Genomic DNA, 288,358 nt, shown 5'->3' with positions numbered 1-288,358 from the left:
ATTGGGAGAGTGGTTATAAATTCTCAGTGTGGGTGAGGAAGGTTATTTTGATTCTTCCTGAAGGTATCTTGATGTTTTTGTTAAGGGACTCAACTTTCCTAAGTTACAGGGGGATTAGAAACTGGTTTGCCTATAGGGGTAGCATTGATTGGGGAAAGGGGGTTACCTTGAAGTTTAACTCTATATATATAGTAGAAAATAAAATTAAAAAAGAACAAACTAGACTAAACTAAGTTAAAATTAAAAAAGAATTAAAAAAATAGAAAAGCAAAAGAAAAACACGGGTGTATGTATCAAAAAGTTCAGGTTAGAAGGTTATTAAAGAATTTGATGTACTGGACATCTCAGTGTGGTGGTAAATAGGTTAAAAAATTATCTGTATGTATAAAAAAAAGAACCAGAATATTGGTAAAGAGTTAAAAATAAAAGTTGTATTTATGAAGTAGTGGTGGTTGTTCTCTTGTAGTCTTTTTTTTTTTTTTTTTCTTCCTTCCTGGTTGGTTTTCTGGGGGAGGGGCCTGCCACGTGGGTTTTCAGACAATGATGTTCCCTGAGTTAGGTCCTCCCACTCCCCTCAAGGGGGTGAGTTCTGAGGAAACTGTTTTTTTCAGCCTTTTGTTCTCTGGGCGTTTTTATGTTCTTTCATCTGCTTTCTCTCGCCTTGACAGCTTTTGATGGTTTTTGGAGGTTTAGAGGAGAGCAAACTGCACCCCGACCTCCCTCTCAGAGAGAAGCCCCAGAATGTTTTGGAAAAGCTGCTGGCTGAGTCGGTTCTGAGTCACTGTCCCTGGGGATGCAGGAGCTCCTCGTTGTACCCAAAACCAGGGCAGCGGTGGCTGTCTAGGCAGCTCCAGACCGCCAGAGAGGTTCCGAGCAGAGATCGCACACTGAGATTTTCCCGCTGTCCCGGGCTGGGAATGTCTGGTTTTTCCTGCTGCCAGAGCTCCAGGCTAGGGCCTATGAGCACCTATCCCAAGGGAGGGTGTGGGACGCGCGCGTTTCAGGATTGCCGTCTGACCAGGCTCCCAGCCCCTCACGGGAGCCAGACCCCACTCGTTCTCGGGCGCGCTGGCGTTCAGGCGCAGTGGCGGCTCAGGGACGGAGACCTGATTTTTCCGCCGCACTCTCTCTGGCTCAGAGCCAGGGGAGGCTGTCCTGGGTCCGGGGACTTAGGTCCCTGACCCTAACCGCCCAGGTTCCCACTATTACCCCCCCGCGATCCTTTGCTCTTTGTTTTTTGAGTGCTTTCAACCAGACTCCAAGTTAATGCTGGTCCCCAGATGCAGAGCACTCTCGTGTTGGGGTATTACTTTCCAATCGGTCACCTCTAGTGGCTCCCTCCCCCTTTTGTTTATCTTCCGATATCAGTCCGACGCTCCCAGTCTGCTTTACCTGCCACTGGCGTCTTCTGTTCCTGTAGAGATCCAGACGTGTATAATTCTGATCTCAGGCTGAATTCATGGGTGGTCGGAGTTCTTTGGTAGGTAATCAGCTCACTTTAGGGTACAGGTTGAAATGGTGCCTCCTCCTACTTCCCCGCCATCTTGACTCTATCTACAAAATACTTTTAAAGACACTTCACATTGTGCTTACGTTCCCTTAAATATTATTCCCAAAGATGCTCAGACTCAAGACCAACTAAAATCTGTAGGGAGAGGCAGAGATTGGTGAAGAAGACACAGGAGTTAGGGTGGGAAAAGCGGCAAAAGGAGAAAATAGCCTTTCTGTTAAAGATGAGCTGTCAGTTTCAAGGCCAGTTTTGGGCAGGCTGGCCTCAGGCTGGAGCCAGTGTCCATGGGGAGGAGCAGCCGCAGGGTGGGACTGGGGTGCTATACATATCATTCAGGTCAGGCAGAAGCTGATCTGGCATCCTTTGTGTACAGAGGTGCTCCTCTTTGGTACATTTCTGCTTATCTTCCAAATCATCAGTTATCCTCTCTGGCTTGGGTAGAGTTAACTACCCAAGTTAACTGGGTAAACTTGAGTTAACTGTTAAACTCAAGCAGGCAGAGACTGATGCTGAGTTTATAGAGAGCTCAGCATCAGTCTCTGCCTGCTTGAGTTTAACAGTGAGAATCTTTATTTCTTCTTCTTTGTCTCCGTTTTGAGAGTACTTTTCTTGTGCATCACTCAGCCACTTTAGGTTCTGGTCCGTCTGTCTTATCTGCTCATCCACCTCCTGGCAATGGGAGTCTGCCAGCTCAGCTCATTCCTCTCTGCATTCCAGGTCCCCCTCAGTAATCACCAACTTCTGAGCCACCCTGTCATACTTCTGGTCTGCTTCTTCTGCAGTGTGCTCAACTTGTTTGAGTTGGATTTCCTGGACTTCCATCTTTTCTTCATCTCTTAAGGCTCAGCTTTTGGTAACCTTCATACCACTCTTACTCTCAGCAGCAGCTTTCTCGGCTTCCTCCAGCTTTTGCAGGGCATGGTCCAGTTCCTCTTCAACGAGGTGGATCCTATGTTTCAAGGAGACCACCTGAGCCTCAGCCTGCTCCTAGGCCTACCTTTCTCCTCCATCTCCTGCTACAGGTGCTCGGCCCTCTCCTCTGCCTCGCTGGCTTACGCTGCAGAACCTGCAACTTGCTCTTCACTACTTCAGTGGTGGTGATCCCGGCCATGGTGCCCCCTCCCAGCCCCTGCCAGTGCTCAGTTTTCTGCCTCCTCTGCTCATAGCTGCAGCTGTTTCTCTGTAATGCTTTTTGGTTATATGAGACAGAAAGCCACTTCAAACTAGCTTAACAAAAAATGGGAATTTCCTGGCTCACTGATGGCTCCCGAGAACCGCGTTATGTATTGCTGAGTTCAGGGACTTAATAGCATCATCCAGACTCAGACTGTCTATTTCTCAGCTTGGATGTCTCGGGGACTGATGTAATTCAGGCAGACCTTTCCTCTTTGTGACAGAATGACGATGCAGAGATCCAGTCTTCTCAGTCACTCAGTGAAGGAAGGTTCTCTTTCCTAGTCATTATAGTACAATCTCTCAAATGAGTCTCACTGGGTGGACACAGCCACATGCCAATTCCTGAAACAGTCATCTGCCCAGGAATATTGGATGTGGGAATGGCCATATTTACCTTGTCCATCCACTTTTGGAGGGATAGAGACAGTCTCAAATAAGTCAAGAGGGAGCAGATTGTTAGTCCAAAGGAAACTGTTCTGCTAAAAAAAAATCTAAAAAAAAAAATAGATGTCTGTTATAGTTTTAATTTTGCTCAAGCTGTTTTCTGATTTAAAGCCAAAGTATTATGTGGTCAAATTTAAGTTTTCCTATAATATCTTATCTAACTTTAAAGCTTAAAAAGTCACAGAATCAATAAAATTACTTTCTATTTTCTTCAAAATTTTATGGTTTATATTTTCGTGCTTATCTTTTAAATAAACTAGAATTAAATAGACTTAAAAGCAAAACAAATTACAAAATATTTAAGTAATATTTATTATTGAAACTGATTTATCACATTAACAATATATAAATTTTAATGAACACTACTTTCTGTTTTTAAGTAATTTATTGACTTAAAAAAATTTTTTTAAGATTAATTTTTAAGTAATCTCTACACCCAGTGTGTGACTTGAATTTATAATCCCAAGATCAAGAGTTGCATGCTGTACCAACTGAGCCAACCTGGTGCTCCTTTTCTTTTTATTCTTACGCCAGCACTACAGCATTTTAGTTACTGTTGCTATGTAACATGCTTTGATATTTGGTGGGACAAATAAATGGCAGATAGCTTAAATGAGAGGGAATAGAAAAACCTGGAGTCAAGAGTTTTACCTACCACAACAGAGCCTGTTTTTACCCAGAAGAGGCTGCCTGTGCAGTGGGTTCTTCTGGAGCTGAGGTTAAGGATAATTGAAAGGAAGGGAGTAAAAAAGTGGGGACATAGGGTCATGGAATCCAAATATCACTCCGGCTTTAAAATATGGCAGTGCCTATGTATTACAAAAGATGTGGTCTTCTCTAATTGGAGCTTAAGGCAAATTATTATGTAGGCAGTTTCTTTTTAGCACAGTCTTTTCAATTTTTTTTTTTTTTTTTTTTTTTAGTTCTCACTTGCTTTTGACATCTCCAAGTTAGGCTATTGATGCCAACTCATGCTCTAGAGAGTGACACCAGTTAGACGTTAGGCTTTATGAGCTTGCTGTTTCCAGGTCTATGCCAGGGAGAGAAGGTGGTACTTAGCTCTGAGAAATGACCTCTCACAGTCACAGTGAGCCCTGTCATGAGGGCTGCTGGAGACCTTCAGTGAACAAAGGGGCCCCTTGCCCTCCTAAGATCATCACCTAAGCAATGTCCTTTTTATTCCTCTTAAGGCTTTTCCGTCTCTACTATGGATCAGAAGGGAACCTTAGGGTGTTATGCCTCTGCTTAGCCATCAAATGTTTATTAAACTGTTAGTATTTACTGGACATTGTTTGGGAATTTTAGTATAGATAAAATATTATCCCTCTTTTTAAGGAGTTCATTGTCAGGTCCAGTAGTTCTTAGTTCCTTGCATTTGCTTTCCCAAAGTTTAGGCTCCCACTTCAAGGCCCTAAGGCACTTGACATTGCCTTCCATATTTAAACAGATTCTCTAACCTTTAGGGTTCCCACTTATGCCCATTTTGTGGCAGGAATGACTCCCCCCCGCCCTCGCACCTCCTCTTATCCCAGGCCTAAGCTTGTTTTTAAGCATGCAGTATTAGAGCCTTTTTAAATTTTTCCTCATGATAGAATACTTGCTTTTTTTTTTTTTTTTTTTTAAGATTTTATTTATTTATTTGACAGAGATCACAAGTAGGTGGGAAGGCGGGCAGAGAGAGAAGAGGAAGCAGGCTCCCAGCTGAGCAGAGAGTCTGATGTGGGGCTCGATCCCAGGGCCCTGGAATCATGACCTGAGCTGAAGGCAGAGGCTTTAACCCACTGAGCCACCCAGGTGCCCCTACTTTGCTTTGTTTTAAATTCAGTGTGCCCCTTTTGTTAATGTTGACATGACACGATTTTCTTACCCTGGACATCTTAGATCTGGACTCTTCAAAGCCTGAGCTTTACCTTATATAGCTCTATTGTTGAGTTCTTGGAGTTTGGGGTACTTATGATTACATTTTGCTCTATTCCTATGAAATTCTGTTGTTAACAGGGACATTCTGGTGGCTCAGATAAACGTTGTAGCTGTGTCAAAACTATTTTACTCCCAGGAAGGCACAGTGGCTCTGGGTACTTCTCTGTGGCCAGGGATATGCTTCTTTCTTCATTGATCCTGTTAAGTGACAAGATCCTGTCTTTTGGGATGAAAAATATCCAAGTGATTATATGCTCTGATTTATCACTCAGTGATCATATTAGCTATGTCACCTCTTGCATTCTGTCATCTGGGCCCCCCTGAGCTGTGAGGCTATTACCCTTCTCAGGAAGGCACTGACTTACTCATCAAGGGGGACTACTTCCTCTCCATACTGCTCTGTCTCCCTGGAAGCCTTCCAACAGGACATCAGCGTTTACAAATTGATTTGAATTACCTTGGCCAGAATGGAATTCTAATTCCAATTTCTTCTACAGGCCTCCTACAAAATTCCAACATTCCTGTCTGAGTTTCCCTTTCTTCTTGTCCAGTAGTTGCTCTTTGGTTTTGTTTATTTGCTGATTTTTTTTTTTTTTACAAAAATCTACCTTTTATTAAGCTTATTTTCCCTTCAAAGCCCTGTTTATTTTCTAGTTCTTCCAAGAAGCCTATCTGAGTACTCAAACTGACCTCAAAGTCACAATCAATTACATGATCCTAGTTTGGTGCCTAAGGTAAGGTCATAGGCCTTAGAGACTGTTCTGCTCTGTTTTCAAGCTGCTCAAATTTGGGCAAATTATTTGCCACTCCTAGGTTTCAATTTCTTCATTGGTAAGTAGGGCTAAGAATGACCTTTCTTGGTGTCACTAGAGTCCCTGTACTCTCTTCTGTATGTTGTAGATGATCAAGAAATGAAGAGGAAGTTGCTTGCCGCTTCTTTTTGCCAATGATGTGTTTACTTTAGAAAGTATTTTTCTGTGGTTCTAGGACAAAATTTCTTTTTATATTTTAAAGATTAATTAATTAATTAAATTTATTTATTTGTCAGAGAGAGTGGGAGAGAGAGCGAGGGAGAGCATGAGCATGGGGAAGGACAGGCAGAGACAGAAGCAGGTTCCCCGTTGAGCAAAAAGCCCCATGTTGGACTTGAATCCAGGACCTTGGATTATGACCTAAACTGAAGGGAGATGCTTAACTGAATGAACCACTCAGGTGTCCTAGGACAAAATTACTTATGAGTGTTGATTAAGAGTGGTCTATAAGCAGAAATTTTATTGAATTCTTAGATTAAGGATTAGGGACTTAATGGATCATGATCTCAAAATTTCTGAATTAACAATATAATGAGGTTAGCTCAAATAATCTCATTGGAACTCAAAACAGGGTAATAACAGTTGTCATACACTTGCCTGACAGATATCAAAAGAATGGATAGCACATGGACCAAAGTGTGTGGTCACATATAAATTATATCACTTACTGAAACATTCAGAGTGACTGGCTTGTCTCATGAGTGATACTGAAATGAATTTAAACAGGTTTTTAGGAAGTTTTTTTATGCATTGGTTTTTCTTAGATTTACCTAGCCATCTTCTTGGTCATGTTTAATCATAGAAATTTAAGTGAGGATTATTTTAGTAGCAGGGATTGTTTTCAGAGAACTTGCTTTAATGTTGTTTCAGGAGAGTTACTGGCTGGCTCTAATTTGGCTTATTGCATAGGACAAGGCATTTCATTTCATGCCCTCATATTCTTCTTATGAAGCCTTTCTGCCTAGCTCATAATTTCTAGTTCAAGTCTGTCACAAGTGAATTGTGGGATCTTAGGACCTTACTTTCTAAACAAAGGGATGAATTAGATGATTTTCAACAATTCTGAAAGTTAGCATATTTCCCTTAACATCACCATCGACTGTGTGCGTGTGTTGGAGGAAATAATATATTAACTGAATATGGGTTTTATGTATGGTATTTTATAATAAATGGTACATGTAGTTTTGTGCCATTTTCATAACTACCACAATCAAAATTTGTGGTTAAACCTTTTATACTGCAGCATTCAAATTTTCTTAGCCACTGACCTTTATAAATGACTTATTGGTATATTGGTTTTCTTGCTTTTAACCCTTTCCTTTTTAGGACTTAGAGTATAACTTTGTCGAGAGTTCTAGGGCTTTGTTTGCATTTTCATTTCCTTTTTGGTTAAATTCATGTATATGAAACATTACGTATAGAACATGATATATATTCAATACATAATATATTACACACATGTAGTATATAATCCAGTTAGGAGAACAATTACATTTAATATAATATATGTAAGTTATACTTTATATATATAACTTTTTCTTAATTGAATTATATATTGACTTTAATATATATTGAATATATGTAATTTTATTCTTAATTGAATTGTATATTGAAAGCCAGCTGGAAGATTTTGTCAGATAAATATTCCAGCTTGAAGGCCAGTCTTCATGATACATAGAATCATCATTCCAACTTCTATTATTTTAGTATATGTACTGCCGAAGCGAGCACCATTCCAACTTCTATTAATGTGAAGAATTTTGAATTATTTTGAGTGATTCAGCAGCTTCTGTTGCCTCTGATTGCATTGGCTGTGTGAAACAAATTTATGTAAACTGAACACAATTTTAAAAATTAATGCTTTATTGGGTGTGTGTGTGTAATCTTTTGAATCAATTCAAATTTCCTGTTCCAAAAGTCGAAATCCAAGTTTAAGGTAAGAATTCAACCTGATTAGTTCCAACAATAAAAACAACACAACTGATGTGGTTGGATGGATGTTTACCTTCAGATGTTACCAGTTTGCACATGTGTAGGAAATAATGACTGTTGGCACTTCACAACTTTTTCTGCTGCCTAGAGGTTGTCAGATTTTTTTTTTAGGCATCTGTTCTGTGGATCTCAATTATAGAAATGTTACAATGGGAAAATTATATCTTGGGAACAAGAAAGCATGATGTATAACTGTTAATCAAGTATAACTTACTTCCCCTAACTGTCCTGCTCCCAAAGGCATGCTTGTATTATTTATATTGGTTTACCATAAATATGGTCCTTAAAAGATTTAAGGGTTTGAAAGCCCCAAATACTGCTGATGCTGGGTGTGACCCAAATAAAGGCCACCAGATCGGTTGAAAAAGCTTGGTGAGAGTTTCAGTATCCTCTCATTCCTCGGGGAGCCTTTCTATTAAGGTATCAGAAGCTTTCCCCTTGCTTCAGGAAGCCCATTGTCCTGTCCAGGGAGAGAAATTAAATTGGTAGGGCACTTCATAGATCTCTCTTGATCCTCCTGGACAGAGAAGAGAAAGCCCAACACCTGACACTTGGAGAGCTTAAGCCTCTAAATGAAAAATTGCCATGAATTTGAATGAAGATAAGAGGAAGGGGACAGTGAAAGATGTTCCAGTGGTGAGGGATCGTCGGTGTTGGCGCCTGCCCATCCCTCTTATCTCACCTAATGGCGGGTGCCTGCCAATGTTTATTTGTCCATTGCCATTCACCAGCTGCTCCTCTACCATGTTGTTTTCCTTCCCAGATGGCAACACGATGTTCCACGATAAAACTGACACAAAAAACAATGCAAAATTTGTCTAAGAGAGGTTCAGCAAGCATGAGAAAAACATCTGATAACTCTCAGAGCCCGCCAAGTTCGCAGCTTACAGTGCCAGAGTAATTATGGGATGATTTGAACGGAGGCAATGCATGGGGAAGCCACTTCCAAATGTATCAGGTAGGCTTCCAGAAGAGGCGAAACATTCAGCTCTCTCGTTCCTCTGGCACCCTGACAGAATCAATGAGTGCTGCCTGTGGCTCCCAGAAGCCTCGTACATTATGGAATCTGTGCTTTACCCCATGCCGCCTAATTAATGGCCCACTATTTTAAAAACTCTTTTATTCAATTAGACTCTGCTTTCAATAAGATAAATACTCTTGCTATCAAAATCCTGGGAAACCAACATTTATAGGCTGCCTTCTTGCCAAAGCATCTGCTTTTCTGTTGCCCTTAGTCTTTCATTCTGTCCAGTCTTCATTTGGCTGTTTGATTCTGTAAAAATTGATTGCTAATTTTGGGGAGTAATATGAAAGGAGAGAGTTTCTCTGCCATCTTGTTACTCTGAGGGCTACTTTCCCCTTAGTCTCTGTACTAGAACACAAACTAAAGAGAATCATTTTATTATTATAGACTACAAAGAGGCACAGATGTTATTTAAAATGGGGCATTGACTGGGTTTCATATTCATCACTATTACTCAAAGTACTGCCTTTTTTATGGGTTACCATTACTTCATTTTTTGTTAGATCAGATTTTTAGGTGAAATACTAAAGACTTCTTTCTTTTTTCATTTGATCATGTGCCTCTTCATTTTTTTTTTTTTTTAATTTTATTTATTTGACAGAGAACACTAGCAGGCAGAGAGGCAGAGGAGGAAGCAGGCTCCCCGCTGAGCAGGAGCCGGATGTGGGGCTCGATCCCAGGACCCTGAGATCATGACCCGAGCCAAAGGCAGAGGCCTAACCCACTGAGCCACCCAGGCGCCCCGATCATGTGCCTCTTCATTTGATGCAGAATTGTCTGCTAGGGATAATTGCATTCATGTCTGTTTAGCTAGATTCTTTGATAGTTATTATAGTTTATTTAACTTACTTTACAGACAATACTGAGAAAAAGAGTTTTTAAAAATTCTGTCCAGCATTCAAGGAGTCTGCCCCAAACTGGTTCAACTGTGAAACTGTTGGTTTTAAAATATTGTTAGTGAAAATAAAGAATAGAACATACCCAATAATCTTTGGTGAAAAGTATTACTGTGGTGAATTAATTCATTCTTTCTGACTTATGAGTGGTATAATATATTGATACAATTTAAAAACAGATTTTACATTTATTTGGTCTGGGAAGGAAGTTTTTATTTTAGATAGTATCTAACAGGAAAACCCGTTCAAGAAATGTTGACACATTCCCACATATAGGGAAAGGTTGTTGAAAAGGCTCAAGATTTCCTGAGTAAGACGTGAGTTTAGGTGTTATTGGTACCGTTAACGTTGGCTGAGTCACTTAACCTCTTATAATCTCTATTTCCTTTCATAGAAAATGGAAATATGTATAATAGTTACCAACAACAAATGTTACGAGGATTGCGTCAGTTGACAGATGCAAGAGTTTTCTAAGTTGTAAAGCATGTTGCAGCTATTCGGTGGTTTCAACGATGCATTTCTGATTAGCTGTATCTTCGGAAAGTCTTCCTTCTTCTTAAACTCTAATTTTCCTTCAGTAGAGGATTTCTTTTTCTTTAATTTTATAATTTGTTCTTGCAGCCTCAAATCCTGGAGGATAGGGCAGTGTAGACTTTATGACTATTGTGAATATTTGACCTTCTAAGGGCAGAGGAAAGATCTGCATATATTAACTTTCGAGGCCATGCTCTAATTTAGTTTTGTAGGAAACAGTGTCATTTGACATTTCAGCCTTTTCGCAGGACAGATAGTTGGGTATTTTCCAAGACAGCAAGAGATGAACTTGAACTTTTTCTTCCACTTGACCATATATATACAGGTAGAATTAATATAATGCCCATATTCTAGTTCATATTCATGTTGGGTCAAAATGATTCCAAAGAACAGAGCAAGGTCAGATTGAGAACTTTCAGAATCTTGAGAGGTTGGTTTAACTAATCAATGCCTGTTGGAGTTCATGTTCATCTAGAATAGAGCAGGGGTTCTTAATCCTGGCTTAAAATGACCTGTATAACATTTTTGCCTGTTTGGTTTCAATTCTTCATGGCTACTCTTGCTTACTTAAGTATCTCTGATGAAGTAAGGAAATTAGCAGCAGCAGAACCCATGTCTAAACATTCGGAATTAAATGATTTGGCGTGGCTTTTCATTATCAAAAACCTTTTAAGCTCCCCAGGTGATTCTAAGTTACAGTTAGGCTGAGAACCACACATTATATATAAGTGTCAATAAATTATCTACCAGTAGGTACACACATACTGCTTTGATATTTGGCTAGGTTAGATTCAGCTAGGCATGAGTTTTGAGTGATCACTTGAACCAAGATTCCATAATAATGTAAAAAGCATGTTTTTGAGTTATAAATATTGACAGTAAAATTCTACATTTTCTTGCTCAGTAATTTATCTAGTTTTTAATATTGGTGTTTCCACATGAAATATTAAACATGTGTCACCAAGTTTTTAATTTAGAGTAATGGATAAAATAAATTTCTTTTTTTTTTTTAAGATTTTATTTATTTACTTGACAGACAGAGATCACAAGTAGGCATAGAGGCAGACAGAGAAAGAGGAAGGGAAGCATGCTCCCTGCCAAGCAGAGAGCACGATGTGGGGCTCGATCCCAGGACCTTGGGATCATGACCTGAGACCAAGGCAGAGGCTTTAACCCACTGAGCCACCCAGGCGCCCCGGATAAAATAAATTTCTGAAATGGTAAATATTGACAGATACGGAATCCAAATATACAAATCTTTTGGGGACCAAGAGGAAAAGGGGTTCAAAGACCAAAATGTTTGAGGACCGCTGCTCTAATCTATTATTCTACTTTCTTTAGCGCTCTGTGTCTATCTAGAATTATCTTGTTTATTTGTGCATATATTGTGTGACTTTTCCTAATTAGAATACAAATACACAAAGTACAGTTTATTCACTGCTGGCCTTCAGTACCTAGAAGTGTCTGATACAAAATAGGTACTATGGGTTGAATTATGTACCCTAAACATTCATATGCTTAAGTTTTAATCCCTATTATCTCAGAATATGACCTTATTTGGAAATTGGTTGTTACAGGTGTAATTAGTTAAGATGACCTTGTACTGGAGAAAGATCAGCCCCTAATTCAGTACGATTGGTGCCTTATAAAAAAGAGAAGTTTGTGCATAGGCATACACACAGGGACTGAAGTTATGCTGCCCCAAGCCAAGTTACTTAGAGGAGCAAGGAGAGAGGACTGGAAGGGATCCTGCTCTAGCACCTTCATCAGGAGCAGAGCCCTGCTGACATCTTGATTTCAGACTTCTGGCCTCCAGAAGTTTAAGACAATAAGTTTCTGTTGTTCTAAGCCACCCAGTTTTTGGTACTTTGTTATGGCAGCTCTAGGAAATTAATATAGTAGATATTCAATAAAAGTTGGTTAGATGCATGAATCATCTACTGCTTCACATGTACTACAACATTTTTCACAGCAATCTGATCAAGTAGTGCTATTGTATTCTCCTTCTGCAAGTGAGGAAACTGAGGCTTAGAGAGATTAAATAACTTACCCAAGGTCACATCTCTCTGTCTCCTTTAGCTGGAGCTCCTAAGCTCTGAACTGTGTGGTCTGACAGATACACCACATAATGTTATATATGAAAACAGATGGTTGCCATGAATAAGCAGCAGAATGCACAGAAAGGCTACTCAACTTGGAAGCCCAGTATCTGGAATGTCAAGTATTCAATTTCTTATTCAATTTAGCCTTCTTCACCCTGTAACTCCCAGCCTGACTCAGGCATAAAATCTGCAGTGGGGAAAGAAGGCGTAGAGTCTGTCTTTGCTTTCTGTTTCCCACCTTGTCCTACTTATTTCCCAAGGTCAAGGGGAGGTCATAGAGAAGAGGGAAAGGGGGGAATAAAGAAAGGTCCTTCTTAGTGTAGTGGCCACATGACTTTGTAGCCTTCTGAGTGGCAGATGGGATATTACTTTTTGTTCTTTAGAGACCTGTATTATAGCATTGTACCCTGCCAAAAGAAGATGCACCCTCTGGCTGACTCTGGTCTTGGTTCTTTCTGTTGGAGTACCTAACCCTGGATGGTAATCACCTGGGCATGACCCTTTGATGACAACTCCAGTCCTGCTAATTTCCTTGGCATTCATTCTGGCTCAAAGGAAACATTTGGCTCTTTTGTCCCATAAACTCTGAAAGTACAGGCTGCTCCCACTATAGCTCTCTCTTATCCTTTGCCATAAAAGGCAACAGTTCCTGCAACCCTCATACATTTGCATTCTTTCCAGACTAGAGTCAGCCTCTAGGTTCTGTGTCCTCCAAACTGCAGGAATTGTATGTTAAGCCCTCTGAGAGGTTTTCCTGAAGCTTCCCACACTTGGCTTGAGTGGTTGTGGTGGGAAATATCCTGATACCTCTGGATTTTAAAGGGAGTTTTGCGATGTCCTTATAGATCAAATTCTGCTAGGAAGGTTATTATGACCAGAATACTAAAAATACTGGGTATAATATAAATGTCCACATTCCAATCAATGGATCATTTTAAGCAATTCAGCTGTTCTTACTAAACATCTCTACTATATGCCAGACACTGCCCTAGGATAAGAGACAGCCCCAATTCCTAAATTCATATCCAACAAATTCCTTTAGACTGTAGCCTGGTGTGTATGTTAATGGACTTGGGTGAGGACTAAAGGATGGGCAGGGCAGTAGGAAGATAGACTGAGGAATTCTGTGGGTGTGTGTGCACTCACATAGCAATGCTGTCAGCCAGGTTGAATACCACTGGCCGGGCATTGGGCTTATCACAGGAATAAGTTCAGAGAGACCAGTCTGAGTGGTCATCCTATGTTGCCATATGAAAACTTGAAGGGGTTCATATTGCAGCTGGAGTGATAGCCTACTACAATGCAGGGGGATATTTAATACTAGATTAGCATATTGGACAAAGCATTGTGCTAGCTTGGATGGTGTATCATAGAAAGGAAGTGTCATTAGGTAGATAGCTTGGGTCAGATCGTCTCTGTATGCATCTCAGCTCTATAATTTAGTGATGTGTGTGGCCTTGGACATACTCAATTAAACTCTTCAAGTTTTAGTTTCCTTACCTGCAAAACACTCATTATGTTTAGCTAGCTAGATCTTGTTACCTTGTGCCATATATGGTTTGAATAAAAATAGATGAAGCTTGGGGCATCTGGGTGGCTCAATTGGTTAAGCAACTGCCTTCGATTCAGGTCATGATTCTGAAGTCCCAGGATCGAATCCTGCATCAGTCTGCCAGCCCAGTGGGGAGTCTGCTTCTCCCTCTGGCCCTTTCCTCCTCATACTCACTCTCTCTCTCTCTAGTAAATAAAATCTTAATAGGTAAAGGTCATTATCAGGGAAAATACAGATAAAATGGGTAGTAAAGATTGGGGGGATATAAAATATAGAAGTATAGTTCATATACTACATTACAAAAATAATGAACATTAAGGGGTATCTAGTGGCCCAGTCAGGTAAGTATCTGACTCTTCATTCCAGCTCAGGTCATGATCTCAGAGTGGAGATCAAACCCTGCATCGGGCTCTGTGGTGGTGTGGGGCCTGCTTAAGATTCTCTCTCTTCCTCTCCTTCTGTTCCTCGCCACCTCTAAAAAAGTGCTGAAAATATTGGAAATAAATTTGAATTTGAATTATTAAAAAATAATAATACATATTAAAATGCCTCATAAACTTCAATATTAATTAATAATATTTATATTATTTTCTAGGTTCCATATACTATCTATGAGTCACACACTCTCACTAAATTTAGGTCATAAAGATGCCTAAAATTTATGCAGAATTTCTTAAATGAATGTTATTGGAATGTTGTGGAGATGATTTTTAGAATGGGAATCATACTCTGAGATCCAGAGTCTCGGAAGAATAAGCATAGATGTAGCTTCTGTTCTTTCTGAAGGTTTCTTTAGTTCATATTACAGTTTCAGCAAAACTCTTTATTCTGGCTTCTCAGTAACGGAATAATTCGGTGCCTGCCAGACATGCCTTTACTAATCTTTAGGTCTGAAGGATATTAATCTCTTTCTAAAAGACATCACTCTTTTGCTCCCTTTCCTTGCATACACACACACACACACCCCTCCTCTTATGTGCAATTTGGTATGCTTAATAAATTCTAGTGATCAAATAGGGAGTTCTTTAGTCAGTAGGAAATTGTCTAATTTGTCTCTGGAAGAAAAAAATCTTAATTACCTTTAAGAGAATTTGTTTAGTTTTAAATGATATTAGACTGTGGGTAAAGTTTTCCTTTAGGGAGGTGCAAGACTTAATATGTTAAGAGCCTATTAAGAGCAGATGATTTTTGCATTTATTCATTAGTTTATTCCACAAATATTTATTCATAGCCTACTAAATACCAGCCAGCATTCTAGGCACTAGGGGTATATCAGTGATCAAAACAGAATGAAGAAGGCAAAAATATCTTATTGAGTTAACTCTTTATTTGGTCATAATACTATAAATAAGATATATAAGTAAAATATCCAGTGCTAGGACCTAAGAAGAATAAAGCACAGGCAGGCAAATGAACCACTAGAGAAAGGAATGTTCAGTTTGGATAGGTGGTTGGGGAAGGTCTCAGGGAAGGTCTCACTGAGCCTGACTTATCAACTGGCCTGTGGGACAGTCAGCCTCTGGCCTTTTCTGGGAGAGCAAGCTCAGAGATCTGGGGGGTGGCAGTGGCCCTGGATTAGAGGGCTGGAGAGCACTCATGTGGCTGGAATGGAGTGAGTGAGTAAGAAAGTGGGAGGTAAAGTCACAGTTAATGGGCAATGAGGGGCAGTCATGGAGGCCTCGTAGGCCACAGTGAGGACATCAACTCCTATCTTGGGGCTGTTGGGGAACCATTGGACGGTTTTGAGTGGAGAAGTGATATGCTCTCACAGTTTAATGGGGTCACCCTCATTGTTATGCTGAGAATAGACTGCAAAGGTAGAAGTGGAGACCATTCAGATGGGTATTGGCAATAATCTAGGCAAGAGATGATAGTGGAGATTGTGAGAAATGGTCAAATTCTGGTTGTATGTTGAAGGTAGAGCCAACAGGATTTGCTGTGGGAAGCTTGATGGGAAGCATCTTGGAGATAAATGTCAACCTCTCTTCTCTCCACTCATCTCTCCCCAACTCCTACCACCACGTTGCCTCTTCTACCTTCTTCAGCTCTTTAATCTCATTCACAGATATCTTGCTCCTTCAAGCTCAGGACCATCACATTTCTTTCTGTGACATCTTGTTTACCATCTTGTTTAGTTTTTCATTTTATTTTTGATTTGTATTTACTAAAGAGAAAGAAAGGCATAACAACTCCCTAAGAGCTAAATATAATATGGTGAGAATTATGGCCTTTCAATTCAAAGGTCCTATTTTCTTCTCTTCTTAATATATAACGAAGCCAAAACATTGCTGGACTAGATATTAGGAAGTCCACATTATTGTTTAGGCTCTCTGATCTTGGGTAATAAGCAACCATTTTATGGACTTTAGTTTTGTCATCATTAAAACCCCAAAAAGGATACGTGGCTGGTGAGATCATTTCTGGAGCTGGTAAGTAGATGATTACATCTTCATCCCAGGCATTTCTACTGGTCAGAAATAACATGGCTCCAAGAATGATACAGAATCTTTGGAGTTGGTTCATACTGATGAGATATCACTGATAATATATAAACAATTTATTAAGTACCTAGTCTATTTGAGGCATGATATTAAATGCTACAGAGAATATCAAAGATGAGAAATTTACGTTCTTTACCATAAACATCTACTCATAGTCATTTACACAGCCAACCCACTGAAAGGCATCATGTGGTATGGTGACGAAAGGTCAAAATGGAAGTATAAAGGTCAGTTCTAACTAGAGAATGTCCATTAGAAAAGAATCAAGAAATTGACATTTGAGTTTCCTCTTGAAGAGTGAGATTTTTATAAGTAGAGATGAAAAAAAGAGCATTAAGAAAGCTATAGTATGCTGATGGAAAGGTACGCTAACAAGTTTAGAGAATAGTGAATCATGTAGCTTAGAGGTCAAGGATGTATTAGAAAGTCTCAAATGTTACCCAGAGGAAGGTAGCTTGGACATCCAGGAAATGGCCAACCTCAATATTGTTTCAGGCCTTCACACCTTGTTTCTACTCCTTACCATCACTATCTGACCCTGCTCTGTTCCCTGCATTCTCTAATTAAGCTAAGCTCCTTGAACAATGCAATCCTTCTATTGTAGATGACATTAATTTCACTTGGCGTTCTCCGGCTTTATGGCTTGCTTTGTAGTATTGCTGTTGAATCCCAGATCTGCAGCATAGGACATCTGGAAGCAATGGTTAGTGAACACCTTTGTATATGAAATCTTTAGACCATTTCTTTTTTTTCTTTTTTTTTTTTTTTGGAATTTTTTTAAAAATTTCTTTTCAGCGTAACAGTATTCATTGTTTTTGCACCACACCCAGTGCTCCATGCAATTCGTGCCCTCCCTAATACCCACCACCCTATTCCCCCAACCTCCCACCCCCTGCCCCTTCAAGACCCTCAGGTTGTTTTTCAGAGTCCATAGTCTCTCATGGTTCACCTCCCCTTCCAATTTCCCTCAACTCCCTTCTCCTCTCCATCTCCCCATGTCCTCCGTGTTATTTGTTATGCTCCACAAATAAGTGAAACCATATGATACTTGACTCTCTCTGCTTGACTTATTTCACTCAGCATAATCACTTCCAGTCCCGTCCATGTTGCTACAAAAGTTGGGTATTCATCCTTTCTGATGGAGGCATAATACTCCATAGTGTATATGGACCATATCTTCCTTATCCATTCGTCCGTTGAAGGGCATCTTGGTTCTTTCTACAATTTGGCGACCGTGGCCATTGCTGCAATAAACATTGGGGTATAGATGGCCCTTCTTTTCACTACATCTGTATCTTTGGGGTAAATACCCAGCAGTGCAATTGCAGGGTCATAGGGAAGCTCTGTTTTTTTTTTTTTTTTTAATTAATTTATTTATTTTTATTTGCTTATTTACAGCATAACAGTGTTCATTGTTTTGGCATCACACCCAGTGCTCCATGCAGTACATGCCCTCCCTATTACCCACCACCTGGTTCCTCAACCTCCCACCCCACCCCACCCCCTCCCGCCGCCCCTTCATAACCCTCTGGTTGTTTTTCAGAGTCCATAGTCTCTCATGGTTCATCTCCCCTTCCAGTTTCCCTCAACTCCCTCTCCTCTCCATCTCCCCATGTCCTCCATGTTATTTGTTATGCTCCACAAATAAGTGAGACCATATGATACTTGACTCTCTCTGCTTGACTTATTTCGCTCAGCATAATTTCTTCCAGTCCTGTCCATGTTGCTACAAAAGTTGGGTATTCGTCCTTTCTGATGGAGGCATAATACTCCATTGTGTATATGGACCACATCTTCCTTATCCATTCATCCGTCGAAGGGCATCTTGGTTCTTTCCACAGTTTGGCGACCGTAGCCATTGCTGCTCTGTTTTTAATTTCTTGAGGAATCTCCACACTGTTCTCCAAAGTGGCTGCACCAACTTGCATTCCCACCAACAGTGTAAGAGGATTCCCCTTTCTCCACATCCTCTCCAACACATGTTGTTTCCTGTCTTGCTAATTTTGGCCATTCTAACTGGTGTAAGGTGGTACTCAATGTGGTTTTAATTTTAATCTCCCTGATGGCTAGTGATGATGAATATTTTTTCATGTGTCTGATAGCCATTTGTATGTCTTCATTGGAGAAGTGTCTGTTCATATCTTCTGCCCATTTTTTGATATGATTATCTGTTTTGTATGTGTTGAGTTTGAGGAGTTCTTTATAGATCCTGGATATCAACCTTTTGTCTGTACTGTCATTTGCAAATATCTTCTCCCATTCTGTGGGTTGCCTCTTTGTTTTGCTGACTGTTTCCTTTGCTGTGCAGAAGCGTTTGATCTTGATGAAGTCCCAGAAGTTCATTTTCACTTTTGTTTCCTTTGCCTTTGGAGACATATCTTGAAAGAAGTTGCTGTGGCTGATATCGAAGAGGTTACTGCCTATGTTCTCCTCTAGGATTCTGATGGATTCCTGTCTCACGTTGAGGTCTTTTATCCATTTTGAGTTTATCTTTGTGTATGGTGTAAGAGAATGGCTGAGTTTCATTCTTCTGCATATAGCTGTCCAATTTTCCCAGCACCATTTATTAAAGAGACTGTCTTTTTTCCACTGTATATTTTTTCCTGTTTTGTCGAAGATTATTTGACCATAGAGTTGAGGGTCCATATCTGGACTCTCTACTCTGTTCCACTGGTCTATGTGTCTGTTTTTAATGCCAGTTCCATGCTATCTTGGTGATCACAGCTTTGTCGTAAAGCTTGAAATCAGGTAACGTGATTCTTTAGGCCATTTCTTAATCACCACTGAGTTTGAGCTTTCACTATCCTATTAAAATTTCCGGGTACATTTGATCACCTTTTCTTTTATAACTTTGTTAATTAATTCTCCAATATTCTCTCCTTGTGTCATGAAGTCTAGAAACAATGCAGTGATTTACTAATTGCCTGTAACAATTCTATTAATAATCTTAAAATGTATAATATGAAGCATGGCCTTTGCTGTGTAAGTTTGGCATTGTAAAGATTTATGAAAGTTGTATCAATAATCAGGAAGAAATGTAGATACACATTTTATTCCTAAACAAAGAATATACATTGCTCCAATTTAACCCAAATTGGACCATTAGTGATCTTTGTGTATGTAATGTGACCCTACATCAGGGAATTTTTAGGATGTGGGAGTATGTGAGAATGGTTGAGGAGTATCCTGTATCTTTCTTTTCACTAAATGCTCATAGAGATTTAGCATTTCTCTTAATTATCAGTGTAGGCAATAAACTACGTTCACTTTATCAATACTTGTGGATTTGTCACCAGTAGATATCATAGATTTTTTTGGCATATGGTTGTTGCAGGTCTCTCAAAATGGCATTTATGTTCATCACTACTTTAAATTATTGTAGTTATTAAATTTACCATTAGATATGAGTGTTTAATAAGTTAAAGGAACGTATATTTTTTCATTGTAATTTTTTATTTTAAAATGTTTTGATGTCATTACATATAATTGGTTTCTTTCTTCTTTGTGTTTTTTTATATACATTTAAAAATATTATTCTCAGAAGAGATCCACAGATCTTACCAGACTGTCAAAGGAGTCCTTGGCACACAAAAAAATTATGAACCCTGCACTAAATAATGTTTTGAATTAGATCTAGAATGATAGATAGATAGGCTATAAGATCAGACTTCCCCCTTTGCCACTCCTATTTTCATGAATAAGTGGATGGTCCAGAAGTAATGGACACTCTTAACGTGTTGATAATATGGCTATAGCAAAGGATTGAGCATATTTTTCATAAAACCTACTTTTCTGTTTAACTAAATGGTTATGCATGGTAATAAAATACAGAGTGCTTCAACCCAGATAGAAACTTTAAAAACCTAGCATAATCCTGGAAATGTTAATAGGTATATCATATTTAATATCGTATTTTCTTTGTTGAGTATGTATTTAACAAAGAGGAAATGCTAACAAATTGTTTCTACAAAAAAGATTTATTGGTTTGTTGCTTGATTTGAATAGTTCCTCAAGTAACTATGCTTTGTCATTATGTATATGTATACCAATACATTTATATGTATAGGGCTATAGTTATGTACATATACATGGATATACATAGATATCAAAATTTTATTTATTGTTTAGCAGAGTCTTTTTTAAATTAATGATATGCTTTATAGCTAAGACTTAAAATGGGAATTTTCCATTGCCTTAAAGACTAACGTTTTCTATGTATAAATTTCTCTGCTTCTTATCTATTGGGGTTTTAAAAAATGAATTTATAAAATTTCCACTAATTAATTTGTCTAGTTAGATTGTATTACTATGTCACATTGCAATTTAGTCATCAATTCCTCAAGTATTAGTATAAAAAATAAAATTTTGAATTTTAAAATTTACTTTTCAAATGAATTAGTTCTGGCAAAGATACTTGCTCTCTTTCTATATTACACTGTTTATCCTCTGACATATTACTTTTGATCATTTGTTGCAACTTCTGGTTGAGAGCAAGTTTCCTATTTTAGTTACTTTTAAAGATTTCTTGCACTAGGAAAAGGCAGAGGTGATTTATACCTTTTACATACCCCTTCCAACAAATAGTCATTTAAAAGATTGATTATTCATATTTTTTCTATGCAAATATTGAATAGACTCGGGTGTATCATGTATTATTATCTTGCTGTAATGGGTTTTATTCTATTCATGTATATTGGATGTCTCTAGTTGGGTTGTGTTTCAAGTTACTTTCTATATATGTCCATTATTTGGGTAGTCAGGTAACTGGACTGAGTCCCTGAGATTGGGTTCCATGGTCTGTGGCATCATCTCTTGTGTTTCCAGCCTTTCCAGTGAAGGAGCTGCCAAGGTGCCCTGAATTGGGCAGATGCTCAATAAATGCCAATTCATGACAAATAGCTATCTGATCAAAATGTTCCTACTACATCTTCAAATCTCTTTTGATGTAGGTGCTGTTGAAACTATTTGTTATGTAAGTGGCCATAATAGACCCATTTTATGCTGTGTGATTTGGGCTATATATGGGATCAAGGCAACTTTGTGTTTTGGAATTTCAGAAAGTCACCTTCAGTAAAAACATGGTATAATATCTGAGGTATATGTCACATTAGAAAATTTTACTGTACTTGGTCAAGCAGGCATCTCCAGCGCCTGTCCACCATACTTAGCACTAATCTGAATGGGATTACATATAATTGGTTTCTTTCTTCTTTGTGTTTTACACAAAGTAAAACACAACATCTGCTGTGTAGATCACCTGAGAGAATATTTAGGATATCACTCAAGATATCTTAATGCTCAAGGATATTTCTCAACAAAGACAGCATTTCCCATGACAATGTATTTTAAAGTTTGGTGTTGACCTAGTAGGTTTTGGGTTTGTTATCTTATGTATAACCAGGTAGTTTGCCAAGGTAGAGGTCAGTGGGTTGCAACTAACAATATACTGCATTTTCTACAGATATTTTAAAGGCAGAGACCTAGTAAGGGGACCATAGAACTTTAAGTTTCTCCTCTTGTCTTTGAAAAGCTTATGCTACCTAAAAACTTTTTGTTTTGATTTGTTTTGATTTTTGCTGTGCTGAAACTAAGCCCTAGAAGTTTACCAGGGAATTAAAACAAAATAGGTGAAAGGAAGAAAATCCATTGCAACAATGACGTAACTGGAGATTTCCTCCCTGTTAATTATTTCACATCCCTCCAGCCTTTCAGTTGTTACAGAGCCCCAACAAATGCCAGGCTCTGTGCTAGGTTCTAGGCGGGTATAGAGATGAACAATATATAGTCCATGTCCTCAAGGAATTGACAAGCTATTTTGTAAAGAGCTAACTACAATATAGGACAGAATGAAATAAATACTAAATGGAGAGAGAAGAGGACAGATATCTATTGGCCACAACCTGTCCTAAGAGACTTCTTATATGACAGAGAACCATGTGTTCCTTGATGAATTGCTTTTAAAATCTAGTGTTCGACTGAGAGGTTAAGAATATGCTGTGTTTGCCGACCAGGGTTGAGAAGGATCTATAATGAAATTCATTTAATGAGGCTCTCTGAAAGCAGAAGTACTTTTACTAGAGGCAACTTCCACTTGTCTAGTCATTATTGTGGTTTGCTTATGAGTAAAGGGCTTTGTTGTAAACACATTCTTTTTCCGAAGGGCTCTTTTGACAATAGAAGGGGATTGCAATTCTCTCTGTAGGCCAAAAGAGGGCACTTGGAGTTCTCTGAATGGCTGTTACAAACAGCAGCAGAGCTGGCGTTTGGCTCAGATTTGTCAAGATGTTTTCTGACTCCCATAGAATAGATCTGATTAAAATACAGTTTTGGAACCTGGACAAGATGTGGAACTTATGGATAGGTAGGCTCTGACTTTGGTCTTTTGAAACTGAAGACACGTATTTATTTAAGTACATCTAATATTAGTGATTTACAATCTTATTCCCTTTGTATATATAGAGCAGTAATATATTAGTCTCAAAAGGAGCCACTGCCTCAATAGTCACAGAATATAGCAGCAAAAGACTAATGTTTATATTCACCCGGAAAACTTACCTTTATAGATCTGTTGCCAAAATTCTGCTCATTTGTGCTTTGTTTGGACATTCGATTATGGAAGCTTCGCTCCTTCTTTTTATTTCCTTTAAAAGTCCTTCATTTCTCAGCTGGGAATGTTGGATTATTTTGAGGTGTAGAGGACTATAGTAGCTCATAAGATGGGACCTTGAAGCTTGAAACTAACATTCTGAAGACTGTTTGTGTAGCCAATATAAACATGACTGACCAACTTTGTTCACAATTGCAAGGATTAGTTATATTTTTGTTTTGCCTTTAAGGGCAATCCTGCCTAGAGGCCAGGATGAACTAGGAGATCTCTTGAGGTAAGATCAAGGACACTATAAGAATTTCCATTAATCCTTTAAAAACAAAATAATGAAGTGGTCAGAGCATGGATATGAACTGGGATTCTTGAGTTTTAGCCTCCATCCAAAGTAGACTGAGCTGCAGAGAGAGCTGAGAGCCTCATCAGTTTGCATTTTTAGTTGTCTTCCCAATTAAGTGGAAAAAAATAGATTTGTCCTCATTCATTTGGACTTTTCCAGGAGGATTAATTTTCACAGAGGCACTAACATAAAATCTTCAGGCATGTAAGGACCATTTGTTTCTTTTTTATCTCTATCCTCAGTGACAAGCACAGTCTCTGGCGTATAGTAGTAACGGATAATGAATATTTGTTGAATGACTGAAGGAAGGAAATAAAAATGATACAATATTTTCTTAAGACAGCATACCTTATTATTTGATACTCCATTGACAAAAATTTTCTAATAACAGTGCTTACACCTTACATGCGTGTTCTGCTTAAGACCTTACAAATACCTTTTGTGTATATTATTTCAGATGGATCCTCAGTTCTGTAATTGAAGAAACCAGAATTCTAAAATTTTAAACAGTTTTTAAGAGAAGACACAAATAGGATGACCATATCATTTATTGTTCAAATGAGGATGGTTTTGAGATTGAAAGGGAATAGGATTAATTAAGTATGTCACTTCAACAACAGAAACTGGACTCTTGTGGGAACATGAAGTGAGCACTTGCATCTGGGTCTTCTGACTCTGTTCAGTACACTATGCTCTCGGAGGTATAATTTCTACATCTTTCCCTTGTCAGCAGGGTCATAATAAATAATGGTCATGAGGCCTTGCAGGATCCTATAGTACCATATGAACCTTACAGAACTGAACGGTTTTCAACACGGTTTTGGTGTTAAGTATATTTTTCTGTTTTATGATTCTTTAGAAATTGGCAAACTATTGAAAACTGAAATGCTTGGTTAGTTTAAGCACTCAGTATCCTTATTGCACCAAATAAAGTAGAGGGTTCGGTGTATCTCTTACATGTTCACAATAACATTTTGTATATGCTAAGGAGTTTGATAGTCTTCCCACTTTATAGATGAGGGAGATATATTTGTGATTTGTCCAATATAATCAATCAGTCATCATGATTAGACTCAATTATAAACTCCTGTTAACACATAGCTTATTTCATGCAAAAATGTAAAAACTCTGCCTTCATGGATAGGTAGCTGTCCATAGGTATCACATTTTCACATTTTCTATTACATTTGTACTTGATAGCCCAGGTTCTCTTGTTTGTGCATATGTATGCTTCACATATTTGGTTTACATACAGAATTGAAAATATTTTGTGCTTTAATTACAGTGAAGGAGGTCAGGAGAGTTCCCAAGGATATAATAAAAATAGCAATTTGGAGGGTAAAAATCGTTAAGAATCATTAAGAACATTAAGTACTTGGACTTATGTTGGAGATCATGGGCCCCACTATTCTCTCTATCATTCAGGCTTTATTTCTTTAGTTGTTCATCTCCTTTTTACTTTAATTACAATTATCTGTTATTGTCTGAAATTAGTTAGAGTGAATTGGGTGATGCTATAGTAACAACCTGAAATTTCCTATAGTTTATAACCACAAAGATTTAGTTTTGGCAAGTCCATCCGGGTTGACTGTTCCGTGTTGTCATCACTAGGCTGAAGGCACAGCCATTGTGGATATGTGGCCAGTTTTGTGGTACTAGGAAAGAAGAAATTGCCAGTCACACTCTGGCTCCAAAAGGCTTGTTTTGGAAGTGATACATGTTTCTCTTGCTTACCTGTATATATCCCAAGCAAGTCATATAGCCAAGGATGATGTCAGCAAGGTAGGGGTGGTGGGGGAGAACCACAAAGAGGGGAACTGGAGTATTTGACAGGTGAGTAATACAGTGCAATTTCCCATGATCTCATTTAGTCTTAGCTGAGATGCTTTGTTTGACTCATATCTCGCTTCAGAGAACCATTAGGATTCTTACTTCTCCTTATCATTTTTTCAATAAGAATTTGACTTTACAAAAATAATTTGAGATGAAAAACTGGGAGAGCCTCATCTTCCTAAATTTCAGTCTGGTTTGGCATGTCTCTTCTCCAATATTTCTTATCAAATAATAGGTGCAAATCATTAAGCTAGAGTACCAGCCCTACCTTAAGAGAAATTACAAAGCAATGGTTTAAAAACAAGTACAATCAGTTAGCTATAAAAGAATACATATTTGAAATTCTAGACTTGAGGAAACTTCGTCTCATTGAGATCATCAGATGGTTTTGGGTTTTGAATTCTAGGTTTTCTTATTACTAATTAAAAATGTGTACTTAAAAAAATCTCATTTCCTGAATCCAAAGAGTGTTGTTTTATTAACATTGTCTTATTATAGTATTTCATATTAAATTTTGTCTCTACCTTTGTCAACTCTAGATAAATTGTTCCAGGGTAGAGGAAATTAGGTGTTTGCCCACTGCCTTAATCTTAAATTTCTTTTGGTAGAAGCAGAAACTGAGTTTGTAAACTTTGCTTTTGCCCTCTGTATGGTGGGGAAGTTTGCTGAGGTGCTTCCGACCAAGAAACACTGTGTTGGGTGCCAATGAAATTCAGAGAAGCTACCTGATTAAGTACGGATAGAACTTGCTGGAGGGTGTCTACTGAGTCCCTCTGCACTCTTGGTTAGAAAGCCACACATTGGCCACTATGTGGAGGGAGAAAGAAGAAAAAAACCAGGACCCACAAGAGAGGTCGTTTGGACTTCTCCCTCCAGTCCCTTTTACTGACAAGGCTTACCATTGTGGCATCTTGCAAAGGAGAATGTTTACAGGGTCCACCTGCAATATCACAAAGCAAAGAAGGGTGTATTTTGAATTGAGAGGCAATAAGTTGGTAACTGGCACAGTGACTGTAGAGTTCATTGTTTAAAGGAGAAAGCAAAGAGAGAGCAATTAATATTTACTGTGAGACAATAGGTGGATACTAGTACTGTCCTAGAAGAAACTAGAGACACATTTACCCTATGTGGGAACTAAGCCTGAGGGGTGAATAGAATCTGGGTAGGGAAGAGTAATGTCACTGAAAAACACTGTGGGTGCAGGGAACAGTGTGAATAAAGGGAATGGGTGCTGAGGACATGGAACAGCTACACTCAGTATGTGGCATGGGAGAGAAACAAATATAAAGATGAAATAATGGTGATTTTTGAATGCTTTTTGAATAAAAGGCTCAACAAACTTGTTATCCTAATATTGAGGCCCATAGATTTGGAGTTAGTTTTTGTCAGGATGTGCATTTCCCTTTCTACCATTTCCATCTTCATGACTTCATGGCATGAAGTACCTTTAGAGGCATTTCTTATGCTCTCTACTACTAAGAATTCAAGGCCTTCTGCAGAACTACAGTTGGGTTGCTAAAAAAACTGATCTGGTCTGTCAAAATTAGATGAAGGAAGCAAACTTGGTAGAGAATTTGCTTATTGTCAATCTTTGAACGTGATTTTGTTTTCTGAAATGTATGTGTTTAGATAGGAGAACATTAGAAAAAATGAAAAATTCACCTTTGTCCAGAATGTATGCAGTAATATATGGTATAATGCATACCGAAAAGAAGTCTGTGTAGCTTATTTTTCAAGTGTATGTGTGTATGCATATGTCAGATTGAGAGAATAAGATTATTCTTAGTCTAAATTCTAAAACCATAAATATTAAGAGCTAATTGATTTTTCTCTATCTTCCTCCTTCATCACTGAATACAGCCCCCAGTAATAAGATCTCATGTAAGAAGCCTGTTATTAAAATTCTTTGCACAAATGCTGAAGAAGTGGAGGCCCAGAAATGTGAAGTGGTTTGCTCAAGTCACTAATTAGTGGTAGAGGCCTTTTTTTTTTTTTTTTTTTTTTTTTTTTTTTTTTGGCTTTTTTAGGTTGATAGCCCTTCTATTCTAGTAGGTTCTCTTTCTCGTTTCTAAGCTCACAAAGAAATTATCAGATGTGGATTTCACATGTAAGTGAACATGGCCCCTGAGATATGCCTGTGGACATTTGCTTTCTAGATGAAGGGATACTGTATTGAATTGCCACATTTCGGGGCTGGTCCCACAAAGCATGTTTCCCCCCTCCTTGGTGCTCTCTGGTGATCAGCTCTTTTTCCTTTTATTTCTGGCCCAGCTCCCTCATATCTCAATTACTTTTTTCCTCCTTTGTCAAAGGTCACAGGTTTGGGAAACGGGGACCATATTCCTTTGGAAGGCAGGGGGTCATCTTCCAGACACTAACAGTTTTCCCATGTTGAGCCAGTTCTGTAGCCTGTAGGTCCCCACACATGACTCTCTACTCCACAGTGTTTTCTGAGCCTCGGGTCCCTAAGCACCCTGGTCTAACTCTGACATCTGGTAAACCATGTTGGAAAAGCTTCTTCTGGAATTTCTGTACATCCCTATATGCATTCCAGATAACAAATGAAAATTATTTGGGAAAAAAAGAGAAATGAACAGTTCTCAAAAGTTTACTTTAGATTGATTTATTGGCTGACCTCTCTGTACCTTTCTAACAAACTTGCTATTAAAAACAGGCCCATCTATTCCAATTCACCACATGTGACCCCATTAAATTCATGGCCAGCTTTCCATTGTATGGAACTCCATAGAGATTTGGAGGCTTATTTCCAGCATTTAACTTCCCTGGTAAAAACCAGTGACTTTAATGATAGCTGAACACAAGGGAAAAATACTTTTTAAACATCTCTGTTTAATAGATGATTATACAATGTTGAAAATTTGATTAAAATCAACTCTGTAGAAATTTATAAAATATCTATCAGTGACAATTTTGAGTAGTGTCCATGCAGAAAGAACAGAAGTTGTGGTCAGCTTTCTTTCTTTCTTCCTTTTTTTTTTTTTCTCTTTGTCCCTGATACTAGTCTTTCTTTCTGTGGGCACTCATTATTTCTGCCATGAAATAGTAAGTGAAACATTCATAGAAATCTGAGGAATTGATAGCCATCCCCATTTCCTTAAATCTCTGTTTCCCAAATTCTCTAAATAAGTTCATGGAAATTTGTAAAGCAGCTTTATTAACTGGGAAAAATTCAATGAAAAACACAATAATGTTTAAAGAAAAAACAAAGCTGGTTTGGCATATAATAGCTGTGTGATCTTGTCAGAAAGTCTTACTTTACAGAAGGTCCATGGTGTAAAAACTATAAATAAAGCAGCATCTCCAAAATTTTGAAAAGAGCCACACCACCCTTTCCTCCTGCCTGATTTAAAACTATGTGACAAAGTAAGAGAATTAGGAAAAAAACGTCTTCCCATACCCTGTCTGGCTAATTCAGACCAACTGGGAAAAATCACATGATGGACAACACATCAAAAATCTAGGCTGAAAACGGCCAAATCTATGAATAGCAGATATGGGAACCAGCCCAAGCCTTGTGTGTAGAAGGGTGACAGATAAAAATAGTGCCCTAAATTTTTCAAAGGTGATTTGAAACCTCCCAAGTATAGATGACCTTGCTACTGAAAATAAGATGACAAGGGCAAAGTTGACTCCTTCAAGGGTCTGTAGACTTGAGCTAATGTTCAAGAAAGAAAGGCTGATTTCTCCCCCGTCATCAGCAAGCTGCACACAAGCACAGAACATTTCTTTTTCTCTGACAAATTCTCAATATATTTATTCTTCCCCTCTGCTCCTTTCAAGAAAGGAAGGCAGCAGCTCGGGATTGTGAGTTTTCAAAAGCATCCCATTTTCAGTTCCCTCTTGCTGATAAAAGCAATGTCCAGAAGACAGGAGGTAGGCTTAGTGCTGGGGGGAAAAGGAAAAAAAATATATTTTTTCTTACATCATAAACCTTTTTTTTTTCCCCTGGACATTTCTTCACTGTGCTTCTGCCTCCACACTGTGCTTGATATCAGGGGGGTGTGGCTTGCAGCTACTGAAAGAGAGAAGTTTCCAAAACTTGCTGCCCCCCACATCAACTAGGTACAAAGATAAGGGCCATATCATGTTTTTATTATTTCATGTTTTTGAGAAGGGAAGGAGTGCAGAAGGAAGTGAAGTTATTTTGAGTGTCCATTTCTGAAGTTCTTTGCATGTCTTCCATTCTCTGGTGTTGATTAAAATATCTTCACATGTCTCTAAGGCTCTCTAAGCTGGATGGGGAGAGTTTGGTGACAGTGTGGAATACCATTAGTAAGATTTCTTTTGGTGACAGACAGATGTAAATGTATCCATCTAATTCTCTACTCTCAGGTCTCTTTCTGCAGATGGATGTTAATAATTAGCAGTTGCATCTCCTCCCTCTTTATCAAATTGGATTCTCCATAAATTCATCATTTCCTTTTTCTTTTCTCAAAGTAGCAGCAGCTCTGACAGCCTGCCTTTGTTCTTGTGTTTATAAATAATTTATAACACAGAAATATCTCTTCTTAGTCTTAAAACATAAACTAATGGAATAACACAACACACTGGGCCAAACTACTTTCTACTTGGGAAGAAAGAAAACCTCAGGGTGGGGGGAGAGCTTCATTCTTAACAAAGGGATGCTAAAGATTGTATGGGGAAAAAAAATTTGTCCAGCTTAATTTAGTTTTTGGTTTTAATATTCCACCTCCCCTCCAGTTTCTAGCCATGTATAGGAGTTCTAGACAACACAAATTCTTTTGTGGTTTCCTTTCCAAATAGTATACCTTGTGTGATTTCCCAAATACACCATGCATTTCATTAAGCTATACAGAAAGGAAATAATTATTCAATTAAAACATCCACAGATGCTAAAAACATACCATGGTACATTTATTCAACAACTTTATGCTCATATAACCCATGCACAATCTTTAAACACCAAAGTACAAGGATTTGGTCCAAATTAGCAATAAAATACAATGTGTTTGCCCTCTACTGGGTAGTAATGACTGTGTAGTTTTCCTTACATACCCAGTGGCCTTGTAGACAGCTTCATAACTGTTTCATGTAGTCACTAACACAGTGTTATAAACAAATATGGCTAGGGTTTGTGCTAATTAAGGTAAATAGAATAATGTTGAATCTGTTTTTCTAAGCTAAGATTTTCAGGAGAGGTAGTTTAAAATTTTTCCTTATATTGCTCTAGGCTTGCACATCACATCACAGGAGAGAGTTTATAAGTCATCATTTGATACCCTGGAAATATATTCAGGTTGTAGATAAATAACCCACCTAACAATGCTAATGCAGAATGTCTGGCATGTAATTTAGATAGGAATCTGAACACCTTCTTACATCAGCTGTTAAGATTTTGCACTGAAGCAGAAATAACGTCTTATCTTCCATCTGGAAATGGGACATAGAATAGTGACACAAGTTATTTACAGAGTTACTGCAAAACAAGAGTGGTAACAGAGTAACTACAAAGCAACTCCCTGGGTTACTGCTGCAATATAATGCCAGATAAATAATCATGCCAGGGTAAATAAATTGGGAGATGCCCGATTTTATAGAGCATAAATGTAGCTTGCATTCTATTGGGGTAGAGCTTTTCCTTGCATGTTGATTTCTGAAGCTTCTTCCCAAGTCGGAGCTGACCCTGCAGAGCAACAATAATGTGTATAGAACTTTCATACCATTTCTATCTCTCAGGAAGTTGGGGGAGGAAGCCCTGTCCACTGCCAGCGTGGGGGCCTCTGTACAGTCCTGAAAGACAAACATACCTTTAGATTTAAATTGATTGAACGAAGGGACTGGGTTTGGCTGGAGAGGAATTTGGCTGGTATTTCAGGTCAGGTCCTCTCTCATGGTCCCAATTGTCTTGCTCTTGGCAAATGATTTATTTTTCTCTTAAAAATGGGGTAGGATTAATATCCTGACTTGGGGCTTTGGAATGTTTTCTCCCCGGAAACAATAGCTGGCATTATTGGTCCGAGTGATTCAGGAATGAAGCTTTAAGGGTAGATTTTTTTTTTTTTTTTTTGGTACTGGGAGACAAAATAATTACTGGCTTGTACCACAGCCCAACAATTAAGAAGAAATGAAATCCTCTCTTTGGCTTAAAAACATTTCTACATAAGTACTGGGGCTCCTCCCCACCCCCCAGTGGCCCACCCACAGGATATCATCTGGACTCTGCCTTTATATTTGGGGTCCTTCTGGGGCAGGAATATAGCAGTATAACTCAGAGAAAAATATTTTTTTATTCAAAGCACAGAATATTAAATGCCCTAGAGTCAGTCTTTCTCTCTCTCTCTCTCTCTCTCTTTCTCTCTTTTTTGGTCCCTTTGGAAAGTGACATAAGTAATTGACAGAATGTATATGTGGAGGTGGGATTGGGGAAAGATAAGGTGGGAGGAGGAGAGCATTGTGGACTTTGGTAGAGATTTCATCAGAGGAAAACACAGTTTTGACTTCGAAAGAGACAATTTACTGCAATTGAGAGAACTGAAGGGAAGAAAGAGAAAATCCCACAGAACTCAGTTAATAGATAATAATCAATTTAATGATGGTCTGATGGGATCAGAGCACCTTCCAAAATTCTAGAATTTTCCTATCTACAGCGTCATAACACAAAAAGGCAGAGCATTTGTTTCTCCGTTCAGGTCCTTGTCATCTTGCTAATTCTGTACTTAAGCTAAATGGCTGAAGATGTTTTGGTTTGTAAGGCAATTCTTGTTCCCAGCTGCATTAAACTGCTATTATTAATTACCTCCTTTGGCCTAACATTATGCCTTTATAACACACGTATTGTCAGGTGCTCTGCGATTATTGGAAGGCTATGCCATACACAAAGGCATTAAGCTTAAAACAATAGAGGCTGCTTATTTGATAGTAGAAGATGTCAGGTGGAGACAAGCACAGTTGGCTAGAACTGACTTGAAGCTCGTCATAAGGAAATAAGGGGCGAGGTGATCACAGCACAGCATTAACTGTGTGTGAGAGACACACAATTCTACATGGCAGCTTCCATCATGCATTTCTCATGGAAGAAGGGGGGAAATGGGCTCTGGGTAAATGATGGGTGAATACAGAATCAATTGTAGTGTATGACAAGACACTTTCTCTCTTTGTTTAATATATAAATCAGGAGCACTTATGAATTGATATTAATTAAAATAATGTATTTGCTTTCTTTCAGCAGTAATGTCAGCCTTGTTAAAAAACGGAACACTAAATCTTCATTAGACTTGCAATATTAAAAAACTTGCATGAAATATGAATTAACATTTAACTTGTTGCTAGTTAGATTAAAGGGGAGAGAATGCAGTAGGCATTTAGCATTTTGGACAAAGGCAGAACCGGCTTTCCCAAACCCAGGAATAAGTTGATCTCCAGAAGCCACACTGATGAGGGAGGGAATCATCCATCATTACCTTCTAACAGGAGTGACTACAGCCCAAATGGAATTACCGAATGCTCTCGCATCCATGGTATTAAGTTCGCATCAAAAGGCTAAAGCATGATGAATCAACAAAACGTCTGAATGTGAAAATTCAGTTTATAAAGGTCCTTAGAGTTCTTTTGGTACATATTTGGGGGCATAAACAAAATAGCAGTCTTGATTTTAGAAGAAAGCATATATACATTTCACTTTTCTATCATCTTTTCCACACGGAAAAATTATGAAAAGCTCAAAGTGCTGTTACTTAGCTATGTAAAATTTTGGAAATCTGTGACTACCAGAGGGGAACAGGTGGGTTAAAGCCTTTTTGTTAGTTCTATTCAGATGGATGGATATTTGATGACTTCTGATCTTCATTGCATCGGTGGCCTGAAATTAGAACAGATGTAATTGGAATGACCAGGCTGAGACCTCATATTGCATTCAAAAATACATTATGAAACTCCAGTGATCTTATTGGCAATGTGTTGTCTTAGGTGCAGGCTGCTCATAAATGCGCTTGCTTATGAAATACACCATCGATCTTATAATTACATTCCACCTGGATTTATACGTTTGGAAAATGTGATTGAATTTTAGACCGCTCTCTGGGGGTGACATGTACATGCACAGAGAAACCACAAGGTGGTGGTATGGTGTCACCGTATTTTTTAAGAACAACAAGAAAAGGGGGTTTGTTTAATGAGCTTGCACTCACAAGCCTGCTCATCTAGTGAACTGTGACTTTTCAAATACCAACCTATTAATGTCAAAGGCAATACTGAAGGGAACAGTTCTGTTTGATTTAAAAAATACAGACAATGTGAAGTCCACTATGGCCCAGTATCTATCACCTATGGGGTCTCCATTCATGCCTAATGCTTTATTCAAGCTAAGACCTAGTTTTTATATATCAGATTAATATATATCTACAGCTTTGCACCTTTCTAGTTTGATTTTTTTATCATTAGGGCTCACCGGGGCCATTTTCATTCCCTTACTATAGCATCTGCAAGCAGGTGGATTAGAGATAACTCTCATTGTGCTTTGTTTTTCTCCCGACACTGTCATTAATCATTCCTTAAGCCACACTTCAACTTCTAGTAATCAGGACTGGCTGCTCCTGAGCTGCACAAGAATTGCCTCTCACAGTGTAATATGGAATTGGAAGCGAATGGCTGAGGCCAGACGCCTCTTCTGCATTCCCCATCTATCTCATCATTTAGGTATTTATCCATCTCGGGTTTGTACGGAGAGCACCTCTCTCCTTCCCATGAGGACGCAGATTGCAACAGAGGATCAGATTTGTTACCAGGCTTTGGGCTTTGATTGTCCTCTTATAAGTTCGGGATTAAAGTGAAATTTCCCACAGGGCTATGCAGGATTTGCTAGCATTTAACTGTTTAACCTGGCTGTTTGTGAATGAGAATCCTGTGGTCAACTATTCCGTAGAGAATATTATGGTAAGCCGAGCTTGAGTGGTACACATTCCGGTGTGTGCCTGTGAAGACGGTCACAGTTGATTCCAATTAACTTCATACCTGATATCAGTTGTTTTCATGTACACAGAGAACAGTAATCCCAAGGCAAAAAGCAACCCAAAGTGTTCCCTTTTATGAAATATAGATGTCAGTTTTAAATAAATGCAAATCTGCTCCCTCAAAATTATGATTTCCACTTGCGCTTTTCACACTGATTAGAGAATTAATCAGTCTTGCGTTGGGTTGTTTTTTATTTTGTGTGGGTATTTTACATTCTCTAATTTGTTTACCAGTTCTAATCTAACAACATTGATTCCTTATTCAACATACCTTGGGATATGACTGAAACGGAAACAGGGTTGTGAATTTATTTACACTTTATTCACAATGATAAACATGTACTTAGAATGTCTTAGGTTAGATATAGAACTTGAACAGATACAGCTTCCTAATTCTTTGTTATTCCTGAAGGGGAAAATTCTTCTAATGTGCTTTTCATTCCCCATAGCAAGGCAGTGTGTAACTGGGGGAAGGATTATTCAAAAATCAAGTCCATATTATCTACTTTTGTTGTTTTTTTAGATTTGTGTCTACTGAAGGAAAAACTTTAAAAGAAGTCAAAATCATTCTGTTCCCTAGTATTAAGGGGGTTGTATGGCCACCCACTGTACTTATTCTATTTAACGGGAATTTTTTTTTAAGTATCTAAAAGGATAGTGCTCATTTTGTGTGCCTCATCAAAAGAAGCAGAACAAGGAGGCAACAGAAATATGGAATTTAGCAAACCGTTCAAAGCTTAAGGGGAAGCCTATCGTTTGCAAGAAAACCAGTCAAATCATTAAGCCTTTTTTCTTCCACAAATCCTCCATCGTATTTTTTTACCTTAATTTTGCAATGTTTAAAAAAAAAAGAAATACACACTTAAGCAGAAATAACTTTTTAAAAACCCTATATTTTAAAAAGGTGGTTCATTTGATTGAAACATTAAACAAAAAAAACCAGTTTCAAGCATCTCACTGGAAATCCTTTTGCAAAGGCTAGTGTAGGTGGCAAATTGATCATTTTGGGGGAGTAAAGGAATGGGAGGCTCCAGCAGTCTGTGGGCTAATTTATTTGCGGCGTTTGAGTCAGACACCCTCTTATTAGGGAACAGCTTTCAAAGCAGTTGTGATGGACACTGATCTTGAGCCTGGTAGGAGCTTTGCTTGGGGTTATAAAACAACAACACTGCAGGGTTTGGTACTAAATATCCTTAACCCCATTTATAATATCTCAGAGAATTAAGGAGACACTGAGTTAGGAATACATGGGGGAAAAGTTCTCTCTCTGTCTCTGTCTTAAGTGCAAGAGAAATCTCCAGATTCACATGAGTAATTTTCAGCTGTGTATTATGCTCCTGAAGTAACCTCTTCATTCCCATTGTTTTAGTGTGAAATCATTTCCTCAGGAGATAATTAGAGTTGCTCCATTTATTACATTAAATGATTAGCATGCACTTGAAATGATCCAGTGTATTTTCCTTTATTGCTGATGACTCTTAAATATGGGCCTCTATTCGTAATGGATAAATTAAGGTTGTCTTGGCTCTTTGTAGCCGACTGTGTAGCCAAACAAGAGAGACTTTCTTTTCCAAACATAGGCCAGGTGTGCAGTGGCTGAGGTCTAGGTCTGAAGAGATTCTATTCATATGGATGTCCCACCTGGTTCAACAAAGAGCTCGATAACACTGCTTAAAGGGTTTCTCTCCCAACCCCCTTAATAAAAATGCTTTTAATGACAGTACTTTATCTGGCATTACTCATCCTATGTGTGGAGTAAGTAAGTTTAACATAAAGTGACCCAAGATCGCATTTCAAAAAAGTACCTCACAGGAAAGGCATGCACATTATCTGAGTAAGCAATATGACCTACAAAGCCATGGAAAAATGATATTTTAAGAATTAACCAAATATAGATTTCATTTGAATGCAAGTGCTTCTTGCTCTCTTTGAACTTGCCTGGTCGTGTAGCTGACAGAGACATCTTAGAAAGCCACTGGAAAGTTTGGATCAAGTCGACATGGCATGTTAAGTCAGCACCATTGCATAAATAGAGAAGTGGGGAAGAAATTGGTGCATTTTGTAGTCAATTTTGTATACTCAGATTTTCAGTAAATGATCATAAGTTGGAAAATTTAAGCATGCTGTTAGAGAAATTTAAATGAGTATTTAGCTAAAAGATGTAAACATCCACAGACATGAGGACTAACCCTGATTAGGATTTAAACAGTTTCAGATTTGTCCACTCTGACTAAATAGGTGTTAATATTTAATAAATTTCATCATAAGAGACAGAAATTTCTTTATAAGAGACAGAATTTTACATAGTAGGAAGAAGAATTTCAAAGGAAATTATTAAAAATCCTATAAACTTCAAATAGTTTTATATATGTTGAGGATGAGATTATTTTTTCTCCCACGTAGACATGATTCAGAACTCTTTCATTTTGTCTTTATTGATTTGTTTATGTACTTACTGTGTTCTAATAACATTGTTATTTACAAGAAAACACAGAATTACTGTGGGAAATTTATAACGCATGGCAACAGCTAGAGAATTAAAAAAAAGAAAGAAGAAAAGAGGCGTGGGGTATGAGGTCAAGACTAGGTAGCTTTACATTTTGGCAACGGTGATCCCTTCTCTTCAGGAGGAGGGAGGCCATTTGGATTCCTTACCCTGTTTTCTCAGGTATAGTGATTAGAAGAACAAGTTACCAGAAATCAGGTATTCTCTTAGCAAGTGTGAAGAGGAATTTAAAACTTCTCTCATATGACTTGTTTACTACTCCTCTCTTATAATTCATATTCCAGGAATGATCACATAAATTCTCTGTAAACAGTAGCTAGCATTTTACTATCACACAGCCAAATAAAGAACACTTGTGGAAAAGTTCTTTGTATCCGAACTATGATCTTGAGAAAGGAGGCCTGTCAGTACTTAGTCAAACCATACTTTATGTTCCTTCTTGTACTAGAGCAAGAACACCAGATTCTTTATTTGCGCTTTAAGAATTTCTTATTCAATGACGTTTAAATGTAATAAATTTAAAATGATAATGTTCTGGTTAAATATCTAAATAACCTTAAATAATCTTGGTATATTCCTAGTCATTTAGACAGTTGAAAACTTTGCATATTTAATCATTTGTATAATAGCAAAGTGCTACTGGGTTCTGACTGAGGCACGCTGACTTTGGGAAAATGTGATTTCCGAAGATCCGCTGTATAATGACATTCTCTCTGCTTACATTCCACATTGCCTACCCGAAACGCCTTCCTACTAACATTTACTCAGATGGGGCACATCGTTGTAGGAGAGCAGAGAGTTTTCTAGATCATCTAGTCATGTTTTATGGAAAGAGTGATCAAGATCCACAGATACGCAGGGATTTGTCTGGACACACACAGTGGTAATGTTAGAACTTCTACCAGACCCTGACTCTATGTTCAGTGCTTTTTCTATTTCCACAGAAAAACAGAATCCAACAGAAAAATATCTGAAATGACTCTTTCAGCTTCCATTCCTAGTGGGAAATGTTTACAAATAGGGAATTTGGGAGCAATCCAGTATAATTAGGCATGATCCTTATTGATGACTATGGCTACCAAATATGATTTTAATTCTATGCAACACAGATTTTATTTAAATTATTTTAAAAGGATAATGGCCAAATTATATTAACCTTTAGCTAACCAGACCAAAGGATCTTTGGAAGATGGCAAACTCAATTAATACAAAGGCGTTGGCAGTCTATTTATAGTGAACGTATTTTTAATTTCTTTGAGAACTTCTAAGAGCACTGTCAATGCATGGCTTTCTGAATTGGAGGAGACATATTATCCTGAAAGAGTACTGTAATGTTGTTTAGCTCTGACAGGAGAATTCTCAGGGTAAGGATGCTTGAAAGTCTTTATCAGTGTCCTTATAAGAGAAATGATCCACTTGCAAATGATGGAGATGGAGGATAGGTTTAAATTGCACTTCTTTTTATAACTTTGTGAATTTCTTTTTAGTGTATGTCTCTTTCAAAAGATGAAGTTGTAACGGTACTAATACTAGTGGTGTGGAAGGTTACAATGGCTGAACACCATCTCTCTCAAACATTTATTCCATTTAAACAAAAATACCTGATAGCATTTCCATTATTCACAAGAAATCACACAATATAATGGTTTCTAGCACTCCTTTTGTAATAGCTTATTTAAATACTTGGGGCTGTAATTCAGATTTCCACTTTGTTCAGACTTCACAGAAATACTTTATTCAATTGATCACATTTTTATTCTTTATTGTACTCTAAATCGCCTTTGATTTCTTAGAACACCAGAAATAAAAATCAAGTCTCTAGTCATGTAAAATAAAAAATTCTTCCCTGTGCATCTACTTAAAGACAAAGAAAAAACAAAAACCAAACCAAGCCAAACAAAGTAATAAATAAAAAAAGAAAGAAAGAAAAAATACTTCCCAACCAATAATTTAGCAACAATTAAAGTGTATTATGTAAGAGGGGGACAGCTATGTTCTATGGATTGTTTTATATTTTAGAAATTTGATAGGCTTTTCTTGGGTGGAAATTTGATAGGCTTTCCTTGGGTGGAAATTTTATTTTAGCAGTCTTTGTGATATTAGACATTTGTGAAGACAACCAGAAACCTCAGCTGATGCTTTTAGTGATTGATTGAATCAGATTGAAGATAACCCTACCCCCCAAAATAAATCTCATAAATATACATGAAATCACAAAAACTGGCTAACGTCTTAACTTTTAATAAGCCTGTGTTTCAGCAGTGTTTTAAATTTAAAGAAGAATGACTGTAGCCACTCCAGTTAACACATCAGGGTGGCATAACTTTTCTTTATAGGAAACTTTATCCTAGAATGTATCCTAGAAAAGGCTTGAAAGCACATCAGGGTACTTGTAGAGAAAAAAGAGAAATAAGGCTAAAAAAACCCAATGGTAACATAACATATGTTAAGTTTATTTCAAAAAATTCTCATAATCTTGCCTTTATGCAAATAAGAGAAAGTCTGTTAAAATTAATCCACAGAACAAGGGCAATTCAATTACCACAACGAAGGTGACATGAGCCGCCAAGAGAAAGGAATTCTGGTACAGTTTGCTTTTTTCTCCTGGTCCCTCCCAGGTGAAAATGAAGCACCTATGGTGGCATATGGGATATTTGACTTTATTATGATAGTGCTGCAACCCCTAAAGGAAAGATTCATGGAAACACACCAGTGTGTGTCTTGATATAATAGAAGTAAAAGACTCCACTGTTACAATACATAATTTAACTATGCAAATAGAGACCTAGGTGTGGAGTGATTTATCCATTTGCAATAGCTTGAAATTCTTTGAGAGGATTTTAAAAGACTTTATTGTCTAAAAATGAATATTTATAATGCTTTAAGGACAGTGGTTACTTTACAGCTAGCTGTAATGTTTGGAATCAATAAAGAATGAAATGAAAAAACATATTTAGAAAAAATTCCAAGTGGTTTTTGGAGAGATTCTGTGAAGACATGCATCAAATTACTTGAATTGATATAACTCCTTTTAGAATATGATGCCTGCATGTATATTTCTCATATATATGTATGTATATATACATAAAACCTATATATTGAGTTTTATTCAGATTTCCTCAATGGCAACTAAGGTACTTTCCTATTTATTGTTCATTTTTCTTTAGTCCCGGGAAACGAAAATACTTCTTTTAAGATCATGTGAAAATGTTTTTATATATTGAAACAGAAACATCAAAATTCATTAAGAACAAAGCTCTGGCATATTAATCTGTCTGCCAGTTCTCAGCTTAGTGTGAATTCATCTGTTTGTAAGTCTTGAAAGTAGATATCAAAATAGAAATGCTCAGTAATGATTTTGGTAGTATTAACCAATTCGCCTTTTATTAAAAGCACAATGCTTGATAACCTTGTGATATCTGTGATCTGAGTAAACTGATCAGTAAATTAGAAAAGCAGTTTTCCCTCCCACATTTTATCCTAAATCTATATGAAGAAGCATCCATTACTTGCAAAGTTTCAAATGTTATTTGATTTATATACACTTGAAAGAAAGATTTCCCCTTGAAACAACAAGGACGAAATGTCCAAAGACATGGTAAATATATAGTTTCTTAATTGCAAAGCCAAAATAGATTACACACAGCCTTGCAAAAATCTAAGACATCTGCTTTGTTTGAGGCAAGAAGAAAGACATCTGGGGGCTTGAATGTTTCTTTGTGACCTGCTCCAGTGTGAGTAACCTAGTAGTTAACTAGGCATTTAGTCAGGTCCCAGAAAGATCATTGCCTGGACTTTGCCTCAGAGGCTGATGGGGACCCAGGCCAAAGCTGAAATGTCATACCCAAAAGATCACTGAAGCCAGGCAGTCGGGGTGGAAGTGTCATAAGTGGGGCAGTGTAATACCAGCCATCAACCGTCTCTCCCTTTCTGGCAGTCACAAACCTACACACATGAAATAATCGATGGGGCAAAAAAAAATTTTTTTTTAATCTAAAAATAAAAACGTCAGTACCAAATCTTCTAGAATCATTTTGTTTTCTGACTAATTTGTAATTCTATTATTATTTTCAAATCTCCTTAAATGCTGGGGTCTTTTGTTATGCTGGAAACCTCTGGTGATTTCATATGGCATTGATGGAATAAATTCACATTAAAAAAATTTCAATTATGGGCTTCTGCAATTGCATTTGACTTCTCTAACTGCAAAGAAGCCACAATAAAGTAGCTCTTCTGCTGTTTGGTTATATTCCTGGGTCATGTTAATGTGTGTTCAGTGTAGCACAAAATGGTTTATTTGTTCAAAGCTGTCTTCTTGATGTTTGGGTTCGCTTGTTCATCGGCCAAAATGAGCACCCTTCCCCTGGTGTTTCTGTTCCCTGCGTGATTTTGTAACGGAGTCCAGATGCAATACGGGTGCTTGTGCTGCTGGACAAAAAAATCTAAACCCCCAAACTGCTTGAGAGCTGTTGATAAATCTTTCCATTGGAATTATACTTGTCTAAATGGCAGAGATGCAAGATTCACTTTTTATTCAGTATTTGAATGTGCGGACGGCACATTTAATTGCTCCCCATAGGCAGGAATTTGGCAGCGAGAAAGCAGTGCGTTTTAATCGGTCTGTCTAGCTATATTTTAAAACACCCCTTACCACAGTGCCTGCATATTTGTGTTGGCATTAACAGAATAAAAATGTGTATTGGACTTGAAAGGTGTTTTGATGATAGGTAAACACATTTATTTTTCACCTGATTCTGTTTTCTGTACTTACTATGCCAAAAAGGCAGCCGAGAGGATGGTGCTTGGATTAGGAGGAACTAAGAGCTGACGGTTTTATTTCTCAAATACTGCCTCTAGAATATGGGTTCATTTAATTAAGCTACAAAATGCCCTATGGTGGAGTTTAGAAAACAGACCCAAGAGTAGAAAAGAGAGGTTCTTGTACTTAGCTAGCAAAGCAGCTGCAAATGAGCTAATGAACGAGGTGCTTTACTTTAAAAATATTTGATTTCCTTGATTAAAAGAGTGATTCTCTTTATATGTTTATCATCACTCTTTATGAAAAGTATGAATATAACATATGGCTGATTCTTCAGTGTATAGAAACAGTATCAGTAGCTGGACTACAGATTTTCATAAGCACCACAATATTGAAATTCAGTGTTGTTTTAGGAACAAGATCAAGAATAGTTAAATTGGAAAACTTTTTGTATTCCTTTGGGGAAACACTTTTTTCTGATCTCTCTCTTATATCATAGAAAAATCTCTTTCATTGTACAAGTGCCCTGATATTCAAATATCTTACTTTTGACATCTCTCAGGTCGTAAATTGTTTCTACTTTTTTCAAAATAGCATCTCACTTGTATCCTGCACTTCACTTTGAAAGCTCCTTCTCATGCTTGTCTTGTTTTGAAATAACATGGATTCTAGAGGCAGGCAAACTGAGTTGTGATAGAGGGCCTTCTCCTTACTCGTACTAGCTCCTAGACACACTTAACTCTCTTGTAGCCAGCCTTTTTCCAGTGACCTTATCTGGCCACTCGCCTTGGAGATTAAAACACAGTCAGATCATTTGGCTCATATTCAAAGCAACTGTTGTCTCCTTCCCTGAAATGACATAGCATTTGTTAGTTTGCATCAATTAAAAAAAAAAGTCAGTAGTATGTAATAGCAGAAAAGGAAGTTTTCTGCTTTGTCAGGAAATTAACAATGTACCAAAATAAAAATAAGCTAACAGCCTGCTGTGTAAGGAGATGCTGGAAGCAAGCAAAATTGAGGCTGCTGCCTTGACAGTTGAGAGAGCAGATTATTGAGGAAGGGGGGGGGGAGGATTTTTCCATAAATTTAAAGAATTTCTCCCAATTATGTCTCTGAAAAGAATACTTTTCTAATGTTTAAGAGCAGTATCCTCTATTACCACACTTATTATAGCGAAATGTAGGAATGCATGAGTGGTGGGTGTTTTGTTGTGACATCTGAACTATTTGTAAATATTGTTCACAGCTTTCTTAGCATATTTTAGCAAGACAACATTTCAGGAAAGTATAATTTATTGCACATGATATAGATGGTGAGCTTCCCAATCCATTTGTTGTAGATGTGTTTGCACAAAAGAAAACTGACACCAGGCATATTAGATTAAAGTAGCAGATTTCTGTCTTTGGGTCTGGAGTCCCTGTAGTGGTTGCTCTGCCTTTCTAAAAACATCAGTGAGGCCAAGAGATCCGTCCGAAACAATGTAGTGCCAGCATGGTTGGGGAGAGTACATTTTTCTCTATCATTGTACCATGTCTGCTTGTTTTTATTTATGTGTGTGTGTGTATGCACCTATGTTTGTATGCATGCATGTGTACATGTGTGTATATGCATGCATGCATGCGTGTGTGTGAGTGTGTACACGTGCATGTGTGTATGTACATATTTTTGCCCAGGCAATCTTTTATGATTGTGGCATGCAACCTCAACTCCACTTTGCATGGTATTTTCTTTTTTTCATTTCTCACATGAAAAAATATATATATATAGACTTTGCCTATGATGCCTTATTTGACTTTGTCTTATTCTTTTAAATTTTCCTCAAAGAGAGAGAAAGGCTCAGGAAGTGCTAAGGTGCTCTCTTTTTCTCTCTCTTCCTGGCCCACTTTAAGTGACAAGGAAAACAAGTTCTAGTTTAGCTAGTTTGTTTGTCTTTTAAGCTGTCGTATTTTTTGGAAGAAAAAAGAGTTGGGACTATTTTGAAAAGTGGCTTTGTTTTCAGAGTACAAGTGAATTATTTGGAAAGTAAAGCCTGTTTGTTTTCAATAAAGGAAGGCTTGGCAAACTTGATCCCCCTCCCCTCCTTTTCTTTTCCTCCTCCTCCTTGTACAATGGGGAATTATTAGCTCAACTTCACTTGAAAAGCCACAATTATTGAGTGCCTACTATGTTTCAGCCCTGTAATATTAACTTTACTGTAGTTCTGTGAGGTAAGTGGGATTAGCCCCATTTTACAGAGGTGGAAACTGAGACTGAAGGAGTGAAAAAAACTTGTTGAAGAGCCCACAGCTGGTCAGAGGCATGTCAGGGTGTGAATTTGAGGTTGTTGGACTTTAGAGCTGATGCCCTTTTCCTCTACCACATGCCTTTGAAGTAAAGGTAAATGTAGCATTTATTTTTATGGTGGAGCAGTTACTAGCCATGCCTGTGAATCAGAATCAGCTCTGTGGAATGTTTAAAAAAAATTCAAACGTTTGGTTTCCACTCCTGAAAATCTCATTCAGTAGATTTAGGGTGAGAAACTGGCATCCATGTTTTTTCAAACTCCACTAGTTTCTGATGCCCAGCATTAAGAGCCACAGGCATAGAGTGTCCCCCCTCTCTCCCAGATAGTAATAAGACAGTTCTGATAACACAGAGGACATTTGTGTTAAGTTAGCCTCAGATGCAGTATTTGTTGGTTCTCAATGGAGCTGATACACTGTTCCATCCAAGTTTCCATTATTTTTTGTTTTTGTTTTTTTTTTTGTTTTTTTTTTAATAGATAATCCAGAATGGCCACTGATAAATTCTGGTAGAATGGCAGGATGGCAGGTAGTATTGTTTTTGGAGGCATTTTAATCTGTTACAGATAACAACCAGCACAAGCGAAAAGGTGACCTGTGGGTTGAGGGCACATACCAAGTCACTCATTATAGAAGTAACTTTGCAATTTCCTTAGCTGTGGATATTTGTTTAACTTTTATCATTCTCAGAGATTTTGAGAGTCCATACCTGATTCTCAATGGCATCAATATCAGTCTTAGGAGCCCTGGGTGAGAAAGCCATGTTTGCCTACTAGTAAATTCAGATTTGCTATTCAGTTCATTAATTTCATGTAATATATATTTTTAAAATATTTAAGTAATTTCTACATCCAGCATAGGGCTTGAAGTCATGACCCCGAGATCAGGGGTCACATGCTCTTCAGACTGAGCCATCCAGGCACCCTAATTTCATATAATGTTAAAATGGAGACCAACGAGAGCCCCTCTTCAAACTGCCTAGAAGTCTTGTGCTTAGCTTACAGTATGCATTACTAAATCATACGCAGTTAGAATAGCACCATTCATGCCCTCTTTACACCTGCTTCTGGCATTGAACCATCATAAATGCTAGTGTACCTCTGTAATGAATTTTCTGAAAATAAGCTAAAATACTTCTTTTCTACAGTCTTTCAGCTAATGGTTTGTGCCAATAAATTGACTACCATGTAGAAACCAGCAGGATATGAAAATGTTCAGTTTATGGCTTACTAAAACTGGAAAAATGACACATATTGCTGATTTCATTTACCTGAGAGCACCTCCCAAGTCTCACAAACCATTTGCAGGCATTTTGCCGTCAATGAATATAACTGATCTCACGAAGATTACCCAAATAACAATGCAGAAAAACATCTTTAGGGAAATCTGACCTTAGCCCCAAAGTCTATTTACCAAGCATTATTGAAATTAAATTAAAATGGAAGTATTTTTAAAAAGTCAATAGCCCAAAGGTCCTGTTCCTAGTCTGATACATGTACTTGCCATCTTATAAAATAAAATTTGCTCTTTTATAAAATATTCCTGGCATTTTCAGATGACATGCTTGTGTACATCCTCTACACATATCTTAGTTAAAAACACTATTCAGTGAGTTTTTACAATGAAAATGTTCCATCCCTCTCTTTACCTCCTTTCGCTGGTGCCTCACCCCCTACCTGCCCAGAAACAAAGGCATAAGTGCTGAAGCAGCCGAGACACATCTATCTCTGTAACAGAGAAGCAAGTGATTCTGCATGACTGTCCCTAATGATACCAGCATGCTCTCTGCCTGGCTGAACCTAGCAAAGACCCAGTGATTCATGGATGACTTGCAAACGTTCCCTCTTGCTTTCTAAGTGAAAACATATGTTGAAAAAGACCCTTAGTTTATATATAAAGTATAAGCAGCAAAGGTGTGCTGTCTTAATTTTCAGTCTAACCCTCAAGACATCCTCCATGGCATCAGTATTAAAGCAGGAACCAGGACTACATTTTCCTACTCGATAATAAGCTATGGAAGTTGCATGGGGTCGAGTCTCTAGGAAATCCCCTCTTTCTTTGAAAAAATGTCATTGGTGAGATAGGAGATTGGCACCACAATGAGCAAAATATAGTGCGGGCTGATACGCATTGTCAGGTAGAATTTGGTTTGAGACACTGACTTTTGTCTGCGTGGTGTCTCCGTTCCAAAGAAGATGGAAGATGCAAAATTGCAAGTTTCCCATCTCTGGTTAATGTGGTCTATACAACTGAATAATGTATAAGGAGATGCTCCTTTGATAATGTCACAATTACTCATTGTACAGCCATAAACTCAAATATTCACATTAACAGCTAGGTATTATTTTTCTTCTCTGAAATTAAGTGAGCGGCATCAGTGGTCATAAATGAGAGCATTCATCAAAGGCGGAGCCATGGCAGAGGATTAAGAGAATGCTGATGAAGTGTCCAGATTCCCATAACTTGGAATGGAGCTGCATTCAGCATTCCTTTATTATCCATCTGCCACATAACAAAAAGTCTCCTATATTTAATGCAGGTTTGCCCTAGGCCACGTAATAGGATTAGGAATAATTTCTACAAATTTACAAAAACAAATCACATGGGAAGGCTTAGAATTTGCTAATAATTTCTCCATAGCTGGGAGATCAAAGGGTTGTAAGAGTCCCTAGCCAGGCGGTAGTTTGACCCTGGCCAGGCTTTTTTAATGAAAGGGTTAATCTTCTCCGAGGTGACCATAGAGGAGCAGATAGTGTGACCAAAGGCAGATTCAGGCCCCCAAAAAACAAGGAAGAAAATGGTCTGCAAAGTACAACAGCAAGAAAACATGTACAGAATCACACTACATTTTCTGGTTAGAAAAAATGAAACTGCAGAATCTCATTGAAAGAGGCGAGACAAAGGAAGAGGGCCAGCTGAGAAACAAACCCAGGAGAGATCAAAACCCCTCACCATTGCCTTGAAGAAAAAAAGAAATTAGGCTGCTTGCTTCTCCTTTTAAAGGTGGACTCCTTTGTGGTCAGGTGAGGGCTGCCATCTCCTGCCCTTGCCCACTGTTCATGTTGTTGTGGTAGGAGGAGCAGCCCACCCGGCAGGGTCTACCAGCATGGGAAGCCAAGGGCCTCATAAGGCGGTGCCATTTCAGATAAACCACTTGAGAGTAGGCGCATTGGGACAGAAAAATCATGATTCTTAAAAGGACTTGCCCCATTCTTAAAGGGAAATGAGGGTGAACAAAGGCATATTAAAAATAATGAAAACAGCTAGGATGAATGGCGTTCCTCCAGTGTCTTCCAAGCTCTTTACTACTAATTTTGATGAGTGGCGAACTGTAGCCAAAATCTCCTGTCCTGCCTTATCTTCATCAGTGGCTGGAACAATGTAGGCGGGCTTGCACATGTCAAGAGCCCCATCTGCTCTTTCTCTTAGCAATGGTTAGGGGATCCCATTGCCAGCAGCATGACTTGTTCTCAAGACATCCCGAATTGAGTGCTGTGTTTCTCCTTTATCTGTTGTGCCACTTATCAAATGGAAGGGTTAAATATAGAATCTGTCTGATGTAGAAGAGATGGTAAATAATTTCATAGTCTCTCTGAAGGGTGAGTTCGCTCTTTGATGGGGGTGAGAGGTTTCTGTTACTAAGCCTCTTAATCTGGGAGTTGATCCAGCAAGAAGAAGATCAAAGTTGCTTGCTCACCCCCTTCTATTACTTGTTGGTCTGTTAAGACTGAGGTAAAGTGCTTCTCAGAAAGCTCACTAAAAGAGATTGGCTTGAGAGAAAAGGAAGGAGGTTGATTGAGAACATGGTAGCAGTAGTCAAAATGATGATTTCAGAATGAGGGAAATTTGGTTTTTGTTACTCCTTTCTTTTCCCTCCTAGCTCCTGATAAGAAGCAGGCTTATGATAGATCCAGCTCCTGTCTGGAAAGAGGTCAGAATGCATCAACTTCTTTCCTCCAGGGTGCTGTGATCCTCTCACTTCTTTTCTTAGAATGGAGAAAAACTGATGATGGATTATCTCTGGGCTTTACTGATGTTGGTGGAGAATAATATCAAGATGGACTTCCAAAAACTTAATATCCTGCATCGTAGTTTCTTACAATGCCAAATTTCTTTGTATTGGCAATATGGAAGAATGGTTGGTTCTTTTTGGCAGAACCAGCAGATCTGGGACATTAGAAAATAGACTATCTTGGCACTCACACATGCATTGACTTATAAGAAGTAGGGAGTCCTGAGGTCAAAGCTAGTCAGCACTTAAGTAACAAGCTGAGAAGTCAAACTTAGGTTCATTCTTGGTTTGTCTTTTACTTAGTGAATACTTTGTGTGTAAGGGGTGCCATCCTAAATGCTGTACATGTATCAGCTCTTTTAAGCCACCCGTAATCCTATGATGAAAAAATATGTATTACTTATATCTTATCAAATAGGAAACTGATTCTCAGAGAAGTTAGCAAATTTAGTTAAGCGATAAGAGGGATCTTGGAGGTAACTGAGTTTTGTCTTTATTTCATTTTTCAGATGATTAAGTCATCTGAAGTAGTAATGGACTTAAATTAGGTCATGTAGTTAATGGGAGGGCTTGGGCAAGAGAACCTAAGCTTCTAATTACCTGCCTGTGCAGAATCCTTTCCATGTGAACATGCTGTTTCCCTGATGCACCCCCCAGTAGAAAGCCCTACCCTTCTCTCTTAACATGGATTTCCATCACTCCTTTTAAGCACAACAGACAAATTCAGTCAGTCAGCAGTTGTTAGAAACCCACTGATGAGGCAAGTGCTGTGTTAAATTTTGGGGATGTGAATATGAATAGAACATAGTCTCTCCCTACCCTTGAAACATTCTCTCCAGGGGGAGATGGGAAGAGAGAACAATAGCAAGAACAATGCTGTCTGTGGAGGTATGTATCTAGTGTGCTGTGACAGCTTCAGGGAAGAAGACAGAACTCTTAATGGTATAAAGTCAGGGATCACTTCATGGAGGACTTACATTTGAAATTTGATGTCTCTAAGAAGAAATGGTAAACAAGGAAAAAATATTTGAAGAACAGAATGAGTGAGATCATGGAAGTATTAGAATGAATGACCCACAAAAGAATTGAATTCAGGTCAGGATAGATATATTGGACTATGCTCTCAGTTGAATGCTATGAAAGTGTGAAGTAGAGGTCAGATAGGAAATGATGAGTGTCTAAACTGTGAGTGAGAATGACAGGGAGAGAACAGATCTGAGAGATAAAAAGTGATATTGGCAGGACTTTGTAACATGGGAGGTTAAAAGGAAGGACTTCCCAGTTTCTTTCTCCAGTGACTAGGCACATGGCAGTGCTTTTCACTAAAGTAAGACAAATGTAACAGAGTAGGTAGAGAAGATAATTACCTGTAAAGTAGAATTTAAGTGTCTGTTGGACACCAAAGGCACACTTGTATACCTGACTGTTGGAAATATAGGTCTGGAACTCAAGGGAGACAACTGAGTGGGTGATAAATATGTGGCATCTTCAGCATATAGGTGGGAAATGAACCCATGAAATAGATGAGTTCTTTTTAAGGAGAGTATATGGAGTGATAAGAGAGCAAAGTCCCTGTGCTTCAGGAGCAGACAGGATATGAGAAGCCTGCAAACAAAACAGAGGGAGCATTTGGCAGAGGAGCAAGAAAATAACCAGACAAAAAGGTTTATGGCATAGAAGGGAAAGTGTCAGGGGGTGGTCAATGCAGAAGGAATGGTCGGCAGTGTTGTCCAGAGGTCAAGGAAATTAAGGACTGGAAATTAGCCATTGGGTATACAAATATTAAGAATGGGGTTAGGAATAGAACAATTTTAGAAGGCTGATGGCAGGAGCTGTCCGAGTGAATGAATGGGAAGAAAGATGGAGAGTGGAGTTTGAAAATGAAAGGAAGGTGGGAGGGAAGGAATTTTCAAGATCTAGATAAAAGATCAAGGGCATAATAAGCCTATATATGCTCATGAGAGGAGCCAGACAAGAGGATTGGGTTGGAGACATGGAACAAGTTCCCAGGGAAGGAGTTGGGACTGAATGGAATCAACAGCTCAAATAGTCAGGTGGCCTCAGTCATGACAGCCTTGACAGGCATATGAATGGAGGTGACATCTTTCCCCCAGAGGATCTCTTTGAAGCCAGTGGTTTACCTGAGGGTTTGTGGAGCATTCTGGAGATTTGAATGACAGAGGCTAGGGACGAGATGGGAATGGACTGTTTAGAAGTTATATTAAAGGGAAATTATGTTCAGGTGGTGGAAGGTAGGGATGGGAAGAGGGACTGAATAAAAGTCATGTTTTAGGGATAAGGTGAGAGAAAAGAAAGAGATTACTCTCTATAATGGCAGAGGGAGTGTGACACTAACCTAACTTAGCAGCAGGGCCTCAGAGCTAAATGCAGTCTTGGTGGCAGTATTACAGCTTTCATGAAATGTTTGTAACCCATTCTCCTGTCAGCTGTATGTAAACTGATGGATGAAAGAGATGTGTGTGCTTGTTGAAAGAGCTCTTTCTCAAAGTACCAGAATATTTTGGGACCAGGCCATTTAGCCCCCTTCTGGAGCTATCAGTACACAGAGATAGGGAAATTGTCTTCATCCTCCCTTGTTTTTACCACACCAAAGGGACAATGGTGTTAAATCTCCTCTGTCCTTTGGTGGATACTGAGAGTACAGGATTCCATTTTGGTGGGTGGCGGGCAGCAGCTGTAGATTGGATGGTAGCAGGGATAGGAAAGCTTGTCTCACAGGAAAACAAAACAAAACAAAACAAAAAACTATCTCACAGAGATCTGGAACTGTCTGATAGATGAAGCTCCAGTTCACTATCACGCAGAAGGAAGGAGGGAGTCACCGTTCTTTTTTTACACAAGTATCACTGCTTGCTCAGCAGGAACCGGTATGTAGGCAGTTGTGAGGGTGGATGGTGGCTGTGTTGGATAGTGACTTTTTTGGAGGAGCTGGTGATGGAGTACCAATTTTCAGTATTTCAGTCAGTTCTCCAGGTTTTGTTTCCAGAGCCAAGCCACGGGAACACTGAGAACAAGCATTGTGTTGTTGGAGTAGAGTATTTAAAATCGACACTGTCCTGGATTCCAAACAGAGCTCTCCCAAGTATTTGGACAAGTTATTGAACTTCCCTAAACCCCAGTTTTCCATCTGACACTACCTCTTCAGGCAGTTCTGATAACTCACTTTAAATCTTTTGGATATCTGAAAACAGCCAGCGATAAAGCCCTTACCAACAAGTAGCTCACTGGAAGTTGTAGCACTTTGTTATTGGCTTTGAGGGTAGGACCTGAATGAACGGAGGCTGGTGATACTGAGATCTGAATGTTAATGTTAATGGCTACGTTGATGTCATAGGCTGGGGGAACTTGGACCTTGTAATTAAATTGTTTCCCATCTTTCCACTTAAGCATAGTAAGCAAGTTTACTCCAAGTTAAGAAGAAGGGAGAGACAGTTGATTACATTAGGATGGTGCTGAGCTTTCAGAAACAAAGGGATTCCTGGATCTATACTCTCCGTCTATAGCATATTTGGTTCAGGTACATAGTCTTCCCTTTCTTCCACTTTCTTCAATTTCATTAATTGTATTTTCAAGCCATTTTTCAATATTCCGAAGGAAGGTACAGATATATCTACTTACTACTGACTCTGCTACTTATTTTAATTCTATTGATGTAAACAATTTCACAGAGGTAGAAAAGATAGCAATCTTTTACTTAATAAGTAGCAATCTGCTACCTATTTTAATTCTACTGATGTAAACAACTTCACAGAGGTAGAAAAGATAGCAATCTTGGCTGATTCAGAGCTGTTACGGTGTTTCTTAAAGTGTGTTTTGTGGAGCTTCTCATTGGGTATTGATGCATTGTATGAAATAAGAACCCTTATTTCACAGACTGGGAAAGCCGGGCTAAAAAGGTTTCATTTCTGTGGTGAAAGTTTCCCAGAGACTTATTACGCTCACATGCATTTGGATCTCCCAGACTTACTTGATCCTTGAAATTTTTTGTTGCAGTACTATCGCAGAACTTGTGTTCAATGGATCAAGCTTTGGGAAGAGTGTTTCTAGCAAAACATAAGGCAGCCAGAACTCTAGAGATCTAAGATGTTATAGGGGAAAGAGTCCTCTAGAATCTTTTAGAGGAGTGAGGAAAGAAATTTGGAGTGGGGGAATTTGGTGGTAACTCTTAGGCAGAATTCTTTGTTATGCTTCTATAAGTGGTATGGCAGTGCAATACTTTGTGGTTTTTTTTTTTTTTTTTAAATATATATACACCAGAGATTGACTCTGTGTTTTTATTCAATGAATGGCAGTGATTTCTGGCAACAGCAATTTCTATAACAAATACTCTGAACAGTGATCAGGCCAGGGATAGGATGTATTTTATAATGGTAACCAAAACACATCATAAAGCATTGTTACGGATATATATATATATATATATATACATACACATATATGTGTATATAATTTAATTTTTTTCAGTGTTCCAAAATTCATTGTTTATGCACCACACCCAGTGCTCCATGCAATACGTGCCCTCCATAATATCCACCACCAGTCTCACCCAATCTCCCACCCTTCTCCCCTCTAAAACTCTCAGTTTGTTTCTCAGAGTCCATAGTCTCTCATGGTTTGTCTCCTCCTCCTCCGATTTCCCCCAACTCACTTCTCCTCTCCTTCACAGTGTCCTCCAATGCTCCACAAGTAAGTGAAACCATATGATAGTGGACTCTCTCTGCTTCACTTATTTCACTAAGCATAATCTCTTCTAGTCCTGTCCTTGTTGATACAAAAGTTGGGTATTCATCCTTTCTGATGGAGGCATAGTACTCCATAGTATATATGGACCATATCTTCTTTATCCATTCGTCCATTGAAGGGCATCTTGGTTCTTTCCACAATTTGGCGACTCTGGCCATTGCTGCTGTGAACATTGGGGTACAGGTGGCCCTTCTTTTTACTACATCTGTATCTTTGGGGTAAATTCCCAGTAGTGCAATTGCAGGGTCATAGGGTAGCTCTATTTTTAATTTCTTGAGGAATCTCCACACTGTTCTCCACAGTGGCTGCACCAACTTGTATTCCCACCAACAGTGTAAGAGGGTTCTCCTTTCTCCACATCCTCTCCAACACATGTTATTTACTGTCTTGTTGATTTTGGCCATTCTAATGCATGTAAGGTGGTATCTCAGTGTGGTTTTGATTTGAATCTCCTGATGGCTAATGATGATGAACATTGTTTCATGTGTCCGTTAGCCATTTATATGTCTTCTTTGGAGAAGTCTGTTCATGTCTTCTGCCCATTTTTTGACATAATTATCTGTTTTGTGTGTGTTGAGTCTTTCATCTCTTCTTAATGATTATCTCTTAACTATGGCATAGTGGGAATTCTCTTTTTCAGGATACATAATCACTCACTATTTTAATTACACTAGATAACCCATGTGAAAACTTACTTACCAGGTTAATGATTTTTTTTTTTTTTTGGTCTTTTAAAAATTTATTTTTTAAAAGTTAACATGTGCATAAAAAGAAACTGAAAAACACAAGAAGGAAAGAAAAAAGTCATCCATAATCACAAGCAGTTTATAGTTTGACTGCTAGGTCACATGTGTGTATCTATATAAGGAAGCATTTTCAAGTAATTAAGATTGTGCAGTTCTGTATCATGCTTTTTTACACACCATGAATATTTACTGTTTCAAAGTCTCCAAGCTATGAGTATTTTGATAACCAATAATATACTATACCAACTTCATATGAAAGAAAAAAAAAGTAATCCTGTTTTTTGGCGACAAAAGTTTTATAAGACAAAAATGGTTAATGATTCTTGACTGGGGATTGGTAGGCATAAAAAGTTCTGTATAGCTATTTAAAAATAAATGAGATGGGGCCCACTCCCACAGGTCTCATGGGATTTGTGAGGGAATCTCAGGTTTGTGTTTTTCACAGTGCTCTGTGGGTAATTCTGATACATACCTTGAGTTGAGAACCCTTGAGATGAATAAAGCTAAAATAACAGAAATGGATTATTTTTCATTTATGAAACAGCATGATGTGCTAGGCTTCACACAGTTCTCATTGATGATAGTGCCTGTAAGAATGTACATTTTAAAGTTAAAATATTTAACCAACACCCTTATTTGTGTCTGGGTCTCTTATCATCTCTTCCTTTGGAGGTAGATTTGGTTATCAGTAGTCAAGGAGGAAAGGCAGGAGACTAGCTTGTCTTCCTGTAGATTGTTAGGTACTAGACTCTTTCTTTGAGGAAACTACCATAAGACTGTGATTTGTGGGCACTTTTGATGAAGGGAAATGTATTTCAGGGTAAGGAAATAAGGAGCAGCAATCTCTGGGGGTTGCTGTATCAAGAGACATGGTAATGAGAAGGAAATAATGGAGCTGAGCTTTCATTTCTTGGCTTGTTGTTCACGCCAGCTCACTCTACTCACATCATTGGTACAACTACCAGTGATGATACTTTGGGTTTGCAAATAACAGAGAAACATTGCTTAAAAAATGACCATGAACAATTTTGCAGAAAATGGGATGTTTGTCAAATTAAAGAATCAAATACTATTATCCTTCAGTGTGGGTAGGAGGAGATCCTGGTGAACAAAGTATTACAGTATCTGTAAATCACCTAACTAAGCTTTCTAGAATGCAATGGCCAAAGGACAGCTTATTGCACAAAGTGGAATATTGAATTATCCTCATATTAACAGTTTAATCTTTTTTGTTTTTCTGACCTGCTAGCAAGCTAAGAAGTGGCTTTTGAGAGAAAAGGTTGGAATTTCACTAACTGCTTGTGGAATGGATGAGAAGGTGATGTGCCTATGACATCTGTCACCCTACTGATCTCCTGGGTTGATTCAGAACTGTCCTAGAATGGATTCTGAGGATAAATTAGACACTGTGTGGATTAGGGCATGAGTTTCCTTTGAGTAGCTTGGCTTAACGTCTAATTGCCTCAATCATACACCTTTGAGAACCTTGGATTCTCATGTTATTTCTTTTAAGAATCAACTACCTTAATCCCTACTTGTTAATCCTTCAGGGAAATTGTGCATGATATTAGTACATATTGTGTCTGATTTTGTTTTATATATATTCAAACCGTAGGAGGATGCATGACCCTACCTAATACCTGTTATTTAAAATGGATTATTTGCCTAAACTTTTCTAATTAGAACCTGACTAGAATCTCACATCCCCATCCCATTCCCACAAAATACTCAACCAAAATATTACAGTATAATTGAAATTAGATTAAAAAATTAAATGACATTTTGTGAGCTGTTTAAAAGGGTCAGCAATATGTTTGAGTGCTACGAGATTAACCTTTGCTCATTTGGGAAAATGCAGACTTCAATAGGGATTCTGTGGCTGGGGTTGCACTTGCTAAAAGTTTAAAACAGTAATTTTTTCCTAAGAAAGGTCATCTTGAGCTAAAATGTCAAATAAATTATTTAGATTACTGAATTAGAAAAGTGAGGATCTGACAGGCTGAATTTTTTATGCACATTAGCCACAGCCAGGGTCTCTCTATGCTCTTTTTATTAGGTAAAGTGCACCCCTTGCCTCTTATTAAAAATCTCTCCATTTAGTCCAATACACTTCCTTTGATAGATGACTGCTGCTTTTGAGCATCCAAATACACGAAGCTGCTGAATTCATATGGCCTGTATTCATCTTGTGTGCCTCTAGGCTGGATTCTAGCAAAGAGGCAAATGGGAGTGAGGAAGGGCAGTGGTGGCACAGGGTAAAGAACATATCTAAGCACATAGTCCAACAATAAATGTTGTATATATGCATTCAAAGATATAAGTGTGTATATAAATGTATGCATATTATTATATTAAATATATATATTTAAGCAAGAGAAGCTTTGACTTTAGTAAAACAGAAACCTTTTCCAAGGATATATAGTAGGTAATGTGTTTCCAGTAGGGGATACACAATATTATCAGATTGTTCCCACTTAAGAAATAATATAAAAAATTTAAATGGCTTTGTGACTGTGCCACCTGATTCTGGAAGCAAGGGTACTCTTTGAAGGAACCTCTAGGTGCCACTGCCACCTTCGGGATACGGCATTTTCTGGTTAGTGCTTATTTTATAGAATACTCCGAGCCTTTCAAAAAACTTTCTTATTGCTGGTAGATTATGCCAGCACTGGTTTTATTTTATACATGAGATAATTGAGTTATAGAGCTGTCAAAGTTAGTGATAGGGCTTGGTTACTATCACAGACTTGCAGACTTGAGTCCTAACATTGTCTCCTGGGTCTTCCTTCCTCAGGATGTTTCTGTCAAATTTGCAGTTTTTTAAGCAAATAAGTTCTTTAGAATGTTTAGTTGATTATTTTGGTGCCCATAGGTGGAAATGGCATTTTTAAGTGTCTTTATATCTTTCATACATAAAATACAGAGTATTCTGCATTTCTGTGAGACTTTTTAGATTCTACCTCTTATGTTTCTGATAAATATGCATATACCCGTTCCTCTTCAGAAAACTTTACTCTCTAGAATAATTATTTTTCCAAGGGGCTTTTCACATCTATAAAAAGACATTCTCCTTATACGACTAAGGACCCTAAGGTTTAGGGAGAACCTTAATTTGTATAAGACTGGGGTAGAGTTGAGACTAGAACTCAGAATTTATAGATTCTTGGTTCTGAATCTGTGGTTAAATTCCACACATTCTTTTTCTTACTCTCCCTTCTATAAGTTCATGCCCCTCCCCATTTATTCTTTATTTCCTCTTCTTCCTTCTGTTTTGGTTTTCTACCAGCAACTCTCTTATTTGCATAATGTTGGTACGCTGTAATTCTATGTCTCCTTGCAGTTGAATAGAGCGTATTGACTAGTTCTGGCTAATGGATCATGGGTAGAAATGATGTGTGTCACTTTTGGGTTGAAGAACTGAGAAGCTATCATGCACCCCTCTAGGTACTTCTACTGTCTTGGCAATTGTGAAGGAGGACTTGATTTGTGATGGTAAGATTAAAACTTTGAAGTCAACCATGTATAGATGCTCTGGAGAGTCATTATTATCTGTAATGGATTTTCCATGAAGTAGACATTCAGTTTTCTTGGGTTAAGTCTTTGGGGTTTCTGGGTTATTTATTACCACAGCATAACCTAGCTTATACTGACTAAAACATATTAAGTGTGACTCTTTGTTGAGAATTTTATTTTCAATAAAAATTCATAAATTTTTTGTCTTTTTGTTCTTCTCTAGACTGTTTATCCTAATTATTTTACTTTGGTATAGGATCTCTGAATATCTAAGTTCATATAGGATGAGCATTCTTTTCCTCTGTCCTCAATGATTTTTCTCTTTATATTCTTAGATAACATCTATGCTTGATCTCTCTCCATGTGTAATAAGAAACCATGAAGTGTTGACACAAAAATGTTATGTCCCAATATTTCTTACATATATTTGAAGAGAAGAGTCCCTGGCAGTTTTAGAATTTACAAATGTCCAGTTCTAGAGAAAGAGTTCAAAAAGAAGAAAATGAAAGGGTTTCAAAGTGTCTCCTTCTTTTCTATCACTGTAAAAATAAAGACATATTGCTTTACCATGGCCCATTAGATCACTGAAATTTGGAATGCATGACTGTGGTTTTCAATTGATCTTTAATTCGAAAGCATTTGAGAAGTGGTCTAGGCATTGCTGGGCCCTAAATATAATTTTCCAAATATCATCTTAATTTTTGGCATTGAAGTTACACTAACTTTAAGAGCTTGAAAAATTGGCTGATTCAGTACAAGGGATAGCTCAAACATTTTCAAGCTTAAATTCTTTGTAGGGGGTAATATTCTGTCAGGGATAATGCATTTCCAGACAACTTTCTTAAGGTAAGAAAAGGCCTCTGGGACTTAGATGGCTTTTACTTGTGGCCCAAGTTTTTGTAGGTCCTATTGCATGTATGTACCTGGGTATAATTCTGATTTATCCAGCATTCACTTAAGATTGAGGTAAGGGTATGTTATGCCATTTATTCACAGTTGCATTCCCAAACAACATTTCCAGAGTATCCCTAGAACGTGAACTTTCAGTGACTCCTGAATTAAGTCCAAATTCCTTTGCTTCTGTGTTTCTCTATAATTTAGTCCCTTTCTGTACAAACTGCTTTCATTAGGTACCCTTGGTTCAGTTGAACAGCTCATTCTGAGCTTAGAGAATTTGTTCATCTTTTTCCTAACTTGGCGTTCTCTTCCTCCCTTCTTCTCTCCTATCTTGACTTAACCATTCTTTAAGAACCAGTTCTTCCACTAAGCAATCTTTTATTACTAAAGGCAAAAGGCTTCTAGTGGCTTCCCTTGGGGCTGAACTATGCTTCATTTACCTTACCTAATAAATCATAAATCTCATGCAGGAGGTCTAAGAGAGAAATACAAAAACGTTATATTCTAAGTAGAATAATAAACAATTGGATTAAGCTAACCCTGACTTAAAGAGACATTCGTAAGAAAGAGGAGAGCTGCATCTGAGATGGTTTTGCAATACATAGTTTACACATTTCATCTGGTTATCAGTCTGGCATGGTGTGCAAGAAAAAGGTGTTTTGGGGCACCTGGGTGGCTTAGTCATTAAGCATCTGCTTTCGGCTTGGGTCATGATCCTGGGGTTCTGGGGTTGAGCCCCACATAGGGCTCCTTGCTCTGTGGGAGGCCTGCTTCTCCCTCACCCACTCCCCCTGCTTGTGTTCCCTCTCTCACTCTCTCTTTCTCTGTCAAATAAATAAAATCTTTATTTGAAAAAAAAATAGGGTGGGATGCCTGGGTGGCTCTCTTGGTTGGGGTGCTGCCTTCGGCTCAGGTCACGATCCTGGGGTCCTGGGATAAAGTCCCACATCGGGCTTCTTGCTCAGTGAGGAGCCTGCTTCTCTCTCTGCCTCTCTCTGCCTCTGTCTGCTTGTGCTGTCTTTCTCTCTCTGTCTGACAAATAAATACATAAAATCTTTTTTTTTCCCATTTTATTTATTTTTCAGCGTAACAGTATTCATTCTTTTTGCACAACACCCAGTGCTCCATGCAAAACGTGCCCTCCCCATTACCCACCACCTGTTCCCCCAACCTCCCACCCCTGACCCTTCAAAACCCTCAGGTTGTTTTTCAGAGTCCATAGTCTCTTATGGTTCGCCTCCCCTTCCAAATTTTTTTTTTTTAATAAACATATAATGTATTTTTATCCCCAGGGGTACAGGTCTGTGAATCGCCAGGTTTACACACTTCACAGCACTCACGATAGCACTTACCCTCCCCAATGTCCATAGCCCCCTCCCCCTCTCCCAATCCCACCTCCCCCCAGCCACCCCCAGTTTGTTTTGTGAGATTAAGAGTCATTTATGGTTTGTCTCCCTCCCAATGCCATCTTGTTTCATTTATTCTTCTCCTATCCCCCTACCCCCCCATGTTGCTTCTCCAGGAGAGGATGTGGAGAAAGGGGAACCCTCCTCCACTGTTGGTGGGAATGCAAGCTGGTGCAACCACTCTGGAAAACAGCATGGAGGTTCCTCAAAATGTTGAAAATAGAACTACCCTATGACCCAGCAATTGCACTACTGGGTATTTACCCTAAAGATACAAACATAGTGATCCGAAGGGGCACGTGTACCCGAATGTTTATAGCAGCAATGTCTACAATAGCCAAACTATGGAAAGAACCTAGATGTCCATCAACAGATGAATGGATAAAGAAGATGTGGTATATATACACAATGGAATACTATGCAGCCATCAAAAGAAATGAAATCATGCCATTTGCGACGACGTGGATGGAACTAGAGCGTATCATGCTTAGTGAAATAAGTCAATTGGAGAAAGACAACTATCATATAATACATAAAATCTTTTTATTTAAAGATTTTATTTTATTTATTTGACAGACAGAGATCACAAGTAGGCAGAGAGGCAGGCAGAGAGAGAGGGGGAAGCAGGTTCTCCGCCGAGCAGAGAGCCCGATGCGGGGCTTGATCCCAGGACCCTGGGATCATGACCGAGCTGAAGGCAGAGCCACCCAGGTGCCCCAAAATACATAAAATCTTAAAAAAAAAAAAGAGGTGGTTCTTTTAACTCAAGTGCTCTAGAAAGGCTTATCTAAAATTGGGATATAAACACGGGTTCATAGTTAAAACAGATCATAGGACCAGCACATTTCACACAGGAATAGGATAACCCAGAGAATCTGAATTCTCCCCACTGCAGCTATCAGAAGATCGTTACCATCGCCACCTTAGCTTTCACTCACTTGTAAAGAAACTCGATTCTACTTGGTGTCTAACTTTTTTTGGGAGGTGAGGGACAGATTCCTCTGCAAAGGGTCTGAGGGACCTAGTGGCACTTTTGTTTCTTTGTTTTCTAGGACTCTGTTATATAAATGGGCTAAAATGGCCCCTGTTTATTGGCCTCTATATTGTTTATTTCTTTATAGCAGGCTAGGAGAATGAGCTCAAAGCCTACCGATGCCAAACTGAAAATCTTACGTATCTGTTTGCCTTAAATATCACCCAAATAAGCATATTTTAAGCCTTTGATAGCTTATACCCCACAAAGTTACATCTAATATCTGCTACCTATAAATAAGACAAACCCCATAGTTCTATAAGACCCCAAACTAGTACTGCTCTTTAGAGCTCTCTGGCCCAGAGACCGCACAGAGTGACACGGGATAGGCATCTAAGCCCTATCTCTGATTTTCCTGTCCCCCAAGATTCCATCAGCCTCCTCATCTTCTGGGTATTGACCCTGTGCTGTTGTCTTTGAAAAGTCTTCTACTCCTCTTAGAAGGAGGAGGACTTCTCTCATGTAACTCTAAGCATCCCTAAAGCTGATTGTCCATTACTGTCATTTTATAGTCTTGTCTTTTTCTTGGTCAGCCCTAAAATCTTTGAATTTATCACAGATACCTCTCTATTTTCCCCAGGAATCAGCAAAAGTGCTATTACCAGTATTTGCCAACGTACCAGCCTTGAGCTCCACCAGTCAGAATGGATACCAAATACAAGTCACTGACAGAGTGGTATTTGTATAGTACTTCACTTTGGTAGAGTGCCACTAGATAATCAAATAGATTAGGTTTATTCACTTATTTATTTATTCATTCATTCAGGAGTATACTGAGTGCTGACAATATGCTTGGTATTGTCCTGAATCTACTGACTATTGCCAACTATAGGTGTTAGAACACTGTTGAGTATGTCAGATAAGATCTGACTGGGTGGGCATAGCTGTGAAATTCTCCTGATGGGGATCCCATAGGGAGTGTGGTCTTCAGGTGTGGGCCTTCTGGGAAAGGTGCTGGGATAGTGTTCTGGATCCCTAGAATATACAAGAGCTGTTGGCCAAATTGTAGAGGGTGCAGCCCCCTAAACTTTGAGGAAGCCCATGGATACTTGGACCGTGGCTCGACCAAAGAGTCTTTAGGTGGTATAATCAGGCTTCCAGAATCACCTTGATGGCCAAAAATAAGCATGTTGCCCTGGTCTGGGAGCTCTCTGAGATAAAATAGTTGCTATTCTAACTATGAAAGCATAAGTGTGCCCTAACTTGATTTCAGATGCTGGAGAACTTGGATAGTTTAAAGATGCATGACACCTTCAGTTTAAACATTTCTGCCATTTCTGGGATCCAGCTGAATCCATGGTCATCATGTAGGTGGTATAATGGAGGGAATTGTGTCTCCCCCAAAATTCACATTTTAAACCCTAATCCCTATGTGACTTTATTTGAAAAATAGGCCTGTAAAGAGGTAATTAAGGTTAAATGAAGTCATAAGGTTGGAGCCTTAGTATAATAGAACTGGCGTCCTAATAAGAAGAGGAAGTGACATCAGGAATGCATACACAGAAGAAAGGCCAGGTGAGGACACAGCAAGAAGGCAGCCATCTGCAAGCTATGGAAAGGGACCTCAGGAGAAACCAAACCTGCCCCTGATCTGGATTTCTAGCCTCCAGAACTGTGAGAAAATGTTTCTGTTATTTAAGCTACCCAGTTAGTGGTGTTTTGTTATGGCAGTCCTAGCAGCCTAATACAGGTGAGTTGTCAGCAGAAGGTTAGATTTGCAACGTATATGATGAATAGATATAAGAAACCTCTGAAACAGGAAGCCATGGGAGATAAGTAATAGCTTAGGGACCTGTCTTCAAAAACATGGGTTCTACGCTAGGTTTTTTGGATATGAAGGACAGATATCATCTTATAGAAATCCAAGAATAGAGGCTCTAATGGATGTGGTCTTGGCTTCAAAGAGGTTTTAAAGATCCCAGTGACAAGGATATTTGGTATTTACTCTAGTTTTCCACCACCAGTGTGAATGAGCCTGACTTGGGTCTGTGTCTCCCTCTCACTTTCAAAAGCCCTCCCCCCTTTTTTTGCTAATCTAGATATATTTTTCTCTTCTCTACAAATTCTGTTAAACTTCAGCTAACAAGTGACCCAGAAAGGGCCTGATTCTTTCTCAATTTCTTCTCCCATTACCTACCTATTTGTTCTGTAAGTCAAGATTTAGAGTTCTTGAGAGTTCTGGCTAACCTTTGAGCCATGTGAACCTGGACCAAAGAATTCCATGCCTCAGATCCAGAAGTGGATAGACTAGAGCCACAGGACCCAATATCTGGTTATCTAACAGCTAGAAGTGGGTCGGGAATGGGAAAATAATCCAATTCTCAGCCTATGTACTGTTGTGCTGAAAGAGGTCTCTTTTCACCCAGAGGAAGTCATCTCAACTGAATATCCAGTCCAACTTAATCCAGAGAACTAGAGCATCCAGCATAGTTACATCCTTCCCCAACGTTCTTTGTGCCCCAGGGAATGAGAAGCTAATGAAATATTATCTGGTTCCCAACCACAGGGTTGAGTCATAACCAGAATGTATGATACAAGTGTAGAAGCTCAAACAAATGGGGCTGAATGAGGTGATTTCCTGAGTTATCTATCCAAGGGAAGGCTCACCAGAGAGAGAATAGAATCAGAATCCAAAAATGAAAAGACATAGTAGTAGCAGGTAATGTAAACAAAGTGGAAGATCTGGACAGTTCAGGGCCTGGAGAATGAGCAGCAGTTGTTAATGAGACCACTGTCCAATAAGAGGGAGCTGAATATGGGCAAGTTAGATTATTTGCTGGTAGGTGTGACATCTCACCAACAGTATGCTGGGCTGGGGGTAAGTAATTAAAAGGATGTAGCTGAGAGACACAGTAGCCATTTCACTGTCTCTGAAATCCTGTTAAGCTTACACTCAGCTACATAATTGAGCACTTATTTCATATGTTAGCTCTTTAAGCATTAGTTTTATACCTCACAGCATATGCTGCAATCCACTAGGAACATTAGTGGGTTACACAAGGAATGCTTCTTGATTGATTGATGGATAGAGTCCCTTATTTAGAGAGATTTTATGTAATTGAGCCACTGTCTATTCATTTTATGTTTGCAAATATTTTTCCAAGTGTGTATTCAACTGGTTTCCCATATACGTATCCAAGTTCTGTATCTTATGCATATTTTCTTGCCTGCCTCTTCATCCAAATGAATGTATTCTCATCTGCTGCCCACAGTGGGAAAATAGATAATATTTTGTTTTTTAAAGACTTTTTAATTTATTTATTTGACAGACAGATTACAAGTATGCAGAGAGGCAGGCAGAGAGAGAGGAAGGGAAGCAGGCTCCCTGCTGAGCAGGGAGCCCAATGCAGGGCTTGATCCCAGGACCCTGGGATCATGACCTGAGCTGAAGGCAGAGGCTTTAACCCACTGAGGCACCCAGGCACCCTAATAGATAATATTTTGGGCACAGAATTGCATATTGGTACATCTGGATTTGGGAGATGGAGAATGAAATCCAAAGGTGGCTGGTGGAGGGGAGTTATTTAATCTAGGGTTGTTGCCACTGCACAATGGGGCATTGGGAAACAATACAAAAGGGGACAGGATAGGCAGATGATGGATTTCTTCATTATGCTGTATCTTTGAAAGACTGACTCAGACTACTCAGACGGTTCACTTTAGCCATTAGTGACATGCAGCCAGTACTCAAACCATTTATTAGTTGACAACAAAGAGATTCCAGTGATTCAAGTCCTGAATAATAATGGGAGAACCTGAGGGGAGGTGGGGAAAGTTCATCCATAATTATGAAAGTGTGTGTTTTCCATCCTTACCTTCCTTTAGCAGTGAGTGAACACCAACATTCTTAGTGTCAGGCTCTCCTGCATTCTGTTCTTTGAAAGGCCCTAAGATGCTCTCCTTATTTTGGGGTTAACAGTCTTGTTGGGTAAAGCCTAATTTTGTAGATACAGGCTTTAGGGGATACGACAACAACTTCCTGATTATAGTTAGTCTATATAATTTCTCCATCTTGTTTTTTCAAGGACTAATTACCGGACCTTAGCTGATTATTCCCAGAATTTTGATGGCTAACTGAGGAGGTGAAGTGACTATTCCAATACTCCAGGAACTGGCTTTCAATAGTTTTAAGAGCAGGACAGAAGTTAATCGTTGGGGGAGATATTTTCTTGATTCTGCAAGGTGCATCTTTGTAGGACTCTGTTGTCTTAGCTGTGTACCTCTAAGTCATGAACTTGTCACTGACTGTTTTTGACATTGGTTAAAAAAAATCTGAAGGCCAATACTTCAGACAGGGATGTTGACTTCTCAAACAATTGAAGAGAGTTCCGTGGAACTTGGCAAAGATTTTTTTTTTAGTGAAGGAACTTGGGATTTCTTCTGGTGGACATGAGGACTCAGAGGAAGGAAAATATGGGAAAGAATTCTGTCCTGTGTTAGGGAGCAGGCTCCTAAAACACAGTGGCAATGGAGGGGCCAGTGAGAACGATGATCAGGAGGGTATGTCTGTGACAGAAGTGTAAATGAGCTCAAGAGGGAATTAATGTAATTTGAGGAAAAAATTCTTAAGACAATGGACAATCCTGTAGTTTAGTGTTTTGTTACATAATCCTCTTTGCTTATCAGAAAGTAACTATTACTTTTCTCTGTGCATTTCTTATGTATCATTTCTAATCTTCCCAAGGCAGAGGGATGCCTAGACCTTATGGGGGAAAGGTCATCAAATCAACACACTCAAAGGGAAATTTTTTAGTATTTCAAAATCACCATCATTATACCTTCTATCCACCAGGAAGAATGCACCATCTCATTTTTAATTCTTAACTTTACTTTCTTAGAAAACATAATGTAAAAATTAACAATTTTTTAAAAGCTTTTCTTGACTTAACTCATTATTGTGAGTCTTTCAGTTCAGTTTCTGTGTCAATAATAATAGCCTCAGCCATTTCAATACAACCATGTCTACAGCAATTAAGCATCAGGCAATGTTCTAAGAGCTTTGCATACATTGACTGATTTAATCTTTAAGCAATTGTATGAAGTAAGTAATATGGTTTTCACATTTTATGGATGAGGAATCTGAGGTCAAGGTTCATAGCTAAGAAGTGCCAGAGATTTAAACCCAAGCAATTTAGCTCCAAGGTCTATTCTTTATGTCTTTATGTCTGGGTTCAACCTGTGATCCTTTTATTATGCTTGCATTTTGTTTTCTACTGATTTAAGTATTTTCTCATATTCAAAAGTTTTCATAAATGGATTAGATATTGCCATTATAATCTTTTTGAGATCAGGAACTGTCTAAATTTAGCTCATGTAAGTTTTCATAATCATTATAATTTCTAGCATAAAGTGGCAGCTCAGTGTGTATTTTGTCTAACTAGATTATACTTGGTATTTGATTTCACTCAAGAACTTTTACTAAAATTTTAGTATTGCCTTATTCTCTGTGATATTGAAATACCTTTAATCTTACATATAAAGTAAATAAGGAACATGTTACAAAATAAGAATATTTATTAATTCACATAACAATTATTTTCTGAGTACTTACAATGTTTTAGGCCCTGAGCAAAGCATTTATATTATTGAGTTCTCATGAACTCAGTATATAAAAGGATGTCCTCCTGATTATTTGCCATGAAGGAAAAAGAATTGATGTGATCAGAGAGTAGAATGAGGGAATTTGTATGGTCTGAGAGAGTCAGGAAAAGCTTCCTGGAAGAGGTGATGCTTGAGTTGAGGTCTGAACAGAATGAGGAACAGAAGTTAGAATGTTCCGTGGAGTTCATGGTAAGCCTGACTACCTCTCTGCGCTTATGTTGAACCTATCAAATGAGTCATACTCCTTTTTCTCAGATTCTTTTATGTATTCTTCTCTCTGCAATAAATTTTCCTACTTTTTCATTTATATTTCTATTATTTCTACTGATGTACTTTGGGCGTTGCTGTTCTTGAGGCATTGCATTACTCTGGGTTCTCCAGAGAAACCGAACCAATAGGTCATAACTATCCCTACCTCTATCTCTACCTCTATCTATCACTACTTCTTTTTTTTTTTTTTAAAGATTTTATTTATTTATTTGACAGAGATCACAAGCAGGCAGAGAGGCAGGCAGAGAGAGTGAGAGGGAAGCAGGCTCCCTGCCGAGCAGAGAGCCTGATGCGGGACTCGATCCCAGGACCCCGAGACCATGACCTGAGCCGAAGGCAGCGGCTTAAACCACTGAGCCACCCAGGCGCCCCTATCTATCACTACTTCTATCTCTATCTCTCTTGGTATATAGATACACACACATATAGACACACACATGCAATTTGTTTTCAGGAATTGGCTCATGCTGTTGTGAAGGTTGGCAGGTCTGAAACCTGTAGGGCAGGCAGTAGGCTGAGGACTCAGCAGGAGTTGATCCTGCAGTCTTGAGACAGAATTTTTTGTCTGAGACCTCATATTTTGCTCTTACTACTTTCCACCTTATTGGATGAGGTACAACCACATTATTGAAGGTAATCTCCTTCACTTAAAGTCAACTGATTCTAGATGTCAACCATATCTACAAAATTATCTTCACAGCAAAATCTAGATTTGCCTTTGATAAATAAGAAGTACTAAAGCCTAGCCAAGTTGACATATAAAACTAACCATCACAGGCATTAATGTCTATGTTCAAATAGTTTGTTATAGTTGTATAGCCTTGTATTCTTGACCTATCTTCATCTTTACAGATCAAGTCTTTCTACACACTCTGCTCTTGGAGATCTTATTCCTCTATTTTGGAGACCCTATTCATATATTTTAAGAACATCAGTTGAACAATGTCCTCTGTTTTACATTTAAAATCTTTCTTACTGTTGGGAATATTACCCCAAATTCACTAGTACATTAGGTCTGCTTCTTCAGGGAATAGTCTATAATAACTCCTCATCTTGACATTTTCCTGAGTTCAAACTGTGATAGCATAGTCCAAGCCCATTATTTATTCCTTCATTTAATCCTTCATTTATCAACAATGATTTTTAGTACCAGCTGTGTATAAATGCTCTATCCTATATGTTCTGATGCTTATATAAAGTGGAATAAGACATCTTTATATTCTTTTTATTCCCTGCGTTACTATTTAGCTGACCACAGAGAAGCACATTTACCACCATTCAGTTCACTTTTAAAGCCTTTTCAGTCGTCCTGCAGTTTATCTCTATTGACTGGGTTTTCTACAACCTGAAAGATATTGTCTGCAAGCATGGGGATTTCAGTAGATGCTCCCTCATCTAGATTATTTATAAACATGCCTTGGCTTTGATCCTTAGGAATTTTCAGTGCTTAAACTTATTTGACTGAAGAAGAACTTTTTTATGCCTCCCCTTTATAATTTAAATTAGATTCCTACTTATAACCAAATGCCCCTTTAAGCCCACTGTGATTTTTATTGAGTAAAGTTTTTTCTAGATTGTAACATACATACAGAGAAATTATTAAGTGACATGTTGTCACAAAGTGAACACACCCATGTAACCATCACCCAGTTTAAGAAATAGTTATCAGTACTCTTCAAGAGTCCCCTTATTCCCTCTATCTACATTACCCACTCCTGAAGATAAAAGAAGCTTTCTTATGTCATAATTAATTAGTTTTACATGTTTTTAACTATATACAAATGGAATTATACCACTTGTGCTATTGTCAGTCTGTTTTCTTTCTCTTAGAATTATTATCTGAGAGATGTAATACTAGGAGACCCATGTTGCTTGGAGTAACAATAGTTGGTTCATTCATAATGCCATATAGTACTATACTGCATACACATACACAATTTATTTGTCCATTCTACTGTTGATGGAGAGTTGGGTAGATTACAGTTTTGGCTATTTAGTGGCACTACACACATTTGGAAATGTCCTTTGATGCATATATGTATGCATTTCTGTTGGGTATATGTCTAAGAATGGAATTGTTGAGTCATAGGGTAGTTATGTTCAGCTTTAGCAGATATTGGTAAACAATGTTCCAAAATGATACCACCAATTTATGAGTATTCTTGTTGTTATATGTTCTCATCAGCAGTTAGTATAGTCAACCTTTTATCATTTGCTTTTGAATCTCCTTTTCCTAACAACTGAAGATGTTGAACACTTTTTATAGTTTACTGTCTGGTTTGTTTCTTTGTAAAGTACCTATTAAATTTCTTGCCCATTTTTTTCTGTTGGCTTTTACTTTCTTATCAGTAGTTGGAATTATTCTTATATGTTAGATACAAGTTCTTTTTCAGGTATATATTGCAAATATTTCTACTTTGTGATTTGCCTCTTTAATGTCTTTTGATGAAGAGAAATTCTTATTTTTTTTTAAAGATTTTATTTATTTATTTGTCAGAGAGAGAGAGAGAGAGAGAGAGTGTGAGCACAGGCAGACAGAGTGGCAGGCAGAGGCAGAGGGAGAAGCAGGCTCCCTGCCGAGCAAGGAGCCCGATGTGGGACTCGATCCCAGGACGCTGGGATCATGACCTGAGCTGAAGGCAGCTGCTTAACCAACTGAGCCACCCAGGCGTCCCGAGAAATTCTTATTTTTAATGTAGTCCAACTTACCAATTTTTTCTTTATGATTAGTTTTTTCTTTTCTTTATGATTAGTATACTGTTAAAATATATTTGTCACCTTGAAGATACCCTATTTTCTTCCAAAAGATGTATTGTTTGTGCTTTCATATTTAAATCTCCCATTTTCTGGAATTACTTTTTATGTATATGTGAGGTATGTATCAATATATATGTATTTTTTTCTTCTTAAAAATATTTCTTTTTTAATATATATAATTTTTTCTATATAGACATTTAATTGACCCAATAACTCTTATTCGAAAGATCGTCTTCTCTCCATAACCTTCAAGATAATTTTTGTCATTAATCAAATGACCACATGGATTTATGTATGGATTTGATTTATGTATGGATTCTTTGTTATGGTTGATTGGTCTGTTTATATTTTCATTGGGCCAACATTGCAGTTCTTTTATATTTATTTATTTATTTATTTAGAGAGGGAGGGCACCGATGTGGGGAGGGGCCAAGGGAGAAGGAGAGAGAGAGAATCTGAAGGAGACTCCCCACTGAGCAAGGAACCCAGTTCAGGGCTTGATCTCATGACCCTAAGATCCTGACCTGAGCTGAAATCAAGAGTCAGATGCTTAACAAACTGAATCACCCAGGAGCCCTAGCATTACAATTCTTAATTATTGTAGTTTTGCAGTAATTTTTTATATATCTTAATATAAGTCCTTCAGTTTTGATATTGTTCTTCTAGATTGTTTTCACTATTCTTGGTCTTTTGTACATCTATATACATTTTAGAATCAGCATATCAAATTGCACACATGCACAGAAATATGTTAGGAGTTATTTGAGATAACAGTAAAACTCTATAGGTCAATTTTAGGAGAACTGACACTTTTTCAATATTGAGTCTTTCTGGTCGTCATTGTGACATATCTTGCAATTATTTAGATTTTTTGGTAAAATTCTTTTAATAATTCTTGTGTCATTACTGCTATAAAGAAATAGAATTAATTTTTGCATGTTGACAATGAATCAGGTAAATTACTAAATCAAATTGGTAATTCTAATAGTTTATAGGTAGATTCTTCTGGGTTTTTTTGTCATTTCTAAATATTATAGTTTTGTTTCTTCCTCTTCATTTATTATATCTTATTTTGTCTTGCCATATTGACTGCTAGGATTTTTAGTAAAATTTTGGACAGAATTAGTGATAGCATACATCTTTTTCTTGTTCCCAATATTAAGAGGGAAACTTTCAGGAATTTGCTATTATTATATTTGCTGTATGGTTTTTGTAGGTTCCTTTTAAAATATCAAAAATTCCTGGAGAGGAGGTGATTCAAGGTGGCAGTGCAGGGAGATCCTAAATTCACTTCATCCCACAAACACAACAAATCTATAGCTACATATGAAACAGTCCCCTCTGAAAAGAACCTAAGAAGTAGCTGAACAGCTAATCTATGATGAAGGATTAAAAGTCCACATCAAGACTGATAGGAGAGGCCGAGACATGGTCTTACCAAAACCCCACCCCCAGAGGGGCACCCACTGGAGCTACAAACAAGGGACGTCTCGCAAATATGGAACTTGTCCCTAAGCAGTAAGGGATTTGTGCTCTACATTAGGCATCTCAATCCGTGGGACCTGCACTGGAAGGATGAACCCCCAAAACATCTGGCTTTGAAAACCAATAGGGCTTATTTGCTGGAGAACCATAGGACCCTAGGGGAGGGAGAGTCTTCCTTTAAAGGGTTTGTATTCAGACTCATTTGCCCCAGGACCTAATGCAAAAGCAGCAATTTGAAAAGAACCTAGACCTTCTGTGAAGGGATTTATTTGCTAATCTTAAAGCGCCTGTCAAAGGTTATGCTACTCAACTACTAAAGAATCAACAAAAAAAAAAAAGGAGAAATAAATAAATAACTTTTCTCTGAAAACTGTAAGATATTGATGAAAGATTTTGAAGGCAACACAAAGGGAAAGATAAACCATCCTCATGGATTGGAAGAATTAATATTGTTAAAATGACCATACTATTAAAAGTAATTTACAGATTCAGTGCAATCCCTATCTAAATACCAATAGTATTTTTCACAGACTAGAACAAATAATCCTAAAATTTGTATGGAATCACAAAAGACCCCAAGTAGCCAAAGCAATCCTGAGAAAGAACAAAGCTGGAGGTATCACAATTCAGATTTCAAGATATACTACAAACCTGTAGTAATCAAAGTAGTATGGTACTGGCACAAAAATAGACACATAGATTGGTGGAACAAGATAAAGAGCTCAGAAATAAACTAATAATGTATATGGTTAATTAATCTATCACAAAGGATGCAAGGATATACAATGGGGAAAAGACAATCCAGCTATGTGCAAAAGTATGAAACTGGGCCACTTCTTATACTTTACACAAAAATACATTCAAAGTGGATAACAACCTAAACCACTGAAATCTTAAACCATTGAACTTCTAAGAGAAAATGTAGACAATGATCTCTTGGACGTTGGCCTTAGTAACATATTTATGGATAAATCTCCCCAGGCACGGGAAACAAAAGCAAACAAACTATTGGGACTGCATCAAAATTAAAAGCTTTTGCATTGTAAACCATCAACAAACAAAAGACAATTTACAGAATGGGAGAAGATATTTGCAAATAATATATCTGATAAGGGGCTAATATCCAAAATATACAAAGAATGCATATAGCTCAATAACAAAAAGCAAACCATCCAATTAAAAAATGAGTAAAAAATCTGAATAGACATGTTCCCGAAGAAGACACAGATGGCCAATGGGCACATGAAAAGATGCTCAACGTCCCTAATCATCAGGAAAATGGAAATCAAAACTGCTGTGAGATATAACCTCAAGCCAGTCAGAAGAGTTATGATCAAAAAAACAATAAATAAGTGTTAGTGACAATGTGGAGAAAAGGAAACTCTTTTTTACTGTTGGTGGAGTACAATTTGGTATAGCCACAATGGAGAATGGTATGGAGTTTACTCAAAAAATTGAAAGTAGAACTTTTCGATGACCTAGCAATTCTACTTCAGGGTATTTATCTGAAGAAAATGAATACACTAATTTGAAAAGATATATGTACTGCTATGTTTATTGCAGAATTATTTCCAGTACCCAAGATATGGAAACAACCTGTGTCCATTGATAGATGAATGGATAATGAAGATGTGGTATACACACACACACATAACTGAATACTACTCAGGCATAAAAAAAGAATGAAGTCCTGCCATTTGTGACAACATGGATCTTGATATTATTATGCTAAGTGAAGTAGGTCAGAGAAACACAAATACCACATGATTTCACTTGTGTCAACTAAAAAATAAAACAAACCAACAAAACAAAACTCATGGATACAGAGAATAGATTGGTGTTGTTAGACAAACCAACAAAACAAAACTCATGGATACAGAGAATAGATTGGGGTTGGAGGATAGACAAAATGAGTAGAGGGTACAAAAATTACAAACTTCCTGTTTAAGATTAATAAATCGTGGTAATGTAATGTATGGCATGGGGACTATAGTCTGAAATATTGTATTACAAATTTGAAACTTGCTAGGAAGATAAATCTTAAAAATTCAGATTACCAGAGAAAAAAATTATGTGACTTTGTATGATGATAGATGGTAAGATTTATTGTGATCATTTCACAGTGTATACAAATATTGAGTCATTATATTGTATACCTGAAAAATATAATGATATATATTAATTATGCTTCAATAAAAATATTCCTATTTATGCTCAACATCATATGTCAGTAGGGAATTGTAAACTGAAACAATTTGATGCCACTAAACAGCTATTGGTATGGTAAAAATGCAAAACATTAAAACATCAAATGCTTGTGAGGATGTGGAGCAGCAGGAATTCTGATTCATTGCTGATGGGGATGCAAAATGGTATGATTATTTTGGAAGACAGTTTGACAGTTTATTACAAAACTAAACTTGCTCTTATATAATGCAGCAATTATGTTCTTTGATATTTATAAAAAGGAATTAAAAATGTACATTTATAGAAAAACCTGCAAAAGATATTTATAGCAGATTTAAGAATAATTTTCAAAAATTGGAAATACCTAAGATGTCCTTCAGTAGGCGAATGGATAAATTATAGTATATTCAGATAATAAATTATTTTTCAATGCTGAAAAGAGATGAGCTATCAAGTCATCTTGTATAATGCTAAGAACCCTAAATGTATATTACTAAGTGGAAGAAACCAACTTGAGAAGGCTACATACAATACAATTCCAACTACCTGACATTTTGGAAAAGGCAAAACCATGGAGACAGTAAAAAGATCAGTGTGTTCTAGGGGATGAGGGAGAGGTGAATAGGCAGAGCACAGAGGATTTTTAGGACAATGAAACTATTCTGTATGATATTATAGTAGTGTATACATGTCACTATACTTTTATCAAAATCCATAGATGAAACAACACCAAGAGTGAACCCTAATGTAAAGTGCAGACTTTGTATGATAATTGTATGTCAGTACAGTTTCATCACTTGTAACAAATGTACCAGTCTGGTGCTGGATGTTGATCGTGGGGGAGGTTGTGCATGTTGGGGAGAAGGGGGATATATGGTAACCTTGTACTTTATGTTCAGCTTTGCTGTGAACATAAAACTAGTCTAAAAAATAAAGTCTATTAAAAATATGTATGTAAATACTAAGTTAGAAGTCATCTGATCTGGGTACAATTATAATGGTAAATTTGCAAATAAACTCTTCAATAGTAGAAGTTCTCTCATGTCTTTTTATCAGATGTAAAAGTTTTGTGTGACTTTTTATCAGGAGTGGATGATAATTTTAATCAAATGTTTTTTGTTGTGAGGATGATATTTTTCTCCCTTGTTTTTCATTCATTTTGGTTAACCACACTGACTTTTTCAAATGAAAACTAACTATATATTCCTGAATAAACTCCTCTTGATCATGATATTTTATCCATCTTACTGGATTTGTCTTGCTAATATTTTGTTTGGATTTTTAAAATTTATGTTTATTGTTGAAAGTGGTTTATAATTTTTATTATTTGTAAGGTAGTTGTCAGATTTCTCAATCAAGATTATTATGGGGGTGCCTGGGTGGCTCCATCGTTAAGTGTCTGCCTTTGGCTCAGGTCATGATTCCAGAGTCCTGAGATCAAGCCCTGCATCTCCCTCTCCCACTTCCCCTGCTTGTGTTCTTTGCTTTGCTGTCTCTCCTGTCAAATAAATCAATAAAATCTTAAAAAAAAAAAAAGATTATTCTGGACTGATAAAATGAGTTAGGAAGTATCTCCTCTTTTGTTCATCTATGGAAGCATTTGTGTATGTTTAGTATACAGTTTTATTTATTTATTTATTTATTTATTATTATTATTTTTTTGGTATACAGTTTTTGATATAATTCACTAGTGAAGTCCAGGGTTATCTTTGTAGGTATATCTTCAATTAAAGATTTAATTTAATTCTTTTAGTTAGAAAATTAAAAAAAAATTTCTTCCTATGTCATTTTAGTAAAAATGTTTTTCAGGGAGTTTGATCATTTCATCCAGGTTGTCAAATTTATTGGCAGAAGAGTTCAGAATATAATTTATATTCTTTTTAGTATGTGAAAATTTAGTAGTGCCGTTCTTTTTCAAGTATCTGATTTTAATAACTAGTGCATTATCTATTTTCTTGTTTAGTATTATTAGGAAGTTTAACAATTTATCATGTTCTCAAAGAACCAAATTTTTTTCTGTATTTTATTTCCAACTTCATTAATATATTTTTACCTTTTTGTTTTACTTGCTATTCATTTTTAAATTTTTTACTTGATTTATTTAAAAAAAAAAAAAGACTCACTTAGGGGCACCTGGGTGGCTCAGTGGATTAAGCTGCTGCCTTCGGCTCAGGTCATGATCTCAGGGTCCTGGGATTGAGCCCCGCATCGGGCTCTCTGCTCTGCAGGGAGACTGCTTCCTCCTCTCTCTCTGCCTGCCTCTCTGCCTACTTGTGATCTCTCTCTCTGTCAAATAAATAAATAAAATCTTAAAAAAAAAAAAGACTCACTTAAAAAAAATTACTTGAGAAAGAGATAGTGAGAGAGAGCATGAGTGGGAAGGAGGGGGAGAAGCAGACTCCCCACTGAGCAGGGAGCCCAATGCAGCTATGTATCTTGATCCCAGGACCCTGAGATCATGACTTGAGCTGAAGGCAGATGCTTAACCGACTGAGCCACCTAGGCACCCCTTGCTATTCATTTTTAGAGTTTTATACTTAACTCATTGACATAAGTCTTCCATGTGTTTAAAAATATACATTATAAGGCTTTAATTTTTCCTTTAAAGTTTAGCTTTAGCCTTGTCCCAAGTTCATTCAATTAGATAATTTTCTGATTCCCATTGTGATTTTTTTCTTTGTCTGCGAATGATAGAGAATTCTGTTCCTTAATTTTATAAATAATTGAAGATTTTCTATTTATTCATTTTTGGTTTTCTAGTGTTATACCATTCTTTCTTTCTCTCTTTCTTGTGTTCTAATTACATGTTTGATTGATCCTCCCCCCACTATCCCTTGTATTTCTGTCTCTTTCAGTGTTTCCTATATTTGCCATACTTTTTGTTCTTAATGCTACTGACTTATCTTCTAGTTCATTAACTCCTTAGCTTTTAACTCTACCTACTGAATTCTTATTTTTAGGTACTACATTTTTTAGTTCTAGGATTTCCATTAGTCCATTTTTATACATTCCAGTTCTCTGGGGAAAGTCATTACTTTTGTTACCTATTTTTCTTGACTAAATTGTAATTATAAAAAAAAAATCCTTGGGGCGCCTGGGTGGCTCAGTGGCTGAGATCCTCTGCTTTTGGCTTGGGTCATGCTCCCAGGGTCCTGGGATTGAACCCCACATCGGGCTCTCTGCTCAGAAGGGAGCCTGCTTCCTCCTCTCTCTGCCTGCCTCTCTGCCTACTTGTGATCTCTGTCTGTCAAATAAATAAAATCTTAAAGAAAAATCCTTGTTTGATAACATTTGGATCACCTATGGTCTATTTTTATTATCTGGCTTTTCCCTCCCTCTATATCCTATTTCTTAGCAGTCCTGGGTATTTTTGATGGGGTGCTGGACATTTTGAATGAGAACTTTTTGACTCTGAATGTTTTCTTTCTCTACTGTACATTTATCTTATACTCTGACAAAGCAAAAATGCAAGCCAATCATCTGAATCTAGTCAGGGACAAATATACTTCAAGGATCATTTTTAATCTTTCTAAGACTTGGTTTTAGTTGAATACACAGACTCCTGGATAAAGTAACAGAGAACTCAAGGTCTTTACTGGGGTCCTGCCTCATTGTAGGGTCTTGATATTCTATTTTTGTTACCTGTACACTGTGAGATTTCCAAAAACTCCACCCTGCTTGTCATGTCTCTTTTCTGGTTTCTTAGGTTCTTGTCTTGCCCATTTGATTAACAATGCTGGGGGTGGATGGTGGGGATGGGAGAGAGCAAAACTATGTTAGGCTTACTTCTTTGGGCCTCCCTTGTCTCTGGGATTTAGCCCTCTAGCCCAAGAGATTGCCAAAACCCTGCTGTGGACTCCCTGCTGCCAAGCAGCGGGTCTTCTACCCAATTTCTTTTCCTCTCTCTGGGCAAATATTGGCAAGCTCCCTAAGGGGAAAAGAAGCATGCAGAATATGGGTTCACCTCAGTGAACTTTTCTTCTCTCCTGGATTCTTATCCCTCAAGCCCTGTTGCCTCATCAATTCTCTGACCTTAGCTAGTAGGGAAAGTCTCAAGACCTTCTATTTTATGAACATAACCTTTGTTATGAAATGTTGAAAACCTCTAGGAAGATCATATACCCAGGGATTATTTAATTCTAAATGAAGCCATTTGTAAGTGCATATGTGAAAGCACAGATATTAGGATTTGGTCACTGTAGCAATAATTCAAATGCTTTCTGGACATTTCCTAATTCTCAGTTATAAGTGGAAGAAGATAAAGAGAATAATTTTCCCTACTATTTACAAAGAAAAAGAAGACATGATAAGGCTAATATAGTGATAAATTCATGTTTCTATAAGCAAATTCCTATGAAAAAAATTCTAGCTTTTCTGTTTATTTCTTACAGTGGATAAATTCTAAAAATAGGGTAGTAGATTGCTACATGGACAAATTAAAATTTAAGGGAGTTTTTTCTCTTGGCATTGGGGTTTTTCACTGCTAAATAGTTTTTAAAAACTTTTTGCAAGGTAGTGTTTCCTGTGGGGAGATTCTTAGGCATACACACAGAGCCTGACTGCAGATGGTCATGGGAAATATTTTCTGGTTATATCACTCTGAGGAAGACTATACCCTTAGTCACCCTCAGTTATCATTATGTGATAGGATGGAAGATAAACAGAGATAATAAATCCTGCTGTGCTCATCTCATAGGAACTTTGTGAAAATTGGAGAAGAGTGTTGCACACACATAGTTTGGGGACAAGAAGCTACTATTTAGATGGGTGACACAGCAGATTCTTTGACTCAGATATTCAGAGTTTCAAGTGACTTCTGAGCTCTGGATCGTTACTTAGAACTTGTTTATCTGTCTATTCCATATAAAAATTTATCAGGTTCTCTAAACACAAGGGTTAATTCAAAATCTCTTCTTCATCCGCATTTCACAATTAAATCTAAGCTAAACAAAACTCCTTTCTGCCTTCTTCCTGCTGTCTTATTGCTCTTGATGCCCCTTGATTACAATGAACAGTCCCCATCTGTAATCCCTTTAACCCCTCTTTGGCTTTATTTTACAGCCTTATGTGTCTCTGCCAGCCAAGTAGTTTATTTTCCTCCTCCTTTCTGGATTAAAGGGGTTAAGCTGCATGGACTTCTTTAGGACCTAGCTAAGACACTATATACAGCCCCAGCCAATAGTACTCAATTATATTTGCATGGGGAAGCCTTTCTCTACTGCTCCCCCGAACTGAAAGAACACAAACACAGCACAGGGAGCACCCCTTGGCATTCCTATCACCTACTCTGTTTTCCTTTTCTTCTTGTCTAAGCATGACTTTGCTTATACAAGGCTAGCTTTTTCCGCCTGCTCCCTGGATGATTTTGGCTGGTTTTCAACTCTCATTCTTTCTATGGCATTGGGAGTAGTTAGTCATTTGTGCATCAGTGAGAGGAGGGATTTAGTGAATAGGAAGACCATAGACTTTTCTCTTTGGTCCTTCCTTTCTTGACAAAGTAAATCCCACTGAAAAACAGCATTAATAGAGCATGACGGTTTGAAGAATAGAGCCCTAACTGTTGACATTTCTGTTGTCAAGCTAGGTATTATGCTGTGATAAAGAAAAGACACATTTTTTAAAAAGACAATCTCCGTGGTATTAGGTTTATTAGTGCAATATCATTGTCATTGTCCTCGACTCCCCAATACACTTAAGGGCCTATCAATATTTCCATTAAAAAATCCCATTTGCTGTCGTTTAAAAGTAGCCTGGCTATGTCAGATCATTTAAACTGAAATTATAGATCAATTATTTTTAGGTTTATTATTGAACGTCAAGGGTGGTTAAATTCACAGAATTGGTAGGGGTTGAATAGTCGCTGTTCTGAAGGAAAATGGTCAGTATAAAGACAGGATATTATGCAAGCCCTAGAATTTGAGACATTTAACTCACTTTAACATGAATCACTGTTAGTTATCCACGTGTATCGATGAAAGAATAGATTTACTTCTTCATGATTGGGATTAGAAATGACCCAAAATAACCTTAGTTCTTCATTCGAGAAATATAAGACCTAATTGCTAGCAAGATACAATAAAAAGGGGTCAGTACCCTCTGGCTTCAGGAAAGGCATGGTATCTTTGAACTCAATGTGCCATATTGTGTTAGGTTATAAGCACAATAACCCAACAAGTTAGGGCCATAGTATTTTAGAGAGGAGGAAACTAAGATTTTCAGAGATTAAAAAAACTTTCCAAGTTAAGCAGCTAATGAATTGTTAGGTTTGGGGCTCTTGAACTGCAAAAGCCTTCATTTTCTTGTGTACCACTGACACAAGTGATACAAAAATCACAAGAGTGATTCTTTTTTCAGTGACATCTACTAGTCACCTGGCCTAGTTTTTCTCTTCAGTTTGACAGTGGGGAGAATCTTTCCTTGTTGAAAGCTGCTTTCTTCTTCTTGAATGTGTGGCTTATGCCTTATCTTTTTAGAGAGTCATTGATGAGATCTAGGCTGGCAAAATTTGAACTTGGTCTAGATTTTTTTTTTAATCCCATTCATTCATTCATTCATTTGGCTGAAACACCTTATTTAATCCCACTAGCAATGCATGCCAGTGTCCCTCCCTCACATTCAACCTAAAACAGGTGTTACTGCTTTTTTGTATTTTTGCCAGTCTGATTTTTGTGCACTGATGTTTCTTGTTAAAACATTTCCCTCACCACCAGTGAATTTCAGTATATCTTTTAGGTCGTTTAGATTGCTGTTCTGTGAATTATTTGTTTACATCTGTTATGTCATGTTTTTTTCCCTGATGGGGCTGTCTTTTATTTTGGTTGAATTTTAATTTAAAAATTGTTGAAATAAAGGTAGGCTGTTTGGATACATATTAATTAAGCACAGCTGTGTGAGGTATTATTAAGTCATACCACATATTAAAGTCATAGATCTTGAGAAAAATTACTCCAGAGATCCTCCATGTCATGGAGACATGTCAAAAAATGGGATTTTGAGCACTGAGACAAGGCTTTCTCTCCCATCCTAAAAGCTAAGGGAGATTGCTGTGGTGTCTCCTCTATGGGTTTTTAAAGTTGCTTGTGGTATATGCACGGGAATGATAGCTTAAGCTTTGACTATGATAAGACTAACAAAATATCTATTCAAGACAATAATATCACTTTCATAATATTTTTCACTTCACAGAGATACGGTTTAAAGCCAACTGAATGGAATTCAAATCAGTATTTTTTTTTTCCATTGAAAAGCATGCTTCTTTATTGAAGACTACTTTCTTGCTAAATTGGGTATTTTACCTTTGAGTTATTGAAATGTTTTATGTTTTATCTTATAAATAAAGAGAATTCTTTTAATATTCCAACACAAATTAAAATTTATTCTTCTTAAAATATAGGATCTACAAGCTGAAAGCAAATAGGATTAATTAGAGAGGTTATTATTGAAGACAAATGGTTTTTTCCATATGTATATCATATAAAGTTTGATATCATTTTATTTGAAGGCTTTATATAAAACACATAATACCCAGATTCTAATACTGGGTATTTACTGGAGACCTGTTTTTTTCCTTTTCTTCTTGTTTCAGGGTTAAATGTTTGAGAGAGTGATTTTCTTCATGTGGATTTTGTAGTTTCTCAGAAAATCAGGATTAAATTTAGATTTCTTTTCTTCCTTCCTTCCAACCAACCTACCTACCTTCCTTCCTTCCTTCCTTCTCCCTCCTTCTTACCCCTTCTCTCCTCCTCTCCCCTCCCCTCTCCTCTGCATCCTTTCTTTCAATATAGAGCCATTTAAGCTATTATTCCATAGTATATACTCTTACCTTCTTGGGTATTTATAGACTCTTTGAATAACAGCAACTCCCTCTTCCTAAAGAAAAAGAGTTAATAAAGATAACTGATAACACCAAATGTCTGCTGGTTCCCAGGTACTGTCCTGTTTTATATGGATTGTTTTATTTAATCCTCACATGGGATATAATGACTCTTTTCTCACTAATTTTATAGGGCACTCTGACCTTATGGAAGTTAAATGGCTTGCTCAATGTCAACAGAAAAGAGTTAGTGTCCTGGCTTTTTAAATTTGTGAACAACATACTTGTTTAGGGCAAGTTTCATTATAAGCCATTTTTAATTTAAATCTTCATCAAATTATATTCTTGATAACTTTGCTAGATATTTAGACTGATCATTATTGATTTTACCTTATACTGATGCTGCAAAAAGGCTCATACTAAAAGAAACATCAGCTCTGCCATTTTCTCATTGTTCATTTGTGCCTATATTATTATTTTATATTATTGATTCCTTAATTTTTTTGTAGGAAAATTTTAACTGCTTTCATGTTTTGCAGGATAATTTAGTTAGTGTCTTAGTTCAGGCTGCAGTAGCAAAATATCATAGTTCTGGCGGCTGGGAAGTCCAAGATCAAGGTACTGGCAGACCTGGTGTCTGGTGAAGGCCTGCTTCCTGGTTCATAGATGGCTGTGTTTTTCTGTGTTTTCACATGACAGCAGGAGTGAGAGAACTCTGTGGCTCTCTTTTATAAGGGCAGTAATCTCATTCCTGAGGACTCTACTCTCGTCATCTAAACACCTGCCAGAAGCCACACCTCCAGATACCATCACATTGGGGATTAGGTTTCAACATGAATTTTTTTGGAGAACACAAAAATATATAGTTAGTAATAGATAATATTCATAAATATACAAATCTAGCCTTAGTTGCCTGCCTGGAATTCATCATAATTGCTGAAAGGAGACCCATGAATGAGGGCCCTTCTGCTAGACCTTCTGCAAGGGAACAGTCCCTTTCTTACTACCATATTCCTCTAGTACTCAAGGCGGTCTTAGTCTCATAAAGACCAAAGGAGACAGAGATGGAAATCAGTTTATTAAATATTATCTTTAATTTTATAAAATATATATACAGAAAAATGGATAAAATAGAAGTGCAGAGTTAATGAATCATTAAAAAGCAAAAGCTGGGTAACAAACAGTATGGTCAAAAAATAGAATACTACCAACTTTCCAAAATCCCTTCTAGACCATAACCTCCCCTTTCCCCTAGAGATTATCATTATCCTGACTTTCATGATAATTGATTCCTTTATTTTTTCTTTAGTTTTATCACCTCTGTATGCATCTTTAATCAATGTGGGCTAGTTTAGCCTCTTTTTGAACCTTATGTGAGTGTAATTATACACTATGAAGTCTTGCTTAAATGGAGCTTGATATGTGTCTTAATTTCCCTAACATTAAATTTGTAATATTCATCCCTATTGTGTGTGTAGATGAACTTTATTCATAATTAGTATAATATAGTAATAATTTATTCACAATTAGTATAATATTCCATTGTATTATATTCCATTTGTGCTGGGCGGTGGTGTGCTGATTTGGATAAGCTATAAACTACATTCCAGAATTTGCTTCTTTGTGGGGTTATGAGTTAGAGTTGGCTGAAAGGAGAATGTGCATGATACTTTGAAGGCAGAAATAAAGCAACCATTATTCTCTGAAAGTTTCTTAGTGATGAAGATACGGTGACAGTAGAAGTGCCCAGAAGATTCCAGTTTGTCCACACTCTTCTCTTTGTCCCTCTCTTCTTGACCATTGGCCCTGTTCACAAACGATCTCCCCATACCGTCTTGGTTATGGACCCATACAGGTGATAGCTACGCAGGGGCAGCAGCTGACTAGAGACATTTCCTGGACTTTCCCTTTCTACTTCAGCTTAGCTTTAAGATTGCTTAGTTAGCACCTCCTTCTCTGATCCTCCAACTCCTTCTGGGCCATTATTTCCCTAGCTTCTCCCATAATCATATAAGGTTGAATTCCTATGATAAATCTCTTTCCAGTTAGAGTTCCCTGACTGATATACCATTCAACAATTGATGGCTTTTGGGTTGTTTCTAGTTTGGGGCTATTAAGAACAATGCTTGTATCCTTATATTTGTATCCTGAATAATTTTATCCAGGTAGGGTGGATCCAGGACTTCTGGAGTCTTAAACTCATATAACCTGGGGGACACATTTTAAAACACACACACACGCACAAGTTAGATACCAGAACTTGGAGGGAATTCATGCCTAGAAGCTTAAGTTTAATGAGCTTCATGGTTGAAGTGTTTAATTCTAAGATATGTAAATATTCACCATTATTAGTTAATGCCAAACAGTATTCCAAAGTGTTCACACCAGTTTGCACTCTGATGAACAATATATGAGTTTCCATTTTCCCACAGTCTTGTTAATGCTTGGTACTGTCAAAATTTTAATTTTCACTAACCTGATGGATGGTTTTAGTATCTCATTGTGGTAGTTCACTGATTACAGATGAGACTGAGTCACTTTTTGTATTGTTTTAACTTGAGTTCTCCAGAAAGCAGAGCTTGAGGTAAAGGCTTATGAGCTATTGCTTTAATAGAGGGCGTAATCCATGGGAGCAGTATTGAGGGGCCAGGGAGTGAGGCAGAGGAGAAACAAAAGGATACATTTTAAACTAGCCATTTCTCTTATTAAATACAAGTGATTTGTCAATCTCATGGAACTAGCTTCTGAGAGATTGTGTAAAGAATTGTTTCTCATGACTATGTGTGGTTAATAGGTAGAAGGAGGAAAGACAGGAGGAAGGGAGAGCTTATCCATTGGCTGCTATATTCTAGTCAAAGATTGATTGCATGAGACATTGGATCTCATACATGTCTGGACTCTACATATATGGGTGTTAAGTGGTCCTAACTATCAACCTAGAAGTCTTTTTTTTTTTTTTAATTTTTTATTTATTTCTTATTTTTAAATAAACATATAATGTATTTTTATCCCCAGGGGTACAGGTCTGTGAATCGCCAGGTTTACATACTTCACAGCACTCTCCATAGCACATACCCTCCCCAATGTCCATAACCCCCCTTCCCCCTCTCCCAACACCCCTCCCCCCAGCAACCCTCAGTTTTCAACCTAGAAGTCTTTAGAGAAAGAGGTGAGAGGTGGTGGGCATGGTTTGTAATTAGATGCTATTGGCTTGTATCTGCATGAAGTTGGTCCCCTCATAGCTGGTAACCTTGGCACTGGGTAGGACTGGAACAAGTGTCTAGAGGGCATGGAGACAGGTTTAAGGCCAAGAAATCTGACATTGTATTTATGAGGCACACGTGTTTATTGAGCACTTTGGATTTCTTCTTTCATGAAGTATCTGTTTACTGTTTTTGTTTTTGGTTTTTTTTGGCCTATTTTTCTGTTGAATTGTCTGTCTTGTTTATTTGTAGAAATTCTTCATATATTCTGGATACAAGCTTTGAGATAGGTGCTTTGCAAATAACTTTTCCTAATCTCTGGATTGTCTTTAACTTTTTATTGTTTTTCATAAAGAGAAAATCTGAACTTTAATGTTTGAACAAATATATCAATCTTTTCTGTCAGGCTACTATTTTTGGTGTCTTATTTGAGAAATCCCTCCCAAACTTTGAGGATACAAAGATACTCACTTATATTACCGTTTAAAAGTTGTAGCGTTTTATTATTCACACTTAGGAGTGATTTTTGTGCTCCCCCTGAGATATGGATCCCCATATAAGTACACTATGTTATCAGCATCTTCTATTTGAAAAAGAAAATTGTTGACTAATGCTATGGAATACCATCTCTGTCATAAATCAAATCCCCATACATTTGTAAAACTGTTTTTTGGTTCTACTTCGGGCAATTTGTCTATTTGAGAGTCAACAATATGTTAATTACTGTATTTAAAAATAACTTCATATCTGGTAGAGTCTATCTTCTCATCTTACACATCTTCCATAGTATTTTTGCAATTTTATCTGTGAATATCCATGTAAATATTAGAATCAGATCGTTAGTTTATACAAGAAATCTGTTAGGATTGGGGCGCCTGGGTGGCTCAGTGGTTTAAGCCTCTGCCTTCGGCTCAGGTCATGATCTCAGGGTCCTGGGATCAAGCCCCGCATCGGGCTCTCGGTTCAGTGAGGAGCCTGTTTCTCCCTCTCTCTCTGCCTGCCTCTCTGCCTGCCTCTCTGACTACTTGTGACTTCTCTCTCTCTGTCAAATAAATAAAATATAAAAAAAAAAAAAAAAAAAAAAGAAATCTGTTAGGATTTGACTGTTTGGTTTAACTTTATTAGCTAATTTGGGAGAATTGACAAATTTACGCTATAAAGTTATCTAATGCATAAATATTGAATATCTCTTCACTTATTTAGGTCTCTTTTAATCTTTTAATCTTTTTCAATATACTTTATTATTTTCATCTTTCCTAAAGGGCAATGGAAATTCTTGGAATCTTTTGTTACACACATTCCTAGGTATCTCATATATGTGATACTATTTTAAATGGTATTTTAAATTTTATTTCATATTCTGTTTCTGACATGTGGAAATCGCATTTTTTTTTTATATTGGCCCTATATCCTGGCAACTTGTTAAAGTTTCTAATTAGTGCTAAAAATGTATTGCATAGTTTTTGGGGTTTACATGGTTATATCATCTGAAAATAGTGCTTTCCCACCAGCCCCCCCAGTCCTTACCACCCCCTTATTATGCTACATGGGACCCCCAGACCAAATAAATGAAAGAAAAAATGTGGAATTTTACCAGATGTTTTTTCTGTATGTATTAAGATGGTCATATCATTTTTTGCCTTTAATCTATTAATGTGGTAAATTACATTAATTGATTTTCTTTTTTTTCGTTAATTGATTTTCTAATATTAAAGCAACCTTACATTTCTTAGATGAACATAACTTAGTGATGATGTGTTATTCTTTTTGTATATGGCTGTATTCAGTTTGCTTTTATTTTATTTTGGAATTTTGAATCTAGGTTTATGACTGAGGTTGTCTTTTAATTTTCCTTTCTTGTACACTCTTTGACAGGTTTGGTATCAATGTTATATTATTCTCTTAAAATGTGTTAGAGTGGTTTTTTTTCTTTTCCTGTTCTCTGGAATAATTCATGTAAGTTTCGAATTATATTATTTTTTTTCCTTGAATGTTTGGCATATATTCAATAGTGAAGTTCAATAGTGAAGCCATTTAGATTTGTTTTATTTGCAGTAAAGTTTTTTGATTTATTAATTTTATCGATACAGGTCAGTATGATATTTTATATCATTAACATTAGATAGAAAATAGGCATAAGCCAACCAGAGTAGACACCTGATTGATCAAATGGATATCAGCCAAAAATAAATGATAGGACTCATTTATGAATATCAGTCCTAATTATCAGACTATTCAGGATATCTGTTTTTTTTTTTTTTTTTGGTACATTTTGGTAAATTATGTTTTTCTAGGTATCTGTACGTTTTGTTTAAATTTTCAAGTTGATTGGCATGATGTTATCTGTAGTTACTTTTCTTACTATGTCAATGATAGGACCAGGCAGATATGGAACATAGTTCAGCAAGTATATGTTATTTTGGTAGTGCTGAAAAATAAAATACTATGTAGTGAAAAGCCATGGCTTAAAGAACATGAAAATTTTTTGTACCAAGTGTGAAATTGGTATATTCCCTAAAATAGCTTTGCTTTGTTTTTTTCATGTCTGTATTATATAAACATAATTTTCTAAAATGTATGTGGTCAGTTTATGGCTGTTATAAAAATAGAACTTTTTATTTCTAAACTACAATAGTCTTAGTGTTCTCAAAGTGTGGCCTGGACTCCCTTAGAGCTCCTTGAAGTTATTCCAGGGGATCTGGAAGGTCAAACAATTTTTAGTATTGTTTATCCTTTTTACTCCCATTCTTTCATGAATGTATAGTGAAGTTTTATCAGTGCTCTGTGATAATCACAACAGACTGAATGCAGAAAAAAGAGAATTCAGCTGTCTGTTATTTATGTATTTATGTATCTATTTATTTGAGATTTTATTTATTTATTTGACAGAGAGAGTGACAGAGAGTGCAAGCAAGCACAAGCAGGGAGCAGGAGAGGGAGAAGCAGGCTCCCCACTGAGCAGAGAATGGGCTCCATCCCAGGACCCTGGGATCATGACCTGAGCCAAAGACACATGCTCAACCAACTAAGCCACCCAGGCACCCCTCAGCTGTCTTTTAATTAAGCAAGATATTAATGAGATTTGCAAAAACAGATAACTAAATTTTTCTCACTAATTTTTTTGAAAAATATGGCTATTTTTCTATAAAATATTTGTGTTATGCAATGGGTCTATTACCATTTTTAATCAATACATATTTTAAACATTTCTTAGTTTTAATTTTAATGTGATAAATATTGATAAATATAACTTTATCATTAGAAGTTTTTGGGGTCTTCAGTAAATTTTAGGAGTGGAAAGGGATTCTGAGACCAAAATATTTGAGAACTAATGGGTTGTAGGATAAGACAAGGCCCTGCCTGATCTGGTTCTGTCGCCCTCCAGCAGTATATCTTCCACTAGAACCTGTACAGAAATACCCACAGGAATTCTGAGCATTTGCTCTTGCTGGTTCATTCAACCAGAATACCCCTCCTCCTGGTCTTCCTGTAGACTCCTACCCATCTTTTCAAAAATTTCACTCTGAGTAATCTTTCATGAGCTGAACTCCTTGCCCCCCCAACCTTCCCCTCTCTTGTTTCACTTGTACTTTGTCCCTATCTCTGCTGAGTACCACACCATACAGCAATTTTAGATACTTTTCTTATTATATGAGTTGGTTTTAAGTGAATTTGGAATAGCAAGACCTTTCTATTTAGACCTTTTGTTAATCTGCATGAGCTGCAGTTTGGAATAGAGTGATTGACAATGATACTCATTATTCTTTTATCACCACATGACACTCATTTCCTAGAGCTTTAGATTCCCACTGTGTTTGTGTTTACCTTGTTGCAAGAATCTTGCATGGGTTATCTTAGATTTTTGTGAGGTCAGGAAAGAACTATTCCACTACTGGGGGAGCAGAGTAGGTAAGGTAGTAGGTGTTCAATAATTCTTAAATGATTGGGTAGAAGGACAAATATGTGAGTGAAAGAAGAAATGAATAAATAATGAGAGATTTAACCTTTTTTTATGGAAACATCAGCTTTGGACATCAATTTTTTTAAAAAGATTTTATTTATTTATTTGACAGAGAAAGATCACAAGTAGGCAGAAAAGCAGGCAGAGAGGGAGAAGCAGGCTCTCTGCTGAGCAGAGAGCCCCATGCGGGGCTTGATCCCAGGACCCTGAGATCATGACCCGAGCCAAAGACAGAGGCTTAACCCACTGAGCCACTCAGGAGCCCCTGAACATAATTTTTAAAATCTTGTTGCATACTTCAGATATACAGCAACTCAACAGGTAGTCACTGGGCAGTCAGAGGGAATTCCTAAGGTTTTCAACACAAAATACAGATTTTTTTTTTTTTTCAAAACGCTTGAGGGAATTTAGGAGCTCAAATTCCTGACTGGGGTCAGAATTTTTTTACAAGTTTTTAAATTTATTTTTGTTTGTTTGTTTATTTATTTATTTGGTAGAATGGGTCATTTATTTAGTAGAATGGGTCATTTTTGAAGTGGAATCTTTTTAAAAAAATATTTGAAAACATTTACATTGTGTTTTAGTTATACTCTGACATAATGTTGATTTAGGAAATTCTCCTTCAAGAAGCCCAGGGAGTTTTTATGGATCTCACTGAATGAATGTTAGCCTCATAGATCCCAGTGCAGCAAAGATGATCAGAATGTCCCTGAAACAATATTATTATCATTTTCTGAAAGGTCATTACACGTGTGGATTGCTGAAATTTTAGAGGACAAATACATGTCTAACTTAGCCAACTTCTCCCCCACCCCCACAATTTAGCCATTTCAAAATGGTCCCTTTTTAGTGGTGGTGGCATTTCCCTGGTTTCCCTTCTGTTCTGTCTGCTTGGAAGGCTTTGTTTATTCTGAACCTCATTAAATAAGTTCTCAATTCAAAATTTGGCACTGCCTTACTAAATTAAAGCTGGAACCCCCTGTGGTTACATAAACAAAAGATATGGGTAAGTGATAATTTTTCTTGATACTGAGACATCCCAATGATCTGCCTTGGTGGTTATTGCCAAGGAAGAAGGAGAGAGAAGGAAACCTGTTGGAAATTGCAGAGTGGGGTAAGATCCTCAGCAGCAGTGTGTATATATGTATGTATGTATGTATGTATGTATGTATGTGTGTATATATATATATGGTTTCAGAATGAATCGCAGAATTCCAAACGCAGACCTCCCTCTCTCCCAAAGTCCAGTTAACCACATAATCCTTTTTGAAAGTCTCCTTGACATATAAATTGAATGACATATTTGAATTCCACATAATTCTTTTTCTAAAACCTAATTAAAATCAATTCCCTGGCATTTTGCTGCTGTTAGAAAAGATGATGCTATTAGATGTTTCAGTCATTAGCAATATGTTCACTGGATTAAAAACAAATTTCTGAATAATATTATAATGATTAGTGAATCTATGATAATCTAAGCAATTATTAAGGAACAATGCCTGCCCTGATTTGGTATCTTGATTATTTGTTGATGACATCTGAAAATGGAGATGTCAGGAGGCAATATTGTATTATTTAACTCTGTTAATTTATTTTATTTATGTAAATTTCATGCTTCTCAGTATTTCACAGACTTGAATACTGGTTAATTGTCTAACCAGGGAAGACAGAAGATTGGGTAAAAAAGTAAATGACAATCCAAACACACGAAAGACTTTCTTTAAAACCTCAGTTTTTAAGATTAGAAAGACTCTTGTAATTTTAATGAGACTTATTTTGATTTCTAAAATGAGAGCAATTGTTAAATGTACCTAAAAGTTTGGCTGGATTTTGGGGTTATGATCGTTTATAATGAAAGGAACCTTCAAAAAAAAGAATGAAAGGAACCTACAGGCTGATAAATGTAAATTATGCTATCAAAAAAGAAAAGTATCTGTGGGACTCATACTTTTCACTCTAGAATACTGAAAATGTCTTGATGTTCAAACCTACTTTCTCTTTACATATGAGGATGTATTCTTTAGAATTTATTTCATGTTATTTCTTTCATGTACTTGCTGTTCACCTGATTGTTGTATAGATTTTGCTTAATTATGGGGAAATGAATCTGTAAAATTCAATTATAAGAGAGTATACTTTAAAACCATGGATGGAAATAGAAGTAACTTTATGTCTTCATGCACCATCTATATATATCACTAAGCTGCACATGGTATAGGAGTTTAGCAAAGACTTGTACAATCTGAATTTAATAATTTAATAGATTCTGAAAGCTGAATCTTGGTCCCACAACGAGGCAACACTCAATCATCTGCTAGTTTACAAAGGTTTATGACACACTTGCATTAGCTAAATTGTCGCCCCATTATTTTTCAGAAAACACCCACAGATACTTAGTGTTTTAAACAGACCTTCAGTGGAAAGCAACATGACTGTAAGTGTTCTGCCGTGGGCTAGCTTCACTGAGAGCCCTGCCTCTGTGCAGGGGGGAGGTCCGGAGTTGGGGATGTGGGATGGGGAATGCTGAGCATGGTTCTGGGCCCCTAATCTGTGGCAGGACCATTCAAATTACAGTGTGGAGCCAGAAGTCCCAGTGTCAGTGTGTGGAAGGGCATGCACTGTTTCAGTCCTGGCTGGCTGATGCAGACAGGGATGCAACAAAGTAATTGGTGCAGTGAAACAGGAAGAGGTTCCTGATACAGGAGAAGATGAGGAGAGAGGAGGCTGTCATCACTGCTATTCTGGGTGGTCCAGGCAGACCGGCCCAGGACCATGGTTTGTGTGTAGCTGGGGTTTTTAGAGACATAATCTGGCCTTTAGAGAAGGTCGAGGCAGGATGTCAAGTTCTTAGCTAAATAAGCTGTGGTTCAGTGCTGTAATCCCAGTCAGGGACTCTGAATCCTGAGTAGAAGTCTAGTCATGAGTGCTGGGGAAGCATGCTTGGGGAAAGGAGAAAGTGGCTGCTGGACCAACATATCCCAGGGGGGATTCACACTGGCTTTGGGTTGCCGGATTTATTCCAGATGCTGCCAACCAGTGGGATTGGCATTGCTGGAGGTTCCAGTGCTTGAGGGTGACCAGGGCAGGGACTGAGAGACAGTTTCTTCTGCTATAGGATAGAATTTCAGATTTCCTCTTAGAAATGTCAGACCTTGTAGCCTTTTTTTTTTTTTTAAAGATTTTATTTATTTATTTGACACAGAGAGAGAGAGTACAAGTAGGCAGCGGCAGGCAGAGGGAATGGGATAAGCAGGCTTTCTGCTGAGCAGGGAGCCCTATGTGGGGTTCAATCCCAGGACCCTGGGATCATGACCTGAGCCAGCAGATGCTTAATGACCGAGCCTCGCAGGCACCCCATGACCTTGTAGCTTTATTTATCTTGCTATTGTCTGATATTTAAACAGGACTGATTTATTTTTGGCCTTGTATTTTTCATTCATTCATTCACATAACAAATACTGGTCAATTTACTGAGTTCCTTTTTAATTTTTATTTTAAAAAAATTTAAAGATTTTATTTATTTATTTGAGAGAGAACATGAGAGAAAGTGAGCATGAGCAGTGGGGAGGGGGAGAGGGAGAGGGAGAAGCAGACTCCCAACTGAGCAGGGAGCTGGGTGCAGGGCTCAATCCCAGGACCCAGGGATCATGACCTGAGCTAAAGGCAGACACGTAACTGACTGAGCCACCCAGGCCCCCCAAGTGCCCTTTTAACTAATTCCTGTGGTAGGGCTCACAAGTACTTATAAGTGAACTTCGATAAGTTATAAATTATCAGTCTTTCTAGTTTTGGGGGGAAGTACATTTGAGGTCAAAATATACCTTCCTCTACTTTTTTTGTTCATCTTTGAAGTATCTTGATTTTCTCCTTTTCATTAGATAGGTACATATTGCCTTCAGGGAGTCTCTATTACAGCTTAAGGGGAAGTAAAACAGTCCCATGTAATTAATTCTGAAATGGCGAGCTTTCACAAGGTACATCATGGCCAGGAGGAGAGTGTGCTCACTTCAGCCCACAGGTAGCTGGGTATTCATTACAGTGGAGAAGTTCTTCACTTGCTCTTTCTCTGTTCTATATGAGATGTTCTCCAGCCTTACCAAACCCTACTAATCTTCTAAGGCTGAGATCCAGGTTTCCTTCCTCAGTGACTTCTTCTCTGACTCCTGCCAATGGAAGCATTGCCTAGTCTGTGTAGGTGCTCACAGGGTGCTGCTGTCTGCATGTGTCTGTCTCCACCACTGGACTGGGAGGCGGTGAGGACAGGTACTGTGACTTGCTAATTTTGGTGCTCCCAGGGCTGAGTACAGAATCTGAGCAGAATAACAAAGGTAGACCTGAGCAAGTAATAGTGCATTTCTGGATACTGTTCATCTGAAAAAAATCCGTGTCATAGACTGTCTTGAGTTCCTGGTCAGAACAGAGGTCCTTCCCATTATTCAAATTGGTCAGTTGAGGAATCACAATTTATTGGATCTCTATATAGCTGGAAGTGCCATTATATTTGAACCTATAATGATGCCTGCCTGTGAACAGGTGATTTAATCCTGGAACTGGCACCACGAAGTTGATATGACAAATGGACTCATGGAACAGAAAATGTGTTGCATTTGGAAATTCTTCTCTGTTTTTGTTTGTTTGTTTGTTTTTTTAAATCCTAGGAATTTGATGAAATTTGATGAAAGGAAAAGTAAATTCACATTAGCACTGGGCTTCCTTTTATGGGATATATAGGATTAAATGGGAGAAATGTCCTCTCAAAAACTATAGTAGTGTAGCATTGCAGATAAGATGAACCTGAAAAACAAGAATGCCAGCTTGCCAATTTACCGTGGCCTTCTCTTTGTTTTCTAGGGATGCCTCGGAAACTGGAATGGGTACAAAGACTGATTTAGCATGTGCCAAGCACCAGGCTTTATGTGTATTGTCTTTCAACTCACAGAAAGCTGTGTACATTAAGTATTATAATTCCCATTTATAGTGCCTTAAAGCTCACAGAGGTAATAGGCCCAAGGTGTCAGGATTCAAACCTAGGGCTCCCTAACACCAAAATCCACTGTACCCTGTGGCTTTTGATGTAAGGCTGAAAAATAGTAACCACCCCTGCCCGTCTGCCTTTTCCCCTCCCTCTGCAAAATCACACTGATTGTAGATGGACTCAGACATCTTCAGATAAGAAAAGTAGTAAGATCACAGTTACTTGTTACGACTTATTTTGACTGAAATATGTAAATATCTGGATATAAATGGGAGGTATGTATGATTGTTAAGGTAAATAAAGATCGAGTTATACTACTCAATGATTATGCATGCCACACATATCCAGAACTATGTATGAGTAGTAGATTCACTATATTAAAAGTCCTCATTTCTATTCTTGGTCACCTCATTTGATTGTGTGTAGGGTGTCACATAGCAGTGTTCTGTCATAAGCCAGGGAGATGCTTTGCTCATTGTTTGCCTCTTTGCAGGGTTACAAAAGTTAATTAGGTTATAACTGTAAGATGGTGCACATGCTTTAGAAAAAATACCTGTATAAAATATCTGTAGGAGCACCTGGGTGGCTCAGTGGGTTAAAGCCTCTGCCTTCCGCTCAGGTCATGATCCCAGGCTCCTGGGATAGAGCCCCGCATTGGGCTCTCTGCTCAGTGGGGAGCCTGCTTCCTCCTCTCTCTCTGCCTGCTTCTCTGCCTACTTGTGATCTCTGTCTGTCAAGTAAATAAATAAAATCTTAAAAAAAAAATCTGTTTTCAACATTTTGAGGAACCTCCATGCTGTTTTCCAGAGTGGTTGGACCAGCTTGCATTCCCACCAACAGTGGAGGAGGGTTCCCCTTTCTCCTCCACTACGTGAATGGAACTAGAGCGTATCATGCTTAGTGAAATAAGTCAATCGGAGAAAGACAACTATCATATGATCTCCCTGATATGAGGACATGGAGAAGCAACATGGGGGGGTAGGGGGATAGGAGAAGAATAAATGAAACAAGATGGGATTGGGAGGGAGACAAACCATAAATGACTCTTAATCTCACAAAACAAACTGGGGGTTGCTGGGGGGAGGTGGGATTGGGAGAGGGGGAGCGGGCTATGGACATTGGGGAGGGGAGGCGAACCATAAGAGACTATGGACTCTGAAAAACAACCTGAGGGTTTTGAAGGGTCAGGGGTGGGAGGTTGGGGGAACAGGTGGTGGGTGATGGGGAGGGCACGTTTTGCATGGAGCACTGGGTGTTGGGCAAAAAGAATGAATACTGTTACGCTGAAAAAATTAATAAAAAGGGAAAAAAAAATCTGTAACAGTCTATGAGATCCTGTGCTTTCCCTAGGCTAACAGTTGGCAAAGTATAGCCAAAGGACCAAAGTCCACTTGCTGTTTTGTTTTTGTATGACCTCCAAGACAAGAATGGTTTTAAACCATTTTAAGTGGTTGAAAATAGAATATTTTTGGTGAAATATTAAAATTATACAAAATTCAATTTTCAGTGTCCCTAAATAAAGTTTTATTGAAACACAGTTACATTGATTTACTTGTATATAGTTTATGGCCCTTTTCATGCGAGGATGGCAGAGTTGAATAATTGTGACAGCGACTATGTGGAAACTCAAGGCCTAAACTATTGATTTCCAAAAAGATTGCCCACCTCTGGCCTAGGCAGTAAAGAGGTACTTATTCAAAGGTATGTGGCAACACATATGAAATCTGCCCACTAGGTGTATATTTGAGCCCAAGTGTTGGGTATATGAGAGGAATTGCTCTACAGATGTATATCTGAAAGTTGGGGAAGGGAGATATTCCTGGGGTGGGGGGGGGGGGTAAGATTTAAAGTGGCATCCTGTACCCAGACAGCCTAAAGGAAAGTCTGTTTTAGTCAGTCTGGCTTACATGTGGACTCTACAGTCTTAGTATAAACAATGCAAAGCAAAGGTTAATTTTAATTGCTGTTGTTTGGTCATCCTTGCTCTTGTGTGAGGGCAGCTGATTACCTGTAAGTTTGCTTGGAAGGGCTTTTTCATTTCCCTCTTAATGTTCATTAGACTTACATGCCTGAGGAAATACCAGATCAACATCCCTTTCATTGCTCCTTTCTTTGTAATAGCCTCTTTACCGGCAAAGCCTTCTAGCATAGGAGGACTTGACTTCTAGGTCCAGGCAGCTCTGCTTTTCTCTGCCTCCTTGAAGAAACCGCCTCAGTGGGAAAGACGTTCTGGTCAAGAGCTTGCAGCCCAGGATATTGCCAGTTTCCTGAGTGGCACTTCCCACCACCCATCATTATTGAAATACACTTGGCTGCTAATTTCCTGGAAGATTCAAATGCTCCTACTTCAAGGTCATCTCAAAGGAGAGTTTAAAGAGCATTCCTCTGCCCCCTCCCTTCCCTTGTAAAATATGTATATTTACAAGAGCATACATAAATGGTCACCAGGGAAGATAAGCTATCAGAGAGTTGGGAGATGTCTTTCCTTATACAGTTCACACATCACTGAAGCAGATAAAATTGGTTTTGTACCTAGCCTCCGAATACACTGTTAAGGACTCTGTCCTGAAAATTGATCTATACCACTACAATAAAATTCAGAGCATTTCTTTCATAAATATCTAACCATGGCATCAGCAGCCGCTACTCCCGCCTGGCTCCCAGGGACCCTGCTTGGGCAGGCAGAGAATGGCCTGCAGCTTGTAGCCTCTGTGTGCCCCACGGTTGTCGTCATTGGCCGCACTGAAACTTAATGAAAGCATTAGATTCAGTGCAGTACAATGTATGCCTCAGTTTACAGTTATAAAATCAGTTGCATGACTACCCATGGAATGTTAGAATAAATCTCTGCTTAGTTATAATAATGGTAGTGAAAATAATAATAATAATAATAATAGTAATAATGATGGCATCCAGGATCTGCAACTTGTCATTTTCCAAAGGCCACTATTTTCATGCCTGCTGCCATTGGCCCTGAGAGCTGCCTGTGTTACTGTCAGACTTTGTAATCCACTAAAAGCAGACTGGACTGCAGATTTCTTTGTTCTGTTTTATAGTACTAATGCTATTTGAAAAGTCAATGCATCCTTGTATCTAGATTTTACACAAAGACCTCACTTGGAAGCCGTGTGTATACCATATGGGACATCTATGAGAAACAGTGGTAATATGGTAGATAAAAATTAAGTAAGCATAAGGTCAGTTCATCAACACTATCTCTAACAGGCCATCAGACAGAACCTGATTAGACAAATATGGGAAGATTGTATCCTAATGTAGGAAAAATGTGAAACCGTTGCTAAGTGGTAATGGATAACCCCAGCTTGAATCGGAAGCCTGGTACATAGTAGGTAACTTAGTAAATATCTGTCAAATGGTGGAATGAAGGATAATGGGAAATGCCCTTGGAGACAGAAGATATGTGTATGAGACTCTGCTCTGTCATCCACAATCTCCGGTAGCTAAGGCAAGGGACTCAATCTCAATTTCTTCCTCTTGAAAGCAGAAGAAAGAGCTGCTTCCCAAGAATTCTGGATAGGCTGGTTTGGATAAATAATATGGAAGTGCTTTGCAGACTTGTTTAAATATATGTAATGTATTGTTATTCTTTAATGAAATTGCTACTCACAGCTTACTGTTTGAATAAGTATAAGAGGGTCTAGTACAAAAGATAAATTATTACCAATTAAAAATTGGGTTTTTGAAAGGAAGTCACCCTGTAAATTCAAACAAAACTGATACTTTAATGAAAGAATGAGTTTGGTGACATCAAAAAAAAAAGTTTGAGAATTATGAGATCTAAAACCGAGTACTGGCTTTGCTACTCCTTAAATATGTGATTTTTGGCAAGTCCCTCTCTTTTGCTCACTTGATCAGGGGACTGGACTAAGTGATTTTGAAAAGTCTTTTCCAGTTCTGTGATTCAGTGATGCAGATTTGAGCAGATTCAAAGCATATCAAGTTTTCTGTTCTTAAATCCATATGCATGTGTTTCTGTACACCTTGGAGTTTTATTTTGTTCCTCTGTGAAATACTAAGTCTCCTCTTAAAGGGGCCTCAAGAAATTACAGAGTGGGAGTCAGAGGAGAAGGGACATTGGGAAAGCACAGAATAGGTTATTTGGTTTTGTGTGACTCAACATTTTGCAGAATTGGATATTTTAAATGCAGCTGGAAGTCTCTGAGTGCAGGGCTTCTGAGATACTTTCCTGAACTTTCTTCCTTCCTTTCCTTTCTGTCTTGAGGGGACTCTCACAGAAGAGTAGTGGCATCTGAGGCTAGGAGCTGCTGGCGTGCCTGAATATTGCCAGTGACTCTCTCTGGGCTCTGTTTGATTTGAGGCATGGGCAGAAAGCTCTCTGGTGGTCACAGTCCAAGACTTTGTTTACCTTTTAATAAGAGATGATTTGGGAAGAAGAGGTAGCAATCCTGACCTGAGCAAAGAGAAGTTAGCCAAGCATTTTCTGCTGGAAAATGACCTAAGACTGATGTTGTGAGGAAGGGTTTGTGGTTATGTCAGCAAACCTATCACTGTCATCCTTCTCACTGCTGCCTTAGAACTGCACTTCTAAAGTTTTGAACTCACCCAACAGAATTTGCATCTTGAAATTTTTCTGTTGCTTGAGATTCCTTATGTGATCTCCTTACTTGTCAAGAAGATAAATCCTGATATTTGGAGGAGGTGGATAAGGGACTGGTGGTTTGTTGCACAAAGTTAGAAAAATGCCACTTATTTCTAAAATAATTATTTTTCTAAAATAATTGTATTTCTAAAAACTCCCATAACAAGAGCTTTCCTCTTATTTACTACTACTACCACTACTTTTATTTATTTAAAAAAGATTTGGAGATCAGACACACCTGGGTGGCCCAGTTGTTTAAGCCTCTGACCCTTGGTTTTGGCTCAGGTCATGATCTCTGGGTTGTGAGATAAAGCCCTGTGTCAGACCTGCTCTCAGCTCAGCGAGTCTGCTTCTCTTTCTCTCCCTCTCCCACCTTCCCTCTCCTTCCTTTACTCTTTGCCCCTCCCCTGCTCTCTCTTTCTCACAAATAAATGAGTAAATTAAATTAAATAAAAAGAATTGAAGATCATGTTCATCGATATAGACTATCCCATTTTTATTTATTGGGCCTCTTTCTGCTTAGCAGTTTTAGTCCTTGATTATTTCTTAAGGGGGGCTAACACTGAAATAAACTATTATGCTTCTGGGAGGGAAAAAATAGAAACCCAAATAAGACGTAACTATCATATCTCATTTAGGGTTCCCTCTGAAATCTTTTTCACCTAGAATTCACTTACCCTAACCCGAGGCCTGTGGTCTTATTTAATATCAGCTGGTAATAAAGAGCCCTTCAGCTAACTACGGCCACATTCCACTATTAACTGCAGCTCTTGAAGCAGTCATCGAGGGAAGGGGAGTCGGAACCCTTCAATGTCAAGACGTTTAGAGGCACTCTAGCATCAATCAAGATGCACGTCGCTAAGTGCCTGCTTTCATTTACATGAAATATTCATACAGCATTCCGTTTTGCTTTTCTCTCTCCTAATCATCACTTTTCGGAAGAAGCTACAATCATCTCAGTTAGGGGAGGGTGTTATGGGATGTGCTGTACCTTTCAAAGTCAGGCTTCCTGCAGATAGCTAGTTCTGTAATGAGGCAGCAGACTGCATAGACCACCAAAGGTCTCCCTCACAGAGGCTGGCCTTGTTATCATGTACTATTCATCTTCAAGTATACAACTTAGTGCAAATGAAAGTAATTAATTAACCATAACAAACCTGTCAAAAAGCTATTTAGGATTTTGACAGAAAAAAAATTTAACATTTGCTTTAAGTGGAAAACAAAAATCGTCTAGCTCAGAAAATTCAGAAGCAATTCTATTTACGCAAGCTTTCCTGTTACTGCTGTCTCTTAATTACATGATAAGTAGCATTTAAATTAATTTCCAGTTCTTTTGACTTATATTAATTGTATGATGCTTTTATAGTTGATACATATTTCAATAAAAAGAAGAAGCAGCAGCCCTGGATAGGCAAATATGCTCCTAAATAAATAATTTCAAAAAGTAGGTATAGAATACATTGGTCATTTAAATAATAATTCTGAGTACGTGGTATTTGTGGCAACTTGGATGGAGCTTGAAGGCATTATGCTAAGTGAAATATGTGAGACAGGGAAAGATAAATACTGTATGATCTCACTTCTATGTAGAATCTAAGACAAAATAAAACATAGAAAAAAAGATCAGCATGTGGTTAACAGAGGAGGGGGATTGGAAGAAGGTGGTCAAATGTTGCAACCTTAAAGTTGTAAGACAAATATTAGGGATATAATGTGCAGCATGATGACTTTAGCTAAAACTGCTGTGTGATATACAGGAAAGCAATTAAGAGAGTAAATCTTGAATTCTCATCACAAGGAGAAAACTATTCTTCCTTTAATCTTTTCTTCTTTTTATTGTGTCTATATGAGAAGATGAATCTATTGTGGTGATCATTTCACACAATATATGTAAATGAAACCATCATGCCGTATGCCTTAAAGTTACACGGTGATATATGTATATGTCAAATAATTCTCAATAAAGCTAGAGGAGAAAAAAAAAAAAGAGTACACGGTACCTGGAAAGTCCCTCCATTCTTCTATTCTTTGTTCCTTCCTTTTAAAATAGTGATTTACTTGTGTATTGGATTTCCACTCCTTAAATATTAAGCTAGATCCCTAGAATGGCATTCATATGATACAGTCCTTTGGAATGATACACCAGTGATGAAGTTGTTTCCTTATGAAAGGAGTAATTCATCTGCCTTTGTTTTCAATAGGTAAAGAAAAGGGGTAATGATCTACTGTGCAAGAATTCTGACCCATTATTCTAGAAATTAAAACTTATTTCCAAAGATTTTCCTGTAGTTTATTAATCCCTACTTGTCTATCTAGGTATGGTCATGGCACGGGGAGATATAGGAATTGGTCTTTGCTTGTGGAAATAGCTTTTGCAAATGAATTTTTATGTTGAAAGAGAAATGTCAAATGAATCGTTAAAGTCTAATGGCAATGAATAACTGTGCAATGTTTTTACTTAGAGCACTGTATTTTTAACAGGAGGCATTTCATAATCCGTACACACTAGAAATGTACTCATTTTTAAAAAGTTAGAAATGTTAATGGCCCTGAAACAGTTCATTCTTATTGTCCATTTAACCCCTCATACAGTATAGACTAAAATAGCAACCTGAGTGGGCAACCTGAGGTTGCTTTTCATTTAGGTAGCCCCATTTCTGCTTTAGAACAGAATGTCAAAATTGTAGCTGATTGCCCAGAAATGGAATATAAATGACAAATTGGTGAAACCTTTGAAAAAAATTCTCAAATGCTGGTTGAATCTTTATGCATTTTACCACACAGTTCTAAGCATATTTGTTTCCCTTTTTGACCCATTTTACATTGGAGTCATCTTTTTAAAGTTATACTGTATTTCTCTGAATAACAAAAAATATACTAAAGATTATATTTTAAGGGAAAAAAACCCCTAAATTCCAGTGATGTTTGCTCAGATGGATTAAGGTGGGTAATATAAGCAATTTGGAATAATTCAGGTCAATGATCTTTAGTTACCTTAAATAAAGAAACAATCATACTTAGTCACATATAAAGTATAATTGCGATTTTTCAAAGTGAAAAAAATGCCATGTATAAAAATTTGGGAAAATTACTTATACTTCTTTTTCATTGTCAAGATGGATAGGAGCTTTGTTCCAAACTGAAAACAAAACAAAACAAAAATAATGCGTTTTAATACATTCCTACTGTATGATCAATGTTTATCAATAAATAAGTGGGGTAAAAAATTGAGAAGGTTATCAAGAGTTTCATAGTAATATTATTTTAAATGTTACTTTGTGGCTATATTTTTTTTATTTACTCTGACAGTTTTTCCCCTTCTCTTTGCTATTTAAGCTCCATAACAATTTGAAGAAGTTTAATCTTTGTTTTTCCTTTAAAAGTACTTTTCTAGGGGAAAAAAACCCGAGAGTAATAGAATTGATATTTCAAACTACAACAAAAGTTGCCACAAGAATTGTAAACAGAACACAATTTGCAGGTAATTTTAAAAGATGCTGGAACTTGGAATAGAAAGAAAATACCATGGGGTTTAAGATCCAGTATATTAAGCACTCAAATGCAAATAATGATTCTAGAACAAGCACCTTCTTAACATTAACAAGTTGCTGAGCATGTTAACACCCACGGTTCCACCCATCTTGAATAAATTTAAAGCCATTTAGAGCAGTACAATTGCATTATTTTGTAAAACTGAGTCATAAGTGGCAAAATCCATTACCTGCCCCCTCCTTCGTTTGTGACTTTTAAAGTTGATGTGCTTCTACTTTATGACCTGACACTATGGTGCACATCTTTAAACATTTCAAGTAACTAACATAAAACAGGTCATTTCCCTTTCCTCTTCCCACCATAACATATGGGGTGGCTCAAATTCCAGGTTTGCTGAAATCTGCTGAAATTTGAGGGGCTTGAATCAGATGTAACCCATCATACCTGTGGGGTATCATTAATCCCTGGAAGTAGCGGGAACTTTTGTGTACTTGTGAGCTTCTGATTTTATGACAGTGGTTTTGACTGTCACTCACTCACTAGGCAGATCTACAAGAATTGGTTCTCCCTGTTCTGTTTTTTAATGGGTTCTCAAAATAGGGTATACTATGAAATCTGAACTTAGGGGTGGGTTTTGTGGAGGTAAATTTTCATGGATCGAAGGAGTGAATGGGTGTTAATGACTCCTGGAATTTTATGGGAAGATGAACAGGCTGATGAACAGGCAAAGAAAAATTATCTATGCTTTTCTTTTCCAACTAAGCTATCTGATTGTTAACTTTATTTGAAAATTGTTCAGTTGCTTTGCTTGGGTTGAGACCTCATTTCAAGGCAATAGTAACCATTAGTAAGCCCTTCAAGGCAATAGTAACCATCCATATGGCAACACAAAGTCTCATAAAAAAGGTAATGATTGCTATTTCAAATTAATATCATTCCCATCAGCAGTCACCTTAGGAAGTGTTAGTAATGCTAGTTTCTGAAAGGCCCACTTTATAATTTGCCTTCCTATTCTGTTCTAAATTGTTCTTGCCTTAAAAAAAATAATATTTAATTTTTTTCTTTCTCTTTTTAAAAGAGCTTTATAGGGGTATAATTTACATACCATAAAATTCAGCCATTGTGAGTGTAGAATTCAAATGAGTGTTAGTAAATTTACAGAGTTGTGCAGCCGGCAGCACAATCTAATTTTAAAATATTTCTATTACCTCAAAAGGAAACCTCATACTCATTTGGAATCAATTCCTCTTCCCACCCCTCTCCCCAGGCAACCTCTAATTTGTTATCTATTACTATAGATGTTTCCTTCTGGACATTTCATATAAATAGAATTATACAATATTTATGTATATGTGTATATCTTGCTTTTTTCACTTAGTATGTTTTATAATGTTTTTGAGATTTATGCACATTGTAGCATTTATCAGTAGCTGATTCCTTTTTATTATTGAGTGGTATTCCATTGTATGGATGGATATACGAAGTTTGGTTTATCTGTTCACCAGCTGATAGACATTTGGATTATGTCTATTTTTTGGCTATTATGAATAATGGTATTATTTAAATTCACTAAAGAATATTAGTGATAGTAAATCTTTAACAAGTTAAGATAGCTTTGGGTTTGGAGAACAGAACAAACTCATTTGAAGGCCAGTTGATAAGGCAGATAAAGAGTGAAAGTATTGATTATTATTAAAAGTAAAGTGTGATTATAGGAAAGATGGATGTGATTTGCCAGTTCTGGGGGCATAACCAAAGAGCAGCTACCAACATATTTTTAGTAATGCCAATATCTTTATCATTTAATTATTCTCTCCATAGATTAACCTAGTATATTTATTTTAAGAAATGAGTCTGACTACTATGTAGTCGTGTCCTGAACTATGTATTCATTTTTTCCAAGTTACATTTCAGAGAATAAAGTTTAGTCATTGTATACTTTTTCTTGACTAATACTCTGGTAGATAACTCAAAGTAATATTTAGTGTCCAGATTTTTTAAAATCAAAAGTTATAATCAGATTATTAATGTGTTGCTAATACTGTCATTATTCTTTAAGTGCTTTGTAACCATGGAATAATTGCAGATTTTGAAAGATGAAGCACTCTGTATTTGCTCTTTTTGCTGTATATTTGTACATAGATACCTCATAACAGGTATCATTTCTGTACAATGCAGAATATATATGTAGGTCTGTGTTGGAATGTTTCATTAACATAATCATATTTAGTTTTATAACTTGCGAAAAATCATCTCACTTTAGCTGTTCTTTAAAACTCTTTATTTGAAAACTCTAAGGTCTCTGGTTAATTGTTAATTCATGTAATTGTTTGTTAGCCACAAACAGTTGCTTAATGCCATTTATTTAGCCATTCCAAATTAAGGAACCTATAATTAATTTAGAAATTGTACATTTGTATTTCTGGCTTCTGCAGAGATGAAGCATAAATCCATCAGGCCACCTTAGAACTTTCATACTTCCCTTCTTTTACATCTGTAGTTCTCATTATCCAGAAGTTATTCTGTCCCCTCTGTTAAATTACTTTATGCTGCAGCTTAAACGGACATGTCTTGCTTTCATCTAACATTTCAAATAGGGCAAAGACTGCTGTACAATTTCCAAACACAACTGTGCTAACAGAGATGAATTACTAGAGTTTATATAATTTATATTAGGAATTCATAGACCTAGCAAAAGGGATTAGTACATTTTATTTCAGGGCAGGAGATGATCCTGTCATTAATGGTCGATACTTTCATCATCTTTTAAACCTGAGGAATTTCCTGGGTGACAAGACTGTAAGGACATATCAGAGATTCACAGCTGTGAGCTTTATCTGGACATGCACTGCTTTACTCACAGTATGTGGACTACGTCCCATCAAAACTGGATTAGGCTGTCAATCACATCTTCCAATGTATATTGTATTATGATTTTTTGAAAATGTCACTGAGATCAGAGTAATTTCTTGGCTAATTGCATCTTGTCTCTTCTTAATACCGTGCATTTAATGGTTTCATTACCTGATGTGACAATCACAGTTTCTGGTCCAGTCTTAGGGGCAGTTTTATTTCTCTTCTTTTTTGCACGTACATGCACACACTTACACACATCAAAGGCACTTTTTTAATAATAAGAAAAAATATATATTTAAGGCACTTCTGTGTTTTGTGAAATAAAAGATACGTGTAGGATTCCTTGTTTTCCCTATGGTTTAACATGTACATAATACTTGAAATTGTTTCTGTAATCCCCTAAGCATACCCAGTGCTTAATACAGTATTTTCCTTCTCTGTTATGGAAATAGATTAAGGAAGATATTAACCTTTAAGAAACTGTCACTCGTTACTCACATTGCCTGTTCCTTTCTCTAGAGAATCTGCTCCAAACACGAAAATATTTGTGTTTCAGTATTACCTATTTAGCCATGAGAGATTCATTTGGGTGAACATTAGGTTTCATTAAATCCTACTTTGGTTCATGTAGCTCTTGTACTACCTGTTACCAGTAGAAAAATGGGCAACAAGAGATATTAAAATCCCTATCATAATGAGTTGCTCTGAAAAGGTAGTTATTAAGTCTTCCTGACTAAAATAGATACAGGAGGTACATGGATGAATGATGTCCTGAGCTAATCTCTTGCTAGTAAGGACAAATAACTTGATTTCTGGGTGGGAATGAAAACAGGACTTAGGTTTTTGTTTCATTTTGTAGCTCTTAAAGAACGTCTTCCGTACCATCATGTGATATCATGATCTTTGGGGGTTTAGCTACAGGCCTATTGGGAGAGTGTTTCAATCAAAGGCTTATGAGACCTTGTTCCAATCAACAAAATGAAGTAACTTCCAGTGGGCTCTGTTGATTATATATCATGAAGTAAAATGATGGTGGTGGTGATAGTTGGGAAAACGAGTGCTAGCTGGAGAGGGGTGCAGAAGCATCTTAAGGGTAGATTTTGTTTAGCTGGTGCTTCTGATAGCTCTCATGTCCATCCATGGTGGGGAAGGGGTTGTACTTCTGGTGTCCTTTGATTTTCCCGTGCCATTGAAAATACTAATTGTGAGCTACAGGGTAGGAGATAGGGATGAAAGATGGGCAGATTTTGCCTGGCTTTCATGGTAGGGGGCGGCAGCTGAAGGATGCACTTGTGTTTGGATCTGACAGCAGCTGTGGTATCCAATTCAAATTCACTGTGGCAGGAAGAAAGAGTGTGAATGCTAAAGTATCCAAGGTGTTTGTAAATACTCTGCTTTGCTAACCATTCAGATCTGGTTTGCATAGATTGCTGCAGTTGCCGGTATAAATGTAGAATGACATTTATAAAAAAATAATGTGCAACCGGTGATGAGTTTTCCTTCTAAATGTTTTTTAAAACAGTACTGCACAATTCATTGGTATTCATATAAAATAGAGGAAGAGTGATGATTAAGAAGCAGCTTCTGACTATGGTGTATTTCAGGAGAAAATTAATTGTGATTTCAAAAAGCTTTCTGCACATGGGTTCAAGGATCACCTTTTTTTTTTTTTTTAAGTTTCGGGTAAATTTTCAGTTAACTAACTACCCACTTGTCTTGGAAAAAGGATTTGCTAAACTGGTTGAGAATTAATTAATCTGTTCATTCACTCTTCCTTCCTTCCTTTTTTTTTTTTTTTTTTTTTAATTGAATGGGTAGTGCAGTGTTCAAGAGCTTTAGACTTTGGAAAGTCATGTAACAGTCATCAGGTACCCACTCTTTTTTTTTTTTTTAAATATTTTATTTATTTGACAGAGAGAAATCACAACTAGGCAGAGAGGCAGGCAGAGAGAGAGGAGGAAGCAGGCTCCCCGCGGAGCAGAGAGCCCGATGTGGGGCTCCATCCCAGGACCCCGGGATCATGACCTGAGCTGAAGGCAGAGGCTGTAACCCACTGAGCCACCCAGGCGCCCCTCAGGTACCCACTCTTAAGAAGATGACTTTATTAGTACACTGACCTCAGTGCATCTCTAAATGGACTTCTAAGTGCTTCATTCAATTTGCTTCTGAGTACCAGAATGTGGAATTTATTCATATGAGGCACCTTCCCAGGTGACAAACGTCTCTCTGTGTATCCTCCCATGTCTTTTTTCTCAGAGCCTTCTGGAGGTCTCATCATTTTAGACAAAGTTACCAAGAAAACAGGTAAGGATAAAGGTAACTTGGAATCCCATTACCCGTTTTGTTTTGTGGTTGCAAAGAATAGATTTGGCAGAAGTTGCTGGGGACTTAAAAAGGAGAAGAGAGGACAAACACAGACTCATTTTAGTTTTCACATGAAGAGGACAGTCACAGCTGCATTTTAGAACCATATTTACATTGGATAGTGTCATTTTTTAGCACACTCAGACAGACGTGGGCTTAGGTTTCAGTTGTCATAGGGTACTTCTTTGACTTCACTTGGATTTCTGTGGCCCTGTGCAAAAAGTCTCCTGGCCTAGCCCGTGGCAATGCAGAACATCAGATCTCACCGATGAATAGCTTGGATTTTTAATTTTTAACCTGTCCACTGGGAATCAGCCTTGTTGCCCTGGCTTATAAATGAGACAGCAGGACCATTTTGGCCTGAGGAGTCCAAGGTTGATAGATGGTTGGGTGACCCTCAACTGTTTTTCATGCTGCCTCCTGAATGGATAAATGTGTCAGAATTAAAAGATAGTTTATGTCTTGACATCAGAGGGGAAAGATGAAATAAAGCTGTGTTGTCACCTGCCTGGTAATGAATAAACACCAGAGATCGATGTGTGTGCTCCTTTGGAAAAGATCATCAGTGACATTGGGGCTTTACTTAGGAGAGGGCAGAAATGCCTTGATTGAGAAGAATTTCTTAGGCAATATTTTGCTGTTATGCTTGGAATTATAGTTGACAACTCCAAGTCTGTTGTCTTGGGCCATGATATAACTAAGGACAGCTTCCCTTAAGTTAAAGGACCCTCAGTGAGAACTTCAGCAGGCTCAAAACCCTTGTGGAATGGTGTGCAAACTCTGTGCAAAATGTGCATTTGCCTGTGTCTATGGGTGGGGAGACTCTCATTGAGTCTGTGATTGAAAAATAGACTAAGAACAACTCTGATAAAGAAATGTCAGGATCATTAATAGGGGAATACACCATCAACACTGAATTTTTATCAGACTTAGTGGTTGCGACCAAAGTCATTGAATGAGGCAAAAATCCCAAGAAATCCGTATTATCCATAAAATTTTGTTAAGAAAGCACATAATAAGACTGATACACTTTGTTTTAAAAAGGCCAAGCAGTTGGTTTTCCTTCTTTCCAGCTGAGCCCCAGATTTCTGTACCTGTTTCATAGTCCTCATAGGATACAAAAGATGAAAACACAAGCACAATTTAAATTGTTCTGTCTGAAGTTTGGCTGAGCATATTTTGTTGAATTTCAAGCAGGATAAAAATGCATTTATTATATTATGTGGCTTCTACTGTATTTGATCATCCTGGTAATTTTTTTTTTAAGATTTTATTTATTTATTCAACAGACGGAGATCACAAGTAAGCAGAGAGGCAAGCAGAGAGAGGGAGAAGCAGGCTCCCTGCTGAACAGAAAGCCTGATGTGGGGCTCCATCCCAGGACCCTGAGATGACCTGAGCTGAAGGCAGAGGCTTAACCCTCTGAGCCACCCAGGTGCCCCCATCCTGGTAATTTTTGAGGATGGCCAGGCAGGTGTAGAATTATTCCCATTTTATAGATTAGGAAATTGAGGACTAAAAAGGTGACTGAACTAAATGTCTTACTTTTTAGATGGAAACTGTTATTTATTACCTCAACTCAGAAATGAATTATATTATTTCCTGTAGTTGCTTATAATGGCAGAACAAAGACTAGAATTTATTTCTCAACCTCTAATTCAAAGATATTTTCACTGGAAGGAGAAAGTCAGTAATGCTAACCAGCAAAAATTGTTAAAACTTCTACCTGAAATTTTTTTTTCAGTAATCTGATTTGCCATTTCCTCATATTTCTGTGCATTATGGGTTCACTTTCCCATGAAAATACTAAATATTAGCCATCATATTAATCCTGCTATTAGAGTTTTTATAGGTGTCTTGTGAGATGATATACATGAAGGTCTTTTGACAGATCTATAAATATGAACATGATTGTAAGGTCAAATGTTATGAACAACATTATTGTTATGCTTATTCCTACTATTACATATCAGCTCAGTTACTGTATACACTTGTGCTTCTCAACAGGAATAAGGGGTGAGGAGAACAGAATATATTTGAATTATCCAGGAAGAGTTTTCAAAATACACATTATGCCCTTCTTAATCCTACCTCTTCTCCAACCTTCCTCTACTCCTCAAGATGTGTGAGAATCTCAGAGAGACCTGTGTGCATATTGTAAATAATCAAACAACAAAAATAAACTCCCACATGATTCTGGCTTGTATCTCTTGGTCAGTAACTACTAACCAATACTCTTGGGAGTAAATTTATTCATTTACTCACTTGCTCAGCTTTCACATACTTTTGAGAATGTACCATATGCTAGGCACTGAGCTTGATGGGTAATTCATGTACTAGCTTAAAAGACAGAGTTTCCAGTTCTGTAATTTTCCACTTTTATTTGCTAATAGAAGCATATTGTGGAGAAGTTGATACTTCATCCTGGTAATCAGTATTTCATATTAGTTAGGAATTGATAGACAAAGAGACACATTTAAGAGCTACTACCCATATTAGAAACAGTAGACCTTGACAACTACCAGTTTTGTCTCCAGTCACCTACATCTATCTCATTTGAGAGAACAAATGTAGAAAGGAAGAGGTCAGAGAAGTGTTCAGTGGGCCAAGGATACTGTGGCTTTTTTTTTTTTTTTTAATAGCCCTTGTTATGCTATGTGGTGACTATCAAAAGCATTGACTTACTATTGCTATGTGTACTTTTTGTGGTTGGACTTAAAGATAGATTTTTATATTGAAAATCAGTAGTATGGAATAAAGATACAGGTACATGATATAACAGGTTTATGTTGATGCTGTATATAGCATGGGAATCTCCGTGGCTAAATCGTAATGCTAAGGTAGGCAAGCTCTGAGATTGCTAAGAGGCACCTCAGACAGTTATTAGTGGCCTTGTCTTTACTCTGTGTACACTGATTTCTGTTTTACTTAAAATCTCCTCTTTTGCTTTTTCCTGTGGCCCACCTTGCATGGCTCCTTTGACTTGTTGCACCTGTCCCTGCAACAAAGCATCAAATAACATGGGTGCTCCCTACTGCACAAATCTAGCACTGAATCTCATGATTTATCCAGTTCTTGCACTGATTCTCTCCTACTTCAGAACAGCTTATATGCTGAGATCTTGGTTTTTTAACTTATTTTAAAATCACTCTATACTTTGTTCTGCCTATTAAAAAATTTAATTCCCCTTAGTGTGACTGTACTACTTTAGACTACTTTGAGAAAATACCCCTTTCCTCTGGATCTGGCCACATAATTCTAACACCCTGTTTCCAACTGCCTTTCCCATTTCTTCCAGTTCTGTTAATGCATCACCACCACGTCTTTCTATGATTCACAAATTTGACTCTACTCTGGAACTACCCAAGGAGCTTCTAAAAATATAGATTCTAAGGCCGAAAGCTATACGTCTAATTGAACTTTCCAAGGTATCACTTTCTGGAATAATGAAAATGATCTGTATCTGTGCTGTCCCATATGGTAGCTACTAGCTTCATGTGGACATTTAAATTTAAAGTTAAGAAAATTAAAAAGGCAGTTCCTTGGCTGTTTCAGCCATGTTCAAGTGTGGGTCCCAAGAAACTAACAAAATAGTCTTGCTTTGGTCTTCACAAGTTTGAGAACCATGGTGTTGGGTGACCAGTAACTTCCCATTTGATTTTAAACTAATTTATTTACTTAACTTTTTAAGACAAGAATGTGTGTTTATTTGCTTGTTTGTTTGTTTTGGTTTAAAGATAATCTTGTTCACTCTAGGACAAGTAGTTGTACAAATGTCTGCCAAGTCTGGTCCAGGGCTTAAGGAAGGAAAGGTCTTAAAAGGTGAGGGGATTGGAAGGTTTAAGGGAGGTGGCTGACTCATATCCTAAGACAGGAACTTGAGTAGTCTAGAAAAATGCTGGTATGAACCCAATGAGTGTGTGGTAGCATCTATCTATGATTCAGTATTTTAAACATGGGAAATAAAAACAAACATGAGAGTGTCCCTGTTACATAAGTGAGAGGATATAGTTGGTAACCCTCAGATACGTAACGAATTAATATGTCAGAAAATGCTGACAGAATATTTTTCCCAACAGTATATATACAAACATATACACACCCACATATATGAAGATGCTCTAAGATGTTGTGTTTAACAATTTAAAAAAGAGTACAGAATTTTGTGCATATTCATTAAGAGTAACATGAACCATAGCAGGTCAGCTGGGCTATATTCCAGTCAGGTAGATGCTGTCATTGAGTGGAAGAATTATACACTGAAAGTGCTGAGATGTGTAATATCTATTCTGATTTGCAGCCAAAGGTGGTGGCCAGAGTAGGTGACACACAAGAATGAAACAGTGAAAGTTAAACTGGAAATCACTGTTCCCGTGAACCTCTTGACTTTTATAGGATAGATTCAGTGTTAAATGTAATGATGTTGAAATGTATGAAATCCCTTTTTAAGGCGTAAGATTTAGGGCTACTTATTTATTCTTTGGAACACAGACACACATTTACAAAATGGATTTCATAGTTAACACAATGTCTGATGTGCTACATGGGACCACTGCCTATACCATGTTCCTTCCAGCCAGCTAACTGTGACCCAACCAATGTTTGGGATTATCATGGGGAAAGATTTATACAGATAAGAAAAAAAAAATGGGATTTCTACTGATAGAGAGGATCCCAGGAACCAATCAAGCTCCTGTGAGAGCGTCTCCAGGGTAAAAAAAAATTCCTGATAAAAAATGGAACCCATTTGCCATATGGATTATTTCCATCTTAGGCATGATATTTAGGTAATGTCTACTCTTTTTCACTTGGTTCTGATGAGATCAACATAACTACTAGTTCTGCAAATTGTGAACCTCACTAGGGGATAAAATTATCCACATCACTTGTCAAGCAACATGGCAAGGAAACAGTTTTCAGATGTAAATGTTAACTTTCCTTTTCATCTGAGACATTTTCTCTCTATATCCTCTACCACATTGCATGGCAATCTCTTAAAAATATAGAAGATGTGCCTATTTGAAAAGTGTTCCTGGTTACCATTTTGTTTATAAAAATTAACTGAATCACTAAACTTACTAAAGGTATTTTATTGCTCAAATTCAGTAGAATACTCTAAGACCTGTCATAGAATAAAAAGACAGAATGACAAGTTAAAAAAAAAAAGACTATACTTAGTTTGGTAAAATTGTTGAATTGTAGTATAAATTAAATATTGTAAGTAGCATTTGTTAATTTAATCAGCAGTTTTTGATAAGGGGTCTTATTTCACCAACATTGTAATCATCATCTGAAATATTTAAATCTATTTATGTTGTATACAATCCTTACCCTACGTAAAGACACAGTTTAAGATGGTAGTAATTCTGGTGACAGAATTACAGGTCACAGTTTATACCAGTACCTAAAATGAATCAATCATTGTCACCAGTATAGATGCAGATTAGCCAGTAGGCGAGACTGTGTCTCCATTATGTTTGGAAGCAGTTAAGTTATGGTTAAAGAATGTTCTTTGGAAACACATGCACCAGGATAGAATTCAGTCTCTACATTTGAGTCTGAACAAATTATTTATTGCCTGGTGTCTCAGTTGCTCTATCTACAGAATGTACCCACTTTAGAGTGTTGTGAGGAATAAAGGAGATTATGTCTGTAAAGCAATTGGCATGGTGCCTGGCACATATATGTGCAATGAATACTGAAATGCTGTTGTTTTAAAATTTATTTCAATTGACTTGTATTCTTAACTCCTGTTACATAAATTTTACTTTTTTTGAGGATATATTTGCCAATTTTAAAGATTTTGTGTTTTCTATTTTAGATAGATATTAGCTGAAAAGTATTTAAATAGTGTGGAATTATAAATGGCAAAATGTAAAGAAAAAGATGAAAGAGTTATGGACAGTATTTCAAAATATCTCTTTAGATGCATGTAGAATGATTTTTACTTAGTTCTATATTGTTCATATAATTCTGCAACTTACTTTTACAAGTACACTGAATTTATATTTTAAAAAAATTATTTACTTATTTGACACAGAAAAAGATCATTAGTAGGCAGAGAGGCAGGCAGAGAGAGAGAGAGGGAAACAGGCTCCTTGTCAAAGAGTGACCCTGATGGGGGGCTCAATCCCAGGACCCCGACACCACGACCTGAGCTGAAGGCAGAGGCTTTAAGCCACTGAGCCACTCAGGCACCCCATGAATTTGCTTTTTTTTTTTTAAACCACTGCATAGTATCCTATGGTAGCCGTAAGTTCCATACTTTAATCATTCTCTTTAGTGAAAGGAAACTAGGATACCTTCAGATTTTCAGGATAGGCTTTTTATTTCCCAAACAGAATTTGTTTTTCAGAATCTGTGGGCCTTTGGGAGGTGCTTAGGTCAGTGAAGCCCTGATGAATAGGATTAGTGTTCTTATAAAAGAGCCCGCAGAGCTCCCTCACCTTTCTACCATGTTAGAAAAATGCCCTATGGACCATAAGAGAGCCCTTATTAGACTGTGTTCATATTGGTGGCTTGATCTTAGACTTCCTAGCTTCCAGAATTATGAGAAACACATTTCTATTGTTCATAAGCTAGCTAGACTGTGGTATTTTGTTATAGCATCCTGAATGGACTAAGACAACCTCGTTAAAAATTTTCCAGAGACTTCTATTGACCCTATACTAAAGGACAGAATTCATTAATAAGGAATATGTTTTAAAAAGTTCTTTTTTCCTTCTGGACTTTTTTTCACCTTAAAAAAGTGCACTAACAACCATTTCTTGAGCATCTACAATGTAACTAAGTGCCTTTTGTTCCCATTTCTGATAGTTAAGAAACATGCCTAAGGTTAAAAATTTCAGAATTAGCAGAGCTTATATTTGAAGTCAGGACTCAGAAACCTTATGTTCTTTCAGTAAGCTAACTAAAAATGGTCAGATGACAAGAAACTAATCAGATCAAATCACAAAGATTTTTTATAGCACGATTAGATATATTTTAAATCTTAATTATATATCATTGCAGTTCAGGAGCAGAATCTAAACCTCTGTCTTCTAATTACATCATTCTACTCCCCTGCTCAAAATTCTTCAGTGGCTCCCAGCACACTCAGAATAAAATTCAAGCTTTAATGATGCCATCCACTGCCTATCTGATTTGGTCACTGATCAACTATCATGTACTCAGCATACTTTTCCATAGCTATTCTGGCTTTCATGAAGGTTCCAACAACCTGAAAGGCATCCAAACCTGTGCATTTGCTTCCCTGTGCCTAGAGACTTGCCAGCAGACCTCTTCAGGGCTTGCTACCTTACTTCATTCAGGTCTCTTGTCAAACTTCACCTCTTGGGAGGCCTTTGGCCTCATCTGATCATCCTAACCCACCACTTCACTCAGCTTCCTCCCCTGCCTTACTTTCTTTTCCTAGTGCTTGTCCCTCCCTCATGTCCTAGTGTGGACTTAGGTTTTACTTGGGTATCACCTGGTTGCTGGCCTCCCGCAGTAGAATGTAAGCTACCAAAGGCAGGGACTTATTTCTCTGTACTCACAGAGCCTAGAACAGAGCCAGGTGCAGGGTGTATATGCAGGGAGCTTTTGCTAAAAGAAGGACTTTTGCTAAAAGATTGCCTCAGCCTATTACCTTACCTATGGCCATGTATGTTATTGTGGGTATTTCTTGGACGTCTAGTATTTCATAGAGGCTGATTTGAATGCTAAAAGAGGGTTAAGTTTATTTTACCTAGGCGTGCCTGGGTGGCTCAGTGTGTTAAGCCTCTGTCTTCGGCTCAGGTCATGATCTCAGGGTCCTGGGATCGAGCCCGGCATTGGGCGCTCTGCTCAGTGGGGAGCCTGCTTCCCCCCCTCTCTCTGCCTGCCTCTCTGCCTACTTGTGATCTCTCTTTGTCAAATAAATAAAATCTTAAAAAAGGTTTATTTTATCTATGTATCTATCAGTTATCTGTCTGTCTATCTATCATCTATCTATCTAAAGTAGGCTCTGTGCCTAGCATGGAGCCCAGCATAGGGCCTAAACTCATGACCCCAAGATCAAGATCTGAGCTGAGATCAACATGAGTTGGATGCTTAACTGACTGACAACCCAGGTGCCTCTGTTTTTTTATTATTTTAAACTGTTACTATATTTAACTTTTGCTAAAGGGTCATTAACTATTCCTGTTGAATATTGAAATTTTATTGAAACATTGTATTTCAGAAAAATGCACAAAGTAGAAGTGCTGAATTTCACAAACCACACAACTATGTGGCTACCACCCAGATTAAGGAAAAACAAAACAAAACAAAACAAAACAAAACAAAACATTACCAGCACCCAAGAAGCCCACTCTTGTTCCCATCCAGTTACTACTCGCCTCTTCATTAGAGGAACCATGACTGTGGCTTCTAATAGCACAGATTAATTTCACCTATTTTTTCACAAATTTTTATTTTAATATTCACTTAAATTCTGTGTTTGGTGCCTGTTCTCCAAGGTCCTAGAATCCTTTTACCAAGAAAAAAAATTAATTAAGTCCTTTAACATCTTTTATCCTTTTAACAGTTTTGTAGGAGCAAAACTACAAAGCCATAATAATTCTCAATAGGCACAGGAAATTCAAGCAAGAGTTTGACTGCTTTTGATCTGTGAAATGATTTGGGCTCAAAATACATTGGGGAATAGCAACTTTTTGTGTGTGTTATTTTACAGATAAACAATATTTAGTGGGATATTGAGCAAAATAATGAACTATATCAGGAATGGTACTATGTTTAGAAAAACATATACAGCCCAACAATGCACTTTAAAGAGATGAAAATTATCTGAAAAACATGATTCGTGATTTTACTACCTTTCAGGAAAGAGGAGGGAAAAACATACGAGAAAACTATAATGAATTAATGTATTTAAAATACGATAGTAAATTTCAAGAGCATTTTCATGGAAATTACAGTGTTGCTCAGGAGCATCCATTATAGGATTTTAAAAAAATGAACAAAAGTGTGTTGCTGATTCACTTATGATGGCTACTGCACAGATGGCATTAATATCATTATATCCTTGAATCCTTTCTGTGAACATCTTAATTTTTTTTTTTTGCCAAGATCAATTATTTTAAGCCCGACATATGTTTTTAAAACGTATCACTTACCATGTAAATTTATATCATTTGAATCTTTAGTCATTGGGAGCTTCTGTGTTTGAATACACAGTTGTACTGTTTGGATACCATGCATGGTGTGGTGAGAGGAAAACCTGTCTTGCTAACAACAACCTGTGTGTTTGTCATGTGGGGGTGGCAGCAGGGGCAGATGGTCTCAATTTTGGTCATTTTCTTTTTTTAGGTTCCCTTTTCAAGGTAGTTCATTTCCATGTTTTATTCAAGCACCTGTAATACTCAGTTAAAGCCAATAGACCATGTGGAATAGGCAGTGTGTTGCCCTGAAATGATCCGAATGAAGAATCAAGCCTGAGGAGTGTTTCTTTCAGGCGGTGGCAGACAGGTCAGAGAGATCTTACATCTAGAATAAAGACCAAACTGTGTTAAAACACTGGTGGCTAGGCCCATCCCCCAGTTTCTGAGTCAGGAGGCCTGAGGTGGTGCTTGAGAGTTTGTCTTTCTTGTTCTAACAAGCTTCCAGGTGTTGCTAATGCTCTCTGTTCCAGGGACTACACTCTCAGAACCACTGAGCTAAAAGAGAGATGAATATGACTCAGAGAACAGTGGTCTGGCCTTAGATACCTTGATCCATTTTGGGGAAGCCTACAAGCAGCTGCAGGAATGCTTTATTTGGGGGGGAGGAATACTTCCTTAACACTAGTCAGCCTGTTAGGTCCTGATCCTTTTGTAGCTCTATACCTTTGAACCTCTCCAAACACCTTTTTGAAATGGATTTACTTGGTTGGGATGAGGGAGAGTGAGAGAGAAGTTCTGGGGAAAAAAGTTAGTTTAGGGAAAACAAAAAACTTACCAAATGATTCTTACCTCTTTTCCTGTTTTAGAATTACTAGATGTACCTTACCTGTCCTATTGCCTTAGGGGTTTATGTCAGAAGACAGCTTAATAATGGAGGACATTTCTTCCAGTCAGCAACTTTTAAGCAAAAACTCAGCTTTTTTTTTTCTTTTTTCTCCTATGCAGGATAAAACCCAGTTTGTGATTCTTCCCTGTGAGTCTCCTTTATTACTCCCACAAACACTTTACTTCTGATACTTCTGATCACCAAATATGTGGAAGTCTTTCCCCTCGCCAAGCAATTCTCTGGAATACCAAGTGGATGTCCTGCAAATTCAGCTCAATTCTCAGTCTATGTACCTAGAGGTAGTACCAGATTCCACAGGTTAAGGGTTCAGTCCTACAAGACTGCCTCCCATCTCTTCACTCCTGCCGCATTTCAGATGCCAGTTGCAAGTCCAGGTTGTTGCCTGTTCTGAAAAATTGGCTATAAATCGATCCCCTCTTCAGGTTTGATTAATTTATTAGAAGAGCTCACAGAACTCAGAAACATTTTGCTTGCTAGATTACCGGTATATTGTGAGAGGATAAAACTCAGGAACAGCCAGACAGAGGAGATGCACAGGGCAAAGGATGGGGAAATGACGGTGAGCTGTTATACCCTCTCCGGGCCTGCCACTCTCCGCCACTACTACCCATTACCCAGTCCAGGAGCTCTCCAAACCCTGTCCTCTTGGGTTTTTATGGGAGCTTTATTACATAGGGATGAGTGATTAACTCGTTGGTCCTTGGTGATTGATTCAAACTCCAGACCCTCATTCTTCCCTGTGGGTCAGGGAAGTTCCAACCCTCTAATCACATGGTTGGCTTCTCTCAGGTGATCAGCCTCCATCCTGAGGCACTTTACAAAAGCTACCTCATTAACATAACAAAAGAATACCTTTATAGTACTCTTACCACTTAGGAAATTCCTAGGGTTTTTAGGAGCTCTGTGCCAGAATCAGGGATAAAGACTATATTTCCTGTAATATATCTCAACACCACAACAACCATTAACATCTTTAGACTGGGTCAGCTACTCAGTCATCCAACATTTCCCAAGCACTCTTTTCAGTACTGTTCATAAACTCTTAGTTTCAGGAGACTTCAGTCTATTGTGAAAGGGAGGTCTGTGACCCAGTGGAGACTGAAGTGCTGTGGGGGAGGAGCCCAAGGCATAGGGTGCTTTATGGCAGCTGGGGAACTGTAGAATGTGCTGTCAAGGAATGCTTCCCCAAAGGGGAGAGAGGAGGTCTCTGAGTAGTCTCAGGACTCTGCAGGGAATTTCATACTGGGAATTCCTGTCTTTAGAGGAGAACAGTTTCTATGGAGAATTTCTACCCACATCAAAGTCTTTCTCAGTACAAAAGAATACATGTCCTGGATCTAGTGCTGGTGCAGTTGGTCTGTGGAAATATTGTTTACACATATGAGTTGAGGTAAGATTATGGATTGTTTGATAATGCAAAGACCTGGAATCAGAGTAGGTAGCAAATAAATATAAATTAACCTTTGTAAGCCATTAAGGTGGCAATGAAGAGAGTTGTTAAACTAAACATTGACTCTTAAGGTTTACCACTATACAGGTAAAGCCTTATGGTGATCCCTTGACTCTTCCTGGTCTCATCAGCATTCCTACAGATCAAGTACAATAGCTAGGCTTGGGTACCTAAGCAGCTAGCTGGTCCTCAGAAAGTCTATCACTTTATCTCAAGAGAAAACACCAGTGACAGTAAACTGGAAATAATTCATTTGTTAATGAATTAGCTATGTGAAATAGACCTGAGCAGATGCCCGATTTTCCAAAGCATAATAAGGCCTGCTTCTGCTATTACTGGCACTGGTTCAGAAGCCCAGTACGGTGTGAACATACTGTGGAGGTATAAACGTCCCACTCAGATCTTCAAAAGAACTGTATATACTGTGCCCTACTATGTGTTCTTCCCTGGGCTGTGGGCTTCCCCTTACTGTTGGGAGGGTGGGGGCTGGAGATTGTGGGGGGATGGCATTAAACACCTGATCCCTTAATACTAGTCATCTCCACTTGCAGGAACTCAGCCCCATAGAACAAGTGCTAAAGGCATTCAAAATGAGGACCTAACTTTCTCCATCTCTAAAGCCCTTTAAGTGCACAAGCTCAGAGATGAGATACAGCATGATACTTTCTTCTAAGGAATTTGAATCTTCTCCCAGAGGAAATGGGAATCTATTGAAGGATTTTAAACAAGAGAATTTGCATAATAATATCTGCATTTGGAAAATTCACTCCACTGATGGTATTGAAAATGCATATGGAGGGGGTAGAAGCTAAGTACAGATCCCTTTACACTAAATTTTGTTTCATAATGAATAGTAGATGACAAGGATTCCAGTGAATCCATAAAATAAACTTTGATCTATTGAAAATATGAATTTAATTCCCATATTTAAAACTCCATATGTGAGTTAACTCCCATATTTAAAACTCTTCATAAGCTCCATATTGCCTAGAAAACAGTCTTCAATCTATTTGACCAATTCTTATCAGTGAAGAAAAAAAACTCAATAATTTCCCATGCCAGTATATCTATATTTATTTAGTTATAAATATACAACAAGTACTAGTGTATTAAGTGCTTTAAAAAACATACAGAAATTTTAAAAACACAAATAAAACTAAATATAATCAGAAATTCTGTTTTCTTTCTAATCTCCAAAAGATCATTGCATACATCTCTTTGGAGACCCAGCCCTAGAGCATGGAGAAGCTGCTCTTCAGCATGACATAGAAGCTTCTTCATGAAGTGATACGCAGTCACATCTCCAGGATTGTTTTCTCCAATGCCTCTAAAACAGTTCCCCTGCTTTGGTCCAGTGGTTTTTTCCCCTCTCTGTCTTTGTTCATCTTATTTATTTATTTATTTATTATAAGGACTGCTATTCTATTGCTGTCTCCTCTTTGTTCTTATCTCTGAAGTATCTCTTCCCATTGGATGCAGACATTATCTGCATGTGAGTCTCTTTTCCTCCCCTTACCATCAGGTCCTTGAAGGCAAGGACTGTATCTGAGGCTTGGCTGTATTTGCAACAGAACTGAGCAGACACACCTGACACATCCCCAGCTTTAGCAGATGCAAATAGAAGATTTATTTGGAGACATGGAAAGGACCAAATGTAGGATGAGGGTAATTATGTGACTGTATTATTTTTTTCTCCTCAACTATATTTTTCTGCTAACTGTGGACATTTTGTAGTATTTCTAGTAGTAATCATAATAAATGCTAATAATAATTTTTCATGAATAGGATTCCTGTTCTTGCTGGACATTAGTTTAATTACTGGTTAATCATACTTGGACATCCACTCAAGGAATAATAATAATCCCTTATATTTATACTTTGCTTTACAATAAATGATTTAATCTAGAATAATTATTTCCAAATATATTTTCTTTAAGGACCTGACAGAAGGGGTAAAATTCTTCTCAGTTGAGGCAGGATTTCCAGAAACATTATCTAAGTATTTTGCAAGAGAACAATTATTTGGGAAACACTGGGTTAAATACTTAAAAATGCCTCCTACTATAGGACTGTGAAATACTCATCCTATAGGGATCTATATAGGCGTGCTATATTTTTCCAAACATTTTTGATCATGGGGAACCCCATTATTCAAGAAACATCTCATTAAGCTACCCGGGTCTGCAAAACTTTGAGAAACTCTGAATCAAAGTTTTGAAGACCTGTCTTAGGATTCACAACTAGTTTGGTACTGACTACTCCAAATCAGTAGCACCTGTTAATATTGTACCACTATTACAGCTTGGCCACTGGCTTTCTTTCCTTCTTCCTTTCTTTCTTTCTTTCTTTCTTTTTTTTTTTTTTTTTTTCAACTTCCAGAGTGTACGGTCTTTAAGGAGAGAAAAATTTTGATTTATAAATGCAATATATTTTTACCTAGTAGGTTTTCAATAAATATTTGTTGATTAAAGTTAGTTCCCTTTTTTTTTTCCTTAAAGATTTTATTTATTTATTTGACAGAGAGAAAGAGAGAGCACAAGCTGGGGGAGTAGCAGGCAGAGAAAGGGAAAAGCAGGATCCCTGCTGAGTAGGGAGCCTGACATGGACCTTAATCCCAGGATCTTGGGTTCATGACCTGAGCCTAAGGCAAATGCCTAACTGACTGAGCCACCCAGGCGCCCTGATTAAAGTTAGTTTCAAGGAATTAGTAGTTTAGGAAGGACAAAACAAGGCAACAGAGACTAGGTGCATTGCAGTTGAAGGCACAATGTGGAGGCACTGGTGGGAGAATATAAGGATGGGATGCAAAGAGGGCAGTGGAGGAGCTTGGAAGATTTAAAGATGCATGCTACACCATCAGTGTGGCTGTTGAGGTAAGTACTGGGTTGGCAAAGCTGTCATATTCCTAGTACTACTGTCTAGAAACTTTCTCCAAGAAACTCAATTAGCTTTTTTAGATTATCCTCCTGACTGCTATTTCTGATTTGCTTGCAGTTGTTCTGTGAATAAGTAATGGATAAGTGAAGAGAACTGTCTTTATGCATAACCCTTTTTGTTACCATTTGTATATGACTTATCTCCCCAAATGGACTATGAATTCTTAGAGAGCATAGGTCATGTCAAATGCATTCAGCATTTCCCTTATTGACTACCATGACTCCTTGCTAAGTAGGTGTATATAAATTCATTAATGAGTGAATAAATAAACTGTTTTATACTGAAGAATTTGGCCTTTATCCTTGGTTCCTGGAAAGGAGATGAAATCCTTAGAATTTCTTGGTATCTGAAGTGAAGTAGTTTTATGGAGGACTGAGCCCTAAATTGATGGGGTTTGTGCTAACTCCAGGTAGTTATTGCTAGAATTGAATTGCAGTAAACCAGTTGGTGTCAGAACATGAACCGACAAAAGAACACTGCTGTTCTGACTCCCAGAGGAGTGCCCTAGATTCTAGTATGTTCTATATTCCCTAACAGTAGGTATACGCTTATTCCTGTTGCTATCATCCCACCCTGGCATCTTGCACAGTGCATTACTTACTCGTGGTGGTTGCTTAATGGAGTTAGATTTGTTCAACTGTGATCTCATGATTAAGGACTTACACACTCAAATGAGTACACATACTTAAGCCTATATTGAAAGCTGACATTGTTAACAGGTTTTACACACCTGGGTTTGGAGTCATTGGAAACCAGTTATACCACACCTGTTGTGTCTCAGTTTGATTCCATGTGCATTTCTGATTAGCATTTTTGTTGCTATGGTGCATACTCTGCAAAATGGTGCAGAAAAAACACACCAGATTAAGAGTTAGCGTTGATATTCACTTCAGGTTTTCTAGTTTGAGGAATGATCATTTAAAATTTTCAGGATTGGGGTTGTATGTTGAGTTCTGCACTAGATCTTTTAGCTAGTGAGATTATGCTGAAATGAAGTGTATGTTCCCAGAAGTCAGGCCCCAGAGAACAGCTCCTAAGAAGCCATCAAGTCCAGCACCATACTTCAAGTATAAGATTCAATGATGTCCTTCCCCTTTAGCAGCCTCCAGGGAGATTCCACAAAATACCAAAATTCCTTTTGATTTGCCTGTTTTCCAAAGGTGAATCATCCTTTTAAAGAACCCTTGTTTGTATCTTATTTTGGTTTTCCCCCTTTTCTTCTCTTTGTTCTTCTGCCCTCCTCTTACACTTTTGCTCCCTCCTCCTTTTTTTTTTAAACTTCTTATCATACGCTTTTCTTGCTTCCATTTTCCTTTTCATCTTGTCTTTTTTTTTCACATGTGTACTCAAGGCTGCCACACTTAGGTTCTCTTCACATGCGGATTCTTTTTTTGTTTAACAATAGGAAATGCTCTCTCCAGGTGTAGAGACAACTGTTAGGACTTGTCCTAGAATACTCATTTTCATATTTGTATCTTAACAGGTATGAAGGAATATTATTCACGTTTAAAATTGGCATGTGTTTCATTGGCAGAGAACCAAAACCTGACCAAGTTCAATACCAGGCTCTTTATCTTATGACCTCCTTAAATGCATGGAAAAACCTCAAGCTGTCTCCAGTTGAATTGTTTTGTTAGTGGAGGGGTGGGCAATCTTCCTTCTACTCTCTAGGTTCTTTGGCTGATCTAACAATTAAATAGACATATGACAAATTAACAGGAGAAAAACAGATTTAATTTTGTATGTATGGGAACCCCAAAGATACGACTCGAGGGCAAGAGGGCAGTGAGGCTTATATGCCATCCTAAGCTAAGGAATGGGATAGGGGCCTGGGGCTTCAAAGGGAAGGTGGGTAATTCACAGCACATAAGAAGAGCAGATGTTTGGTAATTAAATGTTTGCCCTGCCATACAGATAGGTCTTTCAAATAAAAGTTATCTCTGGTAATAACTCTCTTTCTGGGCCAGGGCCCCCATCTAAATTCTTTTAGGTAGTTAAGAGAGAAGTAAAACGTTTTCGGTTGTTTTGTTTGGTTTTTGTTTGTTTGTTTGTCTTGAGTCTGCTGCATCTTGATTGCCTTCAGCTCAATGAATCCACTTACCAAAGTGGCATATTTTGGGGTTGTGTCTTCTCCCCTTCAGTAGATAAATTATCCACATTAAATTTACACATAGCCTGATAAAAATATATAGTAAAAAGTGCTTAATCACCACACCTTTAAAGCCAATTAGAACTTAATAAATTGTTCACCGAAGGAGGGTGTGCTTTTTAAATCATGAATTCTGTCTCTGTAGGTATCATGAGAGGGAGTTTCACTGGGCACGTGGCATTTACAAATTCTGATTGGCATTTCCTTCTTTGTTGAAAAGAGAACCTAGCTCAGTTTGCAGCAAATATGACAGTAGGCTGTGCAAATGTATGTCTAAAATGCAGCTCTGTGGGGGTTAAACATTCAAGCTTATATGAGACAGCATCAGTTTCAGGTCAAAGTGCTATTCTTAAATGATCAGTATAGAACAGAAAAAAGGCATTGAAGTGACCTTGCTGAGGGTCTAAAACTGCACCGAAGCCTTTTCTGCATGATTAAGTGAGCAGAATCTTAGATTAGCTAAAAGCAGTGCAGAAACATAATGAGTTCACTTATTTTGGAGCATTTAATAACAGTTATAGACAGTTATGTGATCAGGCGGAGTTATGACTTATTCATTCTTTCATTGCTATTAAAATTACTGCATTTGAGGTTTTTAAAGTCATTGAAATAAAAAAAGTCTGATTTATGTTAGGAGAATTTAGCTTGCCCTTTGGTCTCTCAGTTTTTAAATGATATAATTAGACTTTTTAAAGACCATTCTAAAAGCATTATTAGCATTTTGTATAGCAGAAAGTAAATGCATGTTTTGTGGATAGTTTAATTTTAAAAGGGATAATAGTACTTGATTCAGACAGTGATATTCATAGATTATTAAGGAAAGATTTTTTTTGTATGAAATTTCTCAAAAGGCAATTGTATAATTTTAGTAATAGACTATACAGAATGCATGTGGATTTTTCTGTGTGTACACACAGATACTCTTTCTAATGCACTCTCTAATTTCATTTTGAATGGACATTACAAAGACATGGAAATAATACAACACAGCTTTCCTCCCATTTGGGGAAGCAAGAATGGGAAGAGAAAGTACCAGAGGATGTATTAACTCATGACCTTTAGCATATTTCCTCCGAAATTACAGAGCCATCTATCAGCCTCGGGGAAAAAAGCTCACTTTAATCATAACAAAGAGATTTGCAGGTGGTTTGAATTAGCAGTAAACAACAATCATTAATAAATCATTTTGGGGGAATATGGAAATGTCATGGATGCATCGACATTTTAATACAATTCTACTCTTAAACTTTTCTTACACGGCTTATTGTATGCAAATACCATCCTCTATCCAAATGGTTCCAAATTAGACATTGCTTCCACTTTCAAGTGGGTTATTGCACAATGCATAAAAACGCGGAGAAAACATATCTCACCATAAAACTGTGAGATAAACTGCTGATTTTAGTTGGACACTGCAATAGGATTATTTGATATACACGTCCTTGCTCATAAAATTGAGCTGACTGCAATCTCCTTAAATAACAGCTATTTGTGCCACATGTGTGTTCTGTAAACAGTTTGGATATCTCTTTTGAAGGCGTAAAATGCAGTGTACTATGCTATTGAAGGATGGAAACTGAAAAACACATTACTAAGGGGTGAACACAAAGAAGCCCTTCAAATAGCCAGCAATGGAGGATTATCCATGTGGACAAACGAATGGTCCAGGTTGTAGCTGTTCAAGCATGACTACACACACTTTTAGGAATACACATGTTTGTATATGAGTACATACACATGTGGAGTTATACCTTCCCATTTTATTCTAATATATTTGAATTTAATTATTGAAGTGTGCCTCCTGCATGAGTAGCCATCCTCTGGTGAGTCCTTAGCTAGTGTGGAATAGCCAAATGATCAGTTCTGTTTGTTCTAGTTTGTTAATTAATAGTAAAAAGTGTCGCTCAGTTTTTAGGAGGGGAAGGCCGGGTTATTCGGGTGGCTGTAGAGGGGTCAGAATGGTGAAGCAGCAACCTGTAGTGCTATTTGAGGAGCTGCTTTGGAAATAGTTTCCTGACAGTGATGTTAGTATCTACTTGGGCTGTTTCCAAAGGGACAAGATGGCCAGGAAACACAAAGCACATCCGTCCCACTGACGGGGGACAGTGGTGTCTGGGGCGAGAGTTATTATGGTAGCCTCCAACTCATGCAGTGCAGAATTTTGTCCACTAGAGACTGATCTCTGCCCAGTAAACATGTGGCTTAAGGCTTCACAGTTTAGACTTGAACTATGGTCTAAGAGGTGAGAGGCTAGCGTTTCATCTGCTAAACCATTTAGCCTTTTCCTTTGAAGGAAGATTGATTTTAAAAAAGCTATTAACCTTCAGTGATTTATCTCATCAGATCATCTTCATTTTCTTCTGCTTATAATAAGACTATATTATATAGTTTTATTCTTCAGTTAATTCAACGAGACGATCTGAAAGGGAAATGCCTGAGAAACATAAAGAAGGCAGAGATAATAGAAAATTATCAGCAACACTGAAATGAAAACGTTAACAGGAAAAACAAAAGAAACTGAGCAAATGTTATCGCATATCTGAGAGATACAATCACGTAAGGCATAATGGTTCTATGTAACCCAGTTTTACAGAAAACTTTCCATGTGTCACATTGATTCTAGGGCCATACACCATGTTAATGACATAGGCACTACTTTCCTTTTTCTAGAGAAAAGACAAAGGGGACACATTTTATTTTTTTGCAGTGACTAAAATATAAGCTAAGGAACCAGTGGTAATTAATTCACATTGAGTATATTTTCAGAGGTGCACAAGAAACAGCGATTTTCAAGGAAATTGCATTAAAACACATTCTGTTCTGAGCCTGAAATTAGACATTTTATCTATTTTTAGTGAAAAATGTGAAAAATGTGTTAAACAGTAACCTGTTCTGCTGCCGTATCCCGAATCCCTTTAAAGTGAACTAGAAATCGGTCGCTTCCTGTAGTGAATCATGTTTGATTTATTGCATTATATTGATTGAGTTTCTACTTTGGAAAAAGTGTTACATTTTGTGAATAATGTGTTAGCATTAATGACTTTAATTCATTCTCCATAACTTTATGACAGACACTAATTTACATTTATTCTGGAGTACCTGATAGCAAAAGAAGTTCTGGCATTTTAATTTTTTTTCATGTATACCGCCAGGCTGAACATGAGTGGAGAATGTACGAACACAGCATTAGGAAAGTATCTGCCTCCCTCACCCCCACCCCACTCTGTCCCACCCCCAAGAGGTATGTCACTGACAGTCAAACTGAAGGCTAGGATAACATTTCAATGTTTGATGAGACCAAGCAACAATAGGCATTGGTCTCTGCCATTTTAGGGGCTTATTTAATACTCAAAGTTGAAATTCCTTTTGTTTCAGGAACTGTTAGTTTATTTAAGTTGGTGTTTGGGCAGGTGAGGCTCACTCAGTCCTGACAAGTTCTGACAACTTGATTCTAAAGAAATCAAAGAAACTGAGCCTGTCAAGCTCTTGTTCTGTATTTGCTGAACTGGATAGGAAGGATACCAAGTAAAAAGATTTGAAATTGGAGAAATAAAGGCTAAAAAAATTTATGGTAATAATGTCACTTTTGTCTGTGTTTTTTTGAGCAAATGACAGTGATGATGAGATAATTCTTTGGTAGAGGGTTATAAATGCCCCTCTTAACTATTTCATGACTAGAGTTTATAATATCTTTCCTCTAATTTTTCAGTACAGTTCTAATTTCTTCACTCCACTTGCATTAAATACAAAGACATCTCTTAATTGCTTTTTCTTATCTGGATTAACTCTGGGATTGATATTTGCAAAATGAATTTTGATGGGATTTTGAAAAGCAGGGTTGGTATTAAAGGTGAAGGAAATAACAAGGAGATAAAAGCAGTGATTCATGAAACTTGTGTGATTCAGCTTCTTGAAAAGGAAAATGACTTTAAGAAAGGGGGAAGAATAAGGCGGTGACTGTTACCCTTTACTGTCAGCTTTGATTCAATAAATTTGAGGACAGAGTCTTGGGTTGCAATCTGTTGTTCCTCAGCCTCTTGATTCCTTGATGTGCAGAATTCCATCAGTTCTGCCACTCTCCTCTCCCAACCCCAAGCCTACTGAAATATCCATTCCTACTGGACTTCATATAATACTTTTCATGATGGTGTCAAAACCACAGTGTTTGAGTGCCTTTTGGGTTATTTCCTTTACCTCACTGATTAGAAGAAAGGAGGAGAAAGGTGATAAGGAAAAATAAGAACTGACCAATTGCTTTAGATTGGTGAACTTTAGAAAACTCTGGAATAATATTTGGCATAGTGAGCTCTTTTAGATTTGGCTATTTATGATAAAATCTATAAGTTGCCCTTTCCTACGAAATTCATATTTTCTTCTATGTTCAAACTGCTCCCTAGTATGAAAAATGCAATAATGAAAATAGGAATAAAAAATAAAATAATAATTAGCTGTGCTTTATTGACACATCCTAACATGATCTCCTATTCCAGATATGAAATGACATGTCATAAACAAAATCTTAAAGTGTATTAGAAGATATTGAAAAAGTACAGAATAAAACCAAAAAGATATGCAGGTTTCCATTTTTGCCATGTTGAGCAAAGTCATACTTCTTACTCCTCTCTACTTATATTCATCAAAATATTGCAGTAGATTAAAAGATGGTGATCTCAGTTGATGAGAGATCCTACTCATTTTAAACAGAACCTGCAATAAAGATAGAAAATTAAGATCTGAGGGTTACAGTGGCTCAAATCAAACATACTCCACACCTGCCCCAGTACTCTACTTGGTGATGTGATATAGGATTTTGATGGCAAAGGGTATAATGGCTTAGAGTCTTTGTGCTACTCTAGTTGGTTTTTGCACCATTCCATACATAAAAGGAAACTTTAGTTCCTTATAGGGTTCTCAATTTTTGGCTTTAGGTCTGACCCTTTTGCCCTACTCATTCCCCCTTCTGCATAGCTACCAGGTCTCCATTTCCACAGCTTCTAATAGCATTGCTTGCTTTCTGCCTTGGATCTCTTTTCAGCTGTCTTCATGGCTATGATCACCATTCTTCATAGGTAGTGATTCAGGTCTTCCTGCCACCCTCCAGCATTCTTGCAACTTGCCTCAGACTGCTTGGTTATATATTATCTCCCCCAAATTTACCCAGGGCCAAATGCATTCTAGTCCCTGTTGCTCTGCAGGCTGCGTTGTAGTATGATTTGCCCCAGTACTGAAAGGATAATACCTATAGCAAATGTCTGTGATTGTGTAGCATCAGTCATTTAGAGGGGACTGATTCCACCAAATAGAAGGTACTGAAAATATTTGTAAACTGAATTTTAATAATTCTTCAATAAAGCGGTTAGGTTAGATGTTAAGAGGTGCTTACATTTGCCAGAAACTGTGGCAGGATTATTTTTGGAATCTCTGAGCACAATATGCTACAGTAGTGTTTCCATAGAATTCAGCTTCTTCCCTCTGCCCCCATCTGGTGCTGCATACATCTTAGAGGAGCCTCTACTATTTAACTGCCATGTGAAAATTCATGTAACTGTTCTTGGCAGAGTCATGATCCCACTGGTTAAACCCACTACGTATGCTAAACAGCATTGAACCAAACTCATTTGAGCAAAAAAAGGAAGACAGAACCTGTTTCTAGTCATTTTTCATTTCTCTTCTGAAAGCCAGCATGTGATTTTGAGAATGCAAAATGATTAATTTGGGACCACAAAGAATGGAAAGTAATGTAGTTGCATTTAATTGTTTTTTTCTCTTAAAGGGGAATAATAAATGTATCATGCTTACCATAAACTGGAGAGGTGAAAACAATAAACCCAAAAACTCTTCATTTACCTTATCACATGTTTTTTTTTCTTATGATTGTGTCTTAGATCTTTCAGAATGCTCTTACAAAATACCAAGAATGAATGGCTTTTAAACAGCAGAAATTTGCTGCTCTCAGTTCTTGAGGCTGGAACCCCAAGATCAGGGTGCCAGGATGGTTGAATGAGGGCCCTTTTTCTGTTGCAAACTTCTCATTGCATCCTCACATGGTGAAAGGGGCAAGGGAGCTCTGTGGGGTCTCGTTTATTAGAGAACTTAATCTCATGCATGAGCATTCTGCCTCTAGAACTAGAGATCACTCTAGATTAACTGATCTAATCACTTCCTAAATGTCCCACCTCTTAAAACACCCACCTTTGGGGGTTAGGATTTCAACATGGAAATTTGGGGAAGTTACAAACATTCTGACCATGGCATACTGAAAGTTAATATTGACTCATTTTTAATCACATGACTTCCACAGAATACTCTTCCTATTTCCTACGAGTAATTGATGCTAACTGGTATATTTTCCATGTTGAGTCATAATTTTTTTACCTTTGTTTCTAGCCAGAGTTCTGAAGGGCAACATTTCTAATGCCTGATTCAATCAGTAAGGTAGGCATTCAGTCATTTATAAAGTATGTATTGAACACTGACCATGTTCCAAGCAGTACTCAGTCTAGGTGATACCCATTTTTTAAAGTTACAGACACATTGTTCAGTATTATCTCTAGATCCAATTAAATACAATTTCTGGGTCAGTCCTCTCTGCCTCCATCCAACCTGAGTTTCTTCTAGCCTCTTGTCATCCTTGCGCAGGGGCCATGCTAATCTTCTCTGTATCGTTCCAATTTTAGTATATGTGCTGCCGAAGCGAGCACTCTTCTAGCCTCTTGCAAGAATTTCAGAACTAATATTTTCTTCCAAATTCCTTGACCATTTTGTATCTTATTTGGAATTGTAGCAGTTTGGAAGCCAGGAATGAATCTTCCACAAATGGCAGCAGAGTAATTTCCGTAGTTTTACTAAGCACTTAATAGGCATTTCTCAGGAGGTGGGGGTCTAGTTAATTCTAGGTGGGTAAATGACAGCATGAATGAAACCTATACAATGTATTAAAGGGCAAAAGCTACTCCAGGTAGCCAGGGTATATTCTTGTAAATTTTGCCATTTACATCCCTATAAATGGTCTAAATGTAACAGTTCAGTTAGACTTGAAAGCTCTTCTCCCCAGTAAGGTGACCCAAACTGACCCAATTTATAGATTGGACCCTACTTGGACTGTGATAGTTGAGTTTAGCTTAATCTTTAAGTTATGTTCCTGTGCTCGATTCCAGCTTCCAAAAAGGACAATTCTCAGCTCTCACACTTGCAATGCAAACTGGCCATGCTTGAAATGAAAGGTTATTGATGGAAATTAAGAATTGCTTATGGCAGCACAAAAACCCATGCTTAAAGACAGGTGCAAATAAATGATGATATAAGAGCCTGGTGAGTTTGACTGTTTACCAGAAACAGTTCTGTAAATATTGCCTGTGGGAGTTTATTTTTCACCTGGCCTTTACCTGTTCCTCTTTTAGGGGCATGGAAAGTGAACATTAGGTTAAGAGAAGTAATAAAAAAAGAAAACAGAATTGTAAACCCAATTAATTAAAGGCTTGTCTTCGACTGTAAGTGACAGATGTGTTTGTGCAGGATGATTTTGTCCCTGTTACAAAGACATCAGTGCAATATTCTGCCCAGGCTTTCAGCGGTCTCTCAGGTAGAGTGAATTCGTAAGTGCTCAGCACACAAATAAGATGTACAGTTTTCAGTGTAGTTTCCAGTCAGATGTTTAAACTCGGTATGGAAAAATAACCTGGTCAGAGTAATTTTTTCCCCTCAACAAAATAAAGTAGGAGAACTTAATTATGAAATAATGCTTAGTTCACAATAGAGAATTATGCATCATTGCTTTTGATGAGGTTCTAGCCTCTTTACAAATGGAGAATCAAATGCCTTAGAGTATCAAGTATTATATTTCTCCTTTAACTGATTCTTACTCACTTAGAAATCTAGAATTCAGATGTTTTTTCTTCTTGCTTTTCTATTTTCCATTCTTTAAATCCCTTTACACCTCCCTTCCAGAATTTTCCACATTTCCCTTGCTTGACTGAGTGTGGGCTTTCTAATTGGTGGTCTTAATCTTCCTGTAATCACCTCTTGTAGAACATGATCACCGTCCACACACTGACACACATCTCCCCATCATCCCACAGCCACCCTTTGGCTTCTATGGCTCTGGCCACTGTTTATCTTGGCTTCACTCTATCCCTGTTTCACCCTCTTCAACTTTGACCTTTTTTTCACTTTCTGCCCTCAACACCTCCAAGATACAGCCTTCTTCTCAGACTGGCTCGATTATACTTATTTCCTTCATTGTCTTCCTTTTCTTCCTAGCTTCTTATTCGCTATCCATCCCACTATTTTCTGGTTCTACCCAGCCTCTCTACAGAAACTGTTTTTTAAAAAGTCAATAATGACCCTTTTGTCAAATCCACTGACACCTACACAGCTTCTGACAATTTGGGCCATTTATCCTTCTCATTCTTTCCCTTTTCTTGACCTTCTGTCTCCACAATACTTTTCTTTGTTTTCTTCCTACTCTAATACTAAACTGCTGATAGTGATTTGACAATAACAGTCTAATAACCTTCTCTCTGGAGGAAAAACAAAAACACCAGAACTCTAATGTGTAGTGTTTTCTGACGTCCATGGTATAGAAGTTCTCACCATGGTTCAGGCTACTAATGTGACATCAGTGAATTCTAAACTGAGAAGAGTTGTGAACAATTGCTTGTCTTCAAGTGGTGCAAGCTGACTTCAGCATAATACTGACTCTTGGTAGCTTGCCCCTCCAAATAGGAGTTCTCCAAAGGAGTGGTTTCCAAGTTGGAGTAATTATATTCCATGGGTTCTACAAGATAACCTATTGGGGTCTGCAAAGATTATATTAGAAATTCTATTTGCATCAGTTTTAGTGTATCTTTTCCAAATTTTTATTTCCTGTGGGCTTTATTGTGTACATACTGCATTAGTACAGTATATGTATGATTTATTATGTATGCATGTGAGTGTGTGTAAATAGCATTTATCAGTCTTACTATGTACTAGTCCTATGTTAGGTTATTTAAATCTTACTACAGTCTTACAAGATAATCACTAAAGTTCAGAAAAGTTAATTAACTTAAGATGAGGTATGATTTAAAAGTAAGTAAATGTATTGGTGGTGCATCCTCATTTTTCAAAAAAACTGATGAGTTAAAAAATTTTGGAGGTTGTGATCTGAAGCTTGACTTGCTTTTCACTCTATTTACTCTTACCAGATTACTTCACATGCACTGATGGTTTCAACAACCATTCATAAGCATTTGATTTCAATTTTTTTTCTCCAGCCCTGTGGAGTTTCAGACCTAAATTTTAAAGCCTTCTGGTAGCCCAATATGTTGAAGACATAATGAGAAGACTTCAGGGCTCATGTATTGAGTTTTTGCTAGTATAATTGATTCTAATTAAAAAGAAAGTTAAATTTCCAGAAAAATGTCAAAAACATAACATTAAAAGATATCACTTGTTGTAATATATATTTATGAAAACTATTTTGCAGGGATCTCAAAAGTTAAATCAAATACATTTTGGACATCAGTTTCCTCACCTATAAAGCAAAAAAACTGAACTTGGGTAATTTCCTTGAAACACTTTTTGTCCTGGATTCCAGCCATACCCCACTCTATTAGTGTTTTCAGTGTAAAATGATGCTTCTACCTACCTTACCAATCAATAGCAATTTACTGGTTTGTGGACTTATGTACTTAATAAATGGAATTTTGATTTTTCTTAACATTAAACTAACTCCTTTAAAAACGGATACATGTGTCTGTTCCAGACATGACCTCTGACTTTCTGACTTGGAAATGACTCTTAATTTCAAGGTAATAGGTCTCAAATGAGAGATTATTTAAATATATCTCGGCAAATATCCAGATTGACAGGTCTCCAAGACAATTTATAGCCAGCTATTTAGGAAAGAATGCAATATGCCCTTTGCACTTACTATAGGCTTAAGGGAAATCTGGGCCTGTAAAATATTTGGTGATGGCTGAGCTTTTGACACTTACCTGCAAACCTTATTGTATGATTAGTATAGCCTTAAAAAGACAAAAAAATTATTAAAATGTAAAGGGCCAGGAGGAACATAATATTGAGTGTTTATTTCACAATCTCTTTTCAGAGTTCTAACTGGTTCTAATATAGTACAGTTTTCCTGATGATAGTACTTTTTTTCTTTCCTCTTCTATACTCTGGCTTCCTAGTTTCAAAATAAATTAAGGACTCTTATTTAGAACAAGAACATTTATGACTCCAGCAAAGATGATTTTGGAAATAGAGAGAAAGTAAGGTTTTTATTTTTATCTTGACGTGTACTAATTTATAAGCTTTTGAAAAAAACCAGTTCTATAATTTCTTAATTTTCATTTCATAATGTGAGAAACAGTAAAAGTGGTGACTTTTCTAGATAATGTTTAATCTTTGCAGGTTTTCTCACTTCCAAATGAATCAAACTTTTTCTTAATTGACAAATCTGAACTTTATCAAACTACTATATGAATTAATTTCTCATTCCCTATAGGGGAAGCCTATTCTATTTCCTAGGTTATTTTTTAGTCAACAGTTTAGGGAAATTCAGTTGGCTCTGAAATTGAGAGAATCCTTTTAGCTTTTGGTATGTGTTGTATACACAGAAGATGAAGATGAAGAAAATGTTTGCTTTAAAACACGATATTCTCATGATAAGATGCATTACTATACTGGGTCGTTTCTGAACATATGTTTGCAATTACCCATGCTTACTGTCCACCTCCTACAGAAGTTACTATTTGTTCCCCATTCCCAGTTTATCCATTTATAAAAGGAGAGTAGGAGCTGGTAGAGAGTTATAAAGGGATATCCAACCACACTTAAGGAAGATCTTAAAATTCTGTTGCCTTTGTTTGCCACCAGAGCTGTGTGAAAGTTAATATTTTTAGTCCACAGAGATTTACGCAAATTATTTTTAAAGTCCTAGTCATGGAGGTCGTATCCCTTGAGTGTCATCAGAAATTCTGGCTTGTATTAGCCGGAATTCCCAGAGCAAATATAATTTTAAAAATGGCTGAAAGGTATCATGGAGATTTTGTGTTCAGGAGATCTCTTTGTTAGAGGCAGGATGTTTGATTTGATAGACGTCTTTTGTTTGTTTTTAAATTATAAGAATAGTATTTTCTCATTTTAAAATATCAAATAAGATACAAGTTTATAAATTAAAAACCAGTAGTTCCATACATCAAGTACCAGTTAACCAATATTAATAGCTATATTTTTTTAACAAAATGGGGTTAATCTATACTTGTGTAACTTACTTACTTAAGAAATCATTGACATCTTTTCAGGCCTATGCATATAGATCATACCTAATATATATTTAGGTACTTCTCTAAAAGGATGTTTAGATTATTTCTAATTTGGGATCACAACTAACTATAATAAACATTCTTGTATCTTAATGCTTTCATGAAGGGCTGGGTACCAGAAATAGATACCAGAGTTGTTTGGCTCATTGAACATCTTACAGGTTGTGTTACGAAAGCACTTTATAAAACCTTCTGATTATAAGATTTGATCTTCTGTACAAATAGAAAAAATCCTGTATTGGAGACCACCTGGAGCTAAGCTAGACTTGGTCTTCAAAGCAAGGAGTGTTCATGTTTTTGTTCATTGGGTTTAATTGTGTGACAATCAAGAGCTAACTTTGTGAACTAAGGCAGTACATAGCTGTGAAAATGAAAACCACTGAATCACTTATGCAAGTTTAATTTGGCTTTATGAATATTTTTTAACATCACTCAAAAGGAAACTATAAATAATCTTCCTTGAGTATAATCTTTCTCTTAAGGAAAATAATACACACCTCACAGATTGGGTATGTTACTGCCTGCTGCCATTCCTGATTTATATCAGTGCTGTTCTGCATTTTTATACTCTGTAGAATACTTTGTGAGTTCATAAATTTGCATTGGCACATGCATACGTTTATCACAGGTAGTGGACACACTGCCCCTGGGCAACTGGGCACAAATAAACCATAGAGAAATTAGTGTAAGGTTTGGGGTGAAACAATATCACTGAGAACAAAACCTCTTCTGTTTTACTTCCCACTATTTTCTGGCTGATTCAGTTGCCTCTGGTCTATTCAGGAGTACAAAAACTACTTTTTACCTTTTTTCCCATATGCCTTAGGTCAAAATGGCTATTTACTCTATTGCTTCATCTGCGGTTTAATATAAGAAGAGTTGAGGAATTTCAGGGACAAGAGAATTTGTTTAATACCAACAGGAGCTGTGATTTTGCTGCTCGGGTCCTGAAAGCTTGAAGGTTCTTGGCTAGAAACAAATGCTGGTGACTCTTCATCTCCTTTTCCAGGGAATCATTCCATTACACAGGTGCTGTGATGTCCTTCTAAACTTCCAAGGATGCAAGCAACAGATACTCTTGTGGCCTGGGTACACCCAGAGAAATGTTTGGATGAATGTAATATCCATTTTTAATGTAATTTAGTTGTTCATTTTAGACTTTTCAAAAAACTCCTTTTCAACACTTGCAAACTTACAACTTTGAATTTGTGTGGGGGAGAGCCAGGAGCAAATTGTTTCCAGGGCTCCCTCTTACTACTTCCTATTATGAGCCCAAGTTAAGTGCTGGTCAGGTCCCAGCTGGTGCAGTCAAGACCCCAAATTTCATTATTGTGTTCAAATGTAGAAAATGCATCAAGTGGTCTAAGTGTAGCTCTTTGCTGATATGGTATTTCTCATCTTGCCCTGTGTTCTACTTTCAGAGGGAATTAAGGCATTTCATTAATAATAACCACTTTATTCCCACCACACCCTAAATATAGGGAGCCAAATCTTTTGTCAAGACTATTGTGATGGTTTCAAACTACTTTCTCTGCCTTTATCCAGTCTCCATGGTTACTGAATGCTCTTTATACAGAATTAGTTGGTCAAATTTCTCTCTTGCTTCTTCTCTTGATTCCCTTTTGCCCATGGAATAAAGCGCAAATTCTGGTTGTGACAGGTAAGACCTGCCATGAGCTCAAGTCCTTCCCAGATTTTCCATTCAAAAATACCCTTTTGCCTCGTAAGCTTCGATCATGAGAGATTGCTCTGTTTTTACTATAATACACTAAGATGGCAACTTCTTCCGCAAGGCCTTTCCTACACACTTCTCATCTGGATTCCCTTTCCTCACCCTAATACTCCCCTAGGGAATTGGTTACTCAATCTTTCATGCCCACCCTGTGTCTATGAGTGTTTTAACAACTGTAATATATTATTAAGTATATTTGTTTAGATGCCTGTTTTATATTTCAGGGCTGTCAGTGCTACATTGACAGAGCTCAGGTTCTTCATTTGTGTATCATCCATGTCTAGCACAGAGTAGACAATGACTAATTGGCTAAATAATTAATGAATAAATATTAACATCTCCATTGCAACCAAAGGGCAATCAGACCTAGTTATCAGGGTCATAAATAGGATTCTCTATATGTGTACTTGCCTTTTGCCTGTCTTATTCCAAAAAGGGTTTAAGACAATTAAAAAAATTGTGCACATTCTAACAAGATAATAAATGTGGACATTAGAACAAAATAAATTAAATGGAATTGTACAGTTATATTTAGAACTTTCAGCCCACTTTGGTTTTATTTATTTAATTAATTTTTATTATGTTCAGTTAGCCACTGTATAGTACATCATTAGTTTCTGATGTAGTGTTCAGTGATTCATTATTTGCATATAACACCCAGTGCTCATCACAACACATGCCTTCCTTAATACCCATCACCCTATTACTCCATCCCTCCACCCGGCTCCCTTCTGAAACCCTCAGTTTTTTTCCTGGAGTCCAGAGTCAATCATGGTGTGTCTCCCTCTCTGATTTCTTCCCATTCAGTTTTCCCTCCATTCCCCTATGGTCCTCCATGCTATTGCTATGTTCCACATATGAGTGAAACCATATAATTGCCTTTCTCTGCTTGACTTACTTCACTTAACATAAACCCGTCTAGTTCCATCTATGTCCTTGCAAATGGTTGGTATCCATCTGTTCTGATGGCTGAGTGATATTCTGTTGTATATATGTACCAAATAGTTAGGAAGAGGAAGAGGTAGATTAGAAATTCTTCAAGGAGCAATCTTGGATTTCCTAAAAGGAGCTGTGGGTTGTTTTGTTTTGTTTTTAAAGATGGACATAGAAATTGGAATATTTTAAAGGGGAATGTCAGTCAGTGAAATCAAGTATATTACACCCATGTAGTTATATATATATAGTGTTAAATTTATCTGTTTCAGAGTCCATACGTCTTAGAATAATGGCTTCCCATTGTAATTACTGAAGGCCTAAGAATATACATGCATTATCATTGGATATTAAACCATGGTTCTTACTATATACGGGATTCTCGGGAATGTTTAGTTTAAAATTTTGAAACTTTTATTCTGGAGGCTTGCCATCAAGTGGAGTATGAAAGGCAAGCTTGACATCTATTAATTCAAGAAGATAAATGTTTTCTTTGCACAGGGGAAATAATATAAAAATTTTATTTGCTTTTCTTTGAACCTGTTTTAGGTAGTTACTTATACTGTTTGTTATATTTATAAGACATTTAGGACCTTGGAAACTGGAAAGTCTTGAAAAGCTTAGAGATGAAGAAACTGTGGAATCTGAAGGGACACTTAAGAATGAAAGCTAACGGATTATTATAAAACACAGAGTTTTTTGTACTTTACATACACAAAAATAGTTATAATGACAACTTCAAATGATCTGGATTTAATGCATATATTTATTTAGGTATAAACTTTAATCACATTCTACACACTAAGCTAAGTTGTAAGTTCAAGGGTAGTTAAAATTTATCATGATCAGTGATGATCTGATTTGCATATACCTTTATTAAAATACTATTAATCTGATTGATTCTCAGGTAGAAGAAAGATACATATATCATGGAGGTATGATAGCTGCTTTTAGAACAGATGATCAGCCTACATTTATCCAGTTCATGCATTTCAGAGTTGGAGATACAACATTAAGTGACACTGATATAAAAAGAAACATAACCTCTAAATTTAAGGTAAATATCTAGTATTTTAAGAATCCATGTTCCCTTAGAAGTATCACCAAACTTATTTCTTGGTTGGGAGTTAAGGATGACGTTTAAATACATATTCCAATTTCACCTTTAAAAGTGATAATCTGATGAGATCTGCTTATCTGGCAATCATTGGATTTCTATCTTTCAAGAAAAATGTGTTTTCTCTTTCTACATTTTGATTTATAGAACTTTAATATTCACTCAGTTGTGGAAAAGGAAAATGAGAAACATATGACTAATTTATTTCCAACTTATTTTAACAGGGTGAGCATAGAAATTTTTTAATTAGGAGTCTTCAGGGAAATTCTTCAGTGGGTTACAAAGCTGAGGTTTCCTCCAGTGAACTCTAACAGGGCTGTTAGGTGCCAGGTGGAGATAATCACCTACCTGCTTTCTTCTAGTATCTTACTCTATATCATCTCTTTTCTTCGTCTAAAGATGAGGAGGAGAGATGAGTTTGGTGGAGGCAGGGACCTGGAGATGGAAAGGAATAAGTCAATCCCACATTGAGTCCTTATAGAGGAAGTATGTGTGTTGGATAAGATTTGTTTAGGCATAAAGTATAGTGCTGTTGGCCATGAATTCAATGTTAATATGTCAACAACATATATTAAATAGAAAACCATGTTATGTATTGAGGGTTGTAAAAATGTGATTAGAGGCTTGCAGGAACTTAACTCTCTATATCTCCTAGTAGCAATTGTTCAGTATTTGCTAATTCAGCATTTGCAGTGACTATAGGACATCACTACCATGAATAATGAAAATCAATTATACACATATATATGTATATACAGTATACCCACATCCATTCCAAGTAATAAAACATCAATGCCTTTGAAGCTCCTTATATGCCACTTCTAGATGACACTGTCCTGAGTCCTTTCTCTCTCGTAAGTTAATCACTATCTTGATTTTTATGAGTAGCTTGTACTATTTTTCTTTTTTGCTTTATGTTACATGTAAATAACCCTAAATAAATAGCGTATAGTCATGTTTTTGAACTCCATATATATCATATCAAGGAGTATGTATCTTCTGCATCTTCCTTCCTCCTGTCCTCCAGCTTCATTAAGATTATTGATAAATAACATTGTGCAAGTTTAAGGTTACAACATGATAATTTGATACACATATGCATTGTGAAGGAATTACTACAATAAGGTTAGTTAACACCTCTGTCACCTCACATAATTACCATTTTGTGTGTGTGTGTGGTGAGAATATTTAAAGTTTACTTTTTAGTAACTTTCAAGTATATAATATGGTATTATAACTGTGATCACAAGCCTGTACACTACATCCCTAGGATTTATTCATCTTATAACTTGAAGTTTGTACCCACTGATCAACATCTCATTTCTCCACCCCACCTGCTGGCTCCCACCAGCAACCACCATTCTACTCTTTGTTTCCATGAGTTCACTTTTCTTAGATTCCACATAAGTGAGATCACACAATATTTGTCTTCCTTTGGCTGATTTCACTTAGCATAATGCCTTTGTTGTTGCAAATGGCAGGATAATATTCCATTGTATGTGTGTATTACATTTTCTTTGTCCATTTATCCATTGATAGATATTTAGGTTGTTTCCATGTCTTGGCTATTAGGAATACTCTGCAGCTTTTTTTTTTCTTTTCTTTTTTTTTTATTAACTTGAAAGTACATCTGTAAGATTTCATAGTATATAACTAGAGTTTACTGATTTTCACTGCTATAAAGAATTCTGTTATATAAGGAAGATGTAACATTTATACATTTTCCTATTATGCTGGTTAACTTTATGTACACTTGACTGGGCCACAGAATATCTGGACATTGGGTCAAAAATTATGCTGGGTATGTTTGTGAGGGTGTTTGTGGATGATATTAACATTTGAATTGGATTTTCTTCTCTAATGTGGGTGGGTCTCATCCAGTCAAATACCTGAATAGAACAGAAAGTCTAGACTAAGAGGGAACTTCTGCCTGTCTACTGAGCTGAACTTGAACTGAAAAATTGGCTCTTAGATTTGAAGCCTATCACCTTAAGACTGGAACTCACAATATCAGCTCTCCTGGGTCTCCAGCTTGCCAACTGTAGATCGTGGGACTTCTCAGCCTCCATAATTATACCAGCGAATTCCTTATGAATGGATTTCTTATAATAAATCATCTCTAGTTCTTGCTCTATCTTTACATGTATAGCTATCTATATAGGGTCTGTTTCTCTGTTTGTCCTAACATACTTGGTGAATATGAACATTTAGGCAATTTTAGTGTTCTTTAATATTACAAACAGTACCAATAAATATTTTTATACAGGTCTCTTAGTACATGCTCAAGCATTTTCTAAGGTAAATATACTGTTATCAATATACCCATCTTAAACTTTATAAGATAATGAAATGTTCCCTCCAGTAGTTGAATGAATTTCCAGTCTCAGTTTACATAAGATTTTTTTTTTCTTGCAAATAGTTGGTATTGTTCAGTTTTTTTGTTTGTTTGTTTTGCTCAGTATGGTAACCATGAAATTTTAGTTTTACTTTTTATTTACCTGATTTCTAAAAAGTTGAGCAAGTTTTCCTGTGCTTTTTATACCATTTGATTTCTTAGTGAATTCCTTTTTCCTAATTTTGTTTGGACTCTAGTTTTTTTCTTATGTATTTTTAGGAATTACTTTTGTATTTTATTTTTTTAATTTTTTTAAAGATTTTATTTATTTATTTGACAGACAGAGATCACAGATAGGCAGAGAGACAGGCAGAGAGAGAGGAGGAAGCAGGCTCCCTGCTGAGCAGAGAGCCCGATGCGGGGCTCGATCCCAGGACTCTGGGATCATGACCTGAGCCGAAGGCAGAGGCTTTAACTCACTGAGCCACCCAGGCACCCCTACTTTTGTATTTTAAATACTGATAATTTTTTTCGTTATATGATCTGTAAACATTTACTCCAGTTATGGGCCTCGTCTTTTGACTTTGGTATAGTCTTTTGACAAACAGAAGTTCTCAATTTGGTTCAATTTGGTCATTCATTGTAGTTAAATTCATCTATAGTCTCTTTTATATTTGTCCTTTTCATGTCTTATTTAGTAATTCTTCTATACTTTGGAGTTTTAAAGGTAAATGCCTATGTTATATGCTAAAGTCTCTCTTTTTTATTTCACATATGTCTGTCCTCCACCTGAGATTGAGTATTAATAAGTAGCATAACACAGTGACTTACTTTCACTTTCCTAGATGGAGTACTAATTGCCAGGATATTTTATTTCATAGATAGTTCCCCTCACTGATCTGCACTGCCTACCATATATATATTTTCCACATCCAAGTAGATCTGTTTCTGTGCATTCTATTTTGTATCATTGGTTCATCTGCCTTTCTCAGAACTATATTAGTTATTATATCTGATTGGACTAGGTTATGCTAGGTGTGGAACAATTCTGAAAACTCAGTGAGTTAGCACAACAGAAAATATGTTTTTCTTTTTGAACAATCTATTGCAGGTTTGGAAAACTGACCAGAGCAGTTGTCCTTCATGGAATGACCCAACATTGTATATTTATATAAACTCATGATTCCATGTAAATATGGCAGAAGACAGTTTTGGTGTATCTAAGACAACAATTAAGTATTTCTGCCTAGCAATGTCACATCTTGCCTCTAGTAACCTTTCATTAGTCAAAGCAGGATTTATAGCCAACTGTAACAGTAAGAAGGCATAGTGAATTTGCATAATTGCATGTTACAACAACCATTCATCACTTGCATAAATCCATATTGGTCATGATGTATTGTTTTTCATAATCACCATTTTGTTTAGTTGCTTTTGTATCCATGTTTAATTGAACTGGCTTGTGATTTTCCTTTTATGCTATTCATATTATCTTTATCTGGTTTTGATATACAAGGTATACTGGCAGAATAAAATAATTTGAGAATTGTGCCTGCTTTTTCTCTTTTTTTAAAAAATAAATATTTTTAATTTATTTATTTGAGAGAGAGAGAGAGAGTACAAGCAGGGAGGGGGCAGAGGGACAAGCAGATTCCCCAGTGAGCGAGGAGCCTGACATGGGGCTCAATCCCAGGACCCTGAGATCATGACCTGTGCCAAGGTCAGACACTTAACTGATTGAGCCACCACAGTGCCCATGTTTTTTCTCTTTTATGGAAGAGTTGGTTTAGGATTAAGATGATCTATTCCTTGAATATGTTGTGGAGCACTCCCATAAAATAATCTAGGCCTAAGTTTTTTTTTTTTTAGAAGATGTTTCTATTTCTTTGTTTATGTGATTATTGAGTTTCTATTTCTTCTAGAGTCAGTTTCTTTGAATTATATTTTTGTAGGCATGTTTATGTTTAATTTTTTATATTTAAGGCACAAGCTAGTCTATAATATTCTATTTTTTTAAAAAAGATTTTATTTATTTATTTGACAAACAGTGATCACAAGTAGGCAGAGAGGCAGGCAGAGAGAGAGGAGGAAGCAGGCTCCCTGCCGAGCAGAGAGCCCAACATGGGGCTCGATCCCAGGACCCTGAGATCATCACCTGAGCCGAAGGCAGAGGCTTTAACCCACTGAGCCACCCAGGTGCCCCTATAATATTCTATTATTTATCTCATGTCTGTTGAATCTCTAATTATGTCTCTGTTTCGCTCATACTATTGATTAGCTATGCTTCTCTCCTTATAATTCCTCTCATTATAGGATTGTCAATATTTGTCTTTCAAAGAGTCAGTGGTTGAGTTTTTGATCTTCTCTAATATGTCTTTACTTTTCATTTCATAAATTTCTGCTCTTAAAGTATTCTAAAATTATTAGATGCACAAATGTCTAGAACTTTAGTATCTTCTTGGTAAAGGGACCCTTACTTTTATATAGAGACTCTATGCCAGCAAGGCTTTTTGCCTTAAAATATATTTCTTATAATGATACAGCTACAAAATTGCCATTTGGTTAGTATTTTCTTGGAATGTCTTTTTCATTATCTACCTTCCAGTATTTCTATCTCTGTATGTTTCAGTCATAACTCTTAAAAGTTTTGTAGCCATACCCTGATAATCTTATTCTTTCAATTGAAGGACATAGTTCACTTATATTTACTTTGATTTATAGAGATAATTTTTTACCATCTTATTTTGTATTTTTATCACTTTTTCTGTAATTCTTCTGTGGTCTCCTTTCCTATATTATTTGGATTGATTTTTTTCCTGACTTCTTTTTACCTTTCTGTAAGTTTGGAGTCATATAGTCTATAGTCTTTTAGGTATTATTCTAGAAATTGAAATAGGCCTATTTTGTATAATCTAAAGTTAGCTAACATGCTTTGTCCTTGTATCATTAAATACAGACCAGTGTAGCAGCCTAGAAAACTTTATCTTAAATACAGTGTAGCAGCCTAGAAAACTTTATCCTAATCAACCTCCTGACTTATATACTATTTTATTTTTGTTTCAGTTTTCTCTTTATTAAAAAAAGTAGAACATTATTAGTATTTTATTCAGTTCTTTGTTAATCTCTATTGACATGTTTATAATTTTCTTTGCTATCATTATTTCTTGTGTTCTATACCTTTTTTTTCTGAGACCCTAGTGCTTATTGAAGAACTTTTAGAAATGTCCTTGTTGAGAACCTATGACTGCTAAACTCTTTAGTTTTTGTTTGAAAGGAGTCCCATTTTACTCTAATTTTTCAAAAGAAGATTCACTGAGTATACAATTCTGGGTTATTTGTTTTTGTCTCCAAGCCCTTTAAATATGTTTTTCCATTTTATTTTGCCCTGTTCTCTTTTTTTAAGAAATCAGCTATCCATCTTATTCATTTATTTGTAAACTCTGTTTTCTCTCTGATTTCTTTTAAGACTTTATCTTTGGCTTTTTAGTTTTAAAAAGGTGAGTCTAGGTGTAATTCCTTTTAATATGTGCTGGTTGTCACTCACAAAACTACTTCGAACTGAGGATTCTTTGTAATTCATCAGCTTTGCAGAATTCTTATGACATTTCCACTATATGCTGTACTTTCCCCATTTAAAAAAATCTTAACATAAATTACATATATGTTAGATCTTCTCATTTTATCTTGTAGAACTTCTTTTTCATTTCCTTTTGTTTTTCTTTTCTTCCCTGTGCAGTGGAAAATGTAGTTTCTTCATTTTTATATTCCAGTTCTCTTATTCTCTCTTCAGCTATATCGAACCTGATTAGCTTATACATTGAGCTTTTAAAATTTTTGGGTCAACTTAGTTTTCTTTCTTTCTTTTTTTCTTTTTTAAGATTTTATTTATTATTTGACAGACAGAGATCACAAGTAGGCAGATAGGCAGGCAAAGAGGGGGGTGGGGAAGCAGGCTCCCTGCTCAGCAGAGAGCCTGATGCAGGTCTCAATCCCAGGACCCTGAGATCATGACCTGAGCTGAAGGCAGAGGCTCAACCCACTGAGCCACCCAGGAGCCCCTGGTCAGCTTAGTTTTCTTTTCTAGATGTTCTGTTTCATTCTTTTTAAAATATCATGATAATTTCTGATAGTTTCTGTTCATTTTTCACACTGCATTCCATTTACCAAAGGTTAACTTAATCATGAATGCAGATATGCAAATCAAAAGTCATCTACATCACAGTTAATATATCAACCACTGATGCTCTTTTTTAAAGCACAAGTGAAATGCTTAACAGAGTGGGCATAAAGAAAATGTCTCCATTCTGGTATTTAATTCTGTTTTTGTTGTCCTGAATTCTTTCTCTGTATATGATTCTATTTTTTCCCTACTGTATTCAATAAAAGTAATTGTTTCTTTGAATCATGGCTTCTAATCCTAGTTAAGAAATTTCTTAATTTTATAGTTGGAAATTTCTCAAAGTTCAGACTTTATTAATTATGTTTTATGTTTTAGATTAATTAGAATAACTAATGTTCTAAAGTTCTCTTTCCTTTCAATGCATTTTGTAAAATGCTTACCACCAATTTATTAATGCCCTGGGAATGGCTTCTCTGTGTTTATGAGTTTCTTGAATACTGTTTTTTATCTTTAATTTAATGCTTAGTGCTCTGTGTCTAGTGTTTTTCTCTATTGACCTGCACTACTTTGTTCTAACTTATTTGGAAAACTAGTCTATTGAATAACCTACTGAAAAGGAATTTCCATATATAAAGATGTAGACCTTCTGATACATACTGTTTAATACTATTAAATATTTTCCATGACTCAGACACATGAAGTTTTATAATTCCGTTTCAGATTCACTATCATGTAAGCTACATAAGGTCTATGGTATAGATGCCTTGCCAGTTCTTCAATGAGGTCAGTTTTATTCTATAAAGAAGCCCTTGAAATTCAAAAAACTGGTTCTTTGAGGGAGGTGGCCCCCGATCTGTCTTTCTTCCTGTCACTACTACATGCATCAGGTCAGATCAGTCCAGCTAACATGGGCACAAATCTTTATCAGGGTATAATGCCAGATGGAAACATTTATAGACTGACTTCAAGCAAGGTACTAATACCTGCCCACCATTGTGGATGGTGAAAAACTGATGGTGATAGTTAATTATGTGCGTTAACTTGACTGATCACAGGGTACCCAGATATTTGGCAAAATGTTATTTCTGGGTATGCCTGTGTGGGTTTCTGGATGAGATTAGCATCTGAATCAGTAGACTGAGTAAAGCAGATTGCTCTTCCCAGTGTGGGTGTGTCTCATTCAGTCCTTTGAAGGGCTGAATGGAGCAAAAAGGCTGAGGAAGGGAGCATTTGCTCTGTTTGATTGCTTGAGCTGGAACATCAGTCTTCTCAGGTCCTCAGATTAGGACTTGAACCATTGGCCCTCCCATTTTCAGAATTACACTACTTGTTTTCCTGGATGTCCACCTTTCAGATGGTAGACTGTGGGACTTGTCAGCTCCCATAATTACATAAGCCAATTCCTTATAATCTCTTTATATCCATATCTATATATTGTATGTATATATATACACACACACACATATAGTACGTATGTACAGTATATTCGTATATCATCTATATGTATACAAAATAGATAGTTATAAAGAGATATGCATATAATTTATAGATATATATAAAGAGATTTTGTTATATTATAATACATCCTACTGGTTCTGTTTCTCTGAAAAACCATGGCTAATACACTGACCTAATCAGATTTCCTGTCTCAGGTAGAATGGAAGCCGGATATATAAGAACATGTGGGCCACCAGAGCTGATAATTGTCAAGCAATGTGCCCACTGTGTCAGGGTTACCTATCCTAGTTATGGACCACCATTCAATGTTGGGAAAATCAAATGCTAGCCCTCAAAATCTAGAGTAAAAACAAAACAAAACAAAACTACAAATGGATGGATTCTAATACCAGTGCTATTACTGACTTGCTGTGGGTTTGAGCAGAAGTGGTGTGAAGAAAAAATTAGTAGGTCAACAATAGTAGGACAAATGTTAGCTATAACCTGCAAAGGTACTGAAGTCTCTATTTTTTAAATTGTAGAATATTACTGTTTTATAATGAATATGATTTGTGAAAAATAACATAACCTCTCTAATTCTCTTCATATAGATGGGTAGATAGAGAATAGCAGTCTCCATTTCTTACAGTTGTTTGGTGATCTGTAACCACTGGTTGTTAGGCTACCCTATCACACAATGGTGATATTACTGGGCACATGATCCTTCCAAACTCACTTCTGTTTCATCCTTCCCATCTTCTTCTCTATACTCACTTCCTTTTATAGTGTTTTACCACCTGTCTTTTCATTTTCTTCTCTTTTTAGAATGTCTATGGCCTCTACTTTTGGCCTATTGGTGAAACACTTAGACATTGTGGTGACGCTCTAAGCCAAGAGAACATGACTCATGACTATAAGGCATTTTGACACAAATCATGGAAATGTGAGGCATTTTCATCAACAATTTTTTTTTCATTTCATTCATTCATTTCATTCTCACATGGAAATGTGAGGCATTTTCATCAACAAATTTTTAACAATTTATTTTATTTTTTTTTCAGCACTGATAGGAATAGCAAAAGACCAGAACATAAGCTAATTTCATCCTAATATGTTAGTGTATTTTTTTTGAAGTTCATATTTGGAGGTCAGTGTGGGTGGAGAGAACATAGAAGATATAGGTAAACATTCCATTACATAGGGAAGGAAGAAGTACCTGAGGACACTTGAATTATTTTCCACAGGATTTCTCATATTTTTATCACATCATGTTTATTTTAGGGTGCAAATCTTCCTTAAGCATCAAGAGAAGATATATATAGGTTGCTTGAGATCTGCTCCAGTCGGTCATGTCATGTAGCTGTTGCAAAAAGGCATTTTTTGCTAAGTCATAACAGACCCATAGGACCATATTTTTAGTCCATATCTCTTTAAATGTACACAAGTACTTGCTACTACTACCAACACTGCCTTAGCATCCTGAGAAGAGAAACCTTTCAGTCAGGGTGGGGGTAAGGATGGTACTCCCTGTTGTCAAATTTAGAAGTCCAAAAATGGTGTTTACAGACACTCTTTGGAAAACTGGGCATCTTTAGAGTCTGTGATGATGATGTAAAGGACTGTAACAATAAGTAATGTTTGTAAGGTCAGTCTGTGTCTTCAGAATGCCCTGGATAACCGAAGTCATAATTCTGTGGTTGGCAAATGTAACACAACCATTCAGTCATTAAAAGCCTTCTCAGAAAAAAATTTTTTCCCGAAGGAGTATGTGTTAAGAAAATGATCTGCTAGGTTGCACATTATGCTAGTCTCTGGAAGACATGCTTTGCATTTCTTATGGCAACAAAGGCTAATTCTCTGTCATTCTTGGAAGACTGTGTTGCCTGTTTGGAGTGGAATTTGTGAGAGTGGTTCATGTTCTGCATTGGAAGCTTCTTTGTTGCCTTCCTGGGAAAGTGATTTTTTCTTTTTAATCCTGTGCTCTGTGCAGTTTATGAGAATAGAGTGTAGTCAAGAAAAAGGAGAGGCAGTCAGGGCCTTGAGACAGTTTTAGCAAATACAGTTCAGCAGTCAATATTTTAGGGAAGGGATTTGCTTGTGTTTTTGGTTGTTTATGTTTTTTATGTTAGGATTGGGTTCCATTTGAATAAAACAGTAGAGTAGCTAAAAAGTAAAAATAAAAGTCTTAACTAAGGGTATTTTTAATAAACATTCCATGTTTTATTTTCCCTAGGCAAAAAATAACAATAGTAGTTACACCCTCACCCCCATGATACTCACTGCTTGTCCCTCATTTTCTTCCTAGATTCCATCAATGTTGTGGAGGAATAATTAGATCAAATCTATAAAACACTTTGAGCTTTGAGAGAAAGGCCCTCTGAAAATACAAGATGTCATTATACTTGTCTCTTATAGACATATTCAGTGACGGATGTTTCCATCTTAACTCAAGGCCCATCAATTTGAGATATTTAAGCTTTAGAAAACAGTTGGAGCTATCTGACAACTTCTAAAGAGCTGCAGCTCTGTAGATCTTAGTGGGAGACAGAGCAGCAGGATAATATGCCAGGAAACCAAACATGTATTCTTTATTGTTCTTATTCCCTACTCTACCTTGTTTCCTCCGGTCACCCTCTCCCTCCTCATCTCTACCTCCAGTCCCCTCTCCATATGGTCCCAAGGCCTCAAAAGAAATTGTTTTTTAATGTATTAAAAGTGGTATCTTTATTAAAAGGGGTGGCTTTATTAAAAGGGTACAGTGTAGATCATTGTCATCACTGCAGTCTTTCTCCCTCATTTAGAAGCTGGCATGAAAGGCTTGATGTACAGAACAATATCATCTGCTCTAATGATCTGTAGACTGGAACCGGAGCTCAAAGGCTCCAGCCTTTCTGGCTCACACTGTGCGAGGGAAACGGCTGGTGCTCATGTTTTATTGGAAGGATGGGAACAAAGGATGTTAAGAGGACTACACAGGGGCCATGTGAGTCATAACAAGCCTTGTGAAATTGTTTCAACTCCTTTCCTCAACCTTAGCTGTTGTGACAAATGTGTCAAAGCTTTAGACAGGGAATACTGGATGCTGATGGAGCCTGGGTCGATGTAGAACAGGACTGTGCCTCCAAGTCAAGGTACTGAAGCAGAAAGGAGAGAAAAAGGAGAGTCTTTGTAGAAAGATAAGGTTACTGACATTTACTCTTAAACCAGCTAAGCCTTGCTGCTTTAAGAACATTTCATTTTTGGTCTGGAAAGCCACTTTGTCACAAGCATTCCAACTGCTGTATATTTGTATTGATGCCATTACAATTCATTGACCTGAGATTGAAATACGAAAAACAACCAAGTACTCAGAAAAATGTATTTGTCTCAAAGGGTGCAAGTAGCTCACTCCCAGGGTGTTCTTGCCTTGCCTAGGCCAGCTGTCATCAATCTGGAGATTTCATTTAGATTGTCTGTGAACGAATATGTTTGGGTAAGTTGTGACTTCTCTGCAAGGGAACAAGACGTGCATTAAAGCCCACATGGCTTCCCTCTGGGGCATATATCTAGGGTTGAGCTCAAAGCGATGATTGCAACCGTGCCCCGAGTTAGTTGCCAATGTTTCTGCCACCTACCATACAGAGATTTCAAGTTCGCAAGACTGTGAATTCTCCACGACTATCCAGGAACACAGAGAGAAGTAAATATTGAGTTCTGCAGATGGCACCTTATTTTCTGCTCATTTCCCTTCAGATCACCAGTTAGCCAATGAAAGAATACTAGTAGCCTTTGCCAGAGGGACGAAAGGCCACCACATGTCTAGGAACTGAACTTGAAGTTTCATTGGCTTAAGCCCCACCGTATTTCTAAATTATTATCTAGCTTTAAGTGGAAGTTAAAGCAGAAATATGTTTCTAATGAAAGCAGCTGGACTTTGGCTGGCTTCAAAGGAGGATGGAGGTCAGAGTTTTGTTTCTGGAATTGAGAGGCTGCCTCATCCCAGGAAATGAGGAAATGGGGACTCAAAAGAACTCGATTCTTACTTTCTATTATTATAGACAACTGGGTGAAAAATTGTATATATTTTTTCATACTTTAAAACTTGGATCTGCAAAATGGGGATAAGTGACTTTTATTGACCTCTTAAGAACACTGTACGGCAGGTAGGTTAGGTCTGTAAGTCTAAGATAAGTAGCTGTTCAATCAAGAGGGTTTTCTTTATTATTATTATAATACCAATCACAAAGTGGGCTCACACAAAATAATTGTTTTCTTTCCTGTCTAATGATACATTCTTAAAGCTCTTAGGGAGCCACTTTGATCACAGAGTTAACCAGAGCCCTGTTGATTACTCTTTGAAATTGAATGCAAAAAGATTGCTAACATCCAGTGGGGAAACAGGTACTCTTAGACACCGTTGGTGGGAGTGTAAATTGGAACAACCTTTTTGGAGGGCAATTTGGCAAATTCTATAAAAATTTAAAGTGCTCAAACCCCTTTAACCAAGCAGTTTCACTGGTGGGTTTCTTTTATAGAGAAAAACTTCCACATGGGCACAAAGTAGCATGGGCAGCAATGGCCATTTGAGCTTTATTTTCGATGGGAAAATATCAGAAACCCTTAAATGTCCATTGGTGAACCAGTAGGAGAACAATGATGGTTCACCTCTGCTGTGCCATCCTATACAGCAGTTAAAAAGAATGAAGATCTCTTACCAATAAAGAGTTCTTCAGATATATATTTGAATGGTGGGGGGAAGAATGACATGTTCCTATTTGTGTCACAAAAGATATATTTTATGCATGTGTATATGTAAAGATAGACAGCTTGGAAAGTTTGGGAATATATATATATACCAAACTGATGACCTTTGAGAGGGAGAACGGAAAGAATATGAAAGAGGGCAGATGACTTTGACTTTTATTCTGTATTTCCATATTTTTGAGTTTTTGTAAGCTATTAAAAATGTTTATATAAAAATAAGTAGATTTGAGAAACAATTTCTATTTGGTTTGGAAGAAATCTTTTCAGCTTCCTCTGCTTCAGGCATTCCATCAAAAAATTGTCAAAATAGTTCTGTAGTCTATCTCTGTTCTAGGTACCATCAAAATTAAGGAAGAGAAAAGATCCAAAACTGTCAGAGGAAAGTCAAGTCTTGGATATGTTGTATTTCTTTAGTGGCCTCGTTTTCCTTGATTACCCCTTTTTCCATTTTGCCATAAGGGTGCAAGAATAAGAAAAGTATAGAGTGATATTTTTCAAAGTATATTCCACACAATACTGTCTCAGACTTGATTGAAGTCCTGTTCAAAGTACAGTCAGTAGGACTCCATTTCCTCTTTGTCTTTATTAATAGGAACCCATTTCCCTATTAGGTGGTTTGAACTTGGCCTTACTCTTAGTCTCAGTGATGGGCCCTGAGTGGCATCAGCCAATGTACTTCATCCTTATCATCTGAGGAATAATCAAAACTAAAATAATCAGCACATCACATTTCCACAGCCATAGCAAATGGCTCATGGTGGGCATGTGACTTAATCAGAAGCCAGTAAGTTTATCTAATGGTTGGGGAAAAGAAGCTCTCTCACCTCTTTGGCAGTGAATAAGGACTACCTGGGAATGACTACCATATGGGAACCTGTTCAGAATGAAGCCAACACAGGATGGGTACAGAGATGAGTGAATTTTAGGAAAAGGAACTGTACCCTGGTGCCTGAGGCTCAAACTGCTTTTTTAGTTAAATGACACTAGAAACTCCTTTTATTGGTTACAGTAGTTTTGGTTGGGGTTTCTGTGATTTATAAGTGAAAACATTCCAACTGAGAGATATAATATGCCTACATTGTGAGAAGAGATATAAAGTGTTGGTTCAGAACACGACTCTGGTGTCAAAGTGCTGGGATTTGAATCCTACTGTCACATATTGGCTGAGCAGTCCTGGGCAAGTAAAATAGAATTAATAATGGTACCTATTTCATAGTATTGTTATTGTGATTTAATGAATAAATACATGTAAAATGCTTGACACGCTGGCAGGCATGTACTAGTAACTAATGAATTATTAGTGCATCAGTAGTCATTGGATGAGAAAAAGAGTTGCATTAAGATAGGTTTGGAGAATCTTTGTCAATCAAAGTAAAGATGGTTTCTCCCCTGTAGGACTTCTTTAGCCTTTAGCCTTTAGTATGCTTAGTATGCTTTAGTATGCTAATTTACCTTGTGAATTTCTAAGACTGAGATGTTGCGTGTACTATCTAGTCATTTGTCCATAGGAAACTTTTTTTTTTTTTTTAAATAGCTCTAGTGACTGATGTTTTGCAGAATCTGCTTCCAAAAATATTGACTTTGAGAGACCTTAGATAAAATAGTACTCAGCGTGTCAGATGCCCAAGGGTCTTTTGGTTTGGCTCCATTATAACCACTGTCCTGTTTCTGCAACTGGAGATGTGCACTTGAGGTATTTTGTCCCTATGCTCCCTGCAAAAGAGGGATGCTCTAATATTGAATCTGGCTTTAAAAGTGTATTTTCTATTTTTATTTATTTATTTATTTATTTATTTATTTATTTTTTAAGATTTTTATTTATTTATTTGACAGACAGAGATCACAAGTAGGCAGAGGCAGGCAGAGAGAGAAGAAGAGAAGCAGGCTACCTGCTGAGCAGAGAGCCCCATGCGAGGCTTGATCCTAGGATCCTGGGTTCATGACAGGAGCTGAAGGCAGGGGCTTTAACCCACTGAACCACCCAGGCGCCCCTAAAAGTGTATTTTCATTTGCAACCAAAACTATGAGAAATTCAGGACAGAATGCTTCTAATAATAAGAGCCACCATTATTGAGTAGCTATAATGCACTAAGTACTTTGCTAAACTCTTTGCATTCATTATTTTATTAATCAGTCATATGATGTAGGTATGATGATTCTCTCCCTTTTGCAGATCAGATAACTGAAGGTTATCAGCTGGTTAGTGGTAGATCAGATAACTGAAGGTCGTCAGCTGGTTAGTGGTAGATCCTGAATTTAGAACAAGGTCTATCACTGCTTACTATAGTAACAAACACATTAAGCAGGTTTAAAGAAAACTTCCATTAGAAATTGTCTTAGAGTGAATATTTAGATACTTATAATCTCAGACTGGTGACCAAAAAGAATCCTTAAAACCAATCCGCACATGGACAGTTAAGTGTACACACAATACTACTAGACAAATGAAAGTGGTTTTTTTTTCTTTCTCATCTTATATGGATTTCAAAGTCATCATATCAAAGCATCATCACCTGTGAAACTGAAAACCCAACAACATGGCTTCTTTATCAAGGAGCATCTGTTTCTTACGGTGATCAGATTGCCTTTCAGCCTTTTTCTGCATAGTTGATAATTCAGAAGCATTCTCCTATACAGTAATTAAAGATGAGTTTTCCAGCCCTGTTGAAAAACTCCTCAATTTAGCTATGACAGGTTATATTTTATAATGAGGTGAAAGGATATCACTGCTGGAGAAAAAAAATCCACGGACTCTGCTACTCACAAAAGGCTGTCAAATATTATATGTTTCAGTGTAGAGGCTCGTTGTGGAAGGAATGCTTCTGTGGGGTTTCAGATTTTCCTTGGTCTATCTGTATTCTTAGAACAAACAGTGTTCTAAGAATGAGAAATGGTAAAGCTCTGGAAAGAGTCAAACTCTTGGTGACTGGCTAGGCTGTTTTTCCCTTGCAACAGAAGCAAGTGTTCATAAATAGCCCTCTTTACCATCTCTCTGTTGCCCATTCAGAAGAGCCCTAATTAACATCCAGACCTTCACTGTAAAGTCAGAGACATAGCTAGAAGATAGAAAAATTCACTTCGGTTTCACAGCCTTTCTGTGTTTATTATAAACAATTTTTTATACTGTTTTGGTAGACTGTCCACCCCTGTCACATCCTTCTGTTTCCTTATTTGAGTGTATTTTGAAAAATTATCATGATTGTCACCTTTGCCCTGACTGAAAGGTAACAATGACCTAACTTTATTTCCTGTTTAATTTTAGACCAGAGTGTTTGTGGAGTTCAAGTCACGTTCATTGGCTGTCTATGTGTGTATTTTTTAAAATGCACACATACACACACATTCATTCAAGGCTGAAGCTGTTGGGCCAAGACCAGTTATCAGCTTTGGTGTACCATCTTCAAATGAGATCCCTCAGTCCCCAAGGGCTTGCAGCCATTTGCAGGTGCCTGACAGACTGGAAGTAGGTTCATTTCCTGTAGTTCTTTTAAACATAGACAGCTGTGTGAAGACAGAACTTTCTATTTTCCATAATGTTCCAGCAGGTGTTTCAGAACTTCCTGGATGGGACTCTGTTAGTTCTCCCACTTTTTATTTCTTACAAAATTAAGACTCTTTTCTGTGTATATATATATATTGAGATATATATCTAAATATATATTTAGATATATATTTATATATATATTTATATATATAGATTATATATATATAGATATATAAATATATATTATATATATAAATATATTATATATATATAAAAAATATATATATAGATATATATAAATATATATATATTTAGATATAAATATATATATATTTAGATATATATCTAAATATATATATCTAAATATATATCTCAATATATATATGTATATGTCATGTGTATATAATATATGTATATATATCTCATGTAGCTATAATTTTTTAATGATAAAAATATTTTATGGGGGAAGTTCACAGCTAGAAATGAGAATTAAAGAGTCAAAAAGGAAGTAGAGAGACCAGGAACATACATATATATCATGTTTTTTATATATCTATATATCATATTATATATATATATGTACATTTATCTCATGTATATATAATTTTTTATGATAAAAAGATTTTATGGGAAGTTCACAACTATAAAGGAAAGATAAAGAGTCAAAAAGGAAGTAGAGAGACCTGGAACACCTAGTTTTGTGTTCAGTTCCATGACACCAGGGACTCCGATGTATAAACAAAACCGAAAGGGGAAATTAAATTTGTCAGCTAGAAAATTTTATTTAAAAAATAGTCACAGTTGTAGGAAATATTACAGATCGTGTGACACCAGATAGCCTTTATTTATCTGCCTTTTCATTGCCACAGAGTACATGTTAACCTTGAGAGCACCTGGAAAAATTTCAAGACATCTGAGTCCTTGATTTCCTATTTACTTTCAATAATAACTCAGGCTTTGTGTCAAAATACTAATAAATATTGCCAAAAAAAGAAATTATTTCTGGACTTTGTTTCTTCAGAGGATGATATCACATTAAAACTTGGCAGAAAATGTGTTTGTTAAATATTAACTTCAGTGGCTTGAAAGGAAAAATATTGAGAACCAAAATATGTTGGACAAATAACATTATATCTTCACGTATCTAGAGCGAATCTAGTCATAAAAGTGGAATCTTTAGTGATGTATGTCCCAGTGGGACAGTACTATTTCACTACATTTTGTTTGTTTGTTGCACTATTCTCTGTATCACTTTAATGTTTATTGCATTTTGGTGTATATTTAATCTTTATTGCTTTTTCTCTAAATTGTTTTATTTATAAGTTTGGGGTCCATAGAGTAGAGTACTGTCCATCCCAGTTTGTGGCAGTGCCATCTAGTGGCAGAATGATAGCTTTTTCTCACTAGATTTAAGTGGAGTAATGAATGAAGAGCATGCTGGGAACAGAAGCCATTTTGTGAAGCGCAGCACTTGCCTAAAATGGACTAAGTCTCAAATTCCACTTATGTGATACTTTATCTGCTTTCTGTGCATCTTTTATTTTTTTGTAATGAAAGGTTTATAGGAAGAAGGTAATAACCAAAGACAATTTATCAATTCAATTTCTTTATGAAGACTTATGGTATCATCTTGGATTCAGTGAAAGCTAGTAATTTTCCTATGTCTGTGTTTAGTCCCTCCTTTGACTGCTCATCAAATTGATAAGATTACTGTTTTTTAGAGTTTACACCTTAATTGGCTCCCCAGTCTGTTTCTTTCCCCACGTAAGTTTTCTTAAACCATTCCATATGAGACTCTCGTTTTTAAAGATGTCTAAAAGAAGAAATATAAGACCTTATTTATTTCCAGTGTTAAACAACTGAAGGAAAATATTCTTCATGCTAGGTACTTAACAAATGTATGCTATATTTAATTTAATTTAATTTAATTTTTTTTCTTATTTTCATTATAATTTACTTTAGGGGAATTAAAATTGATTTTGTTGCCCTAAATTTTCAGGTGCTGGGTATTTGTGACCAGTGAATTACATGTTTTCCCCTGACGTTTCCATACTTACCATTGTGACTAGGCTTCTGCCTTATGAATTAGTTGGACCTGGAGTCCTGACCTTGAAATTTAGCCAAAGTTCTTGATCTTCATAAATACAGGTTCTAGAATCAAAGAAGTTGGTGCCATTTCTTAGTTGTGTGACCTTGAGTAAAATAGTTAACTTCTAAAAGTCTATTTTATTATGTATAAAATACACTGTTTAGAACATGGTTTTGAAGATTGAGTACTTTTTCATTTCTTGGCATAGAGTAACCACTTAATGCATTTCAGGTGTTATTATTATTGTATATCTTTTCCTGCTTGAGGCTGGATTCTGTCCCCTCTAGCTATAGTCCCAGCTTCAAATAGGATAAATAGGACTGCTGTGAGGAGATTCCTGTGCACTGGCCATGCCCTTCAGGAGACAGTTATGCAGCTGCATCAGTTTTCCTAGCCATAGCCAACTCCCTACAGTTCACTTTCTGTTTCCTGACAATCTCCTTTAAAGGCCCAGTATGAGTCACAGGAGATCTCACTTGGGGTGTAAATGGCAAATTCTCCCCCTCCTTTTTTTAAAACCTGCTTCTATCATCTGATGCTTAATGGGGGTTAGAAACTAATGGGAAGGTGACATCTGCACGTGGTTTACTTCAGGAAAAGATCTGTAGCTCCTGATGCTTAAAGCAGAAACTCAAATGAAAATGAGACTCTCACAAAAAAAAAAAAACACTTTTGAACACAGCTTTTATAAGCAAAGCGAGAGTTGGTGTGTGATTCTCTGTTCTAGACTATCTTATTATTGTTATTATTATTATTATTTTAGATAGTAAGAGTGTTTCTCCCTTTTTGGCATCTGAGGAAGAACTGCTTTATTCAAATGTCTTTTTTTTTTTTTTTTTTGGTAAGATTTAAAAACATATATATATATTTATTTGACAGACAGAGAGTACAAGCAGGGGGAGCAGCAGAAGGAGAGGGAAAAGCAGGCTCCCTGATGAGCAGGGTGCCTAGTGCCAGACTGGATCCCAGGACCCTGGGATCATGGCCTAAGCTGAAGGTAGATGCTTAACAATTGAGCCTCCCAGGCACCCCTCAAAATTCTTTGGCTGCAGTGTCCATGGCTTATTCTTCTCCATAGCCCACATAGAGCTTAGTGCAAAGTCTCTCATGTGATAGATGCTTCTTAAATATTGGTTGAGAGAAGTGACACCTCCCCAAACAGTGCTTCTGGAAAGACCATTTCAGGAAGTAAAGGCACCCAAGTTTGCTGGTTGATATAGCTACACCACGACCTGAATATTTTGAAGTTGACTCTTATCATTAGTATCATTGTAGCTTCCCCTAATACCTTCCTGCCAGTTTTCGTAGAAATTTAAACTGCATGTAATCATAGGTTGATTTTGATTTTTGACAATAAGATATTATTGTTTCGTTGTTTATTCAGGTCTACCAACCCAATTCAGAAATCTAGGTATGTCTGATGGGCGCCTGGGTGGCTCAGTGGATTAAGCCGCTGCCTTCGGCTCAGGTCATGATCTCAGGGTCCTGGGATCGAGCCCCACATCGGGCTCTGTGCTCCTCAGGGAGCCTGCTTCCTCCTCTCTCTCTGCCTGCCTGTCTGTCTCCTTGTGATCTCTCTCTGTGTCAAATAAATAAATAAAATCTTTAAAAAAAAAAAAAAATCTAGGTATGTCTGAGAAAGAGAACTACAGCTTTATAATTATTAGCTAGCCTGAGGTTTTTGTTTTGTTTTGTTTTGTTTTTAATATTTATTTATTTTAGGGGGGGAGGGGCAAGTAGAGAGGGAGAAACACTCCCAAGCTGACTCAGCACTGTGCCACTGAGCAGGAGCCCAACACAAGGCTTGATTTCATGACCCTAAGATCATGACCTGAGCAGAAACCGAGTCTCAGATGGCTAACCAAATGCACCACTCAGGCAACCCTAGCCTGAGTGGTTTTTATTATTCTTCCATGTGTCAGTCAATAGACCATACGATTTATTCCTCACCCTCATACTATCAATGAAGTTTTATAATATCAATGAGAGTTTGATGTCTGGAAAACATCAAGCTTTTCTGGGACAAAATTTAGTCCAGCACTCTACTTATCAAATATCTTAATAAGGAAGAATTATTTTGAAGACTTTGCAAATAGTTCATTTCTCTTACATAGTTTTCTTCATGAGCCCAAGATTAGTGTGTATTTATTTGTTCTTTTCCTTATTTATTTATTAGCTCATTTATGTAGCCAACATTTAGTGAGCGCTTTCTATGTGCCAAGGCACAGGAGAGTTCTTGCAGACCAGAAGCATTAGTTAAGTACTGTCCTAACCATGACTAGCTCACAATCCTATAAATTAGAAAGGGAGGTAAATAAATACTTTGTCATTGCAATGTGACCTGTAGCCTGGTGAGATGGAAAGAGATCTTTGGGAGTGCAGAGGGAGGGACATTCTGTAAGAGCTGTAAGAGCTTCAGTGTGGGTCTGAAGAGGAACTGGAAGTTTACCGGGTGCAAAAATGGAGGAATTAGTATAGATTCCTGAGAGGATTATTAACCTTTTGGCTTACTCTTTTAACACAAAACAGGGTCTTTACTCTAATTTAAGTAATTATTTAATTAGATTATTTTACAGAAAGCCTATAGTAAATGTGGAACAGTTGAGTTTACCTAAAGACGGTAGTTTTGTAGAAAAGTAATTATTAGAGTAATTTTGCTCACCCATTCTTCCAAATACTAAAAATAATTCAGATTCACTCCTCATTCTATTTAACCTAAGCACTTTGGATGGACTTTCCTTTGCAGGGACAGGAAAACCAAGTAAAGTGACAAGTTGCCACAACTGCTAATGGCCAAGCTAAAAGTCATTAGGAGATTGAGAATTACCTTTTCCCAGTATGGAGAACTATTTACACATAGTGATAGTACTTGATAAACTAGACTGTGATTTATCTTTTCAGATCTAACCATGTATTTGTTTTATTCATTCATTTGATCAGTCCACAGATATTTACTGAATACCTCTTATGTGCTAGATTCTATTCGGAGTACTAGAGATTTAACAGTGAAAAGGACAAAGTCCTACCCTCCAGGAAATCTACAATTAATTGTGTGTGTGTGTGTGTGTGTGTATGTTTGGGTGGGGCACAGGGAGAGAGTATAATTGAAATAATATGAAAAATATGTATAACATGATAAGACATAAGACCATATAAAATTTAATTGAATAATTTTGGTAATGTTAAGTGCTATGATAAAAAAACAAAGTAGGTAAGAGGAACAGAAAGTTTTAGCGTGTGGCGCCAGGGTAGTTTACTCTGTTGAATGTCTGAATCTTAATTTTGGCTCAGGTCATGATCTCAGGTTTGTGAAATTGAGTTCTGTGTTGGGCTCTGTACTTAGTGTGGAGTCTCCATATATATATATATATATATTTTTATTTATTTATTTATTTATTTTTTTTTTTAATAAAGTATTAGGCCTTCCTGAAACCACTGTCAGGTTCCGTGTTTCACTAGAAGGGTTCACAGAATTTGGAAGACTGTTAACACTTACTATTAGGTTTTGTTGCAGCAAAGGAATCAGACTAAAATTAGTCAGGAAAAAAGATACATTGGGTAGAGTCCAGAAGAGACCAGAGGTAAGCTTCCAGTTGTCCTATCCCAATGGGGTCTCAGGGCTAGTACTGAAATTTCTTAACATTGACATGTGTAAAACTTGCAAAGTATTTCCAGCCAGGGAAGCTCACCCAAGACTTGGTGTCCAGGGTTTTTATTGGGGTCTGTCATGTAGACATCTAGCAGCTTCATGACTGAATTTAGCTACCCAGTCTTCAGGCTTCTAAAGGTCAAGCTTCTACAGTGTGATGCAAAGCCCAGGCATACAAAAATAGGCATTCACCATGAATCACGTTGTTAGCCTAAACTATCTGGCATGGCCCAAAGCTTCAGGAATACAAAGATGCTCTTGTCAGGTAAGGTACTCCAAGAGTTCAGAGTTCATATCCCAGGAGCTGGACCAAGGGCCAGTCCTGAAGACAGTGGAAAGTGCAGAGTTTGAGCAGTTTAGGTATGCTAGTTAATTGTTTACTTTCCAAAGATAGGCAGAAGGATTTTCTTTTTAAAAGAAAATTTTTTATTTTTTATTTTTTTAAAGACTTCATTTATTTGACACAAAGAGATCACAAGTAGGCAGAGAGGCAGGCAGAGAGAAAGGGGAAAGCAGGCTCCTTGCTGAGTAGAAAGCCCGATGCAGGGCTCGATCTCAGGACTCTGAGATCATGACCTGAGCCGAAGGCAGAGGCTTAACTCACAGAGCCACTCAGGTGCCCCCAAAAGGATTTTCTAATAGGGGTTTTCATTCTAATCTCTTCTTTATTTTTATTTATTTATTTTTAAGATTTTATTTGACAGAGAGAACAAACAAGGGGAGCAGCATGGAGAGGGAGAGGGAGAAGTAGGCTCTCTGCTGAGAAAAAAAAAAAGAAGGGCCATCACTGTTTCACCTAGGAGGACTTAAATTAATGAACCTATTCCCCTGGAGCTGGAAGACAAGTATCAACTCCCCGAAGAGGAGGAAGACTTCCTCTTTCATACCTGTCTTTGAGCAACTGGTTTCAGAGAATGTTACATACATGCATCATCACTACTGTCCACACTGAACACATCTTTTGCTTATGACGCCTTTCTTGTGAACAGGGAGCCTTCCTAGTGAACAGAGAGTTTTATGTGGGAAGAAAATCCATATCATGTGCTAGAGTTATTTAATATGTGTTACTTAATAATAAAGCAAGGTTTGCCCTATTACATATATACATAATATACATACATACATGTAATACACACATATGTTTGCTTAGCTAATTAGGGAAGGTTCATATAAGACAATTTCACTTCATTTATACTAAATCGTTAAATAGTTTCCAAATTTTTTGACTTTCACGATGCTGCCACTTTAGTGGAGCTGTCTATTTATGCCACAGAGTTTTTTGTTGGAATTTCTCATCTACCACTCTTATCCACCCATTTTCCTTACAGCTTTCAGTGCCATTTCATGCACTAGCAATTTGAGTGAGGCACATTAATTTGTCTGGCCATTTGCACATTTGTCTGCTAGAGTCATCTCTAGCCTTTTCTTCATATTGCTTGTTTTAGACATACTTCCTTCTCTGCCAAATCCCTGATTGTGCTCCCAGTCCACACTCTGAGCTGATTTCTAGCACTCCCACTCAGGAAATCCCGTTTGCTCCCGTGGTGCAGTGCCCCCACCTTCACTCAGAAGTCCTTCATCACTTTCCCACACATTCTCTGTATGTTCAGCTTCTCCTTTCCAACCGAGCCTCTCCTCTCAGCTCAGCCTGCCCACGCACGCGTCGCCGACTCTCAGAACCACCGCCCGCTCACGCCTTTTGCAGCTGCTCCTGCTCCTGCTCCTCCCTGCGTTAGCCTCACCTCACTAGGCACCCGTGTGTGGCTGCCTGCCTCTTCTCCTGCTTCACTTTTTTTCACCTTTCCCATCTATTCATCACACTGCTGACTGATTAATCTTTTTAATATCCTCATGTCATTTTATCATTTTATTCTCAAAAACCTTTAATGGCTCCCCAGTGCTTATTAATAAAGTTCAAACTCCTTAGCTTTGCGCTTTGCCAAGCTTTCCCCATGACTTGGCTTGCTGCCAGCCTTCTCAGCTTTCTCTCCCTCTGCTCACCTTTATAATCCCTACCTTGGGTCCACACTGCATTGTTGGCGGTTGTTCCCTGTGTATGCCCTGTGCTTCTCAATCTTCTTGTCTTGACTCACGGCATCCTTCAGCCTGGATTGCTCTCTCCCTTTCAGGTGTGTCTTCTTCCGCTGCCCCCTGCTACCCAAATCCCACCTTACTGTCTAGCTCAAATTTAGCCTCTCCCTAGAAGCTTCCCAAGCTGGAAGTGTTCTCTTCATTCTAAATGGCTTTCTATAATAGGAGTAGTTTGTATCCCTCTTACCGTACTTACTCCATTTGCACTGTTACTTTTATTTATGTATGAGCTTCATCTCTTTTAGGGTGCAAGTTCTTTAAGATAGAGTTTATACTTTTTTTGTGGTGTGTTCTATTGTACCTATTTTTAGCATAATATCTGAAGAATACTAACAATATGTTTACTGAGTGAATAAATGAATGCATATCTCCAGAAGAAAGAACTGCTGATGGAAGTGTACCTCATATCTTAACTCAGTATCTAGGTGTGAATAAATTAAAATAATTACCCTCGGCACATCAATTCTTCCAGATATTTTGTAATTGCTCTTATCATGTAAAGCATATCAAGGTAATTGGATACAATGTGTTTACGAGCTGTAAGATGTATTACTGTCCCAGATTGAAATTTGTTTCCATCTAGATTAGTAATACTGCTTTGTAATGACCTCTGAGTTGTGCAGCAGAAGTCATTAGGGTATTTATCGGAAATAGAAATCAAATGGAAAAGCCATCATATCTTTTTCCCTATCTCTACCCTCACCTAAATGCAGAAAATAGTATCTTCAAAACATTTACTATTCTGTGGCTTTTAAAGAAACCCCAAACTTAAAATACAAACACATGTGTGCCTTTCTTATATTCTGACCTATAAAATTGCACACTTTAAAGTTATTTTGAAACTCAGAAATAGGAATGGGAGCATCAAAATGCAACATTGTCAACACATTTAAAAATTTTGTAGATTTGAGCTTTCAGAAAGGGACTTATTATTTTCATTCCTCCTGCTGAAACTCCCATTTGTACTGTGTTGCCTTCCCCAAGGATCCCCAATAAACTTCACCCATTTTCCCACCACTGAAAAGAGAGGTACCCCTAGGCTGGAGAGCAGCTCCCATTTAATAGTGCGTAACAACAGAACCCGGGCTGTCAAACTCTGACAGCTTGAATGAGGGAAGATTTCAAACAATTATGAGTGGGATTTTAAATGCCTCACCTGAAATACATTGCAGAGTCCTTATCACAAAAGGGAGATACTTTGGAAACTGCCTGAAAATTCATCCAAGAGGAATTTAAGAGAAACTTGGCAGGTGCTCATGACACAACAGTTGAGAATAAGAAATGAAGTAGTGCACTGAAGGGATTTAGAGAGGTTGAACGTAATCATTGATGTAAGAATGAGGCCAGGACCCAGGAGATGCAATCCCTGCCCTTTGTTATAAGACCTCAGGGACTGCAAGTGTCTAAACCCTTCCTTGTTTTGTGTTTCGTCTCACACCAAGCAGTGTTATTCTTATTAGCTAAAAAAATGGGAATTGTCTAGCTGAGTAAAGCCTATTCAGGACTGGACAGAGGGGACATTACTGCTATTAATACACCATTCTTTAAACACGTTCATTCATCCTTAATAGCACTCTGCTAGAAAAATCCATGGTCAGTGCTCGTAGGTCTGTTTTGTAGGGAAAGCCTTTAAGTGAATAAGTAAATACACATTCTGTTGTAGTTAGGTTCAAGGTGAGATTGTTTTTTTTTTTTTGTTTTTTGTTTTTTGTTTTTTTTTTTTTAAAGATTTTATTTATTTATTTGACAGAGAGAAATCACGAGAGAGGCAGGCAGAGAGAGAGGAAGGGCTCTTCATTGAGCAGAGAGCCCGATGCGGGACTCGATCCCAGGACCCTGAGATCATGACCTGAGCCAAAGACAGCAGCTTAACCCACTGAGCCACCCAGGCGCCCGGTGAGATTGTTTTTGACAGGACTTGCCCTCTCTTCTTTCCAGACAACCATATCAGTGTGCTCTAATGACTTGCCAGCTTTACTCCCATAACATCTTATAATTTCTTTTGGCATATTGCCCAACAATTTATTTTGACTGTTTTGACTTTCAGACCTCTTTAAGTACACTTTTGTAAGCAACTTTATTCTTTCTTACCTTTATAATTAATCATTGTAAAGTCATTTGAAATGAAGACTTTTACAGATGAACTAAGTGACATTAGGTCAAGCCACTCTAATCATTTACTTACTTTGACTTACCTATTTTAATTTCCTAAAAGACCAAGGAAAGAAGAATGGTGTGTTAATATCCGTATGAGCCCACAATCTCTGTAATTGAAATTCCTTGAGGACAGATATATTTTAGAATCACAGTTTTTGGGTTTTAGAAAGTGAATGCAGTGTATAAATTATATACTACACTAACTAACACCTTTAGTGTCATTTGGGCAGTACCTGTAATCATTACATTAATATATCTGCAGTAAAATGGGTACATATTCATATCAGTTTAGGTCTCTGTTGTCACCAAATAGGTTACAAACGTATTGGTTTTCTGAAAATTTTAAGCTTCAAATTGCAGATAAGGTACAGATATTTACTTAATTTTCTTCATTCTTTAAAACAGATAATTAAAAACAACAATAAAACCTCCAAAATTTTTTTATTAATAAGGAGATTGAACCTCAGTGAAATTAAATAAGTCCAAGGTCACACAACAAGGAAAGAATGCAACCTGGATGCTAATCCAGTGTCCTCTATTCTGTTTTACCACATTGCTTTGCTTTTTAAATTTTTTAAAAAGATTTTTATTTACTTATTTATTTGACAGATAGAGATCACAAGTAGGCAGAGAGGCAGGCAGAGAGGGAGAGGGAAGCAGACTCCCTGCTGAGCAGAGAGCCCGATGTGGGGCTTGATCCCAGGACCCTGAGACCATGACCCGAGCTGAAGGCAGAGGCTTAACCCACTGAGCCACCCAGGTGTCCCCCCCCCCCCATTTTTTGCTTTTTTGTTTTTTTTTTAAATAATGCATGCCCTGGTTCCTACTGCTTTAATATCCATCAGGCCAGTGATATCTTTGGTCTTTTTCTTATATAGTGCTGGTCATGATGTAATAGTAAAAACAGAAAGGTACTTGATAATAAATAGAACATGAAATCCTCTACAAGGTGACCAACTTTAAGTCCTACGTCACTTAATTACTGGAAATTGGTGGGTGTGCCTTTTTCTTACAAAAAGGTCACCTTAAGCTCTTAATTTAGGTAACCATGGGATGATTATCGGTAAGTTTATGAAAAGTTGGGAGTTTTCTCAGGGTTCACCAGTTATTTTCTGAAATATTCAATGGGAGGAAAGAAAAAAATAATGTTGCAGGATTATTTTCTATTTGCATTTTTTGGGGGGTCACATTAACTAGGATCAGGTAGAAAATGTTAGTCTTTTGAAATTATATGAAGGACATTGTTTGACATCAAGCTAGCTCTCCACATGTTTCTTAGGATTGAAAGGAAACTCTTTTACCGATTTCTCTCCCATTACTGTCACCCAACAGTTCTTGAATTATGTTATGAAATAGGACTTAGTGATGAAATGTGGGTCATCCCCCAGCTTAGAGATAAGATTACCCAAGCAGTGGTACCCAAATTTCTCTTAAAGGTAAAATTTTATAAAGTCTCTCAGAGACCTAATGCTAACCACACTGGCAGGAGATTTTCCTTTAGATCTAACTGGACACCTTCTTGCTGCAGTTCAAATTGATTCTTTGTCTTAGTAAATGCCATCCTTGTTCATGAAGTGCAATCCATTTTGCAGTAATAAAGCTGAGGTATGGGAAACTTCATGATAATACATGTTAGATTAGTTCTAGCTTGTTCCCAAAACAAATTAAACCAGTGTTCAAAAGTCTAAATGCCACAGTCATCTTGATTTTCTTTCCTGGCCCCGAAAGACCCTATTTTTATATACAAAAACTATGTAACTTTGTGAGTACACTTACCCCTTTCCTCAAAGGGCAAAGTTGACTTTAAGATTTAAGAGCAACTTGACCATTCAGGAATGCAAAAGAAAATACAATCTTTGAAAATTCATTGGTCCTTATGCTTAAATTCTTATCAGCATTGTAAAATAGATGAAACATATTATTGCCCCATTTTTCTTAATTAAAAAATATAACCGTAATATATAAAATTATATTATTAAGAAATATATACACACACACGTGTGTGTGTGTGAATAACTCTGCTCACAGTCTTTGAATGTAGAAAATGAGTTGTGGAAAACAACAATGCAAGACTGTATTTGAAAAATTTAGACAGTATTTTCAAAAGACAGATTATAAAGTGGCACAATATTGTGTTCAGAAAACATGCAGAAGCCCTTTACATACAGAGATTCTTACTGTTACCTCCTGGCAAAAACTGCTTTGTAAGAAAAATTATTCAAAGAAAAAGATTTCTATCATTTCACAATGGTTCTGGAAACTCTTTATATCAAAAGAGAATTGTTTTTGTGCAATTAAAATCTTTAGACACATCAGAGAGCTGTAACATTTCCTTTTGTAAGGTCAGCAACACCATCAATTCAGTTAATCCTCTCGAATATTCTCTACATTGCTCAAAAGCCATCCTCGTCAGGGTGGCTGATGTGATGGCATCGACAGGAAGGGAGAAGCAAGACTGGCATCCTGGTGGATTTTGTCATTGTTCTTCTCTAGACTATCAAAAGACTTGGAGCCTTATTTTTAAACTCTCCTCATTCTATTTCAGTTTCGTTTGCTTTTGGAAATATAGTTGAGAGAGAGTAAATGTACCGTTTGTCAATGTTTCTTTTGTGCATCTGTTTGCCTAGTAGCATAACAAACTCTGAAAAAAATATACGTATATAACATATGTATATATTATAAATATGTGTATAATATATACATATTAAATATTTCTATATTCAGATCAATTGTGTGAATTGTAGGTATTAGGCTATAACCTGTGAATATTTGGTGGTAATATTAAAACAGAAATTATAGGGTCTCTTCTTTGTCTCAACACAACTTCCTCAGGAACTGTACCCTCCTTTAAGAATGCTTTCTTTCAATCACTCTCTAGGAAGGTTTTCTTTCTGGTAACCAGTTAAACACTTCTGCTTTATCAAGAATAAATGTAGTTTAAAAACATAGTAAATAAATGCCTCTGAATATATTTTAGGGCTTTTCTTTTATAATACATAAAGTGCTAGTTTCATGTTTCCACCTGTTCTAATAGTGCTTTTTCATTTATAAGAAACCTTTACTGAAGTGCTTTATTTAAGTTTAGGGACAGGGAGAATTTGGAGAGAGTCCAGATACAGTAATAAAAATCAGTAAGCCTATATGCAAATACATTTTGGGAAAATGGTAATGCTTGCCAAGATTTTAGTCAACCTGCCAAAAATTGCATTTTACAAAATGCAGTGGTGTTACTCATGCTTTTTTCCGCGCTGTGAATGCTAATGAATAATTCCCAGTGGTTGTAGAGGGGACTGGTCCAAAGAAGTAGCTTCTGGGGCTTATGCACGAGTTATAGGCTTAATGTAGACATGGTTTAAGACTTTTCTTTTAAAATTGGGCTCCATGGGTATCTAATTCTTACTATTCTGTGTTATGGAAATGAGTCTAAAGGGCAGAAAAAATGTAAGAAGAAATGTTCTCATTCTAAGGTCCTAGTTGTAGAAAATTTTTCATTAACTGATCTACTTTAGGTTTGCTAAAAGAACAGCTGGAGGAAAAGTTAAGTGTTTCTTCTAACAGTGTTGAGTTAGTGCAAGACTTATATCCTAATTTCACCACCTTGGTTTCCCAAGTCTAATTTTTTCTTGTAAAAGACCAAAGGAAGTAAGATTCAGCCAACTATTCAGAGGCAACCCTTCACAGTGGAAAGAATATGGACTTTGCCTTTCAATTTACTTGGCTTCCAGTCATACCACTACCCATATTAGCTCTGTAACTTGTGCTAGCTTTGTAAATGAGGCTAATAATTGGTATCTAGCTTATAGGGTTCTTGTGATGATTAAATAAAGTTAAAAAATTAAAGCACTTGGCTCCTAAGAGGTGTTCAATAAATGTAAGCCTTCTTCCTGAAAGTAATTCTCATTAATAGAATAGTCTAGAAACTAGACTATTCTAACTAGGAAATTGAAATCCAATCATACATTTAGAGAAAACGAGTTTTCATACAAACATATTTCAGTGATAAAATGGAGAAATGAGAGAAGGAATCATTTGATTTCCACAAACAGACACACTTGCAAATTTTTAAGATTCCAGTTAAAGAAATAAAAGGCAACTCTTAACTGCATTTGCTTGTCTGCATTCGTGGCTAATCATACAGAATTAAAATATTTGAGCCTATTCCTTAGGAATGCATTTTTAAAACTAAAAGGTATGCATGCACTGGTATCCGAGTGGGTAAAGCATAGAGGTATAATGGATAACGATTACCTAAATTACAGGGGTAAATAGATCTGTTCATATAAAAGGTTTGCATTGCACTAAATAAGCCAGACTTTCTTTAACTAAGTTTGTAATTAGAGTTGCCAGATAATTTATAAGATGTCCAGTTAAATTTGAACATCAGATCAACAGTGAATTCTTTTTTAGTTATAAGTATGTTCTAAATATTGCATGGGGCATACTTATACTAAAATATTATTTGTTGTTTACCTGAAATTCCAAATCTCACTGGGTGTCTTATATTTTTATTTACTAAATCTGGTAACCTCATTCATATTCTAAACATTTTCTATACATTTTTGTACATTTCATGATTATATTATGAATTATACTACTATAACACCAACTTCTTTGTTATGACTGATTGCAGGTCTTTTATACATATTATTTCTGATTTCTTTTTTCTTTTTTCTTTTTTAGATTTTATTTAAATTCAAGATAGCTAACATATGGTGTATTATTACTTTCAGGCATAGAACTTAGTGATTTATCACTTACATACAACACCCAGTGCTCATCACAAGTGCCCTCCTTAATGCCCATCACCCAATTATCCTATCTGCTGACCCACCTCCCCGCCTACAACCCCCAGTTTGTTCTCTATAGAGTCTCTTACAGTTTGCTTCCCTCTCTGTTTTTATTTTATTTTTCCTTCCCTTCCCCTATATTCATCGTTTTGTTTCTTCTGAGTTATTTCTTGAGACTTTTTTTTTTCTTTATATGGGGAAGGGATGGTGAAGTTAAAATTCTAGGAGAACCCTGAAGCTAAAATCGTCTATGAGAAATAACTTCTACAAACTGCATAATGAATATCAAGCTGCATTTACATTGCTCTATTTTAATAAGTGAGAGCAAAGATCTCTAAAAGCAGAAGATAGCTGATATCATCAAATTCTACTACATGGCATTACAAAGGAGGGAGAAGGAATAATCAATCCAGAAGTTCTGAAAGACTCTGCCGTAGTAGATTGTGTGTGCGGCTGGGCAGACTTCTCCGTATGCAGCAGTATAATGAAGCTACAAGAGGGAGAGATTATTCTTTCACTTTTATTCATATTATGCACAAGACTTTTGAATTAGTTTTTTGGTGGGTAAGCACCTTAAATCACCCATAAGACCTCAGCTTTATTGTTCAGCCTTAAAGAACAGAAGAAAGAGCAAAGAGTTTGAGGAATTAAATGACTACGTAGGAAACTTGTTCATACACGTGCCTTATGTTTTAACAGTAAATCACTAACTTTTTAGACCTGGAACTGCCTGCCAGTGCTGAGTTCCAGGGGGAAGAAAAGAGAGCAAAAGAGAAAATTTTGCCTGCATCGGAACAGAAAATAATGTTGAAGCAAATAGAACTCTATATACTTCTGACAGTTCAAATGATACATAAGTACACAGGCTGACAAGGGCTGGTTTGTCCCTGCAGTTCACTTCGCTCAACTCTGCATGGTTCTGTAGGACAATGAAATTCAATGCACTTAGAATTTCCAAAAAAAAAAAAAAAAAAGTGAGCTCAGATTCTTTTAAAAGCATTTCTATGAGAAAACGGATCATTTACATGCCAAAAGCACTTTTAATGTGACATATTTAGCACATGTATTATTTAGAACGAAAGCTGCTTGAACTTAGCGAATTTTAAAGTCTATAAAACGGCACCCCACTGAGCAGAAAGGTAGCAGTTCTCTGTTATGTGATTATGTGGAATAATAGACTTGTACATAACTTTTTACGAAATTAAAGGTATGACATTTACTTTCGTTTAGCCCTATAAATTGCACTTTAGAACATAAAGAGTGGCCTGATAAGTGAATTTGTTGTTCCTTCAAGCAATTTAACTGATTTTTAAAGAACAGTTTGGTGTTTCATCTATTGAGTAACACATCAAACAGTTATCTTAGTAGATTTAATGAGGCTCGTGTATCACTTAACTCTTCTGAGAAATGTTCAGGGACCCTTAAAATGAGAAAGGCGGACATCCCAGGTTTGTTTTGTTTGCTGCTTGCACTGTGCACCAGCTCCACTGCCATTGGTGGGGGGGGGGGGGTACTGTGCTGGAGGGGGTGTGGCTTCCCAGCAGCTGCTGCACACACCTTGTGGTGGGACATCGGCTGGCCCCAAATGGCTTTGGAGAACAAAATTGGGATTGCAGGTGTGATAACATTTTGGGCATATTCTAACAAATATATAATTTCCCAAGAAGTCCCCTTCATCAGAGCACACTACCTTACTTAGAGGAAGCATTCAGAAAATATTTGTTTCTTTAAGTCTAACTGTGGACAAAGCAGCCAGGTCTTAAAAAGTAAACAAAGGTCTGCTGAAAAAGGGCCAAGACTTCTTGGTCCTTCCTAGTTTATGATAATTTTGCCTCCAAAGAAGAGATAATGATAAACTAAGCTGAACACACATACACACACATGCTGGGCTGAATTTCTATGATGCAGCCAGTGAGAAATATCCTCATGCCTGTCTGGAAGTGATTCTCAAGTGGAATCCTAGGAAATGAATTATCTTACAGATGAATGCAGGACTGACTGACTATCTATCTATCTATCTATCTAGCAGAGTCCAGCATGCGTCAGATCTCTGTGAGTTTAAATAAGTGAGTGACTTGCTAGCTTGTTACCAGAGTGAGTGTGTTTCAGTGGTACACAAAGCTGTTTCAAGATTTCCATTTTTAAACCTCTTCTCTCCTCTCTACCTCCTTCACCCCCTCCAGAGATTTCAATGATTGTGTTTAAATTTGCTTCAGGCTTGAATTTTGGCATTCAGGAAATAAGCTGAGCAACTCTTCAGTAATTTATCTGGGTTGCTAGAAAGACTCTTTTTTGTGCCCTTTGAAGATAGAGACCCTTGACTGAAAAATGAAGTGCTGTGGCAGGTCAACACACAGGCTGTGTGTGTGGTGGTTGTTGTTACTATTTTTTTTTTTAAAGGAAAGTTTGCTCTGGCTAATCCACAACAAGATGTTTTTCTCTTCCTTTGATTTTCCTGAATTAAAATAGACAAGATTTAGGGTGTTAGAAAAGAAGCCCTAGTAAGCACACTGTTTTTACTATTTGTGTTCTCATGTCTATGTTGCTCTTGTAACAGCTTTGTTCACAGGGAGATGGAAATAAAACTGGATCTCAGTCCAAAAGGTGCAATTATGGTCATTTAAGCCAATAACATAATTATGTATAGTGCATATATATTTATCAGATATGTGCAGCCATTTTGAACTCTTTATGTATTATCATTGCCACTTTGCAGCTTTCTTGTAACAATTTTCAGCATCATCTAAGTAAAAATCATAGAGAAGTTTAAATGCTAAAAATATACTTTAAAATTACATTGAGGTGACGGCTTAAAGCCAGAAAAATAAAATAATTTTTATCTTACCATCCTTCTCTATTTCTTTTAGATTAATTAACATCAGAAATTTAATTAATTCCTATCATCGTCGCCAGTCTTCTGTGTTTATTTTGAGGAATATGGTTCAAGAGGACGCTTACCCAGAAGGACTTAAATGCAAACCTGTTTCAAACTCTGGAATCTAAGTTGTCTACTTTATTTGTATGTGACATTAAATTTCCATTCTCAGAATAAACACCACACCACCTGGGATTATGGTGACTTTTCATTTTAAACCAAAAATTTAGCATTGTTTGAAGTCTAGTTTATTTTACACCTTCTCAAGGTTCTCTTTAATGCAAGCAGGTAGGATCCCTAATCTTCCCATCCTGCAGCAATCCAACAGTTACTAATATTCACATGTATGTGTTGGTGAAAAGGAAGGTTGCTTTTAGCAAGCATGAGGCAAGGTTTTAATTTGTAGCTGATAATTTGCTACTGGAAGCTTACCCTGATTAGTCTTCTTACTGCACCAACAGTTTTTGAGGTGGTGTGAATTACCTGCTGTGTATGTTTTTACCACTCACTCAGGGATGAAAATGAATTACAACCTAGCCCTCAATTAAAGCTCGAAATAAGAAAACCTCAAACTTCTTTTATGTCTGCACTTCTAAAGAACAGAATTAGTTGCTTCTGATATCATTGGAATTGTAATTCACACTCTTGGAAATCCTGCAATGGATCTTTCAGCCCCACTCAAACAAGCGCATCTCAGCTGTTACCCAATTACATTGCCTTTGCTCCAAGTCAAATCATCATCCAACAGCTGAGAATTGAAACAAACTCCATTTGTGAAAATGAACCATGAATTTATTGATAACGCGGACTGTTTATAAGTGTTATTTCTCGTGATTCTACAGAAATTAGTATGTTATTCTTGGTCCTATTAATTTTGAAATTTAGGAAATTGAGTCATGGACTTTGATTTAATTTGTCATTAATGCACTATTTTCAGCAGTGCTGGAAAGAAATACATTAATGAAAACTTTGAATAAGTATTTTTGGAACACTGTCGCTAGATCTTTTGAGAACATGTCCATTACTTTTAACCCACTTATTAGAAGGTTACAAAAGCTTTTTGGTTGGGTGATCTGGACATCTCAAAAGGGAACACACAGGCATTCAAATAGTCTATGGGTTTATTCATTGGTTCATGTTCTTATTAGGCACCTATTGTGCTTTGTTTGCTCATGCCATGTGGAATAGAGAGTTCTTGAGTCCTAAAGCACTTTCATTTTATATGGGAAAACTCAGGTTTTGCCACTCATTTTCAGGGAGAAAATGTCTTGTGAAGGCATTGTGCTTACAACTGGTCATATATCCTGAATCTGCTGCTGTTCTGCAAATGTCTTATTTTCCTCTGGAAGAAAAGTGGGCTACCTGAGAATTTGCTCACCTAAGATCAGCATAGTAAGTGGCAAGAAGTGGGAAAAGCCAACAGAGACCAAAGTTGTAGGATGATTTTCTGCTCTAATGATTGGGAAAGACTAAGATATCAGAGAGCATCTCCTCATTCACTTAAAAGCAAAAACAAGTTTGTTTCCCTGATGTGACTGTGGAAATAAAAGTTTCATTTGAATTCTGAGAGAGGAAGCAGAGGGCTGCTCAGGAGGAGATCACACACAGGACTATGTAGAAAAGAGAGGAATAAACAGGAGACAAAGCCTGGCACTCCCAAACAGATTATAAACACCATGATAATAGAGGGATTTTTTTATTTGTTTCTTTATTTATTTAGTGTTTTCCATAACATCTAGTTTACATCTGGAGTCACAATTGGTATAAGTCTGATTTCTTGATTAATAACCATGTTCCAAGGTGGTAACTAAGGATTACAAGAACAAAGGAAGGGCAGTTGTGTTATATACTGGATTCAGTGTTTTTGGCAGAGTTTACCTTATTTTTGATATTAACAGAATTACCTCAGATTTACTAGCTAATTTTAATTACTTTCCTCTCATTTGCAGTCATAAATTTTTTAGTTACAATTCCATTCTGCAGTGTCATGAGAAAGATGATATTTAAAGCTCTGTTTGTTCATGTTCCTAGAAAGAGGAAAATTATCATTCACCTACTTCCTCCCTCCTTTGCTATCAAATGACAAGATTATTGATAAGTAGCTACATATTATGCAATGTAACAATATTCTCAGAACTCTTTAATATTAGGAATAGAGAAGTAGATTTCCAAGTAGATTTTAAATGGAAAATTAATAAACTTAAAGAAGAGAGGTTTTTTTTGTGGGGTGGGGAGAGGCTTAACCTTTTGGGAGGTCTGTACAATGCTACTGGTTGATGCTCTTTGATACTGTTAAACAATGCTTTAATGTTTCACTTAAGAAAATCCTACCATTGGATTTTGATTTAATGTAATTATGAGGATTAATTATGTCTTCTCAGACTTAAGTTATGTTTTTATTAATATGAAGATAATACCTAGCCGGCCATTCCGGATTAGCTTCAAATTGAAACTGGACCACTGTATGGTTGATTGTATTGCTTGCATGTTAGGTAGTAGCTCAAATAAAAGTAGAAATAAACTCCTATGTGGTTGTATGTTAGCTAAAATTTGTCTCAACCAAGCCACTAATCTGAGAACAAGCATGGAATTAAGCAAAAGCCAGAGGGTGATATAGATAGGAACACAAGTCATTTTGCTGGACAACTATGAAAGATGGTTTTCCTGCTGTGTCCCGTATTCACTTTCCTCTATCCCTTGTTTACTCCTTCACTCTCTTACTTTCTCCTTAACTTCTCTTCTCTCTCTCTCTTTCTCTAGAAAATTCATTACCATATATCAGTTGTATATTATTATAGAGTGTTTTTCTCTAGTCTAAAGGTTGGGTAAAATAATATAAGTTCACTATGTATTTTTTTTAATATTTTATTTATTTGACAGAGAGAAATCACAACTAGGCAGAGAGGCAGGCAGAGAGAGAGGAGGAAGCAGGCTCCTCACGGAGGAGAGAGCCCGATGTGGGGCTCGATCCCAGGACCCTGGGATCATGACCTGAGCCGAAGGCAGAGGCTTTAACCCACTGAGCCACCCAGGTGCCCCAAGTTCACTATGTATTTTTAAATTTAGACATGTGATACGACTAAACATGACAGAAGAAATATGTGTAGCCAAAAACTCGGCCAATTGTGCACAGTATTGTAGGGATAACATTTTTTCTAAAAACAGGTGAATTCAGGGCTGATTCTGAGCTTCTGCAGGGGTGGCCTAAATTGAATGGGAGCTGAAAAAGCACTTTAAACAGCCTACTGATGTCCTGCCACTCACTGGATCTGTTGAGGGCATTGGTAGCCTATGCTGGCAGTTTTCATGATCTTGCTCCTGTCTCTTTCATGCCCCATGATACACGAAAATATGTATTTCTCCTGGCCTAAAATGTTGGAGTTTATCAATTACATAGAAGTTAGGAATTATGAAATACGATCATGATATATCAAGCTGATTGTTTTTGCAGCCAGCTGTATCACTGAAAGCAGAGCTACTCAGCTATTTAAACACTGGTTGTTTTTTCTCACATGTCAGATAAAAATCCCCAATACTCTGGAGCACTGAGCAGCAAAAGACAGCATTGAAGGGAAGTTTTAACTGCTGATACTTAAAGTTTTCTTTGGGAAAAACATGGAAATGTGAATGATTTCTGATTTGTATAACATTTAAGTGCATTTTGCTTGCCTGTTAGGCAGTTTATTTTACTAGCATGCAATAGCATATGGTATCAGAAATTAAGGTGATTTTAAAAGATGGAAAACTAGTGTAAAAAGCAATCCTTTAAAAGTTCACACATGATTCTAGGGCATTTAGAAAGAGAATTTTGGACTTTTAAAACTAACAAGCTTTGTGTTACTTATGGTATGATCCTGGCCTCATTCCCATTTAAAACAATAAAAAAATTAGTCTATTTTCAAATATATGGTTTTCATAGATACCGCACTGTGGGATTTATGCCTTATTTTAAAAGAAAAATCTTCAGTTAATTGGCTAGCTTTTGAAATTTGCTTTGAAATAAGTGCATCTATTCAGCGTACTAGCTTCATTGCACTGTTGAATTCAATATATGAGAAGATACGGTATTCAAAACAGATCATACTTGCAAAGATTTGCAGACCCGTTTTGCCTATTAAAACAATGAAATTAGGGGCACCTGGGTGGCTCAGGGGGTTGGGCTTCTGCCTTCGACTCAGGTCATGATCTCAGGGTCCTGGGATTGAGCCCCGCATCAGGCTCTCTGCTCAGCAGGGAGCCTGTTTCCCCCTCTCTCTCTGCCTGCCTCTCTGCCTACTTGTGATCTCTGTCTCTCTGTCAAATAAATAAAATAAAATATTAAAAAAAAACAATGAAATTATATTCCTTCTCAACCACACACCAGAAAAAAATCTGAAAACACTGTTTGGACTATGTCTATTTAGTTTAATTAGTCCATGAGTAGAAGCCTTTGGAAGAAGTAATATGGATCAATTAAGATAATTAAGATCAATTAAGATAATCAGTTAAGATACTGTGGATAATGCCATATTTGAGAATGAGTCCTCACTCTGAGGAGTAAAGATCTGGGCTGTAGAACTTTCTCAGCTAGTTACCAGCTGAATGATCTTGGGTTTATTTTACAAACTCACTTTCTCATCCATGTGGAACAGTGATGCTTTTCCTACTTACGTGTTTTGAGGTGCAAAATAAGAAATGTGGAAGAGCCTGGGAAGATGTAAATCATTATTCAAATATGAGTTATCATTATCTTCTGTTTAGATGTAAGAACCAAGCTTGTTGATATCCAGTTGGGTCACTATATATTTTTGTCATTTCCCCCCACTTTTTATCTTTCAATGGATTCCATGTATTTTATTTATTTATATTTACTTACTTACTTATTATTTGAGGAAATTAATTCCAGTGTAGTCAACATACAGTGCTCTGTTAGTTTCAGATGTATACTATAGTGATTCACCTATTTTACCCATCCCATCTACTTCCCCTCTGTTAGCCATCAATTTATTCTTCACAGTTAAGAGTCTGTGTTTTGGTTTGTCTCTCTTTTATTTCCCCTTTGTTCATTTGTTTTGTTTCTTAAATTCCATATATGAGTGAAATCATGTGGTATTTGTCTTTCTCTGGCTGACTTATTTCTCTTGGGATTATACTCTGTAGCTCCATCCAGGTTGTTGCAAATGGTAAGATTTCATTCTTTTTTATGGCTGAGTAGGATACTCACACACACACACACACACACACACACACATCCCACCCCTCTTTATCCACTATTCATTTGTTGACGCACAGTTGGGCTGCTTCCATGACTTGGCTATTATAAATAATGCAGCAATAAACATCAGGGTGCATATATAGCTTTGAATTAGTGTTTTTGTATTCTTTGGGTAAATACCCAGTAGTGCAGTTACTAGATCATATGGTAATCCTATTTTTAATTTTCTGAGGAACTCGATACTGTCTTCCACAGTGGTTGTATTAGTTTGCAGTCCCACCAACAGTGCATGAGGGTTTCCCTTTCTCCCCATCCTTACCAACACCTATTATTTTTATTATTATTATTATTTATTTTAGCCATTCTGACAGGTATGAGGTGATATATCATTGTGGTTTTGATTTATATTTCCTGATGATGAGTGGTGTTGAACATCTTTTCATGTGTCCGTTGGCTATCTGTATGTCTTCTTTGGAGAAGTATCTGCTCATGTCTTCTGCCCATTTTTTTTTTTTTTAAAGATTTTATTTATTTATTCGACAGAGAGAGAGAGAGATCACAAGTAGGCAGAGAGGCAGGCAGAGAGAGAGGAGGAAGCAGGCTCCCCCCAGAGCAGAGAGCCCGATGTGGGGCTCGATCCCAGGACCCCGAGATCATGACCCGAGCCGAAGGCAGCGGCTTAACACACTGAGCCACCCAGGCGCCCCTTCTGCCCATTTTTTAATTGGATTATTTGAGGGTTTTATTTTGGTGTTGAGTTGTGTTAAGTTCTTTATATATTTTGGATACTAACCCTTTATTGGATATGTCATTTGCAAATATATGTTCCCATTCAGTAAGTTGTCTATTAGTTTTGTTGGTTGTTTCTTTTGTTTGTGCAGAAGCTTTTTATTTTGATGTAGTCCTGGTTGTTTATTTTGGCTTGTGTTTCCCTTGCTTAAAAGATGTATCTAGAAACATGTTGCTGTAGCTGATGTCAGAGAAATTACTACCTATCCTCTATTCTAGAATTTTTAAGGTTTCAGGTCTCACATTTAGGTCTTTAATCCATGTTGAGTTTCTTTTTGTGTATGATATAAGAAATTGGTCCTGTTTCATTCTTTTGCATGTAGCTGTCCAGTTTTCCCAACACCATTTGTCGAAGAGCCTGAGTTTCTCCCATTGCATATTTTTGCCTCCTTTGTTGAAGGTTAATTGACCATATAATTGTAGGTTTATTTCTGGGCTCTCTATTCTGTTTTATTGCTCTCTGTGTCTGTTTTTGTGCCAGTAGCATGCTGTTTTGATTACTACAGTTTTGTAGTAAATCTTGAAATCTGGGATTGTGATAACTCCAGTTTTATTTTTCTTTTTGGGGTCTTTTGTGGTTCCATACAAATTTTTGGATTGTTCTAGTTCTGTGAAAACTGCTATTGGTATTTTGATAGAGATTACATTAAATCCGTAGATTGCTTTGGGTAGTGTAGACATTTTAACAATATTTGTTCTTCCAGGTCTAATTTAGAATCAGTCATAAGTTCTTCATGTAAGACTGAACACAAAAATTGCTGTTGTAATGTTGGTAAACAAGTTTACTCATTTTCAGTACATATTTCTTAGTGCTTAATTCATTCAAGCATATTGTTCAGGTGGTACAGAAATGAATCCAACACAAATACTGTCCTCAAAAAGTTACAGTTACAGGTAGGAGATACAAAACATATAATTGTGTCTGGGGCTTGATTTTACTCTCTACTTGCAGACTAATAATTTAGTCTGTTGCTGTTTCATGGATGCTAATAGAACATATAAGATTTCTGAGACAACGGATTTTATTATTCATTGCACAGCAAATAGTGCCATGTTTGTATTAGTTCTCTTTGCCCCATCCCCACAAGTCATTGGGGGGTGGCATGAGGTGGCAAGTTAGATAGTGTATATGCAGGAGATTTGTGCTACAGCTGAGAAACATTGAGTTTGTGGGACCCACTGTTTTATAGTAAACACTAAGCAAACCTGATCTTTGTCCTGGAGGAGATATTATTTCATCCCTCTGAAACTGCCACAGATACAACCCTGAGAAATGTCCTTAGTGAAGAATAGTTAGGGCCTTGCATTCTTGGTGTACCCAGCAAGATATGTAGGAATACAAGAGACCCACAGAGGAATATCTCCCAATAGTCATAAAGTAGAATGTGGCAAGTGATAAGACTCATTAATAATTAAAAGGATTTTTAAAAATGAATTTTATATTTATTTATTTTAGAGAGCAGGGAGGGGCAGAGGGAGAGGGAAAGAGAGTCTTAAGCAGACTCTGAGCTGAGGAGCCCAACACAGGGCTCAATCCTACAACCCCAAGATAATGAGCTAAAACCAAGAATCCAGCACCCAACTGACTGTGCCACCTATGTGCCCCAATAAGTAAAGGGATTTTAGTCCCATTCCATGTCAAACATAAAGTCATCTACTTTCTTTTAAAATGTTTCTTACAGTAAGGTATTTATTGAGCTCCTACTGGTGAGTATGTCTCATGGTAGAATATCATGGTGATAAAGGACTCTAATCCTATGAAGTGCCCAGAAAGATTCCTGTCTTACAACTGAATTCCCTGAGCTTTTGCTCACTTGCATTTGCATCATCTCTCAAAAACACTTCCTGGGGCTTCTGTGTAACATTTTTCGTAATAAAACATCACCTTTTTAAAATTTAAAAAAATATTTTGTTTATTTATTTTGACAGAGAGAGAGTGTGCACAAGCAGAGGGAAGGGCAGAGGCAGAGGGAAAAGCAGGCTCCCTGATGAGCAGGGAGCCCCATGTAGGGCTCAATCTGAGGACTCCCAAGATCATAACCTGAGCTGAAGGCAGATGCCCAATGGCTGAGCTACTCAGGTGCCCCACAAAACATCAATTTTATGACAACCATTTTAATACGAGATATCAGAAAGTTAATGTACCTATGTAAGGTATTTTTGCATTTCTTCTTGAATTTATATTAGGAAAAGTTGAGCTTAATTTTCATCTCTTAGCAGTACCTGAATTAACAAGTTTATATCATGAACCACATCTTCTTTATCCATTCGTCTGTTGAAGGGCATCTCAACTCCTTCCACAGTTTGGCTATTGTGGACATTGCTGCTATGAACATTGGGGTGCATGTGCCCCTTCTTTTCACTACATCTGTATCTTTGGGGTAAATACCCAGTAGTGCAATTGCTGGATCATAGGGTAGCTCTATTTTTAACGTTTTGAGGAACCTTCATATTGTTTTCCAAAGTGGCTGCACCAACTTGCATTCCCACCAAGTATAAGAGGGTTCCCCTTTCTCCACATCCTCTCCAACATTTGTTGTTTCCTACCTTGTAAAATTTTGCCATTCTAACTGGTATTAGGTGGTATCTTAGTGTGGTTTTGATTTGAATTTCCCTGATGACTAATGATGTTGAACATTTTTTCATGTGTCTGTTAGCCATTCGTGTGTCTTCTTTGGAAAGTGTCTGTTCATGTCTTCAGCCCATTTTTTTACTTTATTATTTGCTTTTTTTTTTTTTTTTTAAATAATATGTAGGATATTTATTTATTTTTTTTTATTTTTTTTTTATTTTTTTTTTCCATTTTATTTATTTTTTCAGCGTAACAGTATTCATTCTTTTTGCACAACACCCAGTGCTCCATGCAAAACGTGCCCTCCCCATTACCCACCACCTGTTCCCCCAACCTCCCACCCCTGACCCTTCAAAACCCTCAGGTTGTTTTTCAGAGTCCATAGTCTTATTTGCTTTTTCCTTGTTGAGTTTGAGAAGTTCTTTATAGATCTTGGATACTAGCCCTTTATCTGTAGTGTCATTTGCGAACATCTTCTCCAATTCCCTGGGTTGTCTCTTAGTTTTGTTGACTATTTCCTTTGCTATGCAGAAGCTTTTTATCTTGATGAAGTCCCAAAAGTTCCTCTTTGCTTTTGTTTCCCTTGTCTTGGGAGACGTGTCTTGAAAGAAGTTGCTGTGGCTGATGCCGAAGAGGTTACTGTTTATGTTCTCCTCTAGGATTTTGATGGATTTCTGTCTAATATTGAGGTCTTTCATCCATTTAGAATTTATCTTTGTGTATGGTGTAAGAAAATGGTCGAGTTTCATTCTTACGTATATAGCTGTCCAGGTGTTCATATATGTACAATGGAATATTACTCAGCCATCAGAAGGGATGACTACCCACCATTTGCATTGACATGGAAGGAACTGGAGGAGATTATACTAAATGAAATAAGTCAAGCAGAGAAAACCAATTATATGATTTCACTTATATGTGGAACATAAGGAATAGCATGGAGGACATTAGAAGAAGGAAGGGGAAAATGAAGGGGGGCGGATAGCAGAGGGGGAGACGAGCCATGAGAGACTCTGAACTCCAGGAAACAAACTGAGGGGTTGGGGGCGGGGAGGGGTTAGCCTGGGGATGAATATTAAGGAGGGCAGGCAGTATTGCATGGAGCACTGGGTGTTATATGCAAACAACGAATCATAAACACTACATCAAAAACTAATGATGTACTGTATGGTGACTAACATAACATAATTAAAATAAATAATAATTAAAAAATCATAATACCAAAACAAACCAAAAAAAACAAGTTTATATTAAAAGAAGTAGCATGGTGCGTTGATGCTTCTTTTTTTTCTTTTTTAAAGATTTTATTTATTTGAGAGAGAATGCACACACGTGTGCACAGGCAGGCAGAAGGGCAGAGGGAAAAGGAGAAGCAGGCTCCCTGTTGAGCAGAGAACCAGGCTCCCCATTGAGCAGAGAAGCAGGCTACCGGTTGAGCAGCCCAATGTGAGGCACAATCCCAGGACCCTGGGACCACAACCTGAACCAAAGGCAGACGCTCAACCACCTGAGCAACCCAGGTGCCCCTGGGTTGATGCCTCTTATGACCAAGTAAAGATTCAAACTGGTCTCAGTTTGAATGGGACTCAGCCCAGAGTCTGGGCTCATTCCATGGCTACCACACCACCATTGGAACTGCAAGACATGAAAGGTAGAGGACAGAGCCTCTTGGCCTGTTCAGATCTTCCTTTTTATAAGAGTATATAGGGAACAATGTGATCTCTCAAAATGAATTAGCTAATGATGCCAAAAAATTTGTTTTGAGAATTTGAAAAAGGCCTCCCAGTTTGCTGTGTTGAGATCTTGATAAAGATATTGCCCTGAGCCAGCTGACAAGAGAAAATAATTTAGTGAGAGAGTCAAAAAGAAAGATTTACTATTAAGTCAAAATACAGAGCACGGTGCAGGTAAACCTTCATTGGGAGACTATATACTCTTCAAGAGGAAAGTGAGTTTGTTTTGGCAGGGGGCCTTGGAATTCTAGTTTGCAATTTAAATCTTTGCTAAAAATTGCATTTTAAAGGCAGGTGCTTGTCTAGCACAGGTGGTTACTGTAGCAATCACTGTATTGACAGAAAAATATTATGATGGGATGTAGAGACACCAACCTAATGAAATAAAGTTGAAAGGAACAAAAAAAAAAATTAATTCTGCTCTCTCTTCTTCCCTCCCTCTCATACTTCTCCAAATAATTGTAATTTAATGTTCTATTCAGAAGAACATATTTATAACAGGGCATCTCAATATTAATCTTAAACTAGAAAAATAACTTGTCATTTATTTAACCCCAGCCTGATGGGAGGTTAGATTCACTACTGAAAGTCTGTTACAAATAGCCAGGACATTCTAAGGTCACCAAATGATGGCTGTCATTTTTGTATTCAGCCCAATGATGAAGGAGCTTTTAAATGTTTGGACATTCAATCTATGTAGTGCCACGACCTGGACATACCCTTTTACTAAACACTAGCCCACTAAATCCTCTTAGAATGTTGTTTACCTCTAGATAAATCAAACATGACAATGTAGGTTAACTTCACTGATTCATTTTTCAGCCACAAATGATTAATAATTTTTACAGAATGAAAGCTACAGACTTCTTATTATACGGCAGACTACAGGGAGTGATATAATTCTTAGATGTCTTGTGAAATGTGAAGCCATTTCTCTGGAACTGATGTTCCCAGTTCTTGGCTAAGCACGGTAGCTACCTTCACTTCACTAGAGGATCAGCCAGCAGGAATGACCTTATCAATTACTGTAAGTCAGCATCTTTCCCCCAGAGTTTGAGCAGGCTGTTCTCTGCAATTTGTACCGGTGGCCCGGGACTAAATCCGAATCCATTTCCAAGCCTGAGCATGTCACATGCTGTAGCAGTGAAAGACATGTTACTGCAGTAAGCAAAGACGTGGGCTCTATGAGGAGGGTTTTTCTGGCGGACCAGAAACCCCACACGATGGAGAAAGCCGAAACACAAAGAAGAAAAATGAGCAGAGAAGGGAAAAAGAATTCCTTCTCTCTTGGGCCCAGGATGTTTTTACCCTGGAAAGATTAAGTGGCAGATTTTGCCAAAATTTATTTCACTTTTATTTTGGCCAGTTTCCCCTTTTCTGTTCACTACCTAACCAAATAGCCCCTGAGTTCACTGTGGTTTTAATAAAGATTAGGAATTAAGGCCAGCAAATATTTCTGCTACAGGTGTCTTTGAAAAGTCACCTGCTACTTGGTTTGCACAGTGAGGCTTCTGCAACTCCCCCCACCCCTTGTAATTTTCCCCATCTACTCTCCCTCCAACACTTTGTAAATAATATTTTCCATTTATGTCATATTTCCAGGGTGGCTGAGCTTGTGAATTGTTTTATTTCTTTGACTTCACATTTTGCCATTCTTGAATAACTAATAGTGGTGATAACATTTTCACATTTAGAATTGCTTTCTGGTAACCTGGAAGGAAGAGATTTCTCTGAGAGATACAGCATATATAACCTCTTTTGACATCAAGGGCACAGAAATAGTTGCTAAAATAGATGATTGATTACCTGTGCTGAGCTCAGCGCTTAGATTTTCCCTTAGATTTTGAGTTTTCCTCAAAAACTTCCATTAGGTTTGCACCTGGAAAGTTTTGGCGTTGGCCCTTAATATCTTTATCTGCTGGGATACACTTTCATATTACCTGCTTTGGGACTGGCTGCACTTGAAAAGAGCAGAGGAACTAAGGACATTCCTCCCCTCCCACACAAAATATATTAAAATTTTAAGAGTAACTTTTTTGGATTTGGTTGATGTTCAGGTTGCAGCTTTAGATTAGTTCTACTTTTATTTCTACTGGTTTGACCATACGTATTCTAATCCCATATGAAAGCCAACATTTCATTCTTTTATAATAAAATTATGCTTTCCTGTATAGTAAGAGCTCTATCCATTATGTGAGATGTAGATTATGCAGACATTGGCTGCAAGGATGAAATGGCTCCTCTTCAGCTGTTCCTTTCTACTGTGTAATTACATAATTAGGATGTAGACTATCCATCATACAAGTCTTTTTGTAATTCCATGGGAAAAGCTACTGAATATGGACAACAGATGATTCTTAAACCTCAATATCACAGCTGGTTTACATTTTTTACTCTAAATCCCGTAAGTGGGCAGGCCATGTTACAGAACCCTTTCATGCCAAATTTCCTTTTTAAAAATTGAAACCACTTTGGTATTATCCAAGACAAAGAGAGTATTAAAACATAGTTGACTGTTTACCTGATGTTTGTAAGACTGTCGATGTTGTTTTTCAGTGACTGTTTTCCTTTCTCTAAAAGATACTCACCATATTTAATCCCCACTGTGGCTTTTACTTCCTCTCTTTTTTTTGTCATTTTGCATGTTTTCCACTTAACTCTTTTCTTTTTTGCTCTCTATTTAATACCTTCTCTCTTATTGTTCAATCCATAGTCAACCTGCACTTTTAACGTCTTCTGGATGCCCTTAGTATAACAGGTGATCCCAAGTGATCCTTGTTTTAGTGCGAGTATGCCTACCACCTACCTTGTATCATTTTACCTCTCCTCAGAAGTGCAAAAAAGACTTTTTTCAGATTCAATTCTATTCAGTAACTTGTGGTAACAATTTTTAAAAAACCATTAATTACATTTAACAGAATTGAATGAATTATTTCTAAATTATCGACTTAATAATATAACATAAATTGTGAAAAATAGGGACTTATTTTGATGCAAGAAAGAATATGTGTTTTCCATTATCATAAATCTGACTGAGTTAAAAACAGAAGGACATAGTCTGGGATACAATTTTAGATTCATTCTTGTCATAATCCACAGTGAGAATTGGGCTAAGTGGGTCTCCTTGCAGCTCATTGCCTAAGTATTTATGGCTATAGAATGGAAATACGTAAGAGGAATAAAACACTTTTCATTCTAATTCAGTTCTATCAGAATATGTTGAACATCTCTTCTGGGTGAGATACCCAGCCAATTGTATTAGGATAAATATATTTGCTTATATCATGGTGACTTTCCCTCAAGTTGTTTATATATAATTGGGGAAATAAGAAAGATGTTTATTGTGTATAAAGGGAAGAGTTTACATTGGAACTGAGCCTTAATGTGTGTGAGTTCAAAATGCAGAGTACAAAAAAATAAATTTTAGGCTAGGAGAGTAATGAGAGTAAAAGAATAGAAGCAAGAAACAGAGGGGGAGGGGGGAAGGGTTGGGCAGAATTAGTGACAGGGAGTGGGAGGCACAGGCTTCCAGTTTAAGTCACAGAGATGAAAGGCACACATAGGGAATATAGTCAGGGGTACTATAATTGTGCTGCATGGTGACAGATGGTGGCTACACTTGTAGTGAGCACAGCATAGTATAGAGTTGTCAAACTACTATGCCGTACACCTAAAACTATTGTAACTTTGTGTGTCAACTAGGCTTCAGTGAAAAAACAAAAACAAAAAAAACAAACAGAGGCAAGAAAATTCAGGGAAACTTTAGAGAACAATTAGAAATCTGATGGGAGGTATGATTAGAAAAGTAAAATTTAATTTCAGTTATATTTTTATTTATAGAAGTTCTATTTCTTTTTTTCAAATCTTTTATCCTTCTTTCGAGTTTCTTATTCCTTGTTCTTTTTTCAAGCTTTAGACATCTTCAGGTATATTAAACATGGTGTCTTCTAATCTGGCTAATAGTTATAGCATCTGAAGTGTTTATAGATTGGATTCTACTGTCTGCTCTTTCTGCTTACTCTCATTCAGCAGGATTTGTTATGGGGCTTTATATTTTAAACTATAAGCAACTAATTTCCTTGGACCTGTAACTATAGGAGTTTTAAAGCCTGAGTTGAAGTAGGTTATTCCAGAATGGATTTGTCTTTCCTTTTGAGAGTTGTGTGGTGGTACTACTAATATGAGTTCCCATTAAGTAAAATATGAAGTTTTTTTGACTACATAGGCATCAGGAATTCAGACCTGTAAAACCATGAGAGGAATCTACATGTATTTCTGAAGGCTGATTTTGCTCCTTCCATTTCAGCACCAAGACTGTTATAAACAGTTTTTCTGACTTCCTCCTTCTGTGTATTTCTTGTCAACCTTACACTAAGTACATTTAGGATCCTAAATATATGTGGCAGTTACCCATCCTCACCTCTGGGTAATTGACTGCCTTTTGGGCATGGTGTAGCTGTTACAGAGGAGCTCAAGATCATTAGGGATCAATAGAAAACTTTCTGACAAATGGAGTCTTTGTAATTGGTTATCTACCAGAGTAATCTCTTTCACTTTTGTTTTAGTTTCTGGAGTATTCTTTCATGTTCACTCAGCAGTTAATTTCAACCCAAGATTATTTTTACATTTCATTTAGCATTTTAATTGTTGGAGCAGTAAAGGTCATCAGGATATTTACTCTGTTCTTCTACTGGTAATGGAAGTCATACAGGTAATTTTTAGATCAACATTAGAATTTTATTTTGGTTTTTGTTTAAAAGTTTAGATAATATTTAGTAGTTAATAGAATTCCAATGATTTTTGGGGGGGGGGTGAGTCTGGCAGTATAATATCAAAGACTCAAAACAAGTTAGACAGTGTTTATAAGGTTCAGATAAAAGGTACAGAAATGTGATCTGGGAGGCTGACACAGGGAATGGAAGAAGTCTTAAACTGAAAAGAATGTAGCTGAAGAGTTATCTTTTTTTTCCACTGGTTAAATCAGCTTGTTGGAATGTAAACTAAAGAGAGATGTTCTTGAAGACATTAAACATACAACGATCCCTGGGAACTCTGTCAATGTGAAGTCTAACTGAAATGCTAATAAAGTGTCTGATTGATGCCCTCTCTATTAAAACAAGGACATATTTATGAGATTAGACTTTCTAAGGGAGAATTCCATCAACAATTATTCTTAGTCCAGGCTTCTTTGTGTAGGAGAGTCCTAACCTACCGTGAGGTATGACAAATCCCAGGGGAATTGACATCTTGCTTTTTAAAATCTGGGGAAGCATTTTGCATCTATAGAGAATTCCAGGTGGAATTAAATAAATTACTTTTAATAAGCTGAACAGAGATCACAGATTCACATTTAATCTATTCTCCAAATTGTAATCTTCCTTTTATACAGCAATCTAAAACAAAATTTACTTTATCTGAGCACCAAGAAAAGGAAGGGTACAGAACCACAAAGGATATAGAGGTTATGAAAATATGTGAATTAGTATGTCTCAGTTATCAAGAAATTAGTTTTACTATGCCAGGTTCTGATGGCTTTATGTTTACTGCAGAGAGCATGGTACTTATTTACCTGTTAGTTTTTGGAATTCAGGCTCACAATTCTGTCTTTCTGTGGGACATTCATAATTAAATTCCCCTAACAATTTTGGAGTAATGTGTTGAAGATGAAAAAGTCTTAGAATTGAAAGCTTTAGAAATAATTTCTTTAGACTTCTCTTTCCACTTAAGGAAAGAACAGCATGGTGGTGCTGTGGAGAAATCTCATGTCAGAAACACTTGGCTTCGAATCCCACCTCTGCCTTTTATTAAGTATGTGATCATGGGCAAATGGCCTTCTTCTATAAACCTCAGTTTATTTATAAAAAACAGCAACAGGGGTGCCTGGGTGGCTCAGTGGGTTAAAGCCTCTGCTTCGGCTCAGGTCATGATCCCAGGGTCCTGGGATCGAGCCCTGCATCGGGCTCTCTGCTCCTCGGGGAGCCTGCTTCCTCCTCTCTGCCTGTCTCTCTGCCTGCCTCTCTGCCTCCTTGTGATCTCTGTCTGTCAAATAAATAAATAAAATCTTAAAAAAAAAAAACAAACCAGCAACAGTTTCACAGAACTGTGGTGAGTATTACATGAACTGTTTATGCAAATCCTTAGCATAGTGTCTGGCATGCTATACTTACTCAGCAAATAGTGTATATTGTCATATTTTAAAAATTTCATTCTTGGGGCACCTGGGTGGCTCAGTGAGTTAAAGCCTCTGCCTTCGGCTCAGGCCATGATCCCAGGGTCGTGGGATTGAGCCTGGCATCGGGCTCTCTGCTTCCCTTCCTCTCTCTGACTGCCTCTCTGCCTACTTGTGATCTCTGTCGGATAAATAAATAAAATCTTTAAAAAAAAAAAAAAGTTGGTGATATTTGAGTTGATTCAAGTTTGAAGTTTTCCAGGCAAATGGGACAAATCATTGACTGACATAGCAAGAGATTTGAGGAAGATGGCAAGATAGTACTCAAACTATGGGACCATGAGCTCTAAGTTGAAAGAGAAGAAGTAAAAGCAAAAGATGACTGATAGCTAAGGAGAGAAAAGAGGAATCAAGAGGGTAGATGTCTCTCTGAGGTGAGAGAGTAATGCATCTTCACATTTATTGAATACATACTTTGAATTGGACTTCTATGAATTGAATCTTCTCCTTTTGACCAAGCTGAGTTTTAATGAGTAAGTTATTTTTTGTACTTTTCCTTTGCATTGAAATCCTCTTTAAAAAAAAATGCCATATTATTATTATTTCCACAACCATTCATCAATTTGGCATTGAACTCTGGTCTTTTCACTATCCATTTCCCTAGTTTTGTAGCAATTATGAGAACATGCTGATACTGTTTGCAGCTCACACATTGGATTTGTGCTTAATAATGAGCCTGGGGATTCTGTGCACTTCACGGGTGGTATCAGTACTAGAACACATTGCACAAAACTGAGGTTTTCTGTGTACTTTTGCCATAAAATTACATTCTGGTATTTCAGAAATCTTATGCACCATAATTTTGATTGAACCTATTTCAACTTACTTAAATCCATGGAACATCAAAAGAATCACTGATTATATTTCTTCTTCATCTTTACTAGGAAATAAAAGATTAATTATTTTTTATAAGTAGACAGTTTGTATGTATTTTCAAGTAATGTGATGGTGATGAGTCAAAACAAAATGTATTTTCTCTAAACAGTGCTAGTTCACCAACAATAATTTAGGAGTCATAAAAACCCACACGATTTATAAGGTAGGCATTATCTACAGTTCTAAAATTATTTTCTGAAAGTTGGTTGAATTGAGTCAAAAAGTATGTTTTATGGAGAACAGTGATTCCCATTTTAACTAAACTTATTCACTTAGAAATAAATATTGTGTGCCTCCCGTATGCATGGTTGGATTCTTCTGAGCCCTCTTTCCTTGGCTTATAGATAGCTGTCTTCTTCTTGTGTCTTCACTTGCTTTTTCCTGTTTGTGTCTGTGCCCAAATTTCCTCTTCTTGTAAGGACATCAATTATAGATTAAGGCCCAACCATATGAACTTGTTTTACCTCTTTAAAATCCTACCTCCAAATATAGTCCATTCTGAGTTATGGAGTCCTAGGACTTCAATATATGAATTTGGGAGAGATAAAATTCACAACCCATAACACTGAACAAAGCAGATAAGGTTCCTCCAGTGTAGGGGTTGGCAACTACTTTCCGAAAGAATCAGATAGTACACGTTTTAGGCTTTGAAAGCCACATAGGCTCTCTGTTGCATATTCTGAGTTTAGCTTAAGGGCCTTTGTGTGTCAGTGCCTATTCTATAATAACAAACAACTGGCTATATGTAATTTCAGATTCTAATAAGTTCAGTGAACATGTGTAGAGTGGATAAGTACATATAGAGTGTTTTTGATATGGTGGTTGGGAAGAAGTATGATATTTGAATAGTCTTCTCTTTGAATGAAGAATGACGTGAGGGCCTTTTCACTTAATGAAGTGAAGGAACATATGATCCATGAAGAATGGCACATGAATGCTGAGATGGGAGCATGCATGAGAAATGTAAGGAATTTACTATCTCCTTACTGAAGACCACTGTGGCTACAGAGCACCTGAACTATATTCAACTGATTAGTGTAGACACAACCAGTTATTTGTATTCAAGCAATTCCCCCCGAATAAACTTAAAGGATAAGCAAAGTTTGATTGCTCAGAAGAATATAACAAATGAAGAGTCAGAAGTTCCTAGATCAAATTCTGTGAGACTTCAACTTATGTAGAATTATGTAAAATACAAACCACTAGTATTAAATCTTTTTGTTAATGTTTTACCCCAAGCCTACCTAAGGATGCTAGGGTGCTGGAAGTTTCTAATGGAAGTGCTAGATCAAGGAAGATAATTCTTTTTCTTTTTTTTTTTTAACGATTTTATTTATTTATTTATTGATAGATCACAAGTAGGCAGAGAGGCAGGCAGAGAGAGAGAGAAAGGGAAGCAGGCTCCCTGCTGAGCAGAGGGCCCAATGCGGGGCTTGATCCCAGGACCCTGGGATCATGCCTGAGCCGAAGGCAGAGGCTTTAACCCACTGAGCCACCCAGGTGCCCCAGCAATTCTTTTTCTTGCCAGGGGCTGGTCACTCAGGAATTTGACATGTCTTGCTTGGTCTTGGAAAGTTCAAAATACACCATTCTCATTCCTGCTCCAGACATTTTCCCTTGGACCCAGCTGATATTTAATAGAGTTTTTACATAATGAAATTTCTTAAAATCAGCAATTTAAAAAAATCTTAAAAGCATCTAGAAACATACTTTGGTCATTATTTCTTGAAATATCTTTTCTGTCTTTGGCTTGTCATTTCCTTCAGTATTTCCAATTATATGAATATTAAGCTATTCAAAGTTGTTCCATAGCTCATTGATGCTTTCCTCAGGCTTCTAATTTTTTTTTTCTTGGTCTTTTTTCTCTCTCTTTCCTTTTACATGGTTTCCAGTTTGCCTTGTCTTCAAGTTCATTAATTTTTTCTTTTGCAGAGTTGACTCTGTTGTTAATTTCATTTCATGTATATGTTTTTATCTCAGACATTGTTATTTTCATCTCTAGAAGTTTGGCGTTGGTCTTTTATGTGTCACCTTTATATGTGTCTGCCTTTTTGAATATGTAAAATATTATTTACAAAATGCTACTTTAATGTCCTTGTCTAGTAATTTTGACATCTCCTTCAGCTTTGGGTAATATTGATTAGTTGATTATGGATTATATTTTCTTGCTTCTTTGCATGCCTAGTAAATTTTGATTGAATGCCAGACATTGTAAGGTTTACGCTGTTGGTTTTGGGGTTTTTTTGTATTTCTTTTTTTTTTTTTTAAGATTTAATTTATTTACTTTAGAGAGAGATAAAGTGTGAGTGGGGGAAGGGGCAGAGGGAGAGAGAGAATCAATCCCAAGTAGACTCTGTGTTGAGTGTGGAGCCCAATGTCGGGCTTGAACTCATGATCCTGAACTCAGCCAGAATCAAGAGTTGAACCCTTAACTAACTGAGCCACCCAGGTGTCCCTAGGATATTTTTGTATTTCTCTAAATAATGATAAGATTTGTTATGGGATGCAGTTAAATTACTTGATATAGATTATTTTTTGAGGCTTGCTTTTAAGTTTTGTTTTTTTTTTTTTTTAAGATTTTATGTCTGTATTTGCAAGAGAGAGAGAAAGAGCACAAGTAGGGGAGGGGGCAAAGGGAGAAGGAGGAATAGACTCCCTGCTCAGCAGGGAGTCCAACCCAGGGCTTAATCCCAGTATCCGGAGATCATTGCCTGAGCCAAAGCCAGACTGTCCACTGACTCAGCCACCCCAGATGCCCAGGTTTTAAGGTTTTTAAGAGCCACCCCGAGCAGTCTTTATTTTAGGGCTGATTTTCTCCTACCACTGGCCTAAAACCTGCTTGAGTACTCTGCTTGATGCCTTGTGATTTCCAAGGCTTTTGCTACTGTACCTCGTAAAGTGTTCCTGGTCTTTTGTGAGCTCTGGGAATTGTTCTCTTCATTCTTTTTTTTGGGTAGAAGTTTCCTGGCCTTAGGTAGTTTTATATCGTGCACTGATCAGTTCCTGAGACCCTCTGAAGATTTGGTATGCTCTCTGTATATCTCTCTTTTCTCTAGTACTCTGCCTGTGTAGCCTAGTTGCCTTGGACTCTGCACACTCTCAGCTCTGTCTTCTCAACTCATGAATACTCGGTATGTAGTTCTGGTTTACCAATCACTGTTTTGGGTTGGAAATTCCATCCAGGTAATAAACTGGGGCAATCTTATTGCTCATCTCATCTGTTTGCACTTTGTCCTATGACGCCTGACACACAATATCTGAAAACAACTGTTTTATGTATTTTGCTTGTTTTTTGCTATTGTTGTTTCATATAGGAGGATAAATCTAGTCCTTATTACTCTCTGTTTCTCCATTGTGTTGAGAATTTGAAGTTCTCCATTTGTATCATGAAAGTTTTTAAGGGATAGATCATTGAGTTAATATGAGAAATACTGGTTGTAGCTTTTAACTCCAGAGGAAATGTGCTAGAAGGAATTAAGAGAGAGGTCAGGATTCACCTGTCTGGAACAAGTTTATGGTTGGGCTTTTGTCCAGATGTTTAGGATGTTGAGAGACACAATAGTAGATGGGAGAAAAGGTAGAATGTATTGCTCATGGCATTCGGTCCTAAGAGTATAAGAGAACTTAGGGCACATGTCATCCTAGAGCTTGGGGTCAACAGTTATTTCTGGTCAGATTATAAATTTTAGCAGGTGCTTTACTTAATGTGCAAATAGGAAATGAGCATCCAATACTTAATAGGATGATTTTCCCACATTACAACCAAACATGTAGAGTAAGATATGCTCCATAAATTCTTATAAAATAACATGAGTACACAGTTAGCTACATGAAGATTAATGAAATCAGCTAGATTCACTTATTAGACAAGGAACTCATTCCCACAGTACAGTCTTTAGCAAAACTATATACTTCTACATGTCATGTGTCTTCGGTGCTATTTACCAGTAGTTGAAACCTTGACTGATAAATATATGAATGCCAAAGTTTTCTATTATTTTGTGCCATCCTTTCCTGAGTGTCTTAAGACATGAAGATTTAGGAGGAAATTAAAAAAAGAAAGGTACCGAAAAACAAACCCCCAAATTTTAAGCCCAGTTTTTCTTTGAATTTATAGTTGATTAATTTAATATTATTCTGAGAATGCAAATTTGTAATTAGAACATCAGGATGACACCAAAGTGTCCCTGTCCTTTGAATGACAGGGCACTGTTTGTCACTGTACTGCTTTAGTATGTACTGGAAAGAGTTAGCCAACACATCATCTCTTTATATCCTCTTTAATTCTTAGATCTTAACTGTTACTAGTCCAGGAAATAGGTGCCATAAATCATCTTTAGTGGTTGGCCACCTAGTTCATTGAAATAAGCTTCTTAAAGATGGTCTTTAAAATAGTTTTAAATTGAGGGAAAGCACATGGCTGGGTGTTTCAGACCTGGGATGCTGTTCAAGGATATGAGTTGGTGTGGAAGAGAGAAATGAGAGAGTAGTTGGCTGAGAGATTTATTTAGGCTGCATGTAGGAGAAATGTGATGAAATAAGATTTACGTTTGGAGGCTCTGCATAGTTTCTGGCTATTGGATTCCTACTCTCTGAAATTGGGACCATTTAGTCCTCACTGGAAAGTTAAACTCATCCTATCTTCCAGGACCAATTTGAACAGAGTCGTATTCTCAACCGTGACACATAAATATATATAGGCAATAAATATTTCTGTAAAGGCTTATTTATGTCTTACCCATGATAAGAACCATCACAAATGGTTGTCATCAGAGTTCAACTCAGGTTCTTTCAGAATTAGGCTATTCAGAATTAGATGTTAGTTAGAAAATCTCAGAACAAGTTGGAGTGATTTTGCTAATTATTTTCTGTTTCTAAAACTACTGTTATTAATATAACCTTTCAGACTGCCCCTCCCACCCCCCACCCCCAGCTAATGCTTTGGAGCTTTAGCTAAAATTGAGGAAGTCCCTTTTCTTTTGGTTAGCATTGAATTTATACATGTATGATTCAGTTCAGTAGGTATTTATGTTTCAACTAGTATGCTTAAAGTAGCTTATAAGTGCTGTGGGTGGGCATAAAAAGAAATAAAACCCAACTCCTGCCACACAAGAAAGGTGAATTGTGAGCCAAAATATACTTGTTCAGTGACAGATATGGTAAGTGGGTTACTGGAGGCAGAGCTAGGTCATGATGTGATGTCAAATGAAGAGAGTATTTCTGGCTGAAGATTTAATGGAAAGAAACCATGGAGGGGACTAGCTTTTCACTGGGACTTGGACGATAGTCCAGCTTTGAAAGCTGGCCCAGAAGTGCTAGAGAGAAGAGAGGATGGGCATGTGATCATGTAGCAGAGAATGGGGGTCAAGGAATTAGAAGAGTATGTACAATAAATACAATATTAATTGGTACAATGCTATCACAAATTTCAGCTGACCGTATGTAGTGTATATAAATTCCGAAATGTGCATATTCCTTCTTAATGGTTCTGGATCTTGAAAAAGAATTTTCCTGAGAGGGACTTAACTTTGTGCAAGTGTGCTAGCTGGTGTTTTCCAACATGAGCTAACTACAGACAGCACAGTGCTAAACACATAAGAGATCAGGAAGCAACTGATTATCAAAGGAATCTAAAGTACTCGAGCCTTCACGGAATGTGGGGTAAAGCATGGAACACTGGGGCAAGCATGCAGTTATGCCTGGGTTTGGCTTTGTTCTAATAAATTTCTTCCAGGAGTCCTTAAGATAGAATTGTGCATTGCCTTATGCCACGTATTTGCTTGGGACTCTGATTATATGCCTACATCAAAAGACCACGCCATGAGCTGTGTTAGCACCTCATTAACACTCTCTACACAAGACTCTCAGGTACTGAGCATATCACATCATGTCTTTTCCCTACACTTAGGCATAACTTATACCTCATCCTGAGTTAAATGGATCTTTGTTTTCTTTGGAATTTTATGTTTGGGAAGGAAAGGAGGAAAAGGAAGAGGTAGGGGAATAAGTGGTATAAAGGGTAATGCAGTTTGTTTCTGATTTGATTATTCTATATCTAAATGAGAACATTGTTTTTAAATGCACAGTATTGATTTATCTTAGGCTTTTTTCTTAAAAAAAGGAAACAAAAGATTAAATGTCTAGTCAGTTGATGGCTGAATTTAAGGAATCTGCAGGTATAAGAGCAATTGTTTTTAAGACATTACCAATTCTTTTCACTTTTCCTTTCTTGGAATGCTGATTAGCCATAATGGATAAATAATGATTATGGATGGAGATTTACATAACAGATGAATCTGTTTATAAACTATGCTGAGCTTCCGACCATCCTGCCAACCTTTTTAGAAATCCATTCAAACTATTTATTGGTGTCTACAGCTCCCAAATAGCTTCTCCTAATTACAAGTATTTAAACATAAATGAAAGTGGAAGTTTAGAATTGATGCAGTGGGCTATTCTAATAAAATTTCAAATTGGCAGGAAGACCCAGCTCTACTCTCACTGCATGCTAATTTTTTTTTCTATTTTATATGCAACAAAATTTGTTCAGATAAATGGCAACAGATCCCAACTGGGGGGAGTGGAGATGGAGTGAATTATTGACCTTCACAGTTGAGATCTTTTCCAGAGGCTTCTCCACTGAGATACATATGAAAATGCAAAACTGTAAATGAGATTTTTTTCCCCCAATCTGATTTGGTCAGTTGGTAAAAGGGGGATGGCACTAAGAGGAGTACTCAGTCCCCCATGTTCTGATCTTTCTGAGGTTGCTGTAGAGAGATTATACATTTCATTTGAGCTGACAGGAATTTGAAATGTTATAGATAGGTTTCCTGAGCTCAGCCATTATTTACTGTTTGACTGTAATGTCAGTTTTTTTCTGCTTCTTCAATATTGTTTGCACTTTACCTTTGTGAAAAGGGCCTTGATTGAGCTATGCAAGGGGAGATAGTTCTATCTTTCTGCAAGATCAATGAAGATGTGTTTACAAGTCCCCAGCACAGTGTACACACCACAATAATGGATTTTAGTCTGTGTTGACTGAAAGCTCTTTTTCTTTGTTACTTGTCAATCTTGTATCTATTACTTGATTGCAACATAAAAGGCTATTTGGCCAAACACTGAAACAACAGCTGCTTCCTTCAGCTGAAGTGGTTTCCTGAACCAAATATATTCAACCCTTAGCTGGACAAGTCATTTACAACTTGAAAGCCAGCAAGACTTTATTTGCCTCTTTGTTTAGGAACCATTTCATGGTATACTCACCTAAATTAATTTTTTTCCTTCTTTAGAGATTTTAATTAATGTGTGGTTATAGTAGCAAGAAAGTCCAGTCTCAATTTAATGAGAGAATTCTACACATAATAATAGCTCTGTTGTTATTTCTGGAGGGAGAGGCCCGAGTTTCTGGGAGGAAGAGTTTCATATGCTCATCAAGATCACTTCTCCCTAGTAATGAAGGCTGGTTTTTCAGCTTGTAAAGAAAATACTCTCCCCACTCCATGTATGAGTACTTAGCAAATGGTGCTGAGATTAGAGATGAAAAAAATTATTTTTCCGATTGTTTCAGTGACAGATCCATTCAATTAAATTAGGTATCTTTCTCTTAATAATTTAACCCCTCAAACCGCTAAAGATAGTCATCTTAAAGATAGCTCAGCATATCTCAATAAATACTGACTCCATGCCTGTTCAGATTATAATTATTCATAGACTAGAACAAAAGTTAATTTGGCACGTGTGGTAAAGATGATTGGACATGGGCAAACTTTTTCAGGGAAACAATTTCCCCCATCACTTTTTTTTGCCTTTTCCTCAAAAATAGATATCACCACTCCTCTGGTTAAATGGAGTTAAACTCACACCATTGAGTTTAATGGGATATTCTTTGGGAATATTTAAGATTATGGCTAATCCTGCAGCCCAAGTACCAACTATAAAAGTAATGGGAATAAATTTTACTGCCATGGTCATATATCACTCACTGTAATAGATTCTTTAAAAAGGTTTGTGTAAATTAAATTTTAATAAATAGAATTGTGCATTAAAGGAGACAAGAAACCCACCATTAAAGGAAAGTTATATTAAATCTAGCGTTATTGTTAAGAGCCTTTTTCATAATACATAATACATATAGTTATAATATTATAACATGCTATTATAATGTAATATTATAATACATATGGTTTTGTAAGTCTGTATTTCTCTAGAGCAGATGAAATATAATCAAATATACAAATACTCTCCCTTGAAAAAAAATGTGCTGATTTTTTGCACATTAGAATTTTTTAGTGGATGGTGCCCTCATTTTTTGGACAAAGAAACTGAGACCTGGAGCAATTAAGTGATATATTAAAGTACCTGTAGTAAGCTAGGTTTTTAGGTTCCTAGTCTAGTACTAGTCCTTTACCTGTGTTCACTCTGAGGAGACAGCAAAGACAGACCATTTAGGGGCTGTATTGGCTTGTTTGCTAGACTGACAAAGTAGCACAAACTGGGTGCTTAAATAACAAATTTATTGTCTCACAGTCTGGAGGTTGGAAGTCTGAGGTCAGCAGGCTTGCTTCCTTTTGAGGGCTGTGAGGGAGAACCTGTTGCATGACTCCCTCCTCTTTTGGTAGTTTGCGGGCAGTCTTTGGCGTGGCTTGGCTTATAGAGGCTTTACCCCATTCCTGCCTTGATGTTCACATGGTGTTCTCCCTGTGTGGGTCTGTCTCCAAATTTCCTCCTTTTGTAAGGACACCAGTCCTAGTGGATTAGGACTCACCTTAATAACCTTATTTTAACTCGATTACCTTTGCAAATACCCTATCTCTAAATAAAGTCACATGCTGAGGTGCTGAGGGGTAGGACTTCATATGAATTTGGAGGGGGGGGATACTGTTCAACCACTAAGAGGGGCTTTTAATTTCCTTTAATTCTCAGCCTAGTTAGTCTCACTATTTCAGAAGCCATTGAAGGGAGAAAGAAGAAAGACAAATTTTTACTGAACAAACAAAAATCCAAGTGTATGATCCTGACCTTATTTCTTTTTCACAAATGTAAATTAACAGAGTGAACAGGAAAGAGATGGAGTAAATATCCTAATTAAAACTAATTCCTATCTGTCCATTATAACGGTTCCCTAAGATTCAATTTTGGACAATATTTTATCAGCTTAACTTGAATTATTCTATTTCCTTATAATGAAACTGCAGGCAAAGCATTTATTAATAATCAAAGCTTTTTACAGATCTAATCAGCTTCTTCATTAGAAATTAGCAGGATTTAAGATTTAATAAAAATAAGCATATAAATCTGAAATATTCTCTAATAGCTACTTTCAGTAGATACTTTTGAAGATTCTACTTACTGCAGTCATTCTTAGCTGCCAAGTCCTCGATTATGAAGACTTGTGTCTGATGTGTGCTTTCACAAAGGGACTCAGCTTCTTGCAGAGAATTTATCAATGGTGAATGCTCCTGTTGAACATCTAAATAGTGACACCTACCGTAGAACTCAACACAGGAAAGAGTAGGTCTAGGCAAGAGGAAAAGAGTTGATGAGCTGTTGTGAAGATTAATAAAAAGGTGCTTACTAATTTTATTTCCAACTGAAGCTGCCTAAGGGTGATGTATTCTATTTTACCAGACTATTAAAACAAAGAAATGTGGCTTACACCTGGAAAAAATTGTAGCTATGATTTTGAGTTACTCACGCAAGTCTTTAAAAAACATTTGGCTTTTTGAAGATTATGGGGACACAGATCTGCATCATTCTGAGGGGAACCACGGGATTGTTCTGCGTCATGCTTCTCAAGCTAGTATGTGCACACACAGCACCTCCGCCCTCCCAACATACACACAGGTGCTCAATAATGTTTTGTGAATACTAGATGCCCCAGTAAAATATAATGAATCTCCTTAGATTACCAGTTTTACTAGATATCAGAAGTAGGTGTTCTGAATTTTTAAACTCTTTAAAAAGTTTTATTATATGCATGCAAAAGTAGGAAACCAATGAGGAAGGCATTTATGTAATGAGTAAAAATGTGGTACTTCCGTGGTTTGTGGGTTTGTGGTCCTTTATTTGTACTCTCTTGTAGAATTGTCATCATGAACAGGATGACACACTGGTAAAAAGAGACTATGCTGAAGTGATTGGCTTCTACCGTTAATGCTTGTTTGCCAAAATAACACATATTCTTTTTTTTAAATTTAATTATTTTTATTAACATATAACGTATTATTTGACCCGGGGGTATAGGTCTGTGACTCGTCGGGCTTACACATTTCACAGCACTCTCATAGCACATACCCTCGCCAATGTCCATAACCCAACCACACTCTCTCTACTCCCCCACCCCCCAGCAACCCTCAGTTTGTTTTGTGAGATTAAGAGTCTCTTATGGTTTGTCTCCCTCCCAATCCCACTTGTATCATTTTATCCTTCCCTACTCCCCCCACCCTGCCTCTCAAATTCCTCATATCAAAGAAATCATATGATAATTGTCTTTCTCTGATTAACTCATTTCGCTCAGCCTAATATCCTCTAGTTCCATCCACGTCATCGCAAATGGCAAGATTTACTTTCTTTTGATGGCTGCATAGTATTCATTGTATATATATCTACAGCACATCTTCTTTATCCATCCATCTACTGATGGACATCTGGTTTCTTTCCATAGTTTGGCTATTGTGGACATTGCTGCTATAAACATTGGGGTGCATGTGCCCTTTCAGATCCCTACATTTGTATCTTTAGGGTACATTCCCAGTAGTGCGATTGCTGGGTTATAGGGTAGCTCTATTTTCAACTTTCTGAGGAACTTCCATGCTGTTTTCCAGAGTGGCTGCACCAACTTGCATTCCCACCAATAGTGTAGGAGGGTTTCACCTTTCTCCACATCCTTGCCAACATCTGTTGTTTCCTGTCTTGTTAATTTTAGCCATTCTGACTGGTGTGAGATGGTATCTCATTGTGGTTTTGATTTGTATTTCCCCAATGCCGAGTGATGTGGAGCACTTTTTCATGTGTCTGTTGGCCATCTGAAAGTCTTCTTTGCAGAAATGTCTGTTCATGTCTTCTGCCCATTTCTTGATTGGATTATTTGTATTTTGGGTCTTGAGTTGGTAAGTTCTTTATAGATTTTGGATACTAGCCCTTTATTTGATATGTCATTTGCAAATATCTTCTCTCATTCGGTCAGTTGTCTTTTGGTTTTGTTGACTGTTTCCTTTGCTGTGCAAAAGCTTTTGATCTTGATGAAGTCCTAATAGTTCATTTTTGCCCTTGCTTCCCTTGCCTTTGGCAATGTTTCTAGGAAGAAGCCACTGCAGCTGGGATCGAAGAGGTTGTTGCCTGTATTCTCCTCAAGGATTTTGATGGATTCCTGTCTCCCTTTGAGGTCTTTCATCCATTTTGAGTCTATTTTTGTAGAAATAACACATATTCTTTTAAATATGAGTGTAAATATGTGATTTTTTTCATCAGTCTTACATAGGTCCAAACAGTTAAATATATATTCTCCTTGATTAGTGAAAACTCAGTTAATCCCAATAAAAAGCAACATTAAAAAAACAGACTTTTGGGGTGCCTGGGTGGCTCAGTGGTTTAAGCCTCTACCTTCGGCTCGGGTCATGATCTCAGGGTCGTGGGATCGAGCCCCGCATCGGGCTCTCTGCTCAGTGGGGAGCCTGTTTCTCCCTCTCTCTCTGCCTGCCTCTCTGCCTACTTGTGACCTCTCTCTCTATCAAAATAAATAAATAAAATATTAAAAAAAAAAAACAAAAACAAAACAACAGACTTTTGATTACATGAAACGCCACTATCTCCTACAAACCTGTTCTTATTCTTTCTGCAATTACAATCATCAATCAGTCACATTTTTGTTTATAAAAATATGAGTATGAGTATTCTCATTTAGGTTTCTTCTAAAGCTTTCTTCTAAAGCTGACTATTTGAGTGTAAGTAGAGGTGATCCTGGAGACATTGCTGGGAAGTGGGAAGCAAGTCAAGGAAATGAAGGGAACTAATGAAGGGAAAGAGTATTATTAAGCCAATTATCAAATGTAGACACCTGGGGCTCAATCCCACCAGGAATTCTGGAATGCAGTGTAGAACATATCTCAGAGTCAGCATGAATTGAGGGGGCAGAAAAGTAGGATATTTAACCAACTTCCATCTGTCATGTTTGACAGAAGCAGTTGTAGCTTGTCCTGCTCCCTCAGTGAGTATGCTCCTAAAGTCAGAAAAGAGAGCTCTGGCAGAGAGTTGCAGGTGTTTCTAGTAAGTGGTCTTCAATGTATAGAGATGAATGCCTAGAGGGTGGAGAAGGGAGGGATTTGCTACAGCATTTGCTAGAGCTACTTTCAAAGTAAATAGTAACAAAAGTAACAAAAGTAACAAAACTTGCTTGAAGCCTCTTTCAAAGGCAATTTCAGAATTTTACTCAAAATAAAATGCAAATAATGGAAACATTTTGTGATACTCTGGGTTGTAGATCTGGTCAAATCTGTTTTAGATCACAAAGAAACAACTAGACTGAAAAAGTTGCCTTAGTGAGTGCTCAAATGGTGCATTTTTTTGTGGTCCTAATATACTCCTGGACAATTGTTTTAGAAACTGAGGTTAATCTATTTCTTTAATATGTGGCATGAAAGCTTGTATTAGTATTCATCCTTACATTCTATTTTATGATAATGGCATACATGAAAACATGCATTTGGAAAAGTGTTAGAGTTTTAAATGGTGGAAAAGTGCTCAGCCAATAAACATTTTCACAATCACAGTGTTGACTGGGAAAAACCATGTGCACATGAGCCGGATGGGGCAAGATCCAAGATAGGAAAAACCCACCCTGAAGGTCCTGCTGCTCTCTCCCCAACATAGGCCATGGAAGTTCAGCCAGAATACCAGGCCAAAGGTTAGCCTTCTGATTCTCTAGGCCATTCTGTGTATAATGACGCTCTAAAAGGTAAGATTTGTTTAAAGCAATAGCTTGAATAACTTTATTTTTAGAAAAATTTGTTATATCAACCCTCACAGTTGGATCCCAGTGTTACTGTGGTCCAAAGAACACAGTCACAGCAAGCAATTTCCAAAGACTATTTCTTGTGTTTATTGAACAAAATGAAGGGATGTAGTATAGTAGTTTCCATTTCTTTCTCATATACTATTCTGAGAAACTATAGTTGCTTCTTTCCTGGCTTCCTAAAATTTCTAGAGGTATCCTTCCAGAACTCACTACAGAAGCACATGACTTCTCCCCACTCCCTTCCCCCAATCCCTTCCCCTCATTCAAAAAAGCCTGAGAAATGGTTGGGGAAGAAGGAACCCCTTGAAGAGCAGAAGAGAGTAAAAAGCTAAAGCAAACAAAGTTAGAAATTTACTAACAAGCAGGGAAAGAGTAAAGGCTAAGAACACTCATATGTTAAACATATTTATTCCTTCAAATTTGTAATGGAAAGTGACTTTGAAAGTGTGTTCTTTTACATAAATGGATGCAATACAGCATAATGGTTATAGCATGAGCTCTGGAGAGCCCGAGTTAGAATCTGTTTCTATGTGTGATACCTTCATTTTTTTTCCTGTAATGTAAAATGAAGATAATTATAATACCTACTGAGTGGAGTTACTTAATGCATTAAGTAGATAATCCACCTAAAGCAATTACACATCACTGGCTCATCATAAATATAACAATAATGTTAGCTGCCATTATCATCATTACTATTATATCGACTTAGCATGGAGAAGGTGCTGGAGGAGGTAGCTTGTCTTCATTTGCATGTGTATGTTTGTGTGTGTTAAACTGGAGAAAATTAAGACATAGTAAAGGATAAAAACCCAGAGAAAATAACACTTTTCACCTTTGTGATATATAGTTGCTGACCACATTGACTTATTTAGCTGACTCTCTTAATCAACTTACATGGTAGGACTTCAAATGATTTTATGTTGCCTGACATAATTGAATAGATATTGAAATTGGGGAGTTGAATAAAAGAAGTTCATGTAGCAACTATGAGTTCTAAGAAATCTAATTCACTTATATCTGATGAAAATTTAGAATTAGCATCAATTACAGAGCATATAAAATTTCTTTATTGAAGAAAAAAACTTTTGATAAATATTTTCTTGAGATGGAAAGGAATATGCCACAGAAATTTCAGTTTCATAATTAGGTACACCTGATCTGCACATAGTTATTTTGATGTCCACAGTGAGTATCAAACACTGTACCATCTCTTTGGCAAGATTTATGACATAACACTGCATTACTTTTCCTTGATACAGCTCAAAAAGCATTAAGAAAAGCACTGCCATTTGGGGCGCCTGGGTGGCTCAGAGGGTTAAAGCCTCTGCCTTCGGCTCAGGTCATGATCTCAGGGTCCTGGGATTGAGCCCAGCTTCGGTCTCTCTGCTCAGCAGGGAGCCTGCTTCCTCCTCTCTCTCTGTCTGCCTCTCTACCTGCTTGTGATCTCTGCCTGTCAAATAAATAAATGAAATCTTAAAAAAAAAAAAAAGAAAGAAAAGCACTGCCATTTGTATTCAAGTATTTATGCGAGCCTGGGATCTCAAAATAGTGTAATGTGAGGTCAGAGAAGAAGCTTAGATGCTCAACCTAATGTGAATGATGCCAGCTGACTTTATTCCAGTCCAGTAATCCTAAACTGATAGATCTAATATAACACCACTTTACCAATTAGCCATTGACGAAATTAGAACTTTTTATTGATGATAATTAGAAATATTATTTAAGTGTTAAAAATAATATGTATATTATGGTTAGAGTATAAATTCACATTAATTTTAGAAATGAAACATCAGTCTTCAAAGAAACTTTTGGTCAATCACTTTGTTTTATACCTCTAACCTGTCCTTCTTCTACCTGAGGGTATGTTTGGGGAAACTCCATAAAGTTGTATTTGAGCTTTTGGTTGGAAAAGTATGTGAATATACGATTCTGGTACTCCCTGGTCAGAATTGATCTGATTGAGCTTCAAGTCAGTATTAAGGTCAATGTGCTGCTTTTTCTGACAAACAAGTGTGTTTGTATCCATTATAGGTGAATAGAACCTATCTCAGATCTCTAGGTAAGTTCCCTTTGTCGCTTTTATCATCAGACCACAAAGGTGTAGTATATGTTTTCACAAAGATCTAAATATACAAGACATACATCAATTTTGGAAAAGTAGTGCTGAAGGGAGTGTGAGGTACATAGCAAGAACTTAGACAGAAATGCTGGAATTTATTGCAAACAACCAGTAGGTAAAGAAGTAACAGCTTATTGAAGTGACTCCCCACTTCAATATCGAGATAAAGATTTGCCCCAAGCTATGAAGTTCATTCATTTCAGCACCAACTTCCCTGGATGCCTCTAAAGCAGTGAATAACAAAAAGAAAAAAAAAAAGTATTATTTAATAAAATATAAAGAAAGTCACAAATTTATAAAGTATATTCCTTTAAGACATAGTACTGAATTTTAGTGTTAATTTAGCATTACGAGGGAGTTATGATAAAGAGTAGCAGGATTTAAATAACCTTTTTTTTAAAGAGAAATAATCTAGGCCAAAAATATTATTAAAAGTATTTGAGTAAATTTCTGGTTGATGCTTAATAAGAGAAGTTCTGCGTATAGGACACATTTAACCCATTTCCAGAAGATTTCAAACTTCTGCATAGCTCATGAAAGTAATGGAGAAATCATAGATTATCATTTTGTACCACTGTGGAAGTTTTGTGCTATACTCTTAAACTGTTCATAATATGACCTAATGTGTTTTCTTTTCTTTTCTTTTTTTTTTTTTTGGCACTTTTTAAAAAATATAATTTCAGTATACCTAACCTACAGTGTTATAATAGTTTCAGATGTAGAAGATAGTGATTCAGCCCTTCCATATATCACCCAGTGCTCATTGTGATAAATGTATTCTTTAATCCCTGCCTTCTATTTTACCCTCAGCCCCACCCACCACCCCTCTCACAACCACCAGTTTCTTCTCTTCATCTCTTAAGAGTCTGTTTTTTGACTTCTCTTTCTCTTTCTCTCTTTTGTACTTCGTTCATTTGTTTTGTTTGTTTTTTCTCAGGTTGGTTATTCTGGGTAGAAAATTGGAAACTCAGTTAAAATTAAAATTGTCATTTGTCCTAGAAAAGACTAGCTTTGAAATTGGGGTGTACCAGGCTGGAAAAAGAGCATAGATTTCCCCTGCCCCCCCCGCCAAGTGTTAGAGTGATGTTAAATAAAAAATGAAAACATGATGAATCCATTGTTCATTGCTAAAGATAAGAAGATAATGCAGATTGTGAAGTGATTGGCAAGTTGGTTAAGTGTCAGACTCTTGATTTTAGCTTAGGTCATGATTTCAGGGTCTTGAGATTGAGCCCTACATCGGGCTCCGTGATAAGTGGGGAGTCTGTGTGAGATTTTCTCTCTCTCCCTCCCTTCCACCGCCCCACTGGTCACTCTCTTTCTCTTCACCTCTTGAAATAAATTAATAAATCTTTAAAAAAATAGTAGGGTTTACTTGTTTATTAGTTATATACTCATTAATTGACTATAGAGGTAGGGAGAGAATAAGAGGTAATATAAAGCTTAAAACATGATTATCTCATGTAACTTTAACTTTCTGAAATAATAACAGAATAACAATATTTTCAGTCTTTTGATGAACTGATTATAATGTCAATGCTGATTGGCTATAGGAGTAAGCCCTTTACTTTTTTTTTTCCTTTTCTTCTAAAATAGGTGTAAGATTTTCTAGGACATTTTGAGTGCGTCAAAGAGATACAGAACCAACAGGTCACTATTTTATGATTTCTCTGTTTTGTTGGTAATAACTGCATGACCGATATTTGAGGGTACCATAAAAATTAATAATTCCTAGTTTTATAGGATGTTGTAGCTACAAGGAACCTCAGGGAGCATCTAGCTGAACACTTCACAAAACTAGTCAATGGTTCACCAAAGAATAAGCATATTCTCCTTCCAGTTTTGATTAGTTATATATTTCTTTAGTAAACAATATGCGTATAAGCTATGGGGACCATTAGTAGTCATGAACAACTAAAAAAAATTACCTATTTTTGTTCCTTTTTGTCACCTGTTTTACTTAAGTGGATACCACATGCCTAATACTAAGCACAGTGGGAAATATTTTTAAATAATTTAATAAGAGAGTTTTGTGATCTTATTTTTTTGTGTGAAAAGGTATACACGTAAACTTTTAATGGAAAACGTATAAACTCATTGTGTTTTTACATTATTTGGAGTTCCATTTATACATGTGTATATTTGAGTCTGTCCTCAAATGATAATAATGAAGCACTGCATGTATACATTTTATGCTTATTCATTTATTCCAACTGTGAATATTCACTGAGTGCCTTCTATGTGCCTGTACTGTGCTAAGTTGTGGATATAGTAGTGAACAAAAAGATAAAGTCTTTTCTCCTCAAACGGCTTACCTTTCTTTTAACATTGATTCCAGACAATAAATAGGCAAATAACTAAATAGGTGAACAAAATGACGTTAGGAAATGATAAACGCTATGAGAACTATAAAGTAGACTAGTAAAAGTTCCTGGTTAGAGAGCTCTTTATAGAATAGGGTCAAGGAAGCTCATTCTGAGGAGGTGACATTTTCAAAATGCTTCCATGAAAAAAGAAAGTGAAATAAGAACTCTGAAAAAATAGGGAACAAAGAAAAACAAAACCCCAAGGTGAGAATTATCTTGAGGTATAAGAAACACAATGACCAAAGAAAAATTGATAGGAAATTAGGATAGAGGTGGTATGACAATTCAGGAGAGAGAGAACAATTGCAGGAAAAATGTCCATCAGTAGGTGAGAGGGGAATGGACCTAATATACAGTGGGTGGGTGGATAGGTGGGTAGGGGAGTTGGGATTACATAGAGCACGCAGACTGCAAACGCACTAAAACAGGAGGCTAAGTTGAGTATGTAGGCATATTCAAGTCAGTAAGTGAATCTGATGGTGGGAGCATGTGAAAATTTTCTTCTCATTCTTTATATTTTTTTAGTGAATTAAGAAACAGCTTAATCAGCTGAGAATGAAGAATGGGAGAAGTGATGTTGAAGGTTTTAAAGGAGAAAAGATAATAAACTCATCCAAAGATTGGGCAGTCAATCACTGAGTACACATAAACACATGTAAATTTATATATATGCTATTATTATATATACATATATATGTAAATCCAAACATATATATATATCTAAGCATATATAATCTAAGGTTATATGCATAAATAAATATATATATACACACACATATATAAGCAAACATTATATAAACATATGTAAGCTTATATTACAGGTGTTAGATTAGGTAATCTAAGGTGACATCTAAATCATAATGTCTAAGAGCCAGTATAGTCTTCTCAGGACCTGATGAACTATACTTACATGCATTTTATACAATTTTTGACATTGTTTCTCACTGTTGATCAAGACTTTGAAATAATCCACTGAACAAAACAGAAGTTATGGAAAGAAAAAGTAATATTTCAGAAACCAAAACACTTAGAGTAGACAAAGTCTTTGATTCTAGAAAGATGCTGAGTAACTAATTGCTATGTTTGGGTTCACATGATGTGCCATTTCTCACTGACATAAAGGCAAGTGACTGGGTTAAGGAGAAGAAAGGATACTAGAGATACTGAGAACATTATATCAAATGTACTATATTCACTCTGCTTTAAATGTCTGTTTACATATTTTTCTTCATTTTTCACTGTTATGGAAGAAACAAATCTTCAGAAGAAGAATAGTAGTACTTGACATGTGATAGGGCCACCATTCAATGCTTTTCTAATAAGCTTGACATTGAGAGCCATGGCACACAGATTTTGGTTATTTTGGATTTTAGAAAGTGCTGTCAGATCAAGGATATTGGTAAATGTAGTTAGTAATTAGTACTTAGTGTAATGAGACAGTACTTAGTACTTAGATTAGTACTTAGCTGTAATGAAACAATCTTAAATGAATTAATAAGGTAGGATTTTTGTGAGCATTAAATGTGATAACCTATGTAAAGCATGTAATGCCAGGTACATACCAAACACTCCAAAACATTTTATTATTATTATTGTCATTATTGTTGTTAAAATTTGTGCTATTAAAACATCTGGATAAATGTCACATTTATTCTATGTATAAATATATCTTAAGATATAGACAGCTTGGCATTATTTATTATTTCATGTTGAAACACATGATGAAGTTTTAGGTATAGACTCATAAACTGTATGAAACAAGATCACTGATGAATGAGTCATGTCTTAGAAGGCCTTACAAGCCAGTGTAACAGATTGGGTGTTTAGCTGGTGGGGAATAGGTAACCAAAAGGTGGTAACACAACAGTGGTAGGGTAGATTTATCTGAAATTATTGGCTTTCAGCAACATGGCAGATTGAGTCTGTTTAGCACCATATTCCATTCCAAACATTCAAAAATGCTGGGTAAAATAAAATAATACAGCAATGAATTTTTTTTTTTTTTTTTTTTTTGAGAGAGAGTGAGAGAGCTGAGGGGAGGGGCAGATGGAGAGGGAAAGGTAGAATCTTTTTTTTTTTTTTACCTATTTAACAATTTTTTTTTAAATTTTTCAGCATAACAGTATTCATTGTTTTTGCACAACACCCAGTGCTCCATGCAAAACGTGCCCTCCCTATTACCCACCACCTGTTCCCCCAACCTCCCACCCCTGACCCTTCAAAACCCTCAGGTTGTTTTTCAGAGTCCATAGTCTCTTATGGTTCGCCTCCCTGGGAAAGGTAGAATCTTAAGCAGGCTCCATGCCCAGTGTGGAATGCAACACGGGGCTAGATGTCACAACCCTGAGATCATGACCCCAGAGATGAAATCAAGTCAGATGCTTAACCAACTGAGCCACCCAGGTACCCAGCAATTAAATTTTAAAATGCTTAGCTGAGCTCAAAAGAAAATGAAATCTTGGTGTACTAGAGATAAAGAGGAAATTCAAAGATAAATGATCCCCCAAAGTGACAATTGCACAACTCACAGTGCACAGGACACACACGAGAAAAGTAATTTCTGTTGATGCTGAGTTCACAAGTGAAATTAAATCACAAGTGAGAGCAAATTAGTAAAGTGTGGAAAAATGAAAACAGTAGCATTACTATGATGGTTATTCATGGATGTTAAAGATAGGTGGAACTGAATAATGGGTAAGAATTACATGGAGGAGGGCGCCTGGGTGGCTCAGTGGGTTAGGCCGCTGCCTTCGGCTCAGGTCATGATCTCAGTGGTCCTGGGATCGAGTCCCGCATCGGGCTCTCTGCTCAGCGGGGAGCCTGCTTCCCTCTCTCTCTCTGCCTGCCTCTCTATCTACTTGTGATCTCTCTCTGTCAAATAAATAAATAAAATCTTAAAAAAAAAAAAAAGAATTACATGGAGGAAGGAGTGGTGATTTGAATTAAAGTGCTTTAAGATTTGGAAGGAGAGTATAGAATTGATTTGGTAAATCAAACATGCATATTGCAAATGTAATAGTCAATACAGAATAGGAATGAAATGAGGGAACAAGGGAAGATAAAAAAGTAGATTTGTTCAATGAAAGTTGAGAAAGGAAAAAAGTAAGACAAAAAATGGTAAATAGGGAATGTAAAAAAGAAAAGTATCTCTAATAAAACATGTAAGTAAATTCAGTTATCTTTCTAAAAGTTAGAGGTTCTGGTACTGGATAAAAATACATGAAATCAAAAAACATATACCTACAACAGATGGCATGGAAAAATTGAAAGTAAAACATCAAAAAAAGTTGCATAATTACTAATTTAAAGGAAATTTGTATTAGCAAGATTAATGTCGGAATGTCCTGTGTATTAAGGCAAAAGGTATAAACCTTGTGACTTAAACTTCTCCCTACAGAAACACCACTAGGAATTTATAATAATCCTTGAACATTCATGATGCTAATAACATAACCTCAACATATATAAAGCAAAAATTAATAACTACCAGGAGATATAGACAAATCCTTAATCACAGTAGGAGATTATAGCACATTCTTCAACAGGAACTAATGGATAACAAGTAAATAGAGAAATTTAAAGATATGGAAGATTTGAATACACAAATATCAAGATTAGTCAGCAGTGAAATACTATGCATTTCTTCAAGCACAAACATGGGACATTTACTTTACAAAAATGGATCATATAAATAGACCACAAATGCAAGTCTTAAATACAGTAAATATCAAAGCATCAATATTATACATTTGATGTTCTCCGATAAAAATACAATAAAATTAGAGACTCTTAACAGAATGACAGAACAAAACTCCATACATTTGAAATTTAAAAATCTAGATAGTTTATGTGTCAGATTAAATTATCATGGAAGTTTTGAAATATTTAGAACATTACAAGGACTCTAGTATATCAGTACTTGAGGTGAAGCAAAGCACTACTCAGATGGAATGAAGGAACTATACGTTTTTTATACAAGTATTAGAAAAGCAGAAACATCAAACACTGTAAGTCAGGCTTAGTGAAAGAAGTTAGAACAATAACAACAGAATAAACCCAAAGAATATTTTATGCGATAATCATTCCTTTGCTTATCTTACCTGTGCTGCATTCCTAAACAATATAGTTTAATTTTGCGTGTATTCAGGTTTATATCTGGGGAATCATATTTTTTGGTGTTTGTGTGTGTGTCTTGTGTCTCTGGCTCAACCACACATTTATGAGTCATTGATGCTGATGCATGCATCTTCAATTAGTTTATTTACCAGACTCTTTTTTTTTTTTTTTTAGATTTTATTTATTTATTTGACAGACAGAGATCACAAGTAGGCAGAGAGGCAGGCAGAGAGAGAGGAAGCAGGCTGTCCGCAGAGCAGAGAGCCCGACGCAGGGCTTGATCGCAGAACCCGGAGATCATGACCTGAGCCGAAGGCAGAGGTTTAACCCGCTGAGCCACCCCGGTGCCCCTCAATTAGTTTATTTACATTGTGAAATGATATTTTCATTGTTTGAATTTATCACAACTGTTTAAACATTCTAGCATTGATGGCCATTGGGTTTCTTCCCAGTTTTGGCTGATACAAACAGAGCTGTTATGAACATTCTTGTGTGTAGTTCCATGTGCGTACATGCCTCTTAATTTGCTTCTGAATCTATTTGATGTGACCCTTGTATTCTTTTTTTTTTTTTTAAAGATTTATTTATTTATTTGACACAGAGAGAGAGATCACATGTAGGCAGGGAGGCAGGCAGAATGTGGGGGGAAGCAGGCTCCCTGCTGAGCAGAGAGCCCAAGGCGGGGCTCGATCCCAGGACCCTGAGATCATGTCCTGAACCCAAGGCAGAGGCTTAACCCACTGAGTCACCCAGGACCGAAGGCAGAGGCTTAACCCACTGAGCCACCCAGGAACCCCTGACTCTTGTGTTTTTTGATAGCTTCCTTGATGTTTGATTTGAAAAGGTATTTCAGCTCCATGTTGTAAGTGTTCTGACCTAGACTGGGCTTCAACCATTTCTCTAAGAGGCCTGATTCCTCTTGAGAGTGGCAGTTAGAGAGGAACATGGTGTAGGAACTGGGAGTGCTCCCTTCTAGATTAGTCATTGTTGCTAGCTTTTCAGCAGACAGAGCTAGGAAATATGTATTATTTAAAAAATACAAAGACACAGTTGTTTCCAAATCAAATGTAGGACTACAGTATTTTCAAATTCCATCCTGCATCTATTTTGCACACCTAAAATCCCTGTTCTCAAAAGCACTAGTGTTTCTATTCCCAAAAAACACACATAACAGCTACAGAATAAAAATATCAACACTACAGCCAACAATATAATTGACTAAATACAGATTAAGTATTTTTTTGTTTGCTTATTTTTTAATCTCCTAATGATAATTACTATGTTTTAGAGTTACTTGCTATAGTTGACCTCTGTGGGTTGCAAAGACTTTTAGCCAAACTACAAAGTCTGAGGGAATAGGACCCACAGGAGTTCGTCACTTCTCACATGAGACACAAGTTCAGGGGTTCCAGGGGTTCCCTCATTTCTCACACTTGGGTATAAATTGAGCATTTCCAGAACCACTCTCAGGTTCAGTGATTCATAGGACTCAGGACAGTGCCATATTTAAAATAACAGTTTTATTATTGTGAAAGGATAAACATTACCGTCAGCGAAAGGGAATGACACATAAGTTGAAGTCTGGGAAGGTCCCAAGTGTGAAGTTTCCAGTCATCCTCTTGCCATGGAATCCTAATAACCTTGCTTCTTCTAGGCTACAGTTTGTGGCAATAACCCAAAGTATATCCCCAACCAAGGAAGCTCACTTGAGTCTTTGACATCTAGTGTTTTTATTGAGGCTGAACCACACACTGCCCTTATGGCTTACTCTCCTGGAGGTCAGAACTGCGAGGTCAATGGCCAAAAACCCTGATAAAGAAATACTCTTGTCAGGCAGGATATTCCTAGGCCTAGAAATCACCTCCCTGTAGCCCAGGGTAAAGGCCAGACCTCTCTGGGTAAAATTAGTTCTTTATCATGCAGTGATTTTGCCACCAACTAGATATACTATCAGGTTTGTTTCTTTATGTTTTTAGTTGTTAGAAATTACTTTAAAAATAATTTAGTTTGGTTTTATAATTTCATAAAATAATGAAGGTTCCAAAGTCAAATCTACAAATTAATGTATATCTAGAGAAGTATAGTATGTATCCTGTCTCCTTACTATTTCCATCACTCTTCTATATGTGATCTTTTGTTTTATTTCATAACTTTTCCTTCTATTTTTTTTTAACATGAGAAAATATGTAGGTGACTCTGTTTGTACTTTCCCTTTTTGATTAATAGCAACCCCAGCACAATTTGGGGGGAAAGTGTTATTCTTTCTACACAGATTTGCAATAGCACCTTTGTCATATAGCATGTCCATTAACATGGGAAGATCTTTTTACACACACTATTCTGTTCCATTGATCCATGCAACACCAATACCACATCATTTGATTATTGCAGCTTTATATTAAGACCTGATATTGGGTAGGGAAAATCCTCCTGCCTTATTCTTTTTCTTCAAGAGTGTTCTTGGCTTTTTCTGTTATTTGATTTAAAATTTAGGTTTAACTTATTAAATTCCTCCAAAGCATTGTGTTATTATCAAGAAGACATTGAATTTATGGGTTAGATTTGTGAGAATTGACATTACTACAATATTGTCTTTCAATTCATGAATATGGTATATCTGTTTATATATTTAGAGTTACTTAAGCATTTTTCCATGAAATTTTGTAATTTTCTCTACAATCATCTTAAAAATCTTTTGTTAGATTTATTTCTATGTATTTCATATTTTTGGTGGTACTCTAAAGAATAACTTCTGTAAAATTTTGATTTTCTGTTTCTGGCTGGTGTATAGGAGTGGCATAGATTTTTTAAATGTTGATTTCATATTTAGCAGATTGGCAAAACATCTTCTCACGTATTCACATATTATAACATTTTGTCATAATTTTAAAAATATTTTTAGGGTAATCATATAATTTTTGATATCCATTATATGTATTTACTTTCTTATCCCTGTTTCTTGCCAATCTGCATTGGCCAGGACCTCATATTTTTTACCTAGAGAACAGCTTTTCCTTGTTTTGAATCTCAAAGGAATAGATTTCAATATTTCAGTATTTTAAATGACACTTTTTTTGTAGATAAAAAGAAAACCTATTTCTAGATTGTTAAGATGTTTTTCTTTTAAATCGAGAATCAATAAAAAAAAAAGAATCGATGTTGAATTCTGTAATTTCATTGCCTCTATTTAAAAATCATGCCTTTTGGGGCGCCTGGGTGGCTCAGTGGGTTAAAGCCTCTGCCTTTGGCTCGGGTCATGATCTCAGGGTCCTGGGATCGAGCCCCGCATCGGGCTCTCTGCTCCGCGGGGAGCCTGCTTCCTCCTCTCTCTCTGCCTGCCTTTCTGCCTAGTTGTGATTTCTCTCTGTCAAATAAATAAAAATATTAAAAAAAAATAAAAATCACGCCTTTTAATAGCTCATTATTTGATTTTAATTTTAATACATTAATTAACTTGTTTTCTAATCACCAACCAATCTTGCTTAAGATTAGAATTATCTTATCCTGTGGTAATTAAGTTTGGTTCTGAGTTTTTCTTACTTTGTTGAATTTGTTTTGCTAATATTTAGTTAGGATTCTTGCATCTTTGTTTTTATGGCAACCTTTCCTTTTTTAGCTTTGTCAACATCAGGCTTTGGTATCAAGGTTATGCTAGTGGGTATAGTTTTATTTTTCTTTTCTGTGGAAGAGTTTGTATGCAGTTTGAGTGATTTGTTACTAAAATATTTGGATCTGGAGTTTTCACTGTGGGAACATTTTTGTGAGTACTGAAAAATGGAAAAAAAAAAAACCCACATGGTTTTGTAGGCAACCTTCAGTATTCATTATGAATAGATTATTCCTACCTTTAGAAGTGTTGTAACATTTAAACAAAGGAAATGTGAAAATACCCAGAATGGATCCTGGCTTATGTATTCATTTTTCTTTCCTATTAGTTGAAAAGCTTCTGTGGTCATCACCAAGTCCTAATTTCATGAGAATCTTAGCGTGCACAGGGAATATTGTCAGCAGTTCTGCCCACTCCCTTACTGTTCAGGTGCCTCAATGTTAGACTCTGGCCCCTGTGATCTCAAGACCTTTGAAATGAGGAGACATCCCTCGTGCTAATGCATAGGGTTCCCTGCCTACCTCAAGAGAGTCTGGTTTTCATAGTGTAGTGAGAGACTGTGTGGAGGTGTGGCACTCCCCCTCTTTGATATCAACATTAAAGAACTGAACAAGGGATCCTAACTTTTCCCAAGCGTCCTTTAATAGGACATGTTAGTTCTTTGGGATGTTGAAACCTGGGTTCTGTTTTGGTTCTGACACTTTCTGTGTGATTTTTGAGCCAAACATTTAACCTCTCTGTAAGCCTCAGTTTTCCTGTGTTATCACACAGTTAAATTCCACATATAGGTGAAATCATATAGTATTTGTCTTTCTCTGACTGACTTATTTCACTTAGCATTATACCCTCTAGATCCATCCGTGTTACTGCAAATAGCAAAGATGTTATTTTTTTTATGGCTGAATGATTTTTCATTGTGTGTGTGTGTGTATACGTATATACATGTATAAAACACATCTTTAACCATTCATCTATCAGTGGACACTTGGGTTGCTTTTATAACTTTGCTATTATAAAAAAATGCTACCACAAATGTAGGGGTGATTATATCTTTTCAAATTAGTGTTTTTATGTGCTTTGTGTAAATACCCAATAGTGTGATTACTGGATCACATGGTAATTCTACTTTTAATCATTGAGGAACCCCCGTACTGTTTTCCACAGTGACTATACCAGTTTGTATTCCCACCAATAGTGCATGAGGGTTCCTTTTTCTCCACATCCTTGGCAGCACTTGTTGTTTCATGTGTTTTTGATTTTAGCCACTCTGACAGGTATAAGATGGTATCTCAGTGTGTTTTTTTAAAATTCATATTTAAATTCTAGTTAGTTAACATACAGTACAGTATTTGTTTCAGAAATAGAATTTAGTGATTTATCACTTACATACAACACCCAGTGCTCCTCATAACAAGTGCCTTTCTTAATGCCCGTTATCCATCTAGCCCATTCCCCACCCACGTTGCTCCATCAGCTCTCAATTTGTTCTCTATGGTTTGTTTCTCTCTCTCTTTTTCTCCCCCTTCACATATGTTCATCTGTTTTGTTTCTTAAATTCCACATTTGAGTGAAATTGTATGGTATTTGTCTTTATCTGACTGACTTATTTCACTTAGCATGATCACTCTGACTCCATCCACATCATTTCACATGTATAGATATGTATATACATACACCACATCTTTATTCACTTGTCAGTCGATGGGCATTTGGACTCTCCATAGTTTGGCTGTTGTTGATAATGCTGCTATAAACACCTGGGTGCATGTACCTTTTTGATTGTGCATCTTTGTGTCCTTTGGGTAAATACCTTGTAGTACAATTGCTGGGTCAGAAGGTAGTTCTATTTTTTAACTTTTTGAGGAACCTCCCTGCTTTTCCAGAGTGGCTCCACCAGTTGGCATTCCCACCAAAAGTGTTAGAGGGTTTGTCTTTCTCTGCATCCTTGCTAACACCTGTTGTTTCTTTTGTTGTTAATTTTAGCCACTCTGAAAGGTGTGAGGTGGTATCTTATCGTGGTTTTGATTTGTATTTCTCTTATGATGAGGGATGTTGAACATCTTTTCAAGTGTTTATTAGCCCTCTGGATATCTTCTTTGGAAAAATGTTTATTGATATCTTCTGCCCATTTCTTAACTTGATTATTTGTTTTTTGGGTGTAGAGTTTTATATGTTCTTTATATATTTTGCATACCAACCCTTTATTGGACATGTCATTTGCAAATATCTGCTCCCATTCCATAAGTTATCTTTTAGTTTTGTTGATAGGTTTCTTTGATGCAAAAGTTTTTAGTTTGATGTAGTCCCGTAGTTTATTTCTGCTTTCGTTTCCCTTGCCTCTGGAGACCACTCTAGAAAAATGTTGCTACAGCTGATGTCAGAGAAATTACTACCTGCTCTCTCTTCAAAGATTTTTATGGTTTCTGGTCTCATATTTAGTTTCTTAACTCATGTTGAGTTTGTTTTTATATATGGTTTTAGAAAGTGGTCTAGTTTCATTCCTTTCCATGTAGATGTCCAGTTTTCCCAACACCATTTGTTGAAGAGACTCTCTTTTCCCCATTGCATATTCTTGCTTCCTCTCTTGAAAATTAGTTGACCATATAATTGTGGGCTTATTTCTGAGCTCTCTGTTCTGTTGTATTGCTCTCTGTGTCTGTATTTATGCCACTACCATGTTGTTTTGATTACTACAGTTTTATAGTAAATCTTGGAATCTGGGATTGTGATAGCTCTAATTTTGTTTTTCTTTTTCAAGGTTGCTTTGGCTATTTGGGGTCTTCTGTGGTTCCATACACATTTTGAAGTTGTTTTTTCTAGTTCTGTGAAAAATGCTGTTGGTCTTTTGATAGGGATTGCATTAAACCTATAGGTTGCTTTGGGTAGTATGGACACACTATATTTGTTCTCCCAATCTGTGAGAATGGAATATCTTTTTATTTGTTTGTGTCACTTGATGCATTGACTTTTAACTGTAAATTAAATAATGTGAACTATCATCTTAGTTCAGTTATCAGTTGCCTCTGGGTAAATCACAGTCTCTTTCAGGTATTAGTGAAATGGATATGAAAATTCTGCTGATCCATCCCAAAAGTTGTTTTGTAGTTTTGAAAACAAAGTACAACATTGTATTAAAAGTCTTCTTAAACCACATTTTTCTATTTATATTTATAACATATAGTGGTATTAAAGGGAACACAATAGAATTCCTGATTCTTCCACTTAATATCTATATAAATTTGGGGAAATAGCTGAACTTTTCTGAGCCTCATTTTACTATTTGCAAAGTGGAATAATTTACAGGTTTTGCTGTAAGCATTAGACAAGATAAAATGTTTATCACTGAGAAAAGTTCTTGGGGCACCTCAGTGACTTAGTGGGTTATGCCTCTGCCTTCGGCTTAGGTCATGATCTCAGGGTCCTGGGATTGAACCCCGCATCGGGCTCTCTGCCCAGTAGGGAGCCAGCTTCCTCTTCTCTCTCTGTCTGCCTCTCTGCCTACTTGTGATCTCTGTCTGTCAAATAAATAAAATCATTAAAAAAAATAAAAGTTTTAGTAAACAGAAGTAGACAATATAAATGGGATGACTTATTACTTCTCAAATAATCCCATTTATATTTTTAGTAAAGAAGCTGTCTTGGGTTTGCATGACTTTCACAAATGACTCCAGAGTGATATAGTGGTTGACAAGGGACCAAGAGTCTGAGGTGTATGCTAGACATAACTTTCCAAGCCCAAAGATGGGTGACTCACACATGTTTTCTTCCTCATCTTGCTATAAATTCTTACCAATTTCTTCTAGTTATTTTTGTGCATCCTGCATATCTATTGACCCTAGCTCCTGTCAGTTTTGATGGTTCATAATCTACCATCCTTGTTAAAAAAATATCTCTTTGAGTTTTATTTGAAGGAAGTTTTGTCAGTTAAAACACAAGGGCCTAATTTTTACCCTCATAGTTAAATAAAGCAAATGAGGGATGACAGAAAAATACAGATGAGAGTTTTATTTAATTTCAGAGTACAGGAAGGGATGATATTTTAGCTTCTTTGTATGTGTGTTGTGGGTGGAGGAGTATGATCTTTGGCTAAGACTACAGATGTAATGGAATCTGGATATTTGTGGTTTGGCTAAGGAAGAGACTAATGGAGGAAAGGATACCAGATTGTCTCCAAGCCTAAGTGAGCTATTCACTCTGGCAAGTGACCCCTCCAGAAGACCCTTTAGTGTGCAATCTATTGACTAGGTGTTACCAGCCTCTTTTTTCACTTAAAATAGTGGATGCTTCTATTTTTCTTTCTCAAATACAAAGAGTCTTGTTATGGCATTTGAAATTATTTCTGAACTGTAAATTTTATTTCAGGAAAATTAAGAAAATGTCGTGAAAATTACCCATGATCATAAAATTCAAAAGATTTTTGTGGTTCATTATTATGGACTAAGGTGATTCTAGAAGTTTCAATTGAATGCTGATTTCTCATTTCCTAAGCCTATATATTCCTTAAAGTGTGTTTAGAAATCCTTAATAATGTCTTCTTAATTCAAAGAACCATATCTGGAAAGAAGCAGTTTGGGGGTAACATATTCTTTCTTTAAAACTGAAAAGGTAGGGGTACCTGGGTGGCTCAGTGGGTTAAAGCCTCTGTCTTCAGCTCAGGTCATGATCCAGGGTTCTGGGATCGAGCCCCGCATCGGGCTCTCTGCTTAGTGGGAAACCTGCTTCCTCTTCTTTCTCTGCCTGCCTCTCTGCCTACTTGTGATCTCTGTCTGTCAAATAAATAAATTAAAAAAAAATCTTAAAACTGAAAAGGTATGTTATGTTTTTTTTAAGTTCAGTATATGTGCTGCCGAAGCGAGCACTGTTTTTTTAAGTTCAAACATAAGTTGAACATTTATTTACTGTTTGTTAGCTTCTTACATATATGTGTGTATTCATTCATTCATTCATTCACTCATTCATTCCTGATTCATCAACAATGCTTTGGAATTTATAGTTTGTATGGTTTCAAATCCAGGAGTACACATCCACTTGGCTGTCATAGCAGAAGTAATACATACAAGATTTATTATTTATTATTGTTTTTTAAAGAATTATTTATTTGTCAGAGAAAAAGAGCCTGCACACAAACAGAGGGAGTGGCAGGCAGAAGAAGCAGGCTCCCCGCTAAGCAAGGAGCCAGATGTGGGACTCCATCCCAGGACCTTGGCATAGTGACCTGAGCTGAAGGCAGATTCTTAACCAACTGAACCACCGAGGTGTCCCTACATTATGAGATTTAGATAGTAATATAACAAATCACATTAAATTATAAATTCAGAGGAATTCAAAGAAGAGTGCTAACAATGTATATTGGATGTTAGTAGGAGAGAGAAAAATGAGAGGGCTATCCATGTTGCAGTGAGAAAAGAATGAAAGATGCACACCTTCTTATATTTAAGTGTTAATAAGAAGACCAGTTTAACTAGAACAGAAGATTTAGTTTGAAGAAAAGAAGCTACTGAAGCATATTTTCAGTGACTTTAAAAGTTAGCAAAAGAATTTTAAATGGGAGTTCTTGGAAGCTGGAAAATAAGGGACAAAATGCTGAAAGTGGAATTTTAACAAAAGTATTATGCTGGATAAAGTGCAAGAATATTTAGCTTTTGGCACTCTTTCTCTCTCCCTTCCCTAACTTAGCTTTAATTTCATCAAAATTCTACATGGACATAGTTTAAAATTGACAAATATTCTGCAAGGCTTTTTATGAAAAACAAAAATTTTCTAGCCCTCCTCTTGTCTGCTTCTTAGAAAAAAACCACATGTTCACACTTAGAGATTCTTTTTATTTACCTACCTCTAAATAATATACTTATATTGCTATGTCCTGATTTTCCAGACACCCACTTCCTGTCTTTCTATCCTTCCTATCCTTCTAGTGTAGTTGTTTGAAACCATTTTTTTTTTCTCTCTAAGCGTTTCTCTGTTTTGAATTTTCACAGAGATATGCTTTAATGTGGGCCCACTTTCATTCACTGTGCTGGGCCCTCATTAGAGCATTTATGCTTGGAATCCAGCATACCTCAGTTCTGGAAAAAAATGTTGCAATTATGTATTTGATAACTTACTCCTATTTTCCTCTCCTTGTGTCTTTTTGTTCTTTTTAATATTCCTCTGAGTTTCTTAATTTTCACGCCTATTTTACGTATTTTGTCTTTCTGTTCTTTCTAGGAGATTCCTGTGGCTTTATGTTTTATCCTTATAATTCTTTTTGTTTGTTTCTGCTCTCTTGCTTTTAATTTCTAAAACCTTTTCTCTTAAACTTCCCCTTAGATAACATCCTTTTCCTGTTTTGTAGCTGTAAAATCTTTCCTTACCCACCTGAAGGTTATTAACTGTAGTTCTGAGGTTCTCTTTCTCTCCATGTTTCTGGTACCTATGATCCTTTTCTCTTTGTCTTGGTCTCCTGCTTTCCCATTAGAGGCTTTTCTTAAATGTCTTAGCAGTCAATTCAGATTTTTTTTTTTTTTTTAAGATTTTATTCATTTACTTGACAGAGATCACAAGCAGGCAGAGAGGCAGGCAGAGAGAGAGGAAGGGAAGCAGGCTCCACTTTGAGCAGAGAGAGCCCAATGCGGGGCTCGATCCCAGGACCCTGAGATCATGACCTGAGCTGAAGGCAGAGGCCTTAACCCACCGAGCCACCCAGGTGCCCCCAGTCAATTCAGATTTAAGGAGAAATACAGAATTTCACTGGGAAGCCTGAGCATGATCATAGGTGAGGCTTATCTTCTGGATCTTCACTTCAGGATCATCTGACGGGGCTGCTTTATTAGTAACACCTGACCTGAGATTCTTTCGGTCTTTCCTCTTTGGCTTTAGAAGCCTCCTTCAATCTCCTGCTTCATGAGTGGTGAGGATTGCTGACCACATTCTCATACCTAAGAAAGGTGGCAGCCTAAACGTCAGGATATGTAGTGTCTTAATATTCCCAATTTCAGCACCTGAAGTTCCTGGTTGGAGATAATCAGTTAGTCTCTCCAAGAAATAAACCTTTAGTCCTCTTCAGAATTACAGAGGGCAGAGGTGCAGCTCCACAGCGATGGAGGAGATCTGGAAACCTTATATTTTCTTAGGCAAAGTTTTGACCGGGTCTCCCATTTTTTTTTTTTTTTTAAGATTTTATTTATTTATTTGACAGATAGAGATCACAAGTAGGGAGAGAGGCAGGCAGAGAGAGAGAGAGAGGAGGAAGCAGGCTCTCCGCCAAGCAGAGAGCCCAATGCGGGGCTCGATCCTAGGACCCTGGGATCATGACCTAAGCGAAAGGCAGAGGCTTTAACCCACTGAGCCACCCTGGCTCCCTGGTTCTCCCATTTTTTTACGCCACTTTCAACAGACTTTTAGAGGGACCTTGTATAAAGGAATTCTAACTATTTTCAGAGTTCTGCAGTGCTAAGGATATTGTCTATAAGCGGTTTCCATGTTTCTGGCTAAGAACTCAGCTTTTTTATGTCTTCTTTTTCATTTACCACTCCTCTGTTCCCTTTTTAGCTTTCAACATTTTGTTCCTATCGTGTTTTAACCCAGTATCTTTGTTTTGGGGGGTTAGGTCTTAAAATCCCTTTTTTCTTTTTGTGTGTGTATGTGTGTGAGAGGGTTGTGAAAAGGGATTGAAGGAAAATGCGAGAGCTGTATTTTCCAGCATTAACCAGGGGTTTCTGTCTGGCTTTTGCCTTTGTTTTATTAGTTTGGGAATACTGGAGACAAGGCAACTAGTTAGAAGGTGATTGTAGGAATAATATGTGAAGTAAAGAGGATTTGGACTAGGGTAATAATGGTGATAGATGTTTTCAGAGAAAATTCAACAGGATATATTGACTGATTTAGATGAAGGGAGGAAGGAGTCAAGGGTGATGCCAAGAAATTAAGTTGTTGACTATAATAATGATGGCGCCACTGCTGGAAATTATTGGAGTAGAATTGGAAGTCAGGTTTGGAAGAAGATAACCTGAAAGACCATGTGTGTGTGTTGTTTTCAAAGTAAACACTGGGTATAAGACAGAGTTTCCTTCTGCTGATTGTAGATTGGGTTCCATTAAGATTTAGCTGTAACAAGCCAAACCTGCTCCAGCTAGTTTAAGCAAAAACATATTTAGAGGGGAATTAGCTACCATAAAATTATTAGAAGTACTAGAGAAGCAGATTTATGTTGAGCATCCAAGTCTGGAATAACACTGCTGAAATAACATGCCAGGAGAGCCACTACCTCTACTCCAGTCATGGTACTGAGAATCAAGGGGAAATCATGGGAATTGTATTCAGGAATCCACTGCCAAAGCTGTGGTTCAGTGATCACAGATGAATGCCACTACTAATGTGGTTCAGTCCTCCCAAGGTACCAGACATCAGAACACTTATGTAATTTACAGCCAGCATCTTTATGAACTTGCTTCATAGGAGCAACAACCAAATATCAACCAAGTTGTTGTTGTTAAGGATTTTCTTTATTTGAGAGAGAGAGAGATCATGAGCACGAGTGAAGGGTAGCACAAGAAGCAGATCCTCAGCTGAGTGGGGAACCCAATGAGGGACTTGATCCTAGGACCTTGGGATCATGACCCAAGCCTAAGACAGATGCTTAATCAACTGAGCCACTCAGGAACCCTGCAAAGTTGTTTTTTAACTTCCACATTCCAAAGCTCAATAAATCATATGTCATTAATGGAACTCTAACATCAGGGAAGTCTTTGAAATATAGTTTCAGCTTTCTAGACTTTAAGGTAGAGGGAGATATACTGAAGAATGTTGGAATGGATGCTGGGTTCATTGAATTCACAATATCAAACATCATCATCCCCCTTGGCTACTTAGAGTAACTATCCATTGGACAAGTTAAAAAGCACTTAACTTCTCATCCAAAAGGAGACCGTTTTCCATTAATTATGACTCCATCTCTGAGTGATGGCTGTTTTCCTTTTTTTCAATCACAATCCTAACTTGTTATTCTATAAACTAAGGAATAAAGTATAAATTTATATTTATGACATTAAAAAGCAGAAGTGTGGAAAGGGGAAATATAAATAAGTTAATATATGTAAATATACATAAAAGAGGAAAAGAAAGAAGTTAGCTAATAAAGTCCATTACTGGAACTAGTTATAAGACCATAACTTATATTTAGAACTTTCTTCCTCCACTGTACCTTAGGTAATCAGTTTTCCCTCAAGACTTGAGCTAGTGGAGTTCTTTACTGAATGAAGGATGACTCAGCCTTTTATCCCTGAGGGACTATGAGTCCTTGGTTGTCATGCCAGTATTGTTTCAGGTTTCCAACCAATTTTATTACTGGACATAAAAGTATTAGGGGACATCCCCCCCCCCCAAATCCCTTATATATAGACACAGGCATCCTTGCCACATTGTTTATTCTATTTCTCCTTATTGATTAAGGCCAAATAACCTCCCAGTCAATATATTAATCTACTTTTTGGTCTGTTTGGTCACTGACAAAAGAAAATGAAAATGACAGTCTCAACATCCAGTTCATTTTCATATGTCTTTCTTGGAGGAAGCCTTCTTCCCTTAGAAGGTACTGCCTCTGAATCAGCAGCACCCAAAGTTGCAGTGATAGGGAGCAAAAATTTTACAAGTGGGTTATTTGATATAATAGAGGAATTACAAACATTTCTTTATCCCCTTTACCCCTCCTTTACCTTCCACAATTCTGTAAGTCCAGATTCTTCTGAATGATGAGGTAAATGGAGAGACCAGTTCATCCCACAGTGCCAACACATTGCATTACTTTCTTTTCCTGTATAATGACTTTTTTTATTATAGTGAAATAATATTGTGACAATGAATATGGTATAAAGTGAGACCATGGATTCTGGGCTTGGAGATGTAGGTCAGGCAGAAAAGGCAAATCCTTTCTGTTGTCTTTCAGTGAAAAGTACTCTCCATCCCCTCTTTAGGGGATGAGTCCAGTGTTGTCAGTTAGTAGGAACTGATGCCATATTGGAGGCTAAGCATTGATTTCTGCTGTTGAAAGACAGGGTAACCATTTGTTTACAGAACAGGTTTGAGGGGGTAAATTCTTTTGGTTGAATATATACCTAACATCATGCCCTGCCACCATGGCCAAGTTTGTTCATGGGTGTTTTGAACAAACCCTTGAATAGTTATGGGGTAAAGCTGATTGAGGGACAGTTTTGATAAAGTCTTACTAAAGGGTATCTGCTGCTTTGCAGTGGCTGTCTTTGGATGACAGTTCATCCAGAGGGACACAAATATTCTCAAATTCTGGGCCAATTCTAGGAGGTACATCCTGTATGTCTCCTAGATGTCTTCATTCAACAAATATTTTCTTGAGAGTATGTGATATCTGTTAAGCTGTTCTTGACATATGGGAAATAGCCGTGAGCAAATGCTGGCCTTACTGTGTTTATCATCAGTGCTCTAATCTTGTTCCTTCTAGTCCTTGATCATTCAGGCAAATTGTCAGCCACAGACCGGAAATAAGTATAGATCCCTACCTCTGGTCATATCTTTTTCCAAGCAAAGTGCCTGATATGCCTGTCAAATTTCTGTTCCACTAGAAATTTCCCTTCTCCACTTATCAGTGGGGCTTTAATGCTGCCAATATATATTTAACTTCTACATGCAAAAATTTTCTGATTAGCTCAGTGGATAAGAGCCCAGGGATGATTAGAGCACGAGATGGGGGTTCTGGTTCCCTAGGCACATTTAACATATTTTTGCTATTGATCACCAAAGGAATCATGAAAGAGGATGTGAGTAGATTAGCACATTCCCATTAAACACACATGCATCCCAATGGTCTTTTCATAATGATTATAGGTTTGTGACTTCATTTTTCCATATGAAGTGCCATAGTGGAAAGGAAACTAAACTGAGTCAGAAGCCTTAGCTTATGGTCTTGATTTCACCATACACTTTATAAGAAAATAACTTAACACATAATCCCTTGTTTCTTCTTCTATAAAGATTATAACATTTGACCAATTTCCAAGGATTATTGTGAGTTTAAGATATGAAAATGCTATAAAATATATTACATAAAATATGGAAATACATGTGTACAAAGATGTTTGTCAAAATGTTATTGTCTAAATATCCAATGGGGGAAATAATTAAATAAATATAGAAAAATAATTGTTTTCTTTTCTTTCTTTTTTTTTTTTTTTAACTAACACATAATGTATTATTTGCCCCAGGGGTACAGGTCTCTGAAACATCAGACTTACATATTTCACAACACTCACCATAACACATACCCTCCCCAATGTCCATAACCCAGCCCCCCATCCTTACTCCCCCACCCTCCAGCAACCCTCAGTTTGTTTCATGAGATTAAGAATCTCTTATGGTTTGTCTCCCTACTGATCCCTCTTGTTTCATTTTTTCCCTCCCTACCCTCTATGACCCACCCTGCTTCTCAAATTTCTCATATCAGAGAGATCATATGATAATTGTCTTTCTCTGATTAACTTATTTCACTCAGCATAATACCCTCTAGTTCCATCCACGTCATTGCAAATGGCAAGATTTCATTTCTTTTGAAGGCTGCATAGTATTATTGTGTGTGTGTGTGTGTGTGTGTGTGTGTGTGTGTGTGTGTGTATGTATACCACATCTTCTTTATCCATTCATCTGTTCATGGACATCAAGGGTCTTTCCATAGTTTGGCTATTGTGGACATTGCTGCTATAAACACTGGGGTGCACGTGCCCCTTCAGATCCCTACATTTGTATCTTTAGGGTAAATACCCTAAGTATTGTGAGTGTTGGGTCATAGGGTAGCTCTATTTTCAGCTTTCTGAGGAACCTCCATACTGTTTTCCAGAGTGGCTGCACCAGCTTGCATTCTCACCAACAGTGCAGGAGGATTTCCCTTTCTCCACATGCTCACCACCATCTGTTGTTTCCTGTCTTATTAATTTTAGCCATTCTGCCTGGTGTGAGGTGGTATCTCATTGTGGTTTTGATTTGTATTTCCCCAATGCTGAGTGACGTTGAACACTTTCTCATGTGTCTGTTGGCCATTTGGATGTCTTCTTTGCTGAAATGTCTGATCATGTCTTCTACCCATTTCTTGATTGGATTATTTGTTCTTTGGGTCTTGAGTTTGATAAGTTCTTTATAGATTTTGGATACTTGCCCTTTATCTGATATGTCATTTGCAATTATCTTCTCCCATTCTGTCAATTGTCTTTTGGTTTTGTTGACTGTTTCCTTTGCTGTGAAAAAGCTTTTGATCTTGATGAAGTCCAGTTCTTGATGAATAGTTCATTTTTGCCCTTACTTCCCTTGCCTTTGGTGGTGTTTCTAGGAAGAAGTTGCTGCTGCAGAGGTAGAAGAGGTTATTGCCTGTGTTCTCCTCAAGGATTTTGATGGATTCCTGTCTCACATTGAGGGCTTTCACCCATTTTGAGTCTATTTTTCTGTATGGTATAAGGAAATGGTTCAGTTTCATCTTTCTGCATGTGGCTGTCCAATTTTCCCAATACCCATTTGTTGAAGAGACTGTCGTTTTCTCATTGGACATTCTTTCCTGCTTTGTCAAAGATTAGTTGACCATAGAGTTGAGGGTCCATTTCTGGGCTCCTTATTCTGTTCCATTGATTTATGTGTCTGTTTTTGTGCCAGTACCATACTGTCTTGATGATTATAGCTTTATAATAGAGCTTGAAGTGATGCCACCAACTTTGGCTTTCTTTTCAATGTTCCTCTGGCTATTCAGGGTCTTCTCCGGTTCCATAGAAATTTTAGGATTATTTGTTCCATTTCTTTGAAAAAAGTTGAGGTATTTTGATAGGCATTGTGTTAAATGTGCAGATTGCTTTAGGTAGCATAGACATTTTCACAATATTTTTTTTTCCAGTCCATGAACATGGAATGGTTTTCCACTTCTGTGTGTCTTCCTCAGTTTCTTTAATGAGTACTTTATAGTTTTCTGAGTACAGATTCTTTGACTCCTTGGTTACATTTATTCCTAGGTATCTTATGGTCTGGGGTATAATTGTAAATGGGATCAACTCCTTAATTTCTCTTCTTTCTTGCTGTTGGTATATAGAAATGTAACTGATTTCTGTGCATTGATTTTATATCCTGACACTTTACTGAATTCCTGTATGAATTCTAGCAGTTTTGGAGTGGAGTCTTTTGGGTTTTCCACATAAAGTATCATATCATCTGCAAAGAGTGATAGTTTGACTTCTTCTTTGCCAATTCAGATGCCTTTTATTTCTTTTTGTTGTCTGATTGCTGAGGCTAGGACTTCTAGTACTATGTTGAATAACAGTGGTGATAGTGGACATCCCTGCTGTGTTTCTGACCTTAGGGGGAAAGCTCTCAGTTTTTCCCCATTGAGAATGATATTCATTGTGGGTTTTTCATAGATGGCTTTGATGATATTAAGGTATGTACCCTCTATCCCTACGCTTTGAAGAGTTTTGATCAAGAAAGGATGCTGTACTTTGTCAAATGCTTTTTCAGCATCTATTGAGAGGATCATATGGTTCTTGTTCTTTCTTTTAGTAATGTATTGTATCACATTGATTGATTTGCAGATGTTGAACCAACCCTGTAGCTCAGGAATAAATCCCACTTGGTCTTGGTGAATAATCCTTTTAATGTACTGTTGGATCCTATTGACTAGTATTTTGGTGAGAATTTTTGCATCTGTGTTCATCAAGGATAATAATGGTCTGTAATTCTCCTTTTGATGAGGTCTTTGTCTGGTTTTGGGATCAAGATAATGCTGGCCTCATAAAATGAGTTTGGAATTTTTCCTTCCATTTCTGTTTTTTGGAACAGTTTCAGGAGAATAGGTATTAATTCTTCTTTAAATGTTTGGTAGAATTCCCCTGGGAAGCCGTCTGGCCCTGGGCTCTTGTTTTTTTTTTGGGAGATTTTTAATAACTGCTTCAATCTTCTTACTGGTTATGGGGCTGTTCAGGTTTTCTATTTCTTCCTGGTTCAGTTTTGGTAGCTTATATGTCTCTAGGAAAGCATCCATTTCTTCCAGATTGTCAAATTTGCTGGTGTATAGTTGCTCATACTATGTACCTATAATTGTTTGTATTAACTTGATGTTGGTCGTGATCTCTCCTCTTTCATTCATGATTAATTTGGTCCTTTCTCTTTTCTTTTTGATAAGTCTGGCCAGGGGTTTATCAATCTCATTAATTCTTTCAAAGAACCATCTCCTAGTTTCATTGATTTTTTTCTACTGTTCTTCTGGTTTATATTTCTTTAATTTCTTCTTTGATCTTTATTAATTTCTCTTCTGCTGGGTTTAGGCTTTCTTTGCTGTTCTTCTCCAGCTCCTTTAGGTGTAGGGTTAGGTTGTGTACTCAAGACCTTTCTTGTTTCTCTAGAAAGACTTGTGTTGCTATATACTTTCTTCTCAGGACTGCCTTTGCTGTGTCCCAAAGATTTTGAACAGTTGTATTTTCATTTTCATTTGTTTCCATGAAGTTTTTAAATTCTTCTTTAATTTCCTGGTTGACCCATTCATTGTTTAGTAGGATGTTTTTTAGCCTCAGTATTTGAGTTCTTTCCAACTTTCCTTTTGTGATTGAGTTCTAGCTTCAGAGCATTGTGGTCTGAAAATATGCAGGGAATGATTTCATTCTTTTGGTACTGGTTGAGACCTGATTTGGGACCCAGGATGTGATCTATTCTGGAAAATGTTCCATGTGCACTAGAGAAGAGTGTGTATTCTGTTGTTTGGGGATGGATTGTTCTAAATATATCTGTGATATCCATCTGGTCCAGTGTGTCATTTAAAGTCATTATTTCCTTGTTAATCTTTTGCTTAGATGTTCTGTCCACTTCTGTAAAGGGAGATGTTAAAGTCCCCTACTATTATTGTATTATTATCTATGTGTTTCTTTGATTTTGTTATTAATTGGTTTATATAATTGGCTGCTCTCATGTTAGGGGCATAGATATTTAAAATTGTTGGATCTTGTTGGTCAGACCCTTTAAGTATATGATATAGTGTCCTTTTCATCTCTTATTGTAGTCTTTGACTTAAAATCTAATTTATCTGATATAAGAATTGCCACCCCAGCTTTCTTTTGATATCCATTAGCATGGTAAATGGTTTTCCACCCCCTCACTTCACTTATTTATTTTTAAAAGATTTTATTTATTTGACACAGAGAGACACACAGTGAGATAGGGAACATAAGCAGGGGGAGAGGGAGAGGGAGAAGTAAGCTTCCTGCTGAGCAGGGAGCCCAATGTGTGGCTTGATCCCAGGACCCTGGGATCATGGACTGAGCTAAAGGCAGACACTTAATGACTGAGCCACCCAGGCACCCCAACTCCCTCACTTTAAATCTTGAGGTGTCTTTGGGTCTGAAATGAGTTTCTTGTGGATAGCATGTCGGAATGTCTTGGTTTTTATCCATTGTGATTCCCTGTGTCTTTTTATTGTGACATTTAGCCCTTTTACATTCAGGATAACTTTGAAAGATATGAATTTAGTGCCATTGTACTGCCTGTAAGGTGACTATTACTGTGTATTGTCTCTGTTCCTTTCTGGTATGTTACTTTTAGGCTCTCTTTTTGCTTAGAGGACCCCTTTCAGTATTTCCTATAGGACTGGTTTGGTGTTTACAAATTCTTCTATTTTTTTTTTTCCCTAGAGGCTTTTTATCTCTCTTTCTATTTTCAGCAACAGTCTAGCTAGATATAGTATTCTTGGCTGCATATTTTTCTTGTTTAGTGCTCTGAATATATCATACCAGTCCTTTCTAGCCTGCCAGGTCTCTGTAGATAGGTCTGCTGCCAATCTAATATTTCTACCATTGTATGTTACAGACCTCTTGTCCCCAGCTGCTTTCAGGAATTTTCTCTTTGTCACTACAACTTGTAAGTTTTACTATTAGATGACAGAGTGTGGACCTATTTTTATTGATTTTTGAGGGGGGTTTCTCTGTGCCTCCTGGATTTTGATGCTTATTCCCTTTGCCAAATTAAGGGAATTCTCTACTATAATTTGTTCCAATATACCTTTGCCCTCCCTCTCTTTCTTCTTCTTCTGGGATCCCAATTATTCTAATATTGTTTCATCTTATGGTATCACTTATCTCTCAAATTCTCTCCTCATGGGCCAGTAGTTGTTTGTCTATCTTTTGCTCAGCTTCTTCATTCTCCATCATTTGGTCTTCTATATTATGAATTCTCTCTTCTGCCTCATTTATCCAAGCAGTAAGAGGCTCCATTTTTTATTGTACCTCATTAACAGCTTTTTAAATTTCAACTTGGTTAGATTTTAGTTCTTTTATTTCTCTATAAAGGGGTTTTATTTCTCCAGAAAGGGATTCTCTAATATCTTACATGCTTTTTTCGAGCCCAGCTAGAACCTTGATAATCATCATTCTGAAGTCTAGTTATAACATATTACTAATGTCCATATTGATTAGGTCCCTAGCTGTTGGTACTGCCTCTTATTCTTTTTTTGTTTTGTTTTGTTTTTGTGGTGAATTTTTCTGGCTTGTCATTTTATCCAGATAAGAATAGATGAATGAGAGAACAAAATACTACAAGGGTTGCAAAGACCTCAGAAAAACATACACTAACCAAATCAGAAGAGACCTGAAACTGGGGGGATAAGAAAAGGGGAAAAACAGAAGAAGAAGAATACATATATATATGATGTGTATATAATATGTGTGTGTGTGTGTGTGTGTGTGTGTGTGTGTGTGTGTATTAGACCAGCAAAGAGAACAGGACCACACACTTGATTTTGGGTTAGAAGAAACTACTTCCCAAAATTTTAAAGAAAGAAAAACTTATATATGTAAAGAAAAATAAGTTTAAACATGATGAAGGGATGGAATGTAATTGTAGAGATGAAATTTTAAAAAGATTCTAAAAAAGGAGTTGATAAGGTAAGTTGGTTGGAAAAAGAAAAAAAAAAAAAGGAAAGAATGTGATCAGGCTGGATACTAGAACAAAGCCAGGTGCTCGATTTAGGGTATATTTTGATCTATTAGACGAAGTTATATCCCCCAATTTCTTTTTAAAGATTTTACTTATTTATTTGTCAGAGAAAGAGCATAAGCAGGCAGAGTGGCAGGCAGAGGAGAGAGAGAAGCAGGCTCCTTGCTGGACAAGGAGCCTGATGCAGAACTCAATCCCAGGACTCCAGGATCATGACCTGAGCCAAAGGCAGTGGCTTAACCGACTGAGCCACCCAGGTGTCCCTGTATCCCCAAATTTTAAAGAAAAAAAAAACCTGTATGTATACAAAAAAAAAAGGTTAAATACAATGAAGGGATAAAATATGACTGTAACAATGAAAAGTTAAAAAGATTTTTAAAAAGGTATTGATAAGATAAAATAGTTTAAAAATGTTAAAATAGGAAGGAGGGAAAATTTAAAAAATAGAATGAGAAAAAATAAAATTAGAAAAATTTAACTTTGAAAGACTAAAGGATCATGGGAAAAAGCCATGAATTCTATGTGCTGCTTTCCCCTAGCTCTAGTGTTCTGTTGTTCTGATTCGTCAGTGAACTTGGTCTTGTCTGGATGTTCTTGCTGATCTTCTAGGGGAGGGGCCTGTTGCGGTGATTCTCAAATGTCTTTTCCCTGAGGTAGAATTGCATCACCCTTGCCAGAGGCCAGGCTAAGTGATCTGCTCAGTTTTGCTCTTGGGAGCTTTTATTCTCTGAATGCTGTCCATACAGCTTTTGAGGACGAGAATGAAAATGGCGGCCTCCCAACCTCTGGCCCTGTAGGAGCCGAGAGCTCAGGGCCCTACTCCTCAGTGTGCCCTCAGAGAAAAGCAATCAGTCCCTCCCATCTTCCTGGTCTCCAGCTGCACTCTGTGCTCACCCATCCTGTGACCCAGCATTTCTATCTCTGGCACACAGCCTCTTGTGCAGTCTCCAAGCCCAGCCAATTCCTGCAGCATGCTCCCATGCCACTCCTCCCAGAGGAGGAAGGATGAGGTCTCTTCAGATCTACCATTTATGGGGTCCCTGCTTGAAGAGCAGTGGCCCGACTGTTCCTTGGGTCACGGTTTAAGGTAATCCTGAGCTGAGAGCCCACTCCTTGGTTCTGTCTCTGGAGACAGAGCTTTCCTGCTCTGATTCCTGGGAGCTCTGCCACCCTCAGACACCCCTGGTCTTTTTGTGTCCTGGTGAGGTCTCCACCCTCCACTTAGCCTCTGGAGTGATTTCCCTCAGTGTATCAGACTTCTAAAAGTTCCAATTTTGTGCTGCACTGGTCTCTTGCTTCCTGGGAGCTGGCCACTAACTCCATGGTCTATTTTCCTTTCATTTTGGATTCACTTCTCCTCAAGTCTTACCTTCTGGGAAGTGGTTAATTTTCTGTTCCTAGAATTGCTGCTCTTCTTCTCTTCTCTCTTCTTTTGAGTTTATAGGTGTTCAGAATTTTTTGATAACTATCTAGCTGAACTCCTGGGACCTGATGATATTTCGGTCTCCTACTCCTCTGCCATCTTGCTCCTCCCTACTTGATAATTGTCTTTTCAAATAACACTTAATATCTAGGAAAATGTTTCATTAAGTAATGTTACATGAAAATCTACCCAATAAAATCGAATTATGAACCAAAATATGACTAGAATGGAAGTCATAAAATTTTAATAATGTTTTTTAAAGAATTGTTTCATTAAAGAATTATAGGTAATTTTTGTTTTCTTATTTTCCTGTATTTTATGTGTATGCATACAATTGGCAACTTGGATTTTATAGTCATAAAAGTCATTTAAAATAATATGTCAGTACAATTTGTTTCCTTGTAAGAAGTAAAAAAGTTACTAATATGCTGTGAAAGGTATATCTATAGTTCACAAAAAATTTGAGAAAAAACATACTTATTTTCCCATGTGCAGAAATCTTTATTAATGATTACTATCAGAAAATAGAGAAAAATAATTAAACCATGCTTCTCCCTTGGTTTCATTAACACGTCCATGAGGTCAGGATTGCCATATTCCCCATTTTATGAATCAGAGAATGAGGGACAGAAATTAAGTAACTTATTTAGGTCTAAATCAATGTTACATAGATAGTAACTTGCATAGAATAGATTTGAACCCAAGCAGTTCTGACACTATGGTCTGAGTTTTCCATTGCTCTGCTGTAGGGGGTGTTGTCTCTTGTTCTGTCACCAATCTCCATTTATTGAATGTTTCTTACCTCTAATAAATAAGACATAATCCCTTTCTTGTGGGATTTTTATAAAGATAAATATATGTTAAAATTCAGTAGAATAAGTTAATCCAAGTATTGATAGAGTCATGGAAGAGTTAAGCAGAGATGCTACTTCTCCTGGGCAGAGAGAAGAAGTATTACAGAAGCCTTCATGTGGAGGTGACTTAGAGGAGGTATTGGTGGAAGACAAGAAGTTGGTTGACAAAAAACCATAGGCTGGCAAGATGGGGAAAATATTCTATTAACCTTTGATGAAATAGCCTGTGTCTTAATTTTATACTTTCTGTATTGAGCATGGTAGCTATCATATACTGGACAAGCTCTCAAGTGACTCTCATGTGTAGGTAGGCAAGACAAATGACGAAAAGGCTCAGGAAGTTTGTTGGGGTAAGGCAGGCTGATTTTATATATTACCTACTATGGTCAACAGATGCTGAGGGTAATATCTGAGCGGAGCTGTTTCCCTCCCTGCATCATCTTGTTCTTATAAGGCCAAATAGAACATGCTGTGCCAGTTTGAACTCTCTCAAATGTTTTCAATTTGGAATTTTGAACTAAAGTGAATCTTTTCGTTTACTCTTGGAAAAAAAAAATTGGGAAAAAGTATTTAGTCTTTTTAAAAGGAGTAATTTGAAAGCTTTGCAAAAGCCAAGTTTTACCAGACATTTAAAAAAATGTGAAACATAATTTTGATGAGCCAATAATAAAAAACTTGAAAGGTATGAAATATAATTTCTAAAGAGATTGAGTTAACATGCAGAGGTGAAGTATTTGACACAATTTGCTTGAGATTTTTATTGAATCCATGTTTAAAACTGAAACCTCTATCAGAGTCAACACCAAGGATGGATATATCTGTCCCAGATTTTCAGTGTAGCCAATGAAAATAGAAATTGCTTCCTATACTTACTGATTACCCCTTTAGACTCTGAGAGGCTACATTTACAGTAACTAGGGAAGACATAGAGATATGTTTGTTGGATTTACCAAAATTTGTGAAAGGCAAAGATACTATTTATGGCTTCGACACTTATACTGTCAGCAGAAATATGCAAACTTGCAAATCCCACATCTAAGCTCGATTCTTAGTAATTTATATCTTTATATGTTAATAGCATAGTAGTGTTGTGGATTTAGTCCAACAAATCAAGTGTTTCATTATGTTTCACTCTTGCACCTCTCGGACAGAGTTGGCTTACATTAATGAGGTTTTGGGAACAAGATTATCACAGTGCCTTAGAAACTATTCTCAAAGTACTGGCTGAACCAGTGCAATTTTTGTCTTGAGAACGTGTCATAAAATTACGAAAGTGATTACTGTAAATTACTGAGGACTGTCATAAAGAATGTGGCATATTGGGATGCTGGAACAAAACTGAAAGCAAAACAAATGTCAAGGTTTCTAAGGAAGCACTGAAGTAGATAGATTTTTCTGGCTTGAAGTGAAAGGATATGAGGATTGGGAGAGGTCCTTGTAATAGACATGTGGTATGTTTGTGGAAATTTGTCGTAAGGAAATATCTCAAAAACAAGAGAAAAAAAACTATAATCATTTAAATGTTTCTTGTAGCTTTATTTATAATGTTAATAAAAACATAATACTCTTTATTAAATCTTAACTACAGCATCTGACCTTTATCTGAATGTCCTCTGGACACCTAATGTCCCCTAATAGTCTAGCCAATCATGTCTAAAAATGAACAATCAGTAGTGAAGATGCCACTGCCCGAGGCTCCTAGCCACTAGTCACTGGCCAAATGGATGCAGATCTGTTCTACAGTCCTAACTTATTTCCATGTATCCCCTTAGTGTTCTAGTTTGCTGCTTCTCTATATTTTTTTCCACCCTTTTATAATAACCTCCTAAACTGACTCCCAGCCTTCAGGATTCCAAGCCTCTCTATGCCCCCCTTTCCAACCTCAATTTCAACTGTCTACATGTTACCACAAGTTCTTAGATCCCAGTCACTACACTGATTCTAAACTCTATGTGCCTGCAAAATAGACTCCAAACTCCTTAGCACTGGGACATTGGAATAAATATGTCAGTGAGCTCTACCATTCCTCATTCCACAGCCAACCCCTCATTTACCTTTTTACGTGTATGGTTCCATGCATCCAGACGCTGAATCCATTGAATGTACCTACCATTAGAGCCTCACTCCTGTAACATTCCCTTAAAGGTTTATCTTTTCCATTTCTTATTTTCCATTTCTGAGGCAATCCTGCCAACTTTTTTATTATGTACACTCTTATGATTATGCATTTTGTCTTGAACTATAGCTCATTAATTGTTTCCACATCTCTATCTTCCTTAGTAGATTATAAGCTTATTGAAGGCAGTAAACATGCATTTCTCATCTAAGACCTTATGTCTATGTCTTGCCCATGTAATATCAGCCTTTCCTTATATAAAATTAAAGTATGTTTATTGTATCATTAAAATATTTTATTAACTAATATGTAATTTGATATAATTGTAAATATAGCTTTATGTAACCAATATAAACTAAGGGATTCAAATTGAATATTCACATTGATACTTAAATAAGTGAACTGAGGGTGGTGAGAGTGTCAACATTTATTAAGAACAAACTATTTGCCTAGCATTGAACTACCGCTGACCTATTGGATGGATTCAGTTGCTGATGCAGATGTAGGTGTTGTTGTGGGCCTAGTATGTCCCTGGCTTTGTAATGAGAGCTAGAAAGATGGATAAAGTACAGCTCTACCTTCATTAATCTTACAGTATAGTTAGAAAGAAGAGCAATAAAAGTACCAATTTTTTAAAAAGATTTACTTATTTATTTTAGAGAGGAAGAGTGAGAGAGAGAGCAAGTGAGCAGGGGAGGAGCAGAAGGAAAGAAATCCTGAAGCAGACTCCCCACTGAGTATGGAGCCCAATGCAGGGCTCAATCTCAGGACTCTGGGATCATGACCTTAGCCAAAGTCAAGAGTCGGCCGCTTAATTGACTGAACCACCCAGGGGCTCTCAAAGTACCAATTTTAATATTATATAATAGGTACCATAATGGCAGAAGGCAGAGGGTTCTTGGGACACATAGGATAGTGGAATGTTAAGGGAAGGCTCATTTAGGGGAGACTGCCTATTCCAGGTAGAGGTAACCACTGGAGCACCAAAAGAGGACATTGTTCTTGGGTTTTATGAAGAGTTAAATAAATATGTTTTGATGAAAGAGAGTGTGTATGTGTTGGTAGAAGTTGCTGAACTTGGTGATGAAAGGAAGAGGCTTGAAGTAAAACCTTTGGCTTGGAAATAGGGTAATAGTACCTATTGTATTGATCCAAGATATTGAATTCTTTTCAGAAGAAAATAGGAAGGCACTGAAGTTTTTGATTAGCTAAATGGATAATTATAATATTTAGTAAGTACATTCTAGGAACTTACATATATCATCTCATTTAATTTTCTCCTTACCAAATAGGTGGTATTTATCCCTGGTTTACTGAGGAGGAAAGTGAGCCATCTCTTCTTTCCATTCCTCTAAGAGATGACTGTCTCTCATCTTTTGTCTGTCTTTATCTAAACTGTCTCTTCAAAGAGAATTTCTCTGACATTGCTGTCTACATTTCTTCTTCCATGGGAGAAAAATAGGAACAGGAATGCTGGAGTTTGGGAATGGGATTTAAAGTATGTTCACCAGGGAAAGCCTCATTTAAGATGTTGGCCAGAGAAAAGTAATTTGGGAAACTAATGATGGTAAGGGAGTAGGTCATAAAGATGTCTTGGAAAGGAGCATCCTAGGCAATGCTATCAGCTAGTGTATAGGCCCAAGGCGGGGTCATGCTCCGCTTGTTTAGGAACAGCAATGAAAATGGAGGAGGAGAGTATCCCATCTTCCTTTAACTGAATACCTATAGAGGGTAGGTATGTAATAAATATTTGTTAAATAAATAGATGGGTAAATGAAGAAAGGTCATGAATCAGGTTCTCAACTGGTTTGCTCTATCCCAAATCCTTTTCATTATGTTACGCTACTTCTCAATACTTAATTCCTAAATGGCTGAGATCATTTAAACAGTGCTCAAGTGAATCTTAATGAATGAGTATCCATTAAGGATTCTATACAAACCCATCTATAGTTTACATGTAGATGCGTGTGCCATCTCTGCAGACAAATACTCTTTCATGTGTCTTTATGAGAAGCAACAGTGACACACAGTGGTTGGTTGAGTAAATCAGACATGTACTCCCTCCAGATATCCCAGAAGGTATAGCAGGTAATTCTCACTTTCTTTCTTTGGAAAGTTGGTTGTCTTGTTAATTCAGGCAGGTATTAACTACCCAATATATTCAGTACATCCCTCGTTGTAAGCTGTCAGACTGTGACACAACATCACATAATGTGACGTTACATGATACATAATGCCTGAATTAAATAAAAAAAAAAAATCCAGACACTTCTTTCAGTGAAATAGTAGGTAGGTAATCTGAATATTTGGGGTAATTGGCTCTAGGAAGAGAGAGGCATCATTATTTCAGGCTCCCCAGTGAGCGTTAATTAGCCATATTGCTTCATTGTGTGACAAAGAGAACACTGCTAGTAGTGCTAAATCTATAATGACATCCTGGCTTTAGGAGCACAGGTATTTTAAACTACCTTGACTGACTGACATGCAGGTAATTCTATTCAGAGCCTAGCAGTGAATCAGGCAGTTGGCACAGTCTCTCCTCCAACGGCACACATTTGTTGTTGTGACTCAGAGGTTTCCTTTTCTTTGTCTCACCATGTCCCCGGATCCCCACAGTCCTCTAACTGGGGAAAATCAGCAAATATCTGCAACAGCAGACCTGTGTTCTCCCTGGGCTTTGAGAATAATACATCTGTGTTTCTGCAGCATCAAGTTCTGCAGAAAGAGATCCAACAGCTCTTAACATTTAAAGATGGGCCATGACAGCTAGGAAGGGCTTTCTGGGGCTCTGTGATTCACTTTAGTACTTTGTTTGCTGATATGGCAGGAAGGCAAGTTGCAGAGCAGGACAATTCTTAAAAGCTTTTCTGGGACCACCATTCAACATTTTTATTTTTTGTATTAATAATAGTAACACCAGAAATAGTGTAAGTGACAAAGCACCAGCACAGAGGGAGATTTTGCTGTCTTATGTTGAGCAGTGGATAAATTGTCCTGCATATCGGGAGGTGATTATTATTCTCTCTAGGGATTTTTTTTTAATTTTCTATATTTTATTGAGTGGGATGCTGGATTTTCCCTACCTTTCTCTCAGTCATGTCCTTGGAGACCAAGGATACACAAAAGAGAGATGAACACTTCTGTGGGACAGTCTGAAGCCAAGAGTCAGAGAGAAGCCGACAGGCTTAACATTTGCCACCTTTACTAACAATTGCTGAAAGAGCGTGCCTCTCAATGACTTCTTGCATCTCATTAAATGTGAACTTCTTTCAGGGAGTTTATAAGGATCTGTCTGTGAATTGTGGATCCGAAAATTGAACTTGAGTATGTAACTGAGACTGGTATTGTCTAGGCACGAATCCAATGTGGGTAAAAGAAGGGAAGATGAAGAAACTCAAAAGGAAGCAAGAATTACAGCATCATGTGGAGACAGGAAACTCCAGGACTGACTTCTAGCCCTAAAACACATATTTGTTGAGGGGCAGCACCAGTACTAGCAACAATCTCTTTCTTTAGTAATCTTTCAGTCTCCTTTCCATTAGTTTTCCCTCTGCCTAAAATAATGATAACAATAATGTATTTATGTAGAATTTTATGGCTAAATAAAAGCATTCATATATGTATTAGCTCACTTGCTCCAGTTTTATCAACATGAAGTATTTATTAACTCCCCCTCTGCTTGACAAATCATTTGTTAAACATCTTCCTCCTCTTCACAGAGTTCGATTCATTCTTCTCCTCATTTTACTAACTCAGCTCACTGTTTTTCTGAATCAAAACAACAGCAACATGGAAATAAAGCTAAAAAGTTCTTATCTGACATTGTCTCTTCAATAGTTTATAAATATAAAAACTATGACAGTAATTTTTTGTAGGTACAAGAAAGAGGAAGGGAGATGAAAAGAGTTGGTGTTGGAAAGAGAGCTTTCCTCTCCAGATGAGAAGGTTTAAGACCAAGTCTGGAGTGTATGTGAAGTGAAGGACACTTACATAGTAGACTGGTACTTTTGTCTCCTCTGGCCAATGTGGCAAAACCAACCATACTGGGTTATGGTACAGTTGGAGTTTCTAATTACAGTTTTTCCTGTTTCCAAGGATTATGATTTTCTTTATTTGTGAAAGTTAAGAATTCCACATGCAAAAGACTTGTTGATAATGAGATTACATGGAAATGTCCCATCGATAATACATTTGATTGGTTGCTACAGACAGAAACTGTTGTTTGTTAGAATTCCTGGTAAGGGGTCTTCTCAAAGAGATAGGTAAAAATGATAATAATTTGACTTTTGCTGAATCCTCTTATATAGAGGCCTTGGATTTTCCCAAATGAATGGGAAAACCTCAAAACCATGTCAACCACAAATTTGGGGGATTGTAGCTGTTTTTTATTTATTTAATTTAATTAATTTATTTCTGGCCAGTAGACCTTGTTTTCACAGTGAAAATAGAAATGAATTACCTATGTTTACTCTAACACTTTAGAGCTTGATGAGAATGTAGAAATAATCAAGATTTTTATAGTTGAAGAACATGATGTCCAGGTAGGTTAAATGACTTGCTCAAACTGATTATGGAACTAATTTGGGATAAAACAAAGTGAAACCTCATTCTTAGTCAATTTGTTTTCATGATAAAGCATTTAGCCTAACTCATTTCTTTACAAACTCCTAGGGACCAGAGACATCACTAGTGAACCAAAACATTCTTCTTCTTTTTTTTTTTTTTAAAGATTTATTTATTTATTTTTACAGAGAGAGAGGGGGGAGAAAGAGAGAGGATGAGAGAGTGTAAGCGGGAGGCGGGGGGGTGTAAGAGAATCTCCAGCAGACTCCCTGCTGAGCAGGGAGCCTGACCTGGGGCTCAATCTCATGACTCTGAGATCGTGACCTGAGCAGAAAGCAAGAGTGGGATGCTCAGCTGACTGAGCCACGAGGAGCCCTGAACCAAAACATTCTTTGCTTTCTTCTTTCTGGCATATCTTTTCATAGAGTGTTGGAGTCTCGGCCCCCAACGCTGGGGGCTCTCATTTCTTTGAGGCAATACCTCTCTGTGCTTGGGCTATTCTGGGTGAGAGTGTTGCCTCATCAACCTTTTGGAGTTCCCAATCCTGAGGTTGTCTGTTTGGCTTTATATATGTGGTGTCTCTGGCTTCAGTCTCTAAAGTGGGGCTAGAGATAAATTCAGTTTTAAGAGTAATGAGAGACAGTAAACTTTGCTATATATTTCTCCATAATACTTTGATTTGAAGTTTTTATTGAGAATATTTTTTATGTTCAATTAGACAACATATAGTAGTATATCACTAGTTTTTGATGTAGTGTTTAGGAAAGACAGTGCAAAGACTGAAAAGGGAGGATAAATGGAAAGGCAGAAGGAAATGAAAACAGAATTAGAACTAAAAGTCTGTGTTGGCATATCTCAATTATAGTTCAATGAGCAGATAAAAGAATTAAATCAGAATCAAAGAACTACCTTAGGGGTGCCTGGGTGGTTCAGTGGGTTAAAGACTCTGCCTTTAGCTCAGGTCATGATCTCAGGGTTCTGGGATGGAGCCCCGCATTGGGCTCTCTGTTCAGCAGGGAACCTGCTTCCCTTCCTCTCTCTCTCTGCCTGCCTCTCTGCCTACTTGTGATTTCTGTCTCTCAAATAAATAAATAAAATCTTTAAAAACAAACAAACAAAAAAACCTTTAAAAATCGAACTACCTTATATTAGTACTCAGCACATTATAGAGTTCTTTTTTCATGCTTTATACTATTTGATCCTCACAACAGCTCTGTAGGGCAGAAATGATTATAAATAATTTAAAAATTAATCAAAAACTTAAGATTCAAATATGTGTAGTGGTTTGCCTACATTCAAAAGCTTGTAAGTGGAGGTTGTGTGTTTTACTAACCACACCACCTTACTTTACAGTCATTTCAAATGACTCTGATACAGTATGGAATCCAGTTGGTTACAGTTTTGTAGCCTCTAGGCAGAAGTTATATTTTCAATTTTTGTGTATCTCAGTAGCTACTTAGAGTGAAAGCAGCAGTCAATTACAACCCACTGGACTGCTGTTTAGTTTCAAGGAGAACAAGGTATCTGTGTGTATGGTATGAATCTATCACCATTACTAGAACAAGAATGTATGATCTCCATCTTTGCATATAAGGGATGGTATATTTATTATATTATATTATATTATATTATATTATATTATACAAGAATGTATGATCTCCATCTTTGCATATAAGGGATGGTATATTTTTATTATTTTATTATGATACTTACTATTGCTCCAGTATTTGGATTTGTAAAAGTAGTATTATAGCCTCAATACCCATGGTTTAAGTTCCTGCTACAAGGTTAAGTGTAGACACTTTGAGATATGGTTCCAAATATCATCCAAAGCATAGAGTTTTATATTTTCAAAATAAGGTAATTTTTAAAAAAATTATCATAGATGTTGGTAAAGGTCTTATGAGACTGTAGGACAAGAAAAAAAGTCCCCTCTGAGATAAATGTTTTAGGCCTCATGTATTTAATAAGGCCATTGGCTTGAACTGATGGGGTAGAAGCAGCATTGTGATCTTCAGATTTAGAATATGTCCTAAAATCCTCAGACTTGATTAGTTTTTTCAAGAGAAGGCTGGGGGTATGATCACATTTGTCTGGCAGTGTATCATTTCTGGGGAACGTGTGTTTACATTATGCTGAATTACACAACTCTGTAGCAGTTATCAGAGAGCTGAAGATTTATTCATATTAAACTGTAGGCAACCACATGTTGATAATGAGCCCATTTTGTGATTTGGCTTGTGAAAAGACTGTGAAAATGCCTTATTCTGTGTTATTTTTTTTCCTTCTGACAGTACTGATATACTGCCGCAGGCGGTCTAAAAATAATAGCACAAGGTTAACTGACAATTGCAGGTGTATTTACACTGATATTCTGATATTAGCTTGTTGCTTAGAAATACTACTGGAGGTAATACAGTATAAGTCCAAATTTTCTTTATTAGAGAAGAAAAACTGGCAGGAAAGACAAAGAATGTTTCTTTATAATGATCAAAGAGATATTTGTGGCTATTTTGATAATCTGCCACAACGATCTGATTTCTTCCTAAATCTATGCTCTGTGGACTGAAAGGAAGAGAAGCCATTTGAGAAAGGTATCATCACATGCCCGTCTCCTCTCTCTCTCACACACGCATACACATGCACACACATCAAACCATTTGAAACTCATGCTTTGAAGACCTGAATCTGTAAGGATGATCAGAAGCCTCATGCCTCTGTGATTTTGCATCTCATCCTCAAGATCCACTTTCCACCCTTCTCTCTATTGCCTGCATTAATAGGCTCTCTTGCTTCTGTTTGGGTTCCACCAGTGGAAGGGACCAACAGAGTACTGGAGTGACTTTGAGATATGTATTTCCCCAGCAATCTCCCTGGAGGGCTCTAGGTTTGTTCCTCTAACAAAGGCTGCGGTTCCTCTCAGGAGCCGGTCCCTAAACCTACAATTCTTACTAGGTTGCAGGTAGATATCCCTTCCCCCTGCACACTGGACAAGAGGAGGTAATGGCCTCCTGCTGCTGCCAGACCCAACTGCCTAGGCCATCCTGTATCGTTTCTCTTCACCCTGATTACATTTTTGTAAGCAATTGTTTTGTTGAACTCTTTTTTCAATTACTGTGTTTGAGTGTACTTTCTGTTTTCTGGGAGAACCCTGAACGGAAAAAGATGCTGTGTATAGGCACTGTGATAAGCCACTGGGGTTGTAAGGCAAACCAAAGCCAGACATCCCCTCAAGGAAATCATCACAGTTAAGACGGAGTTATGCACAGACTGATGGCAAAGCACAGAAAAAGATAATCTAACCAATCTGGGAGTGGTGCTAAAGGAAGAATTTTTTAGAAGAGATTATCCTTGATGTGAAACCAATTATAGAAAAATTCAAATATATATAAAAATAGAAATAAATATTGTAATTAACTTCTAAGTAAATCACTTGGTTTCAAGCATCATCAATTATATCAACTAATGGCCAACTTCATCAACCCCCTTACCCCTCCCCAGAATTATTTTGACATAATTTCTGGACAATATATAATTTCGTCTCTAAATATTTTGCATGTTATCTCCAAAACACAAGCACAGTATCATCATCCTCCAAAAAAAAATCAGCTATAACACCTCAATGTCATCGAAAAGTATTCAAAATTCTCTAATTATACTATGAATGTTCTTTTATTTCCAGTTTATTTATTTGAATTGGGATCAAATAAGGTTCATAATATTGGTCTCTTCCAATTATAGGTTCTCTCTCTCTCTCTCTATATATATATATAAATACACACACAAACATGTTTCCCCATTATAATATATATATAATATATTATACTTTTTATGTATATATACACACACATGTTTTCCCCATTATAATATATATATACTCCCCCTTTGTATATACATGTATCTCCCTCCTTATATAATATATATTTATGTATTCTCCCCTTATAATTTCTTTGTTGGAAAAACCAGGTTATTTGACCTAGAGAGTTGTCCAAAGTCTGGATTTTGTTGATTGCATCTTATATTATTGTTTAACGTGTTCCTATTTTCTATAACTTGATAATTACAATTAGAGCTTAATCTGAGGCATGTTCAGTTTTAATTTTTATGTTTTTGGTGGGGAAGACATCTTTGGCGGTGGCAATAGGTAATTGTCAGAAGGAATGCAATGTCTGCCTGCATCTCATTTTTGATATTAAGAGTTATGATAATCATGACCCTAGATTAGTGGTTCTCAAACTTCATGCTCATCAACATCACTTGGAGGCTTGTTCAAATCCTGACTGCTGAGCCCAGTCCGAGAGTTTTTAATTCAGTAGGTCTGAGGTGAGGCTTAGAATTTGTATTCCAAACAAGTTCCCAGATACTGCTGGCCCAGTGACCACTTTTTGAGAACTGCTCCAGTTAGTTCATTAATTCATGAGGGGTTCAAGGCTCATCTTGAACATGTCTTATCCCAGACCTAGAATCACCTATTTCTTCAATGATCCTTAGTTCTTTTTAGTGAGGTCACCTATTTAGAACCCGCATTCTGAAGGCTAGAGGCACTCATTTTGGTGATGCTTTGTTTCTAGACATTTTGGAGGATAGAGTTAGGAAACATACATATTTAAAACCAAATCATAAGTTCATATTGACACTTCCAATTCATATTCAAGACAATGGGGTTTTTCTTAACCTTATCCATGTTACATACAGTAATATCTCCTCTCTCTCACTGTGAAAAATCCCTGCTTTAAATAACACCAATGTAATAATTCTCATTTGCTTATCCCATACTTATAACACAGCAATCTTAGTTAAACAATACCAACATATCTACTAACCATATGATTTCCAGAAGAGTTTAACTGCTTGTTGTTGTTTTTGTTTTCACTTTTTTTGGTGTTTTTGTTTTGTCGTTGTTCTTTGCTATACGTTTTAAATCCTTAGCACGTATCCCACCAGGAATGTACAGTCAAATTACTATTTATTTATTTTTTTTAAAAAAATTTATTTATTTATTTATTTGACGGACAGAGATCACAAGTAGGCAGAGAGGCAGGCAGAGAGAGAGGAGGAAGCAGGCTCCCCTTGGAGCAGAGAGCCCGATGTGGGGCTCGATCCCAGGACCCTGGAATCATGACCTGAGCTGAAGGCAAAGGCTTTAACCCACTGAGCCACCCAGGCGCTGTCATTACTATTTAAAAGTCACTTGAACTGGGGCGCCTGGGTGGCTCAGTGGGTTAAAGCATCTGCCTTCGGCTCAGGTCATGATCCAGGGTCCTGAGATTGAGCCCCACATTGGGCTCTCTGCTCAGCGGGGAGCTTGCTTCTCCCACTCTCTCTGCCTTCCTCTCTGCCTGCTTGTGATCCCTGTCTGTCAAATAAATAAATAAAATCTTAAAAAAAAAGTCACTTGAACTAATTCTTTTCTGTGTAGTTATGCATCCTGCTTATTAAATAGATTGTTTTCGTACTTTTATTTTGATTTTTAAAGTTTGTATTTTAGTAAATAGGTTCTTTATCTGTTTTGTGGGCATTTTTTATATGTTTCCATTATCTGAGGGATTTACTTTACTCTTTATGCTCTCTTTTTTATACTTACGTTATGTGGGATTATGTAGTGATCTTTGGTTGCTATCCATTCTAAAGCAAAATGGCTTTTCCTGTACTTTTAGAAGTTTAGATCAGAATAGTTATGAATCTTGCTCCTTCAATGAAGGAAAGAAATGTCCTTAAATTTTCTTAGACATTCTTCCTATGCTAGTTTTCCCAATTTTAACTTCTCTTCTCTTTTCTTTGTCCACGTAGTCTATTGTGCTCACTTTGGTTTATAATCTCCTTAGTGTGAAGCTCTGTGATGTAAAGGTTGTTTTGATTGTTAGTTTTGTGAGTTTATAGGTCCCAGACTCCAAAACTCATTAGGACTATCAGGTCATACTGTGGATCCCTTGTACTCATCTTTAATTTGGAACTTTCAAAATACTATTCTCTTTTCTCTTGCTGCTCTCATAAAGGCCCACTGTGTTTTCCAGTGAGTATCTGAAAGTTGGGAGTTTCTAGCTCATAGAATTATCACTAGTCCCTTTGCCTTTCCTCCAATTTCTCTCTATAGTTTTGATACTAAATGGGTCTTCTAGGTTTTGGTGAATTAGCCTCTCCCAGTCATACTTTGGGTTTGTGTGTATATTTTGTGACCTTGTGTTACTGCAGATAAAGTCTATGGGGTCTTCTTTTTTCTACTCATTGCTCTGACTGCTTTAGTGGGATGATTCAGAGGGTCACTGGATCTTCCAGAACACTCCTTGAACTGCATATTGGCAAGTAGACTAGGTGTGTAGGAGAGAGGGCTGGAAAGGAGAGAGCAGGAAAAAAGAGAAGAACTTCCAAATAAAAATAGTGTGTGGGATGAAGGTATAAAACACCATGATGCAATAGCAAAGCTGTGGTCTGTGTTCAGTATGCTCCTAGTAAGGGGTTTGTGTGAGGTAATGGAAGGTATGAACCACCAAGACAGATGGAGCTCGATCACAAGGAACCATGTGTGCTAACCTGGGAAGTCAGAACATTAAGTTATAGGGAGCTATTGAAGGATGTAAAGCAAGGAAGTGGTATTAGATTAATAATTCAGAAAGGTTTCTCTGGCAGCTCTATAGAGAATGGTCTTGAAGTCCAGAAGGCAGACTGGAACCTTTTTCCTTCCCCATATTAGCTGACTATGTAAAGTGAGAAGTGATGATGCGCTAACCCAAGGCAGTGACAGATGGAACAGAGATACTATTTGTGAGGTTAAATCTCTAGGGTATGGTTAACGACTGCATATGGAGTAACAGGGTTGGGTGAGAGGGAAGCCCAAGATAAATCAGGTTTCTGGACAACAAATATCTAGGCTCCTAAGGTAATACTCATTCCACTTCTTGTGGCTCTTATTGTTGCTGAGTTGTTCTGATACTTTTCAATAATCTGTAAAATAGTACAAAGGGGAGACAGAATTGTTTTTCCTTAATACACATCTGAACTGGCTATTTGTCTGCCAGAATTTAACTACAGCATTTATAATTATATTATTAGCATTCTATTTTTCTTCTTTGAGATGAGAGAAGAATGAGTATAAAAGGGCATGAAGTTGGGGTGGTTGTTCTGGACTAGATTGTGGTTTTACCGAAATTAGGGAATGAAAAGAAGGGCACAGAAAAAACACCTAGTGCTCTACTCCTATCCTTTCAACCCATCTGAAAGAAAATACTCTCTACTTGCTACTAAAAGGGTGGTCTGCAGCAGCAGCAGCAACATCACCCAGGAGCTTGTTAGAAATGAAGACGTTCGGGTTCCGTCTCAAACCTACAGAATCAGTATCTGCATTTTACAAGATCCTGAAGTGATTTATCTGAACATTAAAGTTTGAGAATCACTGCTCTAGACAATGTTGGGAAGTGAACTTTCTGTGATTTTATCTTAACTTTCTTGAAAGAGCAAGATTCTTTATTATAATAAAACATTTATTTAGTCAATATTCTATAGGAACTTGAAAGAGTGTAAGGAAAGAGGATAGTGTAGGAATTTCGGATTTGTACTTTGGAGTTAATTTATTTAGGTTTAAATCTGGCTTTATAACTAATTAGTTATGTGACAAGAGGGCAGATACTTCATCTTTCTATAGGGCATCATCATTTGTAAATGTGAATTAAGAGTTCTTACCTCGTAAGATTTTGTAAGGTTCATAGGGTATCATCATTTGTAAATGTGAATTAAGAGTTCTTACCTCGTAAGATTTTGTAAGGTTCAAATCGGACAGTATGTGAAGCAGTTGGCACAGTTCCTGGTACACAGGAAATATAAATACTCGCTATCATTATTAAAACTTAATTAATTAAAACTTAATTAAAACATATTAATAGCTTAACAGTGTCTTATACACATCTTTGATGTGTTTAATGTCTTGTTGGATAAAACAATATAGGGTACAGGGACCTCATTCTTTTCAAATTGGCAACATTCTTGGAAAATATGCTACTGTAAAAGCATCTAAAGATATTTTTCAGAGAAAGATAAATCTTCATTATAGTATTCGACATTTTTGAAATGGTGGTTTCTTGGGAAAAGTTAAATATCAACATTAGAACTTAAACCATATTTTACTCAGGGATCTACTTGTGTATTTTCATATAACCTGTCTAGGTGAATTATGCTGAAAAATTTCCTTTCTTTTTCTTTTCCTTTCTTTCTTTCTTTTTTTTTTTTTTTTAAGAATTATTCACCTATTTGAGAGAGGAAATGGAGCATATGTATGCAAGTGGGAGGAAGGGCAGAGGGAGAGAATCTTCAGCAGACTCCCACTAATCTCAGAGCCCTGGGTGGGGCTTAGCCTTACCACCCATAAGATCGCGTCCAGAACTGAAACCAAGAATCAGACATTAACCAACTGAGCCACCTAGGAGTCCCAGGAAAATCCCCTTTCTTAAAAAAAAAAAAAATTCTCTTGAACTTTAGAGAGCTTGAGTCCTTCTTCATGTCTTAGCCACTTTTATATTTTTCAGTGTTCCTATGCTAATGCAGTCATGATGATATTTCACATTAGATGCTGAATGACCCAGCCACTGTATATGCCTTGAGATACTCTGAACCAGTAATGCCAGGAAGCAGCAGTAACAACCATACTAAACCTCACATCTAACTATAAACAAACAAAAATGAAACAAACTCCTAGGTTTTTATAACCTTCAGGACTATCTGACTTATTCTCTAATCACCCACACATTTTAAAAGCCATGTTATTATTCCCTAGCAAGCATTTTAAACTAGAGAGGCCCATACTATGGAGGGTAGAAAGAAGTCAGAGAAATAAACCCCAGATTGTCTTTATTTCTTATTATAGAGCTCAGCATTTTTATGTTCCCTCATCAACAAAAAGACTCCCCCCTACACACCCTTGGTGCTTTCTATTTATGTTCACCTGCTACTCAATTAACACCCCATCAAACCACACACTTGCAGGGGGTTTATTGTCAGACCACTGCCCTGCAGTCTTTAACCCTCTATCTAACCTATATTACACATGGAGTTAAAAACAGTCCCCTGACTGTGCTTAGAAAACATGTCTTTTCATTTGGTGTTCGTATAAGGTTTTCCTTGTGTGCATTACCCTGGGTGTTCATAAACTTATAACTGTATCTACATGTGTCTGACATTTATTACCTTCCATAGGACTATAAAACACACTTTTCTCTTTTAACTGCGTCTGCTGACATGTTACATAAAATAAACTTTAAATATTACCTATAAATTAATTAGCATTTTCCCTCTATTAGGAAAGGCAGATGTAGTCTTACCAACACTGCTTTAGTATAGTTAGAAGTTTTAATTGGATTCTACGTGACAAACAATGGTATTACTCTAACCCAGTTTTCTCATTTAGTTATATCTATGTATTTTTATTAGCCAAATAATACATATTCATTTGTAGAAAATTAAGGAAATACAGAAAAGTTTCAAGACCAAAATTAATACATTAATACCTCTCCCCTAAAATTATTTTACTAATCTCATAATCCCTATTATTTTGGTATTTAAAAATATATAAATATTAATTCTTTTATAGAATTCCTGTTTATAAATATTATATTTACATATAAATATTTTATTTATATACTGAGCTTTACATAAATGTATTTTTCATGCAAAATTTGGCAGTAAGCTCATATTTTATACATTGTTTTGTATCCAGCTCTCATTACTTAAAATTATATAATTATCATATCCAGTTTGATTAAATACTTTTTAAACTTGTTTTTTTAATACTGTCATTCATCTTAAGAAGATGCTGTAATGTTTTTCACCATTAAATGAGTTCAAAATTTTTGCTGCTTACTTCATCCACAGAAATTCCTAGGGTTGAAAACACTGTATCAAAGATTCTTACAATCTTTGTGAGAAACTTTCCTGAAAGATTGCAAAATTTACATGTCCACACTGTATCCTGATCAAGTTTGGATTTTTTTTTAAATTTTATTATTTGAGAGAGAGAGGGATTAAGAGAACAAGTAGGAAGAGGGGAGGAGGGAGAAGCAGACTCCCTGCAGAGCAGGAAACCCAATGTGGGACTCGATTCCAGGACCTGGGGATCAATACCTAAGCCAAAGGCAGATGGTTAACCTACTAAACCACCCAGGCACCCTCAGTAGTCATTTCTTTAGTTAGTAGTTAAGTTGAACATTTCAAAACACTGCTATATTATGTTATCATTATGGTTTTATAGAACATACTGATAAAATTCTTAAGCTCTAAAAATAGATGAATTTTAGTTCAAATCCAGACCTCATCACTTACTTGGGCAGAGCTGAAGTTCATGTCTAAAACTCAGTTTCCTCAAATGTAAATGGTGATAATTTACATCAGCTTCTATGTTATAGAATTGATATAAGGATTAAGAGAAAAGCATTAATATTCATAGCTTGGTGTCTGAAGTGGTAAGTGCTCAATATGTATTAAATATTACTAGTCTTATATGAAATGGGTTTTTATACCTGCATCCATTTTTTCCCCTGCTAGTTAATATAAATGAGCTCTTCAAAATCAATGGGAAAAATTAACTGTATTCAGTGAATATCATTCTCAATGGGGAAAAGCTGAGAGCCTTTCCCTTAAGATCAGGAACACAACAAGGATGTCCACTCTCGCCACTATTGTTCAGCATTGTATTAGAAGTCCTAGCAACAGCAATCAGACAACAAAAAGAAATAAAAAGTATTCATATTGGCAAAGAAGAAGTCAAACTCTCTCTCTTTGCAGATGACATGATACTTTATGTAGAAAACCCAAAAGACGCCACCCCCAAATTACTAGAACTCATACAGCAATTCAGTAATGTGGCAGGATACAAAATCAGTACAGAGATATCAGTTGTTTTCCTATACATAGTTAACAATTTAACTATAGAAGGAAATTAGGGAATCGATTACATGTACAATGGTACCAGAAACCTTGATATACCTTGGAATAACCCTAACCAAAGAGGTAAAGGATCTATACTCTAGAAACTACAGACCACTTATGAAGGAAATTGAAGAAGACACAAAAAGATGGAAAAAAAATTCCATGCTCATGGATCGGAGGAATAAACATTGTTAAAATGTGTATGTTGCTCAGAGCAATCTATGCTTTCAATGCCATCCCAATCAAAATAACAATGGCATTTTTCAAAGTGCTGGAACAAACAGTTCTAAAATTTGTATGGAACCAGAAAAGACCCTGGATCGCCAATGAAATGTTGAAAAAGAAAAACAAAGCTGGGGGCATCACATTGTCTGATTTCAAGCTATATTACAAAGCTGTGATCACCAAGATGGCATGGTATTGGCACAAAGATAGACACACAGATCAATGGAACAGAACAGAGAGCCCAGATACAGACCCTCAGCTCTATGATCAACTAATCTTCAGCAAAACAGGAAAAAATATCCAATGGAAAAGACAGTCTTTTCAATAAATGGTGCTGGGAAAATTGGACAGCTATATACAGAAGAATGAAACTCAACCATTCTCTTACACCAACACAAAGATAAATTCCAAATAATTGAGGGTCGCCTGGGTGGCTCAGTGGGTTAAGCCTCTGCCTTCAGCTTGGGTCATGATCTCAGGGTCCTGGGATCAGCCCCGCATCGGGCTCTCTGCTTAGCAGGGAGCCTGCTTCCTCCTCCCTCTCTGTCTGCCTACTTGTGATCTCTGTCTGTCAAATACTATACAAATAAATAAAATCTTAAAAAAAAAAATTCCAAATAATTGAAAGACTTTAATGTGAAACAGAAATCCATCAAAATCCTAAAGGAGAACATAGGCAGTAACTTCTTCAGCATTGGCCACAGCAACTTCTTTTCAAGACACCTCTGAAAGGCATGGAAAACAAAAGTGAAAATGAACTTTTGGGACTTCGTCAAGATAAAAAGCTTCTGCACAGCAAAGGAAACAGTCAACAAAACTAAGAGGCAACCCACGGAATGGGAGAAGATATTTGCAAATGTCACTACTGATAAAGGGCTGGTATCCAAGATCTGTGAAGAACTTCTCGGGGTGCCTGGGTGGCTCAGTAGGTTAAGCCTCTGCCTTCGGCTCAGGTCATGATATCAGGGTCCTGATATTGAGCCCCGCATTGGGCTCTCTCTGCCTGCTCAGTGGGGGGAAGCCTGCTTCTTCCTCTCTCTCTGCCTGCCTCTCTACCTACTTGTGATCTCTGTCTGTCAAATAAATAAATAAAAATTAAAAAAAAAAAAAGAACTCAAACTCAACACCCAAAAAATAATCAAGTCAAAAAATGTGCAGAAGACATGAACACTTTTCTTATCTTTTGGAATGCTATGTAACTAATTTTGCCATGTTTTGGCATAAAATTACACCCTAATTTTTATTTACAGATGTATCTCCCTTATCCAGAACAATGTCTGGAAAATGGAGAACATTTAATAAAAATTTTCAAATGAATGTATTATTCTTTTTCAAAGGCTTCTTGACAATTTTTAAATATTTCTCTATATGTAAATCCTGGAATCAATTTAACAAATCTTCCAAAACACATGATCAGGATTTTAATTGTAAAAGCATTGAATTCATTTGGGGGAAGAATTGACATATTTATAAAATTAGCTCTTCCCATCCAGAAACATGGTGCATCCTTTCATCTATTTGTATCTCTTTTAGGTTATTCCATCAAGTTGCATAGTTTTCTTTATGTAGGTCTTGATTATTTCTTATTAGGTTAATTTGGGAGGTTTGTTGTTTTCTATTCTGTGAATTGGGTTTTCTGTTTTCTATTACATTTCCTAAGTGATTATTGTTCTAAATGGAACTATTGATTTTTGTATGGTAACATTTTATTCTTCCAGTGTACTAACTCTAGTCTTACTAGTTATAGCAGTTGCGCAAGTCGTTCTTTTAGCTATTCAAACATTTACCAAAGATGATTATTTATTTTTTTCTTCCTTTTCTTTTTTTTTTTTAAATTTTTTTTAAGGATTTTATTTATTCATTTGACAGAGAGAAATTACAAGTAGACAGAGAGGCAGGCAGAGAGAGAGAGGAGGAAGCAGGCTCCCCGCTGAGGAGAGAGCCTGATGCAGGACTAGATCCCAGGACCCTGAGATCATGACCTGAGCCGAAGGCAGAGGCTTAATCCACTGAGCCACCCAGACGCTCCTTTCCTTTTCTGTATATATTATTTATATTTGTTATTGGTTGCAACTGCAAGAATGATATTAGATAGAGGTAGTTATAGCAGAATTCTTTGCACTTATATCTGACTCTAATGAGAAGGCTTCTAATTTGCAATTAATCATTAGTTTTTCCTGCATATCCATACTGACCCAGGTAAACCCATCCTTTGTAATTGTAAGAATCTGCGTGATTGACAACTAGTTTCATTTCTTTTGGATCCCACTTTCTATTTCCTTCTTCATAATTTTCTCAATATTTTTCTAATCCATTCCCCCAAATTAAAGTACCATTTGGGGAGTACAGAGGAGTTGCCATACCTTCAAATCATACTTAGCATAGACTTTAGAACTAAATATCTATAATCCAAAGAAATATTTTTCTTAATAAAATTGACTAGTTGTCACAACATAATTCCAATGCATTATTATACTAATAAGATCTTTAATGTACATATTGTCTCTTTCTGTAAATCTTTTTCTGTAGCAATATCTTTATAGCAAATCAAGGACTTTCTCCAAGAACTTGAAGGCAGAGGAGAAGAGAAGCAAAAAAGAGAATGAGGGGCCGGAAATCTCCACCCTTTGCTGCTTGACAACTTTCAGTCTACTTCATTTCTTGATTACTGATGATGCATACTTCCCACAATGCTGTGGGTTTGCCATATATTTGCCATAATGCTGTGGGTTTGCCAAGATCTCAATCTCTTTTGCCTTTTATACACTTCAACACTATTTAGATTGTTCTTGGTAAAGTGTGTATTTTGTCAATGTAAAATAGCTCTGGTATGTTTCCAAGTTTTCATCTAATACCTATTTTTTTTATGCTCTCTGTTTTAATATGGGTATTTAGTAATCCTACTTATCTTGGATAATTACATGTTTGTACTTATCTCTGACAATTTATATTGTGTTTTCTATTTGTTCTACTTTTTTATTCCCTGTTTTGCTTTCCTGTCTTCTGCTGCTTCTTTTTTTTTTTTCTTTTGGGTTGATTGAATTTCTTCCCATTGATTGACAGACATACATTTTTCTACTCCTGTAATGGTTACTCTTACATCTTAAAACATACATTTAAGTTTATGTTTTTCTATTAAAGTTGACATTGAACTAATATATATAGCTCTCCACAAACCAAGAGAGAAACCTTTGATACTTCTGTGTGTCTCCTTTTCTCTTCCCCAACTCCTCTATAACTTCCTCCCTTATTAAGGTCACCTGGGATTAGAATGTTATTGCATTTAAACTATGTGAATGAATATTTATTGAGTCTTAACTATGATATTCCCCACTGTTCTCTGTATGTCACATCTTCCCTTTTTGAATTTTTGCATACTTTAAAATTACTTTTACTTAGACTTCACTCTTGAATGATGGTTTGTCACATATAAATTAGAAGTTAAATCATTTCCCTTTATGATTTTGAAGTCACTGCTCCATTGTATTTAACATCTAATATTATAAATAAGTTGTCTGACTTTGATATGATTTTTCTTTCTTTGTAGATGTAAGAGTTTAGATCTAGTCTGGTTAATGGACTGCATGCTCATAATGAGAATTCATACTAGAATCATTGCCATGTGCAAAGTTGATATAGCTTCAAGATACAGATACAGAGTTAGAGCAGCACAGCACAGAAACGATAGGAGCAACCAGCAGTTGATTGCTGTCAGTGCTGCTGAGATGCACTAGCCAGCAGGCCTTAGACAAAGTGGCCTATAAGGAGTGAGTCTTCATCATGTGTGAAACCCTAAGGAATCAACCAAAATTCTGATAGCTGTCATCCTTTCCTTGTGGGTGAGATGTAGTGATATATAGCTTAATTTCACTCAATATATTGAGTTCAGTAACACACATATAACTCAAAAAGATACATACTAGTAAATCTGTAATTTATTTTGTTTATTCATGCCATTGGATGACTATCCTTTTTGGTGTCTTAGATGAGCATTAATCATAAAATTAATATGTACTGCTGTAGTTAGACTGTTTCCCTCTCCGGGAACTCTTAGAATTTCCTCTTTGTGTTATTCTAAAATTTCAGAACAGAAATGTCCTGTTATGCAAATTTTTTACATTCATTCTATTAGCAATTGGTGGGTCTTTCCAATCTGAAAAATTTCACCTTTATTTGGGGGAAATGTCTTTTATAATTTCATTGTTTATTTTCTCCTTTTTCTTCAGTGACTTCTATTAGAAGATACTGCAAGTTCTCTATTTTCCATGTCACTTGACTTTTTGATTATACTTTCTATCAGAGGCTTCTGCTGAGGATGTTCCACCCATATTCCAAGTACCACTTTGACTGGTTTCTTGTATACATTCTTCAGCTGCTGGCTGAATTGATGCTGATGATTCACACCCAAAACCATTGGAGAACTTTCCTTGGGCACTTGTAGCTGCTTCGTTTGACAAGCAGCCAGTAGCCAATGGCTACTAATGTGGTGATATAAAAGCCCAAGTCAAGATGAGACAGACTGTCTGGTGCAGTTTGTTACAGGGTGTTCCATGAAACAGAATGAGGCTAGACATCATTTGACCTCACATTCTTTTTTTTTTTTTTTTTAATTAACATATAATGTATTTTTTTGTTTCAGGGTTACAGGTCTGTGAATCATCAGTCTTACACAATTCACAGCACTCACCATAGCACATACCTCCCCAGTGTCCATCACCCAGTCACCCCATCCCTCTCACCTGCCTCCCCTCCCACAACCCTCAGTTAGTTTCCTGAGTTTAAGAGTCTCTTATGGTTTGTTTCCCTCTCTGGTTTCGTCTTGTTTCATTTTTTCCTCCCTTCCCCTATGATCCTCTGTCTTGTTCCTCAAAGTCCTCATATCAGTGAGATCTTATGATAACTTTCTCTGATTTACTTATTTTTTTTAAAGATTTTATTTATTTATTTGACAGATCACAAGTAGGCAGAGAGGCAGGCAGAGAGAGAAGAGGAAGCAGGCTCCCCGCTGAGCAGAGTGTCTGATGTGGGGCTCGATCCCAGGACCCTGAGCTCATGAACTGAGCCGAAGGTAGAGGCTTAACCCACTGAGCCACCCAGGTGCCCCAATTTACTTATTTTGCTTAGGATAACAGCCTCTAGTTCCATCCACGTCATTGAAAATGGCAAGATTTTAGTTTTTGATGGCTGCATAATATTTCATTGTATATATATATATATATATATATATATATATATATATATATATACACACCATATTTTCTTTATCCATTCATATGTTGATGGACATCTGGGCTCTTTCCATAGTTTGGCTATTGTGGACATTGCTGCTATAAACATTGGGGTGCGTGTGCCCCTTCAGATCACTACATTTGTATTGGGGTAAATACCTAGTATGGCAGTTGCTTGATCATAGTATAGCTCTATTTTCAACCTTTTGAGTAAACTCCATACTGTTTTCCATAGTGGCTGCACCAGCTTGCATTCCCACCAACAGTGTAGGAGGGTTCCCCTTTCTCAGCATCCTCGCCAACACCTGTCATTTCCTGACTTGTTAATTTTAGCCATTTGGACTGGTGTGAGGTGGTATCTCACTGTGGTTTTGATTTGTATTTCCCTGATGCCAAGTGATGTGGAGCACTTTTTCATGTTGGCCATTTGGATGTCGTCTTTGCTGGAATGTCTGTTCATGTCTTCTGCCATTTCTTGATTGGATTATTTGTTCTTTGGGTCTTGAGTTTGATAAGTTCTTTATAGATTTTGGATACTAGCCCTTTATCTGATATGTTATTTGCAATTATCTTCTCCCATTCTGTCAGTTGTCTTTTGGTTTTGTTGACTGTTTCCTTTGCTGTGAAAAAGCTTTTGATCTTGATGAAGTCCCAATAGTTCATTTTTGCCCTTGCTGCCCTTGCCTTTGGAGATGTTTCTAGGAAGAAATTACTGTAGCTGAGGTTGAAGAGGTTGTTGCCTGTGTTCTCCTCAAAGATTTTGATGGATTCCTGTGTCACATTGAGGGATTTCATCCATTTTGAGTCTATTTTTGTGTGTGGTATAAGGAAATGGTCTGGTTTCATTCTTCTGCATGTGGCTGTCCAATTTTCCCAATACCCATTTGTTGAAGAGACTGTCTTTTTCTCACTGGATATTCCTTCCTGCTTTGTCAAAGATTAGTTGACCATAGAGTTGAGGGTCTGTTTCTGGGCTCCTATTTCTGTTCCATTGATCTATGTGTCTGTTTTTGTGCCAGTATCATACTGTCTTGATGATTACAGCTTTGTAGTAGAGCTTGAAGTCTGGAATTGTGATGCCACCAGCTTTGGTTTTCTTTTTCAACATTCTTCTAGCTATTTGAGATCTTTTCTGGTTCCATACAAATTTTAGGATTATTTGTTCCATTTCTCTGAAAAAAGGTGATGGTATTTTGATAGGGATTGCATTAAATGTGTAGATTGCTCTAGATAGCATAGACATTTTCACAAAATTTATTCTTCCAATCCATGAGCACAGAACATTTTTCCATTTCTTTTTGTCTTCCTCAATTTCTTCATGAGTATTCTATAGTTTTCAGAATACAGATTCTTTGTGTCTTTGGTGAGATTTATTCCTAGGTATCCTATGGTTTTGGGTGCAACTGTAAATGGGATTGACTCCTTAATTTCTCTTTCTTGTCTTGTTGTTGGTGTATGGAAATGCAACTGATTTCTGTGCATTGATTTTATATCCTGACACTTTACTGAATTCCTGTATGAGTTGAACTTACGTTCTTATGTGACTTCTTCCTTTTTTCTTTTCTGCTTCCTTCTTCCCTTAAAAGTTTTTTCAGAGAACATTCCGTTTTACTAAATTAGTTACAATCCTCACTCCATAACTTTTTCTGTATATTATTTTTAGAGTCATAATTTTCCATAGCTTTAATTTTTTATAAATCTAATAATGTTTCCTTTCTATCTTATATCTTTTCCTGCACTGCTATCAATCAATTATCTGAAAACAGTCTCTGTATATGTATGTTATTTCACAGCATTTGTGACAAGAGGGAAGAGTGTCATATGATCAGAGTTTACCATCTTGATCCAGTCTCTCATTCACAACCACTGTGGCTTATAATTCTGTTGTAGCAGTTCATTTCCTTGTCATCTAATTTATCATTTTTACATCTCATCCTGTTCTTTTGTCTCAGCTCATTATTTCTTCATGGCTCTCTGATCCTGTATCATGTACTTGTGTACGAGATTTTAGTTGCCTTTTCCCCAAGTTTGTGCTGGTTCTTATACCAGATTATGTTCAGGGGAGGGTGCAGCTCTGGGTCTTCAGCATGACATTTTTTTTCCCTGTTTATATTTTTCACAAGCTCTATGGTATTGGTTTTCTTTTTTTCTTATCCTTGGGAAAGGAAAAACTCTTCTATTTCCATTATTTGTCAACACCCAAGGTATAGGGCTATTCTTTGGCTCTACTCACTCTCCACTTGAGTAAAGGTAGAATATTTTAGGAGCTCAGAGCACAGTTCCCCATGTCTATCGTCTGGTGTATATTTCTCTGGTATGGTTCTGGACCAATACAGGCGAATACTCCCTGATCGATGCCCGCCCATTCCATTTCTGTAATACTCACCTGTTCCAGGTCCTCTCTGCTCCTGTCTTCTAGCTCTGAAACTCTTTTGGTCAGGGATAAATCTCAGTGAAACATTTTGCCAAAACTGATGCTTGTTCAACGTCTATGAGTTTCTATGTCTGAATGAATATGGAAAGATTAATTAATTCAGTTACTCAACAATCACAAACTGCTTTCTCTATACTTCACTGGGGGACTGGGAGTGGGACTGGGGAGATGAAAATCTGCTTTGTCTGTAGCAAAAGTAATAGAAGACCAGTAATTCTGGAAGTTAGATTATCTGAGCCTAAACATAGTGAGGAAGGAAGCTTTCCTACATTTTCTTTTTCCACAGGTGGGCTTCCCTTATTTTGTCAGTCCTATCTTTGGGGTAAATTTCCTCTGTATGTTAACAATAATTTCTCCTTCTTTGATTTGGGTCCTGGTCTGCGGTTTATTGTTTTGTTTTCCTACACATTCTGGTGAGAAGTTGTTTGAATGTCTGCCTCAAGGACTACTAGCAACTGTAGAAATGTAGTTTTACTTTGCATTTCTATTAAGCATTGTTTTTTCTTTACAACAAACATCATATCTTAAGTAGAGTTTTGCAGTAGTGTTCCATTCCAGATTTTAAATACATTTGACTCACTGGTTTTATAGCTAACAGAAGAAAATAATTTCAAAAAACCTCCATTACTAGACAAGATTTTGATAGACACCAGTAATTCAACATGTCATGTTGTCCAATAGAATATTACCAGGAATTATTCTCTCAGGTTCCGTCACTGTCCTTGATTTTTCTTAAAAAAAAAAAAAAAAAAGACTCATTTGACAAAGTAGGTGTTCTTGGAAACTTCACATATCGTGAGTGTTAACATGGCAATTTTGCCTTTTTCTTTCACTAGATTAAAATATGTAATTTTGTTTAGAGGTGAGCCAGTTCTCTCTACATTTATATATTGCACTGTTGCTATTACGGTTACATAAGATTTCCTATATGAATCTCTTCAGGAAGCATGATAATGCCCATAATTCTGAAATAAGTATTTGAAGGAACAGAAACAAATAATAACACTTTATTTTATTTATTACTTTTTAGACTTGATTAGATTTTTAGATTATTTGTTTATTTATTTGAGAAACAGAATACATGGTGGGAGGGGTAGAAGGTGGCAGGGAGAGGAAGAAAGAGAAGCAGACTCCCCACTGAGCAGGAAGCCTGACATGGGGCTCTATTCCAGGACCCTGGAATCATGACCTGTGCTGAAGGCAGCTGTTCAACTGACTGAGCCACCAGACTCCATCATTAAAGTAGGACTTCATTTTTCTTGAACTGTCAAATATTTCAGAAGTTGAATTTTATAAAGAGGACTTCTTAATTTTAATCATTTCAAGCTTTTTCTCAATACTTTTAAAGGTCCAAGTGAAATTTCTTAGGATTAGTATTTTTCATGTTTGATATAGCCTGGACATAATTTCCTTATTAGATTCATTGAAATACTGTCACAGCAATTTTTCAAATGAGTCAAAACTATGCTTTTAAAGAAAGTATATCTAGGGTAAGTATGCACTAAAACTATTAAAGATTTACCATCTTGGAGACTTCATTTTGATTTTGATCTGTTAATTACTGTTTTGGCATTGTAATGGGAGATTTATGACTGGATATATCTGATATAGTTAGTATTCTTTACTGGCCACTATGTGGCGAGTATGTCTATCTGATCTTAATCTCCATATTCATTGCCTGTGTTGGTTTGGCTGCTCTGTTTCTTATGCACCTCTGAGCACTGTGCTAAAGTGATGATAAAAATTGTTTATTATTGTCCTTAGTGACCTCAGGGCATTGGCTAATTAAAGCCTGAGTTTCTATAAACACCTGCTGACTTCTCAGTGAATTTGTAGACTATACTGCTCTCTGGAATGTAAAGCCATAGCTCCTTACAATCATTAAATGCCTCCTGGTATCACCCATGAGTCCCTGGCAAAAAAAAATGACACAGGACCTCATGAAAAGATGATACCTATTGGCATTGAGCCTGACTATAGATTTTTAGTCCACTAAACTTATGTTTCCCCTTTGAAGGCCTGGAATTGAGTTATTTGGGGGGGGAAAACCCAACAAAAACCTTGTGTATATATTTTTGGTGGAATAAATCTAGATTATGTAATATGTAGAGTTCTGAACTAAAAGTCAGGTGATATTTCTCTTTTGATAATGTGATACCATTATCAATTACATATATATATGCAATCAATTATATATGTTGTTCTAATCATAAAAGTACTACATATTTTTTATAAGAAATATGAAAAAAGAGATGAATAAAAAGAAAATTGGACAATAAAAATGCTCAGAGAGCAATATTATTAAAATGGGGAAAATATCTTTCAAGTCACTTTTAAATTAGTTGTTAATTACATGCTTAATACCTGAACACCTCCTTTCTGTGTAAAACAAATTACTAAGAGTAAGGTTAAAGCCCACCTGAATTACCATATTTAATCCCAATCCCTACCCATTTACCATTTTTGCTATGTAACACACACACACACACACACACACACACACACACACTAACTCACTGTTTTGAAATGTATCAAATTTATAGATTGAACTGGAGAAAAAAACTGACATGTTTGCAGTATGAGGTCATCACCTCAGTGGAAATGGTATTTCTATTTGCAGTCAGTCTTCTTTTATGTCCTTCACTAAAGATGTATAGTTTTCTGTATAAAAGTTTTAATATTATTCCCAGGTACATTATGATTTTTGTTACTTGTAAGAATGAAATTTGTATCATATATTCAAACCAATTATTGCTGATTGGGAAAAAAGATACGGAAAATGTCTTAGTTCACACTGCTTAAAAAAATATAGACTGTGTAGGGGGCTCAACAACAAACATTTATTTCTCACAAATCTGTCTTAGATCAAGGCATAGTCAGGTTTGCTATCTAGTGAGGACCTGCCTGCTTCCTGGTTTATAGATAACAGCCATCTTCTTACTGTGTTCTCACAGAACAGAAAAAGCAAGAGAGCTCTCTGGGGTCTCTTTCATAAGGGCACTAATCCCATCATGAGGTCCGTACCCTCCTGAACAGACCACCTCCCAAAGGCCCCACCTTCAAATACCATCACCTTGGGGTTAGGATTTCAACATAAGAATTTTGGTGGGACACATTCTGCTCTACATTAATAAAAATAATTTAAGATTGGAAAAAAGGCATTTTTTTCCATAGAAATAAATATCAACTTCCAGCTCAGTTGAAAGGGCCAAATAACATCTCAAAAACATCCATTTTTCTTCAAGTTTTAGACAGCAATAGAAGGTACAAATTCTCTTATTTTTAATATATTGCTAGTAACTTCTGTTTTTCACATAATTTGTTTATGTGGCTTAATCATTTAAAAACTACAAGACATTTGTAGATAAATGTATTATTGTGAAAATTGATAATGGTAAACAAGGATATTAACTAATGTTAATGATTCCACAGTGAGTTAATTGAGGTTTCTTAAGGATAAATTTTTCTTTAAAAAGTTACAGTCTGGGGCGCCTGGGTGGCTCAGTGGATTAAGCCGCTGCCTTCGGCTCGGGTCATGGTCTCGGGGTCCTGGGATCGAGCCCCGCATCGGGCTCTCTGCTCCACAGGGAGCCTGCTTCCTCCTCTCTCTCTGCCTGCCTCTCTGCCTACTTGTGATTTCTGTCTGTCAAATAAATAAATAAAATCTTTAAAAAAAAAAAAAAAAAGTTACAGTCTCACTTTGTTCTTATAGTCTTGGGAGACATGTTAATTTTTTTTTCCTGTTGTTACGGAATTTAATAATGTGCTTTCTGAAATCCCATACTTACTACCACTACCATCACATTATATTTTGCTTTGGTTTTGATTTGTTTGGCTACCTTTTTCCTTCCTCCCTGGAATATTGGCAAGCCATTTGTTTTTTGTTGTTGTTGTTTTTTGTTTTTAAAAGATTTTATTTATTTATTTGACAGAGAGAGAGAGATCACAAGTAGGCAGAGAGACAGGCAGAGAGAAGGGGGAAGCAGGCTCCCTGCTGAGCAGAGAGCCTGATGTGGGACTCTGTCCCAGAACCCTGAAATCATGACCTTACCCAAAGGCAGAGGCTTAACCCACTGAGCCACTCAGTTGCCCAAGCCATTTGTTTTTTATATGTTAATCTTGTATCCAGTCACCTTGCTAAATATTGGTTTTAGTAGCTCATAATTGATTCTCTTTAGTTTCCTAGGTAGGTAATTGCATGTTCTACATGTAACAGTCACCTTATCGCTTCCTTTCTAATATTTTTGTCTAATTTCTTTTCTTAACATACTTGTGGACTAGAACATCTAGTTTTATATGTATAGTAATTCAATAAGAGTTTTCTTAATTGACAGCATCCTAATCTCATTGCTGATTTTAATTGGAAGACATAATATTTTCCCATTAAGCGGAGTAACTGCCATGGGTTTTAGATCCTACCTTTCATTAAGTCAAGAGCATTCCTCTTGGTTTCTAGCTTACCAAGTGCCATATGTACAGTTATAAATGAATGTTAACATTTATCAAATTCTTTTCAGTTTAAAGTAAGGTGTTATGTAATTTTATTCCATAATGAATTACATATATAATTCACATTTTTAAATTTTCTTGCATTCCACAAATAAATACTTTTTAGTCATGATGTAGTCATTAAACTACAGGGTTCATCTTGTATATTGTCTGGAATTTGGTCAGTTTTTGCATATGTTTAAAATGTTTTTTTTTTTTTTAATTTTATTTATTTCAGAGAGAGAGAGAGATCACAAGTAGGCAGAGAGGCAGGCAGAGAGAGAGGAGGAATCAGGCTCCCCGCTGAGAAGAGAGCCTGATGTGGGTCTCTATCCCAGGACCCTGACATCATGACCTGAGCTGAAGGCAGAGGCTTAACCCACTGAGCCACCCAGGCGTCCCATGTTTCAAACGTTTTTTAAAGACTGTTGAATATTTTTCAAATTACTATATAGTTTTTTTTCTTCTTATGCTGATTCCAAAGAAAACTTTGCTGATGTCTCCTACCAACATTATGTATTTGTTAATGTATTTCCCCTTGTTATACCATCCTAGGCAAATATGCTCTGCATATTTGAAGGTATGTTTTAGGTACAAAGGTTTATGGATATTATATCTTCTCAGCTTATTATTTCTTCTGTAAATATAAACTTCGTCTCTTTTTAAAATTTTTTTACATTTTTTATTTTTAAAGATTTTATTTATTTATTTGATAGAGAGAGACAGCACCAGAGGAAACCCAAGCCAGGAGAGAGGGAGAGGGAGAAGCAGGCTTCCCGGTGAACAGGGAGCCCCACTTGGAACTTGATCCCAGGATCTTGGGATCCTGACCTGAGCTGAAGGCAGACACCCAACAACTGAGCCACCCAGGCACCAAGAACTTCCAGTCTCTTTTAATGCATTTGCTTTAAATTTATGTTGAATGAAGAAGTGCCAGAGTGACTCAGTTGGTTAAGCATTTGCCTTTGGCTCAGGTCATGATCTCAGGGTCCTGGGATTGAACCCCGCGTGTGGCTCCCTGTTCAGAGGAAAGTCTGTTTGTCCCTCTTCCTCTGCCTCTCTTCCCCCACTTATGTGCACGTGCTCTCATTCTCTATCAAATAAATAAAATATTTTAAAAAATTATGTTGTATGAGATTAATATTGCTACATTAACTTTTTAAATTGTAAAAGTTATACTTTTCTATTTATGTGTTTATAATATATCCATACCATTTTGTTTTAGGTGTCTCCTATAAACAACAAATAATAGCGGTTTGCTTTTATAAAAGTCTCTCTTTTTAAAAAGTGAGGTTGAATCATTAACATTCATGCTAACTACTGTTATGTTTGGGTTTAATTTTTTCATCTTTTCTTTTTTTGGTATTTTTACTTTCTAGACTTGCTTTTTCTTCTTTCATTTTTCTGCCTTTTTTTCCCTCTCTTGATTTGTAAGTTACTCAACTCATTATGTTTCTATATTGACTACCCTTAAATATTTTAACTTGTTTTTAAACAATTTCACACTTATGGAAAAGTTGTAGTAATTGTGCAAGGAACTCTCATGAACTCTTCACCCAGATTCTGATCATTTAAAACAACATTTTTTTTTTTTCAAACTACATTAGTCACACATACACAGACTTTTGGCTGACATACTTGAGAGTAAGTGCTTCATTACCCCTTAATATTTTAGTGTGAACTTCTTCAAATAAGGATACTCTCCTGCATAACACATTAAAACCCTCAGTATCAGGAAATCAACATTGATACAATATCACCATTAAAATATATTACTGTTTCAATAATGTCCTCTACTTTTTTGAATTCCAGTTCTGCATCCAATCTAAATTATATTTAAGCATCATGGGTCTACAGTCTCTTTCTATATGAAAGGATCTCTTAATCTTTTCTTAGAAACTTCATGACCTTTATATATTTCTTTAAAGTATAGGCCAGTTTCTTTGTATGATGTCCCTCAATTTGGATTTTTTTTGATGTTTCTTCTAGATTAGAATTAGACTATGCCTTTGTTTAGAGAGATACTTTGTAAATACCCTGTTTTTTTCATCAAAATTTTGCCTACCATTTTTAGCATCCATTGCTGATATTTGCCTGAAATACTTGTTATGATGATTATCAAAGGGGTTTATCAATTCCACTTTTTCCAGATTTACTACTTTGCATCCTGTTGTAAGATAGAGTATTCTGGTTTCCCCCAGCATTGCTATTTTTTATATTAAAAATATAATATGGAATGCTGTTTTATTCAGCAGGTTATAATCCATTAGTATTATTTTTTATGTTAATACTTAGATTATCTGAAATGTGGCCCTTCTAGATTGCTTTTGTGTTCTTTTATCTGTCCCCTTCATTCTTTGAGCAGTTCTTACTTTCTGACACAGCCATTTCAACAAGAGTCCCTAATTTTTTTTAACAAGGAGAGGTATGTAGAAGCTAAGATTTGGATGCTCAGTGTGTTCATTTTTACTTAGGTGTCATGGCTTTTAGGACAGATGTAGGGAATATGTATATCCACATATACTTCTACACTTATTTCTATATTTTTCTTTCTATATAAAAAACCATGTGTTCATATTAATACTCCCAATACCAAACCAACATCACAGGACTTATTCTAGTCCTCTCCTTTTTCATATTTATAACTTTCTTCTTTGACAAAGAGGAATATTGTTCCCTGTATCCCCATTATATTTATTTATTCACTCAAACTCCCCGTATGCAGCCAAAATCCTGACCATGCAGTTGCTTTGTTGGTTCCAGCCATGTTGAATATATCAATACAGCTGGCTCACTCCTCTGCCTCTGCCAGGGAAGAGAAAAGGAGAAAGGGACTTTCAGATTTTTAATAAACATATTTGAGCTTGTATTTTTCTCTTTTCTAATCATTATGCATATTCTCTTTAAATAAGTCAAGAACAGTAGCATACTTTTGCTTTCATCTGTGCCTCCAACCCTGACTTCCCATGTTGATGTTGTCTGAAATTTTATTTCCAGATTATTATTAATAAACTTTTAAAACCCATTATGTAGGACTTAGTTATGAATTTTCTTTTTTTCCTTTTTAAAAAATATATGACTTTTAAAAACAGATTTATTTATTTATTTTAGAGAGTGAGAAAGCATGAACAGGAGAGGCAGAGGGAGAGAGAATTTTAAGCAGAAAGTGCAGAGCCTGACATGGGACTCTGTCTCTCAACCCTGAGATCATGATCTTAGCTAAAACCAAGAGTCAAGACACTTAACTGCACTACTCAGGTGCCCCTAGACTTGATAATAGATTTTTTTTTTTAAGTTTTTGTTCATTATTGCTGTTTAGTCCTGAATCCTTTTACTTCCTTTAGAATTACATATTTTAATAATAATTCAGAATATTTGTCAGTCTACAACCGGTAAATGTCTATTTTATTTTCATAGCCTACTATAATTTGTCTGATCAGAGATTCATAATCATTATTAAGGCTAGTTCCAGATATAAGATTGACTTAGGACAAAAATTAATAAAAAAAATTAATAGTAAAAAGCAACCAAAAAATTTAACAAAATGTAAGATGCTAGTTATCATCATCAGCAAAAACTATAAGGTATTTTATATTTAAACAGCAGTCCTGAGATTTCTGTGGAGAATAACTAAAGCTATATTAAAGGATGCTAAAAACTCAGAGAATGCAAGGGTAGTCCGTACTCTTGGATGGGACAACTTGACATGTAAACATATTAATATTTATACCAATAATTAACAAATTCATTGGAAGCCTTATCAAAGCTCTAGTAGAAATTTCTTAGTAATACATTCTGTGAGTATTATACTTGTTTAGAGCAAAGTAAATCAACAAACTGCAAAAAAGACTTCAGAGAGCTCTTAGATCTCAGTGTTTGTTTGTTTGTTTGTTTGTTTTAAAGATTTTATTTATTTATTTAAGAGACAGAGATAGAGAAGGAGAGAGCATGAGTAGGGAAAGGGGCAGAGGGAGAGGTAGAAGCAGGCTCCCCACTGAGCAGGGAGCCCAACTTGGGGTTCCATCCCAGGACTCCAAGATCATAACCTGAGCTGAAGGCAGAACTTAACTGACTGAGCCACCCAGGCACTCCTAGCCTTTGTTTTGTAAATATACATATAGTCTTTGCCACATTTTCATTATGCTAGCTATGTAAAAGTGAATTATGAATATTTTACTTTATTTCTAGCTTTTTGAATTGTTTATATGTTATGAGAATAATTTATTCTTTAGAATTCCAGAAAGCCTAATCTACAAATTTATCAATGTATAAAGTCATACTTGAATATTATGCCTTGATAACTTATAAAAATTTCTTATCAGAGCATTATCTACTTCTTTTATGAATCAACTTTGGTAATTTATATTTTCCCAGAAAATTAACCTCGTAATTGATTTTTTATTCAAAAGAAATATGTGATTTTGCAGATAGTATTCTTTTACAATTTAAACTTATTCCTGATTTTTCTGTTCCCTATATTCTTTAGATTTATTTCATTTTTTATTTTACTATTTCTGTAAAAAACTTGTTTTACATTTTTTTTTGCTCTTTGCTATTTAATACCTGTTCCTGTTTAACTTTTTAGTCAATTATTTTTTCTTTTCTTTTTTATTAAAAAGACTTAAATGTATAAAATTTAAATTTATAAATGTATATTTATATACATATATAATATGCATATATATACATATATATAATATGTATATATATACATATGTATGTATATATACATATATACATGTATATATGTATAAATGTATAAAATTTAAAAAGACTTAAATGTATAAAATTTAAATGTATAAAAAGACAAAGTATATCTTTGTCTCAATTAGCTGATTTATATATAACTTTTCAAATTTGTATTATGTATGGCCCATCACTTAAGCTTTGATGTCTTTTTTTTTTTAATATTTTATTTATTTGACAGAGAGAAATCACAAGCAGGCAGAGAGGCAGGCAGAGAGAGAGGAGGAAGCAGGCTCCCTGCGGAGCAGAGAGCCCGATGTGGGGCTCGATCCCAGGACCCTGAGATCATGACCTGAGCCAAAGGCAGAGGCTTTAACCCACTGAGCCACCCAGGCGCCCCTGATGTCTTTTTCAACTTACGACTCAATAATGTGTTTTCTTTTTATTTTAATATTTCTTATTTTGTTGGTGCTTTGAAATATGGAGGGAACATATACTAGTGTTCATTAAGATATTAAAAACATTTTCAAATTATTTTCATTTTTCAAAAATGAATCCATTTCTAGTGATTCCAAGAAAATGCTAAATTAAGGTACATGCACTTACTTTAGTTGTTTTCCCCACCCCATATTGAAATTTCTGGCTTATTGTAGCGTAATACCGGATTTCAAAATTCAGGTTATTGTTCACTTTTAGAATATACTTTGCCCTTTCAGTATTTAATATTATGACATTTGCATGAAATCTGATGGTTGTATTTGTAAGAAATAGTCAAGCACCACTGTGATCTACTAATATTTTTGGTTATTACCAATGCCTCTTTATAATATAGTGTCTCATGTTTTTAAGTGTGTTAGATCCACCTCTCCATCAGCTGGAGAATGGCCTGGAGCAATTTTTGAGGAATATAATTAGGTGGCAGGTATCTGAACTCTGTGTTCTTGGCAATGTATTTCCATCGTTCTTATAATATGCTTGGCAATGTCTTTCTTTTCCTTCTTGGCTTATAGTCATACATTTTTCTCAGAACTCTATAGCTAATGCTCCATTTTGTCCTGGAAAGTTCATGTTGAAGAGAAAGAAAAAAAAAAAAAAAAACAGAGGACAACTTGATTATTTTTTCCTTTTAGAGATAATGTGTTTTTTGTTTGTTTTATTTTCTGCTGGAATGGATGTATGAATTTCTTCCTACTATGTAATTCCAAGAAAGTAGATCCAGCAGATCTTTTCATTCTGTTTTGCCTAAAATGTGTACATATGGGAGGATGAAGTGCTATTTCCTTGCCTCAGGGGTCCATGAAGAATCTTTGGTTGCACCCTTGGTCCCCTTGAACAAGCATTCTTCCCATTTTCTGCATTCCCTGGAAGGAGTTACTTGTTTGATTTGTGAGTCTGGCAAATGATGGTCAGATCCTTCTGAACATTTCTCTCTCTCTTTCTCTTTCTTAGTGCTTCCTGCCTGCATGGAGGATACGGGTCCGGTGTTCTCTGACCCCTGTGGTAAGTGCAAACCCTTATGATAGAGACCTGCAATCACACAGCCATCGTAGTAGATCTGTCTGATTCAGGATTAACCCATTGGGAATGCTGTTGTGGGCTAAACGTTAAGCTGGGTCCTAAAATCAGCCTTATTAACCAACTGATAGTTTCATTTCTCATTACCTAATTCTTCTCTCTTCTTTGTGATCATTTGAGATTGCTCCCATCCAAATCTCAAATATTTGGTATTGGTATTTTGTGTATTTGGCATCTTTCAATCCCCGGGTTTATCTTTCTTCAGAAAATTTTTCTTTGTCCTCCTCCTTGTTTTCTCCCTTATTTGCTCTCTATTTCTCTTAAATTTAGAAATTCCTATTTTTGCTTTGGGGTGTGTATGTGTGTTTTATCTGGTTTTTATATTCCTTACCTAGCAGAAGGTAACTGTAACAACAACAACCACCGCCCCCCCCCCCAAATGGGGGCAGTACTCAAGCCCAATTCTAGGATGTTCCCATTTAGGCTATTGAATTTCTGACTTGACAAAGTAAAACTATAGCTAACTATTAACTTTCTCCTTATCCCTTCATCTGGAACCTAAAAGGCAGAGTTAAACATGGAATCACATTTTTCAGACAAAACCTACCCAATATCTAAATATTAACATAGAGACACCCCACCCCAATCCAAGCAAGTAGGAAAAAAAAAAAACCAAAAAACATCTCTTGGCATGTGAAAATATGCTACTTTTGAAAAGTAGATCAGTATGAAGGGTTAAAATATATGTCATTATTTAAACAGAACAGTTGCAAAATGATTTGGAGGCTATGCTTTAAACTCACTGTAGGAGCCAGCCATGACAGTTCTTTCATTCTTGGGTAGGCACAGGAGAAGAAAAAGCCTTGTCATGTGATCCCTGCTCACTGTGGTCTCTAGTTATCCTCACCCAATCACATTAGAAGGTGTTTATGAATTTCTGCTGGGATTTCATCTACTCCCTGTTTTGATGCTCCTTAGTGCTTATGGGTTGAGTTGACCCTTCTTCATTCTAGTAATGTCTGCAGTAGCAGACCACTCGGGAATTCTGATGTGTGATGTTCTCATGGGCAGTATCCAATGTTAATATAGGCTCTGTATTTTATGTACCTGTATCCATTTCAATGACAATTTTGAAAAGAAGGCTGTTTATCATTTTTAAGATACTATTTTGTCTGCAAGTCTGTTCACTTAAGTAAGTTACATCGACCTGTGCCTCTGCTTCCCTGTCTGTAAAGGAGGAATAATCTTAATTACTTCCCAGAGGCATGAAGACAAACTTGGTTCATAGATGTCAAAAAGATTTGGAAGTGTATGGTAGAAACTGTGATCGAGCTTTTGAGTCGTCATAGATACTGCACAAGGAAAAAAAAAACTACAAGTTCAGGGCTGAGATCTTCAGCTGCTCTCTCTGAATAACGGATTCATTCTCTACATTAAAAATAGCCACTGGATATAATAATTTTGTTTAGTGACATGCTTAGAGGTAACCAGGACAGAGTAGATACATATTCTTGTAGCAGACCATGTGGGCAATCAGATTAAGAACAAATAAAGTGTGTGGTTTCATTTTATTATACATCTGTTCTTTTATCTCTATTTACTTTGAAAAAACTGCTTCTTCAGTAAAACGACCCTATGATGAGTTTACTATATTTCCATAGTATTATGTTGCAAATATTTCTTTACTGCTGGAGTTTCAGTAAGCAGAGGTAAAATGCAGTGTTTCAAAGTTACTATTTGGATCTCTTTTTCTTTTGCTCTCTGGAAATATGGGTGGGAGCGGATTAGAACTTAAGGAACTCAAGATAGTATTTTGGGGGTATTAACTTGTTTTATGTATTTATTTTTGTTACCTGTTTATAAAAGTCAAATAACTCACATTAGAGAAACTCTTTTCTTTTTAACACCTGAGAAGGAGTAGTGTGTAGAGTATTATTGCAGACTTTGGATCATTTGTTTGGGCTTAAATTGTATACCACCATTATTTAACCATTTTAAGCCTCGGTTTCCTAAGTAGAATGGAGATTACCTTTTACTGAGTTGACAATTTTCCATATGTGTACATGTATTCTAGGGTAGCATGGAGGCAGAATCTTATTTGGATTACAGAGATATAAATGACTCCTTTGTTAGAGCTAATATTTTCTTTCTCCTTGGTAAGCTACTTGTACATGTCAGAGAGTTTTAAGCACAGAGAATATGTATTGGACAAAGTTAACAATAAACAATACTTTTCTTCAATTTGCTTTTTTTTTTTAATATTTTATTTATTTGACAGAGAGAAATCACAAGTAGGCAGAGAGCCAGGCAGAGAGAGAGGAGGAAGCAGGCTCCCCACGGAGCAGAGAGCCCAATGTAGGGCTCGATCCCAGGACCCTGGGATCATGACCTGAGCCGAAGGCAGAGGCTTTAACCCACTGAGCCACCCAGGTGCCCCCAATTTGCTTTTTAAAAACTACACTGTACCAGAGGTGAAGGCAGTAGGTAAAAATACCAGCTTGGTAAGTATATGGAAGGGTTTAACCAGTGTGTTGAAGGCTAGGGATAACAAACGATCTCATTATAAAGCATGCGATTAACATGGAATTCTCCGTTAAACCGGAACTTGTAATTCTTAATAGATAGATAATGGCAATGAGAACTCCTAAATTTAAGTATTGAACAAACATTTGCTCCTACATGTGATATTGGTGTGCTACTAGTGAACAATTATGTCCACGAAAATAATGAAATATTTGATGAATATGGCCATACATATAAGCCAAGACTGATTTCTTCAGAGAAATAACGTATATGGGATAAAATAATGCCGATTGCAATTACTTAGGTCACTTACAAATCTTAATAGAGTAAATCTTATGGTACTTTATTTAGGTGATGCATTTCAAATGCCACTGCAGTTTTAATTACATCAATATGGAGACCCTTAATTAAACTCACAGGAAATATAATCATTTGCATTAACCGTAATATCTGGTGTTATCAAGTACTTGGCATGCCAATTAATAGAACATGATGCCTGATTATCTAAAGGTGATAATAAATCACTTAGTGTGGACAGTTATGCTCATTCCCAGTTTAAGACCATATATTGTAGAACCACAGTTCAGGATGCTGTTCAAGCATGACTTCTATATTTACTATGGTAATTCTACTAAAATACTTTTTCTGAAGGTAAAGATTATTCTTTAAGAGATAGGGCCTAATGAGTGGTATCTGTCAAGGCCACTGTGGGAAACCAGACCCTGTGCAATTTGGTTCTTATCGTTGGAGTACCACCAACTCCACATCATTTCCCCTGACCCCTTTGGCTTTGCTTATTCATTTTGAACTCTAAGATGTTATGCCGCAACTTCCAGAAAGTTTACTTGACTCCTTAGACTAAGTTAGGTATCTGATTAAGTACTCACATAGCAACCAGTACCTTCTCTGATGAAACTATTCATTACACGATGTTGATATTACTTGAATTATTCTCTTTTCCCTTCTCAACTCCCAAGACTAGATAGTGAGCTTTGGAAGGCAGGGGTCAGGTCTGCTATGTCCCTCTGCATCTCTGAAACCTCTGTTTGAGCGGCCAGTCCCTATCAGATGTCCAAAAATGATATTTGAATGATTAAGTAAATGAATGAATAAATGCTTATGCAATTAAAAGTTAATTTTTTTAAACTTACAGGTTTGTGTTCAACATCCGTGAATTAACAGAACAATCAAATAAAACTATAGAAGAAACAGTAAAAAATACGTATATTTTGTAACTGTGAAAAAATATGTCTACTCAAACTTCTCATCCTCTTAATTCAATAGAAAGAACTTAAAAACTGTGAATGGAGCTAATTTCTACATGTAAACTTCAGTCTGAAGAAAACTACTAATCTTAAGTGAGCAAAGTATCTCCTGCAGTTATATGGTCTCCTTCGTGTGTAGCCTTCCAATAGATTAATAAATGAATTCTGCTCATCATAATTTTTCCTCTAGCTATTTGAAAAAGGTATTAGACTTGTATTTGATTATTCCAATGGGGCACACAATTCTTTTGTTTCCTGGAAGCTACAAATAAAAAGGAGAGCCATAATTTAACCTCAGATAAGGACATTTTCTTTGTTAAGCAAGTGTATATATTCTTTGAAAATTTATTTATAGTAAATAGTGGACATACTAAGCTGGGTTTTTACCTTAGATATAGTGGAGATACCTCATCTGCTATCTCATAAGGAAGTGTGATATCCTAGAAAGAACCTGCTTGTTTCTCTGGATCTCAGATTCCTTATCTATATAGTGGGAGTATTGTCTGGGGCTTCAATGAGATATTGTGTGAAAGTGCCTGAGAATGGTGACAGTATTTTCCTTTCTTCCTTCTGCTCTTTCTTCATTTAACCAAGAGGGAAACAAGAGGAACTTTCCCACTTCTCGGGTTTGCTAATACAGGGAAGTTTGTGGCAATCTTTGAAAAACAGATTAGTAGTAGACTAATAATAGCAGTAGGCAATTTTCATTAAAGTTACATGGTACGTTAGGCTTTGTAAGATGTGTTTTTTATTTATCTTTTTTACTCCTCACAATGATGTAGTGAAGAAGTTATTACATTATGCAGTAACCTGTGTTAACTCTGAAGTCAAACCACCTCGGTTTACATCGAGATGCTCCTGCTTCCTCACTATTGACCTTGGCGCCTCCCTCTCCTTGCTGTGCTCTGATTCCCCATCCATACAGTGTTTGCCTTATAAAGTTGTTGTGAAGACTAATGCAATAATCGTGCAGAGCATCATGCAGGTATCAAATACCTGTCTATTATCTTACTTAATGCTTGCTCAGTAAAATGCTTAGTGCTTGGTCAATGAAAAAATTGAAGGTCAGAGAGTTTAGATGACTTTAAAGAGTTAAAATAGATAGTATGAATCTAACATATGGTTTAGATTGTGGTCTTCTGATTCCAACTGGTATAATATTGCCATTATAGCTATCTTGTTATCTGGGAATCTCCACATGAATTCTGTGTAATGTCAAAATGGTCACTGTATGCCATATGTTGATTGCCATTATTCTCGTTTGAAAACCTGATTAGGTACCCTGATGAGGCATGGAGAATCAAGAGTGAGCACTTAGGCTGGTCTGGTCCATTGGTTTGCACCAGTAAGGGCTTAAGAAATGTGTATTGGATGAACAAATAAACTGGGAATTTGTTTATCATTAGATTTGTAGGATAAAATTTCTGTTGCCATGTACTGTATCTTTTTTTGAAAAGAAGAGGCAATTACTTCTCCTTTTGATTACGTGGATTAGCATGAAAGAGCCTCGGAGCCATTAACTCAGTGTGGTACAGTATAATAATTCACCATTGTGATAGTATTTTTTGTTTGTTAAGGTGGTTATTTTAGGGGAAAAAGATTTTGTATAAAGGGCAAAGTGAAATAATTGAGTTCACTTGAGTTGAGGACCACTAACCTTTTAGAGAAAAGGTTTTCCAGAAACTCATCACTGTGTCTTAAAAGCTCTCACTGAAGAAAAGGCACGGATCTGATCTTTGTTGATAATCCTTTACACCGAAAATGTATTATCCCTGTCTGTCTATGCAGCATTTTATTTCCAAATTTAAATTCTTGTTGGCCTTATTTCATACAGTATATGTTTAATGACTTGGGTTTATCCTTTAAGTCACATTAAGAATTTTGGTTCTACCCCAAACAAATGGTGAATCACCCCGATGGGGAAAATTATGAAAAAGGCAAAAAACTGAGAAGAAATGAGAAAGGAAGGAAGTTTCAGTATGGTTACTGTGGAGCATATTTGGGAAGTACTCACAAATCTCACCAGACTGAATCAAACTTATTTCAGTACCATGGAGTATTATGTTTTTGGACGCAGGAAATAGAACTCAAATATCCCGCAAGTTGTTTTTGTTTTTTTAAGATTTTATTTATTTATTTGAGAGAGAGAGAGAGAATGGTGGGGGAGGAGCAGAGGGAGAGGGAGAAGCAGGCTCCGCACTGAGCAGGGCCTGACAGGGGGCTTGATCCTGGGACTCCAGGATCAGGACCTGAGCTGAAGGCAGACACTTACCTGACTGAGCCATCCAGGTGCTGCTATATTGCAAGGTTTTTTTTGTTTGTTTGTTTTTCTTTTTGTTTTTGTTTTGTTTTGTTTTTTAAGATTTTATTTATTTATTTGACAGAGAGAGAGAGATCACAAGTAGGCAGAGAGGCAGGCAGAGAGAGGGGGGGAAACAGGATCCCTGCTGATCAGAGAGCCAGACAATGGGCTCGATCCAGATCATGACCTGAGCCGAAGACAGAGGCTTAACCAACTGAGCCACCCAGGCGCCCCTATATTGCAAGTTTTAACATCAGAAAGATATTGAGCAACTAAGCTGTTAGGACGGATGCTAAGAAAAAGAAGGCTTAACAAGAAATGGGTCAGTGAGGACAGAAAAAAGAAGACAGATTTGAGAAATATTATGATTTGAAACAGGATTTTGAATGAATTTGTGACTGTAGAGAAAGAACTATGGATGACTACCTGTTTTTTTGCTTGGGAAGGTAGGTGGTTGGAAACTTTACTGAGATGAGGAATCTTAAGAAGAAAGAGCTCTTGAGGTTGAGGTAGTGCATTATTTTTGGACATGTTATATTTAAGATAATTATAGGGCATTTATTAATTTAGTGTTTGTAATATCCAAGGTGCTGGGCTAAAAGTCTGTGAGCATAATAGAAAGACAATATTTTTTTTTAATTTAATTTTATTTTTTAGTGTTCCAAGATTCATTGTTTATGCACCACACCCAGTGCTCCCCCCATCCCCCTCCCTTCCAAAACCCTCAGTTTGTTTCTCAGAGTCCACAGTCTCATGCTTCATCTCCCCCTCCGATTTCCCCCAACTCACTTCTCCTTTCCTTTTCCCAATGTCCTCCGTGTTATTCCTTATGCTCCACAAGTAAGTGAAACCATATGGTAACTGACTCTCTCTGCTTGGCTTGTTCCACTCAGCATAGTCTCCTCCAGTCCCGCCCATATACAAAAGCTGGGTATTCATCCTTTCTGATGGAGGCATAATACTCCATTGTATATATGGACCATATCTTCTTTATCCATTCATCTGTTGAAGGGCGTCTTGGTTCTTTCCACAGTTTGGTGACTGTGGCCATTGCTGCTATGAACATTGGGGTACAGGTGGCCCTTCTTTTCACTATGTCTGTATCTTTGGGGTAAATGCCCAGTACTGCAATTGCAGGCTCATAGGGTAGCTCTGTTTTTTTTTTTTTAAGATTTTATTTATTTATTTGACGGACAGAGATCACAAGTAGGCAGAGAGGCAGGCAGAGAGAGCGGGGAAGCAGGCTCCCTGCTGAGCGGAGAGCTTGATGCGGGGCTCTATCACAGGACCCTGAGATCATGACCTGAGCCAAAGGCAGAGGCTTTAACCCACTGGCCACCCAAGTGCGCCAATTCTATTTTTAATTTCTTGAGGAATCTCCACACTGTTTTCCAAAGTGGCTGCACCAACTCGCATTCCCACCAACAGTGTAAGAGGGTTCCCCTTTCTCTACATCCTCTCCAACACTTGTTGTTTATGGTCTTATTAATTTTGGCCATTTTAACTGGTGTAAGGTGGTATCTCAATGTGGTTTTGATTCGAATCTCCCTGATGACTAATGATGATGAACATTTTTTCATGTGTCTGTTAGCCATTTGTATGTCCTCTTTGGAGAGGTGTCTGTTCATGTCTTCTGCCCATTTTTTTGACATGATTATCTGTTTTTTTGACTGTTGAGTTGAGGGGTTCTTCTTAGATCTTAGATATCAGCCCTTTGTCTGTAGTGTCATTTGAGAATATCCCATTCCGTGGGTTGCCTCTTTGTTTTGTTGACTGTTTCCTTTGCTGTGTAGAAGCTTTTGATCTTGATGAAGTCCCAAAAGTTCATTTTCGCTTTTGTTTCCTTTGCCTTTGGAGATGTCTTGAAAGAAGTTGCTTTGGCCAGTGTCGAAGAGGTTACTGCCCATGCTCTCCTCTAGGATATTGATAGATTGCTGTTGAATGTTACTCTTTAAAGAATTCCTACAGAATATTGATTTTTAAAGAATTTTTACTCTGGGGCGCCTGGGCGGCTCAGTGGATTAAGCCACTGCCTTCGGCTCAGGTCATGATCTCAGGGTCCTGGGATCGAGCCCCGCATCAGGCTTTCTGCTCTGTGGGGAGCCTGCTTCCTCCTCTCTCTCTGCCTGCCTCTCTGCCTACTTGTGATCTGTCTGTCAAAAAAATAAATAAAAATCTTAAAAAAAAAAAAAGAATTTTTACTCTATGAAGGGAGAAAAGACATAACTCCAACTATCTATATGTAACTAACTATATCTATTTGTAGTAGATTATTCTAAGAGCCATTGCAAAAGAGAGCAGGTCAAGTCCAGAGGTTTCTATGATCTGCAAAATGAGTATAGTATCTGTATGCTTCTAGTTAAGTTTCATTTGATATCTTGTTTGTAACCTCACTATCGGTGATGAAAATTTTGTTGAACTAATAGAGCTTTTATACATATTGACAACTTAAGGTATCAGAAAATAAGTATATATCAATTTAGAATTCATATTTATACAATAGTATGAACTTATGTACCTATACAATGCATAGTATAAATATATATTTCTCTATATATTCTTAATGTAGAAAAACATACTCTTCTTGGAACAGAACCTCTATTCTGTTTCGTAAATTTCAACTATCTCCTTGCATTTATTTTTAATTGAATCTTACTCTATTTACTGAAGCCACAGTAATAAATAAGATGTATTTTAGCAATTTAAAGTTGAATATTATCATCTAAATTTGCTAATAAAATTTTATCTTTTTTATTAGGCACTTAATATATTATTTTTGTGCATTAAAATTTTTCCAAAATATTTCTAAAGACTGATAATAATCATTTGTATATAAAAATCATTAATTTATACACTAATTGTTACTGTCAGTAGCCCAATAACTTAAATTATTTTCATTAGGCCCAGTATGTTTAGTAGTACACTAAGCTATATTTCTTGATTTGTTATATTGGAAAGAAAAGTAATTTATATTTTATATTATTAATCCATTTTAATGGACATATAATTTCTGTGGGCTTTTCTTTCTTAGTAAAGTCATACTTTCTATGTAACCCATTTAAAAATATTTGTATAGCTTAGAGTTGAAAGCTGCTTAAATTTGTTTTTGTATTTCAAGCTTTCTATATAAATGTATGTGCTACTAATTTTGAAAGAAGAACAAAGACCCTGTGATTTATATTGTAGATGTTAATGACATTGTTAAAATAATGACAGATTGCTTTAATGGTGGATATGCACTTAATTGGAGGAAGCCTAACAAAATGTGCTATTTCATATTCCTTAAAAGAGTTAGTCAAGAGCCATCACCCACTTACAGTCATGTCTTAACCCAAATCACAAAGCATGTGCAGTATCAAAACTGATAAAAAAAAAAATTCCAAGAGGCATGTATTCATGCACTGTACATTCATTCGTTCAGACACCATTAAATAGTGTTTGTTAACCTTTAATTCAGATGTCTGCAATAAGATAACATAATGTAAAACACAAGTCAATGGAGGGTCGTAAAACTGTTTCTTGCTAGTTTTTATTAGCCTGCTATTCAGCGCAGTTACACCCTAAAGCAAGGCTTGTATCTATGTATCATATCAATATATTATAATACAATTTTAACCTATTAAATATGTGACAAGTATTATGTTTATTGCTAGGATCTATGAAAATATAGACATTGTTGTTGGTAAATATCACCATATCCTACTCTATATCATGGGCTTCCCCTTGCAATTCAGAGGACCCATGGGGACTCTCAGCTGCACCCTCCAACTTTTGTTGCTGTAAAGCCCAGAGTGGTTTGGCTACCCAGGGGATTTTTCATTTAAGTTTTATGTTAGCTATTGTATTTTTAAAGGCTATGCATATACATGCAGATATATATTTTGGTTAGATAAAGGGGAAGAATATCCTACTAAAATTGCTAGAAATCTATAGAGGCTTTTAATTATGTTCTTTTCACATTCTGTATATTCTAATTTTTCTACAAGGAACATGAATTCTTGTATAGCGAAATAATTTTAAATGAAACTGGTTATCGTTGCATAGAAAAATGTGGTGGTGAAACCAGTGCTAATCCCTTGTTTATACCCCCAAACTATCCCCTTACATTAGGAAATCTTGATATTACCCTAGGGAAGAGCTTTCATTGAAGTTTAACATTCATTTGACCACCAGGGAAGCCAAGCATGTCATTTGCTCAACATCGATGGATATTACTTTTTAATGTCCCTCTAAATACAAAAGTTTAGAATGAGGACAGGCTCACGAGTAGTAGCCATCAAAGATATCCACACTGGCCCATCAACACTGTGCATGGATGGGACCAATGCTCAAACTTTGGATAGAGTCAGAAAGTGGAGCTCACTTGTTTTCTGTTAGACTCACATTTTTTCTGGCTAAGGGGTGTGTGTGTGTGTGTGTGTGTGTGTGTGTGTGTGTGTGTGTGTGTTTGAAAAGTTTACCTGGATTGGGAATAAAGTAAAATAGTTAGGAGACTTTGAAATACAACCTTCGCACTAAATGACCTACTCATGTACAACTACAAATCAGTTTTTCTTTGTGCTCGTAGAATATGGTTGACAATTGCTTTTAAATCCATTTAGGTAAGGGGCAAAGAATCTTGGTGAATTTCCTTATATGTCCTTTCTGCCTTTCCATTCATATTTGCACACATACACATGCAAATTGTCAAATACACGTTCAGACACACACACACAGACACACACATTCAGATCTAAATTTTGAAATCCTCATGAATGAAATCTATTTACATAAGTTCTCTAAAATGACTAATCTGTTTGCAGCTCACAAGAAATAAAGTGTGTGGCTCATTGGTACTTTCTCATTTCCTGCCAGTTTTCCAGAAGTCATTATTACCTCTGTGTCTTTAAGGCACATTTATTCATAGGTGAGCCCAGTGTATTTCTTCAAGCCCAGTGTATTTCTTCATAACAGATTCAATGCACTACAACTTTGTTTTGCTCTTTGATGGTTTTAACTTTCTTCATGAAAAAGAAATACAGATTCCCTGTTCTTTCTCATGGGCTCAACCTAAAACATGTATAATTATGTACTAATTTTATTTATTTTGTTTCAGTATATACAGGTTTCAAATTAAGAAGTCATTATGGTGATTCTCAAGCTCATTTTCTTCTTTTCCAAAACTTGAAACTTCTTTCTATTTGGATAGTAGGTTATTAGATCATATTTGGAACCCAAAAATATCTAGGGCATATATGACAGTATAAGTCACATAATATCAAAATAGCTAACCAAACTCAAGGATTCACATTTAAATCTATTATTAACCCTTCTAATGGTTTCCAGTCACTCATAATTAGTTCTGTGAGATTGTTTACATTATTTATGCTGGTAAAGAGAGTCATTTCTTCCAATTAAATTGTCTGCTAACACTTTGACTACTTTATTAGGATAGTGGTTAAGTTATTGTGTCTTTAATTAAGAACTACTACAATTTGGATTGGTTTAGTTATTGCTAATGGTGAGTAGTTTGTTAATGGAATTGGGAGTGAAGTTTCTTCTTCTTTTAAAAAAATATTTTCCTGCCCTGATATTGCATTCTAACTAACTTTGCCTAAATGTTTGGAAATTTTAAGCCTGTTCAAATGTCTTGCTTGCTGAAATCACTTTATTCCAGTCACATTCTTTTCTGACTCTCAAACCACTGGACAGTATCTTTTCCTGAACCATCATGTAAATAGCCTGTTAGAAGATTAGAGAAAGGTGAATTTTTTTATTTGTTCTTTCCTTTTGTATAACAAATAGTCACTAATTTAGCAGGTTAAGAAAATATGCATTTATTATCTCACTGTGTCTATATGTCAGGAGTCTCATGGGCTGTAACCAAGAGATCAGCCAGGGTCAGACCCCTTCTAGAGTTTAGCGGTCTCTTTTAGGTGCACATTATTTTTGGTAGAATTCTCTTCTTTGTAGCTATAGAATTAAGATTCCCTTTTTCTTGCAGGCTGCAACTAAGGGCCACTCTCAGGTCATAGTGGTCACTCCCAGTTCCTTGTCATATGACTCTCCTACATATCTCTCACAATATGGAAGCTACATTTCAATGCCAGCAGGGGAATCTCTCTAACCTCCCAGAAGGTCTAAGCTTGCTTTTAAAAGTCTTCACCTGATTAAGCCAGGCCCACCCATATACTCTCCCTTTTGATTAATTTAGCCAACTGATCTGGGACTTTTTTTTACGACTATAAAATCCCTTCCCTCTTGTCATATAAGGAAACTGAATCATGGGAATAACATGGGGGTGAAAATCCTGGGGCCGTCTTAAAATTCTGCATCCTAAAATGTGTATTTCAGATAGTTAGGAAACTGCACATTGAGGAGAGAGGGTTAAAATCAATATAACCAGGGGATGCCTGGGTTTCTCAGTCGGTTAAGTGTCTGTTTTTGGCTCAGGTCATGATCCCAAGGTTCTGGGATGGAACCCTACGTCAGGTTCCCTGCTCAGTGGGGAGCCTGCTTCGCCCTCCCCTCTCCACTCCTGCTCTCTCACTATCTCTGTCTCTCTCTCTCAAATAAATAAATAAAATCTTTTAAAAAACCCCACAATATAACCGGTAGGCATCGTTTTCTGTCCTGCAGAAATTATATTGTACTGCTTCTTTGTTCAGAACATAGAGGAAGGGCTGATTTCAAGACTCCTTTTTCAATGTGAAGTATACTCGAAATGCTGCTGTTTCCTACCAGCATTGCATCTCAGAGTTTGCCTTTGTTGATAATAATCCATATTTATAATTAAAAATAATAGCTACAATGTTTTGAACATCTACTATGTATTAGGCATATAAATACTTTATAATCCTAGAGTTGTTTTTTTTATTTCTAACTCTACAAATGTATTGTTATTACTGTTTTACAGGTGAGAAAACCAAAGATCAATATTATACATTATTTTTTGAGCATCACAAAGATTGTAGGGATAGAGGATGTGAGGGTTAATTTTATGTGTCAACTCTCCTGGGCCAAAGGATTCCCCAGTAACTGGTAAAACTTTTATCTCTGGGTATGAGGATGTTCTTGGAAGAGATTAGCATTTGATCAAATAGGCTGAGTAAAGAAGGTCCACCCTCCCGAGTATGAGCTGGCATCATTCAATCCATTCGGGAACTGAATAGAACAAAAGGCAAAAGAAAGGGCAAATTCTCTCTCTCTTGTTCAGCTGGGACATCTTTTGCTGCCCTTGGATATTAGAGCTCCTGGTTCTCAAGCCTTCAGTCTCTGAAATGTACACCATCACTGCCATCCAGTCCCTTGGTTCTCAGACCTTTGGACTCAGACTGAATTAAACCACTGGCTTTTCTAGTTTACTAACTTTTAAATGGCATATTGTGGGACTTCTGAGCCTCAATAATTGCATGAGCCAATTCCCATAATAAATCTCCTTTTATATGTATCTATATATCCTATTGGTATCTATATATCCAGGGTTCTGTGGAGAACCCTGACTAATACAGAGGACTTATATGAATTAAGTCTAATTCTAAAGTTTGTGGGTTTTTTTCCTTTTATTTACTATATTGAAAAACCACGTGGATTAGGTAAAGTTGACACAGCCCATATGAAAGTCTACTGAGCCCCAAATGACTAATGTATAGTTAAATCTCACTCATAGAAATTTCTTGACAGCCTTGGGATTTGGTATTAAAAGGATTTAAATCCTTTTTTACAGATTTAAATCTGTAACCAGAAAGAAAGCCTGATGCTAAAGAGATGTGTGTGTTTCATTGCACCATTGATGTGGTAAAAATTATACTACTTCCAGAGATGTGGTGGAAGATTGATGGAAAAAGGGTTAAAATACCTGTATGCTTTATTGCAGTTTAATGTGATTTTCTCCATTGTTCCATGTGAATATAAAAAGCTCTAAATACTTCTAGAATATTCCCTAGGGTCAATCACTTTGTTAATGCACATTGAAGTTTGGGAATGTCTTTTTTCTAAAGAAAGCTAAGTTTATTAGGACATGTGAGTTACAGCACAACGCCCACCCTCCTCTCTTTTATCTATATATTTATCTTATAAGAGGTATAGTTAGGTGTCTTCGACATTGCTCATTTTAGGGAGTAAATCTTCCTTGTGAGAATCACCTTTTGTAGAATTCCGCTCTCCCGGAAGATTTGCACATACTCCTGGTTAATAATTCCTGAATGCACTCCATACATTATTGCATAGAGGATTTGCAGGCAGCCTACCCATGAGTGTGCAAAGAGAGTTGTTACTAGAACCAGAAATTGAACACTTCTTAGGACTTTTGTGGTAGCTTGTGGATCCCAGAAAGTCAACAAAGACTTGGGCCATAGTCCCTAAGGTACTATTTGACAAGTAAAGGATCTTCAGCTTTTCAACACATGAATTTAAAGGGCTGAGAATTTGGGATGCCTGGGTGGCTCAGTTGGTTAAGCATCTGACTTTGGCTCAGGTCATGATCTCGGGGTCCTAGGATCTAGCCCTGCATCAGACTCCCTGTTCAGCTCTCCTTCTGGCCTTTCCCCTGCTCACGCTCACTCTCTCTCAAATAAATAAATGTTTTTTTTTTTTTAAAGGGCTGAAAATCTATAGGCAGTTGATGAAAAATATTGATGTACAAAACTTTTTTAATACTTTGATTCACTGTCAAACATGTAGTGAAAATGTATGGCATATTCCCCCTTTTTATGATTCTCTTCCTTTTGAATTCTTTCCTTAATTACCTCCTACCTAAGTCATCCTGGTGCTTTTAGAGAAGACATTGAATAATACCGAGAAACAGAAATTTGGTAAAAAGCTAATTCATCAAGACTTGGTGGGACATGAAGTTCAGGATGGATGTGCCATTTATTATTTACACCAGATGGATTCTTTGATATAACTATATCCTACCAAGAAAGTATTGCCTCTAGCTTGTAAAATCATCCCATGAAAGTATAACTCTTGTTAAGATTCCCTTGTTTTAGGAAATAAATATAACACTTGTTATATATAATAAATATAACACTCTACTAGCAACACTTAACAACACTGGAAATAGAAGTATTGAGTAATTTTTGAAAGAATGTACTTTTGGTGACATTGTGACCCTAAAAGATGATGTTACTATTTGGCTGATCCAGAGAAATAGGTGTCATCCATAAAGCATTCTGCATACTTGCCCCACTTATTTCCCACAACTCTGTGAGAAACATTTTTCTCCTCATGTTGGCTGAAATGAAAATTAACCTGCTTCATGAATATAGAAGCATCTCCAGGGCAAGGACAACAGATTATTAACCATGCTTTTCAGTACCTTACACTGGGCTAGTACATAGTAGGTTCTCAATAAATGTTGGATGATTTTTGTTCGTACACGTGGATGGGCAGAGCTAGAACTCAAACCCAGCTCTGTCTGAACTCAAAGGTAAATCAGTTATTACATGTGGCTAAATATAAAGTTGTATATTTGCATATAAAAGTCAGAATGATAGTTAACATGATCTGACCACAAAAATAGCCATGATCCAGGCCACTTTTAAGAAGTATACCTTCTTTTTTTTTTTTTTTTCATATTTTATTTATTTGACACACAGAAATAACAACTAGGCAGAGAGGCAGGCAGAGAGAGAGGAGGAAGCCGGCTCCCCGCGGAGCAGAGAGCCCGATGTGGGGCTCGATCCCAGAACCCTGGGATCATGACCTGAGCCAAAGGCAGAGGCTTTAACCCGCTGAGCCACCCAGGTGCCCCAGAAGTATACCTTCTTTAACTGTACTTTGCTTTGCTCCAGCTGGCTGGGGGTGGAGGACACTTACATTAAGGGGAATGTCATCAATGTCAATTTCCTTCCTTCTTTCCTTCCTTCCTTCCTTCCTTCCAGCTGTGTGAGTGTGTGTGTGTGTGTGTGTGTGTGTATACATGTATATACACATACACACACACTCATAATATACATATGTATTTTTATATTTGTACATTTTATATAAACACACATAACATTTCAGCCTTTCTTCTGAACCCTACATTAGTTTATCTGATTATTTATTTAACGTATGTGCTTAGAAATCATAAAAGCATCTCAAACTCAAAACAACAACAACCCACAAAACTACCCGAAAGTAAGTACGATAGAGCAGGAAATACAGCTCTTTTGTTCATGACTGTTTCCTCAGAGTTTAGTATAATTCCTGACATAAAGTAATTTTTAAGTCATATGTTTAATGGATGAGTGAATACATGACTTTAAAAAAAGTTCATAATATTTTCCATGCCCTGACAGCCCTGTCCAAATCTGCTTCTCCTCTTGCATTTCTTACAAAGTGAATGGTACTATGTTTTTTCCTGGTTGCTCCAGTCTAAAATGTAGGAGTACCCACTACATGCCATCTAATTTACCGTTGCAGCCCTCATGACATCAGCTGTAACTGACCCCTATAGCATGTCACTTCCCCTCCCTGAGAACTTGAATTTTCCTGTCTTCTCTATTCTAGCTCTTATTGCTGTCATTTAAGTCCATGCCTTTTTTTCAGGATGATTGGACTAGCCTCCTAAATGTTGTCTGTGCCTCCAGTTTTAAAATCCTTGAATCCAACTTCTATTTTATGCCATTTTTCTGAGATACAAATACAATTACGTTATTTATCAGTTTAGAACATTTCAGTGACTTAACCTTATTTAGTTGATTATGGCTAATACTTTGAAAGCGAGCAAACAAACAAAGACAACAAAAACAAAACACCCCACAATGGATTTTATGGTTATTAATATTTGTTTTAGAATCTATTCCTGCCAGCTTGTTCTAGAACCTTTCATTATCAGTTATCTTTCATTATTAATTTTTCCCTTTCTTGTAGATTTGGTCTCTTCTGCTTGACTGCAATCATTTGATCAACATTTAAATATGAAAAATAATTTCCGTATTAACAAGGAATTTAAATGCTCCTTGACCCACCATGACTCTTCAGCAAGTCTAATTTTAGTTCCCCTTTTGTAAGTAGCTGTCTGGCTCCTGCTCATTTCTCACCCTACCAAGCCTGACTTTCTCTGCCACTATGAAATTTCTCCCATCATTGTTGCCACTGACTTCCCTGTTGCTAATTCCAATGTTCAGAACTCATCTCCTTTAACTTAGAAATATTGGCTAGCTCTGCACCACTTTTTTCTTCCTTGAAAAATTCCCTTCCTGTGCTCGCTTCAGCAGCACATATACTAAAAATTCCCCTCCCTCAGCTTCTGTGACGTCATACCCTCCTTATTTTCCTTCCATCTCTCTGGTTGTTTTTATTTTCTGCTGTAACCTATTTCTCCACTGAACATTAAATGACAAGAGTTTCTTAGAACATAGTGCTAAACTCTCCATTTACTTGCATCTCCACTTGACATCTGAAAGTAACTTCAAGTATTTATTGAGTGCTCATTATGTATTAGGAGCAGTGCTGAGAAATTAAAAAAAAAGCAGCCCCTGACAGCTAGGAACTAGTCTGACACTTACAGCTAGATCATGTTATTCTCCTCTTGTATATAAATTATCTCACTAACATCGGCCGGGGTCACTCTGAAACTGTGAGACAAAACAAGACCATTTTATAACTTAACGTCAGCAGAGGCAAGATCACTGTCCAAAATAGCAAACACTCCTCTCTCCTGGCTAATAAGATCACTTCTTTACCAATTAGAACCTTAAGCCTTGCTCTAGTCAGCCTTCTCAAAGGATATAATTTACTGAAACACCCAATCAGAGAATTGCTGCCATTTTCTGACAACACCTAATCTAGAGCAAACTCCTGCTTGTTTGGATTTTCCCCAAATCACACAACCAAAGTCCAAACTTTGTAACAGTTTCTCTCTAAGGCATCTTACAAATTGTTATTTGTTCTATTTTTCTGTAATGAGTAGCTAATTGAGCTTTTTCAACTACAAGTATGTTCCTAATGATCTTTGGAGAGCATTGGTGATTGGTAAACATTTTAAGTGGAATATTTTATTTAATCTCTGTAACAACTCTATAAATTGTAATTACCGTTATCATTATCTTTCTTAGTATACATGTAAGCAAACTGAGGCTTTCAGATGTTTTTAAAAAAATTTACCCAAGATCACATCTTTGGGTTGTAGTAGAGAATTTTAACTCAGGAAATTTTAATCTAGAGCTAGAGCTCCTAAGACATTCACTGAATTTCCTCAAGAAATAATACTCAAATTATTGAATAGATTGAGTAGATGAATTAACTGACCCTATTACCACTTCTAAATTACATCCCCTAACTCTAAAATATAGAATTACTATCCTTTATGTCTCAATGCTGTCATTTTTATTTCCTTCTCTTTGTGGATTACCCTAGAATGCTCTCCTTCCTTCATCTGACATGTATATGCAAACACCTGCTCGCCTTTCATAGCTTCAGCTAAATCCTGCATTCTGCTATGAAGCCAGGAAGAACTGATAACTTTTTCCATCCTTAAAACCTGCACATTCTTCAGTCATAGTTCAGAATACATTGAATAACTCTCCTCATCTAGTCTGTGAACTACATAAATATAAGAATAATGCTTATTAATCTTTGTATACCCATGTTAGACACCTAACAGGACCTAAGTGAACATATATTGATTATATAATAAACAAATCCTGAAATAATGTATTTCTGTTATTTTAAGTACAGCAGTACTATCTGTATTTTCCCTCTGGTTGATTTAGAAGAGATTCTAAATCTCTAAAAGAATTTCCTGACTGAATGGGGAGGCCCTATTTAACTCTGATTACTTTAACAGTGTCCTAAATAACTCAGTTATTCAAATAAGCCAGGCAACATCATTTAGTGTCCATTAAGGTAGAATCTTCCTAAGACATACAAATGACTAACCAGACATGTGAAAAAATGCTCCACATCACTCAGCATCAGGGAAATACAAATCAAAACCACAATGAGATACCACCTCACACCAGTCAGAATGGCTAAAATTAACAAGTCAGGAAACGACAGATGCTGGTGAGGATGTGGAGAAGGGGGAACCCTCCTACACTGTTGGTGGGAATGCAAGCTGTTGCGGCCACTCTGGAAAACAGCATGGAGGTTCCTCAAAAAGTTGAAAATAGATCTACCCTACAGCCAGC

The 288,358-nt window shown here is 36.9% G+C and overlaps 1 non-coding gene and 1 pseudogene across 1 annotated transcript; both read right to left on the bottom strand.

The window, feature by feature from the left end:
• Positions 1-1,774: 1,774 nt before the first annotated feature.
• LOC123943582 lies at positions 1,775-2,621 on the bottom strand (annotated as a pseudogene).
• A 126,268-nt stretch (positions 2,622-128,889) lies between these two features.
• Positions 128,890-128,996, bottom strand: LOC123945323. Its single transcript, XR_006819167.1, has one exon. It is a non-coding gene; the product is annotated as a U6 spliceosomal RNA (small nuclear RNA).
• Positions 128,997-288,358: the final 159,362 nt, after the last annotated feature.

The sequence above is a fragment of the Meles meles genome, chromosome 6 (genome assembly GCF_922984935.1).
Source record: "Meles meles chromosome 6, mMelMel3.1 paternal haplotype, whole genome shotgun sequence".
Classification (NCBI taxonomy): domain Eukaryota; kingdom Metazoa; phylum Chordata; class Mammalia; order Carnivora; family Mustelidae; genus Meles; species Meles meles.
This window is presented reverse-complemented; position numbering and strand designations above follow the sequence as displayed.